This window comes from Mercenaria mercenaria, chromosome 7 (assembly GCF_021730395.1).
Source record: "Mercenaria mercenaria strain notata chromosome 7, MADL_Memer_1, whole genome shotgun sequence".
Taxonomy (NCBI): Eukaryota; Metazoa; Mollusca; class Bivalvia; order Venerida; family Veneridae; genus Mercenaria; species Mercenaria mercenaria.
The window spans coordinates 28,970,157-29,258,514 of NC_069367.1; the positions used below are offsets into that span (position 1 = coordinate 28,970,157).

General features: G+C 34.9%; 9 protein-coding genes and 3 long non-coding RNA genes across 15 annotated transcripts; 9 read left to right on the top strand and 3 right to left on the bottom strand.

Moving 5' to 3' along the window:
* Nucleotides 1-5,976: 5,976 nt before the first annotated feature.
* LOC123554512 (zinc finger and BTB domain-containing protein 41-like) lies at nt 5,977-27,287 on the top strand. 2 transcript variants are annotated; one of them, XM_053547914.1, is made up of 8 exons: nt 5,977-8,123; nt 10,196-10,441; nt 14,630-18,343; nt 18,826-18,914; nt 19,375-19,457; nt 20,312-20,377; nt 25,558-25,642; nt 26,429-27,287. In XM_053547914.1, exons 1-3 carry the CDS (start codon nt 6,048-6,050, stop codon nt 14,975-14,977), a joined length of 2,670 nt encoding a protein of 889 aa, XP_053403889.1. In that variant the 5' UTR covers nt 5,977-6,047; the 3' UTR covers nt 14,978-18,343; nt 18,826-18,914; nt 19,375-19,457; nt 20,312-20,377; nt 25,558-25,642; nt 26,429-27,287. The 2 variants fall into 2 exon arrangements, with proteins under 2 accessions (XP_053403889.1, XP_053403888.1); XM_053547913.1 differs by having other exon boundaries at nt 18,826-18,879.
* Nucleotides 27,288-43,291: 16,004 nt separating this feature from the next.
* On the bottom strand, nt 43,292-51,649 carry LOC123554514 (uncharacterized). Its single transcript, XM_045344732.2, has 4 exons — nt 51,498-51,649; nt 47,738-47,932; nt 46,412-46,600; nt 43,292-44,992 (listed from the first exon to the last, which is right to left on the bottom strand). The coding sequence occupies exons 1-4, from the start codon at nt 51,550-51,552 to the stop codon at nt 44,769-44,771; spliced, it is 663 nt and encodes a 220-aa protein (XP_045200667.2). The 5' UTR covers nt 51,553-51,649; the 3' UTR covers nt 43,292-44,768.
* Nucleotides 51,650-51,887: 238 nt separating this feature from the next.
* LOC123554513 (sodium leak channel NALCN-like) lies at nt 51,888-128,144 on the top strand. Its single transcript, XM_053547084.1, has 39 exons — nt 51,888-52,067; nt 59,372-59,581; nt 59,979-60,158; nt 63,449-63,532; nt 64,358-64,497; nt 64,855-64,986; nt 67,971-68,116; nt 70,124-70,266; nt 70,442-70,546; nt 71,937-72,158; nt 72,696-72,863; nt 73,439-73,498; nt 74,305-74,436; nt 76,463-76,603; nt 88,133-88,207; nt 88,723-88,796; nt 89,342-89,587; nt 92,829-92,930; nt 93,378-93,566; nt 95,137-95,316; nt 96,230-96,365; nt 102,122-102,253; nt 104,113-104,280; nt 104,546-104,650; nt 105,163-105,266; nt 105,710-105,830; nt 106,802-106,900; nt 107,791-107,991; nt 109,325-109,399; nt 110,204-110,341; nt 110,935-111,009; nt 112,524-112,672; nt 115,703-115,796; nt 116,096-116,231; nt 118,212-118,327; nt 119,977-120,134; nt 126,124-126,274; nt 127,009-127,218; nt 128,133-128,144. The coding sequence occupies exons 2-39, from the start codon at nt 59,471-59,473 to the stop codon at nt 128,142-128,144; spliced, it is 5,010 nt and encodes a 1,669-aa protein (XP_053403059.1). The 5' UTR covers nt 51,888-52,067; nt 59,372-59,470.
* On the top strand, nt 112,993-114,823 carry LOC123547023 (uncharacterized). The gene is made up of 3 exons (XR_008371660.1): nt 112,993-113,446; nt 114,039-114,226; nt 114,488-114,823. It is a non-coding gene; the product is annotated as an uncharacterized LOC123547023 (long non-coding RNA).
* Nucleotides 128,145-133,227: 5,083 nt separating the features above from the next.
* LOC123555518 (caprin-2-like) lies at nt 133,228-134,776 on the bottom strand. Its single transcript, XM_053547086.1, has 2 exons — nt 134,521-134,776; nt 133,228-133,607 (listed from the first exon to the last, which is right to left on the bottom strand). Exons 1-2 carry the CDS (start codon nt 134,774-134,776, stop codon nt 133,228-133,230), a joined length of 636 nt encoding a protein of 211 aa, XP_053403061.1.
* A 3,993-nt stretch (nt 134,777-138,769) lies between these two features.
* On the top strand, nt 138,770-176,150 carry LOC123543536 (uncharacterized). Its single transcript, XM_053547916.1, has 4 exons — nt 138,770-138,792; nt 139,941-140,064; nt 146,382-146,426; nt 174,350-176,150. Coding segments are annotated over exons 3-4 (468 nt in total). The 5' UTR covers nt 138,770-138,792; nt 139,941-140,064; nt 146,382-146,424; the 3' UTR covers nt 174,816-176,150.
* Nucleotides 164,279-166,590, bottom strand: LOC123532729 (uncharacterized). The gene is made up of 4 exons (XR_008371661.1): nt 166,469-166,590; nt 165,905-165,966; nt 165,238-165,296; nt 164,279-164,678 (listed from the first exon to the last, which is right to left on the bottom strand). It is a non-coding gene; the product is annotated as an uncharacterized LOC123532729 (long non-coding RNA).
* A 21,138-nt stretch (nt 176,151-197,288) lies between the features above and the next one.
* On the top strand, nt 197,289-208,020 carry LOC123554669 (multiple epidermal growth factor-like domains protein 10). Of its 2 annotated transcripts, none has more exons than XM_045344941.2 (4): nt 197,289-197,555; nt 199,103-200,861; nt 203,981-204,054; nt 204,489-208,020. In XM_045344941.2, exons 2-4 carry the CDS (start codon nt 199,847-199,849, stop codon nt 204,555-204,557), a joined length of 1,158 nt encoding a protein of 385 aa, XP_045200876.2. In that variant the 5' UTR covers nt 197,289-197,555; nt 199,103-199,846; the 3' UTR covers nt 204,558-208,020. The 2 variants fall into 2 exon arrangements, with proteins under 2 accessions (XP_045200876.2, XP_045200877.2); XM_045344942.2 differs by having other exon boundaries at nt 197,292-197,555; nt 204,486-208,020.
* Nucleotides 208,021-223,568: 15,548 nt separating this feature from the next.
* LOC128558480 (scavenger receptor class F member 1-like) lies at nt 223,569-230,576 on the top strand. 2 transcript variants are annotated; one of them, XM_053547918.1, is made up of 4 exons: nt 223,569-223,706; nt 226,452-226,595; nt 228,947-229,020; nt 229,492-230,576. In XM_053547918.1, the coding sequence occupies exons 1-4, from the start codon at nt 223,658-223,660 to the stop codon at nt 229,507-229,509; spliced, it is 285 nt and encodes a 94-aa protein (XP_053403893.1). In that variant the 5' UTR covers nt 223,569-223,657; the 3' UTR covers nt 229,510-230,576. The 2 variants fall into 2 exon arrangements, with proteins under 2 accessions (XP_053403893.1, XP_053403892.1); XM_053547917.1 differs by lacking the exons at nt 228,947-229,020; nt 229,492-230,576 and having other exon boundaries at nt 226,452-227,491.
* Nucleotides 230,577-233,862: 3,286 nt separating this feature from the next.
* On the top strand, nt 233,863-248,270 carry LOC123555540 (multiple epidermal growth factor-like domains protein 6). Its single transcript, XM_053547919.1, has 5 exons — nt 233,863-234,066; nt 236,276-238,135; nt 239,002-239,110; nt 244,417-244,490; nt 244,725-248,270. Exons 1-5 carry the CDS (start codon nt 233,976-233,978, stop codon nt 244,844-244,846), a joined length of 2,256 nt encoding a protein of 751 aa, XP_053403894.1. The 5' UTR covers nt 233,863-233,975; the 3' UTR covers nt 244,847-248,270.
* An 18,903-nt stretch (nt 248,271-267,173) lies between these two features.
* Nucleotides 267,174-271,836, top strand: LOC128558482 (scavenger receptor class F member 1-like). Its single transcript, XM_053547924.1, has 4 exons — nt 267,174-268,168; nt 269,210-269,315; nt 270,861-270,934; nt 271,362-271,836. The coding sequence occupies exons 1-4, from the start codon at nt 267,712-267,714 to the stop codon at nt 271,514-271,516; spliced, it is 792 nt and encodes a 263-aa protein (XP_053403899.1). The 5' UTR covers nt 267,174-267,711; the 3' UTR covers nt 271,517-271,836.
* Nucleotides 271,837-280,340: 8,504 nt separating this feature from the next.
* LOC128558483 (uncharacterized) lies at nt 280,341-285,610 on the top strand. The gene is made up of 3 exons (XR_008371662.1): nt 280,341-280,800; nt 281,095-281,203; nt 283,007-285,610. It is a non-coding gene; the product is annotated as an uncharacterized LOC128558483 (long non-coding RNA).
* Nucleotides 285,611-288,358: the final 2,748 nt, after the last annotated feature.

A 288,358-nucleotide genomic window follows, 5' to 3' on the forward strand; every position in this document is an offset into this window, starting at 1 on the left:
AATGGCTTCCAATGACGAAATTGTGAAAGCATCCGTTGGTAGACAGTATTGCTGACAACCTCGGGTCCGTGCAAGATAGCTGTCTCACAGGCTGCGCTGGAATCGATGAGGAAAATATGATTAAAGTCTTTGCACGCTGGCACAACAAAGTTGTTGCTATTTCAAGAGCAATAGGTAGGCTTCTGGTTTTACAAGTTAGAACATTTATTGTTATTACGATCCAACCAATGAATGCATAGAGTAACCAGTGGCAGGAAATATTTTTGGCTGTCGATGAATTGTCCGGGTTCTGAATAATTGTGTCGGCGAAACCATTCAAATTTTGTATCATATTTTTTCTCTAATCACAACACAAATATTTACTTACTGATCGACGGTTTCGATGGCCTCAGCTGAGGTGGAAACCGTCAATTAGTAAGTAGATATGTATGTTGTGATTAGAGGAAAAATATGATTCAAAAATTGGATTATTACCAACACGATGAACTCTTTCAAAGACATCCAAATTTTGGTATGAGAATCGTATCAAAGCAGCATTGTTTGGGTTATTCAAAATGTCATTCCTTGACTCCACGATAGAAATAACGGGAGAACGAATGTTTCTCTCGTGAACATGTCACTTATCAAAATTGATTCGTATTACGAATATTTCTGACGATACCAAAATCAGAACTAATGGTGGCAAAATTATTGATGTTTGTAATGATGGAAGTGTAATTAAAACATTTGTTTTGAAGTGATACTTCAATTAGATGTTATGATTGTATATAAGGTTTTAATTTTTAAATCATCATCGCAAGTAACATCAGCATCAGAAAAAATCCTAATGGTCTTTTTACCAATATTGAACTGAAAAGCTCGTGATTGGAACTTTTTAATTTTTCAAATTATTTTAACACCGATATTAGATTTGTATTTCTCAACCAAAAAAATAAAATAAAATAAAAATAAAAATAAATAAATAACTTCATGCATATTTGGACGCATGCAAACATTAACCTTGTTTATATTATATATCGAACACACTAGGCTTGTCAGTGCAAGCCATGGCATGATTCCACTGCTGTATGCTTTGGTACTTTTTTATCACCGATCCAATTATCATGTCTTCTGAACAGAAAAATTCTTAAAAGATAACTTGCAATATTAAATAAAATTTGCTCTTGCTGTGTAAAAATGACCGTTAGAAGGTTTATGGTCAATTGTTTTGTCATTCCTCACCTGTTTCAGTTATTACATCTGCAGATTGTTTCTTTAGTGTGTGCCTTATAAAATCCATTCATTATGTAGTCCTTCATGCTTTGATACATTGAAGTGTCACAGAAACTTGAATAACTTTATTTTAATAAATGTCATCATCATTGTCACCATCAGCATCATCATCATCACTATCACCACCACTATAATCACAAATCATCATCTACATTTTTATCACCACCACCACTATTGCCATCGTCACGGCTATCATTACAACCATACCACAATCATTATAATAACAAACACTATCATCACCAGCATCACCATCATAATCAAGGTCTTTATCACCACCATCAACATAAATTTTATCATCTTCATTGTCACCACAACCACCATAATCATCGTCACCAACAACAATAACACCACATAGTCATCGATATCATTACTAGCTAGCATAATCATCATTAACATCATCATTACAATTACCAGTCATTATTATCATCATCTTCTGTCATTTCATCATCATTTATCATTGTTAGTTTTACTGATGTTTTTGCTGATAAACAAGATGAAACAGTTGTGGCAGGAAGATAACGGTTTTTTGATGTTATTGTTGTTGATGATGACTGTAGGTGTTTGAGTTGTTGTTAATGATAATGGTGATGGTTGATAATTTTAGACAAATCTTTTCTTTAAGAGTGTTGAATGATTTTGTCTGTCAAGGGTGATAAATTGGTTTCCAGGCTATTAATGATGATGATAATGATGACGGTAACATAATTGGTTATAAACATTTTCATCCTAAAGGCACGAACTACAATCAATAATCTTTACTGTAAACATAATTATATAAAACAAATCATCATCATTCCCATAATCAAAAGTATAATTACCAGTCTCATGTTATATTAAATTTAGTTCTTCATACCAACAATCACTATTCTTATTATAGATTGCAACAGCAACATACATTAATCGTTATTGTATTTCGTCTTATGAAATTTCACCAATAATACCACTGCTTTTAATCTTAATAACTCTTCAAACTCTAAATGAAAAACCATATTCAGTTTGACTCCAAAATCTCACTCCAAAATTAGACTCCAAGGTCACTCCAAGATCTCACTCCAGACTCCACTCCAAGACTCCACTCCATATTTTGTCGTATGCCATATGATATTAGAAAATAACGGAAGATTGAAGGTCTGTATTGATTATGACTCTTACTGTAACGATTTTGGAAGAATATGATTTAACCAAACATTTACAGCTCGGCAATCTAGTGATAACATGCTTAGCTGTCAATCCAGAGGTCCAGGCTCAAATCTGGGTCTGAGCACAAATTTCTGAGATTCTTCTGAGTATTTTCCACCCAAGTAAAAGGTCAGTACTTGTATTACCCATGAAAGATTGTTTAGCGTGTATCGGCGATTTACACAGAGCACATTAAAGAACTAAGAGCTATAATAATCAGCAGCGAGCTAGGGTCTCACACGGTTCCCTTTTAATCTTAATATGTTTCTCCAACTTATATGCGCCTGTCAGACAGCTCCATGCCCCTATACAGATTTTATCAAACTTTTTCTTCTTCTTCAAAATATTACATGGAGGTAATATAAGAATTTACAATAAATCTTAATAAACATATTAAACATTTTTAAACATCCATGTTAGATTTTAGAAAAGTTGCGTATCAGGATTGCAGCCTTGGGCATTTAATTTATGTACAGGTAAAACTTGCGCATGTAATGAACGAAGTAGTCCTCGTTAAGCTGATTTAAAAATTGACAATGAATTTACCTTGATTCTATTTTTTTTTTTCTCGACTAGCTGTCAAAATTATGACATTAAGCAACTAGCTTGTTCTTAAGTAAGAAGTGGAATATGTATAAATTATATTATATTACTTTTACTTTTATTTGTAATATTAAACATTGTCATAAATTTAGAGATACAGTATCCTATCTGGTGGAGCCATGATCGACCGTACAGTTTATATTTTTGACCTTTACTTTCTCTCCATTTCACCTAATACTTACCGTTTCGTAGTTTGGACGTCATGACTAGATACCGGAAAGGGCCCTTTCCGTTGTATTTTATCGGAAATGGCTTAACATGATCGGAAAGGGCCTGCTATATGTTTATTATTGGAAATTATTATTTATTTCTTCACATTTCATTTATCAAATCAAAAAGAAAAGAACTTACGGAAAAAAACAAAACATTTTTTATTTATAAATGAATTATTGACAATATATACGCGTCAGTACATAAACCGCGCTGATCGGAAAGGGCTTAACGTGATCGGAAAGGGCCTGTCACATGTTTATTATTAGAAATTATAGAATTATTTCTTCTTATTCTATTTTGGCATAAGAAAGAAAATAGATTAAGAAATATATATATTATAGATTTTAAATGAATTTAAGACAAAAAAAAACTATTAGTGCAAAAAATTATCACATAATCAAACAAAGCAGAGAATATGACGAATTCATTAAACTTTTCAAAATTCAAATACATTTAATGAGTAAACACTGATTGCTACGTGTCAATCAAAATATTTAAAGAAGGTTAGATGTTTTTACGGCTTTTCGTTGTCAAAATAATCTGCCATTGAGTAAATGCTTCATTCAATAATATAATATATAAACCATAGACAGAATAATGGCTTATGCTATATTTGGTGACAGTTACGTTACACGACTGGGAAGGCATACTAGGGGCAATATGCATTTCAAATTTAAATGTGCCTTCTATGGTGTATCTGGAATGTCAACACGTAAAAAAATCGGGCCAATGTATGATAGACTATTGAAGGACAAACCAAGGTAAGAAGTAAATTTCTATTTTTGCTAAATATTTATAATATTTTCTTTTGGTGAAAGAACAAGACATTATAAACTTTTGCTAATTTAAGTAATGAAAATAGTTAGAATTTGTAAATCAAGTATTATCATATGTTAACAAAAGTGTAAACAAACACGTGCATGTTGGTGCACATGCTCTGCACGTGCATAATATGCAGCACTGTTACGCCTTTTCCGTTACTTTGATCGTGGATTGCCAAAAATACATTATAATAATTAGCTTCAGTACCTATTCAAATGTTGGTATGTGAAATGACGTGTAGTGAATACATACAGTAGAATTCCGCTATTAAGACCACCCATGGTTCTTTGTAAAACTGGTCTTATCAGCGGTCTGGTCTGATTAGTGGACAAGGCTAACGGGGAAGGTCTGGCAGATAATAACACATTGGAATACAGCCAAGACGCAATAATGGCAAACACAGTGTTCAATTTATATGTAGCTTTATTTTCTTTAATTTCTATATATACTAGCCTTAAATACTTAATGACTGTGTCAATCAAAGAATTACAGATCAAACTGTGTATTAATTAAGGACGCAGTTAACTGATAATGATTTGAATTTTGTTCAATTAAAGACAATTACAACAATATCAAACCTTTTCAAACTTCATTCTCCGCTAAAATCCGAAACGTATTTACATTATCAATTTTTACATTAATAATAACAATAATGTACATTATTAACAAAATAGTAATACAATATAAAATAAAAGCATCGATACGACGTTTAGGAAAAAAACATGACAGATTGGATATACCAATATATTTTTTTTTTATATTTACGAATACGTATTCAACATACAGCGATGATGCACGTCGAGTTGTTTTTTTTTTGGATTTTTTTGTTGCCCTTGATTTAATGAAAAATGCCCAAAAATGTCCGTCCGCAGCCTTTTCTCAGTAACTATCAGGTAGAATTTCATAAAACTTGAAATAAACATGCACCAACATACTGCGATGATGCCCGTCATTTTTTTTTGATTAGTCGATTTTCCTTAGAGTAATTGTCTTTTAATTGTTTAAAAATCTACAGATTGGTACATAACAAACCAACCAATTGGTAGAATTTCATTAAACTTCTTTCATTCTTTTTCCATGAACATTTATTATAAACATAGGAAGTTGTGTATCCACACCTGGCCACCACCTTGCCTTGGTCACACCCCCTCCCCCTCCCCCCCCCCCTCCCACCCCCAAAAAATCATTCCTTTGTTCAAACCTTCCATGAATATCTATCAACGTGCAAAGTTGTACTGTTCATGCACCCACCTCACTCCTCCACCCAGCTGAGTCATGCCCACCACCCCGATCATGCATCCCCGCTCGCCATTTTTTTTTTTTTCATTTTTAATTTTCTATCACTATTTATTATCAACATGTGATGTTTCGTACCCTCATCCAGTCACCCCCGCTGCCCCCCTCCCCTCCACCCCAACAAAAAAAAAGCATTCATTTTCTGTTAAACTGATTTTGACTTTTGAAATTCTTTGCTTCTTCGTATCATCCTTCAGACTAACTTTTTCCCGGATATATTTTTTGCCATTCCTCACCACAAACCCTATCGGCGGGGGATACCAATTCATCGAATTCGCTTCTTTGTTAAATGAAATATGAATAAATAAATAAATAAGTTCCAATAATAAACATATAGCAGGCCCTTTCCAGTCATGTTAAGCCCTTTCCGATCAGCGCGGTAAATTATGTCATGACCCGTATTTTGTCTATAATTCATTTATAATTTGAGTATTGATAATTTTTTTATTTTAAATTTAATTTGTTAAATGAAATATGAAGTAATAATTAAATAATTTCCAATAATAAACATATGGCAGGCCCTTGCGGAAAAGGCCCTTTTCGGTATCTAGTCATAGCGTTGGACGTTAGTGTGTTTCTCACGGTATAGTAGTTCTTACGCTACACTGGGAAAACGTTGAAAATTATTAACTATTTAATGATAAAATAAACAATAATTTTGAATGATGGAGGCTGATTCTTTAATGCATTCATGTGTAGAATTACAACTGCCTCTAGAATTTGTGAAAGAAGCATTGATTGGTATTGAAAACGACGAAAAATTCGTCTTCGAAACAAGTGGTATTTTCCCTACCCATCACCAAGAAGTAAACCTGACATTTACGAATATGAAAACGCATTTGAAAATAACATTTGATAAACTTCAATTTTTAACTTCCGATGGTGTAAGTAAATGTATAATAAACAGCCTAGAGGATGGATTTCACAAAGAATGTGACATTGAAGCTAACCAGTCCCAGGGAATTCAAAGAGAGCAACAAGTTTTGGAGCATTCTGTTCAAGCGAGAGATACTTATCAGAATATAAACACCACTGCAGATAAAACAAGCATAGAACAAGAACTGGTCCTGTCAGCAAAAGGGAGCATTCATTCTGAGAGGCAGCGGCCTAAATCCTCAGACACAGTGAAACGTAAGAGAGGTCGGCCTAGGAAAGTGAAATGTAATCAGACATCAGATAAAGAAATCGTAGATAAGGTGGATCATGAGATACTTAAGCCCTCTGACATCCATGCCACAGTAAATACAGCTGACGAAAAGGACAAAATTGTGCATGAGGATGAATCTGAGTTGACCAATTCACAAAGAGATTCAGACAGTGTTAAAAAGGATTCTATGATTAATGATGGAAAGAGATATAGTTTAAGAGGAAGGAAACTCAATTCAAAAATAATGGCTCTCGTAAAAGGTACTGGCATTGATGGAAATGAAAGTGAAGAATCTGTGATGGTGTCAGACAGTAATAGTGATGAAGAAGTAATGAGATTCAAAAAGAAAATAAAGAGAAAAACTGAGAATGAGGTAGCCTTTAAAGAAAACAAAATCTATGCAAAGAAAATAAAAGAACAGGTGAAGGAAATTCTTAGTAAAGGTGCTGTGTCTGAGACCATCAAAAAGACAAGAGGAAAATTGATAGATTGCAAAGTATGCGGTAAAAAAATCTGTGGCTATACAGCAGCATATAAACACCTCTTGAAAAAGCATAAGAAAACAGAAGGCCTAGATGAGTACTTAAAGGAAATTTCTAAACTGAAAGAATGTTCCTGTTGTTTTTGTGGGGAAACATTCGTAGATAGTTCAAGTGTAAAGAATCACAAGGAAACGGCTCATAAGGATGTAGATTTTAGTTGCCCCCTCTGTAACTGTAAAAGTAAAAACTTGGCCAATTTGAAAATGCATGTTCGTAATATGCATGTGGAAGTTGGAAAGAAAGCGTTTTGTCATCTCTGTACAGCATCATTCAGGTCACACGGATCACTAAGGCAGCATATTGATTTAAATCATTTTGGGAATAAACATGTGTCGTGTGAAGTTTGTAACAAACAATTCTATAATAAATCTCAGCTGAGGCGGCATATGAAAGCCCATGGTTCTGATATATCTAAACGTTTCAGATGTGAAATTTGTGGCAAACTGTTTAACTTTGAGTATAACCTAAAAAGGCATTTGAATTTCATTCATAAACCGCAGTCAGAATGTTTTCATTGTTCATATTGTGGAAAAGGTTTTTCTCAAAAGGTGCCAATGATTACACATGTTCAGCATGTACACTTTAATATTTTCCCATATTCTTGCAAAGAGTGTAAGGGCAGTTTTGCAAAAGCTCCACTTCTTAAAGAACACATGATGTCAGTTCATCATATTCCGGACTATGCAGTTCCTTTTATGCCAAGAAATAGCGTATATGACAAAGCGGATGAGGATAAATTTTATTGCTCATACTGCAGTGAAAGTTTTGCTCATAAGATTCGTTTGATTGAACACATGCATGGTGATCATGCAGATGCCTTTCCCTTTAAATGTGACATCTGTGTTCAAGGCTTTCTCGAGCAGTCATATTTGATACTTCACATGTTAAAGGCACATGGAGTACTGATACAGAACGAAGAAGTCCTAAATCACTCAAAGTCAGCAGGGGAGATAATGCAGATAATCACTACCAAAAATGGATACCCAAATAAAGTCATGTCAGCTTTATCTGGTACAGAAGTACTTGCAGACAGTGAGGAAGCATATCAGGTATATCATGTCCACATTCCAGATTTTATTATACTCATACAAGGCAACCTGCGTTCATGTTTGGTTCAATATTTGGCTGACTTTGGACCCCAATCAAAGGTGCCAAGTATAAATGTAGCATGTTTTTCTCCAGAATTAGAATTAAAAGTTGAAAAACCTGAAAATTTGACATGAAAATGCAGGTCTGAAAATGTATTAAAATGTTAAGAATCTTTTGTCAGTAAACTAGGTTAAAGCTAACACTTTTAAATTTAAATACTTCATTAATCTCACTAACCACAATTGAAGAAAAAAAAACGCTGGATGTTTTACCCACTTGTAAAAGCCCAGCCTCCATTCCCAATTTCTTGTAAAACACTTAATATGGCAACAGTTATGCTATATTTAACTGAACTAATTGAGTGATATTATATTCATTCTTATTTTTTCGACATTATTGATCCTCTGCCACACGCAACTTTTTCTTTAAAAATTTAAGTGGCGGGAAAAAAAATGTGCCCAGTGGAAACCCTGCCTATAACAATCTGAAAAATAAGCTTTTTATCATATTTACTGGCAGGCATGAATGGCAATTTAATGGCAATTTAAATTTTTAGGGGTTAAAGTCGCATTGATTTTGAATCACTTCCCGTTCACCTCTGTTGGTTCACAACCCAGCTTTATTCTTCCATGTGAGGAAGCTATCTAGCATATATATATGTATAGCAAGTTTGTGGTACTATCTTGGTTCATGGTGCAAAATTTGCATGCTGTACCTGAAATGATATATAAGCTTCGGTTCTTTCGGTTCTTTCGGTTGGCGACTACCCGCTCAGGGTGGGAAAACCCGAGTTTTCCTGGACGGTTTTTCCCAGGTTGGGCAATACTCCTGAAAATGAATGAAGTGGGTAATACTTTACAGTCAGGGGTGTAACTGTTTCAAGTTATTGCAGTTTATAACCCATTTGAGTTATTACTTATACTTTCATAACTTGTTTCAGTTATCATAAAATATTACAAAGCCCTCCTGTTCCAATTCCTCATTTTGAATGAGACTAATACAATTATTTCCTGAATCCTTGAACATTTATCTTTCCAGCTATGCAGTAAAAATTTTTACGCAAGGCTGATCAAGTTTTAAGCAAAAGTTTTAAAGCTATAAAACTCTTAACATCCCATTATGCTTATCAGGTCATGTTCAGACTAAAAGAGAATTTGATTAACCACAGTTTGCTACTAATTTCACTTTAAAGGTCACTTTGTGAGAACAGCAAAAAGACTTTTTTTGAATAACTTACCTGAGTTCACTATATTTTATAACTAATACAGGTTATAAAATGCTTGAAAAGTAACTGAAATAGGTTACATATCTTAAAACAGTTACACCCCTGACTGCTTTATGCAGTTTTCGTCTTGGTGATATTTGTAATGGCAATGATTAATGTACAATGTAACACAAGGGGAAGTAATTGGCAAGTCTGATTTTTAACTTATAGTTGGAAAATCGCTTTAGGACAAAAATTGTGTTGCTGTGACTTAAAATCCACATATTCATGTTTATTGAGCACATGTGTAGCTTATTCTAATGTAAGCAAAAAAATCTTGTAAATTTCAAAGCTGTGAGTACACCTGAAGGGAAATCATAAATTGACCATTACAATTTGGGTAAGAAGTACATCTTTAGGCATAAATTTGTCATGCAGGAGAGTCAGTAGCACCTAAGTGACCTTGTAGGTGGCATGTTAGGACAGGAACAACTGTATACAAAATTCAGGAGTACTGGGTTGATTAAATGACCATTTTATAGAACTGAAATGCTTGATTAAATGGTCATTATATATAACTGAAATACTATCAAAAAATAGAGTTCAGTTAAACAAAACAAACAATTTTTTTTTACCTAAATACATGTTTATTTCATTTACAAGATGCCATTCTCCTGGTGAATTCTTTAAGTGTTTCAATGTACATTTTTCTTTTTATAAGTATGACAACATTGTTTTCTTTTTTATCAATGTGACAATCTTGTCATCCAGTATATATCCAGAATTTTTTTTATTTATTCAAATAAAAAATGCATTAAATGTTTATAGGAAGAACAACACATTGCAGTCAGTGATGGTACATATACACAGGACACCTCCACTGCAGCCTTTGTAGAGAATGTTCCGGCTGAACCCTCACAGTCCTCCTCGTCACTCCTGGTGGAAGTGGAACAAGGCTCAAACACATACCAGTATGTGATAGAGGCACCACAGTCCCTGGGCCAGTCTGGCTCGGAGCTGGCAGTGCAGGACATTGCAAACCTGTTAATTGCTGCTGAGCAGACTTCACAAGAGGTAATGAGTTTGACATTAACCCTTACCCTGCTAAATTTCTATAATGAACTGGTCCATCATTCAATTTGGGCAATACCATTTAATATTCGAAGGGGTGTTTACTGAAAATTTACTCAATTGAATTATAGCGAGCAGTGCAGACCATGATCAGACTGCAAGGGTGTGCAGGCTGATCTTGGTCTGCACTGGTTGCAAAGGCAGAATCACTTGCCGCCAGCAGGCTAAGGGTTAATATGTTATGGCATCTAGCGGTAGTATTTTAAAAGAACTGAAAACTCCATTTTCAAGCCTGGCTGTTTTTAATTTCATATTAAATAGTAGAGCTTTTGTTGTTACCATTTTGTCTGCATCAGCATCACAGAAATTTGCATGTAAGCAGGTTTAGCATAAACTGCCCCATGAGATGATCCCTCTGGACAAGTGACATAACATTACCTTTCATTTTGTCAGAATTATATCTCTTTCTAGCTTGTTTATTCAAAGAATAGTGAGAGCTATTCTACTCACCCGGGTGTCATCACATCTTCGTTAAAGTTTTGTTTGTAAGATCATATCTCAGTAACCATTGCATGTATTTGATTGAAACTTGTCTCAAAGCTTCCTCTTTGGCATCATGGAAAAGTTTTTTATGTAGGCTAGTATTATGTGGAATAGTTTAAAATGATTACGTCATGCACTCTGTCATTATGTTGAGAAAATTCCTGTAAGATAAGTTGTGATTTTAAAGACAATATTTTTAAGAACTTTTTGGGGGATCAGTTATCATGAAAATGTTAAATTATAATTCAGCAAAATTGTGAATTGATGTTTAAAATTACAGTGAAAGGGAAATGAGGTTTAATTTTCGAATTTTGTTTCAGGCAAAAAAAATGTTATGTAATTTAAAAAATGCACTCTTGGTACTGAAGAGAAATTTTCCTGTGAAATGAATTTTTTTTGTTTGTTGTCCCCATCGAAGTTGGAAGAGAATAGTTTTCAAGCTGTCAATCATTTTGTCAGCCAGAGGTCAAGGTTTCAGCTTATTGTCAAACATTTGAGCCTTGAATTTCATGTTTAGACCAGATCTTCTGGCCTCTTGAAAGGATTTTTATGAACTTGAATCAGATGTTCATCTCATCAAGACAGTACTTGACCCGTGCTACAGTTGCAGTAGGTCAAGATTACTGCTGAAGGTCAAGCAAAAGAAAGCTGATGTCATTTAACTGACATTTTAAATGAAAGATACCAATTCAACAATTAGCATTAAATTTCACTGCATCGTCTAGAGAATATTACAATTTTTAGCTCACCAGAGCCAAAGGCTCAGGGTGAGCTATTAGGATCACTCACCGTCCGGTGTCTGTCGTCCGTCCATAAACTTTTACTTTAAACGACATCTCCTCATAAACCGCTAGGCCAATTTCATCCAAACTTCACAGGAATGTTCCTTGGGTGAAGCTCTACAAAAATTATTCAAAGAATTGAATTCCATGCAGAACTCTGGTTGTCATGGCAACCGAAAGGAAAAATTTAAAAATCTTCTTCTCAAAAACCAGAAGCCATAGAGCTTAGATATTTGGTGTGAAGCATTGCCAAGTGGACCTCTACCAATTTTGTTCAAATCATGACCCCGCCCGAGGTGCCACTTGATTTTACATAGGAAAATCTTAAAAAAATCTTCTTCTCAAAAACCAGAAGCCCTAGAGCTTAGATATTTGACATGTAGCATTGCCTAGTAGACCTCTACAAAATTGTTCAAATCATGACCCCCGGGATCAAAATTGACCCCACCCCAGGGGTCACTTGATTTTACATAGGAAAATCTTCAAAAAATTTCTCAAAATAAACCAGAAGGCCTAGAGCTTAGATATTTCACATGTAGCATTGCCTAGTGGACCTCTACAAATTTTTTTCAAATCATGACCCCGCCCCATGGGGTTACTTGATTGTACATAGAAAAATCTTCAAAATTTTCTAAAAATAAACCAGAAGGCCTAGAGCTTAGATATTTGACATGTAGCATTGCCTAGTGGACCTCTACAAAATTTGTTCAAATCTTGACCCTCCCCCTCAGGGTCAAATTGACCCAGCCCCAGGGGTTACTTGATTGACATAGGGAAAACTTCATAAATTTGCTAAAAATAAACCAGGAGGCCTAGATCTTAGATATTTGATACGTAACATTGCCTAGTAGACTTCTACAAACTTTATTCAAATCATGACCCCCAGGGTAAAATTGGCCCCGTCCAAGGGGTTACTTGATTGTTCATCGGAAAATCTTCCAAAAAATTTCTAAAAATCATCAGTTTGACATTTGAAACATGTAGCTCATATTTCTCAGGTGAGCGATCCCCAAGGGTCAAATTGACCCAGCCCCAGGGGTTACTTGATTGTACATAGGGAAATTTTCATAAATTTGCTAAAAATAAACCAGAAGGCCTAGATCTTAGATATTTGACATGTAGCATTGCCTAGTAGACTTCTACAAACTTTATTCAAATCATGACCCCCGTGGTAAAATTGGCCCCGCCCCAGGGGTCACTTGATTTTACATAGGAAAATCTTCAAAAAATTTTCTCAAAATAAACCAGAAGGCCTAGAGCTTAGATATTTCACATGTAGCATTGCCTGGTAGACCTCTACAAAATTTGTTCAAATCATGAACCCCCGGGGTCAAATTGACCCCGCCCCATGGGGTTACTTGATTGAACATAGAAAAATCTTCAGAATTTTCTAAAAATAAACCAGAAGGCCTAGAGCTCTACAAAATTTGTTGAAATCATGACCCTCGGGATCAAAATTGACCCCGCCCCAAGGGTCACTTGATTTTACATAGGAAAATCTTCAAAAAAAATTCTAAAAATAAACCAGAAGGCCTAGAGCTTAGATATTTGACATATAGCATTGCCTAGTGAACCTCTACAAAATTTTTTCAAATCATGGTTCAAAATTGACCCCACCCCAGGGGTCACTTGATTTTACATAGGAATATCTTCAAAATTATTCTAAAAATAAACCAGAAGGCCTAGATCTTAGATATTTGACCTGTAGCATTGCCTAGTACACTTCTACAAAATTTATTCAAATCATGACCCCCAGGGTCAAATTGACCCCGCCCCATGGGGTTACTTGATTGTACATAGAAAAATCTTCAAAATTTTCTAAAAATAAACCAGAAGGCCTAGAGCTTAGATATTTGACATGTAGCATTGCCTAGTGGACCTCTACAAAATTTGTTCAAATCTTGACCCTCCCCCTCAGGGTCAAATTGACCCAGCCCCAGGGGTTACTTGATTGTACATAGGGAAAACTTCATAAATTTGCTAAAAATAAACCAGAAGGCCTAGAGCTTAGATATTTGACATGTAGCATTGCCTAGTGAACCTCTACAAAATTTGTTCAAACATGACCTACGGGGTCAAAATTGACCCCACCCCAGGGGTCACTTGATTTTACATAGGAATATTTTCAAATTTTTTCTAAAAATAAATAAGAAGGCCTAGATCTTAGATATTTGACCTGTAGCATTGCCTAGTACACTTCTACAAAATTTATTCAAATCATGACCCCCAGGGTCAAATTGACCCCGCCCCATGGTGTTACTTGATTGTACATAGAAAAATCTTCAAAATTTTTCTAAGAATAAACCAGAAGGCCTAGAGCTTAGATATTTGACATGTAGCATTGCCTAGTGGACCTCTACAAAATTTGTTCAAATCTTGACCCTCCCCCTCAGGGTCAAATTGACCCAGCCCCAGGGGTTACTTGATTGACATAGGGAAAACTTCATAAATTTGCTAAAAATAAACCAGGAGGCCTAGATCTTAGATATTTGATACGTAACATTGCCTAGTAGACTTCTACAAACTTTATTCAAATCATGACCCCCAGGGTAAAATTGGCCCCGTCCAAGGGGTTACTTGATTGTTCATCGGAAAATCTTCCAAAAAATTTCTAAAAATCATCAGTTTGACATTTGAAACATGTAGGTCATATTTCTCAGGTTAGCGATCCAGGGTCATCATGACTCTCTTGTTTATTTTTTAGAAGTTTGAATAGTGATCATATTCACTTTAATATTGAGGATTTTGATTGAATAAGAATTTATTCAGGGTATGCATTTCTTTCTCCATGAGTTTTGTTATTTTTTCCTTTTCTGAACATTGAAGAAAGTAAGGTATTTTAGTACCGTGATTTGTCTACTTTCAGGAGCAAGGGGAAGTGTTAGAACCAGAAACATCTTCTGTGCAGGAAATCAGCCTTGTTATCGATGATAATGGACAGAGTCATGCAGCAGCATCTGAAAATCAAGAGCAGCCTGTGGAGGTTTTACTTGGTCAAAATGACCAGAACATATCCTTGATGTCAGCAGATAATCAAGGACAACCGATGGAAGTTGTGATTGATCAGAATGAACAGAACAGTGCTGTGTTTACAATAGAAAATCAAGCACATTCTTTACAAATTGAGCATGGTGATATAATAGAAATGAATGATTCAAACTCTGTAGATGGGAAAAATTATTATAGAATTATTAATGTGCTGGATAATCAGTGAATATTGAGACTGATAAACAATGAATCTTGAAACACAAGAACTTTGAAAACATGCCAACTATCTTCATCTAACAGAAAAGAAAAAATTTCGTTAAGAAGCCATATAGCTTCAAAAACTGCTTTATCATCATCAGTGTAATGAAATTACAGTAAACTTCACTTATAATGAATTTTCGTTGATAAGGAACAGTGTCAAATTCATAATACCGTATTTTGGTGTGTATAGGTCGCACTTTTTCTACCCATTCTGCTGCCTGAAAAAGTTCCTGCGACCTATAGGACAGAACATTGCCAGCAGTTTTTTTTTTCGGGCCAATTTTCTGACCGTAGCTCTCGCAAAATTACGTGCATCTGTTACGAACGAACAAAATGGATAAAAATATCAATATCGGCGGCTTTTCAACCAATAGCGGTTACTTTCAATAAAATATATCGTAAATAACCCATACAGACTATTAAAATTACGAATGACTTTAATTCAAAGATGTTTTTGCAGTCTGAATTACGTTTGTTTCTACTTTCGTTTTACTGGACGCCATTGACATGTACCCCGGGTTGGATAAAATCTGGACAGATCCGTCCTCCATTCCAAACATTGTTTATACTAATTCTTAGCGTATTAAAAAACTTGAAAGATAATTTTTTACTTCTGATTTTTAAATAAAAGAAAAAAATCCAAAAAGAGATATTTTGTTAATCTTTTTACTCAGAATCAAAAGAACGCGGTTAATTACATGACACGGAAAGGTGTTATAATTGCTGTGCAAACAATTCACACTTAAACTTGCATGATAACAGAATGTAAACGCAAACCGTCTGCTGCCAATTAGTGTCAAAAAGCCGCTTTTCTTTGATATAATCTGTTACCGATACTACTGTTGGTACGAAACGGTTGGGAACAAAAATAACACTGTCCGATTTCCACCAATCAGGTTCTGATAATAATTCAGTCCGCGGCATCAATATGGCCGCCGCCATAACTTTTTTGCCAGTAAATATTAAATATTGCTGGGGAAAAAATCCGAAATTTAACTGCGACTAATACGCTAGAAGTTAAATTTTCCGACCATTTCCAGAGCAAAAATTAGATGCGGAATATACATTACCGCGACCTATACACACCAAAATACGGTATTCCCATTCTTTACTCTATTTAAACACATGCAATAAGTTAAAAAAAAATTAGGGTAGGTACATTTGTAGGTCAGATTTTTTTTTTTATCAAGTGAGACTTTTCGGAAATTATTTTTGTGTCAGAAAATGAATACATATAAGGGTGTTATGCCTTTAGAGCATCAGTAAGTTGATTTTTAACATCACTGATCATGTTTAAAATGAAAAAAATTTTTTTTTAGATACAATGTATTTGGAAATTAATGCTATATTTCTTAAGAATGCTTTGTAACTTAATTACTGACAGACTGTATGTTACGGAATCGCATGAGAATTAGTTGTTTTTAATTTTTTATGTTGAAAATCGAAAAGCATTTGTAACGCTTCACTCGAGGTTTATTTGTAAATCATAAATATCTATATTATTTATTACACATTAAATACTAAATCCCCCATAATGCTGTTGGTAGCGACAGCGGAAAACTTACATTGCCACGGTGGTCCGGGTTCGATTCCCAAGTGGTACAGTGAAACACCGCTCGCTCGAGCATCGATTACTCGAGTACCCGGGCTCGCTCGTTCAATTCATGTGGTCCCGGCCGATTTCCTTCTATTTTCTATGCGAAATTACCACGGCTGGATCGAGCATCGATAACTCGATCGCTCGAGCATGACATCTGGTCCCTGTGTATTAATTTACTCTTTGTTGCTTCTGGCAAACTCGAGCAGAGGTGTCAAAATTTTTCACACCTTCGGTGGTCAGAATTTATCGGTTAATTAAAATTTTCCACACATCGTGAGAATTGCATGGTCTATTCCGCGACTATCCTAAATGTTTGTTTGTCGGTATATTTGATCTGATAATGAGATTAATTATTGATAAAAGGTTGAACAAAAGTTTTATTGATCAGATATTGATGAATAACTGATTACTTAAATCTTCTTTTCTGTGGGATCGAGGAGACTGTCATGAGATTTTAGTATTTTAATCAGCAGTTGTTTGCATGCAAGTGAAGGAAATAATATGGCCTTTTCATAAAATTGAGACGATAATTTTGATATGCACTTGTTGATAAATAAAAATAAAAAGTCCTAGTTGTTTCTTCACGTGTGCCATTTACAAAGTGCGTATTGAAACGTCTATCATAGATAACGTTTGTAATACGTTTTTTTTAAATGTCACAAGCATGTTATTATTATGCATCACCTTTTAATCTGCAACTGGTCGCGGTGACAATTGATATTGGTAAAACAAACAATTTTCTTCTTATGTTGGTCAATGTTTGGGTCGCTCGAAACCATGGATAACTCGAGCATTTTGCTCATCCCCTTGCGACCTCGAGCGAGCGATGTTTTACTGTAATCTTTTTTTAGCTCACCAGAGCATGAGGTGCTCAAGGTGAGCTATTGTGACCAGTCATTGTCATGTGTCGTCGTCCTTGAACATTTGCCTTATTAACACTCTAGAGGCCACATTTGTGACACAGTCTTTATGAAACTTGGTCAGAATGTTTGTCTTGATGATCTCTAGGTCAAGTTCGAAACTGGGTCATTCATGTAGGATCAAAAACTAGGTCAGTCGGCCAGATCAAAGGAAAATCTTGTTAACACTCTGGAGTCCACAAGTATAAGTTTGAAAGTCATGAGAATTGGTCAGAATGTTTGTCTTGATGACCTCTAGGTCAAGTTGGAATCTAGTACATGTTAGGTCAAGAACTAGGTCACCCAGTCAAGTTAAAGGGAAAGCTTGTTAACACTTTAGAGGCCACTGTAACTGTTGTAATCCAATCTTTATGAAACTTAATCAGAATGTTTGTATAGATGATCTCTAGGTCAAGTTTGAAACTGGGTCATGTAGGATCAAAAACTAGATCAGTAGGCCAGATGAAATGGCGATATAGGGCCATGATGGCCCTCATGTTTCTTGATATGGCATTTTAAAAACAGTTTAGAAACAAAAACTCGTATTCCGGTGTTCATAATATGACTAAACTTCAATTTGAAAGAAAGATAATTTTTTAGCCAAAATCTGGAGGTCAGTCCCTTTAACAATATAGACACCGTACTTAGTGGTCTGTGCGTAAATTTTATTTCATAAAAGATGAAAGTTACATGCTCACCGGTTTATTCGGTCTTTGACTTCCGGTTTGATTTGACGTTTTGGGAAAGAAAGAAAGTGTTGATGATTTATGTGTGATATAGTGGATTCGTGTGGCTGTCAGCGATATTTGATACGCGTAGCTTTTGCAGAGAAGTATAACTTTCTATTAATCAATAACGATTTATTTGAATAAATGCTATAAATATAAAAAAGACACGTGAATTGAGACGTGTTTATCTTTTACTTTTATGTGGGATAGTTCGGTGGTGACAAATGACAGAAATACAAGTTTAAAGACTTCCACGAACATTTACTGGTACTGCCAGTTTTGAAGTGTATGTACTGAATAAATTGTGTAGAAAAATTTAGAGAAAATGGACCTCGGATTCAATTAAAAAAGTTGCATTATATATTCAGTTACAAAATATCGTCGTAAGTTTACAGGAGTTGCTTCCTTCATGTATAGTTTGTTTTAACATTAAGAAATGAATCAAAATTGTATCTTTGTAAATATTTTACAGTTAGATTTATGAATATAGTATTATTCTATACTTATATCATGTGAAAGCATATATTATTTCTTTGAATGATTTATAATAAAACTTATGTTATCTTGATATAATTTTTTATTTCAGACTGCTTTACATATCGTCATTGGATATTGTGTTTTTATCTCATTTTGATGCAAGGTGATGGTAACATTAATTTAGTGTACTTGATATTGGTAAAGTTTACTGATAGAATATTCAGTTTTCTTTAAAATGTTTATTTAATTATTTTAGATGTTTCTTTTCCATATAAAGGGAGGTAATGTCTTTTTAAATCAATATTAATTTACCAGTTTAACTAGTAATTCAGCTTTAAATATATGCATGCATAACTAGCATAAGGGGTTAGTGTGACAAACTCAATTCTCCCCTGCCAATATTGTCCGGGAGTAGAATTATTTGTGTGAGGAAGCCATCCAGCTGGCTTGTAAATAGATCAGTGGTTCCACCCAGTTGTCCACACATATGTGAAGCAATGCCTAGAGGGGCACCTCTATAAAGAGAAGCTGGCAAAGTGACTTAGGAGCAAAGTCGAGTCAATATAACTATACAACTGTAAACCGGACTAATAAATGTAACATGTATATTTTGTGATAATGTAGAACAAGAGTAACAATTTCATTTCTTTTTCTACAGTGAAGAACTCTCATATGCATTCATACTGTTGTGGATTCACGTATACGAAAATGTTGGAAATGTTGTTCTGAACAGTTATGAAGGTACTATATTATTTTTATAAAAGCTGTATATATTTTCAATATTGCTTAGCTTTGAATGGGACAGTATCAGTATTTATATTTTTTCCCACATTCACTTTTCTTTAATACTATAGCTTTGAAATTTAAACTTTATTTGTGATCAGAAGCTGAGCACGAGCTAAAAGAACCATAAGCTTGTCTTGCATTATGTGAAACAAAATCACTTGCGCACAAGTGTTAAAACCACAGATGGTGCTCTTAATTTTACTTTTTTTAAGAGGCCTCCGTGGCCGAGTGGTTAAGGTCGCTGACTTCAAATCAATTGCCCCTCATCGATGTGGGTTCGAGCCTCACTCGGGGCGTTGAATTCTTCATGTGAGGAAGCCATCCAGCTGGCTTACGGAAGGTCGGTGGTTCTACCCAGGTGCCCGCTCGTGATGAAATAATGCACGGAGGGGCCACCTGGGGTCTTCTTCCACCATCAAAGCTGGAAAGTCGCCATATGACCTATAATTGTGTTGTTAAACCCAACAAATAATTTTACTTTTTATTTCTTTCTGTCATGCATGTTCAGAAGCAATGTTTCATACAATGAAATGTCTTTGAAATAAATATTTTTTAAGATCAATAATTTTTTTCTCAAGCTTAACAAAATTGATAACTTAAAGCTTAGTAGTCTGTTTTAAGTTTCTATAAAATATATATACTTGAAATGTGAAGTTATAATCATGATTTTGTGCATTAGCATTTTCTTATTTAATGAAATTTTTTTTATAAGAAGCAATTGCTTATTTTCTATCTTTCAGGCTGTACAGTAGCATGTGATGAAATGGTTTTTTTTTATAAGAAGCGATTGCTTATTTTCTATCTTTCAGGCTGTATAGTAGCATGTGAATATTATATGAGCTGTGACAAGACCTGAAAGATTTTGAATTATTAAGGTATGCATTTGCTTAATATAGTCAAAATAAGGAATTATGTCTGCCCATATGTATGGGGAGACATACTGTTTTTGGGTTCCTTGTCTGTCTGTCTGTCCATTCACATTAAGCTTGTCCAGCTTTCATAGGTCAAATGACTGGACGGATTTCGATAAAACTGCATATTAGTGATTAGTACCAACCTTAGTTGTGCATGTCATTAGCACATTCCGCTTTATGCACAAAATAGCCACCAGAACTTAAAACAGAAAAATCTTATCTGGCTTTCATAGGTCAAACTGCCGGAAATATTTCAACAAAACTTCATACTTCATAGGAGTGATCAGTACAAAGCCTAGTTGTGCGTATCACTGACACGTTCTGTTTTGAAGCTGAAAATTACCGTTAGAGGTAAAGGTATACATATGGGTAAAACGTGTTTTTGTGACAAAAACACACAGTTTCTACTTTAAATAGTAGAAATGTTTGTGGTCATACTTTTTCTGTTTAATTTCAATGAGGAATTCTGCGTTTAATTTTAGCTTACCTGAGCACGAAGTGCTCAAAGGTGAGCTTTTGTGATCGCCCTATGCCCGTCGTCGTTCGTCAGTCGTCTGTCATAAACAATTTGACTGTTAACACTATAGAAGTCATAATTCTGGTCAAATCTTAATGAAATTTGGTCACAATGTTACCCTGTCCCTCAATAAAATCTTGGACGAGTTTGGTATTGGGTAATCTGGGATCAAAAACTAGGTCACAGGGTCAAATCAAAGGAAAAGTTTGTTAACACTATAGAGGTAAAATATTGGTTCAATCTTAATGAAACTTTGTCAGAAAGTTATCCTCAATAAAGTCTTGGACAGGATTGTTATTGGGTCATCTGGGGTTAAAAACTAGGTCACCAGGTCAAATCAAAGGAAAAGCTTGTTAACACTGTAGAGGCCACATTTATGACTGTATCTTCATGAAACTTAGTCAGAATGTTAACCTTGATGATCTTTAGGTATATGCGCAGACTGGTTTGGATCTTTCCTGGTCGCAACCATGTTGGTTTTCTCATGGCGTGGCTCATATGTTGTTTCATATTGGTATTTAATTTTATAGTGGATTTATGCAAGCATGAAATCCAAGGAAAGTCCCCTTAAATATTTATGATTTCATAGTGTTCATCCATTTCATCTGGTTTTATTTCTGCTAAATTAGTATAAATTATCTGTCATTACAGCCTTTAAGGTACTGTTAAAACCTGAATTGCCAAAATGACTGAAACTGTAAATTATAAAGATGTTCTTGATTTATATCAGTTAGTAAACGGAAATGCTGCTCATTTTCATGAACTATATTGTAAAAGACTGAAAATTGCGGAAAGTGATGTGAATAAATGGAGTTTAATTAAAAAGGTGTCCAGTGCACAAATGAAAGCAAATTCCCTAAAGAAAAAGGAAGACATCGAGCAATATGAAAAGTTTATATCATCTACTTTCTATGCGCCAGAGATAAAATCAAAATTGATTGACAGGAAAAGTGATGAAATAAAAAAGGAATGAAAGAATGCAAACCATCTATGAGCAAGAAATACGAATACGTAAACTATCAAATGAAGTTTTATTTTTAAAGGAAAGACTCAAGTCTAAAATATATCGAAACTAACCAAAAATTAAAAAGACGAAGTCATACTATTTTAAAGCAAAAATTAAAGTACCAAACTTTATTGAAAAGGCAGAATAACATAAAAGAAAAGAAAGTAAAAGAAAAAGAAGTACAGTGCAATTTTTTCAAACACCAGCTGAAAGAACTTGATGAAAAAATTGAAAGTTTAACAGAGGATAAATCTTTGGACGGAAAGTTACTGTTTGAAAGTAGAGAATCATCCCATGGTAAACCATACAAAAACAAATTAAGAGAAGTTTATTATGAATTAATCAGCTTAAATGTTGGTGTTGAGAATATAGGAAAAGTGGTCAGATGCGTTTTAAGACTGGTAGATTATGATATAGAAGACTTACCTTCAGAAAAAACGGTTAGAAATTTTCAAACAGAACTTGGTTTAGTATCAAAGCAGCAAATAGCTCAAAATATAAATGAATCAGATATACTTTCAATGCATCGTGATGCAACAACTAAAAAAGGAAGACATTATTATGGGGTAGAAATATCTTCTGAAAATGGGACTTGCACAGCAGGGTTAAGAGAAATTATAGACGGAAAAGCCGAAACTTATGTCAATACAGTCTCAGAGATAGTTGGTGATATTGCGGTTTCTGGCAACCTACCAGACCTAAATGACTCTTTTTTTTAGAAAAACAAAGAACACAATGACTGACCGTTGTGCTACCGAAAAGAAAGTTACAAAAATTTTAATGGACGAGAAAAATATTAAATTAAATAGTTTTAAATGCTCTGTTCATCCAATTCTACAGATTCAAGAAATATGTGAGAAAGAAATTGTTAGCCCTTGAAAAGGAACATAGAGACAAATATAAACTGGATAATAATATATCTACGGTCAATACTATTCGATGTGTCTCAAAGTTATTTTATAAAGATGGTTCTGGAGATCCCCTTTTAACTGCAAATTACTTAAAAAGTGTGGGAATTAAATCTATACCGATTTTAAATTTTAGAGGCAATCGATTCAATACACTATTTCATAATGCTGCTGGAACCTTTTTTATAAAGAAACAAATTTTGAATATTTGTGTGAATCAAAGACCAGTTTAAACTTCACACAGAACATTATTGTTAATGGACTGAAAAATGAATTTATTGTTGCAGTGATTCATGCTCTGGGTATTATTTTCAAGCTAGTTACAGACCCATATATGAAAATTACTATGTCGAATTCTAGTGTTTTGGAAGTGTCGGGTGTCTATAGCAGTCTAATAGATGTAATGAAAGCTGGTAGTAGTCAACCAGATTTGTTTCTGAAAAACCAAATTCATCTTATATGTGGACCAAGAAAATATAATGATGAAATTGAAAGTTCACTCTTTGATGAAGTAAATAACGATGAAATATCAGAATTGATTATAAAACGGTTATGTAGTGCTGTTCATAACAAGTGTTTTTAAAACTTACTCTGAGTATCTTGAAGGTGGCATATTCTTTGAACCACAAAAGATCTAGTTAAGGAAAGCGAACATTGTCCACAAAACAATATAACTGTTGAAAGGCTTATGGCCAAGCTAGATTCTGGTTTAAAGTCAGCGCCAAATATCAATACTTGTAATCTGGAATCTAGAATAATGTTTAAAAATAATGACACAGGAGATTGGTTGATTGAGCAAAATGAAGACATTAGAAATTCAATAATAGAAAATGCAAGAATGAAAAGGAAAGCTGTTCAACAGCAGGAAAGTGAAAGAAAAAATCAGTTATTTAAGAAATCCGTTGATTTGATAAATGAAAGGAAAAGGAGGAAAATAGAAAGTAATGATAAAAAGCAAGAAAAGGAAAAAAAACTTAAAAGACAAAATAGATAAAGTAGGATGTGCAGACAATGAAAGTGAAATTAGATCAAAGTTAGAAGGCATGAATACCAAAAAGGAAAACTAGCTTATTTAAAAGATCAGATCAGTTTCTTAAAAAAAAATGTAGTAATTACATCAAAAACAAAGTATTTGGTTCAGTTCTCAAAAAATGGAAAGCAGCTAGACATTGAAGAACTTATAGTGAATTTAATGAATTTAATCAGAAAGAAGAGTATTCAAAGTGAAATTTCAAGTGCAACAGAAGTTGTTGGAAAGAAAATTAATCACATTTGGAAAGAAGCTGATGACATTGAAAAAGAATATGATGGAAAGGTGTTATCTTTCAATAAAGGAATTTTTGAGGTGATTTTGGCAATTCAATAAGTTTGCATGAATTAACTGACTGGATACACATTTTACGTAGTCTACACATAATTTTAAATTTTGGAGCATTTAGGCTCACATTTCACATTTACAAACCCATTATACAGCTTGTGTTAGCAACAAACAGTTTTTGTAATCGCTTGTGTTTTGATATCAAAAGCTATTTTTTTAAATAAGCAAAGCTGTGTTTTTGCATCATTAGATGTTTTCCTTCCATGACAGATGCTTTCATTAAAAGGTGTTTTAAAAACATAATTTATTTGACATAACATACTAAGTTTCAGAAACTCAAATAAAATATAAGAACTAAGTTAGAAATGGATATTACTATATATTTTTTTAAGAATTTTCTCACATGATTGCAATTTGTAAATACTAAATTATGTTGCTAACATAAGAATTGTAATGAAAATTACTACCTGTTTATATGTATTATTATTATGGAAGATTATGGCTATATTACATTCCTTTCAGTTCAGAAGAAATAAATCCCCGCCCCCTCCCCAAAAAAGTTACATTCCTAAACTGTGTCTTGATGAATGTGATAAAGCTTTCATCATTTCATGAGTATGTTTTCCTAAATTAATCAGTAGGATCACCATTGAAATACTGACTTAAATGCTTTCAGCTTGATAGCAGGTCGATACAAAAATGCTCTATTACAATTTGCAACAGCAGACATTGTAATTGAGCACTTATCTTGTAAGAGAGTTTTCCACTTTAATATTGAAATTTATGTTTTAGAAATTCTTTACAAAATATCAAGTTGGTACATGTTTCTTTAATATTTCCTTGAATGCTAACTATGGAAAACATGTTGATACTAAAACAATGTTTTGTTACTAGCATTACAATCAGGTTACTGTTTTGGACAGGTTTTCATACAGAAGTTTAACACAGTACTATCTAACAACCATTTGCATTACAGTCAGATTTAAGTACAGGAATACAATACAATAATTATACATTTCTGTATTATTATCCTTTTAACTATATCAAAATAAATGGATGTCACTTCTGCCAAATATTGTATGTGTAAACAGATTTGACTGTAGAAGATATTCACAAAATTTCAATTCCTTCCTTTCACTGGTGCTTGTGTTACTTTTCTTTTTTAAAACAAAACTAGTATATTCAGAAAGGCAATGTTAACACTTCGGAAATTTGTGTTGTAATATTTAGTATTCTTGTAATATAAGTGAAATTGATATTGTTTTTTTCTGAGAACTGACAGTGTAAAAGGATTTTTAAGAATAATTGTTTACTAAGAAGGTGTTCTTGTTGACTTGTAAAATAATATTTGTTCAGTTTCACACAAAGTTTATCATTTTTCATTTCTTTCAGATACAGTACACTGGATGTGGTGTTTATGACCTTTCAATCGATGAAATATGTGAGGACAAAAGAAATGGCACACTTAAGTTTATTTGTAAGTTACTGGGTACATATGTACAGGATATTTGTTTGTTTTGCTTGTAATATCCAAATATTTTTCAACAGAAATATCAGGTGCAGTATTATTATGAGTGGCACAGCCATAAGTGAAATAAGAAAATAGCATTAATGAGTGAAAGATATTTTGATATTGCACAGAAACAAACAAATTGCACCATAACTTTTAAGGCATTGAAGGATTTTATTACTACACAGAAATGTTACCTATGATTATACTATGTGTGGCACACGTGCCCCATGGTTGTCTCTCAAAGGTCAGGGGTCACTGTTGAATGTAAAGTAAATTTTTTTTTTTAGTAACTTTATATGCATTGTACTGCATTTGTTAGTACTGCACACAAATGTTCCCATAATAAAACAGTGTGCCACATACATGATGTATTTCACTTAAATTTAATTACATATAGTTTTTGTTTTTAGCTCTTGAATGCCTTGAACCATTTTTAGTCTAATACTGTTGCCAACAACAACAAGTGGTGAACACTAAAAAAGTTTTACAATGGTCAGAAACTTCTGTTTTGCCACTGCATTATCTGTCACTTGTTAAAGTAAACATTAATAGAATAATAATATTAAAATTAAACACATTTAATACAGCATTTTTAATTAAAATTTTTGATATGATATATGATTCAAGATATATGATTAGTCAATAAAAGTAGTAAATGTAATACTTATTTGATATTGTATGTTGCTTATTTCTCATATGTTATCAAATTATGTTATGCTAGAAATATTATGAAGCTTTATTGTTTTACAGAACTGTCTTTGGTGTCTTCTCAAGTGTATGGTAATAACAGATGCAAATGGGTAGTCACATATTGTTACAGTTGTTAAGACAGAAACTTTTAGTCTCAAATCACAGCTCTGAGCTTTGTCCAGGTATAAGAATATACCCAAGAGATGGAATATATTAAATATTTATTGGAATCTGAGTGTGGTATGAAGTGTGATATTTTGACTTGAAACATAACTCCATGTGATACTTTATTTATCTCATGACTTTGTAACTGACTGAAAATGTTAATGTAATTTGTATAACTAAGAGTGATTGTGTAGCAGTTTTTGGCTACAAGTAAAAACATGACTTGTGTATTATTTTAATTTTCTTCTAGTGAATTTATGAACTAATAAAAACTTAAATATATATTAGATATTTTTCATGATTTTTAAATAAAAACAATAGAAATCTGCAGGGTATTTTCAGTAGATCGTTGGTGTAGGCTAAGATGAATATTTAGGTTTATTTCTTATTGCAAGATATAAGACTAACACTTTTTGAGTTTTGTTTAGGAGTTCATCATCATTTGTTAAGGAAGTTGTGCGAGAACCATAACTTTATTTGCATCAAGAATTATGGTATTTCTACACATAAAAAGTCTCCCTGGTTATTTTTTCCCAATTTTTGGAATACTGTTTGAGCTATAGCTTTGAAACATTGTTCACTTGTTTATTACTGTTATTAGATAATTGAGTGCACAGAATCATTACTCGACATGTAATATTTTGAGAAATTATGAACCACTTCAACAAAGAGATTAGGACTTTCTTGTTAAGCGTCCATTTTCTATGAAACTAAAATGCACAAACTGTAAAATGTACAGCCTTAAACTTTGAACACTTATTTTTGTAGTTGGATAGTTTAACTCTTATATTTTTTGGTACTATTACAGGTATAGTTTTATTATTTATACATTTCTTATCAACAGTAGGTCAGTTAGAAGGCAAAAGAAACATAATTCTTTTCTTGCATGTAACCTAATGTCTAGCATTAGCACCCTAAGTCAGTGCTCTGTTAATTTTTCTTTGAGAGCATAATAATATCAGAGTAGTTGTATGTGCCAAAGGTAGTTTTAGTAACACATTATTTTACATGAAATGAGTGACTGTTGCTTATATATTTTTAAAACTTTTAATGAAGAAGGTACATGATATTTAGTTCTGAAAGTGTTAATAATGAAATTATTGCATTTACTGATTTTGTTTAATTCTGGTATTCTTTCTTTTACAAATACTATAAAAAAATATTCATTATCATGTAACTTAAATAATTGATAGAATTTTTAGCATCCAATTTATTTGCTGAGTTTTATATTTATAAAACTGGGGTCTCTTTGGCTGAATGGTTAAAGTGTCAGATTTCTTAGCACTTGCCTATCAACAATGTAGGTTTGATCCTCATTCAGGTAATTGATTTCTTAAAGTGAATAAGACATCCAACTAGCTTACAGAAGATCACTGGTTCTACCCAGTTGTCTGCCAGTGATCATCACTGTGATGATCTGAGATATTCCTCCACCATCAATTCTGGAAATTCAGCATATGACCTTGAGTCTGCACGACATTAACATCACCTCTCCTCAAGATACATTTGTATCAGTTAGAATTGTTTTCTCAGTTATTTACTACAAACACAATTAATAGCATTTGAATTACATGTATACTGAAAAAAAAAATGCTAAAGGGAAGTAATAAAAATTGTAATTGATGCATAAAGGGAAGTAATAAAAAATTGTAAATGATGCATAAAGGGAAGTAATAAAAATTTTAAATGTTGTTATGTGCCTTTAATATATTGATTTTATAATAGATGAAGATTTATTTTTATATATAAGGACTTGAAAAATTGCATGTTATTTAAGATATTTTGTGAAAATAAATTGTGCCAAACTATATGTTTTGCTTTTATAAACGTGTCACTTGTCAATGAAACAGGTTGACATTTTCTTTAAAACTGACTATAGGGAAATGATGAGGTCAGCTGGGGTCAGCCATGTACTAGTTTTGTCCCTTTGAATTGTCTGCTAAAGTGTGAAACAGAGTAGCTGTTCTTTCACATCACAGAATATTCTAACACATGAAAAAATGTGATTAATATATTTTAAAAATTTGCAGACAAAATGTGTGTTTGTTTATATTTTTTGATAATTGATGGACTTATAGAGTTATTTCTTGAATATTTCAGTTCCCCTTTCAAATTTAAAAAAGTAGGTACTATCTCTAAACAATATCATATGATTTGAAAATAGTTCAACTATATGAGATAAGACAAATCATGTCAGTGTTGATATACATGTATATCTTATCAGACTGTCCTATTTCAAAAGCTATTGACATTTTTAAATTATGTCAACATAAATGGCATATGATTAGAAATTATTATTATTATAGAATAATTGCTTATGATATATGAGCTGCTCTAAGACTGGCATTTTCCGTCCTTTTTAGGCCTAAAAAAATTGTTTCCGGTAACATGCTAAAAAAAATTAGGATAGGTAGGTTGGAATTTTTTTTTTTTATTTTTAGCTCACATGTCACAAAGTGATAAGGTGAGCTTTTGTGATCGCGCAGCGTCCGTCATCCATCGTCCGTCCGTCCGTAAACTTTTGCTTGTGACCACTCTAGAGGTCACATTTTACATGGGATCTTTATGAAAGTTGGTCAGAATGTTCATCTTGATGATATCTAGGTCAAGTTCGAAACTGGGTCACGTGCGGTCAAAAACTAGGTCAGTAGGTCTAAAAATAGAAAAACATTGTGATCTCTCTAGAGGCCATACTTTTCAATGGACCTTCATGAAAGTTAGTCAGAATGTTCACCTTGATGATATCTAGGTCAAGTTCGAAACTGGGTCACGTGCCATCAAAAACTAGGTCAGTAGGTCAAATAATAAAAAACCTTGTGACCTCTCTAGAGGCCATATTTTTCATAGGATCTGTATGAAAGTTGGTCTGAATGTTCATCTTGATGATGTTTAGGTCAGGTTTGAAACTGGGTCAACAGAAGTCAAAACCTAGGTCAGTAGATCTAAAAATAGAAAAACATTGTGACCTCTCTAGAGGCTATACTTTTGATGGATCTTCATGAAAATTGGTCAGAATGTTCATCTTGATGATATCTAGGTCAATTTTGAAACTGGGTTACGTGCCGTCAAAAACTAGGTCAGTAGGTCAAATAATAAAAAAAACCTTGTGACCTCTCTAGAGGCCATATTTTTCATGGGGTCTGTATGAAAGTTAGTCTGAGTGTTCATCTTGATGATATCTAGGCCAGGTTCGAAACTGGGTCAACTGCGATCAAAAACTAGGTCAGTAGGTCTAAAAATAGAAAAACCTTTTGACCTCTCTAGAGGCCATATTTTTCAACAGATCTTCATGAAGATTGGTCTGAATGTTCATCTTGTTGATATCTAGATAAAGTTCGAAACTGGGTCACGTGCGGTCAAAAAGTAGGTCAGTAGGTATAAAAATAGAAAAACCTTGTGACCTCTCTAGAGGCCATATTTTTCATCAGATCTTCATGAAAATTGGTGAGAATGTTCATCTTGATGATATCTAGGTCAAGTTCAAAACTGGATCATGTGCCTTCAAAAACTAGGTTTTTAGGTCAAATAATAGAAAAACCTTGTGACCTCTCTAGAGGCCATATTTTTCAATGGCTCCTCATGAAAATTGGTCAGAATTTTTATCTTGATGATAGCTAGGTCAAGTTCAAAACTGGGTCACATGAGCTCAAAAACTAGGTCACTATGTCAAATAATAGAAAAAACAACATCACACTCGGTTCAAAACTGGGTCATGTGGGGACAGGTGAGCGATTCAGGACCATTATGGTCCTCTTGTTTTTATCAAGCGAGACTTCAGAAATTATTTTTGTGTCATAAAATTAATACATATAAGGGGGTTATGTCTTTAGAGCATCATTAAGCTGATTTCTAACATCACTGATCAAGTTTAAAGCATAGACAGTGCAGTTTTGCAACTTTTTGTTAAAAAGTTGAAAAAAATATTCTCCAAGGCTGTAAAAACACTTAGGGTTGGGCCGGAAATTTAGGGTAGGTCGGGATATTGGAAACAAAAAATTTTTTCTTAAGCCTTATGATGAGTTATGTAAATCATCTACCCTTGTAAAGGGGAGAAACAGCTGCTGCTGTCTTGATCAAATTGTGAAAGGGTCCGATGAGTTTAACAGTTAACTGTAATCAGCTCTTCATCAAGAATATTGACAGTATATATCAAATCATAGGTAATTCAAGCAAACTTAGTCTACATTCTATTACTGGTAGTACAGATTTACAGGTAGCATCAATATGCAACTCGAGGCACGATCAAACAGTTATATACATGTACATCTGTTTGCTATTCAAATACTGTTTATAAGGAATTTATTTGCTATCTGTTTATAAGAAACTACAGGTACAAGAAAAATATTTGCGGGTCCAGATCAGTTTCTATGATTGGAGTTTACTGTAATTCTAATGACATTGTATGAAATACATATTTTTTTAATCCTGTTTATAAAGTTACTTGAATTTTAATTGCAGATTATCAGTATTTTATGTTTTGAGCAAATAATAACATCTTAATTGAAACAAGTATAAACCATGACATGTTAAAGATACGTCTATCTTATTTGATGAGTAATAAAGAAAAAAATATGGCTGATCTCCCTTCTTGATGCATTTCCACCTGCCCAACATGACCTGTTGTGAAAACCTATCTGTGATCTATCATATAGGGCAGTTTTGTTTCATACTCCACGCATAATATAGGAATTTTTCACTAGTTGAAGGTGAGCCATATTACCGCAGAACAGATACCTAGAGCAAGATGTTTCTATCTGCACCTTCAATTAGAGACAGATTCTTTTTCTTGCATGCCATATTATTTAATTAATGGAAGAAATGAAGTGAAAAGAATGTTTTGCTTTGGAGCACTTTTTAGCTCGACTATTCAAAGAATAGGGAAGCTATCCTACTCGCCCCAGCGTTGGCGTGAGCGTCACACAAATGTTAAAAGTTTACGTACCACCCCAAATATTTTCAAAGTCCATTGAGATATTGCTTTCATATTTTGCATACTTAATAACCATCATGACCCCAGTCTATAAAAAGGAGGAGGCAACTCAATCAAGCATTTTGACTGAATTATGGCCCCTTTTCGACTTAGAATAAATGTTAAAGTTTGCGTACCACCCCAAATATTTTCAAAGTCTATTGAGATATTGCTTTCATATTTTGCATACTTGTTAACCATCATGACCCCAGTCTGTAAAAAGGAGGAGGCAACTCTATCAAGCATTTTGACTGAATTATGGCCCCCTTTTTGACTTAGAATAAATGTTAAAGTTTGTGTACCACCCCAAATATTTTCAAAGCCGTTGAGATATTGCTTTTATATTTTGTATGCTTGTTAACCATTATGACCCCAGTCTGTAAAAAGGAGGAGGCAACTCTATCAAGCATTTTGACTGAATTATGGCCCCTTTTCAACTTAGAATAAATGTTAAAGTTTGTGTACCACCCCAAATATTTTCAAAGTCCATTGAGATATTGCTTTCATATTTTGCATACTTGTTTACCATCATGACCCCAGTCTGTAAAAAAGAGGAGGTAACTCTATCAAGCATTTTGACTGAATTATGGCCCCTTTTCGACTTAGAATAAATGTTAAAGTTTGCGTACCACCCCAAATATTTTCAAAGTCCATTGAGACATTGCTTTCATATTTTGTATACTTGTTTACCATCATGACCCCAGTCTGTAAAAAGGAGGAAGCAACTCTATCAAGCATTTTGACTGAATTATGGCCCCTTTTCGACTTAGAATAAATGTTAAAGTTTGCATACCACCCCAAATATTTTCAAAGTCCATTGAGATATTGCTTTCATATTTTGCATACTTGCTTACCATCATGACCCCAGTCTGTAAAAAGGAGGAGGCAGCCCTATCAAGCATTTTGACTGAATTATGGCCCCTTTTTGACTTAGAATATGCTTATTGTGATGTTAAAGTTTTACTCATTGCTTATATTATACTATCAAGCACTGAGAATAGTCGAGCGCGCTGTCCACTGACAGCTCTTGTTTATTATAGTCACTAAGCTTATGAATTTATGCATTCATTCATAAATTGCAGCATGTGAGTCATCTTTAACTCTGCAGGATGTAAGACAAGTTTTTTTTAGCACAGGTTACAAAAACATGGGAAATTCCTGTCTGGCATGCGAGAACAGTTGTTCTTACGTGCCAGACAGGAATTGTTCCTGTGTTTTTGCTGGTACTGGAAAAATTCTGTCTTTCAACCTGTGGTGTAAGATAACTTTAACTGTAATTTATGAATGAATAAGTAAATTTATATGGTACTACATTATATCATAAAAGAGTGCTTGAAAGGTATGCATTTTATTTTATTTATTCTATGATTAATTGAAGAATATGGCTTTAAAGAAAAAGAATCTGTTATATCACTAGCAAGACTAACTTACTTTTTAAATGAATTAAGGGTGTACCAGTATTTATCATGACACCAGAAAACATTTTCCACAATAGGCAGATTTAACTGGCACGAAAGTCTTTGAGATTCATTGACTGTATTGAGAGTTTTTTTAATGTTTTTTCTTGCTTTTTTGTGTGTATGTGTTTGTGTCTTGGGTGGTGCCCCACTGTGTTCTTTTTTGGACGGATTGTCGAAGACAATTCCATCCAGTGGAACCACAATAATATATAAAAAATTATACAAATTTCGGCTTAATCGATTTTTTGATAACCATTTCACACTCCGCCAAAACAAAATAGTTCTCAAATGGCAGCACATAGAACAACTGAAATCACCACGCTTCACTGCGCGCATAATTGAATGCAGAGGATTAGTGTAGTATATAGTAGACCATCGCTGACCAATAAACTTTAAGTACGCTTTATATACGAGACAGTGTTCTTGTTGCTGGATAACGGATTTTACATTGAAGATTTTACATCAATGGAATTCACAAATAAATTAGCTGTACTAAAAATTCAGAATTTAGGGGAAGGAAAAGCTCGGATATTTGTTATTTTTAATCACCACAAAGTAGGATAAAATATTAATTACAGTCTATTTTAATTTGCAACACGGTAATCATGATGCAGTTATATGTGTATTCCTTAAAAGTCTGATCGTCCCTGCTATAATTAGTGACCTTAAAAAATGTGTTTCAGTTCTGTTCCCTATGTTATTATAGTTTGATGTATATTTCCCCAATAGTTATTACAAAATGTACGATTGTTTTGTAATTGTGTATATGTGTCTACATGCACATCTGTGCAGTCTGATAATGACAGTCTGTGTTGTTCATATTTAGTCATTAAATTCACAATGAACATAGAATTTTGGCAAGGAAAAAACAACCGAAAAAGACATTTACTAGTTTAACACTCCCAACAGAAAAGGGGCATTGCTGATCTCGGACCAGACAGAATCAATACATTTCAAGACAGTCCGTCCTCCAGTATTTACAATGCTTTGATTCTTACATGTCTACTGTTTTTCTGTGTACTTTAGTTGTGTGTGTGTGTTTGTCTTATGTGCGTATCTGCGCTGCTGTGGTTTACGGTGTCGGGAGACTGCGTTTTAGGAACGTGGCTTTCCCTGTTGAATATTCATCCTTGCTTTTTCCGCTTCCTCCCAACACCCAACCTTTTTATCTACCCCTTACCCCCCACCACCCTCCTCTTTCACCTTTTTCTGTAATTAAAATGTACTTGTTGTTGGATTTTTGAAGCAACCGGCCTACAATATTTTTCTGTTTTAACTTCTTTTTGTTGTGGGCCTACTACAATATGATGCATGGCCCTATGGCTGTGTTTTGGGTGCTCTGTGCTTCTGGGAAATCTTAGTAACCCATACCTTTTATTACTGAATATACATGTAGTTTTACCACAACTTATAGTTTATAATGATAATAAATAACTGGCACAAGGTTTCCTTTATTGTGATGCCCTTCAAAGAAGAGGCGGTATGTTAAGATGGTTCAACCATCAAACTTCACAGGATGATTTCCTACATTAAGTAGTTGACCCTATTGCTTAAGGGGGCATAACCAAAGGTCAAATCTCAAACACCCATTACCTCCATAATCAACGATCCATATGCACAAAGTTCTCTAACAAACAGCTCTTGCTTTTCCTTAGCACTATATAGCTGGCCTGTTTTAGGTAGAGTAAGGGAGCTACTCACCAGGTACCATTTTTCACGTCTTTGGTATGTCGGGACCATGGATCTAACCCACGACCTCCCACACTGGAAGCGGACACTCTACCACTAGGCTATCGAGGGGGTGTTTTCACTTGTACTGGAAAAACTTTTTTCCACCCTTGGGTGTAGGATTGACTTGCTTATTAAGTAACAAATGATGCCATTTTTAATGATTAAATTCCTACACAACTGTGCTAGGAAGTGTTTACAAAAAAATAGACCATTGTTACCCGTATTATTTCTGTTATCTGTAGAATACAATATGGAAGAAAAAGATTTTTTCACTGGTTGTAGTTGTAGATGAATTTCTGGCAGTAGGAGGGACAACTGTCTTTTGTCTTTAAGCTTTGGCTATTCAGTTACTCTCAAACTGAATATTCCAACTGGCCTCTGTAACCTGAATTTTACTGAAATCTATGAATGTACTTGCTGCTCAACTCAAATGTAACAAATTTTGTTGTACCAAAGGTATATACAAGGTAGGTAGGATACAGAACAAGAATTGAAATATTTCCTGTTTTTACTGAATCATTATAAAACATGTATGTTAAACATTGACAAAACAGATGAGCAAAATACAACAAGCTTCACAAAGAGTCTGATAATTCTCCATAAACTCTGATACTGAAATATAGAGGATATTACATAAGTCTCTTTTCATATTGAATTTATAAAACAAGTTGAATAAAATGTGAGGCTCTGTTGTGCAATTTATCAATTTTATTCAACAAGTTTGATAAATTCAAATTGAATGTGGAAATACACAACTGAAATATTCTTTTTATCACATATAAGCTTTTCTTGCTGCAACATCAAAATTTCTTCTTTCTTTACCTATTATAGGCCAGGTAAATTCGACCAACGTCTCCTATACTTAAAATATACTTAAACAAAGCTTTACTACACTAGCATAATACGAAGATTATGTAATGGCTTTATTTCACTCCCACAATGTCATACGGTATATATGATAAAATTGTTTGTTGAATGATCTTAAAGCTGCTCGCCCGAACAAAGGTTTACGGATTCACCGCACTATATGGTTATGTAGGAAAAAGTAAAGCGTTGCAAACGGTTTATTATTTTTCAATACAGCCATATAGTGCTGTGAATCCGTAAACTTTTTTTCATCAGCCATTTTCTCAAAACGCTACGTAGATTTTCGCTTATTTTGTTGATAATACATTTTCATTTTATATTCTTGTTATAAAACTGTTGCTTTTGAGAAATTTAATTTTTTCGATCAAACTGAGGGCGAGCAGCTTTAATTTATTTGACAACATAATGATACGTAACATCTAATGAAAAATATAATTATATTGCAAAAGATTGGTCTTTGATAGAAATTTGATGATATACGAACATTTATAATGTATCTCTGTAAAGTAGAAAAACACCTGAAAAGATTTACAATCACAACATTCAACAAGAGGACAGCAATGCTTGACTATTCAACAGTCTTGTCAACTGAATGAATATAAAAGTAAAAAAAGGGGCATAATTTAGTAAAAATGCAAAGAAGAATTATGGAACCTGTACAATGCAAGTCAGCCCATCACAGTGGTCAAGTTTCAATCCATTCCCCTTAATGGGTACTGAGATACCAGCCTACAAACAAAAACTTAACCAAAAATTGCTACATTAAAAAAGGGGCATAATTTTGTAAAGGGCAAAACGGAGTTATTGAACCTGTGCAATGTAAGTCAGTCCATCACAGTGCATATTAAGTGTGTGAAATTTCAATCCATTCTTACAAATGGTTACCGGTACAAAGTTTCCAGCTTACAGGCTAAAACTTGACCAATAGCTCTGCCTATTCTTCGAATACTCAAGCTAAAATGGTGTATCCAGTGCCAGTTCTCACTTCTGTCATTTGAGCCACACCATGAGAAAACCAACATAGTGTGTTTGCGACCAGCATGGATCCTGACCAGACTAAGCAATATGTTGGTTTTCTCATGGTACGGCTCATTTATCATTCTAACATGGCAAGAATGTTTTAATTAGTTAAACAAAGAATAAAGTCATTTGTATAATCTGCAATAAACAAGCGTTGTCAAATGCATATGTGAACTATAATTCAATTACTTTGATATGAGAATTGTGGGTAAGTTTTGTCTTTTCCTGTCATTTTTTATTCCTACAATTTCTTACAAAAATACAAATGAAAATAATTAAACATTCAGCTGATAGATGCAATATACAAACATGTGTATGTAAGCAGTAAAAATGATACGTTTTTAAAAATCACTTGCATAAAAAGTAGGTAATGATAAACACAGTAATGAATCAAACACAAATTTCACTGAGGTTGTCCATATTATTCCTCTATGCTCTAAAATTCTGAAAATTGCAGAAACCACAAGGCTAACTTTCCCTTTACAAACCAATCGACAATAGGTTAGTGTTGTAGTATGTACATTTGTATCTGTACTACACAAAAAACATCACGACTAGTTAAAATGAATTAGACTGAACCTTTTTCTGTCTTAAGCTACAGTCACACATATGGATATGTCCGTGCGTTGAGGTACGGTGCAGATGGGATTGGTCTGTGACTGGTCGGACACAGATAAGTACGGAGCAGTACGTGTTAGTACGGGAAAAATGGTGAGAAACTGGGAACAAACAAATACAGGATGCGAATAAGTACTGCGTAGAACTACATTTTACTGCACCTGCCAACTTGCCCAGTGCGTGGACTGTCTGCAGTGAACTATGTTGAACCACGCTTAAGTACAGACAGCCTCGGATAACTAACTTTTGTGCATGTTCAAAAGTTGGAGAAACTTGCAAGTTTGGGATAAGTGTTGAATATGTTCTGACCGAGTGATGATACAGATTACTACGTTTCTATCCGTGGTAAGCCGTAGCTATCCGCGCCATAAGTGTGACTGGGGTATTAAGGCCATTTCGCTTTTGAATCTCAGCTTCATATTTTAAACAAAAATCATTGTAATTCTGTTACTGCAAAAGGGTTTCTTTGTATTCAGTTTAGGAAAAAAAATGAAATGAAATTATGCACTTAACATATTAGTATTTAAGAATGATTAACTCTTAACACTATAACTGCATTTGTAACATATTCACATCGATCAAAAAGTACCTGAAAATTTCATATCTGCAATTCTTATTACAAAATTACTAGAATTTGGTATGTTGTAACAAGACTGGTTGCTATCTTACAGTTAATTTATATTCTAATATTAAACATTCAGATGCTACATATTCAAGACTGAGCTTAAAGTTAACAAATCAGATGCAGCAATTTTGAGACTAAGATTAAATTCAACCAATCAGATGCTACAATTTGAGATTGAGCTTAAAGTCAACCAATCAGATGCTTCAATTTTAAGACTGAGGTTAAAGTCAACCAATCAGATGCTACAGTTTAAGACTGAGCTAAAAGTCAACCAATCAGATGCTATTTTCAAGACAGCTAAAAGTCAACCAATCAGATACTACAATTTCAAGACTGAGCTTAAAATCAACCAATCAGATGCTGCAATTTTGCGATTGAGCTTAAAATCAACCAATCAGATGCTGCAATTTTGCAAATGAGCTTAAAATCAACCAATCAGATGCTGCAATTTTGCAATTGAGCTTAAATAACCAATCAGATGCTACAATTTTGCCCTGGTCAAGCAATGTTAATTTTGCTATCCCATCAGTTATGAAAAAGACAACACTCAGTGAAAAGTGATAATGAAAGCAGTCAAAAACTTCTAAAATCTGTGAATCTTACATACATCTTGACATAAAAAAAGCACCAAAATAATTGCAATACAAAAAGAGTAAAAGCACACGAACATCTAGATCAACTATTACACATAAAATATTAAAAAGTTCTTAACCATCATTAGAAGATTTAGATCATACTGATGAAGACAAAATAAAAAACAAGGATGCAGAATGTCACAATATACGCCCGTCACAGCAAATTTGTTGCAAACTAGCACCTGCATTTGCAAATGGAATTTTAATTTTCTAGTTGTTTACAATGTTGTTTTTTTTAGAAATTGTTGTAATTCTTTTATTTTTCTAAGTCCACAAAAAAAATCCTTACCAGGTAGAGATACCTTAAAATACACCCAAAATTTGAAAGTAACATCAATGTTGTACCACAGAAAAGTGGTCTTGGTTTTTCCCTACGGTCAATTATAAAAAAGTTACAATTTAAGTTATTTATAGTAACAACTAAGGGAAGTTAATCTTTAAAGAGAAAAAAAAAAATCGAAAAAAAAAAATTACAAGTCCACAAAAAAATCCTTACCAGGTAGAGATAGCTCAAAATACACCTCAGAATTGGATGTAACATGCATGTTGTACTACAGAAAAGTGGTCTCGATTTTTCCCTACGACTTGTAATGAAAAAGTTACAATATAAGCTATTTATAGTAACAGCAAAGGGAAGTAATTCAAAAGAAGGGACCAGTGCATGACACTCCGTCTCATGATGGTGTACAATTGTGCCAAGTTACATCAAAATCCCTCCATGCATGAAGAAGAAATGCTCCCGACAAAGTCATTCTTGTATCTGACCTTTGACCTTTAAGTGTGACCTTGACCTTAGATCGAGGGACCCGGTTCTTGCGCATGACACTCCGTCTCATGCTTGTGAACATTTGTGCCAAGTTGTATCAAAATCCCTCAATGCATGAAGAAGAAATGCTCCGGACAAAGTTTTCATTCTTGTATCCTTTGACCTCTAAGTGTGACCTTGACCTTACCCCTAGGGACCTGGTTCTTGCGCATGACAGTCCGTCTCATGATGGTGAACAATTTTGCCAAGCTACATCAAAGTCCTTTCATGCATGAAGAAGATATGCTCCGGACAAAGTTTTCATTCTTGTATCCTTTGACCTCTAAGTGTGACCTTGACCTTAGACCTAGGAACCTGGTTCTTGCGCATGACACTCCCTCTCATTATGGTGAACAACTGTGCCAAGCTACATCAAAATCATTCCATGCATGAAGAAGATATGCTCCGGACAAAGTCATTCTTGAATTTTTCATTCTTGTATCCTTTGACCTCTAAGTGTGACCTTGACCTTAGACCTAGGGACCTGGTTTTTGCGCATGACACTCCGTCTCATGATGATGAACAATTGTGCCAACTTTCATCAAAATCCCTCCATACATGAAGAAGATATGCTCCGGACAAAGTCATTCTTGAATTTGACCTTTGACCTCTAAGTGTGACCTTGACCTAGGGACCTGGTTCTTGCGCATGACACTCCGTCTCATGATGGTGAACAACTGTGCCAAGTTTCATCAAAATTCCTCCATGCATGTAGAAGATATGCTCCGGACAAGGTCTGTGGACGCCGCCCGCCCAACTGCCCATCCGCCCGCCAGGGGCGTTCCCATAATACGTCCCGTTTTTCAAACGGGCGTATAAAAATGATCTTCTTTTCAATCAAATACATTTCTTGTAATTTTTTTTTTTCCTCAAAACAAACTTGAATAATCTGATGGGTATTGAGACTTAAACTTGCAAAAAATGCGCTTTACACCTGTGTGTGACGTTATCAGACTGCAATATTCTATGAAACATTGTGTAAATTTGTTATATGTAATATACTGATTTAAAATTACAGTGTAATACATTCAGGTCTGATATGATATTATCAATGCAAATAACAGAAAATACATAAACTTAACATTTAAAACATATGTGTACTATATATACAGATAAAGTGCATGGTCATGTTTAAATCAACAACATACTGGTACAAAATCAATACAAAACATACATTTATGACTAATAAAATGTATTAGATAAATGAAAGATCTAGAATATAAAACTGGAATGACAATGTAAAGATATGTGTCATGGTTAAAGTGCATAAATGTGCATTACTCTAACAAACAATGTTACATTTGTAAAATGTCTTACCAACTAAATACATGTATATCTTATATTATTATTTACCTGATATATAATATACATGTAAAAATATCATCAGCAGTTTCAAAAAAACAGTAGGAATGAGAGACACTAAAGTCCTGGGATAGTTTATTTAAAGTAAGTAAATCATCTAAAAACAAGGACACTAAGTTGGTTACTATGCCTCTGACCTAATAAATAATCTAAAGTGTTTAAAGTCTGTTTCAAGGACTGAAATTCTAGACAAAAATTCAATAGCACAAGTTTGGTGAAAATCTATGATGCAGCTAATAGTTATAATAATTACATCTGATGACCAAATTTAAGAAGTTGCAAAATTGAACCAATGAAAAAGATAAGTCCTGAGGATATTTGCTGTAGGCCAAGTGTAAAATAATTCAAGTTGTAATTGGTCTGGCCCCATTGTTTCCGAGGGTTGGGACCATTTCATTAAAAAAAACCTAATATTTATCTGTAGCATACCATGTTAGGAGAAGTTCTTACAACAAGTTTCAGTTGTTACATTATATGAGCCATGTCAAGAGAAAACCAACAGTGCCTTTGTGACCAGCATGGATCCAGACCAGCCTGCGCATCCGTGCAGTCTGGTCAGGATCCATGCTGTTCCCTAATGGTTTCTCTCATTGCAATAGGCTTTGAAAGCCAACAGCATGGATCCTGACCACACTGCGTGGCTGCTGGTTGCAAACTCACTATGTTGGGTTTTCTCAGTAATGAGAAGTGATGTAACGACTATGACTAGCATAGCACTTGGATCATGAATGTGGAAAATATTAAATCATGAGCACTAACTGCTTTACAACAATATAAACATCTTTATATGACTAGTTTAAATATGTAAAAAACTGAAATAGATATATACAACTATGTACATGTAGAATGAACTATCTACAACTTATACTGTAACATTAGTGAATTGTCAAACCAAAAAGGACTATCTCACAGTCTAGTGATATTTTTTGAAGCACCATTTTTACTTGTTTTCATGTTTAGCAGAGTTTTTCAACAGTATTTCTATTACATGTATGTAACAGAGGGCAGTTAACTTAAACTAGTGTTCCTAGATTCTGCCCCAGTAACTAACCTGTTCTCTGCAAGTAACTGCAAATTTCTCCACATAAATCAGAGGTAAAGGATGAATGATTTCAGACAGAATGTCTTTACTTAAAGTTAACTGTTACTGTAATGGTTTCATTTAATGTTCAATACATGTATATTTACTTCAAATTTATAGAAATAAACTTTTTTTTTCTAAAACTGAAAAAAAGAAAGAAAACTCAACTTTTATAGCCCTTTTCAAAGGGTCACACCTACAAATGTACATCACAACAATATTAACACTATACCTCAATGTAACCTTACCAGGCATATTTTACACAAAGTATTTAACTCATGCAGTAGTTCACATATTGCAACAACAGCCCTATGGCTATAGTACAGGTATTAGGGGTATCTTGTAAAATAAAATGAGCCACGCCATGAGAAAACCAACATAGTGGCTTTGTGACCAGCATGGATCCAGACCAGCCTGCACATCTGCGCAGTCTGGTCAGGATCCATGCTGTTCGCTTTCAAAGCCTATTGGAATTGGAGAAACTATTAGCGAACAGCATGGATCCTGACCAGACTGCGCGGATGCGCAGGCTGGTCTGGATCCATGCTGGTCGCAAAGCCACTATGTTGGTTTTCCCACATCATGGCTCAAAAGTAGTTTCAACAAAAACTACCAGCAGTTATTTGAAATTCATAAAATATACCCTGCTATTGTTCCTGGAAAGCAGCATGGCACTTATACACATTTAAAAAAACATCTATCACAACACACTGGTAATATAAAAAGAACCACTCAAATAATACTGCACAAAATTACAACATAAACAGGTTATTTAGGTTAATGTAGAATGGATAATATTTTAAAGTTTTATTTTCCCTAATATCTAGGATGACAGAGCTATTCACAAATTAAAACAGTTGCGAATATCAAAAAACAATAACCAGAATTGTGCGAAGATAAAAGCTTCTCATTTAGCATGCCTGGAATGGTTAAAACAACTAATTTCCAGTCAAGCCAAGGACAGGGGTTATATCTAACCTCCCCGGCATCCAGTATAGTCTGACACTGCTGGAAACAGTGCCAATTTAAGCATATCAACCAGCAGAGTAAAAAGCCGAAAGTCACGATCTTGACAATGCAAATACAACTTTTGTCCAATTAATTAGTGATATGAAAGTGATGTGGAAAATTACAAAGATCTACAGTATCTAAATTCAGCCAAACACTCCTCACTTGAGCATTGATACATCAAGCACCATGAAGTCATTCATGTCGTCACCAGCTGTTATTCTTATATCCTCCATGTCTGGACAGCAGGAAACCCTAAATAACTCAAGCAGTTTGTTAATCCCCTTGGGACTTAGTGATCAGTGTTTTACTATTAGTTTTGCATAGTATTAAATTATTCCATGGTAAGATGTGCTAAGACAAACTGTTTTAAATTCTTCCATAATTAAAGCAGAAATTTACAATTAGGTCTTTGTAATAATATAATCAAATTGTCACAGAATTATAACAAGGACACTGGGTAATAATAAAAGTTATTACATTTGTGCGTATTAGCATCTCCCTGGATGTTTAAAAATTGTATATTAACATCTTTTAACAATTTATCCCTTGACTGATAGCCAGTTAGAACTGCCAGTTAGAACTGCATTTAACATTTTGTACCTATACAATAATTTAAGTATATACACAACACAACTTATATGTTATGTGTAACATCAAAAGCATATATTTCTACAACATCAAAAATTATAACAACCATCTAAATTTTACCATTGGAAAAGCATTAACAAGAGGTTTACCGAGTAAAATGGGAAATTTACTATCAAAAAGTGATGAATTCAAAACAAAGAATTCATTGGTAAAGTACATGTTTTTTTCCATAGCACAATGATATAAAACTTCCTAACTTCCTCCCTGTCTTGATTTGTATGTTTACATTGTTTGGTTTTATACACCCCCTCACTGTGTGTCACGCAGACACAGTCAAGATCACATGATGGCTTTCCAGCTTAAATGGTAGCTAAAGATCCCAGTTTCCACTTCCCATAATTATTTACGGCACATGCCTGCACCTGAATAAAACTCCTCACATGACCACCTGTACCCACCAAAAATGATAAGCAAGTGATCTGAAGCCACAACCTTTAACCACTAAGCCAGAGAGGCCATTTTCAACCCACATTCATCTAACAATGAAAGACAATTTGGTATCTCAAGGCAATTTCAGCTAATTATTCAAGTTAAACTGCTAGGTAATATGCCTCCAAGTTGAAGCAGATGAAAATGCATATCTGAAATAAATTATCTGTATGTATTTCAATAAAAGCTGCTGAAGAATGAATGGGAGATTTTGTCTGTCATGGTGAAGAGGGGATTTATCATTAGTCTAGAGAAATAAACTTGCCTACGGAAGTTTCTTTTAGGCCAGGGGGGTGAGGGGGTGGCATTGCGACGTTCCATGCTATAGTGGTCTAAAGCCCCAGCTATTCTTCCTGTAGCAAGTAAAGCTCTACAAGGGAGGACCCCTATATCCCCATCTACTTTGCAACTTCCATCTCCTGCTTCAATAATTAATGCAATCCCTGAACCAGATCAGTTATAAGCAAACACCAAAAAACATCAGTTTTAGGTTTTAGAATTAAAAGAAAAAGATGTAGGCCTTACATATTCATGTGTACAGTAGAATAATAACAGCCTACTGTCACAATATGCAATCTAAAACTGAGGAAAAAACTAAAACTGGACATTACAATATAAACATACAATGTGTAAACCCTGACAAAACGGATTTGGTGGGTCTTATAAACTAGAAATCAATACATATTTGTCTATACCTATTCTTAAACTTTTTTATCCTCACTTTTTTTCAGATATAAATCATCACTGGTATTCCTTTAGGCCAATCCTGAAATTTCCTTGCAGTGCACAAGAGCATTCTAATAAAATCAGTAAATATTCTACAAACAATGTTTCTATCTGTATCTGAATATATCTGTTGTAAATGACACATACAACAAAAGTTGACTGCACACACATTCAAACATCCACAAACACCTTTACTACCTCAATTCTTCAGCTGACAATGCATCTTAATGGAGATATGAACACTGGATTTATATATGAACATTGTCTCGATTTGCTGAAAACTGAACAGGATTATTGAAATTGTTGTAAGATTTTGGGACGTGCCTGATGTATCCTCTCTTTATGCCCCAGTAAATCAAACCAACTGTTCCCGAAACTCCTATCACAGCCAAGATTATCGGAATTCCTATAATCACAAAGTATCGCCAAGGCTCTGGTCCATCATCAAACCATGGTCCTACAGTACTATCAGCTGAAAAATATGGCAAGCTTTCTCATGTGCACCTAAACACTGTACTAAACTACTACAAGTTAGAACTAGAAGTCCAAACAAATTTAATAAATAATATCAAAGTAAGTATGATAACACAGCAGAAAATGCATCTTATCTCTCTATCTATCAAAATGTACATGTTATTTTGGGTTTCCTTGTAAGTTTATGAAAACCAGTGTGACTCACTTTATTCTTTTTGTAGATCAGATTAATCATTTATACATTATTAAATTACTCACTAAAAAGGTAAGTTTTCAATAGCAACTTATAAATTTGCAATACATTCTACAAAATTTAGTTTGAAAATTTACATTTAATCTCTCCTACTATAAAGTAAAGTGTTTGTTTATTATAGTGTCACCCTTACTGAAAGGGCCAGCAGAGTTGTCTTATGAGACACCTGCATACATTGAACAGCATTACTTCCCAATTCCTATCTTTTTAATGCTAGGCACCAGGCAGGTAGGCAATCGGTAACCATTAATTAACTAGCTGGTGGCCAACCAACCAGTTTCTCTTCAGTAACAAGTCCCACCTCTGACAGGGCTCAAATCTTCGACATCCCGATTGTGGGACAGGTGCCATATCCTTTAGGCCACTGCAGCTCTACTATAAGTTTCTGGCATTTCTACTGGTCAAGAGTAGGGCTGGGGCGATTTCAAAATTTTGAAACTGGTTAATGTTTTGTATGAAATCGAACCGAACTGGTTAATCGGCCGCCATATTGAAAATGCTGTTTTCTTTTCTGAGGAAGGTATCAAGGTACGTCCAGCAGCTGATTACCTCAGGAACTTACAAACTTTATCCTTTGCAAACAACGTGATAATTAAAAAGTCATATTTTGGTATAATTTATTTTACACATATGACAACAGGTAAATCCACGACACTATTTACTATGTTTTATGAGTTTTAGCGGAAATATACTGCGGTTCTATGCGCTAGTCAAAGAAATGTATAAAGATAAAGTAAAATTTGTGATGTTTATTGTTGAGAGCGATTAGCGGTTTTGCAAAATTGAAACCAATTTAACCTAGTAATCGAATCGGATCCGATTAACCGAGTCATCGCCCCAGTCCTAGTCCAGAGCTGACCCAATATATATATTCCATAAAGGGTTATTAATTCAATATCAGGTAATCAATTGTCTAATGAGGACTCTGAAGCTGCATTATTAATGTCCAAATTCAGCAAACAAGGTAAATTTATAGCTGGCAAGAAGAAGAAACTAACACAGTTTGTTGATAACTGCATACAGGATTACACTGTCTCGAAAATACGCACTAGACTCAAGCTGTCTTGTTATGGACTTACTTGACAACATATTATCCAATTTCCAATCAACAACAAGCAGCGAAACTAGTAATACATAGCTGAATTTTCAATGGCCAATACTTACTCTGATGCAACAAAATTTCTCCAAACAACCCATTCTTTGGTACAGTGACATTCGACTTCATATGCCATAGGTCATTTTGCTGGTACAAGGTGCTACGAAATGTGAAGTTTTCAGGAAATCTGTTTACATTATCAAACATCAAATGTACTGTAAATATCACGTCCAATTCGCTGCTTCCATACTGTTCTCCTGAAATTAGTAGAATTGTAGATTTAGATTTGTGTAATTAAGAATTCATGCTTTGTGGATAGTTTTGTAGATAATGCTGTTGAATATCTGTCTGTGTTTCAAATTTGATGTTGCATATATATTAACAAAAACAAGAGCTGTCATTAATGGTGACAAATGCCCCCGCAGCGCCTTGACCTTTGACCTGGTGACCCCAAAGTCAATAGGGGTCGTGTACTCAATAAGTACTATTAGCATGTGAAGTTTGAAGGTCCTGGGTGCAGTGGTTTGCGAGTAAAGTGCCTTCATGCAAAAAGTTAACGTTGTGACGAATGAACAAACGAACGGACAAACAGTTGAAAACTAATATGCCTCCCTTTGGGGGCATAAAAATTTATTACAAATATTAACATTTCTACAATATTACACAAATACTTTGTTGAAATCATTATGCAATTTAAATTGAAACATACAAAAAGAGACTATCCAGATAAAAGAAAAATTGTTTTCTCTTTTTTTCCTTAAAAATAAGTTAGCTCAAAAACTGTGAGCAGACACAGTTACTGGCTGTAAAAGAAGACATATTTCATCAAACTCCTGGTTTCCTATTCCTTCACTCTATAAAGTCTGTCATGTGCGATTATAAAATTAATTACTCAAATTAGTACTGTTCTCAGAATATAAATTTTCAGAGGAACAATTAAATTTTCATATTAATTACTAAACTATTAAAAAAAAAAACACTAACAAAATTTGACAAATTCTTTCTGTTGTGTTTGACATAAATTAATCACCTACTTTACTAAATTAAAAACAGCATTTAGTTGGGTTTGATATAACTTCATAACTTACTTTATTAAATTAAAAACAGCATTTAATAATAATCTATATATGTCCCTGAATGTTTTATTGCTAGATGTATTATTAATGCAAAAGTTAACAACTTTTTTTCTGTAAAAATTTCCCATCCTCACTTAAGAATTTAGATATTTTTCAAATATATTAATTTGATGACAAATCTATTCAATAATTTATGTAAAAAGAAGCAGTGCAAAATACTCTGAAATTCATTCCCTGTAAAATATAATATTCAAACACTCTGTATGTGATCAACCTCTATAATATCATTTCAATATTTCAGAATATCCTAGACAGTACCTTCCATCTCTACCGTAGCCCCAAGTCTATCTTTAAAGGTCGCCAGAAGTCCACCCTTTTTCAGGTAATGTTCAGAATGTATAAACAGCATACAATAGTTCCGTGTTCCATTATACCCATAGTAACCTTCCCAGTGCTGATGTATAGAAAAGATTTCCATATACTCTGCTTTTTTATCGTCCGTAGTAGTGGAATCTGTAATGATAAGATTAAGAATCAAGATAGCGTGTATTTAACAAGAGATCACAGAGTGATCTTGGCACCCACCAATGTGCCCTTTTTGAGTGTTCCAAATTTCAAGACTTATTGACTAGCTCAAGGTCAAATTTCATTTCCGTACACAACACTGTGCATGTGGTCCAAATTCAAAAGCTGTAGCCTGAGAAATGTGAAAGTAGGTCACTAGATCAATTTCAAGGACAAAGTTCTTTGTACACAAAACTATGCATGTGCATCAAGTTTGAAGCTGTAGTTTGAGAAATTTGAAAGTAGGTCACTAGGTCAATCTTGAGGTCAAAGTTTATTTTGGTACACAAAACTATGCAAGTGGTCCAAATTTGAAGGCTGTAGCTTGAGAAATGTGAAAGTTGGTCACTAGGTCAAAATCAAGGTCAAATTACACTTCAGAACACAAATCTATGCATGTGGTCCAAATTTAAAGCATTTACCTTCAAAAATGTGAAAGTAGGTCACTAGGTCAATGTCAAGGTCAAAGTTTGTTTCGGTACACAATCCTATGCATGTGGTCTAAATCTGAAGCCTGTAGCTACAAAAATGTGAAAGTAGGTCACTAGGTCAATGTGAAGGTCAAAGATTGTTTCGGTACACAAAACTATGCATGTGGTCCAAATCTGAAGGCTGTAGCTTGAGAAATGTGAAAGTAGGTCACTAGGTCAAAATCAAGGTCAAATTTCATTTCGGAACACAAAACTATGTATGTGGTCCAAATTTGAAGCCTGTACCTTCAAAAATGTGAAGGTAGGTCACTAGGTCAATGTCAAGGTCAAAGTTTTTTTTTCAGTGCACAAAACTATGCGTGTGGTCCAAATTTGAAGGCTGTAGCTACAGAAATGTGAAAGTAGGTCACTAGGTCAAAATCAAGGTCAACTCATGTCAAGGTTCATCTTGCCACTCAAAACCATACATGTGGTCCAAATTTGAATGTTGTAGGTTACTGACAAGAAGATTTTAAAAGCTTTTCCCTATATAAGTCTATATGAACCATGTGACCCCCAGGGCAGGGCCATATTTGACCCTAGGGGGATCATTTGAACAAACTTGGTAGAGAACCACGAGATGATGCTACATTACAAATGCCAAAGTCCTAGGCTTTGTGGTTTGGACAAGAGGGTTTTCAAAGTTTTTCCCTATATAAGTCTATATAAATCATGTGACCTGAACAATCTTAGTAGAAGACCACTAGATGATGTCACATACAAAATATCAAAGCCCTAGGCCCTGTGGTTTTGAACAAGAGGTTTTTCAAATTTTTTCTCTATATAAGTCTATATAAACCATGTGACCCCTAGGGCGGGGTCATATTAGACCCCAGGGAAATAATTTGAATCATCTTGGTAGAGGACCACTAGATGATGCTTCATACCAAATATCAAAGCCCTAGGCTCTGTGGTTTTGGACAAGAAGATTTTCAAAGTTTTTCCCTATATAAATCTATGTAAATTATGGAAATAAACAAAGGGCCATAACTCACTAAAAAATTGTTCAACCAGTCTGATTTTCAGGGGGACACAACTAGGGTACCAATACATCATTCTGACAAAGTTTGGTCAAAATCCCCCTGGTAGTTTCTGAGGAGATGCGACAACGAGAAATTGTTAACGGACGGACGGACGGAATGATGGAATGACGGACGGACGGACCACGGACGCACAGTGATTTGAATAGCCCACCATCTGATAATGGTGGGCTAAAAAGTCAAAACACCTTAAGCTGAATCTGAGCTAAGTATATAAAACTGTGAATTTCTTGAAAGCAGCAGAGGCACTCACTTATTTACACAGTTTAAACAACTGAACACTGAACATCGTCTAAATTAGCATAATATCCCAATATCTCTTTGCTCTACATCATTTATATAACATAATTTGAAACAAAATATAAAATATTTAATAAATCATGATCAAGATATGGCAGTAGTAGTCTACATACCAAATGTCATCTTGGTTCAAAATCTCACCAGAGCTTATGTTGTACTTGTTTGCTATCTTGCCTACTTTCAACAAATCTCATTTTTATCTTATTAGATGCTGTTAATTATCATCATAATGACAATGAGCAATGGATACAGACAGGTTCAGTTCCATACATATACAAAGAATAGTAAAAACATCACTAACTCAACAGCACAATGACAGCTTGTCAACTTGGAGTACAGGAGGTTGGGGGGTTCAAACCCTAGCTGTGTCATACCAAATATCATAACAACAGTATTGGTAGCTCCATTGTTTGGCACCTAGTATCAAAAGGTTTGTACAAAGAGCCCGGGTGGGATTCTTATACTGGTTACCCAGTTTGTGGCACAATAGCTTTATATGTGTGATATTTATTCGGACAGAGAAAAACTATCACTGAATACGCTGCTGCTCACTGCAACTGGGCTTTGAAGTGAAGTTTTTCTGAAAAATTATTCACTTGCTGAAACAAAATGAATTTCAGCAGCTTTATGCATAGAAATAAAATTCCAGTTCCCTAGCCTATGCCTGGTACTTTGGTAACTGGTTCCGGACAAATAAGTTTGCTGTCTAGGGAACCGATTCCGGTTCTCTAGCCACTAAGCCTTACTCAATTGGCTTATCGTGATGACTTATTTTATGATCTGATATTTTATAGTAGTCATCCCTCTAAGCCTTACCCATATCTGCATTTTAATGGTAGGAAAACGAAGACATTAAAAAATCCAAATGAGTCATAAATTCATAATATACTGGTCATGCAGACTTACTTAGTTACTTGCTTTAAATAATATTAATAAATTAAACATTTAAGAATATATAGAAACTTCAAACAATGTCAAATGGGTTGAATTTAATTCATAATTTTAAACAAGAGACTTTAATCTGTAAAAATATGATGTGACAGGAGATACCTACCCTGACACCATTTTCAATAAACAGCAGATTGCCAACAACACTAAATTGCAGAAATACAACACAAAATATACATCCATAAAATGTCAGCGAGGCAAGTTTATGCTTTATGTCAACATAAATTCATAATCTGACATCTAGATGTAATCAGTACAAATACTTTGTACTTTTATCAGAAAATATTCCCAATAGATTTCATTGGGGATTTCCAAACAGAAATATGCAGAGTAAGTTTGGATGTGACAGAGATGGCAACAAAGTTATTATCCTATTATTTGAACTGTTGAATGCTAGCTAGTCCAACTAATTTGATGCAATCCTAGGTAATATTGTAATAATTTTTTTCATACGGGCAATATCCCCACTCGCTTAGATTACCAGTCACAAATATAAATCAATCTGAACTTCAAATTATTTTGACTAGAACTCTAGCCACATACTATATGGGATAACATGCACAGTGATGTTGTGATCAGGAAAACAGGTGTATCATATATATGCACTCACAACTAGTCTGACAGCGACAAGTTCAAAAGGTGCGAAAATCGGTGTACTACGTGATATTGGGATACACTGAGTAAATTGATTGAACAAGCTCCTCAATGACCCAGTTGTAAGTCTGTAGATAAAAAGATATTTCTCTCTATACTCACCACAAAATACAGAATATATCTGAAGAAGAATTAAAATATATGAGATAGGCTTCATCTTCAATGTGATAAAATGTTTGAAGACTTAAATCTGTAGGCGTTCTGTCTGTTTATTTGCAAATTGGCAGATCATAACAAAATATTCTGATCGCGAAACGCTTGCCAAACGGTGCAAACAGCGTCTATTCCTCGTGAAATTTGGCACATTTAAAACGCATAATAAATCCCGATTATCAGTAGTTTGTGCTTCCTTCTATGACCAACAAAACAGAAATCATTTTTACTTCTCTACCAATGTTTCAGTTTAGCGAATTTAGCATTCATTGCAAATTTTCGGTTTTCCAGCTTCAGCAACCGGTGTTCATGTAAAATTTTCCCATCCGGGTACTTTCTCAAAAAGATGATGAGGAAGATAAATTATTTTTAAGAAGAAACGACAGAAAAATTACATTTCATAATGAAACACAGATAAAAACAACTTTTTTTCATGTAGTTTTTGAAAAATTACATGGTAAATTCAAATTAGAAGACGAAAGTTGTGCAGTTATGGGTGCAAAGGATGATTTTTGCCAGGTTCTGTCATCTTGGACATCTGTTTCATTTTACACTTTATGTTGTATTCTAAAGACTTTAGTAGAAATTTTGACTGTCATACAGTTATGTAACCTTAAAAGTTAAATCCCATTGAGAGTAGAAATCACGAGTAGATAATTCCACTGTAGTAACTCCAAAAACGAAGAAAAACTGCTTTGGAGTACACTCAGTGACTCAGTACAGTGCTTTTTAGGGTATAGAGCAGGATAGATTGATAAATTTTGTATTTAGACCTAAATTATTGTACAAATTTTCATATCATTCTTTAAAATACTGGCATGCAGACACAGGGATTTCCCAGATGCGTGTTTTCTGCATCCCTGACTCATATTTTGGGCCAAGGACTCGCATTTGTGAACTGGCATTTGTCCGCGGGACCTGCTTTTCGCCGATCCCATTTTCAGTACTTTGGTCCTTTTCAGTACTTAAGCTTCTTTTTGGTAGTTACTGTCGCCTGCGCTGGCAAATTTCAAGCATCTAACTGACACACGATTATGGCTATATACCGCTACTTTCTTTATTTTTTGTAAATAAATTCTCAACAGACTTAAATAATAATGCAAAGAACGTTCCAAATAATGTTAGCCTAGGCCAGTCTGATAGAGTTGAAACTAAATACCAAGAGAAACTCGAAAGAAAGAAAGTTTTTACACGAGTGGAAAGATAATTTTGTATGGCTTTGCTACTGAAATAACGTTATGTATTGCAGCTACTGTGTATCAAATAGAGTTGCAGGGCTTTTTCACCCTATCTCACGGGGCCGATATTCGGCCCCATTCCCAATGCCAAATATGCTCTATTTTTCCCAATCTGGAGCAAAAAATTCCCAATCCAATGAAAAATTTCCCAACTGAAATCAGTTACTTTCTGTTTTTTAATAATAATTCTTGCACAATTAGTTTTGTTTGCCAAGTAAATTAAACAAAATGTTGGAAAAACCAACTCGTTACTATTTTTAGTAACACGACCGTCTGCAAGCTCGGCAAAAAATAATTACAAGATTTTGCTGAAGAAATGCATGATTTGCATGCAAAAACCTCTTAAAATACATAAAAACACAAATATTAATTGAATAAAGTACCCAAAACATGTTGACAGGTAGTTCTTTTATCATTAAAATCAATTGTCACATATTTTCGCGACCTAGTTTTTACACTCGAAAATACAAGCACTTTGCCATTCTACTTTTTGGATAACTTTAGTTATAACTTTAGTGAAAACAAACTAAACAAAAATAATAGCATGACAAATAAAGAGTTACTGCATTTTTAGGCAATATTGGAACACAATCCTGAAAAAAAAAATCAAAATTTCACAAGGGGATACTGTCTACCAGTAAAATTTGAAAACTGAAGATTTAAACTAATATATATTAATTAAAAACTCACTTAATTTGTCAGTATATTTTCCCAAATTTGACAATTTACCGCGTTAAAAATTCCCAATATGACCAGGGGCCTTTTTCCCAAAACCCCCTGAAAAAGCCCTGAGTTGGGTATCGCCCCTGAAAATGTATCGCGATATTATCATGATACTTTTAGTTGTATCGCGTATACTTACAAATATTGAATGAATGCAGTTTTTAACTGAGTTTACAAACTTAAGCCTCAGAGCTCTCTTGCTTTTTTGGACTTGGGCCAGGGTCCATGCAAGGGGAGAATTTCGCATGATTAAATATAACTTTACTGACCCAAACCTGAATTCTGTTAATTATTTACTCTGTTTCATGAGTTCTGCCAACAATAAACAACATTATTCAGGCATCACATCGGGTATTTTTTCTCTGAGCTACAACATTTTCGGAAACAATAAAATTACAAAGCCAACAAGTCAACTGCAAAGCACAAAGCATTGATGCTCTTGTAGGAATTATAGCACTCCAGAAATTATTTTTTCTGATCTTTCTACCCTTCCAAAATCTATTTAAAGATACAAAGTTTTGTCAGCATATCATTTTTATAATTATTTGCCATTTATAAAAGGGGTTTTGAAGATTTTTTCTTAAGCAGATCACATTTTAACATTGCCTAAAAGAGGGTGGGATTTGACACTTTTACAAGTTTTATTCTGGAAAAATGTTCCAAACTAAGAGCTGCTTTTGCAACAGTTGTCATAATTGTTTAAGTTTGAATCAGATCCATTCAGTAATAACAGAGATAGAGTGAAAGTGCATAAAACTTTAACCTGAAATTCTAAGTAAAAAGGGGAATAATTCATGAAAAATTGTGCCAGAGTTAAGCATCTTGTGTCATAAGATGTGGGTGATGATGCTGAACAACTATTTTAAGTTTGAATCAGATCCATTCAGTAATAACAGAGATAGAGTGAAACTTTAACCTGAAAATCTAAGTGAAAAGGGGGGATAATTCATGAAATATTGGTGCCAGAGTTATGGCCCTTATGTCAGATGATGTGGGTGATGATGAGGAATAACTATTTCAAGTTTGAATCAAATCCATCAAGTAATTACAGAGATAAGTTGAAAAAAGAGAAAGTGTAAAAAAACTTTAACCAAGGTGGGGACGCGGAAAGACGCTGACGCTGACGCCAGGTCGAGAAGGATAGCTCTCCTTATACTTGGTATAGTCGAGCTAAAAATGCTATAAATCGTAACCTGCTCACCACACATATAATCATTTAAAGCAAACAAAATAATGATTATAATTATCCAGTTTGTTATTCAGTAATCTAATTATCTGGCCCATTGACTGTCTATAATCAAATAAGACTGTTGCAAACTGGCTTCCGCCTTTCAATAATGGATGTTGTTTTCGATCGGCAATTAGCGTGTCACCTCATGTCAGTTTTGGTATTCACGTCAGTTTGATTTTGGTTAAAGATAATACTTTTATCTTCAATAAGTATCAAAATATTTGTGATTTTTTAGCTCACCTGTCACAAAGTGACAAGGTGAGCTTTTGTGATCGCGCGGTGTCCTTCGTCCGTCAGTGCGTTCGTGCATGCGTCCGTAAACTTTTGCTTGTGACCACTCTAGAGGTCACATTTTTCAAGGGATCTTTATGAAAGTTGGTCAGAATGTTCATCTTGATAATATCTAGGTCAAGTTTGAAACTGGGTCACGTGCCATCAAAAACTAGGTCAGTAGATCTAAAAATAGAAAAACCTTGTGACCTCTCTAGAGGCCATATATTTCACAAGATCTTCATGAAAATTGGTCAGAATGTTCATCTTGATGATATCTAGGTCAAGTTTGAAACTGGGTCACGTGCCATCAAAAACTAGGTCAGTAGGTCTAAAAATAGAAAAACCTTGTGACCTCTCTAGAGGCCATATATTTCATAAGATCTTCATGAAAATTGGTCAGAACGTTCACCTTGATGATATCTAGGTCAAGTTCAAAAGTGGGTCACGTGCCATCAAAAACTAGGTCAGTAGGTTAAATAATAGAAAAACCTTGTGACCTCTCTAAAGGCCATATTTTTCATGGGATCTGTATGAAAGCTGGTCTGAATGTTCATCTTGATGATATCTAGGTCAAGTTCGAAACTGGGTCACGTGCCATCAAAAACTAGGTCATTAGGTCTAAAAATAGAAAAACCTTGTGACCTCTCTAGAGGCCATATGTTTCATGAGATCTTCATGAAAACTGGTCAAAATGTTCACCTTGATGATATCTAGGCCAAGTTCGAAAGTGGATCACGTGCCTTCAAAAACTAGGTCAGTAGGCCAAATAATAGAAAAACCTTGTGACCTCTCTAGAGGCCATATTTTTCATGGGATCTGTATGAAAGTTGGTCTGAATGTTCATCTTGATGATATCTAGGTCAAGTTTGAAAGTGGGTCACGTGCCTTCAAAAAGTAGGTCAGTAGGTCAAATAACGAAAAAACGTTGTGACCTCTCTGTCTCTAGAGGCCATATTTTTCATGGGATCTGTATGAAAGTTGGTCTGAATGTTTATCTTGATGATATCTAGGTCAAGTTTGAAACTGGGTCAGCTGCGATCAAAAAGTAGGTCAGTAGGTCTTAAAATAGAAAAACCTTGTGACCTCTCTAGAGGCCATACCCTTGAATGGATCTTCATGAAAATTGGTCAGAATGTTCACCTTGATGATATCTAGGTCAAGTTTGAAACTGGGTCACGTGCCTTAAAAAACTAGGTCAGAAGGTCAAATAATAAAAAAACCTTGTGACCTCTCTAGAGGCCATACTTTTCACGGGATCTGTATGAAAGTTGGTCTGAATGTTCATCTTGATGATATCTAGGTCAAGTTTGAAACTGGGTCAACTGCGGTCAAAAACTAGGTCAGTAGGTCTAAAATTATTAAAATCTTTTGACCTCTCTAGAGGCCATATTTTTCAATGGATCTTCATGAAAATTGATCTGAATGTTCACCTTGATATCTAGGTCAGTTTAGAAACTGGGTCACGTGCGGTCAAAAACTAGGCCAGTAGGTATAAAATAGAAAAACCTTGTTACTTCTCTAGAGGCCATATTTTTCATGAGATCTTCATGAAAATTAGTGAGAATGTTCACCTTGATGATATCTAGGCAAAGTTCAAAACTGGGTCACGTACCTTCGAAAACTAGGTCAATAGGTCAAATAATAGAAAAACCTTGTGACCTCTCTAGAGACCATATTTTTCAATGGATCTTCATGAAAATTGGTCAGAATTTTTATCTTGATAATATCTAGGTCAGGTTCAAAACTGGGTTACATGAGCTCAAAAACTAGGTCACTAGGTCAAATAATAGAAAAAACGACGTCATACTCAAAACTGGGTCATGTGGGAAGAGGTGAGCGATTCAGGACCATCATGGTCCTCTTGTTTTTAATATTTCATTAAATTATTATGAAACTAGTTTTGTTTAAAAGAAATATAAAACCACTCGACCTTTTACGGAATGCAACGGCGATCTCAGATTTTAGTGTAGACAAAAAGCGCGGAGAGTAGTTTCCCTTTATCAAAATGGCGACAATGACATTTGTGATTGTTACTATAATACATTATGTGGTCTAGTATCGGCCTGTATCGATACCCGGGCATTGTATTGTGATACCGTATCGTTAAAGCAAAAATCATGATTCACCGATGCATCGATGATATCGCCCCAACTCTAGTATCAAAACTGTATTATTGAACAAAATTGCTGCTGCAGGCAGACCACAGTCATAGTATCATAAGTTTGATAAAAACACTCAATGACAAATAGTAAATGGCTACAGCTTGGAAATTTTAGCTGACATGAATCATATAAATGGGTAATTATCATGCAGATTTACCAGTAGGATGAATAAAAATAAATACAGGTCAACTTATAAATATAATACTGTATCTTTTAGGTTGTTAGATATTTGCTATACAATTCATAAAAATCTCATTAAATATACATGTAATAGGGGACCCCCAAAAGTCACCCAGGATACCCAAATTGGCAAGTGTGGGAGTCCTGGGACCCTCATCCAGAAAGGCCAAGGGAAATCCCTGCAGACAGACATTCTGGCATACGTTTTATTTTTAAATGTTTGCTTGTATTATTTTTCATATATGTCATCAAATGAAAATAGAAGCTATCCTTTACTGACTAAATCAGTGTGTTTGTAAAAAAACATCAGTGGATGAAAACTATTGGACATGTTGGATAGAAATCTAAAAAGCTGAATGTTTTTGAAAAGAGAATACATTATTATTCTGATTTAGTAAAAAAATCTTTGGAAGTTTGTTTAGATGTGGATTTTAAACTAATAATGGAAAAAATGACCAAAGCTTAAAGCTATCCTATACACCCTAAATGATATTACCGGTAAATCAGCGCATATATGTAAACAATGGCATGGAAAGAAATAACACATGAATTTCTGTTAAAAGCTGAATGTTTTGAAAAGAATAGCTTTTCTCTGTCTTATATACAAACAAAAACTACTACATTTCATTTTTAGCTCATCTGATTTTTTGAAAAAAAAATGATGAGTTATTGTCATTACTTGAGCGGTCTGCGTCGGCGTTGCCTGGTTAAGTTTTATGTTTAGGTCAGCTTTTCTCCTAAACTGTCAAAGCTATTGCTTTGAAACTTAGAGCACTTGTTCACCATCATAAGCTGACCCTGTATAGCAAGAAACATAACTCCATCCTGCTTTTTTCAAGATTTATGGCCCCTTTTGTACTTAGAAAATATCAGATTTCTTGGTTAAGTTTTATGTTTAGGTCAACTTTTCTCCTAAACTATCAAAGCTATTGCTTTGAAACTTGCAACACTTGTTCACCACCATAAGCTGACCCTGTACATCAAGAAACATAACTCCATCCTGCTTTTTGCAAGAATTATTGCCCCTTTTGGACTTAGAAAATCAGTTTTCTTGGTTAAGTTTTATGTTTAGGTCAGCTTTTCTCCTAAACTATCAAAGCTATTGCTTTAAAACTTGCAACAGTTTTTCACCATCATAAGCTGACACTGTACATTAAGAAACATAACTCCATCCTGCTTTTTGCAAGAATTATTGCCCCTTTTGGACTTAGAAAATCAGTTTTCTTGGTTAAGTTTTATGTTTAGGTCAGCTTTTCTCCTAAACTATTAAAGCTATTGCTTTAAAACTTGCAACAGTTTTTCACCATCATAAGCTGACGCTGTACATCAAGAAACATAACTCTATCCTGCTTTTTGCAAGAATGTTGGACCTTTTTAGACTTAGAAAATCATGGGTAGGACAATATTTCTATTATACAAAAAAATCAGATGAGCGTCAGCACCCGCAAGGCGGTGCTCTTGTTTTAAATCGGAATGCAGGAAAAATTAGTTGGCTTTCTGCTATACCCTAAAGCACTGTATTGTGATGTGATCGGGTATAATTCTCTGAATATAGTTTAGACTATTTATAATCAATTATTTCAGTCATTTGTATAACATTGCAGAAAAGTATCAGAGGTCATCAGGCCAATTTAATTATTTTCTCAAGTTATCGGGTCTAGGATTTGGTAGTTTTTACAGACAATCTTTAGATTTAGATCTATGGAAATTTTCAGTCTATAAATTTACAGACCGGGTATTTGAAATATGTTTAAATAATTACAGTTTAAATCAAAACTGCAGGTTTAAACTTGAAGATTTTAAGATTGCATGCTTATTAAATCAATCATTTAGAATGATACATAGCCCAAGAAGAAATTTACCTTGTAAAAATTGCTATACAGTTGATTGAGGCCAAGTACATTTTTGTCTGGCACCTAGAATATTTTAAATACTTCCTTTTCAGTGTAGATCTGTGTGTTACTGTACTTTTGGTTTTAAAATCATGATAATTGATTTTTTTTGTTGGTTTTTCAGTTACCAGAAGCCATAGGCAGAAAAAATAACATCTTGTAATCATCATCATCATCATCATCATCAGTAATGTGATTGTTGAAGGAGGTATAACAGAAGAAGATGTTGGTCAACAGAAAGACCAGTTTCCGGGAGAATCTCCCACTGTCTGACTATGGACCAGATGAAAACCTCAATGACAATGCAGACATTGATTGGGTCAATAAGGATTGGGTAGATATTTTGTCAGTTTTATTATCTAGTGTTAGCAGAACAAGAGAATAATAATATCCACATGATGAAAATAAAAGCTTGTTATTTAATATTTAGTAGATGAAAGTCCCAACTTGAAATGGATGGAACCATTTATTTTCTTCTGAGTGTATGACAGGTGTTCTATTTACACTGCCTCCCCCCACCCCCAGCATATAGTGAGTCTAGGCCAATACTGCTGGAAGCAGTTTTAGTTTAATTCATCATCTGCCTCTGACTGCTAGTTTGGATATACCAGTCACAACCTGAAATCCATCAGTGTTAGAATCAAACTTTGGTTGGAAGCACTGTGGCACATTCTGCTAACTACTGTTAACTGTATAGTTGGCTTCCTTTAATATTGACATCACTATTTCAGGTACGACGCCTGTTCAGAGGTTGTGCCCTTGTGAGTGTTATGTCTGTCAGTATGAACACACCAGCCACGTTCATGTATGTTCCGTCGCTGGAGTATCTGACGTTTGTTCTCGATCTCATTGTCACATTCCTCTTCACAGCAGAAATGATCGCTAAAATGCATATCAGAGGAATACTTAAGGTGGGTTTAATATTTATTATAATTGAGCCGCGCCATGAGAAAACCAACATAGTGCATGTGCGACCAGCATGGATACAGACCAGCCTGCGCATCCGCACAGTCTGGTCAGGATCCATACTGTTTGCTTTCAAACGGTATTGCAATTAGAGAAACTGTTGGTGAACGGTATGGATCCTGACCAGATTGCGCGGATGCGCAGGCTGGTCTGGATCCATGCTGGTTGTAAACGCACTATGTTGGTTTTCTCATGGCGCGGCTCGTATGCATTTTAATTAGTTGAAGTAAGAAAAGAATACTTCAGAATTTCTGTCTTCTCATCTGTTACATTAACCGTGATTTCCGCAACAGTTTGTCCATGGGAAGAATACTGTATATAGAATTAGATCTGCACTAACCAATTTCGTTTGAATTAAGGTTTCGATGGAGGCCTTGAGAAACAAAAATCAAACAACACCAAATCATAGAAAGAAAGAGTTGTTTGACATGAAAATTGAACAGCATGTAAAACATGTATATTACTTTACGAAACAAGTGTCAGTATACTGATATAAACATTGAGTTCCGGAAAAAGGCTGCCTAAAGGGGCTCCACTTCCGGACAGTTAAATGCCTTTAAAAACTCACCATTTTCAAAGAACTGTTACACATGTTTGTTTTGATGCATTTGCAATAGAGTGCGAGTGGTGAAATTTCACGTAACAAGGTGGAACATAGTTTTCAGCAATTGTTTATCTTTTTTTTCTTTACAAATGGCATTCATTTTCAAAGGGAGACAACTTTTTCTCAAAGATTACTTAAAATAATCGGAAAAAGTTGTTTCCCTTTGAAAATGAATGCCATTTGTACTTAAAATAATCGGGAACAGTTGTCTCCCTTTGAAAATGAATGCCATATGTAAAGAAATAAAGATAAACAATTGCTGAAATCTGTGTTCCACCTTGTTATGCGAAATTTCACCACTCGCACGCTATTGCAAATGCATCAAAACGAACATGTGTAACTGTTCTTTGAAAATGGTGAGTTTTTAAAGGTGTTTAACTGTCCGGAAGTGGAGCCCCTTTAGGCAGCCCTTTTCCGGAATTCAATGTTTATATCAGTATACTGACATTTGTTTCGTAAAGTAACCCTTACAGAAGCAAGCCTCTGTGGCGTACATGCTGCGTATTTGCCGTGTATATGCCGCGAACACAGTAGTACGCCAGAGGAGTACTTTTCACATACACCGCATGCCGCGTACATGCCGCGTACTATTTCGACGAGTACACAGCATGTACGCAGGAGGTCACTAGTACACTTCAAGTACGCAGCACAGACTCTGAAAATTTAAGGAGTACACTGCATGTACGCAGGAGGGACTTGTACAAGAAAATAGTACGCTGCATGTACACCGCAGATACTTCGAAATTTATAACACTTATATTTAGTTGCATTAAAGTTGTTTCCCCTTGATGCAGTTACGCCATTTTCTTCAGATGTTTACCAAATTACATGCTACAAAAATTGATTTATTTCATTGAAAAGTGGATGAAGAAAAGCATACTAATTTATTTGATAACATCAGTCTACATTATTTTGGTAAGGGTAAATACTTATTGATGCATGTCACTTATCTTTTTTCTGTTTTTTTCTGTCCAAATGATCAGCATTTGCATAAGAAAGTTGGTGGGGTAAGGAATTTACATTATCACAGCAGTTTCGCCACAAGAGTACACAGCATGTATGCAGCAGGAGTACACAGCATGTACGCCGCAGGACTCGGGCCAGGAGTACACAGAATGTACGCCGCAGGAGTACACAGCATGTACGCCACAGGAGTACACAGCATGTACGCCGCAGGCTCATTTGCATGCGAAAAGTGTATGTGCCGCGTATATGCTGCGTACTATTTCCCGCATACTAAATTCCTCCAGCGTACATCCTGTGTACTATGTAGTCCACAGCATGTACGCAGCAAGTAGTACGCGGCAGAGCTCATTTGCATGTCAAAAGTGTACTACAAACGTACTATCGGTGTATGTGCGGTGTATATCCTGCGTACTATTTAAAGCCCTTGATTTCAGTACACATCATGTACACATCATATACGCTGTATGTACACAGCAAGAGTACGCAGCAGGCCTTTTTCTTCTGTAAGGGAATATACATGTTTTACATGCTGTTCAATTTTCATGTCAAACAACTCTTTCTTTCTATGATTTGGTGTTGTTTGATTTTTGTTTCTCAAGGCCTCCATCGAAACCTTAAATTATCTCCTCAATACACTAGAACATGAAAAAATGTTCTAAGAGTGTGATACTATCAAACTTTGTCCAGTTTTGAGATTGCATTCTAACATACCAGTGGTATCTTGATTATCAGTAGATTCCTGCCACTGTATACCGTATTTTCCCTAATTAAGGCCCCCCCTCTAATTAACGCCCCCCACCCATTTTGGAGGGAAAAAAGTCAACAAGAACAGGAAAAAAATCACCTACCTCATTTTTATAAGTCCACATAATAAGTAATTTACAGTACTAAAGTCCAATGTATTGAAAATTAAACACACTTTTAAACAGTCCATGTACCGTAAGTCCAAAACATTTGTACTATAAGTACGGTACGTATCCAATCATCAAACAGAAAATTAAACGGTAAATACATTTTTGATTTGTTTTTATACCACTCGCCCACACGCTTCCTGCCAACTTTAAATAAACTTGCGGCAAAGTGTTTACCCTTTTCTTTGGCAGTTTTAAGAACTTAATTTAAAGCAGGCACAGCAGCGTGTCGAACCATTGACATTGTGTATTGCGCTATTAGCTACCCGCATGTACTAAGGAAAATGTTATCGGAGTACACAGCTGTTTGGGTCATGACGTTATGTGTAATGTCGCGAGCATGTCAAAAAGCCAGACATGAAATACACGAGGTACCGTATTTAAATGCATAAAAGACACACTGCATTAAATTGGATGCCAAATAATTACGTTTTAGGGGGATTAAACAACACAGAAACACTGTACAGCTAGTTTGAACGATGTTTTTAAGTTTTGTAAAAATTTTCATTTTTTATTTTTTTACCTCAAATGAAAATGTAACGCCCCCAGGGGCGTTACATAGGGGAAAATACGGTATATAATCTGATAAAAATTTGGGAATGAAATACTGTTGTTTTATGTCCAAGTTTTCACTTTATCACAGTTTTACTGTATTTTCTCTCACATTTGATTTTGACTTCTTATTGTAGCTAAAAGATGCTACTTAAATGGATTTTGCTATATATATATAATTCATATCCTTAAATCTTTGCAGGGAGATGTACCATACCTACGTGACAGATGGTGTCAGTTTGATTTTTTCATGGTGTCATGTCTCTGGATATCAGTCCTTTTACAGGTGAATTAATACAAGTCAGTCACTTTGGAGCAATATGGATGACCAAAATCTGTTTGTTCCAAGACAAGATAGGAGATAGATAAAATATATTGTGAATTCATAAATATTCTTGTTGGCCTATTCTTTGTGGTTGATTCAGTCCTGACTCAATTCAGTTTATGTTCACAAGTTGAAATCGACAAATTTTTATATCCACGAAATAGCTGTTCAGGGCAAAACTGCGAAATTTTTTTGCCTATGAATTTAAAAAAAATTCACAGTTATTTAATGTCTCCAAGACATCTAACAAGGTAATTTAAGCTTGATGAGCTTTTTAGCTGAAGGAAAGAATGTTGTTGCTCCGTAATGGTTACTGTATAATCGTTTAATTTTGTGGGCATGATATTTGCGGGGTTTGGACCTAGAAATAGCTAGTTCTTGGGATATGGATTTGGATTTCAATTGTGAGATAAGATGTACGTAAATTTTCGGTGTTCCTCTGGATTTAATTTCATGCATTGACGGAACCATGAAACAACAAAAATTAGTCGCCCCAAAAATAGTAATGATTTCATAGTATTACAGTAAGAACATGATTAAGTTATAGATGAATATTTCCACTTTGTAAGGTGTCTATTCTAAAAAATGTAGTCCTTTAGAATTGATACTGACTTCACTGTTATCACAAAGAAAATATTTTCTGACACATATATGTTCACTCCTTTTAATAGTTACAGTAATAATATTTTTTTAATCAATTAAGTTGCATTTAAATGAGTGTATATCTCTTCAATTCTTTTTGCATTATGGTATTATATATTGAAAGAATGTGTCTGTTATTTACAGGTTTTTGAGCTGACCAGGGTTGTTCAGCCATATTCCTATTGGTCGATCTTGAGGTGTATGCGTCCACTGATCCTGATCAGAGTTTTCCGAGTTTTTCTGAAATTCTCTCTACCTAAAAATAGAATCAACTCAATATTTAAGTATGTTATAACCTTATCATTTTGCTATGATACACTTCTTAGTGTAGGACACAGTATCAGTTATTTTCTAAAGATTTATTTTAATTTTGCTTCCCTGACATAACGTAGTATGTACATAAATTCCTTACAGTTTTGAAACCTGTATGTGAAGATTTTCCATACATTGATAGGATGTATAAATCCTCTTGACTGTGTCTTTTTTTCTCTCAACATGTATAAACATATAATTTGTTGAATTACAAGTATTCAGATACAAATGATAATTTACCACAAACATCAAGTGTGAGTCCTTGCAGAGGTGACAGCCAAATACACACTGAGGAGAAAATATACATTCTAGGGATTTTTACATTTCAGACGTTCGGGACAGCAGATCTACAATGTGACGATATTTTTCCTGTTCTTTATGATGCTGTACGGGATTCTGGGTGTGCAGATCTTTGGGGAACTGAAACATCATTGTGTGAGAGAAAATGTGACAAATACATCGTAAGTGGCATTGTTTGGTTTTAACCCTTACCCTGCTATATTTCTATAATGGACTGGTCCATCTTTCAATTTGGACAGTACCATTTATTATTCAAAGGGGTTTACACTGAAAATTTACTGACTGAATAGCGAAGAGTGCAGACCATGATCAGACTGCACGGATGTGCAGGCTGATCTTGGTCTGCACTGGTCGCAAAGGCAGAATCATCTGCCGCCAGCAGGCTAAGGCTTAACTGAAACATCCTCAGGGTTAAATGTTTGAAGTATTTGCAGAGTAAGAACTAATAAATATACAAAAGGAAGTTACAACTGTGACGGCAATTAGAAACTATTGAATTATAACCAGGGAATCTTAAAGCGATGATTGTACACTGAATTACTGATACCATATTTGTTACAATTACGTACTATGCTAATGACTTGAAATGTCTGAAAGTATAACTGTCATAGTGTTTTTAGCTCACCTGTCACAAAGTGACAAGGTGAGCTTTTGTGATCGCGCGGTGTCCCTCGTGCGTCCGTGCGTGCGTCTGTCCGTAAACTTTTGCTTGTGACCACTCAAGAGGTCACATTTTTCATGGGATCTTTATGAAAGTTAGTCAGAATGTTCACCTTGATGATATCTAGGTCAAGTTCGAAACTGGGTCACGTGCCATCAAAAACTAGGTCAGTAGGTCTAAAAATAGAAAATCCTTGTGACCTCTCTAGAGGCCATATATTTCACAAGATCTTCATGAAAATTGGTCAGAATGTTCACCTTGATGATATCTAGGTCAAGTTTGAAACTGGGTCATGTGCCGTCAAAAACTAGGTCAGTAGGTCTAAAAATAGAAAAACCTTGTGACCTCTCTAGAGGCCATATATTTCACAAGATCTTCATGAAAATTGGTCAGAACGTTCTCCTTGATGATATCTAGGTCAAGTTCGAAACTGGGTCACGTGCCTTCAAAAACTAGGTCTGTAGGTCAAATAATAGAAAAACCTTGTGACCTCTCTAAAGACCATATTTTTCATGGGATCTGTATGAAAGTTAGTCTGAATGTTCATCTTGATGATATCTAGGCCAAGATCGAAACTGGGTCACGTGCGGTCATAAACTAGGTCAGTAGGTCTAAAAATAGAAAAACCTTGTGACCTCTCTAGAGGCCATATATTTCATGAGATGTTTTCATGAAAATTGGTCAGAATGTTCACCTTGATGATATCTAGGTCAAGTTCGAAAGTGGGTCACGTGCCATCAAAAACTAGGTCAGTAGGTCAAATAATAGAAAAACCTTGTGACCTCTCTAGAGGCCATATTTTTCATGGGATCTGTATGAAAGTTGGTCTGAATGTTCATCTTGATTATATCTAGGTCAAGTTTGAAAGTGGGTCACGTGCCTTCAAAAACTAGGTCAGTAGGTCAAATAATAGAAAAACCTTGTGACCTCTCTAAAGGCCATATTTTTCATGGGATCAGTTTGAAAATTGGTCTGAATGTTTATCTTGATGATATCTAGGTCAAGTTTAAAACAGGGTCATGTGCGTTCAAAAACTAGGTCAGTAGGTCTAAAAATAGAAAAACCTTATGACCTCTCTAGAGGCCATACTTGTGAATGGATCTCCATAAAAATTTGTCAGAATGTTCACCTTGATGATATCTAGGTCAAGTTTGAAACTTGGTCACGTGCCTTAAAAAACTAGGTCAGTAGGTCAAATAATAAAAAGACCTTGTGACCTCTCTAGAGGTCATATTTTTCATGAGATCTTCATGAAAATTAGTGAGAATGTTCACCTTGATGATATCTAGATAAAGTTCAAAACAGGGTCACGTACCTTTGAAAACTAGGTCAATAGGTCAAATAATAGAAAAACCTTGTGTCCTCTCTAGAGACCATATTTTTCAATGGATCTTCATGAAAATTGGTCAGAATTTTTATCTTGATGATATCTAGGTCAAGTTCAAAACTGGGTCACATGAGCTCAAAAACTAGGTCACTATGTCAAATAATAGAAAAAACGATATCATACTCAAAACTGGGTCATGTGGGAAGAGGTGAGCGATTCAGGACCATCATGGTCCTCTTGTTTATAAATCACTTGCATATGAAATTGCATTGCATTTTAAAAAAAAGAACTGATTCTTTGATAAATTTTGTTCTTGTTAAGTGTGCGTGTTTACTGGTTGGGAACCATTTTCCGGACACATTTTAATATTTCGGCTCCATTATTCCCTAAAAAAAATTTTGACATAAATGAAACCCACACTGCACAAACTTCAGCTCCTGCCGCATCCAATGTTGTAACCAGCATCGCGTTGTGACGTAAAATTTTCGTTTCATAGGGCCTCAAATTGGGTCACTCAAAGAAGTTATTTTCCCCGTCAGGTAAACCAGTTTCCGGACAAATATTTTGATGGTGTTTTGCAGTCAATTTGATATCAAAATAAGTAATTAAACTATTTCTACACAGACTTTATCATTCATCTCTTCAAAATTGCACTTGAAACATATCCCGACTTTCCATAGCAGCTACGAAAGCAAACCGAGGTTGACTATAAAAAACTCGAATTCTGTCTATCACGAATTCTTGATAATTCCAATAAATATAGAATAAACTTAGTGCAAAAATCAACAGCCCTGCATCCTAAGTAACTTTTACTGTGAAACTTAAAGTAAAACATGTTATCAGCAGACAATCATTATGTAGTTTAATTATTTCTGCGCAATGCTATCTTCATGCCCCGTTAAGACAGAAAGTTCTTTTGTAAACTCAGATGAGTTATCACCAAAACCCAAACATTATACAGCCTTATAATTTAGTGGTTTGTTGTAGACATGAAGAACAAACATCTTAATGATCTAGTTGAAACGATTACATGAATAACAACGAAATAAAGCGGATATTGCATGTGTCCGGAAACTGGTACTGTCTGGAAAATGGTTCCCAACCATTACAGTGTAAGCAGCATTTTGTGAAGAAAGAAATATTTTTGTTTGTTGTAGGAAGATAACATTGTATGACCTTGCCATTCCCGATACATACTGTTCACCTGATGATCAGCCTGGATACCATTGTCCTAAAGGCATGAAATGTATGTCTATAGACATCCCGAAAAATAACCGAGGATTCAATGGATTTGATGAATTACGTAAGTAAAGGCCCTTTATAATGTACAGAGTTCAGGATTTTTCAGATATACCTTGGCATGGAACTGTTTTGTAAAGCAAGTTGGTTGCTGTAGAGTAGAGAGACAGGTTATGTCTTTATTTTGTTAAGATAGAGTCAGAGCTGGAAAAAATACTTAATAGCGGAGCTACCGGCGCCGCAAAGCGGCGCCGACAGCGTCGCATTACAGTTAGACGTATGAAAAAGAAAATGAACAGAGAGATCTAACTGTGTATACTATCGATTTGAAAATTCGTGGTACTTTTTGGAATCGGTGTTGTTCGGATTTTTTCAAGTACACTATCCACATAGTAATTAATCAGTAAACACGTCAGTAGACGCTTACTGTTTACGGTTGACAAAAGCGTCTCGCTTACTGCTTTGAATATTGATTAAAAATGCGAATGAGCGTTTGATAATAAGAAATAAGTGCTAAATACTTTTTCTACGAAGAAAAAAAGAAATAAAACACAATATTTTCAATTTGAAACGACTTTCGTCACGCTGCCATTACTGAACTTTATTATATATACTTATGTTTGTCTTATGACGTCATAACTCCACAATGGTGTAGTGGTTAACGAGTTCGCGTTATATTCCAGAAGTCACGAGTTCGAATCTCACGTGGACCACATTTTTTTTTTAATTTTATTTTTTTTATTTCATTTTTTTTGTTTTATTATGAGTTTTGAAAATATTGTATAACTAAAGACATTCATGTGAAATTCAACATGTGTTTAGTTTTGATGTCAGGTTCCACTGTAGTGCCTGTGTAGTAGTCAGTAGACATAACTTAAAAAAAGAAAAGCTTCAGGATCAAAATATACAGGCATTAAACTGTGAAAAGCAAATAATGCTCTTCTCCCCGTTCGCATATATTTCATCCATTAGCTTTAAAATCACTGACCAGAGTTTATCCAGAAAAAAAAAAATTGGCGATGAATTATCAACAAACATCAAAAAGGTTCTTACTACCATCCCTTTTAGTGTTAAAAGATTAACCACTTTTAGGTTTGAAACAAGCTTTGTACAGTCATGTAAATGATTGTAATTTTCTCATACCAGGCGTCTGTTATAGCAGTATTTTTGACTGAAAGTTGAACACATTCTTCCTTCCAAAAAGAACCAAAATTTGACAATAATGACATTTAAAAGAATTACAATAGTCATTTCCAGGATTACGTAAATTGTAATTTCTATTAACTTTGGAATTGGAACATTAACTTTTTACATTAAGTCCTCATTGCAAAACATTCACACGCAAAGACACAGAATTCCTTTGGCTATTGGCCTAATGAGATTCTGTTAGGTTTGAAATTTTCAAAGTTCAAGCTTTTCAATTTGAAGCAGTTATCATTTTGTGACTGGTTTCAAGTATAATAATAAGTTATGTAAAATTGTTGATGCAGTACGTTGTAATAAGAATAACAGAAATTATTCAAATACGTTTTTTTTTCTTTATCTTTGTGCAGATGTTAATCTATACCGAACTTTCTTTTGATTATATACAGTATTTTTGTGGAGTTTTCACATGTCGAGAATTAATCTTGATGCAGTCTAAAACATGCATTCAGAAATCATGAATTATCATTAATAATTTTAATAGATCTAAAGAACATAAACTTCCTAAACGAATCCATAATTCCAGATAATTCCAGCACCACTCCTTTAATTTTTAACGGGCACTGGTGATTTTTCATGGGAGCTCTGCTTTTTAGGTAGCACCTAATTTCATATTAGTCTATTTTGTTTTACTCCAGTTTTTATATCAAGGAATGTTAGTTAATTTTTCTAGGAGACTTTTAATTAAAACTGTACCTTTTGTCATCAGTCTGTTGAATCATTTGCTAAAAAATCTTTAGAAACTTTAATTCTATGACCAGAAAACATCTGAATATTTCTTTTATCAGAAAATATTCTCTACAAAAGCTGAAACATTTATCAATGTTTCATGTCAGTTTCCATTCTACTGATTTACTCTATTTTTCAGCGACAAGTTTTTTCACAGTATATGAAGCAGCGTCACAGGAAGGCTGGGTTTTTCTCATGTACAGAGCAATGGACAGTCTAGAATCTGTGTTTGCCATCATCTACTTTATATCCCTTATCTTCTTATTGGCCTGGCTTGTAAAGGTATGCCTTTCTTACTTACAGGACTGAAATTTATTTAAAACAATTATTATAGTATAATATTTACGATGTTAGAATAATTATGTAAAAAAATGTCATTCTGGAAACAGTTGGTTGGTTGTTTGATTTTGGACCTATTTCCATTTATCTTTAAAGAAAACATGTTTATATTTTACAGAATATCTTTATTGCTGTCATCATTGAATCATTCGCTGAGATCCGAGTACAGTTTCAACAGATGTGGGGATCTCGAGGAACTGATACAGATTCCGACTCTTCCCAGGTATACAACCTCATACTTATATACTCAGATTTCATCTCAAGGTTTTGGCTAGTTTTAATTATCCTGCATCATAAATTTCTCCTAGTGAAGAGCACATGTTTACATATTCATGTATCATTCACCCTATTTAGCAAGTAACTTTTAAGTTGTATGCTGTTGACTGTGTATACATTGTAAGCTGATTTCACTTGTAAAGATGAGATAAAAATCATACAAAGGCAAGACTATGGAATAAAATTTTGCTTTATAATGAATTTTATTGACAGTTATCAAGGTATTTGCCAATTTGTGAAATTTGAGTATGTGATCTTTTTATTAAGAGTTTGGCAAAGGGGTGCATCACATAAAGGTTTTGGGGTGGTCTTGGGTATGGTAACCCCAATATATAGAAAAGGGCTCCAGCTGTCAAAATGGCAATTTTGGTATATGGTCATTATCAACTGCTGTAAAAGTCTCATTTGTTATGTTAAAATACCAGCTGATACATCCTCACACTGCTTAAATATAATTATCCACAAAAAAAAACATTCTCATTTCTTGCTGTCATAAACTGTTTTTGCACAGTGAGCTGCAAAAATCGTACTATTTCATCAAAAACGTTTAGTCTAACAAGATTGCGTTCACCGGACGATCATGGAAAATCACCTGTAAAACTCATGTACGGCAGGCAAACAAACGGAAATGAATGATGCTCCTTACAAAACGATCAAAATATATCGCACAAACCTCGGTATTGAACCCTTAGCGGGTCTATAAGTCCTTCAATGCTTTGTTGTTTTTGTAACCGAAAATCTATTCTCGATGGGAGCACCATTGTCTCACATGGGAGTCATGTGGGCTAGGTGCTGTATCAACTTACCTGACTGGCGAGAACCAGTTGATATAGCCAATCAAATAAACGTGTACAGCATCTAACCCACGTGACTCAATGGTGAAGTCGGCAAGAATTGTTTTTCAGCTACGTAAATAAAGAATGTTTTTTGTGGATATTTGTATTTACCGGTAAGCAGTGTGAGGGTGTATCAGCTGGTATTTTAACATAAGAAATGAGACTTTTACAGCAGTTGATAATGACCATATACCAAAACTGCCATTTTGACAGCTGGAGCCCTTTTCTATATATAGGGGTTACTATACCCCAGACCACCCCAAAACCTTTATGTAATGCACCCCTTTGGAGTTTGGTGCTTTGGAAACCAGGTAAAATGTTCTGCTTGTAGTACTATTTCAATATATGGTACAGACTAAAACTCTTCAAGAAGAGTTTGCCATATTTGTAAACTGATGTTGACTGTAGATGCAGTAAGACACACATACACAGATTCTTTGAAAAACATAAAATAAACTTTAAACCATTTCAACATATACAACTGGTATCTCATTGTTCCAGGTTATACAACAAGAGGGGAAGACTTGGAAGATGGTGATCTTGGACCAGAATAAACCACAGGGGCTAGCACCACCAATATTTCAGCAGATATTGCGATCCAGTGCCTTTCATGCCTTTATTTTACTGATGGTACTAGCGAGTGCTATAGCTGAAGCTAGCCTCAGCTTTGACGGGGATTCTGTCGATCCTGAAAATACCATGGATACTTTCTATTATCTAGAGGTATTTCAGATATTTTCTTTTCAGATTGTTTTGCTAAAGACTGTTTAAAAACCAACAGGAAAAAGTGTTACTTTAGTAATGCTTGTAAAAACTGAGTTGTATAACATAAAGGGACTACTTTTAACAGTACTGTTGAAAAAAAAAATCAATTTCATATAAAGATCTATGCTGTTTTAAAGGGGCTCCCATGGCTGAGAGGTTATGGTTGCTGACTTTCAGTCTCATCCCCCTTGCTCTGTTGGCTCAAACTTCATTTTGAGTGTAGAATTCATGTGTGCAAGCCCTGATGCCGACTTGTGCCTTAAAAATTGCAAGGAGGAACCTCATGGGTCTTTCTCCACCTTCAAAAGCTTGACATAATCATATTCTGTGTGACATTTAACCACCCCAAACTATGATCTTTTGAAGATTTCAGAGTATGTAGACATAGGCTGTTGCCCTGAAATATCTTTGAACTCTGTGAAATCTTAGAATTGACTGGAAAATATTTTTAATTTCTGTTAGACTGTTGCAGTTGCATTTGTACTTCGGTTACAGGTATTTTTCACACTGCTGTTCGATCTGGAGGCAATATTCAAGATCTGGTGCTTGGGTTTCCGTGGTTACTGGCGTCGTTCACTTCACAAATTTGAATTATGTTTGGTCATTGGTACTACTTTACACATCATACCTGCCTGGTACAGAACTCAGCTAACATATTTTCAGGTATGTGTGTCAAGATCTCAGTCTGTTGGAACTTTAAATATTTCAGGGTATACAATTTACCACTGTGTTTTTGCAACATTTACACAAGATTGTAACTTTCAGTGTATTATGTTAAAAAATATCAAATGTAGCCACACACACAATAAAAAGAATTGAAACATACAATTTAGGGAGTAACATAGATCATAAAGAAACTTGAGATATTTTGGGTATTATCCTAGACTTTTATTCCATTGTTAGAAAGCAGTAATATTAATAAAGCATTTGTTTCACTTTTGTTCAGTAACTTGAAAGGAAATAGCCATATTCTCTTTATCAAGAATTTGTGACTCGTACAATGTAGGTTGTTTTATCATATGCCTTTATTCCAGGTATTACTAACACCCCATTTTAAATTCACTTGTCACATTTTTCATGAACCTAAGCAGAAATAAAACTGTCACCATAGTATTGCCAAATCTACAATTTATGGAAAATTACCTGAGTTACCTGTGGAGTAAAGATTGAAATTTATGCTCATACAGATAACAAAATTAGGGACAAAGAACTTGAAATTGTTGATGATTCATTTGTAGGTGTTGAGGGTAGTCAGACTGATCAAAGCTTCACCAATGTTAGAGGATTTCTGCTGGAAGGTAGGTACTGCTAGTATTTGGTAGATGTTGTGATTGTCTCTGTCTTTCAGTCCTACTCATTCAGCTTGTCGTGTTTGCTTATTTTTCGCCGATTATTTTATAGCTGCCATCCTTGCAGACCTCTTGAGCTGGTGGCTAAATTAAATGTAACTAATAATGCTGGCTTCTATGTTTGATTTATTTGGACATGGATCCAATTTAGAAGTTGAGAAGTGTCATTAAATCACACTGCAAAAAATGATATACTGTAAAATCATTTAATTTCATGGACATGAAATTTTTTGGTCTTAGTCAAAACTGCAATTTTATGGGGATATAAATTCGTGGATTTCAAGTTTTGAACATAAAATGAATGTGAATTTTACTTGTTCGTTGGGATTAAATTTCGCTGATTGACTCAACCACTAAATCCACGAAAATTAGTCCCCAACGAATATTAATGATTTCACAGTAGATTAGCAGTGTGATGTTTAGAGTTCCTTCAGTTGAGATGTACTTTCAACTTAATAGTTAAATGGCAGATTGTATTACAAGGAATCTACTACTATTCAGAATTATGAACAGTTTCCAGAAATAGAATAATAAATATTTTTAACCCAAAATCACATCCCATAGACAATTGTACATAAAATTTAACATGCACATTTAACTGAGTAAAACCCCAAATAGATGCTGTAAGCTAGTGAAAATGGAGTTTTGTTATTGTCAGTTTTGTTTGAGACATACTTATATTAGTAAAGATTAAGCATAATATGTTTAAGACATGTCAATGAGGTATTGTTTTTCTTTAACAATTCATATTTCAGATTTTTGGTCCAGGCAAGAAGTTAGGCAGTATAGTCTTGTTCACTATGTGTCTGCTGATCATTGCCTCAAGTATAAGTCTGCAACTGTTCTGTTCTATCGAGGGGTTTGATAACTTTGAAACATTTCCGAAGGTAAGCTATGCCTTGTAGAGTTGGTATTAATATATAACAGTAAAACACCACTTGCTCGAGCATTAACGGGTAGAGCAGCTTGGCTTGCTTGTTGTGTTTCGAGCACTAAATTGTTGATAGCTGAAGCATTTTAATAATACCCTTGAGATTTGGAGCGATTGGTGTTTTACTTTATATGCTACTTTAGTAAAATAGCGATGTATTGAACAGGGGCCATTGAAACATGTTCTTGATGGCTCCGGTACAGTTTTCATTTAAGTTTTAGATAAAGAATGACTGAATTTGTGGTTTAAAAAATGTTTTTATGTTGTAACATTTTTTGTGCCCCACCTCAAATTGTTATGGTGGGGGCAGTTAGATTTGCCCTTGTCTGTCTGGCTGTCAGAATTATTGTTTCATACATGTCTCAAAAAATAATTGAGCCGTGCCATGAGAAAATCAACATAGTGGGTTTGCGACCAGCATGGATCTAGACCAGCTTGGCATCCGCGCAGTCTGGTCAGGATCCATGCTGTTCGCTTTCAAAGCCTATTGCAATTAGAGAAACTGTTAGCGAACAGCATGGATCCTGACCAGACTGCGCGGATGCGCAGGCTGGTCTGGATCCATGCTGGTCGCAAAGCCACTATGTTGGTTTTCTCATGGCGCGGCTCAAAATTTTATCACCTAGAGTAATCAAACCTCGAAGGATTGTTATTCAGCATATGAAGTTGTGCACATGTTTTAATTGGGATTTCACGCAGCCAGACCAGAAGGGCCCTTGATTTAGTTAGAAATGTTCATACAGTGACAGGTGTTGGGGCACCAGTGTCCCATGGACACACATCTAGTTATATCAAAGTTGGGTTGGCAAAAAAGGAGAGAAGTATTAAGTCTTTCAGAAATTAAATGTTAATGAGTGTGGTAGTACATGATGTAATATATAAAGTTAATAAAGTAAAGATTGTATGATAAAACAAGATGCCAGGACTGAAGTTGTACATTACCTGAGAATTGTCTTGGTTTGTGAAATTTTTCAACATGTTCATTTCCACAAAAGTTTGGCATAGCATGTATATATGACACTGAAAAATGATAAAGTGGGAAGAAATAAAAGTTAGCTATTGATAAAATTGCAAGAAGAATGTAAATTTTCTGCATTATTTCAAAAGCGTTGCAATGGTTTACTACCTTCTACACAATATTTTTGGTTGTTTATAAGAATATCTTGCAAAAATCTTATGTCAGTAAGTTTGTACATAAATTTACCACGTGTCACTTTCAGGGTACTCACTTTTTATGGATTTTTGAGAGAAATGATTTTTCACCTAAAATGTGTAGCTTAATCTCTTTTAAACTTCATATGAGCCGCGCTATGAGAAAACCAACATAGTGGGTTTGCGACCAGCATGGATCTAGACCAGCCTGCGCATCCGCGCAGTCTGGTCAAGATCCATGCTGTTCACTAACAGTTTCTCTAATTCCAATAGGCTTTGAAAGTGAACAGCATGGATCCTGACCAGACTGCGCAGATGCGCATGGCTGGTCTGGATCCATGCTGGTCGCAAACCCACTATGTTGGTTTTCTCATGGCACGGCTCATTAATGATTTTTCGCCCAAAATGTGTAGCTTAATCCTTTAAACTTCATATGGTAATCTGATTTAAGTGAATACAGTGCTTGTAGGAACATTCATTGATTACTCATTTTAGACACTATTTCTTATTACATCACTAGAAATTGTAAGAGAACATAGAAATTTATTCTAACTTAGCTTTACAGTTTGACAATGTATGCTTTTAGCATCTAGCCCTTATCATGCTGGACATGATTGATTCTGCCTTGGCGACCAGTGCAGATCATTCGTGCAGTCTGATCGTGACCTGCACTGCTGGCCATTCATTCAGTATCTATTTGGTATGCACCCCTTCAGCAGTTAATAGTACTGTCCAAATTTGACGGACAAGTTCATTATAGAAATTCAGCAGGTAAGGGCTAGCTTACTGGGTGAATGTGTTGTGTAAATTAATCTTTATGGATTTTTCAGGCATTCATGTCCATGTTCCAGATTTTGACCCAGGAGGGTTGGGTGGAAGTTGTGTATGATACATTGGCGCATACATCAAATGATTTTTTTTGGTTGTTAATACGCGTGTACTTTCTTTTCTACCATCAATTTGTTAGTGTGGTGAGTGAATAGTATGCAACTAAATACTCACTGCATTTTATGGTGACCTTCATTACTTACAAGGTTATCATGGAAACAAAACTGGTTTCATCAGCTCAGTATTGCTATTGAACGTATTTTTGCAATAGTCCCTATATACATGTGGGTTTTTTTCCACAGATTTGATACCTTTCAGGATACTTGTGGATAATCACAAAGTCATTGATTCAAAGCAAGTTTAATAGGGATATTCCAGTCTTTTCCTTCTGATTTCAAGAGAATAAGGCTGTTTCTATTGAAAAATTTTGTAAAATGCAATAATAAGTAAAACTGCAATTTTGAGTTGAAACTTGAAACTGGTTTTGCCATATGATGTAATACTTACATATGGTGATTGCCGAGTCGTGCCTTAGTGCTGTATTTCAGCCGGTGGAAACAGCGATGTTGGACCGGTTGAATCTACATGTATTACTCTCCTTTCCTGATACTAATGTATATTTACTGGTCAGATTTTACGCACCTCACTAAACCTGTTAAACTAACCGCATGGTTGAATAAGCTGATGATTGTTTACTTAAAGAACAAATTTCTGAGCCAAAATTTTGAATAAGACTTTAAGTCTTTGCTTTTGGAAACTTAGTTGGGCCAAACTTCTAAGTGTGAATTATTAGTTTGCACTTATTCACATCAGATTTTTAAATACACAAACATGTAGTACTTTTACAAATTCAGAAAGAATATTGTTGTAGGAATTCTCACGTAACAGGCACATTTACGGTTATTTTTGTGAAGGAGTATGCCATTTAAGGTAATGTAAATATTTTACACAAAATGCCCTTACAGAAGAAAAAGGCCTGCTGCGTACTCTTGCTGTGTACATACAGCGTATATGATGTGTACATGATGTGTACTGAAATCAAGGGCTTTAAATAGTACGCAGGATATACACCGCACATACACCGATAGTACGTTTGTAGTACACTTTTGACATGCAAATGAGCTCTGCCGCGTACTACTTGCTGCGTACATGCTGTGGACTACATAGTACACAGGATGTACACAGGATGTACACTGGAGGAATTTAGTATGCGGGAAATAGTACACAGCATGTATGCGGCACATACACTTTTCACATGCAAATGAGCCTGCGGTGTACTACCCCTGTGGCGTACATGCTGTGTACTCCTGGCCCGAGTCCTGTGGCGTACATGCTGTGTACTCCTGCTGCATACATGCTGTGTACTCTTGTGGCGAAACTGCTATGATAATGTAAATTCCTTACCCCACCAACTTTCGTATGCAAATGCTGATCATTTGGACAGAAAAAAAAACAAAAAAAAGATAAGTGACATGCATCAATAAGTATTTACCCTTACCAAAATAGTGTAGATTGATGTTATCAAATAAATTAGTATGCTTTTCTTCATCCACTTTTCAATGAAATAAATCAATTTTTGTAGCATGTGATTTGGACTAAACATTTGAAGAAAATGGTGTAACTGCATCAAGGGGAAACAACTTTAATGCAACTAAATATAAGCGTTATGATTTATTATAGACGATGTGTGCGTAGTATGTATTTATTTTGATTAAAATCCATCTGAGAACAATCTAGGACTGGAATTATATAAGCATTTATACACTTTTACGTCCGTAAAAAGTAGCGCACCAAAAAATTATGGATTGATTTTTTCCAATGGGGCGAGTGCAATTAGCCAAAAATGTTCTGAAAATATACAAGTGGCAAATCCAATGAACAACTTTTTAATTTGGTGAGGCCTTAATGAGTTAACATAATGAGCATTAAAGCCTTTATAAAACATGATAGAATGGTGTTTTGCTTAAGAGTATTCAAATAACAGTGAGAGCTATTAATTCTTCTCATTCGGGCGCTGTTGAGGCATTATCTTGGTATTTATTTCATGTATTACAAAATGTAATGCAACGAAGTTCAAATAAGGCTTTTCAATTATCCAAGTTAGAAAGCTCCAGGATTAATTCAAAATGAAAAAGAATATATTTTTACACTGCATGCAAGGTGCAGCTCAGAAATCACTAAGATGTAAGCTTCACAAATGAACATTGCAAATAGTTTGGCAAATTTTCATTGTTCAGAATACTGGTAATCTGAACTATTCTATGCTATTAAGATAAAAGTTACTCGGAAATCAAGTTCTTGCTTCCAAAAAAAAAAAAAATGTACAAATCCTTCCTGCATGAAGTGTACTTCAGACTTTTACCTAAAAAAAATCAAAGTATAAACACCAAAAGAAAATGAACAAGTCCCTCCCGCGTATATGAAGTTTACTTCAGACTTTAACTTATAAAAAAAAAATAAGTATAAATGCCAAAAGAAATTGTACAAGTCTTTCCCGCGTATATGAAGTGTACTGCACAAATTTCAAAGTATCTGCGGTGTATATGCAGTGTACTATTTTCTTGTACAAGTCCCTCCTGCGTACATGCAGTGTACTCCTTAAATTTTCAGAGTCTGTGCTGCGTACTTGAAGTGTACTAGTGACCTCCTGCATACATGCTGTGTACTCGTCGAAATAGTATGCGGCATGTACGCGGCATGCGGTGTATGTAAAATGTACTCCTCTGGCGTACTACTGTGTTTGCGGCATATACACAGCAAATACGCAGCATGTACGCCACAGAGGCTTGCTTCTGTAAGGGTGGTGCCGCATCCTGTGGTCATGCAGAGGTCCAGTTCTGTTTCCAGGAAGAAATTCAGATGAAGAATATTATGTTTATTGTATGAAATTCTGTGTTTTATTCACAAGTTCTCAAGTAAGCAGTCATCTATATTCAACATGGTTATAAATGTGGCTAAATTGCATCTAGCCAGAACGTTAATACATTAACCCATGTGGTTCATGATAAACCCTTGCCTTGCACTGTAAATGCCTTGGTGAAATATTGGCGTATCTTGCATAATATTCTGTATTGACTCGTGTCTTGTGCATGATTTTATGGGGTTTATGATGAACCACGAAGAATATCTCTATTTCAAAAGGTCTTCATTTTGTCTGAAATTATTATGAATTGATTTAGTTTGGAACATTTTTTATCACCTTCATTGTTAAGATATCATTATGATAAGCAACAGTAAAATGAAGACCTTGTTTAAAAAAAAGGGGATTTTGATGCGTTTTTTGAGGTGCTTTATGTTATTGCAAATAAAAATTTCTCTCTGTGGGGTTTTTGGTGTTTGCAAATTTTTCATTTAAATTGCTATTTATTAACAGCTGAAAATTTTTGAAATTGAAATGTTTGAAACCATTACTTACATGTAACCCATTTAAAATTGACATGTAGAGCTCAAAGCTAGAAAAATCATGCATAGGCATTAATTGATACAGCATTTGAGCCGCACCATGGGAAAACCAACATAGTGCATTTGCGACCAGCATGGATCCAGACCAGCCTGCGCATTTGCGCAGTCTGGTTAGCATCCATGCTGTATAATGGTTTGTCTAACTACTGTAGGCTTTGAAAGTGAACAGCATGGATCCTGTCCAGTCTGCGTGGATACACAGGCTGGTCTGGATTCATGCTGGTCGAAAACACACTATGTTGGTTTTCTCACGGCATGGCTCATTTTATTTTGTTAGTTGTCCAACCATTTTGAAAAAGTGAAGTAAATATTTTGTACTTCATGCCTGATATTTTTTTCACGACCTCTTTCTCTCTTTTAAATATTTGTACCCTGTATACCCTCGTTAATCGGAATTTTCAATGTAAACAATTACTTTAGGCATAAATCAGAAAAAAGGGATCAGGACATTTAATATACAGTCAAACTTTGTTCGCTCAAACTCGACAAGATCAAAAAGATTTGTTAGAGTTATCATTAGTTTAACCCATTGAATAGTACTGTGAAATCATTTAAATTCGCTGGCATGAAATTTCACGCAGACATGAAAAAGGACTGATTCGCAAGGGCTTTAATTTGCGCATTTTCAATTTATAAATGAAAAAATAAAATTAAAAAATAATAATAGCGCGGTCTTAAATTCGCACATCGGTCCTAGCGCGAAATACGCGAAAATTTGTCCTACGCTAATAAAAATGATTTCACAGTATACATTAAAAAAGAATTTTTGAAGGGACCTGATGATGAATTTCGAGTGAATAGTGATGTTCAAATTATCCAAGTTGGGGCGAACAAAGTTTTACTGTAGTTTCTGTTTCTGTACATTGAACAAGAAGGAAGTAGATTTTTTGAAAGATAGGTTTAGATGAACTATTGCCTTATTTAGGGTGCTGTCATATCATGCCCTTTTTTATATATAAATAAAAATCTTTGATCAAAAGTAATTTTGCAGATTTTAATTATATGACAAATGTTGTTTCCCCTTTATAAATATTTTTGTTACTTTGATGTAACATGTCGTCTGATGCCTGGAAAGAAGGAACTGTCCATTATTACTTCACTGAATGGGTGTATTTTTAACAGCAAGGGAACAAAAATGGTGAAAAAAAAAGATTTACTTACATACCGTATTTTCCCGAATTAAGGCCCCCCCTCTAATAAACGCCCCCCGCCCATTTTGGAGGGGAAAAAAGTCAACAAGAACGGGAAAAAAAATCACCTACCTCATTTTTATAAGTCCATATAATAAGTAATTTACAGTACAAAAGTCCAATGTATTGAAAATTAAACACACTTTTAAACAGTCCATGTACCGTAAGTCCAAAACATTTGTACTAAGTACGGTACGTATCCAATCATCAAACAGAAAATTAAACGGTAAATACATTTTTGATTTGTTTTTGCACCACTTGCGCACACGCTTCCTGCCGACTTTAAACAAACTTGCAGCAATGTGTGTACGATATACCCTTTTCTTCGGCAGTTTTAAGAACTTTTAATTCAAAAGCAGGCACAGCAGCGTGTCAAACCATTGACATTGTGTATTGGGCTTTTAGCTACCCGCATGTACTAAGGAAAATGTTATCGGAGTACATAGCTGTTTGGGTCATGACGTAATGTGTAGTGTCGCGAGCGTGTCAAAAAGCCAGACATGGAATACACGAGGTACCGTATTTAAATGCATAAAAGACACACTGCATTAAATTGGATGCCAAATAATTACGTTTTGGGGGATTAAACAACACAGAAACACTTTACAGATAGTTTGAACGATGTTTTTAAGTTTTGTAAAAAGTTTCGTTTTTTATTTTTTTTACCTCAAATAAACGCCCCCTCTTTCGAAAATGTAACGCCCCCGGGGGCGTTAATACGGGAAAATACGATATTATACTAATGTCGCTTTTTTTCAGTTTTCAGTTTTCTTTGATTGGCAGATGTTTTGTTGCAGTTTTCACCCTTGACCCTGGTTATTAAATCAAGTGTGTTACTAATTATAAACCACTAATAGAAAACCTTGTTTTATTTGCAGCAGTAAAAGATGGTATGAATTGCAGTCTAGTTCTTCTCTTTGGAACACAAATAATTTCACTCAGAACTTTTCTTTAAAATGACCTGCAATAAGGCAAAAAGGTACATTATGATTATTTTGAGATATATATGAGCCGTGCCATGAGAAAACCAACATAGTGGCTTTGCGACCAGCATGGATCCAGACCAGCCTGCACATCTGCGCAGTCTGGTCAGGATCCATGCTGTTTGCTTTTAAAGCCTTCTGCAATTAGAGAAACTGTTAGCGAACAGCATGGATCCTGACCAGACTGCGCGGGTGCGCAGGCTGGTCTGGATCCATGCTGGTCGCAAAGCCACTATGTTGGTTTTTCTCATGGCACGGCTCATATACAGATTTGAAATTTCAGCTTAATATATTGATATTGAAATGAAAATGCAGAATTGAATTGAAGGTTTCATTTAAGATACCTAGCAGGTCACCGTGGGATACGGTTTCTAAATTAATGTAAACGTATCCAATGAATAAAACTCTTTTGGGGATCTTTGATTGGTGAAATTTCGTGCGAGAACATGTATTACTGAATAAATCAAGTAACAGATGCAGTTTACGATTGTCTGCCATGGATCCCCATTGGTTAAATCAAAAAGAGCAACTGATACCACAAGGCCATTATAATTATGTTTTATTGATAATAATATACTATCATTCTATTGAAATAAGGTACCTTTTTGCCTGTCTCAGTACATAAACATTTGCACCCAATAACTACAGTTTATAAAGCATTAATTAGCTCTGATATTCTAGAAAATATTTTCAGTCTAAATTGTGAAAGGGAAGGTTCAGAAAACCAAAAGTGTACAAAATGAAGTCTTTACCGCAGTGCCAGACTGTGCTTAAAGTAAAGCCAAGAGGGTCATCTGTGACTTTGTTTCTATCAGTATTTCTTTAAACCCAATCAAGCAAACAAATAATGTCAGAGCTAGTGAAGATTTTACAAACAGTAATTATAATTCATTGCACCAGATTTTCCTGAAAATCCTTCCAGAGGCACCCTTAATGTTCTGACACACATTGCAATGTCTGTCTTTTCCAACATCTAGAACACTATCCTCTTCTATATGTACACTACCAGAGAGTGGTTCATGTCTCTCTTATATTGATGGTATCTCCAGTTCACCTACTTACTCTTTTTACCCTTACAATATTTGTTTTAGAATTTTTAAAGAACGTGATAAAAACCTAGAATAATTGATGATTGTCATGGCTTATATTTGAACTTCTGATTACATGAACTGTATAGACACAGAAAAAGTTTTTACAGAATCTTGTACACCAAAATTGTAGTCCTATTTAAAATGACCATTTTGACCAAAGGTATCCCAGATTTAACAAAAGTTGCATCAGATGTATAGTTCATTTCAAAATGAAAATCATGAAAAAAAAGCTACATCAGAATTACAGTCTTCTTCAAAGTCACCATTCTGACAAAAGTTACACAAGAAGTATAATTCATTTCAAAATCACTACTCTGACAGAAGTCACTCAGGAATTAAGTTCATTTCAAAATCACCATTCTGGCAAAAGTTACATACTTGTTAATAAGCTGATTATGATGATGAACTAGATAAGCTGTTGGTTGTTAAATGTTTCTGCATGCAGACAAGCACAACATGCAAACCTGTCAAGACACACGCGTGTCACACGCATTTCGACTCTAGATCATGCTCACATGCCTACTATGCCAAGTCACACGCATTTTAAAAAACAAAACAATCAGTTGTTTTTTCGTAGAAAATTAATGAATCTAACATGACCGACGACGTTGACACAGTGTTTTCATACCTTATAATACAGCTTTTACATTCACCGGTGCAACATGTAATTTCTACCCCATGAATAAACTTCACAAAAAGTAAACATGGAGGGAGACTGGTCAAAACCAGGTCTATTTTGTTTTAAAAAACTAAATTTTCCATGTTTGGGCATCTCCGGCTTCCACGAGTCATCGCCCTCCAGACCCCTCATTAGGGCCAACCTTCCCTTCGAGCCCTGATCACACTTGTGGCCTTTGTAGAGCCTTGACAGCTGTGCAACATGTCCAGTTCTCAATGATTATTATTCTTTATTCTATGTCCATAAATGTCATTTTGCATCCATCAGTAACAAGTGATGATAAGTCATACACACTGTTTTTATTTATTAGCATGCAATTTGTAGTAAAGAGGTGGATAACTGTCACATTTTCAAGCAAATTTTGTAATTTATAGTGGAAAAAGTCCCTAATATAATGGATTGAAATTTCTGGTTTGGAAGATGGTGAATGATCTCTTTATTTTCAAATACTAACAGTTTTGTGTGTCACTGTTTCATCCCATACAGGCTTTTATGTCCATGTTTCAAATCCAAACACAGAAGGGCTGGATAGATGTTATGCACATTACAATGTGGAAAACTGGCGAAAAAATAGCACCACTTGTTGCTATATATTTTATATTCTACCATCTTTTTACAACGTTGGTGAGTTGTGATACAGTAATCGATACACTGACTGCAGTATCAAGGTCAAAGTGACTTCGCAAGAAAGTCATTAAATTATTGTTGCGGTATAGTTTTTGTCAAAAAAGAAATTCCATATTTGATTCCTAGTAGACTTCCTATATTATATAGAATGCATATCAAAATTGGGAAACAAATGACAAAAGTTACATTGAATGAAAGTTTTCAAAGTAAGTAAAGATTTGATGAAGACAAAATAGAAAAATGTTTACTTCACAAAAATTGAGTTCACACAAAATCATAGAAATAAGACAGAACATTGTCAGCTGGTTCCGAATTAAATTTTGTGGATTTTACAGTAGCCAGTTTGCAACACAACTCATTGCTGCTTGGTCATATCAAAATATTTAGAAGACATGATTAAGTTTAATAGTTTAATGGAAGAGATAACTTTAATTTTTCTTTGAAAATTTTCTCTGATTTTGGTGTAGGGCAGTCAATACTGCAGTCAGTTATAATGTATCACTGTCTTAGTACAGTTCTGTGTTTGAGGTATTGTTATTGATAGACGTGTTTTAGTTTATAGTTATCATTTTAGTTTGGAGATTATAGGAATACTATAGTATTATTGTCTTTTTAAAGAAAGTCAATTGTGGGAATAAAACTTCGTGGATCATTAAATTATGCTCAGAAAGGCTCGCTGATATCCTTTGAACGCCTGTCCCTTACTTATTAATGGGTAATAATAAATTTTGCACTTTCATGCTTTCGCAACTTTGATTACCTAGCCAAAATCATCTGAACAGGGTCTGAAAAAATGATATCGTTGCCATAGATATAATTAATCTGGTTTATTGGGGAACGAATTAACATAGCTTTGAACTCAGATTTTTCTTAGACTACGTGTGAAGTGAGACATTTTGCCAAATACTCTTCAAATAAGATGAAATGTACTTGGGATCTTTTTTGCACTGGTGTGAGTCTCCATGGAGGGACGTACTGTCCGTTGATACTGAACAAGAAATCAGGGGAAGTAATTATGTGGTAAATGTAGTCCAGATTCATCCCACCTGTGTTGTAACATAAGTTTCTTTTATAGGCCGGTGTCCAAAGGATGTTTAAAAAGTAGTTTAACAAGAAATAGTTTAACCCTTATCTTGCTGGACACGATCAATTCTGCAGGCTGTCTAGCGTCCCTAAAATTCCTACTTTTTCCTATTTTTTTTTCAATTTGGCTAAAATTCCTATTTTTTTTAAAAAATCAAAGGAAATTCCTAAAAAGGCCCTATTTTTTCACAAAGATTCCTAATTTTTTAACTTTTTCGCAATGATCAAAAAGAGAAAATGTTTTAAAATTTGTTGTTTAAAAGTTCTTCTTATTCAGAAAAAAACAGTTTAGCATAGTTCAAAGCAGTTTACCAGTGGATCCAATAGCTGAAAACAGTGGAAAGCTGGTAGACATCTTTTCTGTAAATAAAGCACTATTTGTGAGTTACTTTTATGTCAATCACATAAAGGTAAGCACATTACATGGTCTTTAAAGTTGATATTTTAATTTGAAAATTCCTAAATTTAGCCCTAAAATTTCCTTAAAATTGTACCAAATTCCTAATTTTAGCCCTATTTTTTTGTACAAATTGCCCTAAAATTAGCCCTAATTTTTTGTCAGGGTATGCTAGACAGCCTGATTCTGCCTTTGCAACCAGTACAGATCATGATCTGCACTGTTTGCCATTCAGTCAGTATCTATTTGGTAAGCATCCCTTTTGATAGGTAATGGTACTGTCCAAATTGAAATATGGACAAGTTCATTATAGAAATTTAGCAGGGTAAAGGTTAAGCAGGGGACATTTATTCTCCATGTTTGTGTAGTGAAGCTTCCTTTTACTTCACACTTTTTGTGTGAATACTTGAGAGAAATCTGGGGAATTTTTAAGATTTTCAGTGATCAGTCATAATAAAAAAAAGTTATTTAACTTTGTATACATTGTACTTTTTTTTAATGGTTTATACATCTCCACATTTTTGTTATGTTTGCTGTTGTAATAAGTGGCATATAATTATGATATTTATAGTATCTTATTTTTGCAGATTCTGTTAGATGGAGATGTCATAGATTTGTGTGTACTTTTTTTCAGTGTGTTTTTTTTCTGAACAATTAAACTTGCTTAGCTCTTCAGTGCATTTGATATATATACTTTAATTGGATTTTTTTTTTTATTTTAAAAGAACTGTTGTTATTTTTTTTAAGTGTGAAATATTTTGCCAATACTTTCTGCTCATCACATTCTCTGCAATTTAAGTTTTACATAATGTGCTTCATGTATGAATAACATTGCGAAATATTCCACGTAAAAAAGAAGTAAGGAATTCATTGAATTGTAAATATTAAATTAAATACCATGTGACTATGTAATGCATGCAGTCCAAATAATTGGACAGTGTCATAAATTTTTTACTTGTCTTTGAGGGGTACTAGATCGTAAAATAAGATTCATTCTAAGCAGACTGAGTAAAACTATAAACGCATGCACAGGGTATGGACCTAGTAATTTCTCTACAGAAGCATTCTTTCTGTATGTTTATTTCTCATTAACCATTGTAATGTTTCCATAGCATTGATCATGCAGCCTCAGAGTTGATTCACATAAATGATAAAAGCTTGATGTTTGACATTCACCACTGTGTTCTGAAAAAAGACTTGGAACAAGGGCATGAACTCATGTACTGTTTTAAATACACTTAGATTTACTTCAGGAAGGCTGTCTTACTTTGTTTTAAAATTTTCTGTTTTATATGTTCGAAAAATTTACCATTTAAATTTTTCGGTTTTAAAATATTGTAAAACTTTCCATTTTACAATGATCTGAAACCACCAGTATATTTTCAGAATGATCCTATATAAGTACCAATAATAGTTAAAGTATAGGATAGAACATGTGTCATTTGAGGCTGGATGGTCAGTTTATTTCATTTGTATGATTTAAATTGGATAATAGTGATATTGCTTTTCTGTTTGCAGTATTTTGGATATTGGCTGCTATATTGTACACTGTGGGTGTAATATCCAGCATGTTTCCCCTCCCATATTTGTTATTGCATGACAAAAGAAAAATGCATTTTGATGTACTAGTATATGAAGAAGGTAAATAATGTCAGTTAGTTGCAGATTCTTACTTAAGTTGCATTAAGAAATGCTTTTTGCAAAGTAATAAAAAGTCTAGTTAAAATGTACAAGATTCATAATGATTAAATCTGTAAAAATCTGCATAGTAAGTTCTCGGTTTCAGTAATTTTTTTAAAGATTTGTGTAATAAGTACTAATTTTCCATAAATCTGAAAAAAAAATTCTGCTTGATAAGTACATATGTACTAGTTTTCAGTAAATCTGTAAAAATACACTTACTAAGCTTTGTGTCATGATCCCAAAATCATGGAAAAAGAATTTGCTCAATCATGTCTGTTTGACAGTTTCTTATACACTTTCATGGTGGTCAGATGTCACAAGATATGATAGTGTATCTGATTTACAGAAATGAAAATGTAAAAAAGAGAGTTTAAGTAAGTCAGTTGGTCACACGTATATAAGTTGCAAGACTTAGTGGTAATTATTACATTATGAAGTATAAAGAAAGAGTGATGTTGTAGGATTATATGTTTGTAGATTGTGATAAGTTTGTTTGTGGCTGTGATCCTGGACAACCTGGAGGTGGATGAAGACATTAAGAAACTCAAGCAGGTATCGTATCACTTCCAGTAATGTTTTTGATAGTGCAGGAATGAGCTTAAGCTTTGCAGCCTTTGTAGACCTTGAAATGCCTTTGTTTTGTTCAGATTTACCGTTTTTCTGTTGAAAATGATCCTGTATTTAAACAAAAATAGCTAGAAAATGTAGCACCAGAACACACTTGCTAATTTTCCATGTTGGTTATATTAATTTTGCTGCTTTTGTCGAAGGACTAGAAAGTATTTTGCCATAGACTGGACACTTTTTCAACTAGTAGAAAATATGTCAGAATCGACTTTAGCCTGCTGGCGGCAAATGGTTCTGCCTTTGTGACCAGTGCAGACCAAGATCAGCCTGCACGTCAATACAGGCTGATCATGGTCTGCGCTGTTTGCTGTTCAAACAGTTAATTTTCAGTGAACACTCCTTTGAAAAATAGATGGTATTGCTCAAATTTGTTGATGGACCAGTCCATTATAGAAATTTAGCAGGGTAAAAGTTGATAAATGAAATGATCTTGTTTTCAGTTGAAGGCAACAGAACAAAGTGCTGATGAATCAGAGTCTCTGCCTTTCAGGCTGAAAATATTTGAAAAGTTTCCGTAAGTAGCTCTTCTTCAGTAGAGGACAATATCTCATTTTCAGTAAAACACGTTGTTTTTTTTTTCTTTTTGCTAACTGAATTAAGCATTTCAAATCACGTCGTAATGGAATGAGATTCGAATACTTTGAAATCATTAATAAATGGTAAGGGGACTTATTTTCAAGGCTTTCTGGTTTAAACTAACCATTGAAATTAAATACCAACACACAAGCAAAATTATCATTTCATCAAAAGTTAAAATTCATGAACCTGTATCCCCATGATTTTCGGTGCCTATAAAATTAATTGATTTAAAAATACTTACAGACTCACATTTTGGCAAAAGTTCTTTTGGTTTTGATATATTGATGGAATTTTAGTGTTACAGTTACCTTTCCAGTAAAATCCTTGAAACAAGTTGTTCATATTTCTATGTCTGTTGTCTTTGTAATGCATTGAAGGACTCAAATTGCAAACAGGGAAAAGAATATTTAGATTTTATAGTTAAACCTTAAGTAATCATTTATATAATTAGATAGTACAGTAATTGATTATGTATTTTAGAAACCGCCCACAAATGGTAAGGGTAAACAAACTGTCGGCAGATTTCAACATTGTGGAAGTAAGAGAGAGCTTCATGCGGCAGTTCAGCACACCACAGCTCGATTTGGTCATGGATACAGAAGAAAATGCTGATGAAAATCAGTCGTTTGTGAAGAAGACTCCTATAAGTCTTGTGAAATCCCCAAACCTCGGAGCCAGAAGTGGTGGTCATATTGAGAAACAGATGGGTATTTCAGCTGTTATAAGGTAATTAAGTTTGCTTTAGCTATTTAAAAGTTGTTTTTTCTTTAAAATAAACTAAATAGTTAATTCCAGGAAATTGCTACCTAATCACATAATTGAGCAGGCAACGCAGTCACCAGTATGGCTTTTCTGTGTATGTGTGTTAGTGTTTGCATCCATCCAATTTTGTCGTGAAAAAACCTTTGGCATACATGAAGCAATCTTTTTCATTTTGGCAGAAATATTTGCCTTACTGATAGAATGATTTGCCCAATGCACAGTTCCCTATCTCCAAGGTCAAGGTCACACTGGAAGTGGGTTGAAGATCATGTAAGATTTTGTCTGGGCCATAACTTTGATATGCATTGAGCTATCTTTTGTTACTTTTTTATTTGGTAGAAATGTTTGCCTGAATGAGACTGAATGTAGTGTGCAAACCTCAGGCTGTGTCAAAGGTGAAAGTCGAGCTAGGGTCAAAGGTAATTTGGTCACACTTTTGGCTTTGGCTTAAAGATCATTTTAGAGCTTGTTGGGGCTGTAACTTTGACATGCATGGAACAATATTTTTTTATTTGGCAGAAGTACCTGCCTCAATAATGAAAAATGGTTGTAGAACATAGGTCTCTATCTCAAAGGTCAAGGTAAAACTAAGGAGTTAAGGGTCATTTCAGGTCTTGTGGATGCCATAACTTTGGCTTGTATGGATGTTTTTAAGCTCACCTGTCATGAAGTGACAAGGTGAGCTTTTGTGATCGCGCGGTGTCCGTGCGTGCGTCCGTGCGTGCATGCATAAACTTTTGCTTGTGACATCTCTTGAGGTCACATTTTTTATGGGATCTTTATGAAAGTTGGTCAGAATGTTCATCTTGATGATATTTAGGTCAAGTTCGAAACTGGGTCGCGTGGGGTCAAAAACTAGGTCAGTAGGTCTAAAAATAGAAAAACCTTGTGACCTCTCTAGAGGCCATATTTTTCATGAGATCTTCATGAATATTGGTCAGAATGTTCACCTTGATGATATCTAGGTCAAGTTCGAAACTGGGTCACGTGGGGTCAAAAACTAGGTCAGTAGGTCTAAAAATAGAAAAACCTTGTGACCTCTCTAGAGGCCATATTTCTCAATGGATCTTCATGAAAATTAGTCAGAATGTTCACCTTGATGATATCTAGGTCAAATTCGAAACTGGGTCACGTGGGTTTAAAAACTAGGTCAGTAGATCTAAAAATAGAAAAACCTTGTGACCTCTCTAGGGGCCATATTTTTCATGAGATCTTCATGAATATTGGTCAGAATGTTCACCTTGATGATATCTAGGTCAAATTAGAAACTGGGTCACGTGGGTCAAAAACTAGGTCAGTAGGTCTAAAAATAGAAAACCTTGTGACCTCTCTAGAGGCCATATTTCTCAATGGATCTTCATGAAAATTGGTCAGAATGTTTACCTTGATGATATCTAGGTCCAGTTCGAAACTGAGTCATGTGGGATTAAAAACTAGGTCAGTAGATCTAAAAATAGAAAAACCTTGTGACCTCTCTAGAGGCCATATTTTTCTGAGATCTTCATGAATATTGGTCAGAATGTTCACCTTGATGATATCTAGTTCAAGTTCGAAACTGGGTCACGTGGGATCAAAAACTAGGTCAGTAGGTCTAAAAATAGAAAAACCTTGGGACCTCTCTAGAGGCCATATTTCTCGATGGATCTTCATGAAAATTGGTGAGAATGTTCAGCTTGATGATATCTAGGTCAGGTTCGTAACTGGGTCATGTGCGGTCAAAAACTAGGTCAGTAGGTCGAAAAATAGAAAAACGTTGTGACCTCTCTAGAGGCCATATTTTTCACGAGATCTTCATGAAAATTGGTGAGAATGTTCACCTTGATGATATCTAGGTCAAGTTTAAAAGTGGGTCACGTGCCTTCTAAAACTAGGTCATTAGGTCAAATAATAGAAAAACCTTGTGACCTCTCTAGAGGTCATATTTTTCAATGGATCTTCATGAAAATTGGTCAGAATTTTTTATCTTGATGATAATCTAGGTCACATATGCTCAAAAACTAGGTCACTATGTCAAATAATTAAAAAATAACGACGTCATGTGGGGATAGGTGAGCAGTTCAGGACCATCATGGTCCTCTTGTTTTTTTTATAATTAGCTGAAATGTTTGAGCCAGTGAGGCAGTGTATCAACAAATAACATATTTAACATTATTGCCCTTTGGGGATCAACATTCAAGTTTATTTAAATGTTCAGGGACGGGGTAGAAAATTTCATCAGTCAAAAAAAGTAAATTATTCAAAATTTAATGAATACCAGTAGTTGCAGTGGTTGAAAGCTTTTCATCTTAAATGTTATGGACTTTATGTAAAATGATATCTTTAAGAAGACAAGATCAGAAATATTGTAGAAAGATTCAGCCATCATAGTTTTGCAGAAGACTCCAACAATTCACAGTCATCACACGGAAATTAATATATAATACTATGTATGACATAGGAGAATGGAGCAGTTTCTAGATATATTGTCAACATCTTTTTATGCCCCAAAGGAAGGCATATCAGTTTTCAACTGTCCGTCCATTCGTTCGTTAGTTGGTTCGTCACAACGTTAACTTTTTGCATGAAGGCACTTTACTCGTGAACCACTGCACCCAGGACCTTCAAACTTCACATGCTGATAGTACTTATTTAGTACATGACCCCTATTGACTTCTGGGTCACCAGGTCAAAGGTCAAGGTCACCAGGTCAAAGGTCAAGGCGCTGGGGGGCATTTGTCACCGTTAGTGACAGCTCTTGTTTTTCAGATTATTTATTAATGATATATTTTCAAAACAACCTTTAAGCTAGATTGTTTTCTAGATACATCTACAAGATTAATTCATTATGTCTAACATATGAACAATGTTTAGAAAAAAAAATGATGATAATTCAAAACATGAGGGAAGGATGAGTTAGATGTTTATGTCATAGTTATATTGTTGTAGCAGTTTCAGTCAATAACATTGAATCTGTATTAAATTTTCAATATAAGTATCATATATACCTTTTGGAAATGAGGTTCAGATAATGGTAGCGTCATATTTGCATATTTTGCAATTGATGGAATGGTGTGGAAATAATCTGGAAGGAAAGAAATTATTTGATATATCTAATTTCAGTCTGAGATAATATGTTGAGAGTATATGTTAACATTCTATACATCTGGAGAAAGCATTTTATCAAATGGATGTTTTAATAGAACTGTGAGTTTTACGTTTTGTTTAGGGAATCAAATCAACACAAACTGATGGGTGGCTCAGGACAAATGGTGAACAATGGACCTAAATCTTTACTGTCTCAGCAGTACCAGCTTCGAATGGATAGAAGGTTAGTTTTAATTTAAGACTTTGTATAATTTTGAAAAGGATATGGTCTCTCATTATATAATGTATCAGTTTTAATGAATTATCAGAAATGTTATGTCTTAAGTTTGTGTGTGTAATGGGATCTGCAGTGAGCACTGCGTCATAGGAAATGAAACTGGGTTTGGAGACCAGTCTCGGAAAGCTACACTGCCATTGGTCAATTTCAAATTTGAATTTAGAACCAGCCAATCAGTTGCTTAAGATTTTAGACTGGTCTGCGTACTCATTTTTAGTTCCATGGACCTTGCAGTTCTTTAGCATTTTTTTTAGAGGACGCTCAATAGTTACTTTTGTAAAGATATTTAGGCCTTTAAAATTCTTCATGGAAAGAAAAGATGAAAGTGGAATCATTTCAGCATTATTACATTGTTACCTGGAAAGTAAATGATGAAGTTTTCTAATTTTTCAGAAGTATGAGAGGATCGCGGCCAGGAAGTCTAAAATTGGGTCACCACTCTGCGGGAGTTAAGGAAAATGGTGATATTACACATCTTATGATGGGTGGAGGAAATTTAACTGGTGGCACAGGCATGCACAGAGCTGATGATTTTGATATCAAGATGATTCAACAGAGGAAACAACAGGCTGAGATTAAAAGGTTTTGTCTTTATTTTTTCTCTTCCTTCTTTTCAGCATGAGCACTGACAGCTTTTTCAAAGTAATAACCTGTGGTATTTTCTTTAATGTTTTTTAGCTCACCTGTCACAAAGTGACAAGGTGAGCTTTTGTGATCGCGCGGTGTCCGTCGTCCGTCCGTGCGTGCGTCCGTCCCTCCGTAAACTTTTGCTTGTGACCACTCTAGAGGTCACATTTTTCATGGGATCTTTATGAAAGTTGGTCAGAATGTTCATCTTGATGATATCTAGGTCAAGTTCGAAACTGGGTCACGTGCCATCAAAAACTAGGTCAGTAGGTCTAAAAATAGAAAAACCTTGTGACCTCTCTAGAGGCCATATATTTCACAAGATCTTCATGAAAATTGGTCAGAATGTTCATCTTGATGATATCTAGGTCAAGTTCGAAAGTGGGTCATGTGCCATCAAAAACTGGTTCAGTAGGTCAAATAATAGAAAAACCTTGTGACCTCTCTAAAGGCCATATTTTTCAAGGGATCTGTATGAAAATTGGTTTGAATGTTCATCTTGATGATATCTAGGTCAAGTTCGAAACAGGGTCATGTGCGGTCAAAAACTAGGTCAGTAGGTCTAAAAATAGAAAAACCTCGTGACCTCTAGAGGCCATACTTGTGAATGGATCTCCATAAAAATTGGTCAGAATGTTCACCTTAATGATATCTAGGTCAAGTTTGAAATAGGGTCACGTGCCATAAAAAACTAGGTCAGTAGGTCAAATAATAAAAAAACTTTGTGACATCTCTAGAGGGTATACTTTTCATTGGATCTGTATGAAAGTTGGTCTGAATGTTCTTCTTGATGATATCTAGGTCAATTTTGAAACTGGGTCAACTGCGATCAAAAACTAGGTCAGTAGGTCTAAAATTATTAAAATCTTTTGACCTCTCTAGAGGCCATATATTTCAATGGATCTTCGTGAAAATTTATCTGAATTTTCACCTTGATGATATCTAAGTAAAGTTCAAAACAGAGTCACGTACCTTCGAAAACTAGGTCAATAGGTCAAATAATAGAAAAACCTTGTGACCTCTCTAGAGACCATATTTTTCAATGGATCTTCATGAAAATTGGTCAGAATTTTTATCTTGATAATATCTAAGTCAAGTTCAAAACTGGGTCACATGAGCTCAAAAACTAGGTCACTATGTCAAATAATAGAAAAAACGACGTCATACTCTAAACTGGGTCATGTAGGAAGAGGTGAGCGATTCAGGACCATCATGGTCCTCTTGTTTCTGATAAGTGCCAAGAATCTCTGATATTAGTTCTTAGTAAAACACTTCATAATTTTTCACAGGCCACAATGCTTGTTTAAGAAGATGCAAGATCTAGTGTTATGTCTTTACAGTCCTGTGATTATTTTATCCCTGAAATTTTGTAATCTGTTGAAAAGTGCTTGAAATTTTTATAGAAAAATGACTTTTATAAGCTTTAAGAAACTTGCCATGTTTTTTCTAGGATGATCAGTATCTGGTTAGAAATCAGTGAATTACTTAAATTTATTGTAATTGTTCTTTACCCGATATATTGCAGGAATCAGATACAGGATGACCTAAGGGAGAACCATCCTTTCTTTGACACGCCTCTGTTTGCAGTGGGACGAGAGAGTAAAATACGCAAAATCTGTCAAATAATTGTCAATGCAAAGTATAACTACTTGCTTCGAGATCCCATAACTGGAAAGGAACTGCCAAATGCTTATAAAAGAATTTTGTAAGTGTGAATATTTGCTTCATTTCATTATTGTTGTAAGTATTGAGAGTAAAGTTGCTTCCTTATTATTTACTTTTTGATTATACCAGATGTATAGCGCCCTTTTCATGGTAAACAAGTTCAAAGGTGCCTGAGGTGCAAAGACAGCCACTCGGGGTGCCCAATTCATCCTCCACTTGTACAGACAGAGCGATCTGACCAGAGGGACAGATGGAGAGGAAGTTCCCAGAACAGACAGAGATAGATCCTAAATATACAGGCCTGCAGGGCTAACTTAGCCTAAATCTTTGCAAGTGGTCTAGTTCTTTAATGTGCATGATGTATAGAACAGATAAATGCAAAGCTGTTTTTCTTTGGAAGAACCAGTACTGGCTTCTTAGTAATGTGCCAGACACTCAAGAACATCTCAGAAATTTTCAGTGCCTGAACCAGGATTTGGACCTCGGACTTCTGGGTTGACACTCAAGCATGTTAACCCACAAGCACTGTACCACCCTAGTTGTAGAATATAACTATTCTTGCTTTTTGTTTAGCTTAGTAGAGGTGTTATCAATAGCTTTTATCTTGTCATATTTTCAATACTATTATGAAATTAACTGATTGAAAAGCATAGTTTAAATTTAATAAATGAGCCGCACCATGAGAAAACCAACTTAGTGCATTTGCGACAAGCATGGATCCAGACCAGCCTGCGCATCAGGTTTCTCTAATAGCAATGGATCGCAAATGCACTATGTTGGTTTTCTCATGGTGTGGCTCAAATACTGTACATGAAACCAATGTTTCTTAGATCTATCAGAACATTAAGAAAGAGAACTTAGGAATCAGGATACAATCTGTCAGTTGAAATAGATTCTTTTATTATAACATCATTTTATCATTCAGGTAAACATAATTTGATGTTATTTTACAGACCCCTGTGGATCAGAAAGTTGTTTGGACTGGTCACCTACCTGGACTGGATCATGATAATGGTGACAATTATGTCATGTATATCTATGATGTTTGAAACCCCACATTACAGAATGACCAATGAACCGGAATTGAAGGTAATAGATATTCATCCTGATATAAAAACCAAACAAATTTTTTATCCCTGAATTGTACAGTATAGCCTTTGTAAGACAACTTTGAGGAATCATCAGACTAAACCTTAAGCAGGCTGGTTGGCAAGTGATTTTGCCTTCGCAACTAGTGCAGACCAAGATCAGCCTGCACAGACATACAGGCTGGTAATGGTCTGCACTGTTCGCTCTTAAGTCAGTCAATTTTCAGTGAACACCCCTCCTTAATCCCCCGCCGTAGCGGAGGGATTATAGGAATGGTCTGCGTCCGTCCTTCCGATGGATTTTCATGAAACTTTGGTCAAATGATCACCTCATCAAGACGATGTGCAGAACCCATGAGTCAGCCTTGTCGGTTCAAGGTCAAGGTCACAACTCAAGGTCAAAGGTTTGAGCCTTCCATTTTGTGTCCGCTCTATATCTCTTAAACCCCTTGAAGGAATTTTATAAAACTTTATAAAACTTGGATCAAATGATCACCTCATCAAGACGATGTGCAGAACCCATGGGTCAGTCATGTCGGCTCAAGGTCAAGGTCACAACTTAGGGTCAAAGGTTTGAGCCTTCCATTTTGTGTCTGCTCTATATCTCCTTAACCCCTTGAAGGATTTTCATCAAACTTGGGTCAAACGATCACCTCATCAAGGCGATGTGCAGAACTTATGAGTCAGTCATGTCGGCTCAAGGTCAAGGTCACAACTGAAGGTCAAAGGTTTGAGTCTTCCATTTCATGTCCGCTCTATATCTCCTAAACCCCTTGAAGGAATTTTATAAAACTTGGGTCAAATGATTACCTCATCAGAACGATATGCAGAAATTATGAGTCAACCATGCCAGCTCAAGGTCAAGGTCACAGCTAAGGGTGGAAGGTTTGAACCTTCCATTTGGTGTCCACTCGGTATCTCCTAAACCCCTTGAAGGATTTTCATCAAACTTGGGTCAAATGATCACCTCATCAAGAACTCATGAGTCAGCCATGTCAACTCAAGGTCAAGGTCGCAACTGAAGGTCAAAGGTTTCAGCTCTGTATCTCCTAAACCCCTTGAAGGATTTTCATGAAACTTTGGTCAAATAATCACCTCATCAAGACGTTGTGCAGAATTCATGAGTCAGCCATGTGAGTTCAAGGTCAAGGTCACAGCTAAAATCAAAGGTTTACCCTTTCACTATCCATAGCAGTGGCGGGGGATTTAGCTGTCTTTCAGACAGCCTTGTGAATGATAAGTGGTACTACCCAAATTGAATGGTGAACCAGTTAATTTTAGAAATTTTGCAGGGTAAACATTTAGCAAGGTAAAGATTAAGGTATTAGGCCCATAATAGAGTACCTCCTTTTTGAAGAGTATTCACTTTCTACCTACTTTGACTGCAATTTTCAGGGGGGCATAGGTTCAAGCCCCACTGAGACCAAATTTAATAGTCCCCTACTGGTTGAAAACCAGTTTCGGGGACTATAGGAATGCACTTTTCCGCCCGTCCGTCCGTCCGTCCGCAATTTCGTGTCTGGTCCATAACTCTGTCATCCATAAAGGGATTTTAATATTACTTGGCACAAATGTTCCCCATGATGAGACGATGTGTCATGCACAAAACCTGGACCCCTAGCTCAAAGGTGAAGGTCACAATTGGAGGTCAAAGGTCAACAGGGCTTTTTTCCTGTCCGGTCCACAACTCTCCCATCCTTGAAGGGATTTTAGTATTACTTGGCACAAATATTCCCCATGATGAGATGATGTGTCATGCGCAAATCCCGGACCTCTAGCTCAAAGGTCAAGGTCACAATTGTAGGTCAAAGGTCAACAGGGCTTTTTTCCTGTCCGGTCCATAACTCTCCCATCCATGAAGAGATTTTAATATTACTTGGCACAAATGTTCCCCATGAGGAGACGACGTGTCATGCGCAAAACCTGGACCCCTAGCTTAAAGGTCAAGGTCACAATTGGAGGTCAAAGGTCAACAAGGTTTTTTTCCTGTCCGGTCCATAACTCTCCCATCTATGGAGGGATTTTAATATTACTTGGCACAAATGTACCTCATAATAAGACGATGTGTCATGCACAACTTTCAGACCTCTAGCTCAAAGGTCAAGGTTACACTTAGCAGTCAAATGTTAACATAGCATGAACAGGGTCTGTTTCGTGTCCGGTCCATAACTCTGACATTCATTAAGGGATTTTAATATCACTTAGCACAAGTGTTCCCCATGATGAGACGACGTGTCGTGCGCAAATCCCGGACCCCTAGCTCAAAGGTCAAGGTCACAGTTGGGGGTCAAAGGTCAACAGAGTTTTTTTCCTGTCCTGTCCATAACTCTGCCATCCATGAAGGGATTTTAATATTACTTGGCACAAATGTTCCCCATGATGAGACAACATGTCATGCGCAAAGCCCAGACCCTTAGCTCAAAGGTCAAGGTCACAATTGGAGGACAAAGGTCAATAAGGTTTTTTCCCTGTCCGATCCAGAACTCTGTCATCCATCAAGGGATTACAATATTACTTGGCATAAATGTTTCTCATGATGAGACGACATGTCATGCGCAACACCCAGTACCCTAGCTTAAAGGTCAAGGTCACACTTTGAGATCAAGGGTCAAGAGGATTTTTTTCCTGTCCGGTCTATAACTTTGTCATGCAAAGCAGGATTTAGATATCAGTTGGCACAAGTATTCCCCTGGATGAGACAACATGTCATGCGCAAGAACCAGGTCCCTAGGTCTAAGGTCAAGGTCATATTTAGAGGTCAAAGGTCAAATTCAAGAATGACTTTGTATGGAACATTTCTTCTTCATGCATGGAGGGATTTTGATGTAACTTGGACCAAATGTTCACCACCATGAGGCACCCTTGTTTTTAGAATTACGTCCCTTTGTTGTTACTATAAATAGATTTTATTGTAACTTTTTTATTACTGGCGGTAGAGAAAAATCGAGACCACTTTTCTGTGGTACAGCATGCATGTAACATCCAATTTTTAGGTGTATTTTGACCTATCTCTACCTGGTAAAGAGTTTCTTGTGGACTTTTATTATATAGATTTTTTTTTTTTTTTTTCTTTTTTTTTTTTAAAGATTAATTTCCCTTTGTTGTGACTATAAATAACTTACATGATAACATTTTTATAATCAGCCGAAAAAATTCAATATGAAAACAACTGTGGGTTTTTATATATGCACATTTTAATCCAAGTGTGTTGTTATAACATATTGTATATGTAGTACAATATTGTTTATACATCATTGACAGATATCAGTTCATTATGTTATACTGCAGTAGAGAAAATTAGGTGCCTTCCAGTAGGGGACTTTGTATTGCATGGCAATACTTCATTCACTTGTTTTGCCTAATTTTCCTTTTTTAGCTCACCTGAGCAATGCTCAGGTGAGTTTTTCTGATCGCTCGATGTCCGGCGTCTGTCGTCCGTCGTCTGTCGTCTGTCGTCTGTCAACATTTAGCTTGTGTATGCGATAGAGGCTGTATTTTTCAATTAATCTTCATGAATATTGGTCAGAATGATAACCTTGATGAAATCTAGGCCGAGTTCGAAAATGGGTCATCTCGGGTCAAAAACTAGGTCACTAGGTCAAATCAAAGAAAAACCTTGTGTATGCGATAGAGGCTGTATTTTTCATTTAATCTTCATGAATATTGGTCAGAATGATAACTTTGATGAAATCTAGGCCGAGTTCGAAATGGGTCATCTCGGGTCAAAAACTAGGTCACTAGGTCAAATCAAAGAAAAACCTTGTGTATGCGATAGAGGCGGTATTTTTCAATTAATCTTCATGAATATTGGTCAGAATGATAACCTTGATGAAATCTAAGCGGAGTTCGAAAATGGGTCATCTCGGGTCAAAAACTAGGTCACTAGGTCAAATCAAAGAAAAACCTTGTGTATGCGATAGAGGCTGTATTTTTCAATTCTTCTTCATTAATATTGGTCAGAATGATAACCTTTATGAAATCTAGGCCGAATTCGAAAATGGGTCATCTTGGGTCAAAAACTAGGTCACTAGGTCAAATCAAAGAAAAACTTTGTGTATGCGATAGAGGCTGTATTTTTCAATTGATCTTCATGAATTTTGGTCAGAATGATTGCCTTGATAAAATTTAGGCCGAGTTCGAAAATGGATCATCTCGGGTCAAAAACTAGGTCACTAGGTCAAATCAAAGAAAAACCTTGTGTATGCGATAGAGGCGGTATTTTTCAATTGATCTTCATGAATTTTGGTCAGAATGATTACCTTGATGAAATTTAGACCAAGTTCGAAAATGGGTCATCTGGGGTCAAAAACTAGGTCACTAGGTCAAATCAAAGAAAAACCTTGTGTATGCAATAGAGGCTGTATTTTTCAACTGATCTTCATGAAATTTAGCCAGAATGATTACCTTGATGAAATCTAGGCCGAGTTCGAAAATGGGTCATCTGGGGTAAAAAACTAGGTCACTAGGTCAAATCGAAGAAAAACATTGTGTATGCAATAGAGGATGTATTTTTCAATTGATCTTCATGAAATTTGGTCAGAATGATTGCCTTGATGAAATCTAGGTCAATTTTGAATATGGGTTATCTGAGGTCAAAAACTAGGTCACTAGGTCAAATTAAAGAAAAATCTTGTGTATGCGATAGAGACTGTTTTTTTTAATTGATTTTTATGAAATTTAGTCAGGTTGATTGCCTTAATGAAATCTAGGTCGAATTTGAATATGGGTCATCTGAGGTCAAAAACTAGGTCACTTGGTCAAATCAAAGAAAAAACTTCTGTATGTGATAGAGGCTGTATTTTTCAGTTGATCTTCATGAATTTTGGTCAGAATGATTGCCTTGATAAAATCTAGGTCGAGTTTGAACATGGGTCATCTAGGGTCAAAACCTAGGTCATGTCTAAGAAAATGCTTGTTTTATCACAAGAGACCAATTTTTTGGTCCAATCTTAATGAAAATTGGTCAGAATATTTGTTTCCATGAAATCACTAGGTCAAACATGTTTTACACTGTTATGGAGTGTTTCTTAGGTGAGCGACCTAGGGCCATCTTGGCCCTCTTGTTTCTAGTAAGTTTTTACTTCTTTCAAGACTTGTTATTGATTTATTGTACAAAAGTGGAAAAAAAATCATTTGATAAGCGATTTCTTGCTGTTCGAAGTGAATTTACCTCTGAAGCAGAAGGGGTAGAGTTAGACATCAATAAAAATACTGAGTTACATGCGATAAAAGTTCTCTGTTTTGCCTGCATTCTTTAGATTACATATTGTGGAAGAAATGTAGGTAGGTTTTACTTCTGCCCCAAGGTTATTTTTGAATGAAGTGAGCGAAATTCAAAACAGACCCTCAGGATTCGACCTTAATTTTTCAGTGTTGGAACTAAAATTCTGTCTCATTAAATCCATTTACTCGATGCACCCTAGAAAAATTATACTGACATTTTTCATTTTAAGTTTTATAATTGTTTACCAATAGTTTGATGTTTGTTTCATAAAAAGTTAATGGTATAATGAATTCTCTGCAAACGTTTTGGTTAAAGGCCACCACTTTGAAATTTGTCTCTACTTGAGCTTGAGGAAATACCATAAATAACACAAAAATTATAAAAAAAACACAGCATGTTAAAAGTTTTTGAAAATTTGCAGTTAAGTGCGAAGCATGGTCAACTGTAAGAACATACCCAGCAAATGCCATTTTTTTAAACATTACTATTAGGGGCCTAATACCTTAAGAAGTAAATATTTTTTTATATTTCAGTATGCTGAGTATATATTTGTATTTAGTATGAGTGTTGAGATGGGACTGAAGATCCTGGCTAATGGATTCTTCTTCACACCAAAAGCTGTTGTCAAAGATTTTAGTGGAGTTCTTGAAATTTTCATATATGTGGTAAGTTCCAATATATTAATGTGGGCAAAGATGTGCTACCACTAGGTGGAGCTCAGATTCTAATGATCTGCCATGTGGGGACAATGGCACTGTCTTAGGTTGGTACAATGCTACAGAATGAAAGAACACTTGTTAGGTTAAGTGACTGCCATTACATAGCTGAAACTACAACTTAATAGTACACAGTCAATGTGGTTTTTGTCGAGCCCGCTTGCGAAAGCAAAGACATAGTTGTCAAAAATCAAGACCACTTTTCTGTAGTACAACATGCATGTTACATCCAATTTTGAGGTGTTTTTTGACCTGTCTCTTCTGGTAAGGATTTTTATGTATTGACTTCAGTTGTTTTTTTGTTTTTTTTTTCAGATTTACTTCCCTTTGTTGTTACCACAAATAACTTATATTGTAACTTTTTGCAATCTTTTTTTTTTATTTGGCATAAATGTTTGCCTCAATGAGACAGAGTGTCATGTGAAACTCCCAGTCCTTTTGACAGCTGACGGGCTCCACATGTTGCCCATGGGCATCTAGTTTCTTTGCCTAGATTTTCAGTTACTGTAGCAGCTAAAGAAAGCAGAATTCAAAATATGAACAGATCTGAGTTGATGTATAACAGGGGTTCCATTTGACCCGGGACCCCGGGTCCGGACCCGGGAGATTTTCAAAAGACCCTCAAAGGACCCGGCATGATACTTGCCTGTGCGTCCTTCGGGACCCGGAGGCATTTTCCTTTGATAATCCTTTCTCTTATCATTCATTTCCTTCAGTAAAACTATTTCCACGATAGACACGTGTATTCCAAAATAAACGCTCGCGGTCATGCCCTCCTGCCTTTGATCTTCTGCTAAATCCCGCCCTTTCTCCTGTAGACAAGCCTCGCTAATTTTTTTTATCAGCAAATTACGTCACGGCGAGTGCACATAGGTAACAAGAATCAATGAAGTGTTGAAATTAATTGATAAAGCGTATTGATCCTGTGGACAGTCAAAAAAGGCGCCAATTATTAAATTATCCTAAGCAGCTGATTACCGAGCATGTGAAAAGTGCCCTGCAAGATTTTTTCATGCAAACCTTAAATTAGACCATTGCTTAGTGATCATACCGTAATTTCAACAAGAAACTTCACAAATTTTGATGAATTTTGAAAGCAAAAATAAGATTAGAATGTCCGTTCATGAGTCTAATTACACCCGATGTCATATGCATATTTCCAAAATTCCTTGAAAAAAACTGACTTTCAGTGCAGTTTTTAATGATAAGTAGCATAATTATTTGAGGAACTATCTCTGATTCAGCTTAGTTTGCCAAGTAAACTGAGCAAAAACTACTTTCCGGTGACATTCCGAAAGTGTACCAGTATCCGGATAGTACATTTTGGATACATTTTTATAGAGTGTTATAGCACTGTTCTGTTATTAAAAATTAAATGAAACATAGAAGAAAAACCTAATCAAAATAACATGAATTTTGATAAATATTAGTTTACAATATATGACCTGAAACTGACATTTTTATTATGCTGTAACATGATATTGGGTTTATTGTTTTCTTAGGTAAAGATCTACGTATTACTAAAAAATATAGTCAATTATATGGACGTGTTGGGACAGGACTCCTGTATTTTGGAAAAGGACCCTTCAAAATTTGGGCCCAAGGGTCCTGGGACTCTTGGGTTTTCAGGTCTAGTGGAACCCCTGGTATAACTTAATGAAAATACAAATAAACTTGACTGACAGGAGGTGTGGTATAGGTGTCAGTCATTGTTAGAAAATGAAGAGAAGTTTTTAAAAAAAAGAACGATTCAGGAGAAAATTATCTAATCTGTTTAAATTGTTTAAAGTTTTCTTTTATTCCTACAGGTTAGTGTGATATTTCTATGCTGGCAACCAGAGCATGTGCCACCACTAGAGGGCGCTCAGATTCTCATGATACTGCGTTGTTTACGTCCTCTACGTATATTCATCTTGGTACCACACATGAGGAAAGTGGTGTATGAGTTGGTGAGAGGATTCAAAGAGATTCTGCTGGTGAGAATTTTACGTAATTCTGTTAGCATTAACATGTAGGTAGCAACTCAATTAAGATTATCGGATCATTTTTTGCTTTAGTTTATGTATGGAGATTCAATATTCATGCATGTACAAGTTTGGAATATGCAAGCTATGTGTAACCCTTCAGTTTTATGATACGTTTTCCAGAGTCTGGAAGTTGTGTTCCAATGAAAGACACATCAAGTAAAATGGGCAATTCTAGTATTGTAGTAACTGCCAAACTAAAATAATTTTGTTTCAGGTATCTGTTTTACTGATTGTGCTCATGTTTGTGTTTGCCACATTTGGAGTACATCTGCTGGGTGGAAAGTTGGCCAGGTGTAATGATCCTAACATAAAAAATAAGGTATGCAGTATTCTGGAACAGTGTTTCTTTTTGCATTTATTCAAATAAATTTGACAAGTTTGTACATTTAACATGGAGTATAAGACATGTTAAAGAATAGGTACATATTGTGAAGGTTATATTAGTAAGTTTTGATAGCGACGAGGTAGGGCGCTTACTGTATATGTGTGAGTTCTATGTTCAGAGCTGAAATATTTTCTGTCAGTTACATTTGCACCCAGCATAACCCACAAGTAGAAATGAATTGAAACCTGGGAATGTCCCAAATAGGCTCTGACTCCTTTAATTCAAGGACAAATTCTAAAACAGCCATATCATAGATTTAGCTTTTGAATTATCAACATGGTAATGTGTCTGTTTATGTGATAGAGGCCCCCAAGTTTGAATCATGGTCATTGTTGAACTATTTTCAGTTAATTACTGTTCATACATAAGCAGTTTGGACAGTGATTTTGTTTTTGCTCAGCACTAGTGGGGTGTACTGTACATAACATTATTTTTCCTGATTTTAGAGTGAATGTCATGGAACATTTAGAGCTGCAATGTTTGTTACAAAAATGAAAGTGGACCTAGGACCCAATGAGACAAGGCCAGGATTTATGGTTCCCCGAGTTTGGTGAGTAGGGGCAGGGGTTAGGGGCAGGGGACATTGTGAATGTTCTTCTTCGTTATGTTAGAAGATGTTTCGACTTTACTTAGACTTAAGTTGGATAATACGGCATATTCTTCTGTTGAAGACAAACAAACAAGAAAGACTCAAGTGGGGCAGATACCACTGCCTTAATGTATACAATATGTCTTAGAATAAAAGTTTTATTATAGTTACTCAAAATGTTTCATGTTTGAAAATTTCTTTTCATGAAATTGAACTACTGTAACTTAGAGATTTTCAAATGTACAAAGTGGGCTTTTGTTATGGAATGCCAGATCTCTAATGGTTTACAAATTAAATCTGAATTTATCTCACATAATCATTTGCTGCCTGACTTTAAGTTAGTGCTTTTAAACTAAACTGTTTCAGAAATGTTCAGATATTGCAATATATTATGCTTGTTTCAGGGCCAACCCTCATAACTTTGACTTTGACAACATAGGCAATGCTATGCTGGCACTATTTGAGGTTCTCTCCCTTGAAGGATGGCTAGAGGTCAGGGATGTCATCATTGAAAGGGTCAAACCTGTAAGTCCTCTCCATATAGATACTGATAATTTCATTACAATTATTTTTCTTAGTAGAAATTTTACAGAACTGAAGTTGATGGCTGGGGTAATGCAGTATATTTCATCTAGACATTTTACTGGTCTATGAAAACTGTCATGCTTGAGAGGGACAATAGCATAGTAGTTCAAATTGTCTCAGACATAGAAAACGCTGCAGAAAAAAACATGCTTGGTTTAAACATATTTTATTCATGATTTTGCGTATCTGTACAAGATACTAGAAGTAAAGGTTTGAAAGATTGCCCCTTCCCTTGTCTCCTTGAGAGTTACTCTTATAAGGGGTTGTACAATACTTCAGATGTAAGCTTCACAAGTGTCGTTTTGTAAGATAGTAAGGCGCATTTTGTTTCAGCAGGTTATAACAAACATAGGACAAGGCAATTTTAATAGAATAGAATCTCAGATATGTAACAAAAGTCACAGTTATGCCTACCTGTACAAATATGATTCTCAACATCAAGTCAAGTCAAGTCAAAGTTTATTCGGCAAAAACATATACATGTTCATCGCCAATTACAATGTGTCGGTACATACACATATTACAGAAAAGTATGAGTCATTAAGCATGATGAATAAGTATACACACAAGCAAGAAGATTTCATTCATTACAATACTATTAGCATAAAAGTAGCTACCCAATTGCTTCATTTCTTTTAAGCGTTGTGAAGTAAATGTATTTTCCTAAATTTAGAAGCTTACATCATTAACCCTTAGCTTGCTGATAGCAAGTGATTCTGCTTTTGCAACCAATGCAGACCAAGATCAGCTGTGCAGCCCGATTATGATCTGCACTGTTCGCTATTCAGTCAGTATATTTTTGGTAAGCACCCCTTTTAACAGTTAATAGTACTAATGGACAAGTTCATTATAGAAATTTAGCTGGGTAAGGGTTAAATTATAATTGTAAAATGATTTTCTTTTGTTTCCAGATTGACAGTATATATGTGCACGTGTTTGTATTTATTGGATATATGATTGGATTGACATTGTTCGTAGGTGTGGTCATTGCCAACTACAGTGAGAACAAGGTAACCTTTTGATATCTGTGTCAGATCTAAAATTGTTGTGTTTCTGCGGTAGCAGTACTTGACAGAAGACCTTTATTTATGTCCTGATAAAACTGCTACCTAAAGACAAGCCGGAATTGTTTTCTGCTTGAATTTTCAGAATCATTTTGAATGAGCTTATACAACATGTCCCTAAAAGTGGAGTTTATATACATATTATATGTAGATGTATGTTATTGAGTGGTTTTTATGAGCCCATATCTCCCATAGTTACTGCACTTTGCTTTTTCTCTGCACTGTAAAATTTTATACTAATTTTGTATTTGTCTCCTGTTGGTAGACTTTTGATCAGGTTTAACTCTTAGCCTGCTGGTGGCAGGTTGATTTGCCTTTGCGACCAGTGCAGACCAAGATCAGCCTGCACGTCCAAATTGAAAGATGGACACAACATCTTGAAATAAAGGCTCTCATGAAAATTGTCCATTGTACAGTACATAGTATGGCCTTTGCAGGCTTTATGCCTTAAAACTCTACAAAATAAACAAAACCTGTAGAGAAGACTATGCTGCTGATTTTATTATTAGATTTGAAAATGATAAAGTTCAATGATAACATTGAATTTATTCCATGTTAGAATACATCATTCTTTAATATAGATTGAACCGCACCATAAGAAAACCAGAGTAGTGCATTTGCGACCAGCGTGGATCCAGACCAGCCTGCGCATCTGCGCAGTCAGGTCAGGATCCATGCTATTCGCTTTTAAAGCCTATTGCAATTAGAGAAACCATTAGCAAACAGCATGGATCCTGACCAGAGTGCGCAGATGTGCAGGCTGGTCTGGATCCATGCCAATCCCAAATGCACTATGTTGGTTTTCTCATGGTGCGGCTCAATTGACTTGATTTTAGGGGACAGCTTTGTTGACAGTAGATCAGAGAAGATGGATGGATTTAAAAGGAAGGATCAAACTTGCCCAGCCCCTTCATATCCCGCCACAACCAGATAAACCCGGTCTCAGAAGCTTTCTGTATGAAGTGGTGCAGCATAGATATTATAGACGTGTCACTGCACTCCTTGTCCTATCCAACTGTTTCCTGCTATGTGTACCGGTAATAAACTTGTTTTTATAATCCTACATGTAATATAAACAAACCATTTTGTCATTTTCTATACCCCACCCCCTATTTATTTACCCGCAAACAAAGTTGAGGCGAGGGTGTAGACAGTAAACTTTGGGTAATGATGTGATATAATCAGCTGTAAAGAAAAATTGTCTGTCGAAAAACAAAAACAAAAAATTTGCAACAAACCTATTTCAGATTTTTAAAGGGATTTAGTTGATATTTGTGTACTACTAGATACTTGTGACATATATTTTAAGGGTCAGTTTACTGAAGAGTAAGTGGTTCTTGAACTGAAAACAAAATGGTTAAACTGGCATAGTTGTTACTATATAGTTTGTGTCAGGGACTTACTTCACAATTTTAGAATAGTTTAAAATAATCTCCATACACTAGATCACCATGAAGTTACATGTAGAATGTCTATGGAATGTTAGAATGTCTGTGGAAGAATTTCGCAATAAGCTCTTGTCAACTTACACAAAATGTGTAAAGCAGCATTATTTGTATATATTTGTACGGTAGTTTTCTGGTGAAGAAAACGAAACAGTTCTGAAACTTCATGTTCATCAGCATGAATTGTAGATATGTATACTTTAACATGTTTTCTGAGCCAGTTTAGACCAAGTGAAGAGTTGGAATTATTTCCTTTGTCAGTGCAATGTTACAGGGATATACAGCACATCTAGCTATACCTATAGGCTATAAACTGAAAAAAAAATGTTTGAATTTTACAGAAAGGGATTTTTTTTTCAGTTGAAATGTATGTTTTAGGTTAGATACACCTTTTTCATTTGAAGTAGGTGATTTGATTAAATTGTCTAAAGCCATTACCCTACTGATAAAAGTATTGCAACTAGTTTATATTTTCCTTTTTATGAAAAAATAAAAATTCTTAGGTTGTAAGATTGGGTTTGTAGACCTGTCTTAGAGTGCAGCTTTATCATTGGTCAATTTCAAAATTGAGTTCAGAATCAACCAATCAGATGCTGCTACAGTTTGCTGACTGGTCTTCATACTAAACTTTATAACCTTTGACCTTTGTTGGATTGCATTTTGTCAGAATGAGTTTTGGGGTTGGGGATTGGGTCCATTTCCCCACCAGGGAATACACTTTGTTTGAAATTTCCCACCTGAAAGAACGTAAATCAGTGCTGTTCAAAGACTTAATTAATGTGATAACAGTAATTGTTGAAAAAAAAATCACCAGGGCTTTGTTTCATTTGACCATTACAGATTTTATTAAGAAATGTAATTCCTGGTTTCTGTGAAAAAGCTCCCTCACAGGAGCCCTTGCCTCATTCTCTTTTATATGTTTCAGTGGAGGGAAAACAGAAAGGAAGCTGTGTTTTTGGCAACTATATCAGCCGTTTTTACCCTCCTCTTTTTGGTCGAGGTATGAATTTTTGATTTGTTATTTAAATGATTTTGTTTAGGGAAAAGACATACTGTAGGACATTATTATTATTCAAGTTCACCCATTGTTACCACTATAGGTGAGATTAATATACTAGGTGTCTTATATGCAGCTGACTTTACTGTTGTAGGCATACTAGGTACTCTGTAATATTATGAAATCATTAATATTCCTCAGTGATTTATTTTCATGGATTTGGTCGGTTGAATCCATGAAATTAAATCCCAGCAAATGAGTGAGATTCTTACTTATTTTATGTTTGAAAATTGAAATTTAATAAATCATACTTTTGTCTCTCCAGAAAATGGCCTTTTTCTCAAAACCATGACATTTTATACCCCCGAAGTTAGATGATTTTCGTATGACACTAATTTTATGAAATAAGGAAAAACTCTGCGTGCGTTATCTTATTGTAAGCTGTAAATTTTCTTCTAAAGTTATTAACATTTGAATTTTTCACAATGAATAATTTTCATGAAATGATAAAAACTGCTAAGTTAGGAAAAATTCATCTATCAGAATGATTTCTGATATTGCAAGAGCGGAGTCTCATCTCAGTCTCTGTTCAGTTCTTTTTTGTTTAATGTTTTGTGCAAAAGATGTTTCATTGACCAGTTTTACCTATTTACAATTCTTTTACTATCTGGATGAGTTTAGCATCCAGCAGTCTTTAGAAACAATAAGTTTCCATCACTAAAAATCATGATCGAGTATAAATAAAAATGTATTACTAATAACTTAAAAAAGTCCAAAATTTAATGTAGTCATGAATTTTGTGTATAGGTGATAATGAAGATGATAGCACTAACACCAGCTGGGTACTGGACAAGAAGGAGTAACAGATTTGATACATTTGTAACACTGATTGGTGTAATCTGGATATTTGTACACTTTGGAGTCCAGTTCTCAGAACATCCACGGGTAAGTATGATCATTTTCTAGCCATTATTTCTGTATTTCATTTGTAAAGTTGTAAAGGGGAACAAGAAAAACATTGAAGAGTTCTCCGATGGTCATTTAACAGTACTGCCTACAAATTCAATTTTTTCTGGTTCATGTTATAAGTGGGAAGTCATGGGTTCCAAACCTGTTAGCCGTAAGGATCTATACTTTTTACGTTGTAGTTTTTCCCATATATCCAACTCAGCAGTATTTGAAATGATTATCAAGCTTTGTTCATAATTAAGCAAAACATAAATTAGTAAAAACTAAATGTTATATTGATACTGGTTACAGATACTCAGTTTTATCGTATTTGGATCAGTATACTGTAGTTATCTATACTTAAGATAGGGTACCCATTATGATTTTCAGGAATTTTCGTTGCAATACTTATTCCACGTTATTTAGCTAAAATCACATTTTATGGAAAGGAAAAAAAGGTAAATGAATGGAACTTTTAGATTTTGATTGCAGGTCAAGTGCCTCACATATAACCAGTTTCAATTGTTTCTATAGTTTATATGTGGCTTTATATTTGAAACCAGATAATAATTTGATATCATGTGTTTCAGGAGGTTCACAGGGCAAGCTACATGTTTGGATCATGTGTTATTATTCTGAGGTTCTTCACAATTCCTGGAAAACAGGTAGGTTCTTTATCAGGTTGGTCAAGATTGTTTTTCAGCAACTAACTTACAAAAAAATGTGTAGCAAACTGAAATGAAGAATGTCGTCTATCTCCAAATTAGGCCTTATTAGATATTACAAGCAGAGGACTGATGCTTGAAGTATGTCACTGGACCCCAATATTGCACATACAAGACAAGCTGGGATTTTTGACACAAAGGTCCAAGGTTCTACAGTCAAGATTGAACACTAGTCTCAGAAAACAATTTTGTCATTAGTCAGTTTCAGGACAGTGGTCAGAAACTAACATACAGAGTTTCCCTTACAGAAGAAAAAGGCCTGCTGCGTACTCTTGCTGTGTACACACAGCGTATATGATGCGTACATGATGTGTACTGAAATCAAGGGCTTTAAATAGTACGCAGGATATACACCGCACATACACCGATAGTACGTTTGTAGTACACTTTTGACATGCAAATGAGCTCTGCCGCGTACTACTTGCTGCGTACATGCTGTGGACTACATAGTACACAGGATGTACGCTGGAGGAATTAAGTATGCGGGAAATAGTACGCAGCATGTACGCGGCACATACACTTTTCACATGCAAATGAGCCTGCGGTGTACTACCCCTGCGGCATACATGCTGTGTACTCCTGCGGCGTACATTCTGTGTACTCCAGGCCCATTCCTGCGGCGTACATGCTGTGTACTCCTGCTGCATACATGCTGTGTACTCTTGTGGCGAAACTGCTGTGATAATGTAAATTCCTTACCCCACCAACTTTCTTATGCAAATGCTGATCATTTGGACAGAAAAAAAAACAGAAAAAAGATAAGTGACATGCATCAATAAGTATTTACCCTTACCAAAAAAATGTAGATTGATGTTATTAAATAAATTAGTATGCTTTTCTTCATCCACTTTTCAATGAAATAAATCAATTTTTGTAGCATGTAATTTGGTAAACATCTGAAGAAAATGGCGTAACTGCATCAAGGGGAAACAACTTTAATGCAACTAAATATAAGTGTTATAAATTTCGAAGTATCTGCGGTGTACATGCAGTGTACTATTTTCTTGTACAAGTCCCTCCTGCGTACATGCAGTGTACTCCTTAAATTTTCAGAGTCTGTCCTGCGTACTTGAAGTGTACTAGTGACCTCCTGCGTACATGCTGTGTACTTGTCGAAATAGTACGCGGCATGTACGCGGCATGTGGTGTATGTAAAATGTACTCCTCTGGCGTACTACTGTGTTCGCGGCATATACACAGCAAATACACAGCATGTACGCCACAGAGGCTTGCTTCTGTAAGGGTTAAGAGACTAATATCTGAGCTCGGTTTTATCACTTTTACTAGTTTTCCCAAGAAACAGAAAAAACAGTTGTTAAGGTATTAAGTTGTTGTTTTTTTTCCCAACAATCGGGCTTAAGTAAATTGGGATAAAATAAATTAGGTATCTTCTATTTGCTTAAGATTGGTATGTAAGCAAGCAATGTAATATTTCACTTTCTCACGTTTTTCAGGCGACATTGAAGATGTTAATGCAGACTGTGTTGATGTCTGTGTTTAAAAGTTTCTTCATCATAATGGGAATGTTTCTACTCATGTTGTTCTATGCCTATACTGGTGTCCTGTTGTTTGGTAATGTCAAGTATGGATATGATTTGGGCAGGTAATGATCTAGAAATAAGAACAAAGGAGTTTCGTCTTGTTTTCTATTGATGCTCTTCTTGAATGATAATTAGTGTTAAATGTTCATTGTCACCAATTTTTTTAATGCCACTGATTCAAATGTTCAAGGTGAGCTATTGATTTAGAGGGATAGACAGTTGTCCATCATCAACAGTTTTACCTTGTTCTATAAATGAAACTTGAGAGTGTTTCATATAAATTCAATACCGAGTCATCTGGTGCCAAAAGTTTGGCTACCGTAGAAAACCTTATAAACAGTCTGTAGAGACCACTTTTTCTACTTGATCTTTTTATGAAACAATGTTAGAATGTTAGCCCTCCTGGTTAGCCCAGTAGGGAGAGCACAGATCTATGGATCACGGGGTGGTGAGTTGATCCCTGCTCTCACTGGCTACTCGCCAGGCCCTTCCCCAGCCGCATAAGGCGCCGCGCTACCGCGGCGCTTAAAACACGAATTATAGCTTCCCGCAGCGCTTAAATATCCCGCACGGTGCCTCAATTATTAGCGCAGCGTCTTAAATCAGTAAGCGATTTCATCCCCGTGAAATACCTCAGGTAAAGTTTATGAATACACAGTGTAGCTGGCTGTTTACCGTGTACTGATAAGGGTTTAAATACGACACGTGTTGATGAAAGTGTGTGTTTTCACAAGTTTGCGGTTAATTGGAACAGGAGTGATTGGAGTATAATTAGTTAAGGATCATAATTAGTCTATGCAAAGAAATGGGATAACAGTTGGCGGCGGCATGCATGGGTAAGTTAATTGTTATCGTGTAATAATTAGCAGAGAAAGGCAACTGTATGAAAACGACCAGTGATTGTTTGAAGTTTGAAATCATTGTTCTGGATGAACGGAAGCAAACTTTTTCAAGGATGTTTAATTACTATTGTTTAAGGTGCTATTAATTTCTAAATATTAAACTTTAACAACTATGATATTTTTGTTTCACTTTGCTTTTGTATCTCTCAAAGTAAACATGAAAAGACCAAGTGATACAAGTTTCAGTGAAATAACATAATTTAGGGCAGGTTACCTTACCATCATTCCTGGGAAAGACCAGTTCCAAATAAACTGCCTACTTTCTCACGTAAAGAACCGGGCTAGTCGGTAAAAGGGATGAATGAATTCTATTCTGCTGCTTTTCAAGGAAGTCAATATTTCTATGCGAAAAAAACATTGATTTGTTTAGAATCTCTATTTACTGAATATATTTACAGCATCATGTATGGTCCAAAGAATTTTAGAAGAAAAAAAACAAGAAACTTATCAACAACAAAAAAGTTATGATTCATTTTGTCAAGTCATTGAAACATGTCATTTTATTGTAACTTGTGTTTCATTTCAGGCTCTTTCAACACACTTTTCCATTGAAGAAGACTGGGCAGTTATTGAATGGGCACAGGTGAAAGCCACCGTTACCACAGATGAACACTTTGAGCACAATGGAGTGGATTATTGGTAATCTGTCCGAGTCTCACCCAAACCTGTGCAAAGTCGCTACAGTGGGACTGCTTCTACCAACCTCCACAGCTGGTGTGTATACATGTTCTTTCTGAAACTTGCTGCTTGCAGTAAAATACATAGTTAAACTTGAAATACAGAACCTGCTTCTCTGTGTAAAAAAGCTGCAATAGTGTTGTTAACAAGCACACATATTTAACAGAAATACTGTTGCAATTCATTGTGCAAAAGAACAAAAGATAAATGTCAAATCTTAGGAAATTTTACAATATAAATCCATCCTTGGTTATCCTTGCTCTGGGAAAATTAAAAATACTTTTTTTGTACTTTCAGATTGTGAGAGAGGTTTCAGCAGTTGAATGTGTAAAGACCACCCACCATTCACCAGTGAGCATGAAAGTGCTTAATGCCTTACTCATGGTGTCCATGCAGGGACAAAAATTGAATGACTTTAATTTCAGTGGTGCAGTAAAAGAATGGCACAGTGCCAATGACAGACACTTATATAAAAAAATGCCTATATATAGATGTGTTGTTAGTGTTAGTACAAAAGAAGTGGAAGGACATATGTGTTGTTTCGAAAATACTTATAAAAGAAGTGGACATCTGTGTAGTGTATATGATATATTGATGGTTATATGATTATGTGAAAATGTAGAAGTAATGAAATACATGTTGTTGTGTTTTTTTTGCATATGGTATACTTAAAAAAGCACCATTTGGGTTCGATTTTTTAAAAAAATTCAAACACGGGAGGGGAAACCCCCTCTCGCACCCACCCCTTATCCCGCCACACAAACTTTACCCCAGCGCCTTAAAAAATTTCTGGGGAAGGGCCTGCTACTCGCATAAGAAATGTTGACTCTGAAGTCATTTCACCCTCAACTTCTGATTCAGGCAGAGAAGTTGGAAGTTACTTGCAGAGAATAGGTTAGTACTGGTAAAGTGTCCAGGAATACTTAACCTTTACCCTGCTAAATTTCTAAAATGGACTGTCCATCATTCAATTTCAGCAGTATCATTTCTCTTTCAAAGGGGTGTTTACTGAAAATTTACTGACTGAACAGCAACCAATGCATGGTGTGCAGGCTGATCATGGTCTGCACTGGTTGCAGAGGCAGAATCAGGCCTAAAAGCAGGCTAAAGGTTGACTGAAATCCTTTAGAAAAATGGTGCTGACCCAAATAAAATAGTCTTCATAAACTCCAGGTCGGGTTTAAAAATAGGGCTTCCATTTTCAAAAAACTAGGCCACCATGTTTAATTGTAGGAAAATTTTGTCATTTGTTATTTTATGAAATCTTGACCAAGTTAACAACTGGGTCATGTGGGATAAAAAAACTAGGTCACTAGGTCAAATCGTAGGAAACCAGGATTGTCAGTCTAGAAATCTTAATTTTAACATATTGTCTATGTACTCTGAAGAGCAAATTAGTTTAACATTAGTGGGTATTTAAGTTATAAATTTAGACTTCCTTTCTTCTTAAATTTTTTACAATTTCTGTCATCAGATAAAATATGTGTGTATCATAAATAAATTATTTTGCAGGCATGCCAACTTTAAGACCACATCAAGTGCTATAGCCCTGCTATTCCGTATTGTTACTGGAGAAGATTGGAACAAAATCATGCATGATTGTATGGTAAGTTTAGCCTTTTTCTTACACTGAATAACCCAAGGCTGCTAAGGATATAGGACTTTTACAGAGATGATTAGAAAATTCTGTATGTATGTATCTCTCTGAATCTTAAAAGTCTGAAACTATCTGCTGGTCAGTTCTAAGGCTGAAGAAGCTGATTTGTAGAACATTTACTGTAATGTTACCAAGAAACATGTATTAAAGTAATTTTGATTAAAGAAAATAGTGAGAAAATGTACACTGTTATAGTCATTCTTCTTTTCTTTTGATGTCTTTTTGATATAATTTCTACTTATTTGCAGGTAGCGAAGCCATTCTGTAGATATCGTCCAGGAAACAGTTTCTGGGAGACCAATTGTGGCAACTTCACAGCCTCTCTGATATTCTTCTGTTCTTTCTATGTCATCATTACATACATTGTCCTCAACCTACTTGTTGGTAAGTTTGTCAGCTTTGAAATGAATTTACTGAATAAAATATGTGCTATTTAAGTGATATATGAGCCGTGCCATGGGAAAACCAACATAGTAAGTGTGTGACCAGCATGGATCCAGACCAGCCTGCGCATCCGCGCAGCCTGGTCAGGCTCCATGCTGTTCGCTTTTAAAGCCTATTGGAATTGGAGAAACTGTTAGCGAACAGCATGGATCCTGACAAGACTGCGCGGATGCGCAGGCTGGTCTGGATCCATGCTGGTCGCACACCCACTATGTTGGTTTTCCCATGGCACGGCTCATATATTAACCTTTAGTCTGCAGCCGGCAAGTGGTCCTGCCTTTGTGACCAGTGCAGACCAAGTGCAGGCTGATCATGGTCTGCACTGTTAGCTGTTCAATCAGTAAATTTTTGGTGAACACACCTTCGAATAATAAATGGTTCTGCCCAAACTGAATGACAGACCAGTCCATTTTAGAAATTTAGAAAGGTAATGGTTAAGTGATATATATTAAGAAGGTCTGTTATCATGACCACAGTTTTTAGATTTTATACCAATATTTTAGGTTATTTAACATTGTTCTATACAACAGGGCAATATATTTGGATGAGTACCCATTTGAAAAAAAAAACATATCAGAAAAGCAGACACCTAGCTTGCCTAGACTTTGAACCTATGACCCCACAATTGCATGTTTTAAGCTCTGTCTATTGAGCTAGCACTATGAGAAAGAGGAACATTAGTTCCCTGCAAACAAGATCCTATGTTTAAAGTTGGTTATTGAATATAAATGAGTATGCAGTCAAACACTAAGGGCATACATACTGTCTAGTAAACATCATATTTTGTGCACAAAATGAGCAGAAATTTACAATTTGTCGCTACAAGACAAAGAATGTAAAATACAGTCGAACTTCGATGGCTCAAACTCGAGGGTCCCGTGGAAATTAGTTCGAGTTTTCCGTTGTTCGAGCCATCCAAATGGCGGCCATTTTGAATTTGGGAATTCGAGGGCATGGTGTGTTACAAACCTTACATCGTAATTAATATATTGTCATTGTACCTAAATGTGTGTATGATATGATCATAAATAAAAAATGAACGCTGAAATATGCTTATTTTCAAACTTGATATAGATACGAAAATAAAACACAGATAAAACACTAATATAATTATAAGAATTTCAGTGAAGACAGCATCAAATAGAAAAACACGAATAACAAACCTTTATGAATCATAGTTCAGTACAAATATTATCAAATATATTGCTTTCCAGTAGCCGATTTAGCTATCTCCCCGTTTCCGGGTCCTTTAAAATTACTAAGTTGTTCAGCCATGCCAAAGCAGTATAAAAGTTGACATCGGATCTCCCGATTTTATGCAGAGAAAAAAAATAAAGACAGACACTGCTCAATTATTTTAGATAATTTTATTCCTATTAATCAAAGCCCATTAAAGCATTGCAGTGAACGAAAGTCACTTTGTTTAATTTGTTTGTGGTATACCGACGCTAATTACATAAGCATGTGAAAATTACGCACGCGCCGGTTAAAGGGGAAGCTTGGAGAATGTCAGGCAGAGGTGTGAAAAACTTCGTAAACACAAGCCATTCCGGCGACAAATTGTCTGTTCGACTGAATAGGTGTAATTATCTCTGTAATTAAGCCAAGGGGACCACCAAATGAGTTCGAGAGTTCGAATTTTCGAAGTTCGAGCGATCCGAGGTAGAACTATATAGAATAAAGAAGGAATAATAAATTCGGGACCGGACGAAGTGTTCGAGCGATCCCAGGTGTTAGAAAGATCCGAGTTCGAGCCATTGAAGTTCAACTGTACATTCACCTTTAAGGATGATATGCCTGGAATTCTTTATATATTTAAAGTCAGTACCAAGGTAAAGACATACAGTTTTCCTGATCAACATCAGATATTTGCAAATCTTTCACAATGAAATTGAAGTAATTTTTTTGCTTTTATTTTAGCTATCATCATGGAGAATTTCTCGTTGTTTTACTCCAATGAAGAGGATGCTCTGCTGAGCTACAATGATATAAGACAGTTTCAGAATACGTGGAATATGGTAGATGTTAATAGAAAGGTAAATGTCTATGAGTAATTAACTTCTCACCTACCTGTTTGGCTTTGAGCCCTACTCAGGTCATCATGTGTGTAAGCTATCCAGCTGTCTAGTAGAAACAAATTTTAAGTTCACCTGAGCCAAAGGCTCATGTTGAGCTTTTGTGACCGCTCAATGTCTGTCGTCTGTCCTTCAACATTTTCTAAAAAAAATCTTCTTCTTGAAAACCACTGGGACAGAATTACATGAAACCTCACTGGAATGATCCTTGGGTGGTCCCCTTTCAAAATTGTTCAAAGAATTGAATTCCATGCGGATATCTAGTTGCCATGGCAACCAAAAGGAAAATCTTGTCCAAAACCACAAGGCATAGAGCCTTGATATTTGGCATGTGACATCATCTAATGGTCCTCTATGAAGGTTCTTCAGATTGTGCCCCTGGGGTGAAAAGAGGCCCCAGCCTGGGGGTCCCGAGTTTTATATAGACTTATATAGGATAAAACTTTAAAAATCTTCTTGTCTAAAACCACATGACCTAGGCCTTTGATATTTGGTATGTAGCATTGCCTTGAGGTCCTCTACTAAAATTTTTCAAATTATAACCCTGGAGTGAAAAGAGGCCCTGCACTGGGGGTCGCGAGTTTTACATAGACTTACATAGGAAAAAGCTTAAAAATCTCCTTGCCTGAAACTGCAAGGCCTAGGCTTTTGTTATTTAGTATGTTGCATTGCCTGGTGGTCGTCTACCAAAATTTTTCAAATTATGCCCCAGTGGTGAAAAGAGGCCCAGGCCTGGGGATCCCAAATTTAACATAGACTTATATAGGGAAAAAAAAAACTTCTTGTCCGAAAGTTCAAGGCTTAGGCCTTTGACATTTGTTATGTAGCATTGCCTAGTGGATGTCGGACGAAGTTGTTTAAATTATCCACTGGGGTGAAAAGAGGCCGCGCCCTGGGGTCACTTGCTATATGAGTGATATAGGAAAAAATACTTAAAAAATTATTAGATCATATTTCCTAGACTGTTTTAATATAATTACCTGATGACCCCAAGTGATTAGGGGTCACCTGACTGTGACCTTGACCTACTGACCTACTTTCTTGATTTTAAGATATAGCCTTGAAATTTGAATGACATGTACAGTTTTGCACTCCGATTTTAAAACTGACTTTCAGTGACCATGAATATGACCTACTGACCTACTTTGTAATATTTTAACATCAGTTTTGACATTTCAAACATGTGGCTCATATTACTTAGGTGAGCGATTCAGGGTCATCATGACCCTCGTTCTACTTAGTTTACTTTGAGGAGCAAATTTTTCTACCTAACTGTCTTTCTAAAATGAGTTTTTCTACTTAGATGCCTGTACCTAGGGTCTTCCTCTACCATTTACCTTGTCAGATAAACAAAGTCCAAGAAAATATGACTTTACAACATCTATAATACATTTCAGAAAACAAATGTGTAAAATTTGACTTGGCTTGTGTTAAAACAGATTTAGAGCATTGCTAATATAACCTCTCAGTTAATTTCAACAGGCTTTTCCAGTTCCCAAACTTTAAACAGGATAATTTTTTTGAACATCAGCGCTGATAAATTATTGGAACAAATTATATTTAGAGTAAAGCATTAAAATACAGATAAAAAAGTGGATTATTTTTTATAGGGTGTGGTACCAGTAAACAGAGTGAAGTACCTGCTGAGATTGTTAAAGGGAAGACTGGAAGTGGACCTTGAGAAAGAGAAACTGCTGTTTAAACACATGTGTTATGAACTCGAGAGGCTTCATAATGGTGCAGATGTTACCTTCCATGATGTTCTTAGGTGAGGGAAAAATCCTTGACATGCATGTTTACCTTTTGTCATTTAGGCTAGAAACATGGATTTAAAAGATATTGGAACTACAACAGTTAACTGCTTACCAAGTTGTCACTTCACATTATAAAATAGTTCATAGAATTTGTTTTAGAATTTTCATACCCTTTTTATGCCAAAGGAATGAGAGTCTGTGACTTAGAAGCATGATTGCCTGTTGTCAGTAGATGACCCATTTTGTTATATGCTCAAAGGGACATATTATTTTATGACACAGGTGTCTGTCTGTCTGTCCATCCGTTAGCAATTTCATGTCCGCTCTGTAAGTCTTGAAACCCCTTCAAGGTTTCAAGAATTGACACAAATTTTCTACATCAGACAACATGCGACACATGTTTTGGATGGCTTGCTTCAAGGTCAAGTCACACTTAGGGGTCACCTTTGTTTCGTGTCCGCTCTGTTACTTTTTTACTGCTTGAAGGATTTTTAAAGAAGCATGGCACAAATGTTCACCACATCGAGACAATGAGCAGAGCAAATGTTTTGGATAGTTCGCTTCAAGGTCAAGGTCACACTTTGGGTCAAAGGTCATACCTTTGGGCGTATATTGCTCCGCATTGTGGTGCTCTTGATAAGGGGGTAAATATGTCAAAGTTCATGGCCATGGAGGCATTTAGACTGTATTCCAGTCAGTACCAAGAGAATGCTCTATAGGATGATTGTCTGTGACCCCCATTGTTTTGTTTGGTAGTCAGTAAATTAGAGATCAAGTGGCCTTGAGATTGAGAACAGGCTCTGTAGTTGTCAATTTTCATAGCAATGGTTGCCTGTGATAACTTGGGGAAAGTTCACATGGAAGCTCTAGGGAAGAGTAGAAACCGACACTATTCTTGATAACCCACACGGCGGGGTAGGGTTAAGTGGTTCCTTGCTTTTCATCACAGCGCTCAATGTGCAGGGGGAAAGCAGTTTTACATATTACTAGGGCCCAGTTTTTTATTGGTCAGTTACTTTACTGATGGGAGCAAGTATCATTTACACAACAGCCTACACTTCTCTAGAGTTCCGATGTGGACTTGTCCTTGATGACCATATTGTTTTGGTAGCATTTGATCAAAGTTCAAGGTCACAGTGACCCCTTCTGTTTGCAATACTTACATTTTACGAACTGCATGCCTAGAGACTCTAGACAGATATTATGGTTAAACAAGTAGTTCATGTTTTATAAGGAAAAATACAATTCATCAGTTACATCACAAGAGATTCATAACAGGGATATAATTAAACAGAAGACAAGTTTAACTCTCTTTTTTTATTTCACCAAGAGATGAAAAGTCTAACACATTTTGAATTACATGTCTGATATAAGTACCCCTGTGAAGGTTGTATACCCCCATCCAGCTATTTTAGTATCAGCAGTGTGTGAATTCCTTACCCATACATCATCACCTATGCTTAATTGCATAGCTACTGTCACAGAGCCTTGGTCAAGCTGGTGCACATTTGCACCACCATGGCCTAAAATTGCTGCAGACCGCAAACCATTTTTTACAAGAACAGCATTAAATTCAGGTTTCTGATCACACCAGCTACAAATTGATACAGAAAACAAGTAAAGTCCAGATTTTGGAGCAGTAAAAATTCCAGTTGCACTATGATAACCTCCACCAATGTCCAGTAACTCTGTCTCAAATACAATTGTTTGGGCTACACCTAAATGTGATGGAATGCAACCACACCAGCATTAGTGCTTCTTTGCAGGAACTGGTGTTGACCTTCAGAATAAATTTGACTTGCAGATACATCAGCCACAGAGATATCGTTTGGTGCAATTTCGACATGTTTATCATATTTATACTTCTGAAGCTCATTTACTTCCTTATCAATGTCAGCCAGTGTTGCTTTTAACTGTTCATTTTCTTTAACTTGTTTGATCATGAAACTTGCATGAATCTGTTCTTTCTTTTCGATCTCTGACCTTAGTGCTCCTATTTCAGTATGGTGTTCACTTGTAATGACTTCGGTCCTATCACCGGTTGCTTTTAATCTCTCAATATCTGTTTGGAGGTCAGTTATGGTTCTGTCTTTCTTTACTAGTGCAGCGGCTTGAGATTCTAGATTTTCTGCAAGTTTGGTGATAGTTTTCTGCTGTACATTCAACATCTGTTTCTGCTCTTGAAGGTCCTGGATAATTGACTGAATAATTGATGATTTCATGAGATCTGGAAAAATAAATTATTTGTTTGCCCTTGAATTTTATCCATAAGTTTATAGCCTGCTGTCTTTTCTGCCTAGTGGCCATCCTATATCTCATACAAAGCCTTTCTATTTTTATTTTAGAAACTTTGATCAATTTTTTAGCTCGACTATTCGAAGAATAAGTAGAGCTATCCTACTCACCACGGCGTCGGCGTCACACCCTGGTTAAGTTTTTTGTACCAGTCCACATTTTGACAAAGTCTTTTGAGATAAAGCTTTGAAACTTTCAACACTTGTTTACCATCACCATGTCCAGTTATAGGCAAGAGTACATAACTCTGTCAAGCATTTTGACTGAATTATGGCCGCTTTTGACTTAGAAATCTTGGTTAAGTTTTTCGTATCAGTTCATATTTTGACAAAGTCTTTTGAGATAAAGCTTTGAAACTTTCAACACTTGTTTACCATCACCATGTCCAGTTATAGGCAAGAGTACAGAACTCTGTCAAGCATTTTGACTGAATTATGGCCCCTTTTGACTTAGAAATGTTGGTTAAGTTTTTCGTACCAGTTCATATTTTGACAAAGTCTTTTGAGATAAAGCTTTGAAACTTTCAACACTTGTTTACATCACCATGTCCAGTTGTAGGCAAGAGTACATAACTCCATCAAGCATTTTGGTTGAATTATGGCCCCTTTTTGACTTAGAAATCTTGGTTAAGTTTTTCGTACCAGTCCACATTTTGACAAAGTCTTTTGAGATAAAGCTTTGAAACTTTCAACACTTGTTTACCATCACAATATCCAGTTGTAGGCAAGAGTACATAACTCCATCAAGCATTTTGACTGAATTATGGCCCCGTTTGACTTAGAAATCTTGGTTAAGTTTTTCGTACCAGTTTATATTTTGTGTAAAGTGTTTGACATATGGCTTTGAAACTTTTATATCTATTTCAGTATAATAGTCTCTATCAATAGGCAAGAGTACGTAACTCTCTCGTCTTTTTTGGCTGAATTATGGCCCTTTTTGAACTTGGAAACTGGTTCTGTTTTGTATATGTCCATGTTTTGTCAAGACTATTTGACATATGTCTTTTAAACTTTAAACACTTGTTTATCATTATGATTTCCATCTCTAGGCAAGAGTACATAACTCTGACAACTATTTTGACTGAATTATGGCCCTTTTTGGACTTTCAAATTCGTTCAGTTTTTTTTACAAGTCAGCATTTTGTCAAAACTATTTGAACTGTGGTTTTGAAACTTTTAACACTAGTTTATCAACATGATTTCCATCTGTAGGCAAGAGTACATAACTCTGTCAACTATTTTGACTGAATTATGGCCCTTTTTGGACTTGGAAATTAGTTAAATTTTTCATATAAATCCATGTTTTGCCTAACATATAACTTAACATATTTGCCATCATGGTCACACATTGCCATTTAGTGCAAGACTAATCGAAATCCACAAATAAAGGAACATTTTTTGTTTAATCCATTTTTTTGTTTAGTCTGAAAATCTATGGAAATATTTTGACCCCATTCTTCAATCAATTCTTCGAATAGTCGAGCGCGCTGTCATCCGACAGCTCTTGTTTTGTCTCATTGTGATATTGAAGGGCCAAGGTCATACTTCATACATTCAAATTATATATTAAAAAGGTTTACCATCTTTTATGGCGTAAAGTTGTCTAAAACATGTGTAGTGATCAATTGGAATATTATAATCCTCAATTACTTTTAAATAGTGCAATTATGAATTTAATTATTTGTTGATGGAAAACACTGATGTAAAGATGCAAGTCTTGGTCAAGCTTGGATTCAGTGTTGTTATATTTTCTGGTCCTTTGGGACCATGGCGTCCATTTAACATATGTGTAATAGAATTCCGTGCACTAGTGCTAGGGGCCGTGAGAAGTGTTGCACATTTCATTACCTCTCTTGAACGGACTCAATTAAACTGAGTCTGCTATTATTCTTGGTTGCATTCTTTGCTTCCAAAGGATCTTTTTTACAGATTTTATTATTTTTCATATTCTGACTTGACAAAATTGCTCTCTAACCCACCTTTACATCTAAAAAACATCACAATTCATTAAGCTTGAAACTGTCTTACCATTATTTTCCAATGCTTCAATTTTATTCTCAAGTTGCCCATAGCAGCAGGCAAAAATTAAGACACATAAAAAAGAATATGAAGAAAACATCATTCTGACTGTTACAGAAGAACAATCTGAAAGACACTGTTTTCTTATATAAGAGTACAAATATAGTGTATATGTATCTCTTATGACCTTAAAGTCAAACTAAATAATTTAGATAAATTCAAGGATATTGAGGTTATAGATACAGTCAAACCTGTCTATAGTGATTGCCATTGAGAAATTTAAAAATAGCCATCTTTACCAGTCATCCTTGATCAAAGTATAAAATAGGCTGCAAAAGTTTTAAAAGAAACTAGAGGTGCTACAGATTAAGATGGTCCGGTTATCAAAAGGACTTTACCACAGATTTGACTGTACAGTTCAGTGGAATACAGGCAACTTTTTTTTTGGCTCGCCTGCTTAGCTCAATAGGGAGGGCACAGATCTATGGATAACAATCCCCAGGCGAGACTGTTCCCTGTGGCTATTTGATAAAAAAGATATTTCGTCTGTAAGTATTTGTCCTCCACCTCTGACATGTGGGGAAGTTGGCAGTTTCTTGCAGAGAACAGGTTTGTACTGGTACAGAATATCCAGGAACACTCAGTCTGGTTAAGTTAACTTCCTGCCATTACATAACTGAAATATTGTTGAAAAATGGCGTTTAACCGGAAAACAAACAAACAAATGTACAGCTTTTGTTATCTGATAAAGATTTCATCTAAATCCTATTGAATGTAGCATTGGAGTTCATTGGTATTCTAAAATCCTTTCTTCTCTAAATTTATGCAAGCAACTTGATGCTTGAAATTTTAGAAATGTGGAAATTCCTTTGCTATGTAGACATTGATAAGAATAGAATCTTGCTTACCTTTGTTCAAATTACAATAACTAAGGCCATTGTTCTCCATCTGATGTGGGAAAGTTGTTGATGACTTGCAGAGGACAGAAACAGTGATTTAGGGCAAACAAACAACCAAAAAAAAAGCATTAGAGCATCACACCTGTTCCCAGTAGTATTTTGTACTGCCTGTATTTGTGCACTATGTTCCAGGATAGTGCTGGGTCCAAATGATAAAAAAATACTAGAGAGTCTTGAGAAGTCTTAGGTCGAACACCACCAAAAGCATCACAGTAGAAACAGATTTGCTGCTTTTTCTACATTATGTTGTCCCATTGATCAGTAAAAGCCATGGAGAGTTTCAGATTTATGGTCTTGCATATTGTACTGTTAATAGTGTGAAATCATTTAATTTCATGGATATGGGATTTTGTTGGGGGGGGGGGGGGTTGCCAAATTGGCTATTTTGTTAGAATATGAATTCATGGTTTTGAACATAAAATGAATGAAACTAGGAAATAATAAAAGTGAGGAACAACACGTCAAACATCGAGTCAAATTTAACTCATTTTAATCTACCGGTTTCGGTTATTTACCATAACCTTCATCAGGATATGATTTTGTTTCTTGGTTGGGATGAAATTTCAAAGATTGAGTCAGCTATAAAATCCATGAAAATTTGTCATTTTAGAGTAACCAATATGTATTGTATCAGTATGGCTTGAGCAATACACATCCATATCACTTAGGTTGAACATCACTAAAAGTATAATACCATCTCAAAAACAACATATTATCATTTCTTTTTACAGTATGTTGTCGTATAGATCAGTAGACATCAGGAAGAGTTTACAGCTGGAAGAATTGCTGGCTAGAGAAGACCTAGAATATTCTATAGAGGAAGAGGTCGCCAAACAAACCATCAGAAACTGGCTTGATAAATGTCTGAAAAGGATCAGAGCTGTAAGTAGAAGGTGCAAAATAAAGTAGGTTTTTGGGGTGTTTTTTTTTTCTTCAATATAGAATATTTTATTGAACCTGTGAAATCAGCAGGTCTGTTTTCTTCATGTTAATATTGGGCTTGATGATCGTAGATCTTGTTAAAATGTTGTCATAGCTAGAAATGTTTCTAGCTTTAAAATTAGGGTTTTTATAATTTTACCAGGTTTCCAGTATTTACTGTCTTCTGTACCTAATCAGCTGATTTATAAGTCTGCAGGTCACTGACCTTGAGAGTGAATACAGTTTCCTGTCCAGATTTGAAAAAAATGGATGTGGTTACCAAGTTTCATTCTGTTAGTAGCTCAAATTAACATAGCTTTTTATAATCACATACATGTCAAGTTCCCTGGACAATTTTCCAGGAGATATCAGTTGAAAATCCAGGAGTTTTATCGACAGGCATTTTTTAGGAAATTTTAGGTCAAATATAAAACTGTAAAACAGATTATAGATCTAAACCATTTCCTTCCTGACTTCATTAACTGATTTGGGCAATGGTTTCAGGGGTTGTAATTTGCATTTTAACGCTTATCATGCTGGACACTACTGATTCTGCCTTTGCGACCAGTGCAGATCATGATCAGCCTGCACATACATGCAGTCTGATCATGATCTGCACTGTACGCCATTCAGTCGGTAACTTTTTGGTAAGCACTTCTTTTAACATTAAATCACCCCAAAACATTTTATTTCAGAAAAATCATTCAAACCTTATATCAAATCTACGTGCCATGAATGAGCCACTATTCACTGTAACAGAACTCCCAGCAAGTCTGGCTGACAGCAGTGAAGAGAGTAAAGATGAGGCTCCAGTTAACCCCTCAGCCCCTAGGAGTCGGAAAAAGGGAACAGTGGAACTAAATCCACCAAATATTCACATAGAACCACCACCACCCTCTTCAAAGGTAAGGAAGATGTAGATCCGTTTCTAGATCTGTTTTATGTATTTAGAAAAATAAAATATTACATGATAATTCCAATAAACGCTTGGGTTGTGAAAATGAAATATTAATAATAATCTGTTTAATGTCTGGCTTATTTGCTGAGTTTTTTTTAGCAGAATTGTTTTCTTTATGAGGCTAGGGTTTCACTGAATTACAAAGTTTTCTAAGTCAGTGCAGGTATAGAATATATGGCTTATTCTCTTTGTAAGATTGATGGAAAAATGTATTCATTTATGTGTGATAAACATTTTTGCCTATTTTGTATTGAATTTGTTGATAATGCATGTAAACAAACAGTATTTTTATATTTAGTATTTAATTTTTTGAACTTAATTTGCCATTTGTATACAATTTGAAATAGACTTTGTGTGTTTATGGATATTTGTTTACAAATTCAAATAAAATTGACTTTTATTTATTTGAGACATTTTGCTGTACAATATTTCAGGTAAGACATTAGGAGCAGGGTTAAGCCTGGGTCATCTAAGTGACATACCATCGGAATATAACGGTGAAGGAGGCAGTGAGTCATCTACGCTTGTTGGACATCATGTATCAACCGATGTGAATTCTTGGTGGAAGGAACAATTGTTTGTACTTGAAAAACGGGAATAATTTTCCAGAGTGATAACTAAATCAAAATAAAATAAGGAGGCCAGTGAGTTATCTAAACTTGTTGGACATCATGTATCAACCTAGGTATATTTTTGATAGAAAGGTCACTTTTTTCATCCTGATAAATGGGATTAAAGTGATCATATGTCGAATGTTTCTAGACATAAACCCTAAACTGAAGGAACAGTTATTCATGCATACAGGTCTAAAATAGATTTTATTCATTGTTTTTGATACAGACATTGTTGTTTTTTTGACAGTTTGTGTTGTGATAAAATAGAAACAGAGGTTAGAAAGTGTTGTGCAATAAAATGTACAAGCTTATTATGTTGAATTTACAAAGTAGGTATGAATATATGCTGGTATTTCTTATCTTTTGCAATGGTGAGAGTTTATTGGACAAGCAGGTCTTGTCAGAACTACTAAATTTTTTATTTATATTTTGAATATGAAGGTTTTCATGCTTTTCTGTCCAGGGTCTTCACAGCATTATTTTATTCTCCAAAGAAAATTATGATTATAGCAGTTTTTCTTCTTGGGCAAAATAACTTAAATATGTTTTTAATCAAAGGCTCATAAACTGTCTATTAGTTATGTATTCAAACTGTAATCTGAGGTTATAGAAAGGATTACAAAGACATGTTTAATTAAATACTAGTATAAAAGGTAACAGTAAATTGTTAATATAGTGTCACCACTTTGGCATGCATTGATTTATGAGACACCTTTGCCTTGTGCACATTTATCTCCAATATCCATTGGCACCAGACAATTGGTAACCTTTCTAAAACTAGGTAAATATAGCGACTTGCCAACCAATCACATAATGAATCCAAGTGGGGCAACTGTTGCCCTCCTTTTCCGGAAGTGAATGCCTAATACCACTAGGCCACTGTGTATGGTAAATAGTAATCTTTTAATATTTCACAGCTCAGTGTTTTCAATGTCCTGTTTTGGAAAGGTAACGGTTTTAGGTGGGGTAGGTAAAAATTATGTGACCAGCCCATTTTCCAAGACATTTTATGCTTCTTTGATGGAAAAACCCACAAAATTAAGACACTGTGTCTTTGAAAACATTCTTTGTGCCATGGTTGTTTATTTTCAATTTTGACTAAATTAATAGACTAAGGTAAAGATTGATGTCTCTGAAACAATTTTGTACATACACAATATTACAGGTACTTTTAGCAAGTCCCATTAGCTATAAGTTGCTTTCATGGCCAAAGCATGGTCATAAACCTTTTGGCCTCTTTCAGTATTTGTTAGCCCAGTTTTGTTTAAAACTTGTAATAATACAAACACAATGACATTTAGCATCAATATGTCAAAAACAAAATGAGTCACGATTAGATTTTGGGTAAGCATGGCTTTTGACCTCTTGGTTGTTCAGACTTTGTCAAAAGTTTAACATGTACATGAATAAAAGCTAATTTAAATTAGCTCGAGTTTGAACTTTTCGTTTGGGGTGATGTGTATATATAACATGGAGAAAATTACTTGAGTGATTAAAATAATATGGATAGTAATGTGTGTGATATGACAATTCTAACCAAATATCTTTATGTATAGGATCAAATAGGTTTATTTCATATACAAATGTTGGAAAGATTTGATGAAAATGTTCTTGTTTTGAAATGCTAATAAGATGAATTTGTTAATAAACAGTGTTTAGAAAAACTATGTTGTACATTTTTGTTTGTATGCTTCAGTTTTAACTCTTATTATGCTGGACACAATTGATTCTGCCTTTGCGGCCAGTGTAGATCATGATCAGCCTGAAAATCTGTTCAGTCTGATCATGATCTGCATTGTTTCGACATTCAGTCAATATCTTTTTGGTAAGCACCCCTTTTAATAGTTAATGGTATTGTCCAAATTGAAAGATGGACACGTTCATTATATAAATTTAGCAGGGTAAGGGTTAATAGTTTCTTGAAGATAATTGCAATTAAGAGTCATGAATTTTTTTTAGAACAACTAGTCCATATCTTAACAAGTATTATTCTTGAAACACTACCACCTGCCTATAGAATTTATGAAATAATATCTCGTATGAAAAATCTGGAGTTTCTGTAATATCTACAAAGTGCAGGTCATTAGATGTGCTCATGATGAATTAATGTGACTACTAACCATCCGTGTCTGTTGCCTGTCCTAATTATTTTCAAGCAAATATCTTAATTTTTTGGTAGAAATGTATTAAATGTGTCATTTTTAATTCGATTTGGACACACTTGATTGCTAGGTTTCTTCTAAAGTACAGTTTAATGTCATTACTGCATTAAGAGATCGAAGATTTTCGTGTCTTTTAAATTTTGATTTAATATTTATGTTCAGATATGCTTGTGTAATAGTTCTTTAGTGAATCCTAAATGGATGATAATACTGTCACATGCCGAAATGGGAAACATGCATTTGTCCATGCTGAACCAAGTCCTAATTTTGATCCAGTTTTTTGTTTAAATATTCTTCAATAGAAGGTCCTGGTTCCCATGTTGCCTAAATGAGTAATGAAACCAGTCTTGTATCAGCAGCATCTCATTGGTTGATTCTAAGTCAGGTCTTGAAATTAGCCGTCAAGCCTAGATGTAGGATATCGGTGTCAAATATTTCCTTTTTTGCAACTCTATATGTAATGCATATACACTTAAATGTTTGCCAAATGTTACAAACCTTTACAAGAGCACAAGAGAAATCATAAAAAAATATATAATTTTGAAGTTTAAAATAGGTCATAAATTCTGCCTTCAAACATTGATAAATACAGGCAATGACCTCTTTTGTTTGTATTGGACTAGTGTAAAATGCAAGCTGTTGATGAACTCTTGAATGACCAGCTGGTTCTCCCCCAACAGTAAAGATGTGATGTAGACTATTTTTAGCTAGACAATTCGAAGAATAGTAGAGCTATCTGGACTCACCCTGGCGTCGGCGTCAGCTTCATCGTCCAAATTTGGTTAAGTTTTTGTATAAAGCAGGTATCTGAGCAACCACTTGTGGCAATGGATTGAAACTTCACACAGTGATAAACTGACTTACATTCAAAGGTTCCATAACTCTTATTTTGCTTTTTTTTACAAAATTATACCCCTTTTTCGACCTAGCAATATTTGGTTAAGTTTTTATATGTAAGCTGGTCTCTCAGTACCCTCTAATGGGAATGGATTGCATCTTCACACTTGTTCACTATATTGATCTGACTTGCTATGCACAGGTTCCGCATTTTAAAACAATTGTACATAAATGCTCCTTGTGTGACCCTCTACCAAGATTGTTTAAATTATTCCAATTCGTCAAAAACACATAGCTGCCAGGGGGCGTGGTCACTTTTACCTATATATGTATATAGTAGAAACAGAAAATCTTCTCGAATAAACCTGTTAGCCCAATTTTAAAATAATTTCACAAAAATTGTCCTTGTGTGACCTACAAATAGTGTTCAGTTTTTTTCTGTTTCATCAACAAACATGGCTGCCAGAGGGCCTGGTCACTTTTCATCAATAATTTCTTTCAACATCTCCAAAACCACTGAATGGATTTTGATGAAACTTTACACAAATGATCTATAGCCCTCTTTCAAAGTTGTTAAAATGGTTCCGGTTCATTGAACATATGGGTCTTTTTGGTTAAAAGTAGGGTTTAAGCTATCAGACTTTACAAATATTTTTCTCTAGAGCTTTGATATTTGGCATGTGGGTTTGACTCTCTACCATTTTTGTCAAAATTTTGTTTACTATAGGCTTATATATAAGAAACTTTGAAAATCTTCTTTGAATCAATAAACGCTAGAGCCTTGAAATTTGGCGTGTGATATCAAAGTTGAACTGTTTAAATTATTGCCCTAGGTTCAAAAATGTGTGTGGCATGCATATAATATAGGCTAACATAGAACCTAACCTATACTTGTTCCATTACGTTATACGAACACACTTGAAACCTTGTATACAGGTGAGCGCTTTAGGGTCAATGACCCATTTGTTACAAAATTATACCCATTTTCTAACTTAAATGTAGCAGTTTTTGGTTAAGTTATTGTAATGTAAGCTTGTATCTCAGTAACCACTGATTGGAATGGATTGAAACTTCACTCACTTTTCCACTGTGATCAGCTGACATGCATTCTACAGGTTTCTTAACTATTTATTGCATGTTCACAAAATTATGCCCCTTTTTAACTTTTATATCAATTCAATTGACAAGGCTATTGAATAGTCGAGAGTTCCCGTCCTCCGACAGGTCAACAAGAGCTGTCTATTGATAGCATGCTCGACGATCATAAGGATTGTCAGTAAAATGGATCTTCTAGATATTCCAAATTCATGTAAGAGTTATGGGACTTGATGCCGTAACCTTGTGTTATTACCGATAGTAATGTTAGTATCTAAAATGGTTAAAATCACGATACTGTACAAATGTACTCTTTGAAAAACTTTTAACCATAATTTATGAGACATAAACTGACAATATTATACCAGTCCCAATGTGTTGCACTGTATGTGCTGGTATATAGGCTGTCAATGAAGCATTGATTTTTGTAAATGCAACATTGGTAGTGTTGCCGGCCTGTCTGTATAGCTAGGCGCCTTGTATTTTAAGAGCATAACTGAAAATACTGCAGACGGAAATACACCACTTGTCACACTGATGAACATCGTTGCTATGAGCAAGAACAGCAAGTTTCAATGGATTATCGTTAGTAATAAAGAAGATATTGGACTTCATAAAAACTTTAACCATGGCAGACGCCGGTACCTGGTTGAGTGCAACAGCCTCCTTACACTTTCATCAGCTCAGTTAAAATGTACAAAATTGGCATGTCTTGCATAGCTGTTCGAATGGTGAAGAAGGGTGGCATTGCACATGTCATTCTTAGGGTTTGGTCACAAAACCATTACACATCGATTACCTAATATGAGTACATTGATCTTGTGATAAGAAAGTAGGATGGATGGATGAAGCTCATTTACTCCAAAATTTTCAGTCTGTAAATCTGCTCAAATAATCAAATTACTAGAATCACAGACTGGAATTTATCGAAACTTCACATGAAGCTTCACAACCAGGCTAGATGCACATGTCATTGGTATGTCCCCATAGGATTATTTATTGTAGAGTTATGGTCCTTCTGGGGAGTATTCATTAGTTTCACCTATTTCATTGTTTGATGAGGTGTCCTATATAAGCTTTCTCAAATGTACCGAATCAGAATGTTGTCTTAAAATATTCAACAACATGTTAAGACTCACAAAAACTTTTTTTTTCAAATTACATTTCAGCGATTAAAACCCCAGTAAAACTTGTATAACCCCAGCCACCAATGGAATTGTCAGTTATGTGAGAACTCCTTGCCCACACCTAATCACCAGCATTTAATTGCATCGCAACAGTAACAGAACCCTGGTCTTGTTTTCCGGAACCTCCGTGTCCACAAGCTGATGCCAACCAAGCTCCATTCTTCACAAGTCCAACATAGAATAAAGGTTTTGGATCAACTCCACTTACTATTGATACTGAAAATAAATACAGTCCACCTATGGGTGCTGTAAAAATTCCAGTATTACTGTTATAGCCTCCATCCAAGTTCAGACGAACAGTCTCGAACACAATTGTTTGGTCTCTACCAAGACGATGTATTCCTTCAGACTTTTGAACAATTGCATGGAAGTCAATTATTGTCACAGTTCCATTTTGCTCTCCTACATTTCTGCTGGAAATGTGTGTACTGTCTGGCATATCTGGAAAAGATAAACAAGTACATGAAATTCTTTTTCAAGTAATGTTTCACCCCTTGGTTTGAGATTAAACTTCCCACAATAACATTAACATAGAACGTTATATGTCCTTGTTATTCTGCATTTGGCAAAAACTAGAAATAGACCTTGCTTTTGTAGTTCAAAGATCACATCGACATTGAAACTGAAAACAGCTTACACTCAATAATTATAGAAAGCCTTACCCTTTAGTCAGTAAATATTATAGAATGATTGCCTGTGGTTAGATGACCTCTACTGTCTACTAGAGATCAAAGGTCAAGGTCACACTGATCTTGAGATTGAAAATAGTTTCACTTTAGCAACAAAAGAACCCTTAGGCCTTCGGTTGTCATATGTAATGTGGATATGTAAATGCGATCAATAGATGATCCCTATTGTTTATTAGGTCAGAAGATCAAAGGTCAAGGTCACAGACAGCTTTAAGCTTTAAATGGTTTCTACTTAATAACTACAGAATGTTCTAGCCTACAGTCATTAAACTTCATAGGGCAATTACCTGTAGTCAGTTAAATATTTCTTTAGATTTATAATTTAGGTAAGTATGTCAAAAGATCACATTGACCTTGACATACAATAGGAAATTGGAACATTGTGACAAAGTTTCGATGAGATTTGGTCAAAATTGTATTGACAGATGAATTGTTGATGACAAACAACACACCACCGATACAGAGTGGTCACAAAATCTCGCCATTATCGCATGTCAAGATGAGCTTAATATCTCTTCTGTATCAACAGCTTTACATAGTACATGTACATCAAAAAAATCATATATTTACAAGATAAGTTTTCTTTTTATATTAGTGGATCGAAAACATTTGGCCGTGCGGTTTTGTTCACGGAACTTCTTAAAATAATTCCCACTCACAAATACCTGTATTTTCATTATGTATTGCCTGGTTTGACTTTAGTTTTCTTTTCTGTACCCTCTTGTTTCCACCAGAGGTAGGTATTTGTTTTTTGTTTAGTTGAGTCATTACATTTCTCTTTTTGTTTTCTGCGGGGATGTTAGTCCTATTCTCATCTGCATGAACGTCCAAACCTATTCCATTACATCCATCTTTATCTTTGGTCTTGTACTGCTTTAAATGATTCAGTTCAGCTTTCAGTTCAATCATTTCTTCTTTCATTTTTTTCTGACTCTTCAGATTGCTTCTTTGTATTTACTTTCATGCGTGCCAAATCTTGGTCTCTCTGGACTGCTGTGGCCTTCTGCTTGTTTATCTCTAGCTTTACCGATGTCAGACTCTCTTCGTTTCTCTCATTCGTTTTTGTCAGTTCCGCTACATGTCTTTTCAGAGAAGATATTGTTATATCTTGCTGTGTCAACTAGCTGTATAGGCTTTTAGCGTTTCTGTAAGGCTGTTGATCGTCTTTTGTTGCCCTAAAACACTTTCCTTAAAATCTTTGAATTCCTAGATAAGGGACTGAATAACTGCAGACTTGGCAATATCTGAAAGGTACAAAACCTTAAATTATCAAAAGTGGGTTAAAAGTGGCTAAATTACTTAATCAATAAGTGATTATTTCTGATGATCTGTGGTAATGCTTTTTTAAGCAAAGTGACATGGATTTCGAGAAGAACTTTGTGCCTCATTTGTTATGTGTTATTTTGATTCCTTCAAGAAAAATATTGTTCTTACAGTAAAATTGCACTCATTGTCTAAGCTTTGAATTTTGAACCAGAAACTGTTTTCAATATCAAGAAACCATAACCTTTGACCTTATGACCTGCAAAACATTAGAGATCATCTTTTGACCACTGGCAATAATTCTGCAAAGTTAAATGCAGCAGACACAAGTGTCTTTAGTATTTATGAAGAATAACCAGTTTTCAGTCCCGAGCTCAAAATGACCTTGACCTACTGATCTATGAAATATAAGGGGTCATCTCAGATAACTACAAAATCTTCCTCTGAAGTTTGCAAGCAGTAAATCATAGCGTTTTTTTTCTTCAGTTATTGAGTGGAAATAAGGTTTTAATCTCGAGGTCTCTGTGACCTTGACGTTTGATCTCATGATCGCCTAACAACAGAGGTCATCTGCTGACAAAATGTAATCGTCCTGTGACGTTTTGGTCGACATTAAATCTCCCGTACTGAGTGTACGCACACATTGAACGTACACTGTAAAACCTATGTTAAACCTAACCCTAACCTTTAATCATTATAGAACACTCAATACGTGCGTACATCCAATAGGAGCGATTTAATGTTGGCGATGACGTTTTACAAGTGAATGTCAAAATATTCTATACTTATTTAGTGGAAATAATTTTCAGTCTCAATGTCACTTTGGCTGCTATCTTCAACATACGGAGAGCCAAAACTATAGAAGTCATTTAATGATCACACATAACCATCCTGATATTACTTCTGTAAACTGTATGCTAAAGCATTTTTCAGTTATTGAGCAAGTCTTTCTTCAGATTTAATGTCACTGTAAACTTTGATCTATTAACGGATCTTCAACTGGCTACATGCAATCATTCTATGAAGTTTAACTATTGTGAGACCAAGCATTTCTTGTTATTGATCAGAAATCTAATTATCTACTGACTGCCTAGAGATTGACAGACATACAATGAGCAAGCCAATATACCCAGTTTGGAGGGGAGCAAAATATCTTAAAGGAAGGAGAGAGGGTGGAGATTCTACTAAATAATATACAGGCATACAATATTCAAGAAAATTAAACAAATATGTGCAACATAAAAGTTAAGATTTGTTATGCACTCTCTTGATGAAGGCCCATATGTCTGGTCCTACCAAGTGAAATCCTAATCCTATGCAATATACATTTTGCCTAAACTTTGGTCTTAGCCAGTACTAAGTAAAATCGTAAACAAAACTGTAGTTGCAAAACTTTGCAATCTGAATAGCATTCATATAAAGTTTCATGATGATAGGTCAAATACATTTTGAGATAAACACAACACAAATGCCAGATGGACTGACGGACTGGCAGACTGATAGACAGACAAGGGCAAACCTAAGTGCTCTCGCATCAAAAATGGTTGTAATATTTGAAAACATACATGTCTGGTGGTATAAAGGTAATAACGTACAGTTACCTGCCCCTCGTTACCCAGCTAAAGGAAGTTAATCCGAGAGAAAAGATGTATCAAATTTCATGATAGATTTGTTTAACATGTTAAAAATAGAAATCTTGAGCTTCTGAAAGTAACCAAATTTAATAGAGCCGATGTGAATGAAGAGAAAGAGGTTAGTTATTGCTGGCAAATAATGATTTCTTTTGCAAATGACTGTCTATAGATTTGTACAAAAAGTAGGCTTAACTGCTTCACTCCAGTTAAATGCAATACACTATTAATTCTGACGGATGTGACGACAAAAGAAGCATGTCAACATATCATTTACTAGGGATTTTTGTGTTTCGCTTGATAGATTTTTTTTTCAGAGAAGATATTTGCTTTTGTCTCCAAAACATCGTGTCAAAGCATTGCATTTATGTGTTTGTATATGTAACTCTATGGGAAATTAATTGTACTTTGGGGCCTAATATTTCGGCGGTATTCCATTACTACTACTTATTCACCCTATATTCCAATAATGGTAAATAGATATATGCCAAAAACCTTTATCGAAATTTTCATTTTGAGTCTGTCTATACCAGGGTCAAGCACACTATTTATTTCAATTGTTTTCGAGCCTACAGTGCACAAGATAAAAAGATGACTTCACATAAATTAAAAATAAAATAAAACAAAATATAACACTTGCTAAAGCAAGAATTGATGTGTATTTTTCGAAAGTGAAAAGAAAACCTTTTTGTTCCAGTGCATCAACTCTATCCTGGAGGATTCTGTTTGACCAAGAGTTACTTTGGCCTTCAGTAAAACACAAAAATCCCAGTAAAAATGCAAATTTCTGGTAATAAGGAGACATCTTTATTTTATCTTTTATGTGCGACAAGGATGGTCCTTTTCTCATAAGACAAAGTTAATGAATTAGGGAATAAATGTTGAAAGAGGTCTTGAATTATAAAAAAGTTTAAGGTCGCTATATGCACATAAGATTAGAGCAGAACAAAGTCTGACTTGTCAAAACTGGTTTGTTCGCTGCTTGCTGTCATACCAAAACAGTCATCAATTGTCAGCAGATAAGGAAGCTCTTAACAAAAAACAACAACAAAAAAAAAAAAAAAACGAAAAAACAAAACGATGAAAAAGTGGACTATTTTCGGCGGGGAATAATGTTTGGTAATATGGGATTGGTCGAATAAGAAACAGCGCAAACACACTCAAGTGTTAATGAACAAGAGGGCCTGAAAGCCCTGTATCGCTCAACTTACCTAGTTCTTATCCCAGTTAACATAGTATCTAATTTGACCTAGATTTCATAAAGACAAATATTTTGACCATGTAAATATATATAAAGAAGGTAGATCGTTATCCAAGTTTTTCAATGATTTGCGCTAGTGACATAGTTTTAGACCTCAGGTACTCCACTTTTGAACTTGATCTAGATTTCGTAGGGAACAAACATTTTGACAATGATTTATGATGATCAAATTGAAAGAGTGGCCGCTAAAGTGTTAACAAAGTTTACAATAATTTGACCTATCTTAAAGAGATAAACATTCCGACCAAGTCTCACGAAGACCAGGCAGAGAAAAAATATGGCTTCTAGTGCGTTAAGAATGTTTTCTATTATTTGACCTAGTGACCTTATTAAGGATTGTTCACAATGTTTCCTATAATTTAATCTGGTGACCTAATTTAAGATATCAGGTAACCCACATTTAAACTTGACCTATAATTCCATGGCGAAAAACATTCTGACAAAATCAAATGAAAAGTATAAACAATGTGTTTCTATGACTTGACGTAGTGACCGTGTTTAAAACCTTAGGTAAACGCGAGTTTCATACTTAACCTAGATTTCTCAGAGACAAACATTCAGAGTTGTTTGAAGATGATGCAAAAAACGTGGCCTCTAGAGTATTTCCATTAAATGACCTAGTGTTTGACCCAAGATTGCGCCCGGATGATCTGAAACATCAAAGCAAATAAACCTATCTACATACAGTTTTTAACCAGCGAGATAAGAAAATTTATCATTTCCATGAATATTTATTTCAACCTGGTTAAATTCAACAGGACTGAGGAAATTAACACTGAAAGGTAAAATAAACTCTATATTTTTGTATTTCATAAAAATCGAACATGTTTTCACATTAGGTATTGGACTGAATTTTATCAAGCGATGACTAAAATCCTGATATGTATATCTACTGTAAAGTCCATTTGTTTGATATACTGGAATACTTTGTAACTCTCCATGAAAATTAGTCTAATTGAACAAAGACCAATATGTAGTAGAAATAAATAACAAAAATTTCTTTGAAAATATACTTTTAGTTTACGGATACCCTAAGAGGTATGGTTAATCGACACCTAGGCACTGCCATAAAACAGGTTTAAAAACGATCCTATGCTTCAATACCAAAAATAACTGAATTATTTTTCTATTTGTATTTTTTTTTGGTTCAATATATAATGATTATAAATAATCTGAAGCAAAACAGAATGTACGTTTATACATAATCTTGTTTGCCATATAAAATAGCATTAGTCCGTTTTTGATAACTCGAGCAAGTTTGAACAGACTGTTCACGTATCTATCTACCTAGACATTTTCACGCATTCATCAATGTTTTTTTTTCTAAACTCGCCCGCGATTGATTTGATGTATAATCAAATCCAATGTAAATAATGAGCAATAACGGAAATAAAGTATTATCTATATCTAATCTAACATGTAAATGATAACACCCCGCGATTTAACTTTTGCGTGTATGCGAAGGAATTTCCCAATCAAAATTCATAACATCATGAAAGTCCATGACTGTAGTGCTAGCCTTTAACTGAGTTTTCAGTTTAGACGTTATACTTCGTGGGGTATTGCGAATTACGATATATATGTTATTGTGTTTGGAAGTATATATTTAACCCTACGTAACACACGTTTCTATTGAACATGGTATAGTTGTAGAAAACATCAAAGAGTTATTTGTTAAATATAATTATATTTTCGTTATGTTTATAATCTCTGTGTAACGCACGAAGTTCTTCTGGTAGTTCGGGTGTTAAAAATATGCAAAACACTCTCAAACTTTTTAAGTAGAAAAGTCAAAATGACAAAATGGTGCTATATTGTAAATAAGATACACATTTATCATTTTCCGTTACCCTGACTACTTATAAATGATATAAGTATTAACAAACTTGACGAAAAAAAAATGAATGTGGGATTTTTTTTTATAAAACAGACCATTGTCAGAGAAGGGAAGTTCCCCAGACCACAGCAGTAGAAACAGACAAAGGTACACAGTGGGTACACAGTGGCTACCGCACAGGGACGGTCAGTGGCAAAATACAAATTAGAAGCTCAAGGTATATAGTGGGCACTTAACCTCACTCATAGTAAAAAGGAGATGCTGGAGGGGTAAATGTATATGGTCCGAGAGCTCACGGACTTTTATTGCAACAACTGAGGCCAAAAGAAGTTTATACATTTTTGGAAACAATATTTCATATCCTCCATGAAAACCCATTTCTTAAGTGTCAAAGCCGTGCCTATCTATATTTTGTTCACTTATGTTTGTGATAGGGGAGGTAAAACTCACTTGTAAAAATATTAGGGGGTAGGGTAAAGTTTACCTCTACCAGTTTTTTCACTGATTAATTACAGTAACTATCTGATTGTCAGTAAATGTATATATGTCCTACCATGACAGCAATAAGAAATTTATCAAAAAGGATATTCAAGGCCAAATGTCAGATTTATGTAAAAATCACAAAAAATTGGCATATTTGAAATTTATTTTTATTCTTAAAAAATAATTTGTTATCATAAGACACTCATCTTTATTTATGTAATGTGTATATATCAGCCAAAATCAGAAATGCAAATTTCATTGCAAAAAGTCAAGGTCAACCCTGATTATTGAAGGTCAAAGTTCATTTTTATGCAAAATTTGGAAAATTATTACCTTAACCTTTTCTAATCTGTTTAATATGTTTTCACATTAATAGTCACAGAAATTGATTCGTTTTAATGTTTGTATGTCAGGCAAAGTCAGCAGTGCAGATGTAATCCCAAAACAGCCAAGAGTAAAGCTAATATCAAGAGTCAAAGATCAAATTTGTGTGAAAAATCGCACGAATAGCTTCCTGTTTGAAATATAACAGATATATTTTAATCATTATAAGTAATTGCTCGTGATTTATTTTAATGTAAATATGTCTCACAATGTCAGTAATAAAGATATCGTCTAAAATCAGACAAGTTCCAATGTAATATTAAGGGTCAAAGGTTATTTTCAAGTAAAAGAATGAAAAAATAGCTCTTTAACTTTTCTCTTTATTAACAATATCCTGACGATCTAGTCAATGATATCAATTCATTTTAATGTATAAATGTTAGGCGATGTCTGGTATTTAAATATAATTTCAAAACATTCAAGTTCAGCCATAAAATGAAAGGTCAAAGGTCAAAAAGTGAGTAAAATGTTGCAATAATATCACCTATTTGTAATAATTTTTATTGTTTAATGTATTTGTTTTGTCATTTCAGTAACTGATGATCGTTGTTCATTTTACTGTATATATGTCAGATGATGTCATGGAAGAGACAATAAGTCAAGGTCAAACCTGGTATTAAAGGTCAGGGGTCATTTTTGTGTAAAAGATCAAAATGTAGCATACTTACTCATTACTTTGTTCAAAGATAGCTTGTTGTTATAATTCATTGTTAAAAAATTATTTTAATGTATACATGTCAAGCAAGGTCAGCAATGTAGGTTTTATCCTAATAAGTCAAAGCCAGCCCTTTTTATCAAAGGTCAAAGGTCAAATTTGTGTGAAAATTCGCAAAAACAACATTTTTGCAGTGATTTTTCTTTATTGTTTTAGGGTATTTTTGTCAACACTAGTAAATGTTAATTATTCATTGTAAAGTACATATAACAGGTGATATCATCCTTCCTTAATTATGAAAAATCAGTCATTGTCAAACCTGACATTAAAGGTCAAAGGAGAGGGTCTTCAAGAAATTCGCCATTATGAAAAATGGCTTTAACAAGTTTGGGAGCAAATGAAATTACGTTAAGTCTACACAGGCACCGTACAGCCCATAGCAGAGAACGCATCTATCTAAAGGGTAACTGCTTCCAAAACCAGTAAAGATAAACCGGAGAAGGTTCAAAATTCAGGCCTGAGGATAATTCTCGGAGGAATGAAAACAACTCCAATTAAAGAAATGGAAAAGACAGCCAGCCTTGAGTCATTAGAGACAAGACGAGAGTACAAAGCCCTTGTGCAGGCAGAGAAGGCAAAGAAACTACCATCACACCCACTCAATTCAAAACTCGAGAGCAGAACTAAGAACAGACTGAAACGACAGAGTCTCAACCATATCGTCAAAGGACTGCAGAAAGGAAAAAGCAGCAGCACTGGACACAGAGGCAGAGTCGCTTATGTCCGATGAATGGGTTCCTAGACAATGAGCTCCAAAGATCAGATTGGAGATGCCAGGAGTAGAAGAAAAGGGAAAACAATGTCAGGCCCACCAATAATCTTTTACGCTTGAAATGATCAATGACCGCTATCCAGCACACTCTTGGATCCAAGCATATACCGATGGATCAGTGGAAAAAGCAATTCAGAATGCTGGAAGTGTTGCCTACATCAAATTCTCTCACACTCACTCATCCAGTCGGCAAGAGATTCTCAAACTTTAGAGCCGAGACGCAAGCCCCCATTTCGGCCACACCCTAACTGTATGAGCGAGGAGAAAATGGACACAATATTGTTTTCCTGACAGAATCCAAGTGAGCTCTTCAGACTCTCCCAGCAGGTCCATCAGACATCTTAACGAGACAGCTGCTGGAAATGTGGGCATAGCCGAAGATGAAGCTGCGGACAAACTTGCAAAGGAAGCAACCAAGCAAATACAGTCCCAAACCCCCAACTCCATACAGAGAATCTCAGATTCTGCGGAAGGACGGATTTGCGTCAGACTGGAAGAACATAAATTATGGAGGCTACCTGCTAAATCATGACAGTCTGCACAAGCTAATCAGGCACAGTCAAACAACTATCCTCCGTCAGCGCACTGGACACGGTGGCCTGGCAAAACATATGAATAAGCGGGGTGTTGCAAAGACACCAAAATGCCAGTGCGGATCAGAGGAATAAATTCCATTCCACATCCTGCAGAGCGGTTTCTATCTGGAAGAAGTATGCCAGAACGTTTAGCCCACAGACATCCCAAATGAGACCAAGCTGCGGGGAGATGCCAGCGATCTGCAGCAGCGGTGCAGTTCACTGCTGCATCTAGTGCCAAAACAATACTTATCTATATTTTGTTCTGGAAATGTGGTGTAGGCACCACTCCCAGCATTATGAACTGCTTTTTCAATTGATCCATCGGTATATGCTTCGATCCAAGAGTGTGCTGGATAGCGGTCGTTGATCATTTCTAACGTAAGAGATTGTTTGTGAGCTTGATATTGTTTTCCCTTTTCTTCTACTCCTGGCACCACCAATCTGACCTTTGGAGCACATTGTCTAGGAACCCATTCATTGGGCACAAGCGGCTCTGCCTCTGCGTCTAGTGCTGCTGCCTTTCCTTTCTGCAGTTCTTTGACGATATGGTTGAGACTCTGTTGTTTCAGTCTGTTCTTAGGTCTGCTCTCGAGTTTTGAGTGGAATAGGTGTGATGGTAGTCTCTTTGCCTTCTCTGCCTGCACAAGGGCTTTGTACTCTCGTCTTATCTCTAATGGCTCAAGGCTGGCTGTCTTTTCCATTTCTTTTATTGGATTTGTTTTCATTGCTCCGAGAATTATCCTCAGGCCTGAATTTTGAACCTTGTCCAGTTTATCTTTACTGGTTTTGGAAGAAGTTACCCTTGAGGTGGATGCGTACTCTGCTATGGGCCGTACGGTGCTTGTGTAGACTTAACGTAATTTCATTTGCTCCCAAACGTGTTAAAGCCTTTTTTCATAATGACCAATTTCTTGAAGGCCCTCTCCTTTGACCTTTAATGTCAGGTTTGACAATGACTGATTTTTCATAATCAAGAAAGAGTGATATCATCTGTTATATGTACTTTAAAATGAAGAATAATCAGTTACTAGTGTTGACAAAAATACCCTAAAACAATGCAGAAAAATCATTGCAAAAATGCTGTTTTTGCAAATTTTCACACAAATTTGACCTTTGACCTTTGATAAAACTGCTTTCTTTGACTTTTTAGGATAAACCTACATTGCTGACCTTGCTTGACATGTATACATTAAAATAAATTGCTAATAGTGAATTATAACAACAAGCTTTTTTAACAAGGTAATGAGTAAGTATGCTATATTTTGATCTTTTACACAAAAAAGACGCCTGACCTTTAATAACAGGTTTGACCTTGACATATTTTCTCTTCCATGACATCGTCTGACATATATTCAGTAAAATGAACAACGATCAGTTACTGAAATGACAAAACGAATACTTTTAAACAATAAAAAAATATTACAAATAGGTGATATTATTGCAACATTGTACTCACTTTTTGACCTTTGACCCTTTATATTATGAACTATATGTGCATACCAGACACCGCCTAACATTTATACATTAAAATGAACTGATATCATTGACTTACATCGACAAGATATTGTTAATAAAGAGAAAAGTTAAAGAGCTATTTTTTCATTCTTTTACTTGAAAATAACCTTTGACCCTTAATATTGCATTTGAACTTGTCTGATTTTAGACGATATCGTTATTACTGACGTTGTGAGACATATTTACATTAAAATAAACCACGAGCAATTACTTATAATGATTAAAATGTATCTGTTATATTTCAAACAGGAAGCTATTCGAGCGATTTTGCACACACATTTGACCTTTGACCCTTGATATTAGCTTTACTCTTGGCTGTTTTGGGGTTACATCTGCACTGCTGACTTTGCCTGACATACAAACATTAAAACGAATTAACTTCAGTGACTAATAATGTGAAAACATATTAAACAGATTAGAAAAGTTTAAGGTAATAATTTTCCAATTTTTGCATAAAAATGAACTTTGACCTTCAATTATCAAGTTTGACCTTGACTTTTTGCAATAAAATTTGCATTTCTGATTTTGGCTGATATATACACATTGCATAAATAAAGATGAGTGAATTATGATAACAAATTATTTTTTAAGAATAAAAATAAATTTCAAATATGCCAATTTTTGTGATTTTTACATAAATCTGACATTTGACCTTGAATATCCAGTTTGCCCTTCAGTCCTTTTTGATGAATTTCTTATTGCTGTCATGGTAGGACATATATACATTTACTGACAATCAGATAGTTACTGTAATTAATCAGTGAAAAAACTGGTAGAGGTAAACTTTACCCTACCCCCTAATATTTTTACAAGTGAGTTTTACCTCCCCAATCACAAACATAAATGAACAAAATATAGATAGGCACGGCTTTGACACTTAAGAAATGGGTGTTCATGGAGGATATGAAATATTGTTTCCAAAAATATATAAACTTCTTTTGGCCTCAATTGTTGCAATAAAAGTCCGTGAGCTCTCGGACCAATAGGGTCGGGGATTAAAGGAAGAAATACAACCAATATAGAAGACAATATACATAACATGAAAATAAGAAACGGACAAACAGCAATTTAAAAATAGGGGCACTTCGTTGGAGCGATAAGTAACCCATATGAAGGAAACTGGGGGCTTTAAACGCGTTTAGGGCTTGTCAGTCTCACATTTTACCTATTTTCAACAAGTTAGACAAGACAGCGTAAATTAAATAATTCCTGACTGAGAAAAGCTCTGATGTTAGTGACAAAAAAATAAAAATGTATATACAAGTAATTTTGATTAAATAAGCATGCATTATGTTTAATTTTCCGTAGTTTGTAAACTTTATCCCAATGATATTCTGGGTATTTAAGAACAAGTTTTGAAAGTGTTTTAAAGTTTATACCAGTCAAAATTTACAATAATTTAAGATAAATAAGACCGGAAAGACGTTTGAACTCGCATGGAACGTCGAGACTCCACCGTTACATCATTTTCGATTGGATATTTTCAGTATTTGATGGGAGTTTAATAAAAACAGGGTTTCATATTCGTAAGTGAGATACATGCTGCCTTTGACTCAGAAAATTCGTAGGTATATAATAAGATAGGGTTATTATAACAGTAGCTTGATCTGGGATGCTGTATTCGGCTCGAGCGGGTTTTTCCAGGTCGAATCGCACAAGGCGGGCAAACGTCGAGTGTGATCCGACCTGGCAAAATCCACGAATCTGGGATCTAGCTACTGTTATAATGACCCGTTTATTATACACCTTCATCCTTTTGTTTGTTGTCCTGTTATCGAACGAAATATTCAATATTTAACGATGTTAAAATACAACGGAGTGTACTTTTTGTGTGCGCTATTTGTAGAACTTTGTCAGGTCATGCATATTAAATGAAAGTAGTCCGGCAACATACAATACAAAAGATGCAATACAGATTTTTACGCCTGTTAGTATTAACTTATGAAATACAAGCCGTATTTTTACTGAACTTTTATAGGTACATTCTGTATATAATAAACTGATTTACATGTACTGTATATATATTACTATACACAGCAAGCATAAATCAGAAGTCAGAAACATTTTTGACCATTGTATTTTTTCAGGTTTTCACAGATTGTTGCTTACACAGCTTACCAGCGATCAATAATGTAAGAAAAATGCCAGATATTATTTCGTTAGAATATCTTGACACGAACATTTTTCAATTGTGGAAAATATTTCAACCTTTCTGATAGCTAAAGACATTTCAGTTTTATTAATTTTGTGAAATGACCATACTGTTTGCGTACCCGCAGTTTGCCTAGTTTAGGCATAGGCGCAAAACTATACAGGTTCAATTTGTTTCGTGTTCATTACGAAAACAAATGTATACAGTAAAGTAAACTTAACGAACTATTCGTTTTATTAGCTTTTTGAAACAATTATGAGAAATTTTGCCATTAAAGATACTCAGCGCATTGACTGATATCTCCTTAGTTCTGTGTTGAATTTACATTTACGAGTTTGGAGATAAAGTCATCTAATGCAAACGACGCCAGCCTGATTGCGTGTTAAATATCTTGAACGAATTGATTAAATTGTGGAATATTTCAGCCTTTTGATAAGCTTAAAGGAATTCATGATTTGGAAAAGACATAAGTTTCACCAATTGCTAGTTTAGCAACGAATACAGGTTCAATTGTTTCGTTTCAACGAAAACAATGTTCATAAAGAAACTTGCAAATTCGATATGCTTTTGAAACAATTATGAGAAATTATCCATAAAGTATAGCATTACATTATTCCTTAGCTTCTGATTAATTGTTTAATAAGTCCTATAGCTGATGGGTTTAAGTGAAGAGGTGGGCCCTACGTGGCCGAGTGCTTAAGGTTGCTTACTTTGAAATATATATTTACCGTTGCTGTGGGTTCGAAACCTCGCAATGGGTGCAAAATTCTTTCATATGAGGAAGCCATACAGCTGACATACGGAATGTCGGTGATTCTACCCAGGTGCATAAATTCCCGAAATAATGCACGAATGGGGCATCAGGGCTCTTCCTCCACCTTTAGCTGTAATGTCCCCATAAGACATATAACTGTGTCGGTGTTACTGTGACAGCAACAAGAAAATATGAAGTGAAAGTAGATAATTAGATGTAAAAGCGAATGATAAAATGTTAAGTCGCAGGGTCATTTGTCTGTATATATCCCATATGAATTACTATCATGTATTTTTCCATTTTTCCTATATATTTTTTCTATAATTCCATTTCATATTCACTATACATCCACATAAATATAATTTTCTGATATCATTGACTAACTTGTAGTTTAACCACTGTGACGGGCCTCAATTTGAATGTATTGACATCACCGCCAATTTCCGTCACGCATGCGCACAACCAGAATAAATTCTGAAGTGAAGACTAGAAATCGTTGTCTCTTTGTAAATTATTACATTTGCTGTCTGCAGCAGCATATTTCTTTCAGATCCCAGAAACCCCAGAAGAGAACACACACATTTAATATGAAGGGTGACCCACAGAAAATAAAAGATGTACAACATGATAGGAAAACTATATTTTTTTACTGAAGTTATGGATAAAATTAATGCTCATTTAGTTTAATAACTCCTTAATAGAATCGAACCAAAAACGAGCAGTGGCTATATTTTAATACACTGTACGTTATAAAAAGGGAAAAAAGAATACTTACTGGTCCGGATATACTCATGTACTCGTAAATGGTTGTTTTATAATAAACGTGGCATGATTAAATAATGTCACATCATGTTTTCACTTCAGGGAATCATTTGATTTTATTTATCACAACACATCTTGGATAAATAAAGCTAGAATAGAAGAAAGCCATCATTTACTGCATGGAACTAATTTCACCTGTACACTTTTCCAAGGAAGCCTTCCAACAATATCACCACACGGCCCGGCACGAATTGTAATACCTATCCGAGACATCATGAATTTGTTCGATGTCCCACGTTTGTTTCTCTGGGAAATTGCAAATTCTGGAAACCAAACACATTACAACCTCGTTTTAACAGATGACACCGACCTTGTAGCAATAGAAGAATGCCCAGTCACGGATAACGAGTATCTTATATTAGACACAGAAAACGATATATTTCGGGTAAAATCAGGCTGGACAGGGAATTGGGTAAATCTGACAATCGATAAAAAGATACCTCTAGACGACATCCAGCATGAATGGACCACTATGTATTGATATCAATATAAAGGACTATTATGTAACTACATGGAAAAATGATTCAGTTTGTTTTTATTTTTATTTTATTTGTGATAAATATACGTTCCTATATATACAGAGGATATTACATGAGTGTCTTTTCATACTGAATTTATTAAACTCTTTGAATAAAATAATAAAATGCGAGGCTCTGCCAAGCAGCTTTTTTTCTGAAAATGTGTTTGTACTTACTCGTTAGCATTGACGTAAAATAAATACATGTCTCAAGTCAAGTGCGTATCATTGTTTCAGCCGTAGATATCATAATAGAGTTGGGGACAGCGGAAATGCGCGCAACCCAATTTACTCATTTTCATTATTGGTGACTGTTGTTTATAATCGTATCAAAGGTTCGGATGATAACAGTCTGTTAAAAGGTTGTTTTAAATAGCATGAATACATGTTTGTGTACTGACTGGTGCTCACTATTTTTAGTGACCATTCGATCAAGTAAAACATTATTCCTCAATGCAATTAATGATTTAAAATATACATATTTCAATTTGAGACAACCGCCTATATAAGGGACTACGTTAAACAAATTAATAAATGCCTTTATTCTTTATAATAACATAATACCAGTTTTTCAATTCCAAACTCGCGTCTTTATTTCTCATGCTCGGCCGTTCAGTGAAATCCAAAAGGGGCATTGTGCTATTGATAGGCATGGTAGACCTATAGACAAAATAATATTTATGAGCCGCGACATGAGAAATCCAACATAGTGCATTTGCGACCAGCATCCGCGCAATCTGGTCAACTGCCTACTGCAATTAGGGAAACCGTTAGCGAACAGCATTGGTCGTGACCAGATTGCGTGGATGCTGGTCGCAAATGCACCATGTTGGTTTTCTCATGGAGCGGCTCATATGATCTTTTGAAGGGATATTTTGTTCTTCAGCTAGATAAAAGAAGCATGTTCAAACGCGTCAGTTACTTTCATTTTCGATGATATAAAACACGTGTTTTTGTGTTGTTTTTTTTTCACGAAAAAGTACGTATACGAAACATTTACTTCTATTACAAACGGGACAGTACATAGCTGTATTAAAAATTCAACTTCAAACACGTTGAACGCAAAACAACAACAACAACAAAAACACACACACAAAAAAAATCAACACAAAAAACAGTTATTGCTTAAAAAATGATTTGTAGCAATTCAAACTTTATATAGATATTCAGTCGAAAAATTCGTACTTGCAGGAACTTTACCGTACGGTACTGTGTATAACTAGCTTATTAATTACATCTACTCATCAAGTTCATTACAAAAATATACTCAGGCAAAAATGACAGTATCCATTGCCACAACTTGTAACTAATGCAACATTATAGTCTTCACAGAATATCACTGCGGTCATGTACATAAGCCCTGATATAGTCACATGCAAAATGAATTTTCATTGTAGGCCTGTCATACGGAACAGGCCCGGATAAAGAAACTTTTGACGTGGGGGCGGGGTTGTGGGGGAGGGTTGGGGTGGCACCGTCTAAAACGAAGATGTTACCGCCAAGGTGCATAGCGAGGTATTGGAGGGGATGCCCTTGCCCATGTTAGGGGGGTATGAAATGGTGTCCTCTGGTGCATTTATTAGTGGGTGTACTCCCCTCATTTAAGTGGGGTCAGGGCTCTCCCCTGGAAATCTTTGAAATACAGGCATAAAAAGGTTGCTTCCGGTGCAGTTTTTGGTCTAATATAGATCTAATAATGGAGGGGTTACTCCTTACTCCTCTCTTGATGTGTGTGTGTGTGTGTGTGTGTGGTGGGGGTGTGTGGTCAGGGGCTGTCCCCCTTGAAAATTTTGAAATACCTCCGGTGCGTTTCTGGGTACAAATTTTGAGAAAAATTTTTCCTTTACCAAAATAGATTTAGTAGGGTGAATCTTTGATGAGTAATATGAGTAGGCCTATAGGTCACTTCTCAGCCAACTGGAGGGTGGGTGGCTGGGGAGGGGGGCACGGGCCCACTGCAGCCGGCCCTGGATCATGGCCTGCGGAATATCATGAAACTTCAGAACTTATGTTGACAGCGAAACATTTGTTGGTTTTCGTCACACTGACACACTTTACAGGGGCGTACCTGGGCATACGCCGATACGCCTGTACGTACAATTAAATTCGACACCGGGAAAATGAAAAAAAACTTAAAGTGTGAAAAAAAAATGCAATAAAATGTAAAGCCTAAAGGGAATTAGGCGGCTATTTCAAGTCAGTCTTCGTTTAACAATATCATCTGCATGAGATTTAACAAATTCGTTTTTGAAATAGATTTATTTGTTCCTGCAATTATCTTGTAAATGGTAAGGGTAGATTCCTTGCAAGCATAAAGCACGGCAAATACTGCCAGAGCCAAATAGGCCCGCCTTAAATAGAAACACAGACGCACACATGCATGCACGCACATAAACATACTGCGATGACAAAAGGAACACTGTTGGCACTGCCCAGGAACGGGCAATGGTAACACCTTCGATATTTTTCTTCAATCGAAATCATATATTGTTTACAAAAAAAAGATAATAATAATAATAATTATTTTATTGATAAAAGCCGGACCTATTGGCAACATTTCATTGAGTTTTTCCCCAGGTGCTGCTCCTTGCATTATTTTATCACCCGGGTAGAACCAACGACATTCCGTAAGCCAGCTGGATGGTTTCTTCATATGAAGAATTCAACGCCCCGAGTGAGGCTCGAACCCACATCGTTGAGGTGCAACTGATTCAAAGTTAGCGACCTTAACCACTGGGCCATAGAGGTCCCAGGTAAAACATTTGTATTCAAGCATGCAAATGGAAACCAAAAATACTTGAGTCATCCGTGGTTTCAAGTAAAAAAAGCTTGCGCTTAATATAACATTATGTAGAGATGGTACCTAAAAATTCAAATTGCATCTGATATTATTTTCTGTTGAACACTTGATATCGGAGTACCTCAATTATATAATGGTTTAACTTTCATGCTTCATTTTACATGCTGAAAGGCAACTATTTAATCCGAAAAAATTTGGTCCTACTTGGAAAAGTGAAGCCAGTGACAGATAACTCTTCTAGGACTACTTAGATATGTGACCAAAGTACGCATAGATTCGGATGTGTTTCCCAAAAATATAGTTTACTTCAAGATCTGTGAATAAGCATTCAAACAAAAAGTTGAGCATTATCTTTCATTTTCGAACGAAATAATTTAAAGACAATTATTTTTATTCATTACTGTCGAAAATTTACAGGTATGGTATGATCATAGGAAAGAAAACATTATTCGTGAGAAAAAAATATAAATAGACTATAAGAATTTTACGACATCGAATCCCTCAACATTTTACAAAATTCGTTTGCCAAGAATAATCAAGGCCTCAAAATGTACGAGTTAAAAACAGAGCGATATAAAAATGTATATTCTATCTGCTGGTCACACCAAAACCATACCAAAACCTGTGCCGAAAGAAGTTATTTCCCTTTTTATGACACGCACCTTGTGTTTACAAATTTACCTAATTTGCATATTGACCGAGTTGCTGAATTTGCCGTTACATTAACTTCTGTTAATATAATGTAGACGGTCACCAGTATAAATAAAATGGTTGTGTTAGTTAAAAAGAAATGACAATCACCCCATCAAAATAATGAAGCCGGTTTTGCTGTCAAAAGTTCCCGTATTAACTGAACGGTGCTATGTTACAATATTGCGAGCGTGGGGTAAGCGGTATGCGCTTCAGTTTTGCACTTGATTTGTTGTTGTTGTCGTTGAATACGTGGCCTTAGGTACCATCTCTATAACATTTAACGTCAATATCGATGTGCAATTCAGCATATCAAGATACCGAAATAACAAAGCAATTTACGCAGTTTGAATTTTCGTTTGCAAAAATTGATGTTGTTTACGTTTTTTAGAAAATGTTTACTTTCATGTGAGAAAGATATATCAATGATTATTTGATAAGACCTGACACATTCGCAATGTATGAGTAGACGCATCAAATGTTATCAAAAACCTGTCAAAATCGGATGTAGAAGTCATGCATGAAACTAAAGTTTAAACATTACGATGATTTCAAAAACGATAACAACAAAAATAGAATATCCTTCAGAAGCGTAGCGTGATCAATTTAGATGTTACTCAGGGGGAGAGTGTGGGAGGAGGAGTCCCCTCCTCCTGCGGGGTTCGGGGAGCCTCCCCGTGGAAATTTTAGAGCAAATTTTTGGTGACTTTTCTAACCAAAACTATGCTCCTTTAGTTTAGAACAAACCATTCACAAACGGCTCGGAATATAAAGAAAGGTCTATATAAGTTGATAAACGTTACGAATCGGAGTCGGGGAGAAGAGCGGGGCTGACATTTTGGAAGGACTTGGACTAGGCAGGACGAAATTTGTTATTCACAAATTAATAACATGAACTTATTTGTTGTATACAAAATTTGCATTCACTATACATTTTCTATGGAACGACAAATGCGTTAATTTTCATAAAAAACAACATTAGAGTAATAATATCAACGACGTCCCTTTCTGCGATATTGCACGCGTAATCTGACGTCCTTCACCAAAAAACATGAACGGAATGGTCACGTTCCAAAAATTATTTCAGAATTGGACGCCAAAACTTTGAAAAAGAACATTTAATTATAGCTTTAGCTATTTTTATTTTCTGGTGTCAACGATCACAGAACACGACTGTATGAATTTTCACTGGAGTTAAAATATATTAAACAAAAACCAGGAACTGTATTTTTATCGGAAGGCGAATTATAGTTGAAAGTGGGCGGGCCTTTTTGACTGTTCTGTTATAGGATGACGGAAAGATTAATATCTTGACATTTATTTTGATTTTCTGATACTCCTAGAAAGCAAATGAGTTATTTTTGTAGCAAGCTATCGTAAAATGTAAATATAAGAATTGAATGGTATTTTTTTTGTGCGTTCATATGGTTATGAACCACACTGGAAGGCCAAGTATCACTTGTGCGATCCATGATTTTGCAAGAAGTCCCAATGTGCTTTATACCCGTATAAACGCACAGAAATTATTATTCAATTATTAAATAAAGTACACATGTGTTCGTACGTGTTACAACAGAATATATGCAAATTACCTTGCAGTAAATACTCTAAATAGTATAGCAGCAAACCCCCAGTTTTAGCATTCAACCTGGCCACCAAAAGTTACAAAATATGTCATATACCAAAATGTTTGGGAGGGTCTGAAGTTTATTGGACTGCCAGCATAAATTGCAAATTTTTGGTGCGGACCGAGAAATCCAAGATGGCGTCCAAGATGGCCGCCATTTTTAGTCCTTATACGTAGATTTGAAAATAAGGCTAGTAAATATTTATGAAGAAAACACAAGTGACTTAACCACATACAAGTATCTAAACTAAGAAAGTGATAAATAATTGTTATATTCTCGAGGTCACTCAAGGTCATTTCAAGGTCAAAGTGTCAAAAACGGTCTAAAATCACTGTTTAAGCTAAATCTTTTTTATTGTCTCCAAACTGAATGACATAATTTGTTATTTCTCATATCAGAGTAGATCTGTGTGTATTGCAGTTTCATTTGCACCTTTTTAGAGGAGTACATTTGGTTACCATGGTTACCATAGTTGAACTAAATACGTTACAATATAGCTATTTGGTAGATTCATATACAAGTTTTTAAACTGTCTTTGAAAAGAACAAATGTTACAAACTTACTTCTATTGTGTGTAGTAAGAAGAAGTGTTATAATTTTGGAACTGGTCAATGTCATTTCAAGGTTAAGGTCAAGGTCAAAATAGCGCAAAATTACTTTTTCACTTACAAATTGAGTGGATAGATCTGGTAACTATAGTAATACCTAAATGTTCTTTACTATGGCCGGAATTTAATCTCTATAAGGCAGATTTAGATATACTTATGAAGAAAACGTATGTAAGACAGTTTTTAACAAACATAATATTCTGGTTCATGGTCAATGTCATTGCAGTGTTTTAAGATGACCGCTATTTTTGTCCTTTTAGGTCGCGTCAAAAATAAAGCTATTAAATATCAATGAAGAAAACACATGTGACCTAATGGCATACAAGTATTCGAACTAAAAAATGTTTAAAATAAATGTTATATTTTTTAGGTCACTCAAGGTCATTTCATGGTCATACACAAGGTCAAATACGGTCTAAAATTTGGTGAAACCAAATGCGTTTCAATATAGCCACTAGTTTAGATCTAGTTAGTGGAAACCGGTCACGGCCATTTTCAAGGTCATATTCAAGGTCAAAGGGTGAAAATAGCATAAAACCACCTATGAACTGATCAGACTGCTGAGGGCAAACTTTGACTTTTGCCAAATTTAAAAACAGACAAAATGATGAAGCTATTTCAACAGATTCTTATTTCATTCTTCATCCAAAGGGGGGTGGGGGGGGGGGGGGGGGGGTCCCAGTTAGGTGTCTGCGCAAAATGTTTTTTGATTTTCTGAAAATAACACCTGAATATCTCAACTAATAAAAAATGTTTTAGATTTTTGGTGAAGTTTGTCCATTGAACATCAGTAAATTTGATTAGGCCACTTTGTGGCTCTGTGTTGAAAAAAGTATTCAAGAAAATTTAAAACGCAACATGTTGTGTAAATGTCAATTGCATAGTTATTTTATCGCGAAAGTTCCAGGTAAAAAGTTTGAACCATTTTTAAAAACGCGACGGAGATTGTGTTCCTGGCTGGTTACATGTCAAATTAGCCCATCCGCTTTAAATGTGAATTTCTATAAAAGTAAGCCAAAACTGATAACAGTAACACTTGTGAATGAAACTTAATACATGTAGGTATATTGTCATAAAATATAGAAAAAATCAAAAAACATTTTGCGCAGACACCTAACTGGGACCCCCCCCCCCCCCCCCTTAGGGTAAATTCTCTTCTAAATATTGAAGTTAGGAAAATGTTGTAAGCATTATATTGATTTCTAGACCAAGTTATTGTTTGCCATCTGTTGCATGTTTTTGATATCACAATCGTCTTCCTTTCAAAACTTCAACAGTTTCCGTGAAATGAATCACTACGTTATTGGAAAACATCAAGTAAATAATTATACAGAGACGAAAGTCTTGTGAAAGGTGTTTAGGCTGAAATATAAAATCTATATCACGGAACAATAATAAAGGAATTGTCCAGACGATATTAGTAATTAAATATTAACTGGTTCTGAGAATTCATTGCACAGATAGATAGATAGATAGATAGATAGATTATTCAAACAAAAGGCAGTATGCACATATGTATGTCCTAGGTTTCTAAATTACTTTCTGGTACTTATGTGTAAATGTTTAGTTCTGCTCATCTAGGGGCTAAAGGGCTTGCACTTCCAATTCCGTCAATCAAACCGTCCGTCAATCAAACCGAACCTGCAACATTTTCGTTTATATCGTGTTGGGCGACCTGTGGTTTTCCACATTTTTTATTTTAAAGAAATCGAGGTATTACCGTATTTCAAACGTATTAAGGTGTAGGATGTATAATTATTTCGTGCGTTACATGCCATGAATATACTACCATTTTAGATTCCCTACAGTTTGTTAACTCAGCGCCAGGTTATAGTGATTAGTACAGCCAGTCTACCTAACCCTCTGACCCGTGACATTCCGTGCAAAGCATAGTTGTAAATACATGTACACTACTGGCTATTGCACAAATTAAAGACTCCAGTCCTACCTTTTAACCTTAAATTGTCACTGAAAAAGCATGATAATCCTGACTATGAGCAGTGACGCCTGCCAAAATAAAGTCTATTTTATATAAAATTCTATATAAAATACCTGTGGTTTTGCGTGCTAAAGTGTGGCGCGTGGACGTTAACTGTTACCTATTGTAATCATGGGTTGCATACACAAAATAGAATTTAAATAGCCGCGGAGCAGGGCTTTAAACCCACTAGAACTAATGCGGCTTAATATATTATGTTATTATTAAGTTATTAAATATATATCTTTTTCGCGAATTTTAACTTAAAAAATTGATAATTTTTTTTTTTATTTATTAATAACTTCCTTACATCTTTTAACGTTGTTTCAGCAAATAACGTTTTATTTACACTACAGTAAGTTCTTTGATTATTATGCCCCCGAAGTTGGACATATTAATTTCAATTTTAAATACTTAGTATGTTTTGGGAGTTATGTATACTTGTGTTTTTCCTATAAAATGTTAAGGTCAGTAGTGGCTGTTTGTCAAGTTACCGTAAAGACGCGCCACAAAATAACTGTATTCTTTTGTATTTCTATGATGGTAATTATACATTCTTTGCATGGAGAAAATGAGAAATAACAAGTATCTAGTTACAAATTGACAGTGACATGTATAAGGCCAAGACAATGTGTTTAATGTCTATATATATTATTAAATTAATGCAGAAGTATGTACGGTACTTCATGTATTAGGTGAGTTTAGACCACACTTTGTTTTTACAGTGTATTTATTTATTTATTTGGGTTTTACGGCGCACCAACACACCTGCAAATTTTGGTTCCACATCTCATTTACATTGAAATAAAAAACATGAGGGATGGAATTTTACAGTGTAAGATAAGATAATTATTATTCTATGTTTATAAAACTCTACTGAGAAGAGAATGACTGAATAAGTTTGCAGATGAAGCTGTGAAAACACATTAATTCAAGGAGAGCCTAAATTGTCCCAGTATTATCAGAATGGTTTGCACCAAGTTCATGTGGGAGGAAAAAGTAGGTCACTAGGTCGTGGTGGGTCTTTAACACTTCAAGTAATTTCTTGAATACCGATGGTTAAAAATAAATACTATAGCCTACTTACTAACGGTTAATGCGCATGCGATAATGTTACACGCTGATAGCCACACGAGAACTACATGCAGATATAGACTTGTCATAGTGCACTACTGCGGGAAATATAAAGCGGTAGTATTAGACTGGGAAATTCATGGCATGATTAATTTTGATTGAGGTATTTTTTTCTGCAATAAATTTTGGGAGATGAGTGTAAGGGCATAAGAAGAAGGTGGCTGGAATTGAAATTTGGTTTCTTTATACTACCCCCTCCCTCGACGGAGTGATGTAAGGTTGGGTAGGTGCTTTGCAGTATAATGACCCGGAAATATATAGTCATAACGGTATGATTTCCATGTAGAAATTAATGAATTGATAGTTTATATGACTGAAATTGAGTGTTATACTATGGCAATGAGGATAACAAAGTCTAAATGTTAATTTATGAATCTGTTCTTTTTGCTGTCGTTGATTCTCTTTGATTATGGGATAGATAACTTATTTTTATTTAGGAAATATTGCTTTGGAATTCATAGTTGTCACAAACACGGTTGCTTATCCTTCCAAATTTTACTAGTGATGGACAATTGCCATTAGGAAGATCGTTCTTATGGTCAATACCAGCTATAGTATATATGCATCTGAAATCATATATGTATTTAGAATTTTAAATGTATTTAGATTTAAATATGTATTTACAATAACAATGCAAGTGGAGCTAGAAAAAAAAATACGAAATTTATAATTTTTTATCGAAATTTTGATAAAAGAGCAACACCAATCTGCCGTCACAAAGTTTATTAGTCGAGGACCAAGACAACAACATACTCATATGCTATGACATTGTCCCTACCCCCATACCCACTCCTGATCAGTTTTATATTGCTTCTACGGAGTTTTCAGTTTTTTTAAATGTTACTCGGCCGAGTAACTGACTATGCCACGCTACGCTCATGGACAGTGGCAATAAAAGATTTTGTCTAGTCACTGTAGCAGTATTGTCTGTGCTGTTCACATTTTAATTTGTACAGTAGCCTACTACTGGCTAGTTTGGTAGGAAATTACACCGTGCATCGGGAATGTATAGTGCAGGGAGATTTAGGCAATTCAAAAAGCAAAACATTTTGTTCATTTTGTCGCATATCATATTGATGGCGAATGAGACAGCAGTTATTACGCAGTGATAAACTACGTCATCAAGTATACACGTCATGATGCTTGGTATCTTCCTGGAATAGTATACAATGTGTATGTATGAGAAGAAGAATGTTAGCTAAATCATTATCAACTTTTTAATGTTTTTTTATAATTTAACCTTTTTAAACTGAAATACATTCAGTCACGGCCCCATGTTGGGTGCCCAACTGTCACAGGGTGAGAAAAATGTTCAGTCAGACCTGGACTCGAACCCGGAGCCTCGGAATACCGTTCCGATGCTCTACCGACCGAGCTACCCGGCCAATTGAACATTTTCTCCCCGTTTTAATACTCAAGTCCTATACCGCGGCAGAAAGAAAGCGTTGTATGACACGAAAATTGAACAGCTTACAAAACAGGTAAATTATTCTAAAAACCGACTGTCAATTGATTGATAGATGCTTGAATTCCCTAAGAGGGTCCAAATTAAGGGATCACACTTCTGGACAGTGTAGCGATTAAGGGGTCACCTACTGGACAGTGTAGCGACTTTTAAATCTCATCATTGTCAAAGAAATGTTGCACATCTTCGTTTTGATGCATTTTCAGCACGGTACGAGTGCTGATATTTCGAATGACAACGTTAAAGAACGCTTTCAAGAATTTTGGAAATTGTTTACTTTCACTTCTCCACAAATGGAATTTATTTCCAAAGCGGGACAAGTTTTTGAAATGAATACGAGACAGTACGGAACACAACGGGAAAACTTCAAACGAATGACTAGAAGGTCATAATATCTCCACAGAGCATGGTCACCAGCTGGGCAGTGACTGATGACGCTTGAATAACTTAAACTTGCGAACGTTGACAGTGTACGCGTAAATGGCATAAGCATTTCATATCCACTGTTAACCAGTCCCATGTTTATAAAAATGTTTTTGGTCTCAGCTGAGTTTGAGACAGAAATGGTTATGGCACTGAAGAGTCACTTGAAAATAGTCATTAACAGAATATTGGATTTTAAGCATGCAATTTAGATATAAATGACAAATTAGGTTTCATAATCAAACTCATCTTAGACTGAAAATGTTTTGTAAACTTGAGGCCTGATCAGAATGTTTATGAGTGCACTATTTCGGAAAAGATTAAGTGGTTTGAACAAGCCTTGAATGAGATACATAAGGAATTTTAAGCAAAATGTTGGAATGGCGTTTTAGAGAAGATCTGTAGTTTGCTTGACTATTAGGTGCTATAATGAGACTCGGTGTCAATGATAGCACTAACGTGCTGAGCTATTAAAGCTTAGAGTCTGTACACCAGAAACACTACATATCCAAATGCGGATATAAAACTGAATTAAACGCCAGATTTATCACATTATGATATTTTCTTTCAAACTTTGATTAGAAACGTATAAGATAGTGAAATATATCTTGGTTGCAGAAGACATTCGTCGAATATCTTTATCATTGCGATGGATGAGAGAAAATACATTCGCTTTTTTTGAGGTTCTAAGATCAATCCTGAAATATCTTTGGATTCCAGGTAACATGGTAGATGGAGACACCCAATGTGTACCCTAAAGTCGTTACTTACTCTCTTACTAACTCACTCACTCATTCAGACCAAAATTTATTCACGTTGAAACTAAGGCCAGACTATTTGTCTCACGGTTGTCATGCTTGAGCTAGAATATGATTTATCTTTTCTGCCACTGTCCACATACACGATTTTCGCCACCTAACAATGATATTAACATAATTTATACTGGTTTAATTTCATAATTATAACTAAATAGTGTAAAGCGTGATTAAAGTTACCAGGTGTCCTTACTTTCTACAACATAATTCATTATTGTTAGAATAGAAAGTAATAGAAAAAATGGAAACTCCACAGTTCGCTCAACATGACAAAAAATGAAAATGTTGCAGGCTCGGTTTCATGGACGGTTAAGTGGAAGTGCCGAATGCTACCATGTCCTCGAGTGTTTAGGGTTATTTCTATATAAATTAGAACTGGTTACAAGGCCAAATTATAAACTCTTTGTACATCTTTTCACATTTTAAAAATTATATCTATTAATATACTGGTTGCAAAAATATTAATCATTATTATATTTTTCTTGATTATATATTACTTAAACTCTTTGTACTTATCATATAATGTAAATAATTTTCAAACATGTCCCACAGATGTACAAAATCTCATGTATGCTGTATATGTGTCAGCAATAACAGAACTGATGTCTATAATCTACTGTATGGCCCATTTGGTACCACTTAACGGATGACCCTACTTATTAGATTTATCATAATCTTCTCAGTACCGTGAAATCCCGATTTAATGCTGGAAAAGGGATATTTTCAGGAACAGTGTACGTTGTGCATAGGACTACATAGATGAGATATGATTGGAAAAATTTACTAAACAAAAACACGAAATAAATCCAAATGAAACAGAACAGAACATATTTTTGTTTCAGTAACTTATACGTATACAGTATCTCGTTACATGCATACATCCAATTTTACATATAATAATTTCATGGTCATATAATAAAAATCATCTTAAAGTAGATATAAATGGGCCAATTTTGGCCCCAACCAAAATGATTATAAAATATGTGCCGTTTTTTTACCAAAATGCATGTATTTTCCAAAACTAAACATTAAAATCTGCAAGGACAATTGTTTATGGAAAATCTAATGTTCACTTTACGTGCTGTAGTGAAAGAAAGCATTAGCGTATCTTGGGGGTATACTTAAATAAATTGGAAAAAACAAAATAATAAATGATTACTGTTACAAATGTTTGATTAGATATCAATGTAAACACATCAAGCTATTCAAACATACATAAGCCGGTAACAGAATTGTCATAGAAACGGTCTTAACTAAGGGAAATAACTCTTCGGAATCATGAAACTAAAAATTTCTTGAAAAATCAATATTTATTGTTTTAATTTTGTTAACGTTTAAAAGTATGATTTAAAATCATGTACAGAGGTAAAATTCTTGGCCTGGTACATTTATGAGTATAAAACGTGTACTTTTACTGTTGGTTGCCATGGCAACAGGGCTAAAATTTAGCATTTTTTAACTTTTTGCATGTTATAGCCTCAATATTTTGATGTTTGTACATTTAATGGACTTATCACTGTTACAATTGACATTTCATAATGCTCCTGTAAAGAAAGCAGAAAAGAGTCTTTCAGTTGCCATGGCAACGGGGCTAAAATTTAGCATTTTTTAACTTTTTGCATGTTATGACTTAAATATTTTGATGTTTGGATATTTAATGGACTTATCACTGTTACAATTGACAACTCATAATGCTCATGTAAAGAAAGCAGAAAAGAGCCTTTCAGTTGCCATGGAAACAGGTCATTTGGTAATATGTTCAATAATGTTTCCTTAGGATAAGTAAGTTTTCATTATTTGTTGTCACAACTTTTAAAATTATAAAGATAAATCTGTTAGCTGTAATGAAATGGATTTAATTAACTTACTTTGTTTTGCATGCAAAAAAAAGGTATAAACATAATTCATTGCCATGGCAACAAAAGTGAAAATGTATGTATAAAGGTTACAGTACTTTTATTGGAGAAATATATGTAGAGACTGCACAATTTCGAAGAGGGCCAATTTAAGAGCTGGTCTTATAGCAATGGCAACAGAAACTAAATGTGTCCATAGGACACAGGTGCCCCAACTCCTGCCACTGTAACATGGTTTAATGACAATTTTTAAGATGTTTGCAACACAAACTTTTAAGAACCGTATGTGTATTTTTCACTTAGTTGGCCATAACTGAGTAAAATCCTAAAGAGAACACTTTATAGGCTATAAAACAATCCTCTAATGTTTTATGATTCTAGGTCAAGTACATTTTAACATACATGTTTCACAAACTTTTTTTTAGTAAGTATTGACAAGAAGTCTGGTCTTGTGTAGTGAAATAATGACTGTAGGTAAAATATTTTCGGAGGTACGTGCGACAAAACATTAAAATGACAATTTTTTCCTAGGTCAGGGGCGATAACTCCTACAATACTGAATGAATCAGGACGCGAAACCCCAGGTGCACAACTGCACATGCTGACCAACATTCCTATAAACTTTGGTGACTCTAGGTCAAATACTTTTGGAGCTACGCGAGACACAACATTAAAATGACCAATTTTTAACTAAGTCAGGGGCCATTACTCCTACACGACTGAATGAATCCGGACGCGAAACCCCAGGTGCATAACTGCACATGCTGACCAACATTCCTGTAAAGTTTTGTGACACTACGTCAAATACTTTTGGAGCTAGGCATGACACAATACTAAAATGACCAATTTTTACAAAGTCAGGGGCCATAACTCCTACATGACTGAATGAATCCGGACGCGAAACCCCAGGTGCACAACTACACATGTTGACCAACACTCCTGTAAAGTTTTGTGACTCTACGCCAAATACTTTTGGAACTAGACGCGACACAACATTCTCGTAAGGACGGACGGACAAGAGCAAATCTAGATGCCCCCACCACTCATAGGGGGGGGGGGGGGGGGGGCACAAAATTACATGTCTCCCATGATTGCCCGTCAGTGTTGACTGGGCATGTAACTTGCATTTATTTTCAGTATGGTTTGAATTTGAACTTTGACCTATTTGCCAAACACTATAGTGGTCATCTACTGAACATAGGCATTCATGCTATAATGCTGGATGATCATAATAAGTGAAAGTGTTCTCAAGCTTATATAACCTGAATCAGTCTTTATATAATTGTCAGTGACCTTTAACTTTGATCTACTGACCCAAAATTATTCATCTGTTATGATTTAAAGCCTGATGACCATGGGCAAAATTATCATTCAGCTTTCCATAATAAAATTTTTCAGTCTTATGGTCACTGTGATATTGACATTTCACCTACCAGCCCCTTAAAGAAAGAGATCATCTACTAAACTACAAGATATTTTGACAAATATTCTGCTATTATTGATCAGTTACTGCTTTCAGTCTTCTCCATATTTTGTGTATAATCATAAATTCCATTTATTGCCTTCCCTTTCCAGTTATTGAAGGTCAAATATGAGATATGACCAAATGCTAACTATTACTTTAGAAAATGAATGCAATGCATTTTCAGCTGTGTACACAACTGACATTAGAATTCATATAATTGTGATACTTGGCTGTCTTATAGAAATATGGAGCTAGTTTTAATCATAATTATGCAGCTTACTAGAAGACTCTAGACTGTATATATCAGCTTTTTTTCTCATAACAAATCACCATTCAAAAAAAATATATGTTTATCATAAAGCTAGATCATACCTAATCAATATTATTGCCAGTAAGTATTTATTGATTTATATTTGTAAGGCCATACTATACTAATTGTTAGATTATCATCCCCTTACTTTTTTTAGTTTCCGAAATCATCTATGGACTATTTCTATAAAGAATGTTATAAATTATTAACTTTCAGTTATTATTGCTTATAGTCAAATCCATTTGACAAAAATAACTATTATAATTATGTCATTTTTTCTCTTTAAAACCTCATTAAAGCAAAAATAAAATATCTGATCTGAAATAAAAAGAAAATAAAAAAATACAACTTCTTTCCCCTTGTGAAGAAAATTTAATCTAGCAATTAATTTATGATGGCCCCAGATACAAGTTAGAAAAACTATACAATTTTATGTATATTCTGCTATTTCATGAACTTGTGAAAAGTAACTGCATAACTTTTCATCAGTTTTGTTGCATTTATAATAAATTTTTGACAGATGATGGCCACTGAATGTATCATTTTCATTTTTCAAAAAGTAAGATATTTACAAAGAAACAAAATTTATTACCATCTAACCTGACATATATTATATAACTACAAGCATTTTATATAAAATAATGATGTAGGAATCTGATAAATTAAACAGTTTGATAAATAATTAGTATTCATAAGTTATTAAAAACACTTGATTATCAAGAATTTAGAATTAGCATCCACACTGTAACTTAGATTGAAATGTAACACTGGTAGTCTCTTTCAACACTGTAACTATTACCCCCATGTAAATGTTACAAACATGGATATTGCACTTTAACAAAAACATTAGTCACTTCTCAGTAAATGTGTATTGTGCAATTATTTATTCAAAGTATGTAATTTCTGATGCTCCAGCATGCACCTCCAAATTCATTGTCCATGGCTGTTTTCAACCTAGATAGTATACCTAGAATGAAAGAAATAAAAAATATCTTTCTGTGTATAAAAGTGTAAACATGTTGAAATGTAGATGCAAATTACTAGAAAAAGACTTAGTGTCATGACTAATTGAAATGAAATATTCAATCATAAGGTTAAAAAGAAAAATCAAACATTCAAAATACTTAAATTACAAGTCCACAGAAAAACAGCTTAGTCTTTCAACATTTCGGGAAGCTATATACTCTGGTCTGTAATGTAATATAAAGCAACTTGATAAATTTTTAATATACCCTTTTGAAATGAAGTCCCTGAAATACTGAATTTTGTTATGACATATATTGAAATCTGTCTGCTTTTGTCATAGTTGATAGAAAATTGATTCTGAATCTTGCGCAGAAACAAATATATACATGAACTATCTTCTCATCTCTATATAAATAAAAATACAAGGTACAATCTGTGTGTACATCAGAGCATAATTAGTGTTTTGAAGTTTTATTTATCAGATCTTCCTTAGGTAATTCAATTCCTCAGTTACAGGTTTTGTAATTTTGTGAAAGGCAAGGAAAAGAGTTCTAAAATACCTTCTTATCACACTGGTTGTTTGGGGACATTCAATGCTTCAAGACATACAGAAATACTCCTGAAATAAAAAAAGTCAAATAATATTTTATGACATAACCAATATGCATAATTATGTGATTCATCAATTAATTTAATTACAGAGGTCATATTCATAATGTTTCTCATATTTTAAATTAGAAAATATTTCAACTTCAGGTTATTGAATATCTTAGATGAAAATAATCTTAGAAGCTTTATGAATATGACCTTAGATTTATTTATATAAAGCCACAAAATTGATTTAAAAGCAACTTTCTTGAATTAAAAGTAATGTTCTGGCAGGTACATGTGTATGGCAGCTGATCTTTCATTGTGTCATGAGAACAAGTAAGTCACACACCACAACTATATTTTGGGTCTCAGTTGATCTGGTGTTACTCTTGCATAAATATGACAAACATTTTCTTTTATTCTAGAAAATATAGGTCACAGAAATTTCAAAAAGATCATGGGATACACTGCAACCCTGGATATACAGAATATAGCATAAATATTTTAAAATGTTTATGCTTTCAGCAGAAACAAAGTAGATAGATGGTAAGAACTGTGGAGATTAACTTGGGAGGCCTATAATTATCATAAGAAAAAGTGTGTAAGGAAAATTTTAAAATTATCAAAAAGACATACCTTTTGACCACTGACCAGTTGAAGGTAACTAAATAATCATCTCTATATTCATACTATTATATCTGAAATATAATACAAAACAAACACTGATTAGTGCAAGACATCACAATATGTCAATATTATAATAATGATAATAAGAAACTACATTACAAGCCTTTATAATTTCAATCATATTCTGTTGTCCTTGAAGCATTCTTTTATATCTGAAGGATTAATTGCCTCATTTGTGAAGGACACCAGAAAAATATTCCATATTTTAATCAATAAACAATATCTCATTGCTTGTATTTGTCAAATTACTGCTTCATTAATGTCATATACAGTACATGTATTCAATGAGTACACACCATTCATCAGGCTGAATCAGAAAAATAATGCAAAATGTAAACACTGTACTGTGTCAGTAGATTTTTTGTCTTCCTACTGCAAATTATTGTGAGTGTCACAGATAACGTTAACAGTCTGTACCGTGTCAATAATTCTGCTCCATTTCCATTGAAATAGAATCGAATGAATACTTCCCTAGTTAATTTAACACAACAAAATTGCACTTTATCTACTTACCTTAAAAATTCAATGTAGAAGGGTAAAATGTTGTAAAAATTCCTAGATAAACAATCTACTTTCGTTTTCACATGCACATGTTGACAGCGGCGCCACCTATAATATTGCCTGGTAACGAGCACCTTGCTTCAAGGGAGGCCACTATTATACGTGAGAAAGGCCAGACAAATAATATCAGTTTTTCCAAAATTCGTTTATTAGCAACCCTTGCTTCAGTTTCTGGTTAGGAAAATATTAAATAGAATTAATAAATGAAATAGCTGTTATAAAATGTTAACCGAAGCAACTGTACTGGTTGTACTTTAAACTCATTTTACATCAATACTGAGAATGTGTTATTATTAAAAACGACACAGTTCGGTAGTTTAAAGTTTATTGTAGTGAAAACTGTCGATTTTCAACACTGTCATCAATCTTATTATTTTTCAAAAATTGGGGGCCATCTGCCTATATAAATCCTACGTACGCCTTTTATATAAAGTCAAAGAAATATCAGCATTATCATGGAAAGAAAATATAAAAATCATGCGTGTAAGTTAAGTAAAGTAAAGTAAAGTGTTTGTTTGTTATAGTGTTAACCCTACTGCAAGAGCCAGCCAAGTTGGTTTATGAGACACCTACATTCATTGAACAGCATTACTTCCCGATTCGTTATTTTGTTTTTGAAAATATAGAGACGGGATAAATCATATGCCGTGTAACTTTTTTGTAGCCGATTAAATACAGCATGGGTCAATCTATGACATATATATATATTATGTTACCTATTATTTCTTCGTTACGTATTATATATTGTATTGTCCTGTTATCTTTTTATATCAAATTTGATAATTCATCAATATATAATATAGTGTGTAGAGATACAGTCGTAGTACCCTCTGTTATGTACTGTAGACTGCTCCTCAACCAACATCATCAGCATGGAGTCCGCCGTCATCGGGTGTTTCGGCCCTAAAATCCATGAACACTCTCGTGGCGGGTGGGCCCACAGTGGTGATCAGTCACTGCGCGTTGGTTGATTGCTTCCAGCTCTTTTCCTCCCGTCTCAGCCACAACCAGCTAGAAGCACGTTCAGCAGATTGGCTTAGTCTCTGGATGGCCTTCCGTCTCTCTCTGCCAGTAGTTCCGATTGCTGCCATCAGTCAAAGTCGGCAAACGGACTGTGAACAAAACCCTCTCACGCCTACTTCAACGGGGAACAGCCAAGTACACCAACCTTTTTGCCTGCAAAGGTTCAGAAGCTCTGTGTACTTTGCCTTCTTCCTCTCGTAGGCCTCCTCGCATCTTGTCTCCCATAGTACTGTGAGCTCTATGACGGTGAACTTCTTCCCCGACTTGGACCACAGGACGATATCTGGTCTCAAAGTTGTCTGGGCAATGTCTGGGAATACAAGTCTCCTTCCGAGGTCAACTTCCATGTTCCATCCGGCAGTGCCGTCTAGGATTGATGCTTGCTGTGAACTGTCTCTTTTCGCAGATTCACCCGGCTTGACAAAGGCAATATGACTTTGATGGGTGTTACTTCTGCGTTCCTTCTTTCTCTCTCCCTCCAGCCAGTCAGCCAACTCCCTGAGGACTGAGTTATGTCTCCATCTGTATCTTCCCTGTGTCAGAGATACATGTGTAAATACATTATACATGTATAATGATATATCTGTTAGACTGAAGCTGAAAAGGTGGACTCTTTACAGAGATGATAGTAATATATAAATAATAATAAATATATATATGCATCTGCCCAATTAAAGCCTTCTTTCTACCGACAGCTACTTCATAAAAAAAATAAATGTCTAATGATATAGCACAAACACGTTCAACCCATACCACTTTCCTCATCCCAGATTTCACAAAGTCAACAAAAAGTGAAATAAACCTTATGTTCATTTCTGTTGCTTCTCCATTCAGCAACAACTCTCGATCCTTCCTCCATGTCATGATTAATTACTCCACCCACCTGCCTTAGAAAGTCCTTTTAATAATTTCTCTTTCTTTTTGTGTTTCATTTCTTACATTTACCACGTAAAATGTTCATCTTTAATTTAGGCTGTGGCTAGCTCAGAGATATTAGTGACTTCATAATAATGGTTCATCTTGTTTTGTTAGTATAAAAACAGACCTTTCCAACAAATGCAGTTGGACCCAAATGTTGAAGAATTGATCATTAAACAATTACCAGTTATTAAACGAGCTCTACCATCCTGCAATGTAGTGTGTATTAATGCAAAACTGCAATTTTTGTTTTAAAAAAAGTGAATGAGTTTATACTAGTATCCACTTTGGTACTTTAATCTTATTTGAAAATGTGAATCAACAGTTCAGATAGCAACAACCACCATCAATATGTCAGAAGCTGTGAATTTCAGTTTTCAGCCTATACGCTTTTTGCTATCTTTTTTACACATATCTCCCCTACCTACGTTTGTGAGAGATAAAATAATGCGCGTATTAAAAAATATAGGTATACCTATATGGTCATAAACTAATACAACATGGGTCAATTTATGACTGAAATATAATACTGTTTTCTGTTATTTCATTTCAATTTATTTACATATCATATTTTCCTGTTATCATGTTTGGTAATCTATAAATCTCGCACTAACATGTTTGATAATTATGATTTTTCCCCATTGAAACGTTTCAATACAGAAAATATTTCTGTATAACATTACAGTATGTTTTTAAGTTCTATCATTGACAACCTTCTTGAGTTCAACCGTTCATGATAATCATATCGAACGGGAGTAGTATCAATAGACAGTAAATAGTCAATACACAGTTAAAATATCGTAATCTATATCTGTAATTTGCATATTGTTAGTTTGGAGCTTTAGAGGCAGATCATTTACAGGGTTTATAACAATAATATAGATATAAATGTTATTTCGTGCAATCAGGTAAATATGTTATTTTTGTTATTTTTTATTATATAATATTTTATAGTTTTGGAAAATCTTACATGTTTATCAGACAAGAATTATTTTCTCGCTTGGCCTGTCTGAATGAAAGTGTGTATAAATTGTATCTTCAGTAGCATATTTCATATAAATTAATGAAAAAATCATCTGTAGTTTTCTAAATGATTGTTTAGAAATCACAGAAAGGTCATTGAAGCAAATTTATGTTCTGACAGAATTCAATTTTACCTGTGCAAAGTATATTTATCATAATTGCCTTCGGCCGAAAACGGCCTTAGTGATATGAACCACAGAAACTCTCTTCCCGCCTGCTCCTTTTATCACTGCGGTTTGGAAAATCATGCGCTCTAAAGGTTCTCATAACTGTCTATTATAACGCCTGTAATCTTTGCGTTTTGTTGGTACGAATGGTAGTGTACAATACTCTTACTATACATTCTTTTGGAAATCAGCCTATTATTACATTTTTGTACTTTTATCATTTAGGCATACACGGGTTATCGCGAACTCCGTTCTAGCAACCAATAATGTAAGAATATTGCATGCTGTTACTTGAATGCTTTTTATTGTGTTTAACATCACACCGGCACAACCCTATGGTATATGTCATATGGCGACTAGTGGAGGAAGACCACATGTGTCTCTTCGAACATTATTTTATTATGGGCAAGTATCTGGGTAGACTCGCGGACCTTTCATAAGCCAGCCGGGTTTCTTGCTCACTTATAATTCTAAACCCTAAGCGAAGTTTTGAACCACAACAGTGAGGGATAATAAAATCATAATTCCAATCGATTGACATGAACGCCATAACCTTTGCTATTATTTTGATGTAGACATTCAGTAGATTTCATCAAATTCATAGGTTCAAAGTGTACTGCTATAATGTGGAATTTACTAATAATGCGACTTTTGATTTAAGGGTTATCTTATTGTTACCCTTACGGTTAAATAAGTTTACTTTATACTATTATTTACTTGTGGAGTCACTGAGTACAGCCCAAAATACTCTAGCAGGGCAAGCACAAAAAGCAATATTCAAATTAAATAAATATTTGTATAAGTTTACTTATATATCACCAAAACATAAATTGGAATTATTTGTTAAGCTTGTGTCACCTATTTTAAATTATTGTTTGGGGGTTTGTAAATGATTTATCCGTCGAGAGGGTGCACATGCAATTTTGCAAAAAGCTTTTAGGAGCAAAAAAGGTAACGCAAAATAACTTTATCTATGGCGAATTAGGTCGAGTATCTTACAGAACAATTCACATGTATAATATAGTAAAATATTGGTTAAAAATATTACAACTTGGTCATAACAAATATGTTTTTATTACATACACATTGTTGAAAAACGACTTTGAAATTCTTCATGGTAGTCGTAACTGGTGCTCTTTACTTAAAGATTTACTTTGCTCTCTGGGTTTTGTAGATGCTTGGTTATATCAAGGCGTAGGTAACGTTGATATGTTTTTATATATGGTCAAACAAAGATTAAATGATCAGTTTATACAAAATTGGAATTCAAGAATAAATAATTATTCTAGAGCTTTGTTGTATAAGAGAATTTCGATTTTTAGATTTCAGCCGTATCTTGAATATTTTAATGTCAATAAATTTTGTATATCTGTTACTCGTTTGAGGGTATCTTCTCATAAATTACAAGTAGAAGCTGGAAGATGGGTAAGACCAGTTAGTACACCATTAGATGAAAGGAAATGTAATATCTGTCAAAAATTAGAAGAAGAATACCATTTTATAATAGAATGTGATTTGTACAATGATATAAGAAAACAATATATACCAAGAAAGTTCTGGATTAGACCAAATATGTTTAAATTTATAGAACTTTTGAACTCCGAAAATAAAAAAATAATACAAAGTTATGAATATTTATATTTAATGCATTTAAACTGAGACAGTCTACTTTGTAATAATACTCTATATTATCATATTTTATGTTATGGTTGTAGTTAAACGTTTGTGTTCTTTCAGGTCTTGTATTTCGTTTCGACAAGGCTGTGATTGAACTGATTGTTTCTATACATGTTGTATTTTAATGTATTATTAAACGTTCCATATAAATAGTGTCTATTTGGTTTATTGCTTCTGTTTTGAAGCTACTTATCTAAGCATTAATTATGATTCTGTTTGTCGATTTGAATATATATATATGGCAAGTAGCACAACTTTTGTAAACTTGTCAAAGATGACTTTCTCCGTTTTTTGTTGTTTTTTGTTTGTTTGTTTATTTGTGTGTGTTTTGGTTGTGAATTGGTCTTTTCTGCCGCTCGTCTTTATGGTATATAACTCTTTATAGTAACTATTATATCGTGATGTGCACCACTGTTTGCTGTATGTCTTGTATTATGTCATATTGATGTCATGATGGGCTTTTAAGCCTAAAGGATTTGCTATAAATTTGTCTTGTCTTGTCTTGTCTATCGCTGTTACGTTTTATTATAATAAAATATGGGAGAATTCCGTTTAAATCCTTCAAAATTTGGCAGAGATCAAAACAAAAAAAAAAAGGTGCGGAGTTAGGAAAAAAAGTTGAGCAAATTAAATCAAACACAAAACTACGTATACGAATAAAAATCCAGGGATGAATCCTAATCAAGACACTAGTTATATAAGGAGTCTGAAGAGATATTCTATAAGCACAAAGGCTGTAATAGGGGACCAATTACCGTATAGCGGGTTAATTCTGCGGGCAAAAATTCTGCGGTTTTGTCCTAAAATGGGTCTAGTTTATTTCTGTGTTGTTTCTTTTTTTTTATTTCTGCGACCTTCGAGACAAGCAGAAATTAATTTTTACGGTTTGCATATATCGGAAGTAAATTCTGTGCATGGGAAATAGCTACTGCATTTACTACGTCATAATTAACGACTCAAATGCGTATCGTTATCTTCAGTTATGTCTTCGTAGCATTATCTAGGTCGGAATCTAAGTGAAGTTCGCGCAGCTGATTTATGTTTAAATCTGATTTCTTTTCATTACCGTGCATGATCAACAATCAGATTTAAAAATAAATACTGTAGGTCTAGTACCGGTAATTCAATTTGAAAGACATTTTCATAAAATGTAATTCTGCTGGTAGAAAAATATACGATTTATTTACAAATAATATACAAATGCAAAATCTAGTGCATAGTCTGTTCACAATCCATTCAGTTACAACACACATTAATTAGTTTGTTTAACTTTTCATAAACCTAGAGAGTTTTGTGATATAAACTTGTAAAGATTACACGCCCGAAACGGTAACCATTCATTCTTGGACAATAGATTGATACAATAATAAAAGCAATCAACCACAATCTCTACGGTATGAATAACCTGACAGCAGACGAAAAACTCGTGAGATAAAAATAACGGGTCATTATGTACGAATCTTCCTTTGTATCTCTGATCGACGCTTCTGTTCGTTCAAATATTGACAATTTTGCTGAAATGTACCCATTATTATTATTCTTAGATAATATTCATTATGCATTGATTATGCGATTAGTTCTTTTACTGGCTGGTGATGTACATCCAAATCCCAGACCTATCAAGCATTAAACAGGAGTCAGAAACTTTTTTTCTATTTTAATTTATCTTTTTCCAGGCTTTCACAGATTGCTGCTCACCCAGCGTTTCAGCGATCAAAAATGTAAGAAAACTGCCAGATTTTATTTTGTTAGAATATCTTGACACGAACATTTTCCCAACTGTGGAAAATGTTTCAACCTTTCTGATAGCGAAAGACATTGCAGTCTTGTTACGTTTGTGAAATAACCATACTATCTGCGTACCCGCAATTTGCCAAAACTCTACAGTTCCCATTTGTTTCCTGTTCATTACAGAAACAAGTATATATAGTAAACTTTGCGAACTATTCGTCGTGTTAGCTTTTGGAAACAATTATGAGAAATTTTATTATTAAAATGACTCAGAACATTGATTTAAGATGGAATTTATATATAGTTTGGAGATAACGGCATCTTTAGTTGACGACGCCAACCTGATCGTGTTACTGATTTACTTTAAATGAAAAAGAACAATTGAATTGTTGTCGTACACCGCCCTTAAATTTTATAACAGCAAAATAAAAATGAGAAAAACATATTATATTGCTTCATACATATTTCTCAAGGATTAAATGCTTTACTAACAAAGATAAAAGTTAAAAAGAAATACTTCAATTCGAATATGGCGTATTCTTCAATATTTTTGACTTATCATCAACCAAACATTTCAATTATTCTTACTTCCAGATTAACGTCTTACTGTCTTATTGTTTCTATGCTAAATATGGGTTAAAGTGAAGAAGTGGGGCCTCCGGGGCCGAGAGCTTAATGTTTCTTTATTTTGAATCACTTACCGTTGATGTGGGTTCGAAACCTCGCTTGGGGTGCAGAAGTTCTTTCATACGAGGTAGCCACCCAACTGGCATACGGAAGGTCGGTGATTCTACCCAGGTGCATAAATTCCCGAAATAATGCACGAATGGAGCACCAGGGTCTTCATGCACCATCAAAAGCTGGAATGTCCCAATACGACTTATTAATGTGTCGGTTTGACTGTGACAGCAACAATTAAACACTGGAAGAAAATGAAGATTTATGAATGGAATTAAAGAAGATAAATAGACAAACAGATGTAAAAGTGAATGATAAAATATTTAATTGAAAACCTATGTAACAAACCCACAGAAAATAAAAGATTTCCAGCATTTCAGAAAAAAATATAATTTTATTGAAGTTGTGGATCAAATTTTCATTTAATTAAATGATTCGTTAACAAAATCGAACCAACAACGAACAGTACCTATATTTTACTTTATAAGCTATTGCCTTGTACGTTATATAAAGGAAAAAGCATACTTACTGGCCCAGTAATACTCATACTAATTGTTGTTTTATAATACACGTGTCATTGGAATCATGTTCTAATCATGTCACATCATGTTTTCAGGGAACCTTTTAATGGTGTTTATCACAACACATCACTGGCAAATAAAGATGAAATCGTAGAGGGCGGTCATTTAATGCACGGAACTCACTTCACCTGCACACTTTACCAAGGAGGCCTTCCAACAATATCACCACATGGCACAGAAAGAATTCAAATTCCTATCCGATACATCATGAAGTTATTCGCTTCCCCACGTTTGTTTCTGAGGAAAACGGCAGATGGTAGAAGAAACAAAACTTATTACAACCTTGTTTTAACAGATGACATCAATCTCGTACTGGTGGAGAGGGAAAACGACGAAATTCAAGAATGCAACATCACAGAAAACCAATATGTTATATTAGATAAAGACGGCGACAGATTCCAGGTAAAACGTAACAGCGGAGATGGCACCAGTAAATGGGTAAATCTGAGAATCGATAAAGAGATACCCCTCATACCGCATGAGTGGACCACAATGCAATGATTTCAACATCTTGAAACTATGAAAAGAATAAGTATTGTGTTGCTTTTTAGTTACGCCTATTGTCATATTTTTTATTATCATTTTATATGTACGCTTAAGTAGACTTTTGACATTTAATTGTAATCTGTGTAAGCAGCTCTTTCGGTCATAATTTCTGGTTCAGTCAATGTTTAATGTTTATTAAAGAGTGTGACTGTTTTAATTACTTTGGCTCTAAACAGTGTCAACGTAAATTTACCACGAGGGATGTCTCGCTCACGCCTTGATCATATGGACAAAATATATTTGTCCTCAAATTATGAAATCACGTTGCAGTTATATTTATGCTAGACATGATTGCTTATAATTTATAATTTTCTAAATCAAAACAAATGATAATATTGACAGAAGTGAATACGAAGTCACAGAAAACGAATTTGTTATATTAGATCAAAATAATGACAGATTCCAGGTAAAACCAAACCACGGAACTGGCAACAATTACAACTGGGTAAATCTGAGAATCGATAAAGAGATACCCCTCACAATTCCGCATGAGTGGACCACAATGCAATGATTTCAACATCTTGAAACTATATGAAAAGAATAAGTATTGTATTGTCTTTTTAGTTTTGCATATTGCCATAATTATCATATATATACAAGTACGCGCTTTTAGATATTTTTTTGACATTTTTAATTGTAAAGCTATGTAAGCAGCTGTTTCGGTAATATTTTCTCGTTTGCATTATCCGCTTCTGTCAATGTTTAATGATGTTTATAAAGGAGTGTGACCGTTTTAATTACTTTGGCTCTAAACATAGTCACCATAAACTAACCTCGAGGGATGACTCACTCACGCCTTGATCATATGGACAAAATATATTTGTCTTCAAATTATGAAATAACACTGCAGCTATATTTATTCTAGACATGATTATTTTTATAATTTTCTACATTAAAACAAATAATAATGACTCACCCACGCCTTGATCATATGGACAATATATGTTTGTCTTTAAATTATGAAATTACGTTGCAGTTATATTTATGCTAGACATGATTATTTTTATAATTTTCTACATTAAAACAAATGATAATGACTCACTCACGCCTTGATCATATGGACAAAAATAATTTGTCTTTAAATTATGAAATTACGCTGCAGTTATATTTATGCTAGACATGTTTTTTTTTATAATTTTCTACATTAAAACAAATGATAATGAGTCACTCATGTCTTAATCATATGAACAAAATACATTTGCCTTCAAATTATGAAATTACGTTATAGTTATATTTCTGCTAGACATTATTGCTTATAATTTTCTAAATTAAAACAAATGATAATATTGACTTGTTGTACATTTTACTATTCTCCGGAGAAAGCCGTGGCAAACAGCTTTGGCGTTTCACAGGAAAAATATCAAGACTTAAATGACGGACAAGTGGTAGATAAACGTACTTATGTGGCGCAATACCGAAAATTAACTGCACACAATCCAAGATGGTAAACAAAAAAGAGAAAGACTTAGTGTTCTAGATTCATTGTAAACGCGGTACATACGAAATGCAAAATGTGCAACAGTTAGCTGAAGGTACAAAATACCACAAACTGCAGCTTCTTGTCTATTGGTAGCTTGCCTACCAACTAAATAATGATTTTCTTTTCTCATATAACTAATCGAAACAATGAATGAATTCTTAAACATGAGCCTTTTCCTTCACTTATGAAAATACATGTACACACGGCATTTCTTTGAATAAATTTCAACAATTCAGAAAACGCGCACTGTAGGACTTACAAATGTAGTACGGCATTTAATTGGTATGTTATGGCTATTATATTTTGTAGCACTTATGTGATTTACATCGTTTCCTAATAGTATGGTTGCTAGAAATCTTTACGTAACCACTGTTTTATGGTACTGTCAAATCAAATGCTTCAATTAATGAAGAAACTTGATTGTCACCTTCGTGAGAAACATGAGATACAGAAGTCTATTGTAGATCAAAATAATTTCTGTACCACAATGAAGACGGAGACTAGCAACGACTACCACGCGGCCAATGGCAACGAAGAGTAACTTCAGCTAACTGTTGCTCATGTACCGCGTTTATAATGAATCTAGAACTCTAAGTCTTTCTCTTTCTTTGTTTATATAAAGCCACCATATTGAATTGTGTGCAGTCAATTTTCGGAATTGCGCCACCTAAGTATGTTTATCTACCACTTGTCTGTCATTTTATTCTTGGGTGTAGGACATTTTGTTAGGAGGAAATGACACTAGTTGTAATTTTTTAATAATTATATATATTTTTTTTTTAGTTATTTATAAAATAAATCATTTGTTTGCACCCAGTGAAATGTTAATATAAAACTAGGTAGGAAAGAACTAGGAAGTTTGCATTTTATATTTTGATGTTTCTGGAACAGGTGGAGGTGATCTGGACAAATACTGCAGTTATATAATGCTTCACTGAATCTTGATGATCTTTGCAGGTTTGCTGTTTTATAGGCAAAACATAAACATGTGTAGAAAATCACAAAAACAGTTGCAAAATACAGTCTTGATATACTCTTTGAACTTTTCTTTATCTGGGAGGATCAGATACTTAAGTAATGTTTTTGGCATACTTGAAATGGTTTGATTTGAAGCAAAAAAATGTTATATTTTGTAAGGAAGAATGAACAATAAGGGATTGTTTTTAAAGAAATGTTGAATGTACTTAAGATAATTTGTAACTGATGACTCACTTCGAATTTAGAAGCTAAATTGGATTAACCTTAAGCCTGCGTGCGGCAAGCGATTCTGCCTTTGCGACCAGAGCAGACTGAGATCAGCCTGCACACGTCTGTAAATTTTCAGTAAACAGCCCTTCAAATAATAAATGATACTGCCTAAATTGAATGATAGACCAGTCCATTTCAGAAATTTAGCAGGGTAAAGGTTGATAAGATGCATTAGGTTGTATTTAATAAGATTTTTGTCAGGATGTATATTTTTAAAGTTGGATGACAGCTTGTGGTTAGCAGAGGAGGATGTTTTGTTGAGAAGTCAGTGTCAAAGTCAAATGTATCTTCCGTCTGCTACATTAGTGGAGAATACATTAGCCTATTGAAATCAGACTTTATAGGTTGTTTGCTTATGCTATTAATGTCTAGTTAAAGGTCAAGGACATAATATTCTTTAGATCAAGGACTTCCGTCTCCCAATCTTTTCCTGCATGTTATCAAATGCCTACCAGTACAAGCAAGAAAATACTTTAAACTCAGTGGTAAAGAAGGGTTTTTAGTATGACCGTTATTTTGCACATTCAGTCATACCAGGCACTCATTTGTACAGACAGGTCAGGACTCGACCTTAAGGACTGCCCTATAGCCCTGAGCAAAATGGAGTATGGGCAGGCCAAAAATAATACTCATTTGTACATCAAGCAAGCAATCTGATTAAATTCTCGATCTTCTTGTACATGCGTAAGATGATTTTTGCCAAGCAAGTGAAATGTAAAAAAGATCCCAAGAAATTTTTGTTACTATACTGCATTGCAATATCTGATCACATCACCATGTTACATTTAGGTAATGAAAAATATTGTTAGTGCTGTACAGAGAGTTAAAGTTGAGCGTGGCAGGCTGTCGAGGAGTGCTTTATTTGATTAAGATTGGATCAGTATTGTGTTGCCTCGATTGTGCACATCTTTTTATGTGTGACCCAGAGCCAAAGAAGAATAATCCGTTATCTGTAAATGAAATCAGATTACGCTGACAGTTCACATCAACAGAATACACAGGACTTCATCTGCATCTAAATTGCACTTTGTCTTTTGGAGGGTTCAGAATGTAAGCAGGTCTCCCCTTAAAAAACTCTCCAACAAAAAATTAATCAGAATTCTGATGAATCAGGTCTTGTCAACATTTTAAAGATTTTTTTTTTTTTTTTTTTGAGAAATTAACAAGACTAACTTAATGTAAGTGATGGCATTAAAACCTGCAATGTTGTTTGTGCTTCACTTCATACGCTGTGTTTCTGTATTAAAAAATGTATGTAGAAGCAGGTAACAGAGGGAGGGTAAGCTTGTCCCTGATTGTTGTTTCAAGTTGCATTATGTTACAGAGGTCATTTTTGTTGCCAACTGCATCCTGTGAGATATAGGTGTTGCATTCTGTATTATACTGCTAATTTATTCATATGTTGGTTAAGGAGTCGGATGTTTATTTCTGACAAATATTTGTGCCATGGGAGATGTAACAGTACAATACTTAATTAGAAGTATGTGGTCTACAGTGGTAAATGGACAGACCTCCATAATAATGGCTGAATCTGTAAATTTTCAAAACTGATATAGGAAAGTCTTTTAAATGTTCAGAATCACGAATCAGTATTAAATTCTATGAGCACATTTAGTTTGTGCAGGGGCGGATAATGATAAATAATTATAAAAGCAGACATGTAATATTAGACGTTATCATTATTTCTAAAACTTGTCCAGGAAATTGAAAAATGAAACGATATATCATACATATTTTCAGACAGATTTAAAGAACTCCTTTATTTGTTTTACTAATAGACTTTCCAGTAGGTTTGATCCGGAAACTTTGAATTACAAACAGAAAGAAAGTATTGACAGGAGAAACTTGATTTCATTTCCAGAGAAAGTATAAAAGCACAGAGATAATTTACTATGGTTTGAGGTTGTCATTTATTATTAATAAAGGCGATATGCAAACAGTCTTTTAATTTTGTTCGAGGAATCAGGCTGCAGTTAATCTGATGCTATGCAAATTTCTGTAATGTGCTTTTCATATTAATGAAATGGATATTTCTTTATTGCTCTATATCTGCATGTGTATCTACTTGTTTATCATATGGATTACAGGGTTTGCACTCATACAGTCCTTGTACAGTCGTTGAATCTGATGTTAGTCCTTCAAAGCTTTTACAAAATGACCAAAAACCCTTAAAGACATGGAAAAATTTACTAGAGAATGCTTGGTTTTCAAAATGGTTTAAACATAGGATGATCAATAGATGACCCAGTTATTTTGGGTTCATAAGGTCAAATGTCAAGGTCACAATGACCTTGATACTGAAAACAGTTTTAATTTGATGAAAAACGCTGTGATCTAACGTCATCAAACTTCATAGGTTGAACGCATGTCATCAAACTTCATAGTTTGAATGCATGTGGTCAGTAGACGACCACTACTGTTCTGGTGATCTGTAGGTCAAGTCATGGTCACAGTTGCTTTGGGACTGAAAACAGCTTCTCTGTGACGCCATGACCAAAGGGTTACTGGTCAAGCTTAAATCTCCTGCTTATTTCAGCCTTGTGTTCTCGTACAATTCTAGCTGTCGGGTTATATTGCTACAACATTTGCCTGTTTGATTACTTGATGGCCAATGAATTTAGACAGGAATTTGTTGCCATCTCCTAGTACTAATTATCTCTGCATGCATTCCAAGTAAATTATGCCTTGTCACGTCTTCACCAGGACAGCTGTCAGCTACTTCATTTGTTTTTTATTAGCAGCCTTTATTTGGAATGATACAAGCATGTTTGACAGAACATTTTCATGTTTAATGGTAGATTTGGAATCTTTCCCTCACTTTTAACTCAGGTTCCATTCAACCTGTCAGATACTGTGATTCATTCATGTTTGCTAGAGTACTTATTTTTCATAGATTTATATGTAACAACATGCACAGATTCTGTATTTTACATTTTTACAAAGCTGTGCTGCTTTAATGAATAAAGTTTTCTGTATTTAAGCTGGTATTTCAGTGACCACTTGTGGGAATGGATTGAAACTTCGATCATACACTAGTTCACCATATATGCTTCTTTTACTGCTCTATAGTGTTTGTTTTTAGCTCATCTGTCACAAAGTGACAAGGTGAGCTTTTGTGATCGCGCGGTGTCCGTCGTCCGTCGTCCGTCCGTGCGTCCGTCCGTGCGTGCGTCCGTAAACTTTTGCTTGTGACCACTCTAGAGGTCACATTTTTCATTGGATCTTTATGAAAGTTGGTCAGAATGTTCATCTTGATGATATCTAGGTCAAGTTCGAAACTTGGTCACGTGCCTTCAAAAACTAGGTCAGTAGGTCTAAAAATAGAAAAACCTTGTGACCTCTCTAGAGGCCATATATTTCACAAGATCTTCATGAAAATTGGTCAGAATGTTCACCTTGATGATATCTAGGTCAAGTTCGAAACTGGGTCACGTGCCGTCAAAAACTAGGTCAGTAGGTCAAATAATAGAAAAACCTTGTGACCTCTCTAGAGGCCATATATTTCACAAGATCTTCATGAAAAGTATGGTATGAATGTTCACCTTGATGATATCTAGGTCAAGTTCGAAACTGGGTCACGTGCCTTCAAAAACTAGGTCAGTAGGTCAAATAATAGAAAAACCTTGTGACCTCTCTAAAGGCCATATTTTTCATGGGATCTGTATGAAAGTTGGTCTGAATGTTTATCTTGATGATATCTAGGTCAAGTTCGAAACTGGGTCACGTGCCATCATAAACTAGGTCAGTAGGTCTAAAAATAGAAAAACCTTGTGACCTCTCTAGAGGCTATATATTTCACAAGATCTTCATGAAAATTGGTCAGAACGTTCACCTTGATGATATCTAGGTCAAGTTCGAAACTGGGTCACGTGCCATCAAAAACTAGGTCAGTAGTCAAATAATAGAAAAACCTTGTGACCTCTCTAAAGGCCATTTTTTTCATGGGATCTGTATGAAAGTTGGTCTGAATGTTCATCTTGATGATATCTAGGTCAAGTTCGAACTGGGTGACGTGTGGTCAAAAACTAGGTCAGTAGGTCTAAAAATAGAAAAAACCTTGTGACCTCCTCTAGAGGCAATATTTTTCATGGGATCTTCATGAAAGTTGGTCTGAATGTTCATCTTGATGATATCTAGGTCAAGTTCAAAAGTGGATCACATGCCTTCAAAAACTAGGTCAGTAGGTCAAATAATAGAAAAACCTTGTGACCTCTCTAAAGGCCATATTTTTCATGGGAATCTGTATGAAAATTGGTCTGAATGTTTATCTTGATGATATCTAGGTCAAGTTCGAAACAGGGTCATGTGTGGACAAAAACTAGGTCAGCAGGTCTAAAAATAGAAAAACCATGTGACCTCTCTAGAGGCCATACTTGTGAATGGATCTCCATTAAAATTGGTCAGAATGTTCACCTTGATGATATCTAGGTCAAGTTTGAAACTGGGTCACGTGCCTTAAAAAACTAGGTCAGTAGGTCAAATAATAAAAAAACTTGTGACCTCTCTAGAGGCCATACTTTTCATGGGATCTGTATGAAAGTTGGTCTGAATGTTCATCTTGATGATATCTAGGTCAAGTTTGAAACTGGGTCAACTGCAGTCAAAAACTAGGTCAGTAAGTCTAAAAATAGAAAAACCTTGTGACCTCTCTAGAGGCCATATTTTTCAATGGATCTTCATGAAAATTGATCAGAATGTTCACCTTGATGATATCTAGGTCAGTTTCGAAACTGGGTCATGTGCGGTCAAAACTAGGCCAGTAGTATAAAAATAGAAAACCTTGTGACCTCTCTAAGGCCATATTTTTCATGAGATCTTCTTGAAAGTAAGTGAGAATGTTCGCCTTGATGAATATCTAGTCAAGTTCAAAACAGGTCACATATTTTCGAAAACTGGGTCAATAGGTCAAAAAATAGAAAAACCTTGTGACCCGTAAGACCAATTTTTAAAGGGATCTTCAAAAAAATTTGGTCAAATTTTTATTTTGAAAATATCTGGGTCAAGTTCAAAACTGGGTACAGACCCAAAAAACGGTCCATGTCAAAAAATGATGTCATACTCAAAAGGGGTCATGGGGGAAGGTGACGTTCGGACCACATGGCCCTCTTTGTTTTCTGATTCTATCATCACATTAAGTGCCAAAAAGGTTTTCTGAACCCAAATAAATGCCCCTTTTGACTTTGTTAATTTTTTTTTTATTCTTTTTTTATGAAAAAGCTTTTAATAAAAAAGCATTGCTTCTACCAAAGCTTTGTTTTTTTTCCAATTTATGGGTTTTGACTGACAGTCCTTTTTCAGAAATTTTTGCCTTTGTCTGAGACAGTCAATCCAAAAAAAAAATATATCATTTCTTTGCTTCTCAAAGGTACTGGGGTTGTTTCCCTGTTTTTTGTGTTTTAAAAACCTTTTCGTACAAAATGTATTCTGAATGTTTAGGGAAAATTGTAAAGGGATGGCGATCCAGTATGTTTTCAATTCCAAACATACAGAAGCATCTGCTGAAATTAAATTTTGGGGAGTGCTTGCTATCAGTTTAAATGTCATTCTTTTACATGCAATTTTAAATTTTGTATTCAAATTTGTTTATTTTTTGGGACACCACAGGGGACAAATTTTTTACATAATATTTTAAATTTTATATTCTTCTACACCTCCCTTTCAGCTTCTCCTGAAATTCAGCCATGGCATGTTTGAAGTTCACAGAAATATTGTAAGATCTTTCGGTCACAGAGATAGCATATTGTAAATGAAAACAAGTTGTAAAAATGCGCAACGCAGCAGTAGAAAACTAAAATTGTAACGAGAAAGTTTTGTAAACGAAAAAATTGTAGACATCCAAAGTCACAGCAGTTTTGTAAACGATATAATTAGACAGCCACCGCAGCAGTATTGTAAACAATATAATGTAGACTGCCAAATCGCAGCATTTTTGTAAAGTATAATGTTAAATTGTAACAGCCACAATCGCAGCAGATTGAAAATGTATAAAAATGTAGACATGCCACAATGCAGCATTTTGTAAACGTATAAATTAGACATGCCAAAAACACAGCATATTTAAAAGTATAAAATTGTAGACACCCACAATGGCACATATTGTAAATTTTATACAGCGTGGTGTGTCACAGAGCAGCAGTTTTAAATGATAGAATGTGTAACCTTATGTTTTATCAGTACAATTAACCTTTCCCCGCTAAATTCAAAAGACGACCCCTCTTCAATTTGGGCAGTCCCCACTTCTTATTCAAAGGGGTATTCCCTAAAAATTTACAAAGAATAGCGAAAATGCAGCCCCTGATCGTTGCAGGGATGTCGGGGCTGTCTGGTCTGCACTGGTCGAAAAGGCAAAATACTTGCCGCCGCGGGCTAAAGTTTAAAATGTGTCACATTAACAGCTAGTTTTAATGTATAAAATTTGAAAACTGCGCAGTGTCAACGAATATTTAAATTATACAAGTTGTAGGTGTGACATTGTAGTATTCAATTGTAGATATGTCAAAAGACAGATTTTTAAAAAATTTTCTAATTGTGGACAATTTAATGTAAAGGAAATTAAAAAATGCAAGACTTCAAAAGTAAATTTTAGTTAAATTTTCATTGGTGAAAGAATCCACTTGAAATAAAAGGCTGATTTGGGGATTTATTCATTTTTTAAGTCACCTGCACAAAGTGACAAGGGGAGTTTGTGATTGTGTGGCGTCCGTCGTCATCCCCTCAGTGTGCGTAAACTTTTTTTGTGACCACTTAAGGTCACATTTTTCATGTATTTTATGAAAGTTGGTCAAATGTTCACCTTGTGATATCTAGGTCAAATTTGAAAAAAGGGTCACAGCCATCAAAAATAGGTCTAAAGGGCAAAAAAAAGAAAAAACCGTGCCTCTCTAAGCCAAATATTTCTAAAAATTCTGAAATTGGTCAAAGTTCCCTTTTGGGTACTAGTCAATTTTTTAAACTGGGTCACGTGCCCTCAAAACTAGGTCAGAGGGCAAAAAAAGAAAAACCTTTGGGCCCCTTAAGGGCCCCTATTTTCCAGTACTTAACATTAGTCAAACGTTCCCCCCTGTGATATCTGGTCAATTCGAAAAATGGGGCCGTGCCTTCAAAACTGGGGGATTAGGTCAAAAAATAAAAAACCTTGTGACCTCCCAAAGGCCATATTTTTTATTGGGTCTGAAGAAAGTTTGGGCTGAATGTTCACTTGATATATTGACAAGTTCGAAACTGGGTCACGTGCGGTTAAAAACTAGGGCATATCTAAAAAATAGAAAAACCTTTTGGGCCTCTTAGAGACCATATATTTCAGAGATCCTGAAAATTTCGAATGTTCATCTTGAGAATCTAGAGTTTTAAAAGGGGGCACGGCTGTCAAAAAAGGGCATATTCAAAAAATAGAAAAACCTGTGACCTCTCTAGAAGCCATATTTTTTATGGGACGATGAAAGTGGTCTAAAATTTATCTTGATGATATCAGGGGAAATTTGAAAGTGGGTCACGTGCCGCAAAAACAGGTCAATAGTCAAAAATAAAAAACCCTTTGACCTCTCTACAGGCCAAAATTTTAAGGATCTCCAAAAAATTGGGCAGAATGTTCATCTTGTATACTAGGTCAGGTTTGAAACTGGTCACGTGCCTTCAAAAAGTAGGCAGTAGGCCCAATAATGAAAAAACATTGTGACCTCTCTAGAGGCCATATTTTTCATGGGATCTGTATGAAGGTTGGTCTGAATGTTTATCTTGATGATATATAGGTCAAGTTCGAAACTGGGTCAACTGCGATCAAAAACTAGGTCAGTAGGTCTTGAATAGAAAAACCTTGTGACCTCTCAAGAGGCCATACCCATGAATGGATCTTCATGAAAATTGGTCAGAATGTTCACCTTGATGATATCTAGGTCAAGATTGAACTGGGTCACATGCCTTAAAAAACTAGGTCAGTAGGTCAAATAATAGAAAAACCTTGTGACCTCTCTAGAGGCCATACTTTCATGGGATCTGTATGAAAGTTGGTCTGAATGTTCATCTTGATGATATCTAGGTCAAGTTTGAAACTTGGTCAACTACGGTCAAAAACTAGGTCAGTAGGTCTAAAATTATTTAAATCTTTTGACCTCTCTAGAGGCCCATATTTTTCAATGGATCTTCATGAAAATTGATCTGAATATTCACCTTGATGATATCTAGGTCAGTTTCGAAACTGGGTCATGTGTGGTCAAAAAACTAGGCCAGTAGGTATAAAAATAGAAAAACCTTGTGACCTCTCTAGAGGCCATATTTTTCATGAGATCTTCATGAAAATTAGTGAGAATGTTCACCTTGATGATATCTAGTTAAAGTTCAACAAGGGTCACGTACCTCGAAAACTAGGTCAATAGGTAAAATGATAGAAAAACCTTGTGACCTCTCTACAGACCATATTTTTCAATGGATCTTCATAAAAATTGGTCAGAATTTTTTATCTTGATAATATCTAGGTCAAGTTCAAAACTGGGTCCATGAGCTCAAAAACTAGGTAACTATGTCAAATAATAGAAAAAACGACGTCATACTCAAAACTGGGTCATGTGGGAAGGGGTGAGTGTTTCAGGACCATCATGGTCCTCTTTTTTTTTAAACTTACTGCAAATTTTTCCAGTTTCTTGAAAAAAACTATTTCAGATTTATATCTTGAAAACCAAACATAATTATTTAAAAGTTGTTGTTTTTGTAATTTATTTGTGTATTTTGCATGGGGTACATTTAATTTTTTTTTAACATTTTTTTTTAAATAAACAAAAAAAGGATTTTCCCAGCATTGTTTGTCGATTGCACTTTCCCAAAAATTTACCATTTTGGCTATTCCAGTTTCCCCCTTTTATAAAATCCGCTTTTTATTCCAGTTCCCCGGGTAGTACCCCCTTCCTGGTGAAATTTTAACTTTTTTAAAGGAAATGATTTCATTATTGGGCAATTTGGGCGGTTAAAAACCGCCCCATTTTTAACGAGCGGTTTTTAACCGGTTTTAAACCGCCCCGGTCAGTACCCCTAAGTGGTCAATATGGTCGTTTTGGTCAATACGGTCAATTAGTCAGTACGACGTTAAAAATTTTGCAAATTTTAGAACTTTTAAATAATGATGTCTAAGAATTTGGGGCTTGATTTGGTGAATGCGGGCATTATATTTTTTTTTTTTAAAGCAACCTAACCATACTCCAAAATTGGGTCAAGGGGTGGGCTGGTCTTGGTTGTTTTTTTTGGTCATAAACTTTTTCAAAGATTAATAAAAAAATATATTTTATAAACTGTAGCAGTAAGTGTTTTATTCACAAGTGATGAATTAATTTTTCTTACGGAAAAAATAATTTAATGAAAAAATTGCTGTGAACCCGGGGCCCCTTTCGGGGAATGGTTTTGTTTTGAGAGCGTTGTCTTTGCCAATTTGACACATGTCTTACAATAACAATAATGTTGCCCCCTGTTTATCTAGTCACTAATTGTGTCATGATCAATAATCCGCTGTATTATTCTCAGTGCTTGAACGGGTAATTTTTTTTTAAAAAATAAGAAAATGCCCCCATAATTTAAATTGCCACATTGTGAGATGGTACCAAAGGCAGTATTCACACAACAACAAAAAATGTGTGCAAAAGAACGCATATCGCTTATCTACACTTGCAAAAATTTAACTACACCTTGCAGTAAATCGGGGATTTTGACAGCGACTTTGGGTTCTTTTTTTTTGGTTATTGCTAAAAAAAGGTTTTGTCTTTTCTTATTAACTAACCTCCCTTTTTTTATTTTACTAAAGAAGTCTGCATTATTTACCGAAATTTCTGTAACGGGGATTCCCCAAGGCAAATCGATTCTGCACCCTTTGGGATATGCAAAAAAGGTACATTTTGAAACACAAGTCGGTCTAAAAAGTGAAATAATTTTTTCGGGACAGTTTTTGGTAGGGTTTTGGGGTGACCCGAGGGTAGAATATAATTTTATATTGCTCTGTTTTTAATCATCATTTTGAGGCCTTGAATTTTTCTTGGCAAACAAATTTTGTAAATGTTGAGGGGTTCGATGTCGTAAATTTTAGTCTATTTTTTTTTTTCCTCATGAAAAATTTTTTTTTTCTATGACATACCCTACCCGTAAAATTTTCGGGGTTAAAATAAAAAGAATGTCTTTAAATGAATTTGTTTGAAAATGAAAAATAGTGCTCAAATTTTTTTTTGAATGATTATCATAGATTTGAAGTAAACATAGCTTTAGGAAACAATCCCAACATGCATACTTTGTTTGATAACTAAAAAGCCTGAAAGTTATCGTCACCGGCTTCACTTTTTCAAGTAGGACCAAAATTTTTTGGGTTAAATTGCCTTTCAGCATGAAAAAAAAAAAAATTTAAAGTTAAACATTATTAAAAAAAATGAGGTATCCAGTTTAATTTTTCAACAGAAATAATATCAATGCAATTTGAATTTTTAGGTACCATCTCTAACTATTGACCAGTACATGTACTGATAAGGAAAACAACATAGGACCAAAATTTGAATTGACCAGTACTGTCCATTTCACTGAGTGTAATTTATAGTAATAAAACCTTTAATTAATTTAAAATCAAGGCTAACTGTAAGAAGATAAAAGCATTGAATAAACTTGTATTGACCAGTCTAAGTATATGATCCAAAATGGAGCCTGACCAGGACACACTGCCAAGGACCAAAATTGAAATGACCAGTATTGACCACTATACTTTTTAATGAACAAACTTTATATTATTCAAATTGCTTTATTATTTTTAGCTCATCTGATTTTTTGAAAAAAAATGATGAGTTATTGTCATCACTTGAGCGGTTGTCGGCGTCGGCGTCGGCGTCTGCGTCGGCGTTGCCTGGTTAAGTTTTATGTTTAGGTCAGCTTTTCTCCTAAACTATCAAAGCTATTGCTTTGAAACTTGGAATACTTGTTCACCATCATAAGCTGACCCTGTATAGCAAGAAACATAACTCCATCTTGCTTTTTGCAAGATTTATGGCCCCTTTTGTACTTAGAAAATATCAGATTTCTTGGTTAAGTTTTATGGTTTAGGTCAACTTTTCTCCTAAACTATCAAAGCTATTGCTTTGAAACTTGGAATACTTGTTCACCATCATAAGCAGACCCTGTACATCAAGAAACATAACTCCATCTTGCTTTTTGCAAGAATTATTGCCCTTTTGGACTTAGAAAATCAGTTTTCTTGGTTAAGTTTTATGTTTAGGTCAGCTTTTATCCTAAACTATCAAAGCTATTCCTTTAAAACTTGCAACACTTGTTCACCATCATAAGCTGACCCTGTACAGCAAGAAACATAACTCCATCCTGCTTTTTGCAAGATTTATGGCCCCTTTTGGACTTAGAAAATATCAGATTTCTTGGTTAAGTTTTATGTTTAGGTCAACTTTTTCTCTTAAACTATCGAAGCTATTGCTTTAAAACTTGCAACTCTTGTTCACCATCATAAGCTGACCCTGTACAGCAAGCAACATAACTCCATCCTGCTTTTTGCAATAATTATTGCCCTTTTTGGACTTAGAAAAATCATTTTCTTGGTTGAATATTATGTTTAAGTCAACTTTTCTCATAAACTATCAAAGCTGTTGCTTTAAAACTTGCAACAGTTTTTCACCATCATAAGTGGACACTGTACATCAAGAAACATAACTCTATCCTGCTTTTTGCAAGAGTGATGGCCCTTTTTAGACTTAGAAAATCATGGGTAGGACAATATTTCTATTATACAAAAAAAATCAGATGAGCGTCAGCACCCGCAAGGCGGTGCTCTTGTTAGCTCATCTGATTTTTTGAAAAAAAATGATGAGTTATTGTCATCACTTGAGCGGTTGTCGGCGTCGGCGTCGGCGTCGGCGTCGGCGTCAGCGTCGGCGTTGCCTGGTTAAGTTTTATGTTTAGGTCAGCTTTTCTCCTAAACTATCAAAGCTATTGCTTTGAAACTTGGAATACTTGTTCACCATCATAAGCAGACCCTGTATAGCAAGAAACATAACTCCATCCTGCTTTTTGCAAGATTTATGGCCCCTTTTGTACTTAGAAAATATCAGATTTCTTGGTTAAGTTTTATGTTTAGGTCAACTTTTCTCCTAAACTATCAAAGCTATTGCTTTGAAACTTGGAATACTTGTTCACCATCATAAGCAGACCCTGTACATCAAGAAACATAACTCCATATTGCTTTTTGCAAAATTTATTGCCCCTTTTGGTCTTAGAAAATCAGTTTTCTTGGTTAAGTTTTATGTTTAGGTCAGCTTTTATCCTAAACTATCAAAGCTATTCCTTTAAGACTTGCAACACTTGTTCACCGTCATAAGTTGACCCTGTACAGCAAGAAACATAACTCCATCCTGCTTTTTGCAAGATTTATGGCCCCTTTTGGACTTAGAAAATATCAGATTTCTTGGTTAAGTTTTATGTTTAGGTCAACTTTTTCTCTTAAACTATCAAAGCTATTGCTTTGAAACTTGCAACACTTGTTGACCATCATAAGCTGACCCTGTACAGCAAGCAACATAACTCCATCCTGCTTTTTGCAATAATTATTGCCCCTTTTGGACTTAGAAAATCATTTTCTTGGTTGAGTATTATGTTTAAGTCAACTTTTCTCATAAACTATCAAAGCTATTGCTTTAAAACTTGCAACAGTTTTTCACCATCATAAGTGGACACTAAACATCAAGAAACATAACTCTGTCTTGCTTTTTGCAAGAATGATGGCCCTTTTTAGACTTAGAAAATCATGGGTAGGACAATATTTCTATTACACAAAAAAAATCAGATGAGCGTCAGCACCCGCAAGGCGGTGCTCTTGTTATATTACTATTACAACCTGTGCTAATCTGTGAATGTACATTGTATAAAAGTCTTGAATAAACCAATATTGACCGATCAAGAATAACCCTAGTATTGAATCGACCAGTATTGACCAGTATTGACCGGTTTTAACCAGTATTGACCACCGGCCCGGTCAATACTCATATTGACCGGCTTTTTGCCAACATTGTTTTTGCGTGCTTTTTTTGCAAATAAAACATGTTTTTTCGTACAAATGCGTCGTAATTATAGTACAGTAAAATGGTGTAAAAATACTTCAGAAAATGGGAAAAGCATGAAACTTGGTACATAACTACTTCAGGGCAAAATACTAAAAATGAGCATGAGACCCACTCCGAAAAATCCAATATGGCCGAAAAATCCAAGATGGCCGCCATATATGTATATATTTCAAAAATACATAATATTATATATAAAATTTCTATTGACACTTACAGTAAATCAGTATAATAAGCTAAAATCACCAGCCTGAATAAATCCAAACATATTATGTTAACAAAAATCCGCTTTTCCAACAAAAATGAAAAAAGTTGTCTCCCTTGGAAAATGTGCTATTAAGCAGAAGAAAAGTCATAATGCATTTATATGAATAAAAATAAGTATAAAAGGTAACTGGCATTAAAGAATGTTTAAAATGGCAACAGTCTGTGCGATTTAAACAACTCGTACTCACGCTCGGAGCTATGCGTCTCGCTGGTGACACCTTCTTTCTAAACTGTTGCCTCGCTGCATCAAATAAAGGTTTTTCTGGATCCGGACTAGCCTGGGAAGCCGTTGATAATAATTGTGCTTTGTCAGAAGAAATCTTACCTACATTAAAGATCCCACTTAATTTGCGCTAATTAGTGTTAATTGGCATTCATCGAGTTTCTGATATTGTCAATTTGCAGGTAGAAAAAAGGTTAGAAATTGTCAGACTGGATTCCCAGGCTAGATCCGGACCTGCCCTTAAGTACGATAAAGGCCTTTAAGGTCGATGTCGGACGAGGGATCTAGCAAAGTTTTACAACATTTAAGCTTATCAACGACGTCGGCGGAGGTCATGCAGAGATTATGAAGTTGTTCTGTTGTCAGGCTTAAGATGCAGGCATACTTAAACTCCAAAACGACGGCTGTTTTTGTACAGTAGAGCTCCATCAGGTTTGAACAGTTAGTTCAAATGGCTGCGATATGAATTTTGTACAGTAATCATTTCTGCGTACAGACTGAAGGATTACCACTAGTGGATTCATAGCGGGGGGCGCCTAAAATCGCCGGAGCATAGGTAATTTGTCTCATGTTCTGGGTAAAATAATTGCAAAATATACATTTTTTCTCGCTCGCACCGCTCGAGTACATAATTTGTCTTTCATTCTGTCTGAAGAATATAAAATATGCATTTTTTCTTGCTCGCTACGCTCGCATTGATAATTTATCTTTTGTTCTGGCTGAAAAATATGCATTTTTGTCTCGCTCGCTACGCTCGAAAACGAAATTTGTCTTCTGTTCTGGGTGAAACATAAAAGAAACGCATTTTTATCTCTATCACACAGGTAATTTGTTTTTCTTGTTTTTTGATGGAAAAAAAATCATTTTTTTCTCGCTCGCTATGCTCGCACATTCGAAATCTGACAAAGTTTGCATGAGCTCCTAAAAAACTTTTTATTTTAGTCCTAGGTAAACCCTCCCCATAAAATTCCTCAGGAAACGGGCTAAGAAATTCCGAGATACTCGCGCAAGAATAAGTCTGACAATTCATAAGACGTGACTATAATTAGCATGTTATTTGTGTTGATTTTGTCACAAAACCTGTCCTTTGTCAATAACATATAATGTACTTCAGAACGCCCAGAATGCACCAGATGGATCCATTATTTTCATAGTTTTCCGGGGATTTATGCCCACGGACACCCCCCCCCCTCCCCTATTTGCTCTACTCTTCAAATATTTTACGCCCCCTCTTACACGAAATCCTGTATCCGCCCCTGATTACAATGACAAGTCTGGTAGTCAAATTATTTAAAAGACGTAGTGGAAGTAAGTTTTTTTACAAAGTTTTGAACGATAACGCTTTTATCATATTAAACAGACCGTTTGAAAAAAGTTAGATAGTTAAATAAAGCAGATAATTTAGATTTCATTTCAGGTTGTAGAATATTTTGAAAAAAAAAAACCAACAACAAAACTGTTGATTATTCTTGGAATACTTGTTGACTGTACTATTAGAATAGTGTTATTGGATCTATAAAATCTGCCGAGAATGATAATCGGGATAAAGAACTCTCCTTTCAGGTAAACGGCGTGAAGAACTATCCTTTATTATATTAGGCGGGAATCGGGCACGATTTCACCGTGCAATATTAGTATCTATAGTAACTAAAAAGTAGTCCGTCATGTCAACAAAGGACGATGAAAACAATCGTCTGAAGCATTCTAAAGTATACTTTCAATCGTAAATCGTCAGCCTTTTAGAAAAAGTTTGGGTAATTTAAAGGGTGGCAGGAACTAGATGCATGTCTTGTCTGTCTGTTAAAACATTTTAAATGGACTCCGCATGTATTTTGAAGCAGCCCTTGATTTTGAAAAAACATGACCAATTTTGTTATGAAATTCGTCATCGTACGACTTACGAAAGAGTCGTAGTCGTAGTTTGATTATCTGGTCGTATACTTCGTTCCAAGACGAATCCATTGGTGTATACTTTTTATAACTTTTGTTCAGTAACAAACCCCCCAATCTAAATTATTAAGACCACCTATTTTCCGATAGAATGAACCTTAACTCTCGAGAGGCCATAATCATGACAATATCTCTGTGAAATTTGGTCAGAATGTTAATCTTGATGATCTTTAGGATAAGATCAAATCTGGGTCAAGTGGGATCAAAAACTAGGTAACCAGGTTTAAAAATCCACCACGACCTAACGACCTACTTTTTTCATCCACAAAATATTCATGAAATTATTTCTGAAAATATAGGTAAAATACAGCTATATCCAGTTTTCCAGTGGACAAATGTATTCAGTCAATCTCTTTTCAGCATACTATCAAAAGTATAGATGAATAACTATTTTACAATGTAGAAATGAAATGTGATTGAAATTTAACTAAATACACTGATATATAATCTGTTTATATTGCTACAGTAATTGAATAAAATGTTAAGACATTACTCACATTGTCTTGGCCTAATATATGTCACTGTCAATTTTAACTAGATACTTGTAATTTCTCATTTTCTTCATGCAAAGCATGTATAATTATCATCATGGAAATACAAAATAATACAGTCATTTTGTGGTGCCTCTTTAACATCAAAGGAAAATCTTATTAACACTCTAGAGGCCACATTTATGACTGTATCTTCATGAATCTTGGTCAGAATGTTAAGCTTGCTGATCTTTAGGTCAAGTTTAAATCTGGGCCATGGTGGGCCTAAAACTAGATCACCATGTCAAATCAAATGAAAATCTAATTAATATTCTAGAGGCCACATTTATGACCTATCTTAATGAATCTTGGTCAGAATGTTAATCTTTAGATTTTAGGTCAAGTTAGAATCTGGGTCAGAGGGCTCAAACACTAGGTCATCAGTTCAAATCAAAGGAAAAGTTAACATTCTACAGGTGGTCACAATTTTAGCCCGATCTTAACAAAACTTGGTCAGAATGTTACTTCAATAAAAGTTTAGATGAGTTTGATATTGGGTCATCTGAGGTCAAAAACTAGGTCACCAGGTCAAATCAAAGGAAAAGCTTGTTCACACTCTAGAGGCCACATTCATTGCAATATCTCTATACAAGTTAATCCAAATGTTTGTTTTGATGTTCTCTAGGTAAAGTTTGAATCTTGATCATGTGTGATCAAAAAGTAGGTCACCAGGTCAAAACATGAAATGGAAAAGCTGTTAACACTGTAGAGGTCATATTTATTACTGTCTCCATGAATCTAAGTCAGAATTTAAACCTTGATGATCTTTAGGTCAAGTTCGAATCTGGGTCATGTGGGGTCAAAACTAGGTCACCAGGACAGATCAAAGGAAAAACTAGTTAACTCTCTAGAGGCCACATTTATGATCTTATCATAATGAAACTTAGTCAGAATTTTAAAGTTAATGATTTAAAGGTCAAGTTCCAACTAGGATGAAGTGGGGCCAAAAACTATGTCAGCAGGTCAAATCAAATGTAAAGCTTGTTAACAATCTAGAGGCAACATTTATGAATGTATCTTCATGAAAATCCGCAATGACAGATTCCCGGCGTGTGAAAGCGTTGTCACTGTCAAATGTTAGTTATTTCAAACATGAGAAGTAACTGTTAAATCTTGACAGGTAGAAACCACGACGGCTGTACAACTCGCGTACGGTATTTGTAGCGATAACATGTTTATGTTATTATTGAGAAAATGGGAATCGGGTAGTAAAACTGACTAAAGTACATCTCCTATTACGCTACGCTTAGGATCTGAAGACGAGCTAGTGATAGCCTCATCCTGACGACCTTTCCGCTAGCCAATCAAAAGGCTTACTTACAACTTTCTGCAAGCTAAAAAAATCTATATTTAGCCTCGTTTTTTGATATCTTCAATTCTTATGTCGTAAGATGTCAGATAGCCGGTTAGCTCAGTCGGTAGGGCACTTGCTCTGTTAGCGAGAGGTCCCGGGTTCAAGCCCTGAAATGACTGCACATTTTCTTACTCTTTGACACTCGAACTAGTCGTCTGATTGGTTCAAATAAAAATAGATTTGCGAAAATAAAAATAGCAATATTGAAAATCCAAAGTATACAGAAGACGAGTGTGAATGGGTCATTCTCAGATCTTCGTTTAGAAGATCAAGTACTTTAGTCAGATTGACCATTATCCGTGACAAAATAGTTGTACTACTTTTGAATCATGTTGACTGATGAAGTAATCCCTGAATTACTTATAAAAACAAAGAAAAATATCAAACAGGGAGTGCCACGCACCAAAAGCGCAGACTTAATTGACTTTTCCGATAATGTGTTCGTTATCGTTTTCTATTTATACGTGCATTCGCAGGATATTTGCCGGTGCAATAGTTTTTAAAAATCAGGGGATCATTTTGTTGGCAGACAGACAGACAGACAGACAGACATACAGACAGACGGGGATCAAGCTTTAGTTCCGACCTCCTGTCTCATCTTATTGAGCTTTTAAATCGTCAGGTTACATTTCTATGCGTGATTTCCATAGGGAATCGACGGTTAATTTCTTGCATGACATAATAGGGACCTTGTGTATACGTTCAGTTTCTAATTCTGTATTTTATGATGGTATATGTGTGTAAAACCAACACGAAATACTTGCAAGTAAACGATGCTGAAGCATTCAATTCATTATATAATTAAGCAGGATAGCGAGTCACAGACCCTCCACCCCCATCCCTAATGGATTAGTACTAGCATTGCACGAGGGATTCGACAAGATGACTGATCAATAGAGACACTTTTTTATGCATTTCTATTTCATTTACGCCTTTAAAGGACATAAATCACCTACTGTAGTCGCAAAATTGAATACAGTGTCACTCGCAAATACGCGTTTCAGGTCAAATTATTAAAATTGGCAAGTCGGCATACAGTGAATGTTTTTTCACCGACTAAAAAATTTATTTTTATTCAAACTGGCAACAGATATGAAACATCTTATTTACATATATTTATGGAGTATGCATCATAGATGATTGGATTACAAATCAATTTGACGTGCTATTCATCAGTTTCGTGACTTGGTCGAGTGAATTTTCATGCAATGAGTGTGATCAGTCAACATTTTGGCAGCATTTTGTAAACATTACGTGTCAGATTCATCTATTATTATTATCACCGTATACACATATTTATGTTAGATTTATCGTTAAACATAAATACACATACAATGTAAAGCAAAATAATTAATTTCAAGACGATTTCTTACCTTCCGTGTATGTGTTTATTGTTTTGATCACTCGCAAGAGGAAGAGGAGTAATACAGTCGTTTTTAGGGTGTGAGTATTGATTGAAAATTCGACGAACTTTAGAATCAATCAAGAGGGACAACTGTTAACATTTTAACCTAGATATCAAATAATATCCAGTATGCTAACTGATTTATAACCTTAATCAAACTTATAAAATTACATTCAAAATTAAAACAGCGAAACTGTGTAATAAATGATCCTCTTTATTTCAAAATTTATCCGTTGAATGAGGAAATAGTTTCATAACATGTTTATGTACTTCAAAGTTGACCAATCTCATTGAGCAACATGTAATACCATTTACATTTTAAAATTTCAAAAGAGTTATCTAAAGATCGGAGAACTCGGGTCACAGTTTTATTACCTTTCGCCATTTCTAACTATATTTCTTTAGAGAGAATGGTTTTTAATAGTGTTTGTATCTTCAATGTAATTTACTGTTTCAAATGGTTTTTGGTCGTTTCTAGGGCCGAAATGCGTCCCAATTCTCCTGTCTACCATTTTTTTAAAAAAAATCGCCTCTTCATTTTTCAGTATCCAAACCAAAACTCTTGGCACATATCTAACATCAGACAGTGCCTTTTTAAATTCATTTCATATATCTTTATGAAGACACTGAAAAATAATTTTACTATTTGCTTCCTCTAAAGTAAGAAAAGATGCCAATAATACTAATAGAATCTGTAAACAATTTGTTAGAAGCATAGACTGCAGCCGAGTAATCTAATAGCAGACTCAGTCAATTGAGGCTATTCACGAGAAGTAATGAAATATGTTACATTTTGCAGCTCTCTAGCACGTGCTTAAGGAGGAGTTTGTTACGTTAAAATTACTGAATTTATCTGTTTGGATAAAGTTAAACGTAAATCCAACCACCCGTAAAACACTACAATAACTGCATAACGATATCACATTTCGACAAAACACAGATCGCTGTATTCATAAAACTAAAAATTATAAAGGTAAATGCACAGTTACAACGTAAACTTCCTAGTTGATATATTTGTTGAACGCAAAATACCAGCAAGGCAAGAATTTTCTCTTTTTATAATAGAGGTTTTATGAATGTGTTTACATTAAGGACGTAAAGTGACATCTAGTGATGGATAATAGAATAGTGTTTCTGTTTGCTGCAGTTGCCATGAATTTTGGTAAGTCTTTTCTTTTTGTTGTAATAGAAAATATATCCCGAATACTTTTAGTAAGCGTGTGTTAAGCAAAATAAGCTTTTAAAGAAGCCAGAAATTAAGATCTTCTTAAAATACTGGTGCAAAATTAAAAGAAAAATGAGAAGCACGTTTTACAACAATTTACCTTAGTCTTTGATACTATAAGCCCGCAAGTATTAAACGTACCAGAGTTGAGCCATCTGGTCTAGTCGCATATTGGCATTTTGGTACAATACTGGAAATAAGTTTTTATTTAGTGAATTTAAACTCAGTTTTAATATAAGAGTAATACCAGGTCACAACAGTGAGATTTAGATGTGATTGTACAGTTACGAAAGTTATTTAAAGGAAAACATTTCTCTTAAAAAATATATGACTCCCATTTTATCTTGATATTATGTACGTTTATGGTAATTCCTCAAAATGAGGTCAGGACTGAAATAGGTCTAGCAATGTTTAGAAGCTTTTTTGAAAACTGTCCACATATGTTTGGAATATTTATGGAATAATATTTAACCACATACGGACATATAAAATTTTTTGAAATAAGTGTGTTTACATGTAACTAAATAGTTTTATCACAGTTTTTGTCAGATTACTTATATTACAATATTTATAATGCTGTAAAGAAGTAAAGAAAAAGTGCCATACCACGAGGATTGTTAAAATCGCTGATATGTTTCACACGTATTTACCTTATTTGAAGACATTGCTCTGTATAGCATGTGTAACTGTACTCAGATGCAATTAGCTTTCAATGAGCGTTAATTAAATAAACGTAACCTTGACTCCTTTTAACTGAATCATTTTTCTGACAAGACAAGACGTATGAATAATGCACAGATAACATCCTTGTGTTTACTCTTTCCTTCAATTACACGCCATCTTATTTGACATTGTTAAAAAATAATACATCATGGTTATCTTTCAAATTGGTTTGGGTTAAACCTCGCTAAAAAAATCGTTTCAACTATTGTTTGTCATTTCATGCGTGTTGTTTCTTATTAACACGACAAAAGACAGTGTTTTGATATTAGATCAAATAACAGAGAGTAAGAAGTGTTGGTGGATTTGGAAATATCGGAAATTATATGTTAGTTAAAGCTTTCTTTTCCTCTACTTCCAACATACTACCCTTACCTACCGCAATTTACACAATTAAGTATGATTTTATATTTGCATCATCTTTAGTTTTATTTTCTTCGAAACAGCGCAATCACATCAACACCTTCTTGTACGATTGTTAAGCTTTTAGAAGCTATGAAACACTTCAGTACTATAGTATCACTCGTTCTTGAGAAAACAATGCAAGTAAAACATGGAAATGATTAACAAAACCCTAATTGTTACAGTTCCGTTTCAGAACCATTTAACTTTCAGATTTTTGGAATATATTGGTGCAGTCAACTGCTGACTGCTTGATTCTTATACGTGTCTTTTTTCTCAAAGGTATACAGAAAGTACGTTTATAAACATTCAGTACGTTAAAAAAATATTTTGGATAACACCGACTGAATATATCATTTTAGGTCATTTAGTGGCAAGCCAAAACATGAATTGCGCTCAAGGGAATTGGGGCACAGATTGCAAAAACACATGTCCCGAAGGTTGCTCGAACGTCGGATGTGACAAAGTTACTGGCTCTTGCTTCGGATGCGACTCAGGATATCACGGTAAACATTGTGACATTCCGTGTCCGGTTCATTGCCGATATGGGTGTGATCGTTTCACTACGAAATGCTCATCGTGTTACGCTGGTTGGTATGGCGATTCTTGCAATATACCATGTCACAATTGTGTCTCCTGTTCAGAAGCTACGGGTATTTGTTCAACATGTACAAATGGCTGGTATGGGACCAACTGCAGCATCCCGTGCTCCATTGAGACAGGTTGCAACAGAAATGACTGTACAAAATCTACTGGAGACTGTTTAGTCTGTAAGATAGGATGGTTTGGGCCAAAATGCGAAAAACAATGTCCAAAACAACTGTCATAATGGATGTCATAAAAGTTCTGGTTATTGCAACTCATGCAGCTCAGGATATTGGGGCTCTAACTGTTCAAAGCTTTGCCCTCCCAATTGTCATAATGGCTGTTCTAAAGGTAATGGTTATTGCAGTCTTTGCAATTCCGGATTCTGGGGTTCGAACTGTTCAGATATCTGCCAGGGAAAATGTGAAAGTTGTGATAAATATCGTGGAACGTGTTTGTTTTGCCCATATGGGTTATGGGGAAGTGACTGTTCGAAGACGTGTAATACTAATAACTGTAAAATGTGTGATATCAATACAGGTATTTGTAAAGCATGTGCATCAGGCTTTTGGGGACCAAACTGTAACTACCGATGCAATAACTGTTCCAATATAAAATGTGACATTTCCACGGGTATATGTGAGACATGTCCAGAGGGATTTGCTGGAGAAAATTGTAATATAAAGTGTGAGATTTCTACTTGTTCAAGTTGGCAGTGTGATAGGAAGCAAGGATTTAAATGTTCCAGCTGTGTAAATGGCTATTGGGGAACACTTTGTGAGAAACAATGCATGCGAAATGGCAGTTGTAACTACTGCGACAAGACAACTGGAATATGTAATTCGTGTTTAAGTGGATATTGGGGAACGTTTTGTGAGAAAAAATGCAGTGAGACTGACGCTTGTACATACTGCGACAGAAACACTGGAATTTGTAGTTCATGTTTAAGTGGATACTGGGGAAACCATTGTGGACATGCTTGCCCTAAAACTTGTTCTGGAACATGCTATAAAAGTACAGGACTATGTAGGTATTGCAAACAGGGATTCTGGGGAAACTCATGTGAGAGGAAATGTCTGGCAGGAGACGGGTGTCAGTATTGTAGCAAAACATATGGATCTTGTAGCACGTGTTCAAATGGTTACTGGGGTAGTCTGTGTGACAAAAAGTGCCCTACAATGTGTACAGGACAATACAGCAGGTATACAGGAAAGTGTTCAAGTTGCACGCCCGGCCACAAGGGTGTAAACTGTAGTAGTACATGCAAAGAGGAAAATAGCGAGACATGCAAAGGTTCAGACGATAGCTATACATGTACCAAATGTCGAGCGGGTTATTGGGGAGAAGGCTGTGATAATAAGTGCAAATCGGAGCGATGTTTGGAATGTCATATGACAGAAGGACGATGTACTTTATGTGAAGACGGCTTTTGGGGGAAATCTTGTAATCAAAAATGTCACGAGCGTTGTCATTGCTGCAGTCTGACTTACGGTACTTGTAGTGCACCGCATTCCTGTTTGATGTACAAGGCAACAGGTAATCTACATTTTTATAGACTTACTGATTGATTTATTCAAGCCGTAATAGCGAATAAAAACATATCTTTTATTTGTTTTTAGATCGAGAAGGAGAAAATTAAATCATATTTAGAGACAATTATTATACGAAATGGAGATTTTTCTTCAAACAAATAGTAATGATGAAATGTTAAGTTCATGAATTTTTCGGCTTTTTCAAAACTTTATTTTACTTGGCTTTATTCTATGCGTCGGAAGGTTCTTCTTATAGATTAACCATCGCGAGAGGAATTTGTTGCGGCCGTAGATTGTCCCCCCGTACTTGAATTCAGTGTTGATATATTTTCTGTTCCTTATACCACAGTCACACATACGGCGCAGATAGCTACGTTTAGCTGCGGATAGAATCGTAGTAATCCGTATCGATCCGTACTTGAGCCGTACGGATTGGTACGGATTGATATGGGTTATTACTTTAAGGTACGGCTCCGTGGCTAGACGTAGCTATCCGCGCCGTATGTGTGACTGGAATATAAGGGAACACGAAGTCCATTCAATATTCCATGAAATAGAATTCCACTGACGTCGGGCGTGAAGGGTATTGCACACCCTATTACCTCTTATGATCAGACTCGAACAAACCAAGTCTGCTATCATTTTAGTTGGTTGCATTCTATGTTCTCTGTGTTTATATTTAAGATCCATTCATACAAACAGTGTCATGAGGAATCTATTTTGATTTCTACAGCAGAGTTGAAGAATAGTAGCTGCATTGTTTCTCTACTTCCCCGTTCAAACGTCGTCTACGGATCGAATGTTCGTGAGTTCGATCCTCGGGCAGGGCGTATGTTCTCCGTGACGATTTGATAAAAGACTTTGTGTCTGAAATCAGTCGACCTCAACCTCTTGTTCAAATGGGGAGGTTGGCAGTTACTTGTGAAAAACAGGTTTGTACTGGTATAGAATCCAGCAAAACTTGTTAGGTTACCTGCCCGCCGTACATGACTGAAATACTGTTGAAAAACGGCATTAAACCAAAAGCAAACAAACAAATTTCGTCTACTTCCACGTTCAAATTGTCTCCCAGAACATGTAAATATTTTTTCTACTTCCATTGTTGGAATATTCACGACGTCAAAATTACACTCAGTGAAAACTTGTATCGAATATCAACATACTGGCAAACGCAGTCTTTATAAATCTAAACAATTATCTAAACACAAAAGAAACCGTTCGTCGGGTAAAACTTTTTGTCATAAGACATTACGCATAATTATTATTTTGTAATTATCATAAATTAATGACCTATTCGCATAATTGATTAATGGCCTGTGAACCAATGACTACAGTTTATTTTAAAATGATATGGTAGTATAATACTATCGTAGTAGTAAAATATTTTATTTACTCAATATTTACTCCTTATAATGTACACAGCATAACGTTTCATTCTTCATATAATTTGAAATGTCTCTGGGGACCTGTTTGTTTTGCTACATAAAGCGGTAAGTAATTCGTAACTCCATATTTACTCAGTATTAACTCCATATTTACTCCATATAATTTAAACAGCACAACTACATATTCCATGTTATCTAAACAGAACAACATTTCATAATCAATATAATCTTAACAGCACAACAGAATATAGTCCATATAATCTAAAGAGCTCAAAGGAGTTGGTCATTAAATCTTAACACCACAACTCGGCAAAATTGATATAATTCAAACAACACAAAGGTGCATATTCCATAAAATCTAAACTGTGTGTGCGTGTGCGAGTGCGTGTGTGTATGCGTGTGTGTGTTCGGGTTTAAAGTTTTTTTCCAACAATTTTCAGTCATATAAACGAAAGTGTCTACTTGCAGCAGTGAGAACAATGCCTAACTTTATAGTAATGCATTACCAGAATATCACGCCGTAGACATGTGACATGATATCCAATCCATTCACATTATACTGACGTGAGCTGACCAGTCCTAGAACTATTTTGTTAATGCTTAGCGCCAAGCAAGGAAGCAACAAGTACCATTTTCATGTCTTTGGTATGACGCGGCGAGGGATCGAACTCGTGAGCTTCCGCGCTCAAAGCGGCAAAGCGGAGTCTCTTCCGCTAGATTTATTTTATATAGTTTTATTTCGGCATAAAATGTATAAAACATGGCATCACAATACAATATCCATGAAAACAGAAACAAACATGTGATAATGATCCATGTCAACTACATATATACAAAGGATGACACAAAAAAGAGACATGGAATTTCTTGTCTATTGTGGTCTTTTAAATACAAAACATTTTGATATAAGAAGACAATTTTTAAAAATGCCACAGCAACTGGAAAAAGTATGGTGCACTATCAAATGCTAGACATGGACTTTTCATGTATCTAGGATTTTGGATAGACTATGCTACCGAGGTGGTAAAATCTAAACATATATAATTTTAATAGCACAACGAGGCATTCACTTTATAATTAAAACAGAACAATGGTAGATATATATAATCTTGATTTGGGGTTTGCAATATTGTTTGACACTCTGCAAGATTATCTACTTTTACGGGATGACTGAATACTTGAAAAATCTACGCAAATGTTGATTTTGTTTTTCCCCTATAGATTACTACACATTTTAATAAGTATTGAATTACTGAAGTTGTAAATGTAAAATGGAAGATAACTTCCTGGTGCTATCAATTAAACTGATGTACTATGACAGAGCTGTATGCGTGAAATATAATGATTTAAAGCAAAATGTAAGGCTAATACAGAAATCATATTGTATAAGTGTTACATCAAATTTAGCAAATGTTACTCCTTTGCCTATTGCGATACTGACTTCTATAAAGCTGAACATGCAAGCAAACCCATTCTTACAGATACATACATCTCTTAAGTGTATTTCGTACTTCGTGTGTGAATTCTGGGTTATACTCAATCCGTGTGGGAGGGCTAGTGGACGTGGATGATAGCTCTTCCACTACCTTCCGTGAACAGGGTCGACCAAACCAAATCTGCTGCATTTTCATTTATGTCGTGTTCGGGGACCTGTGGTTTTCAACTTTGTCTGTTTTAAAAATTCTTTTCAGATAATAATGTACTCGTATGAATTATGATCTATTTCTTGATTTTATAGCCGAAATAAGCAAAAGACAGCCGGAGCTACATCCGGAGGTAGAAATGTTGGACATCAGAGTGTTTCATACTCAGGTACGACTTATAATCTTTTACTTTCCTAGTCGAAAAAATATTATTTTACTTGACAGAGAACAATTCTTTATTACTTCTTTGCAACATTTTGAATGTACATGCTACGAGTCCGTATTGATAACAAATGCATGTATTTTGTTCATCATGTTATAAGTGTACGCTCGTCGTCTCCTTACTGGATACAAGTATACAATATAATTCGTTTACAACATTTTAATATACATCTGGCGTGTCCGTATTGATTACAAAAATATTTTGTCAACAACCTTTTAAGTGTACTTACGACGTGTCTGTATTGATTAAAAGTATATTTCGTTACAAAGGTTTGAGTGTATATTCGATACGTCCATACTGATTACAAATATATGTAAATTATATATAGTTATATTAATGAGCGTTTATATATCAATTCTTTTCTTTCCTATGATTAGTAGATCGTAAGAGAAAGGCCAAAGTTGAGACACCATCGCTTCAAACCGGAAAAGTCAACCGCACATATATGACTGAGGAAGCAAACAAAGGATTTGAAGAAGAAGAAAATTATGAAAGTGTCCTCGAATCAGACGAGATCTACGAAAACCCATAGGTCTCTGATAAGAAACAACTGACTTTATTGTTATTGTTGTTGTTGTTGTGTATATCGTTTCAAATCACGCTTTTCATACATACTTATTCACTTGTATATACAATGTGATATGAAAATATTTCCTCATATACAATTCTTAAAGTTGACCAGGTTTCACACTGTGTTGCAAATTTTAAACAACTTTCACCGTGCCGTTTTTTTGTAAATTTTGCATAATATATGGTATTTCTTCACGCTCAGGAAGAGACAAAATTCAATGTGATGGCCACTATCTAAAACGCTTGCAGAGAATTCATTACAACATTAATTTTGATAAAAGAAACATCAAACTATTGTTAAACAATTATAAAACACAAAATAAAACTTTAAAAATCATTTTTGTCTAGGGTGCCTCAAGTAAACAGATTTAATGAGACAGAATTCTAACTCCAACATTGAAAAACTAAGGTCGAATCCGGTGGGTCTGTTTTGAATTTTGCTCACTTCATTCAAAAATAACCTTGGGGCAATAGTAAAACCTACCTGCATTTCTTCCATAACATGTAATCTAACGAATGAAGGCAAAATAGAGAACTTTTACCGCACGTAACTCAGTATACTCTACCCCTCCTGATTCAGAAGTAAATTTACATTAAACAGCAAAAATCGCTTATAAAATGAAAATTTTCCACTTTTGTACAATTCATCCATAATTAGTCTTGAAAGAAGTAAAAACTTACTAGAAAAAAAAGGAAAACATGGAGAAAAAAAATTTGGTCCCAGTGGGGTTTGAACCTACGCCCTCCTGAAAATTGCAGTCAAAGTAGGTTTATGGTAGGAATTGAATACTCTTCAAAAAGGAGATACTCTATTACGGGTCCAATACCTTAATATTTTTTTTGTGAGAGGAAATATTTGTTACTTATTCATGATGTAGAAGTTAGAAAGTGTTATTTAGCCTTTCGTTTAAGTGCCTATAGGCTTCAAATAGTAATGGGTAAATATTTAATCAAAGTACCCCCTGTAAACTTTGTAATAATGACCAAGTTGAAATCAAAATTAATCTTTTAATTCTATCGTTATCATTGTGCTGTTATGAGACCAAAAATAATTGTCCAACTAAATAATATGTCTGATAATATAAAAGGTCAAATTTATTTTGCAAATGACAAAGGAATTTTTGATTTTATTCAACTATTTTCTGATTGTTTCAGAACTCGTAGGTCGAGTATGTAGAATGGCTTGATTGGTTTTATTTGATGAGCATTTGAATTCATAGTATGTTTCAATGAAAGATACGCATATTTTAACTTGAAATTAATTGTTTGATTTAAATGTACATGTGCTTTATATTTAGTTAATTGTATTACATATCAGTTTGTCATGCCTTATTTCTGTACTGAAATTTCTTACGTTTCATTTATTTTTGATTGATATGGCATAAAGGGCCCATTAAGTGTTTATAAAATATTCTATTCTATGGTTTTAAATTCTCTTCTATTTTATTCTACGGTGTACAATATTACGTTTGTTCAAAGAAAATTAACCTGTCTGAAGTTATTTTGAAAACAATTAAGAGCGCACATCTTTGTGGTCTTTAAATAGACATTTAAAGGTTTTTAAGGTTTTCCCTTGTTGTGTAAACATTTTCATTTTCCAATAATCTGATGATAAAAGTATCTCTGACATTACAAAAATAATCACGTGAATTGTAATATATGAATAAATACTTGTTTATATCCTTTCAAAAGTTTTTGCATAAAGTCCCTACACCCCTAGCCTGGGTAATATTTTTTGTTGGAATAATCATCTAAAGCGTCATTTTTTTAAAACGCAGTTTGAAATAAATGTTTAAAAAAGACCAATTTATTATAAAATATGAGCTGATTACCAAAAACCAAAGCAATTTATTTCCTGCTTTGTTTATTTGGCGACATTTTTTCAAAATGGACTGAGGTGCAAAAATACATAAAATCATATGATTGCAGAATTTGAATTTCGTGTAATTTAGATATCATATTTACAATTATAGTCGTTTTTAAAATATTAATTTACAAATATTAAAGGGATTGGAAAAAGAGTTATTGCAGCGTCAGAAGATGCATTTAGTACACGTATATTCTTTGATAAAGTAGCATCAAACATTACAATCATGTACATCTTACAATGAGAACATATGTTATAACAAATACTTACCTTGGGTTGTGGACTTCAGCCTGTCTGTCAGCATTTTTTTTAACCAAAACAAGTGTTTACCATCAAGATAAAATCTTTTGTTTGATGACACTTTACTGTAACAAGTTTTTGATAATAATAGGCACAACTGTATTTTTGGTAAAATTCAATTGTTAAGTCGACTGGCAGGTCAGCATTTTGAAATTTTGTAAATAAACATACTTTTCTTTATAAAATAACCAGCTTGTTGAACTACATGTTTTCTGGTTCTTGAACTTTATTTATTTATTTGATGGATTTCTCACATGAAGAATTAAACGCCCCGAATGAGGCTCGAACCCGCATCAATGAGGGGCAAGTGATTTTAGGTCAGTGGCCTTAACCAATCGGCCACGGAGGCCCCGGCTCTTCGAAAAGATCCTTTACTTGAGAATATCTCTTTCAGATAATGATAATTGTTTGTTATCACGATTCGTGCATCTCCTGATTTAAAATTGAAGTAAGCGTCGTTTTGACACTTCTATGAATGCTATAAAGTATTTCCATCTGTAAAGCAACTTCCACAATTAACTTTGCAAAGAGTTATCTCATACCGCGGACGGCATACCTACATAGTGAGTCACTCACTGGCCTAAATGCAAAAGATGCATGTGCAAAATTTGAATAATTCTGGATATCAAATTGGAGCTAAGATGATTTCTGTATATTTCAAATGATTAAACATGGAAACCATAAATTTTTAATTATTATGAATACTTTATTTTATCGTTTGCTATAATTCTGAGGAAACAGTTCTGGGATTTTAGAGTGGTATTTTAAAGTTGGGCAAACGCCTTCAACAACTTTAATGTCATTTTTATTTATAATTTGAGCCGCGCCATGAGAAAACCAACATAGTGGCTTTGCGACCAGCATAGATCCAGACCAGCCTGCGCATCCGCGCAGTCTGGTCAGGATCCATGCTGTTCGCTAACGGTTTCTCTAATTGTAGTAGGCTTTAAAAGCGAACTGCATGGATCCTGACCAGACTGCGCGGATGCGCAGGCTGGTCTGGATCCATGCTGGTCGCAAACCCACTATGTTGGTTTTCTCATGGCACGGCTCATTTCAGAAGTCATTTACAGAATGAAAATATGCCTTACAAAGAGTCAGATCTGAAGTCAGTGTTCAATTGCAACTTTTCTGTAACTACCTCCCGTTACTGAGAAAATTAATTTAAAGTTGTGTGTTTTTCTTTATTAAATATGATTTACTGACTTACTGTTTCCAATACTTGGGCTGTTTCTGGAGCCAAAAATCGCCTCCCTTCTCATCTCTAAAAAGTGTTTTCCCCATTTTAATCTTTAGATATATTGACAAAATAAACGTACCATTTAATTGATATCTCAATAGCAAGACATTCTATCAATAATACAAAAAGAATTTTTAAGACGATCTGTATGAAGCACAGTGCACAACCGAGTAAAATATTGAATTTAGCAGGTTCGGTTTAAATGAGACTGCCCACGAGAGGAAATTTTCAACAGGTTGCACGTGCACTAGCACCCAGTTTAGTAATAAGCGAACACCCACTTCAACGCAAAGTTGGTAACGTTAAAGTTACTGAATTTACCTGTTTGTATAAAGTGAAATGTAAACCGAAATATTTATTTTTGTCCTTGCATTCTAAAATAACTACGCAATAATATCACGTTTCAACATATTGCGAATCGCTTTAACCCTATAACAGTTCAATAATTGTAAATGAAAAGACATTTAAAACCTAAACTTCCTAGTTAATAAAATATTATTCGTTATGTCTGGTAGATGCACCTATAGTTTAAAAATAAAGTGACGTGTGGCGATGGATAACCTAATCGTGTTACTGTTTGCAGCTGTTGCCATGAAGAGTGGTAAATAATTTCTTTTTGTTGTAATCAAAATTCCGAATAACTTTAAGAAATATTGTAAGCAGTACCTCACTTTTACAGAATCCAAAAATAGTAAAATTTATGCTATTACTTCAATAAATGATGAAATATTAAATATTGAAATACTGATGGAAAAATAAGAACAAAAATGAGAAACATGTTTTAATACTTATGACAGCTGGTGTAATATGCTTTACGTTAGTCTTTGATACTAGAATTAATTGCATCGAAGTGTGCATAGATATATCTTAACAAATTTCATTTCACCGTTTTTGTCCGATTGTACGTATGTAATCATGTTAAAACCTGCAAAAATGAACGAAAATTTGCAAAGCGATGATGGTTATTACGATAATTATTATTATCGCTGATATCGCATATATTCATACATCAACAATGACATTTAATTTTATTCTCCAGGCTGTAAACGTGTCCAGAAAAACAAAAATCAGCTTTCTTTTTATAGTTAGTGTACCGGAAACGTGTTTAATGCGGACCCAGGATTCTTTTCCAGGGCGGGTCCAAATAGGGGCAGATGTGGGATGGGGGTTCTCACCCTGGTGGGTGTACAGGGGTTCTCCCGGAAAAGTTATATTTCTCGGGGTCAACGGAGAGCAAATTTCGAGCGTTTTAGAGCAAAAAAAAAAGAATCTGAATCCCATCAAAATAAAGACTTGTAAAGTTTTATAAAAAATATAATATAAATCATGTATTTCCATTATCGATGTGAATGTTTGTCGTATGATCTCAAACGTTACAAGTTCTAACGACGAGGAGGTCTCAACTTTTAAAACTTTTTTATTTTTTAATCTTATTATTTATTTATTTTTATTTCATTTTATTTCTAATTGGGGTTTGTTTGTAAGGATCCAGTATAATTCACATAATTTATGCTCATTCACCTGCCCTAACCAAAAATTTCGACTAATAAAGCCTCCTGTTGCCTGTCTTAATGAATCTTTCGACAATATCACTGTGTTTAATAAAAGTTTTTATCATTAACTTTGAAAATTATAGGTGTGTGTGTGTGTGTGTGGGGGGGGGGGGGGTGTTCTGTTCTATATTTTAAAAAATCATTATTTATTTGCTCATTCAAATCAATATTTCCATAGCCATTAACTTTTTATCCGTAGGTAATAATGTTTTGGAGATTTGTAAATAACATATACTTTACTTTATAAATTTACTAGCTTGTTTAACTACATATTTTCGGCTGTAAGGAATTCATTTATTTATTTGTTGGGTTGAACATCGCACCAACACAACCATAGGTCATACAGGGACTTTACAGCTTTGATGATGCAGGAAGACCCCAGATGCACCTCTATGCATTATTTCATCACAAGTGGGCACCGGGGTAGAACCACCGACATTCCGTAAGCCAACTGGATGGCTTTCTTACATGCAGAATTCAACGCCCAGAGTGAGGCTCGAACCCACATTGATGAGGCGCAGTTTATTTGAAGTCAGAGGTCTTACCCACTCGACCATGGAGGCCCAGGCTCTTAGAAAAGACCCGTTACTTGAGAATATTACTCCTACATAATGATAATTTTTTGTTATTACCATTCGTTCATCTCTTAATTTAAAAATGAAGTTAGCGTCGTTTTGAGAACCATAAACGATTTTTTACTATGGTTACAACTAACTTCTATTGGCCATAGTAATAATAAAATATATTCAGGCTATGTTGAAAATAATGCTGGTTACAAGAAAATATGTCGTCTGTATAAAGCAAAAGCAACAGTTTAAGCGAGGTTTCATCATTCGTTGGGTCATTGAGATTTATACACTGGGCATTATGTATTCCTAAGTAACTCTGAAAACCATTAAAATGAAGAGAAAACAGACTGCAGCTTAGATTTTTACCCTGGTGAACCCCGATTTCGGATAGGGACAAATTGTGACTGTGTGCTGTTTTGTATCACACAATACTTATTCTTTTGGTACATGTTGAAAATGACTTGAGAAAAAGCCATTTACATTGGTCTGTAGTAGTAGACCGAACCGCCAATTCTTGTTCAAAGTATTGTGAAAAAATTATAAAAAGTTTTTCTTTTTTTCTTCATAATTTCAATCAGCACATGCGCTGTAAATCAGTACATAAATATCCACATATTTTTCCCATATGAACATCTTCGCGTTCTTTCGCATTTATGCAAGAACGTCCGGTCAAGCAGAAGTTCATTATGCAATGCCTACTTTGCGGTGCGTTATGCGGTGTTTTTACCTACGTATAATGAGAATTGAAGATCCGCGGATAAGAATATGTATTTTTATTCTACCGTCATGTGAAATAAAGGGCAAAATCTAAAGGTTTAATAAATTTTGATTTAAAGGTCACAGAAACTTTGTTGTGTTTTTTTTTCAAAACGACGCCATTTTTATTATTGAAAACAACTTCTAAAGACATATTTATGCAACGAATTTTATAAACGAGCTTTAATCATGTGTGTGAGACCATTACGTTATGCATTTGCAATAACCAAAACATGTTTCATAATCATCAATTTTTTCTATTGATACCCAAGTCACACATACGGCATAGCACGTTTAACTACGGATGAATAAGTTACAACCAAGTTGGACTTAAGACGCGCTCAAATGGCTACTGATCGCTTCAACTTTTGTGCAAGTTTAAAAGTTGGAGAAACTTGCCAGTTTGGGATAAGTCATGAATATGTTTTGACCAAGTGTTGATACGGATTGATACGGATTACTACATTGAGGTACGGCTCAGGTACAGATCGATACGGATTACTACGTAGCTATCCGCGCTGTATGTGTGACTGGGGTTTTAAACACATACATTAGTGGCGAATTAATCTTTAAACTATTGTTTAAGCAGTCACATACCTAGTTGGAGGGTTACGTTGAAAAAATGATTTTTACATCTGGAGTAGGATAAATAGAACATTAAGTTACTGTCTTTTATAAATTTGAATTAATTAGGTTTGTCTACGAAATAAATAAAAGTCTCGACTAAGAGTCTCGACTTATATATTTTCTTCCACTTGCCTAATAAATATAAATTTGTAAGACAGTAACTTAATATTCTCTGCATGTCATCTACCCTTTGAATCATAGATATGATAATTTAAATGAAAATTCTAAAACGAAAAATGTAGTTATTGAACCTTCGCCGTTTCAAATGGAAAATAGCGATGTGTGACCTCTAAAATTTGGACACCCTCCAAGTTATTAGTGAACAGAATTTAAAACGATCTTAAGTAAAACCAAAGTACACATTTTTGGGGATAACGGACAGAATAACCCGGGACTAACCCCCACTCCCACTCAATCAGAGCAAGGCGGACATAATTCTCCCTTTTACTTTTTATCAAATATACCCTTATGCTTAATTCATTCCTTTTAAAAATGCATAATTAATTTTGATGACTCAAGGTAAAATGTTTTAAGATACACATCACAAATAACGGACGGACAAGGGCGACTCCTAGTCCTCCAAAGAAAAATGGAAATATTTAGGGGTAGTGGAGGGACACAAATATGGCATACATTTCTTTTACAATGGTTTAACATTTGTTAGCACAAACTTATCTTTTGATTGAAAAATGAAATTTATGTTGAGAGGTACCGCCGTGGACTTCTGGATACTTACTTTTCTTCAAACATTAAGAAAAGTGTTTTTTAATTCAATGTTTTTATTTGGTTACCTTAATTTTATATTTCTTACTTTTCTGATTTATTTTTCTTTATGATAAACTGTGGTTATTATCCAACTTTATATAACAAAATTACCTTTTCACGAGAAAACCAATTATTATTCGACCGAGTTGTATGTTATGAATCAACTATTCGAATAGTCACGTTCAATAGACCGTGTTTTTGAAATGAATAGGTTTTTATGGTTTGTTGTATAATTAAGTTATATTTGTTTATAAAACAAGAAAATCATTTATTGGTTTAAGTCAGAGAAACCACTCGTAACTGCCATAGTTACTTCTGGTTTCTTCTAAGTATGCCGAATTTTACATTTATATTAAAATACCTATTTTTCCCAATAATATTCAAAATAATATACCGATATGAAAATAATAAATAATTCAAAACACTTAAGGATGATTAAGACTAAATATTAGATTCAATTTTAGGACCTTTATTGGCAAGTCATGTAAAATGCGCTAAAGGGTACTGGGGTACAGATTGCAGAAATATATGTTCCGAATGATGCTCGTACATCAGGTGTGACAAAGTTACTGGCACATGCTTTGGATGCGACTCAGGATATCACGGAAAACATTGTGACATTCCATGTCCTGGTCATTGTGTTTGTGATCGTGTCAATGCGAAATGCACATCATGTTACACTGGCTGGTACGATGATTCGTGCAACATACCATGTCACAGTAATTGTGCCTCATATTGTTCGAAGTCAACCGGATACTGTTCACGGTGTAAAGTAGGCTGGTTTGGGTCAAAATGTGAAAAGCAATGTCCAAACAACTGTCATAATGGATTCTATAAAAGTTCTGGTTATTGCAGTTACTGCAATTCTGGGTTTTGGGGTTCTCAATGTTCAAGTGTTTGCCCGAATAAAATGTGAGAGCTGTGATAAATCTGATGGGACATGTTTGTTTTGTCCTAACGGCTTTTGGAGAAGTAACTGTTTGAAAACGTGTAGTATCAACAATTGTAAAATATGTGATATAAATATAGGTACTTGTAAAGCATGCAACAATGGTTTTTGGGGATCTAATTGCAACTATGTATGCAACCACTGCTCAACTGGAAAATGCGACATTTCTTCCGGCGTTTGTGAGACCTGTCCAGATGGGTTTGCAGGAGAACAATGCAATATAAAGTGTAATATATCCACCTGTTCCAACTGGTATTGTGATAAAAACCGAGGATTTGCGTGTACACGTTGCGATAAGGGATTTTGGAAGAAACAATGTGGTGTAAATAACACTTGTTTATATTTCTACAAAGATACGGGATACTGTTGGTCTTGCAAAGGCGGATTCTTAGGTGCATTTTGCGAGAACAAATGCACTGAAAATAACAGATGTAGCTCTTGCAACAGAAATACTGTACTATGTTCTTCATGTTTAAGTGGATATTGGGGAAATGTTTGTGAGAAAGGTTTTAATAAAATAGCTGCGATAAAGACACAGGAAAATGTTTGTCTTGCAAAGCCGGATTCTGGGGCACATTTTGTGAGAACAAATGCCTGTTAGGAGACAGATGTCTTTACAGCGGCAAATCCAACGGAATATGTGAAACATGCGTAGTCGTTTTTTGGGGAAGCGTGTGTGAACAGAATTGTCCTTCAAACTGTACAGGACACTGCGATAAAGAGAAAGGAACGTTTTTCTCTTGTATACCGGGTTTACGTGGTTTCAACTGTGATACTACATGTGAAAATGATAACTGCGAAACTTGCAAACGCTATGGTGACAGTCCTTCCTGTACAAAGTGCCGAACAGGATACTGGGGCCAAAGCTGCGATAGTGAGTGTAAGCCTGATCAATGCATTGAATGTCATATGGATGACGGACGCAGTACTCTTTGTGATGACGGATTTTAGGGGACGTCATGTCATTGAAGGTGCCACGAAGGGTGTAAATGCTGCAATAGCACTTTCGGTACTTGTTCTCAAGAACATTACTGCTTTGGAACAAATAGAATGTACAACACAGCAGGTATCCATTTTAGAATCGGCTGAATAAAACGTAGATCAAAACTACATAAAGTAATTATGTATCATTATAAACAATAAGAGAATTGATATCTGTGATACACGTGTGATGAAGGTAAATAAAATTCTGTTAAAAATATGCTCAACTGGTGAATGTAAAAATTGAAATTTCTTTCTTCATACGTGATGAATGACAAAATTGAAACTTCTTCAATACAAGTTTAGTATTAGTATGTATTCGTTAATATTGTAGGCCTCATGTTACTATTTACTGTGTTCTTTATTTTGATTGTCTAGTGGTACCTGCGCAAGCAAACAACACCTTGGTTACTGTTGGAATTGCATTAATTGGCTGTTCTGTAGCAGTGCTTTTCGTAGCTATTGGCGCATCGTGCATTATGAGAAGGTAAGCAAAACTATCTTTACAGCTGCATCTACATATATCCTGAAAAATATAACCAAAATTGACAAGGAAGTGCTACATACTCAATGTTACCTTAGTCAAACACCAGTTGAGAACATCTAGGTTTTGATGATTTATTTGACGTTTTTGTATTGATTTAGTAATTACGTTTATTAGTTTAAGTTTGAGAACAAATATTGCTTGAAGCACTCACCGAATTTCAAAATGCTCCTTCAATATTTTGACAATCTTTTGCATAATACCAATGGTAAATATATTAAATTTCTCACATTTTTAAACAAATATATTTTAAGAGCATGATAAAACATGCAACAAATTTAAACCAACAAAGTTTCACTTTGAGAGGCATAACTATTCAGATGAATGTTTTATTTTTATTTTTAGCTCAGTGGTTTGCACACTGGCTTTCCAATCCTGAGGTCGGCGGTTCGATCCCCGGCAGCTACTCGGGAATTTTCAGAAACGCTTTTCAGTGTTTCCCACCCAACTAGAGGTGTACTGGTCAGGAACCCAGGCAATCCTTGCGTGTATCAGTGCTATACACTGAGCACGTTAAAGAACCAGGCTGTCTATTCGAAACGAGCTAGGCTAAGTTAGCCGGACAAGCCTGTATCTGATTTCTGATCTATCTGTCGTGGGGGCTTTGTCTCACTCTGTCCCTCTGGTCAGATCGCTCTGTGTCTGTGCTAGTAGAGGATGAATTATGCGCCCTTGTGTGGCTGCATTTTAACTATGTAAAGCGCCTTTGAACGTGAAATTGATCATGAAAAGGGCGCTATATAAATCTGGTATAATAATAATATAATAATAATAACTAGTAAATGTTGTTTGAAAGGAAACAGAGGTGTTGACATTTGGTCCTTGGGATATGGTTAAGCGGATTTTGTGGTTGTGTTAATCTATGAAATCAAATCCCAACGCTCACAAAAATTGAAACGGACAATTTGATGTCACCCCATAAAAATGCCGTTTCAGACAAAGAAAAAACAACAAAATTCCGTGCCCACGAAATTAAATTAAAATATTTCAGAGTATTGAGCATTAACTGATAAATATTCAAATACAAATTAAGATATAAACTTGTTTCCAAAATTTGAACGTATACAATTTGCAGGTTTGTAAATCCTATGTAGATCTTTATTTATTATACTTTTTTGACTAAGTCTTTTGGATTGAGGTAATAAAATGTTTCGATACCATAACATTATTGATCAAAGATGAACAAGGTACTAACGACAAATGTTTTAGATATGTGAATATATTGCCAAACGTCTCTGGGAGGGGAGGGGTTGCGGGGTCGTTAGAAGTTTAGTTAATTTAAAGGACAGATTTTGTAGTGCTTTTCAAACGGCACTAATTACGTCTAATCGGTCAAAGATTTAGGATGCTTATTACCTTGATTTATTGGCATAGGGATACCCTGCAAACTTGTCCCTTTAACTGTGATGACAAAAATGGAAAGTAATGCATGTATTTCAAGGTGTCTAGCTTCTCTTCCATTCGAAGATAACATCTGCTTTCTGAAAAGAATGGTTTATTACAGAAGACTACAGATTGCATGATATTATTGTGTAAAAGGGTATTGCATTACTGAAGTTATAGACAGTACACACGAGGTGTGAAATTCCTTGTGCTATATATTAAATGTCTCAACATTGCCTTTGCTAATATTTTAATACGCGCTCTAAATAGCTACCAGAGACATGAATTATTTACAGCAAAATCTAGGTCTGTTATATATTATAGCTCTAAAATAATCAATTTCTAATCCATCTAAATTTAAAAATGAAAATACGGCATTTCAATAAATCCTGATTTATCTATAGACGACTGCAGACAGTGTCGTGTTTATTTGTAAATACCTATTGAAATATTGATGTCATAGAAAATATAACTGCCTAGTTTAAAGCGGTGAAAACACACCAGAAAGTCGTTCTATTGCATTGTTTTGCTGCAGTCAAGTTTTGTAAAACATGCAATATCAAACTACAACTGCCTAGTTTAACACGGTGAACACCAGAAAGTCGTTCTATTGCGTTGTTATGCTTCAGTCAATTATTGTAAAACATGCGATATCAAAGTATAACTGCCTAGTTTAACATGGTGAACACCAGAATGTCGTTCTATTGCGTTGTTATGCTGCAGTCAAGTATTGTATAACATGTGATATCAAACTGTAACTGCCTAGTGTAACATAGTGAACACCAGAAAGTTGTTCTATTGCGTTGCTTTGCTGCAGACAAGTTTTGTAAAACGTGCGATATCAACCATACAACAATTTCTTCTTTTTTCACAGCCGAAGCAAACAGAAGGCTGGTGCAACTACATCAGAAGAAAACAACATTGTTAAACAGAGTGTTTTGTATACAGGTACGGCTTATTACTTTGCTGCTCTTTCCTGAAGAAAGGATACATTGCATCATAGTTTTGATACATTTTATGATTGACACTGACCAGTCCTAATTTACAATGTTTCAGCGATTTAAGAAAAGATTCAATGACTCTGCATTGATCAAAATATCTTTTTAAGCCAAGTGTTTTTAATAGTATATTATTATGCTTTCTCGTTGTATAAATTCTTATACGTTTATAAAAATGATAATTTGAATATCAATTTTGTTCTTAACTTTTATTAGTGGATCGTAAGGGAAACGGCAAAGTTGAGGTACCGTCGCTTCAAGCTACAGAAAAGAATCGCACATATGAGACTCTGGAAATAAACAAACCGTTTGATAAAGAGAACTATGCTGATGTCCTCCATAAAGATGTGTTGTACGAAAATACATCTGTCTGATAAGAAACCATTACCTTTCGTCATTTTCAGAAAATAAAAATAAATATGTTTTGAAAATGATCATGAAAATAAGTATCATAAAAACAACATTGGTTTCAAATTGAAAGGCTTTGTTCACATTCGTGTTTAGTAACTGTGTGTATATAATTCAATGTATAATAATTCGAGCATCTTGTTTGGTTTTTGTTTCCACCCATTTCTTTTGCACATGCATCTTGGAATATGATTTTTATATTGGGCGACAAAACATTTTTGACCAAGAGTATTGACAGATCCAAAAAATATTTACATTCAAAACACTTGTTGATGAAACGATAAAGTTCGATTACATCTATACGATTTTATTGATTAAACTGTCCTAAGAGACGGTCGATTGAACGCAATATTGTATTGATGGCACGCCGTCATATGAGATAAATCCATTTTAGGGGACGTTTAATGACTTCATAATCAATTAAAAACGCTTTTCATGACAATGAAATTAAAATCAAAATATATTTTAATTTTCTGTTGGTATGAATACAATATGTGTATTAAAAGTATGTCCATAGAAAACGAAGATCAACAGAAACCCATTTCAGATCAGATCAGACATCTTGTATTTAAACTCCTGCAAATGTCGTTCTCTTGTATAAATATTGTAAATATGTTTATAATGAATAAATACATATCCTTCTTCAATTTTTAATATGCAATCGAATTTCATATAATCTTATCTACCTTTATCACCCTTTACTTTGCCTAATTTCTATTAATAATTGTATATGAATCTTTTTCGTGCGAGAATGAACCCACACCCCTCTCTTTCCCTTACCACTCCCCATCTATCTATACTTTGCATAAGATTTAAATGTACGTGCTGGATTTTTAAAGCATCCCGTCTGTAATATTTTTCCGTTACAGCTTCTTTTTGTTGTGGGCCTACTTTGCAAATACGTAGCTCTGAGGCTATGTTTTTAGTGCTTTGTGCTTCCGAGAAATCTACCCTTAGCTATTATCTTTTGCTTTATTTCCAAAAATTACCGACAAGATCACTCCTGGTTGATCCACCTTTTTCACTAGCAAAGTGTTTTCTTGATTGCTTCTTAAACATAAGATAGTGCCATTAATATTTAATTCAGAGGGTAGTAATAGTTACTTTTTATATGTGTTTCTAATATTCTAGAAGTTTTCGTTGAAACACTGATAAAGGTATTTACATTAAATACCCAAAGGGTATCTTATTTTGCATAAAAACAACATAATCACTGTAAACCTAGAAATGGTTTTGCGCTTCTTAAGTTAAAGACTTTCGCGGTCCGTGTGTATCCGCGAAGTTTTATAGTCGTAAAACATCAAACTACCGTAAAACTGAGAAAGTTTGTAATTTTCATCGGTAGTCAAAGTAGTTAATCTCAAAGAAAGTAGGAGCACACGTATCCTTAAAATTTCAATAAAATGCACTGTTTCAATTTTAATAATTTTTTCACATACTAAACTCAGTATGCATTGATTTGTGATTACCGGCGATAAAATATGAAACGTAATTTTCGCTCACAAATGTGTTAAGGATCTTATTTGTCCTTATTATTTCCAGTGTTATTTACCGACGACTATTTGTTACGTGCGTAGGATATTGAGTTTCCGATGTATATCCGCAAATCTTTGAATCCGCTAAATCTCCCGTTGTCTTAAAAACGCGAAATATAGCGTTCGCGAACGTTTCTAGCCTTACAATTTATAAATGTATCTGAAAATTTTAGATTTTAACAACATTATAATGCTTCGATTTTTTATGGGGGTGGGGGGGGGTGGGGGGGGGGACCAATGTACATCTATATTACATTTGGTTGGTTGGAAACTGCGATAGGAGAATCCAAACGAAAAGGTTTTAGTTATGCAACTTTGATTTTTTGTTTCATTTTCAATCTTAAATGCATTGAAAAGATACCTGTAAAATTGCAAAACTCTTGTCAGGAAATACAGAACATAGGTTGAAATAGCTTGATTTGATATTAACAATTATTTATATATATTTTTAAAAACGAACTCTTAATTTTGAACTTTGTTTTCACTGTAGAAAATGTACATACATACAAATATAAATAAAATGTGAAAACAGAAATTCACTGATTTCTTCCTTTTTTTTCTCCTGACTGCTTTTGTTCGAGTTAATGAAATTATTCAAACTCTCGAGACCTGTGTGTGTGTGTGTTTGGGTTTTCTTGAGACCTAGTTTACGTGTAAAGTTGTTTATACAAGGGAAAATAAACAACAGTTAAAGTAATTAATTTTTAGCTCAGTTTCAAAATTGGCCAACTGCGTTGTCATCTTTTGAAAATGGGTTCCAATTCTCTGTATTGTAGCCTTGCCGTCAGAATAATTTTCAATAATTTCTCTTTTCTTTTATTATTTTATTATCATATAAATAGCAAGTGACTGTACACCTGAAGAAAGGGCACACACGAAGATGAAAAATGGTGTATAGTCTCAGACGCCAAATAACTCATTAACGTAATCAAGTAATGCTTGTGTAAAACTTACTCAAACATACCGATGAATAATCTTACTTATGAATTGATTAAGAAACCTATCTAGTTTTTAAATAAGTACAGCTAGTTCTATGTAGACAGATCTATAGCTTGTTTGAAAAAACAGATACTCATCAAAACAGTTTTAGAGCCAGCAAATATATAGAAGAACCAAGGTGGATAAATAATAAAAGCAGTGTTAGAATATAAAGTTATTGATTATTTACAAATATGCTCATTTGTGTTAGTGCGCGCACCATTTCAAATTAAAAAACAAACGGTTTTTATATTATTTTAACAATGAAATATATATATGTACCTAGCTTATGACTGCATGTTTTTTTTTATCATTTCTTTAAAAATGTTTTATCCACTTCTCAGCCCCGATAGAGATGTGCACTACCTGTTACAGCTGTCATACCGATATATATCTTGTTTTGATAGTCTTAATTTTGTTTAGATTTTGTCAGTGAATTCATCAAGTAAGTCCTCTAAATCAAGATCACTGGTCTATAAGTTCTCCTGTGCCACAGGCCAGAGCTTTATTACTGATGAAATAACTTTATATCTAATTTCGCGTGCAACAAATCTCTGGAAATCGGAAAACGTCCATGTAAGAATGCTACAGAACATATTTGGTACAAATCAATTCAAAAGTTCTTCAGAAGGATTGTTTAAAGGTATTTTTTTTATAGTTTTAGTGTAGTCCTCAACCGAAACCATGCCAATAAACTTAGAGTAAGGTCCATGTTATAGAACAAGTTTTATAAAGGTCAATCTAGCAGTTTATGAAAGGAAATCGTTTATATGCGAAACAATTTCATATGAGAAAAGGCAATGCAGTGTTACTTTACATAAAGTTTTCTTCATGAGAATAAGCTTAAAGTTTTTTTTTTCTTTTTCTAAACTCTTGTGACCCCTGAAAAAGGCCAATTGGAACACCTTTTACAAGCTTGAGAGATACTACAGACAAAGTTTGGTGATGATTCATATAAAGAAGTTGTTTAAAAGTTTTGTGTTCAACTTTTAGCTCTGACTGTCCCTTAAAATAACTAAACGAAACCATTTGAACAAACTAATAACTCCATACAAGGAGGCCACAGACCAAGAGGGTGAAAAACCATAAACTTGATCATGAGAATAAGTTGTTTAAAGGGATTGTTCTATTTTTAGCTTGATTTGCCACAAGTCAGGTTTGGTGTAAATGTAATTCAAAGAAAAATGTGTTAATGAGTAAAATTGCTAACGCAGAAGAACAGAACATGTTAAAAATATTGATGCAGAATGATAGACGATGGACAACGGGCGACAATCGCAGGACGGCTGATGTTGGGCCTTCCATCTATTCTCAATGGTCTCCCTAAACAAAGTTCAGGTGAGCTTAAATGGGCTAAGAATTGCAACAAATATCATGCAAGAGTTCACTCACTCGTTTATGTAAGCACGTTTGAGGGGAAGAACGCCTTTTTGGAGTTTCTGTCCAATAAATACAACCTGATATTTAGTTGAACGCAACACTTTCACCAAATTTTCTAAGTCAAACAGAACCTAAAATTAAATTTAATGAAGGGTGATCTAGTTTTAATATATAAGTAGGTTTGGTGATAAGAAATTTTTGTGAGATTCAGCTAAATCCGTGCAATGGTTACTGAGATACGGCCTTGAAGGCAAAACGTTAACCAAGATGTGACATCGTCGCCCGGGTATGTGGATTAGCTCTGACTATTCTTCGCAGAGTCATGCTAAAAAGCTCTAAATTGAAAGTTTTATACCTGGTTGTCATAAGGTAGTTCTGCACATTTTGATCAAAATTCCTTTTATAATGAATGTTATTAAACCCCAATTTTTCAAAACTTTACAATGTACATGTACTTCGGCAAATAGAAATAGAGGACCGTATGCTTGATATTGTGCTAGACCCGATTTGAAAAGATTTTTATCTGTTTAATCTTTACTAGATAGAAAGTAGTGGGTTTTTTTTCTGGTTTACCTGGTATGTTCAAACAGTCCTCTGCTAATGACGACATTTACCACGGTGCTGTGAAGGAGAGCCTTTAATACCTGCATTTAAATGCTATAAAGTTATTCAAACTGTAATGCATCAGGCAGAAGTAACTCTGCCTATAGTAGTAAGCACTTGAGCATCAATCTAAAGTATGTGTCATTAAAAGTACGAATAATAAAGATACCATCCGTAACCGAAAAGAATAAGCGTATTGAATTTTTGATAGTTTTTTTTTTTTCGTTAACATTTACGTTTGCATCAGTGTCCGACGAAAGGTTTGTTTGACGGAACGATGATTACTACTTTAGTCCTGTCCTAATTCTTAATTATATTGATTGGAATATGGGAGTCGAGTATTTCCTTTTATATCATTTATACTTATGAGATTTCCCAAGGCCATAATCACATTCCGCCTACGACATATTATATATTATTTTCCTAATAAACTAATATCTGACTGTCCATATTGCAAACGATCAATCAAGACGGAAGATTGTTAACATTTCGAAATGTAAAATAAAAACCAATATGTTAACTAATTTTTTTATCTTAATCAACTTTTATGATTACAATCCAATTATAACAGTGAAACCGTGAAATTTAAGATCGGCTTTATGTTAACATTACTCTATTATATAAGGAAATAGTTTTAGAACAAATTTATATACTTCAAAATTGGCCAATCGCAATGAGCAATATGTTATTTTCATAGTTATGAGTTATTTAAAGAGTGGGAATGGCAATTTCAAACGACCAGAACTCAGGTCAATATATCATTACCTTCCGCCATTCTTATCATGATCTCTCTTTTTAGAGAGAAAATATTTAATATTTAAACTGTTTTGTATTTTTTACTTAGTTCACTGTTTCAAATGCTTTTTAATGGTTATGGAGGCCGAAATGCGTACACATTCTCCTCTCCCCTATTTTCGCCAAAAAAGTCCTCTCTAATTGTTTTAATATTTCAACCAAAACTATCAAAACATTAGTAAACTGTACTAAAACATTAGTAAACTGTACTTAAACACAAGACAGTGCATCGTGTATTTATACAAATACTGACCAAATAATTTTGCGATTTGCTATCATAAAGCAAAATAGTCTGCCAATAAAACTTATAATTTGTAAGACGATGTTGGAAGCATAGTGAACAAAATTTTAGCAGACTCCGATAACTGAGGCTATTCAAGAGAGAAAATGTGTAACATATGTTCCACGTCCTCTAACTCAAGCTTAAGCGGGCAACACTTCAAACTAAAGTTTGTAACGTTAAAAGTACTGAATTTATCTGTTTGGATGAAAACCAAAACAATTATCCCCCGCATAAAATACTATACTAAATGCATAACAAGATCACATTTCAACAAAGCGTGGATCGCTGTATCCACAAAAAACTCAAAATTATAAATGTAAAGACACAGTTACAATCTAAACTTCCTAGTTGATATATTATTTATATTCGTTGAATGCATAATACCAGCAAAGCAAAACTTTTCTCTATTTATTACAGAGGTTTAATTAATTTATTTACATTAAGGACATAAAGTGACATCTAGAGATGGATAACAGAATAGTGCTTCTGTTTGCTGCAGTTGCAATTAATTTCGGTAAGTCGTTTCATTTTCTTGGATATAATAACAAGAGGGCCATGATGGCCCTATATCGCTCACCTGAGTACCATTGTTCTTAACGATAAGATCTCAGTGTGTTTTGTCATCGATCACATAGGCATACACATTAGATATCATCAGGATAAATATTTTCTTGTAACAGTCCCTTTGACCAATGGGTCACGTACTAGTCAGGGCCAAACTCCATACCAAGTTTGAGGGTCCCAGGCTCAAATGCTGCATTTTTTATACTTACACGACTATTCCTTATCCTGGCAGACTTAAATAACATTTAAAACCAATCTCATTAGATGCTGCTGAGGTATATTCATTTACATAAAAAAGGGAGGTAATTTGTCATAAATTCAGTAAAAAGTTATCTACCCTGATTGTCCGAGTCCATCTGATGGCATAAATGACATTTCATATCAGTATCTTCATTGGTTACTGAGATACACCCATTTTAATTTGAAACAAAGGGAGGTAATTTGAGATAAAATCAGTCCATGGTTATCTACCCTGATTGTCTCAGTCCAACTAATAACAATAATGAAATTTCAAATGAGTCCTATAAATACTTACTGAGATAAATCCATTTTTATTAAAACCAGGGTAAGTAATCATGAAATGGTATATGCATGTAGAAGATACATAGTACAAGCCTTTACAACAATATATTAGAAAAGTAAGTAAAAGTAGAAATTTCTTTCTACGGAAGACATAAATAACGTTTCAAACCAATCTCATTAGAAGCTGATAGGTATATTCATTTACATAAAATATAAAGGGAGGTGATTTGTTATAAATTAATATTATTATTTTATTATACCAGATTTATATAGCGCCCTTTTCATGATCAATTTCACGTTCAAAGGCGCTTTACATAACTCAAATGCAGCCACATATGCAGGGCGCATAATTCATCCTCTACTAGTATAGACACAGAGCGGCCTGACCAGAGGGACAGAGTGAGACAAAGCCCCCACGACAGAGAGATCAGAAATCAGATACAGGCTTATCCGGCTAACTTAGCTTAGCTCGTTGCGAATAGACAGCCTGGTTCTTTAACGTGCCCAGTTTATAGCACTGATACACGCAAGGATTGCCTGGGTTCCTGCCCAGTACACCTCTAGTTGAGTGGGAAACACTGAAAAGCGTTTCTGAAAATTCCCGAGTAGCTGCCGGGGATCGAACCCCAACCTCAGGATTGGAAGGCCAGTGTGCAAACCACTGAGCTATCCGTCCAGCTATTGGCTATTCAGTCAATATGTATCTTCACTGATTGTCCAAGTCTATCTGATGGCATAAATGAAATTTCAGATCAGTATTTTCATTAGTTACGCAGATATAACCATTTTAATTTTAAATAAAGGGAGGTAATTGGACGTAAAATCAGTCCATGGTTATCTACCCTGATTGTCTGAGTCCAACTAATGATAATTATGAAATTTCACATGAGTCCTACAAGTATTTACTGATATAAATCCATTTTGATTAAAATCAGTGGAGGTAATCAGTTATAAAAGAACTCCTGAACCTATGATTGGATCCGACAGATTCATCGTGGAATCCAAGATTTATTGCTGTTGAAGATAATTTGCAAGTTTGTATCAAATCAAACCCTAAATGAAGTCTCTATATGGCTGCAAAATAGCAAATTTTGGACTTTTAAGGGGCCATAACTCTGGAACCCATGATGGGATCTGGCCAGTTTTCGAAAGGAAGCAAGATATTATGCCAATACAAGTTGTGTGCAAGTTTGATAAAAGTTGATTGCAGGATGTTGTCTCTATCGTGTTCACAAGCAAAAAATAGCAAACTTTGGCCCTTTAAAGGCGCTCGCTACAGATTTTTCGGACGGGTCGATATTTACCATTATTTAGCAAAAATGAGAAGCCAGTTTTACGGCTACTTAAATTAGTATACTAAAAGCCTAACAGAACTAAAGGTACCAGAGCGGGAGACATCTAGTGCAGTCGCATAATAAAATTTTGGTACAAAACATGTATTTAGTGAAGTAAAACTCAGCTCTAGCATAAGTATATAACAGGTCACAGCAGTGCGATTTAGGTGTGATTTTGTAGTAAACATACCGGTATGTTAGAGGAAAACATCTCTCATGAAAATATATGACCACGGTTTTCTCTTGATTTTATGTACATTTATGATTATTCCTCAAAATGAGGTCAGGATTGAAATTGTTCTAGTTATTTATAGTAGCCAGCCTTTTGAAAACTGTCCTTTTTGTATACTTAGTATATTCACTACGTACATGTAATTACATATAATCTGAATTGAAGAAAACGTGTGCTTACATGTACAAAACATGTAACTAAACAATACGAGAAACATTCTAAAAATAATGACAATCGTGCGCTTCCGTAGAAGTTGAAAACACAAGAAACTCTGCCTGACCTGAGATCAATTACCAATGCGTTAGATGTGTCTGTAGATTGGGCAATATCGGAAATTGTATACTATAATAGCTAGTTTTCCTTTATTTTAAAGTACTACCCTTTCTTACCACAATATCATCAAATCATTCTTTATATTTGCATCATCTTTAGTTTATTTTTTTTCGAAACAGAGCAATCACATCTACTCGTTCTTATAGGGTAGCTAAGTTTTTAGAAGCTATGAAACAATTCACTGCTAGTATCACACGTTCTAGAGAAAACAATGCAAGTAAAGAAAAGGGTATTAAAATGGGATAATACCGACTGATTATTAGTTTCATTTTAGGTCATTTATTGGCAAGTCAAAACATGAACTGCGCACAAGGGTACTGGGGCACAGATTGCAAAAATGCATGTCCCGAAGGATGCTCGTCCGTTGGATGTGACAAAGCTGCTGGCTCTTGCTTTGGATGTGATTCAGGATATCACGGTAAATATTGTGATATTCCGTGTTCGGTTCATTGCCGATATGCATGTGACCGTTTCACTACGAAGTGCTCATCGTGTTACGCGGGGTGGTATGGAGATTCGTGCAATATACCATGTCATGGCAATTGTGCATCGTGTTCAAAAACTACAGGTGAGTGTTTGACATGTAGAAATGGCTGGTATGGGACCAACTGTAGCATACAGTGCTCCACAGAAGCAGGATGCTACAATGATTATTGTACAAAGTCTAACGGAGACTGTTCAAGGTGTAAAGTAGGCTGGTTTGGGTCAAAATGTGAAAATCAATGTTCAATCAACTGTTCTAGTGGCTGTCATAAGACTTCTGGTTACTGCTATTCTTGCAGCTCTGGATATTGGGGCTCTGACTGTTCAAAACGTTGCCCAAACTGTCATAATGGCTGTAGTAAAGTTAATGGCCATTGTAGTCTTTGCAGGTCTGGATTCTGGGGTTCAGACTGTTCAAATATATGCCAAGAGATTTGTGAAAGTTGTGATAAATCTAGTGGCACATGCTTGTTTTGTCCCGATGGTTTGTGGGGAAGTAACTGTTCGAAGACGTGTGAAACTAACAATTATAAAATGTGTGATATTAATACAGGCATTTGTAAAACATGTGAATCAGGCTTTTGGGGAACAGACTGCGACAACTTTTGCAATAATTGTAAAATGTGACATTTTCACAGGTGTATGTGAGACATGTCCAGCGGGATTTGCAGGAGAAAATTGTGATATAAAATGTGAGATTTCCACTTGTTCAAATTGGCTGTGTGAGAGGAAGTACGGATGTATATGTTCCAGTTGTGTAAACGGATTTTGGGGAACACTTTGTGAGAAACAATGCACGCTAAGTGGCAATTGTAACTATATAGGAATTAAAGTAGATAGAATAGTTTCGCTCTAAGTCCTCGATACACCCTCTTCTTTATTCTAATTTCATTCGGCACCTTCACAGACAGATAACACTTTGGTTATCGTTGGTATTGTCTTGATTGTTTGCTCTTTAGTTGTACTGTCTCTGGCGTTTGGTTTGATTTGCTACATAAAGCGGTAAGTAAGACGCAACCCTTCACTCCATATTTACTCCATAAATTGTAAACATCACAATGTTTCATACTTCATATAATTTAAACGGCACAATTTTACATAATCCATATAATTCAAAGAGCACACGGTTCATACTCTGTATAAAAACACAACGATGCAATCTTAACAGCACAACGGTGCATAGTCCATATAATCTAAAGAGCACAACGGAGCATAGACCATTATATCTTAACAGAAAAACAGAGCATAATAGATATAAATCAAACAACACAACGGTGCATATTTCATTAAATCTAAACAGTGTGTGTGACACGTGACATGATATCCCACCCAGTCAAATTAGACTGACACCGGGCTGACCAGTCCTAGAACTATCCTCTTAATGTCGAGCGCCAAGTGAGGAAGCTACTAGTACGTAACCATTGGTATGATGCTGCGACAGATCGAACCCACGACCACTAGGCTACCGAGTCGGTAAAATCTAAACAGACAAATATACAAACACATAATCTATACAACACACCGAGGCATACCCTTTATAATCAAAACAGAACAGCGGTATATATTTGATATAATCTTAATATAGGGATTGCTGTATGGTTTGCCAGTAATTAGACACTCTGCAAGATAATCAATTTAATTTAATGAAAATCTATGTAAATGCTTTTTTTGTTTCCACTATAGATGACTGCACATTGCATCAATACGTTTTGAATTACTGAAGTTGTAAATGGAAAGCGTGAAGTCAACTTCCTGTTGCTATCAATTAAACTGATATCTCGCATAATGAAAACTATGACAGACCAAAATGTGCTATATGCGTGAAATCATAATTTTAAATCATAATCTAAGGCTAACACGGAAATCTTATAGTATAGGTTTTACATCAAAGTTAGGAAACGTAACTTAGTTGCCTATTGCGACACTAACGTTTATAACTTGAACATGCAAGCAAACTCATTATTTTAAATGAGGCCATACGTCGCTTTTCACGGAATTGCTCTCACTTTATTATTAAAGGTTTCACCAATAAATCTCTTAATTTTATTTCGTAATTCGTTTGTAAATTCTGGGTTATGCGTAATCCGTGGAGGAGGGCTAGTGGACGTGGATAGTAGCTTGCTTTTCAACTGCCGTCCATGAACAGGACCAAGTCTGCTGCATTTTTATTTATGTCATGTTTTTAGGACCTGTGGTTTTCCACATTTTCTGTTTTGAAAATGTTCTCGTTTCAATTCTTTTAGATAATTGATGTATGAATTATAATGTGTTTCTTATTTTTTATAGTCGGAATAAGCAAACGACAGTCGCAACTGCATCCGAAAATAGAAATGTTGAACATCAGAGTTTTTCATATACAGGTATGATTAATAATCATTTTACTTTCCCAGTTGAACGAAACATATTTTACTTGACAGAGAACAATTATATAGTACTTCTTTGCAACATGTACATGCTACGTACATTCGATAAATATATTTCGTTCACAACGTTTCGAGTACCGTATTGGTAACAAACATACTTCGTTCCAACGTTTTGAGAGTACATTCGACGTGTCTGTATTGATTACAAATATATTTCGTTCCACCGTTTTGAGAGTACATTCGATGTGCCTGTACTGATTAGAAATATATTTCGTTCCAACGTTTTGAGTGTACATTCGATGTGTCTGTACTGATTACAAATATATTTCGTTCCAACATTTTGAGTGCACATCCAATATGTCCATATTGACAAATATACTCCGATGTAAATTATATTTAGTCGCATGATTTACACGTTTGTAAGAAATGAGAGATTAAATATCAAATCTTCTTTTTCCTTATGATTAGTGGATCGTTTATGATTAGTGGATCATAAGAGTAAGGCCAAATATGAGATACCATTGCTTTAAACCGGAAAAGACAACCGCACATAAATGGTTCAAGAAACAAACAAAGCATTTGAAGGAGAAGAAAATTATGACAGCGTCCACATGATAGACGAGATCTGCGAAATTTCTTTGGTCTCTGATAAGAAACAACTTTTAAAAAAGCACATCCAGATAAAAGAAAACGTAAGCTATGTAGTAACGACTAAGTTGAAAGTAAAATTCATTTTCCAAGTCTATTGTAATGATTATGTTATAATTAGACAAATATTAATTGTCCAACTAAATAATATGTGTGATAATATCAAAGGACAAATTCATTTTGCAAATGACAAAGTAAGTTTTAAATATTATTAAACTATTTTCTTATTGTTTCAGAACTCGTATATCGAGTATGTAGACTGATTTCGTTTGCAGAAATGTATCAGTCACTTTTGTAATTTTATATCATGTAAAGTTACATTCTGCTTAGATTACATTTTGAAAATTGACAATAATATTACTGCATAGTATCTGTGTAAACATGATATTTGTATGTGTTTTTAAATAATATTGTATGTTCGATTTACAATCAGTGTAGTGTGATATATTTCTCTTATTTTGAATGCAGATTGGTTTAAGAAATATCATATTCTACGTATTTTCAATTCATTTCTTTTCTACGATATAATATTACAATTTCAAATTCTCTAATCAAGAATTAATCATATATTCATATCAGTCACATATGTCTTACTTCTGTAATGAAATGGTCTTCCGTTTCATTTATATTTAATTTATTTGTCATAAATTCCCCTTGATTGGTTTAAGAAAGTATTATACTATACGATTATCTATTCTATTCTATTCTATTCTACTCTATTCTTTTCTACGGTATATAATATTACAATAATTGTTAATTGTCTTATCAAGAATAAACTTTATTTTTAAATGTTTGGAGATATTTCTAGGATTATTCAATAAGTAAATCACAGATTGAAAGCTTCTGGCAAAGACTTCCGTTTCTTTTTTGAAATGTTTATTAAATGTAACCATAATCAAGGGATAAAAGGTCAAATTCGAGCTGATGACTTACATGCAATTCTATTTCCTGTTCCGTTTATTTCACGATATTTTCAAATTTGGTTAAGGTACAGATGCATTATATATACATCTTTAAAGAAAATATTTTCGTATAAGAAATACTTATTTTGAATGGGTTGCGGATTGCAGCCTGTCTGTTAGTATGTGTTTAACTAAAACAAGTGTTTACCGTCAAGACACAATCTATTGATTAGTCGGCTTTTTCCGTAACAAGTTTTTGATATATATTAATAAAAGGTAATACTATCTATATTTCAAAACACTCTAACGAATTTTAGAAAAAATCTGTTTATATGGCTTAAATACCTAAAATATTCTTTAATCTTTTTAAAAAACGTCCACTTTGCATATCTGGCCTCCCTGTCCTCTGTTTGTCACTTACATCATCAAGTCCTTCTGAAAATCTTTTATGCCATTTAAACACTAAACTTCTTGAAACGTGAAATTTCCCTTTCTGCATTAATTTATGTGTATCCGTCGGTGTCATGTTTGCACTTACGCAAAACTTTATCACACTGCGCTGCTCATTGTGTAACGTTGCTGCCATAGCTGAATATTGTTTGCAATTTGTTTGATGCTAATAGAACGCGCTTCAATGCAGATGACGTTCAAAATAACCGCTGAACACGTTAAATGACGTCACATTTGATATGATACATTTTTCGCGCATTTTGCCACTTATGCAGACGACAATAGACAAGGTATACATATGCGTTTTTCTGAAAATAAGAAGTGCCGCGTGCAGGCGAGGTAGTGTTGCTATAGCAACGTTTTAGTATACTTGCAGTGATGCAAGGAGCGCCAAAAGTTGAAAATTGATTGTAGACTGACCAAATCAACACATTTGCGTTTTTTTGTAAGGGTAACGTTACACATTTTGTAATGCGCGTCTTGTCCACGGACTTTCTGAACACACCTCGTATATCATTAACATTTTCGAAAATGCATTTTTCCACGTTTGCCGCTGGAAATGATCGTTTAGTGAATTAACACATAAAAGAAAATCTTTTGGACAAAACCGTTGATGTTTGACTCCTGGAATGCTATGGCGAGGAAATATAAACTAAGATTCTTATATTCCTTTGCAAAAACGGCTTCACCTTCCTTTTGAATAGTCGGCTCATTTATCAGTCAACATGTTCTATATTTAAAAGATCTGAAATAAAAATTATAATTTCACTGCTATCAATAAACTTTAAATAAACATCCTGTGTAAGAAGCATTATACATTAGACATATCTTCTGTACAAAAATAAAATAAATAAACGTGCAACTGATTTGGGGTAAAACAACTTTTCCAGACAGTCTGTCCTCAGACTGTCTACTTACAAGCGGCACAAACAATGAATGATAGCAAATGGATTTTTGCAGAAGAAAGTTTTCTTCTGGATATCAGTTTATGTCCAAACGTGGCATAGTTTACCATTTACTAAACGGTTGAAGAACAACATTCAGTTGCCATTTACTTGAATGCTGTAAGACAACCCTCATAAGTAACTTTGCCGAGAAATGTTTGTTATCACATACAGCTTACATGTACGACATACCTTCATAATTAGTTACTCGCTGGTCGTATTGCAAAAGATGCGTGTGCAAAATTCGAAGAAATTTAGAATCAATCAAAAAGAAGGAAGATTGTTTACATCATCATTGATATTCATCTAGATATCAAATACAAATATCAAACAGGGAATGCGATGTCTCAAAAGACGCAGCCTCCAAAAACAAAACCCACAGCAGACGTGCACACTACGAAAACACACACTCGATTACAACACAAATACACGAGAAAGAAAACCGAACAAATGAGCGTCTTGGAACACAGTGGGACACCGCCTCGGAACGGTCAGTGGGAAAACACTACTGGGGAGCTTTAACCGGTTTATGATGCGTACCCAACCTCAATCCTACCACTACCATGTTCCAATGACAAGGGACAGTGTAAATAGAAGTAATATAGCCACCAGGTAAATCTTTACAACGCATAATGGAAACAGAAAGGCATGGCATGTATAACACAAAAAAAGCTTTTGAATAAATATATAAAAAAGCAAACCTTTAGAACCAAAAACGTATGTACTCAGTGCCGTTGCAGAAGGCAGAGCAACACCCTTACGGACGAAACAGGCCAGAAAACAGATACATATATCAAAACAGTTTAGTTCTAGTGTGATTTAAAACACTGCTTATCATAGAGTCCTCGACCTCTTCCGTCAGACACAATCAAAGGGGGAAGCGTAGTGTCCATCTGTAAACGGGTTGAACACTAAACATGCGGTATGTCTCAAATCAGTTCTGTCGGAGCCTCTTTAAATAAAATTGAACTGTTAGATCGAAACCTCTTTTAATAAAACGTTTTATTGTTTTACCAAACACATTTGAAAAATTGCCATGATCCAGGATCTTACGAAGTTTGTTAACCACACCCCAATAAAAATGTTTGTGAAATGCCTTCTCGCAGAAATGTCTTTAAATTACTATTGCATTTTAAAACAAAATCAGACTTAAGATAGTAAAAATTTAGCAAAACATTTACGCAATTTGTAATAACGGTAGCCTTTCTTAAGAAGTTAAAGTGTAATATTGGTAATGTTCATTGAAATCCTTGACATGACTACACGCTCTAGCAGACCGAATTAATTGAGAAATCTATGCCCTATACGATGTAGCCTGAGGTATATCTCCATCCAAATGGGGAAGATGATTTCTGTATATTTCATCTAATGCATGACCTTCATCAAGCTTTATAATAAGATTCAATATAATAACAAGAAAACCATGGAATAAAAGAAAAACCTTTTTACCGTTAGCTGTACCTTTAAGGAAACATTTCTAGGATAAATTGTGTATTTCAAAGTTTGCCAATCGTCTTCTTCAACATTGAAGGTCATTTTCATAAAGGTCATTTACAGAACCAAAACTTAAATTGTACATTAAACCGTTTTGAAAAAAAAGATTGACCAAAAACTATGCCATTTAATTTCTTTCTCAATACAATAGAGTTTGTAAAACAATCTGTATGAAGATCAGTGCACATCCGAGGAAAATATTTAATTCAGCAGACTCGGTTTCAATGAGGGTGTTCGCGAGAGGTAATGTGCAACATGTTGCACTTCCACTAATACCTGATTATAAATAAGCGGATCCAACTACAGCTCAAAGTTGGTAACGTTAAAAGTACTGAATCTGCCTGTATGTATGAAGTGAAACGTATACCGAAATGTTTATTTTTGTCCTCCTATCACATTTCAACAAACAACTGTTTGCTTTAACCCGATAATAGCTCTCTACTTCCTAGTTGAAGTATTCACCTTAACGCATAGTACAAGCAAAGCAGGACTTATTTCTATGTAAGTCTAGTAAATGCTTACACTATTTTTAAAGACAATTTGTGACACGTCTATAATGGATATCAGAACCGTGATCCTGTTAGCTGCTGTTGTCATGAGTTTAGGTGAGTCACATATTTTGTTGTATCAAAAATTTATGATAACTTCACAAAATGTTGTTTATAGAATTGAATCCAAGAAAATAAAGGCTTTAGTATTACATCAGTAATTGTTACATCGGTTGAATATTTTTAAAAGAAATAAGAAAAAAAGAGAAATAAGTTTTGTCCATTTTTGTGTTTGTATTTATGTTAATATTCGTATAAAATGAGCTTTACGGCGTGTGTAGACATAACAATGTCGGTATCCAAAAGTGTAATTAAAAAGTCGGTCTATATGTCGTAAACAAAAATGAACGTCACCAAACCTTAGAAAAAAGTTGTTTTATATAGCAATTTAAAACATTATAAAATATACATATGATTAAAATGAAAATTGTCATTTACCGATAAACCCCTTGAAGTCTTGAAGAAATCGGCTGAAGGGGCACCACTTCTTGACAGTTAAACGAAGTTAACACTTTCCATTTTGGAAGAAAGAGAATTAACATATCCTTGTGTTGATGCAAGTGCAAAATGCAGAAATGAAATTCTGCTAGACTTCTTTATGGCTTTTTTTTCAAAGCGACACAATCTTATTTTTGAAAAAACAAATACCAAAGACATATTTATGCGACAACTTTTATTTACGAGCTTAGTCACGTATTTATTTGTAATTTACTAAGGAAGTTATTATAATGAAATCACACGAGGAAACGGTCAGTCCGGACTTTGGTTTTCTTCAATTGAATCAACGGAATAGTTTTGAATGACATCGCCGAGGAAACGTTTACCTATTTTTTTTTCTATCCAATAGCGTTATGGCCTGTATTAATATAAAATCTGGAAAGTAGATCCCTCGGAAGCACCGAGAACAAGGCAAATAGTGAAAATTGCAGACTCGGCTGAGCACATGGTAGTGGATTTAAATTACAATATAGATCTATTTAAACATGTTAAAGTAAGGTACAAAACGTTGAGGTAGTATTTTTCTCTTTAACTTTAAGAGTTATTTTAATTCAAATTGCGAAGTACAAGGCTGTATTTATTACACATATACATCAGACACGCACCTAGTTGGTGGGTAGAAAGAATATTTTCAACTAGAAGGTAGGATGAATAAAGCATAAAGTTACTCTGTTTGTCAATTTAAATGTATTTGGCTCTTCGAAAAAAACAAAAAAACCTCCAAAAAATGTGTATCAACAATAACCTAGAATTCTTTATATGCATGTCTTACACCTTTTAGTTAAATGAAATTTCAGTTTTGCAAAGTAAAAAAAATGTAATTATTCAAGTTCTGTCTTTTCATCTGAACTTCAAGGGTAGTGTGACCCACGAAGTTATTCAAACGCTCTTCGGTAAAATCAAAAATGTATAATTATCGCCTTTGAAAGTGTTATTTTTTTTATTTATGTTAACATATTTTAATATTAAAGTTTTCTTTGAAGGTGAGTGTTTTGTCCGCTTTTTGCAGGATCAAGAAGGTACGGATGGATATATTTTGCCATTGTCTAATGGTTCATCCACATCGCAATCACACATTTCAAAATAGAAAAAAAACTCGTGCAGTATCTTATTCATTGTCATGTCTCTAAGATACATGAAAATATCTTATGACCTTTTCAATACATCATAAGATCCAGCCTTTATGGAACGACATATTTTGACAGAGCCTATAACTACATGTGAACAAAGCAGCAATGCTTTCAAAGTAGCTATAACAAAACACGAGCATAACTTTCTAATAATCTATTTTTATAAGCAAACTGTTATGAAACTGTTATAAAAATACCTAACATCTTTTAACTTCAACTGTGTTCAATACTCAACTGTATAGAAATTATAACAAAATCGCTTTCACACGTGAAAACTGATTATTACCGAGATACATGTTATGAACCAACCGATACCGAGTGGGTATTCGAATTGTCAAATTCAATAGATTTTATTTATGAAAAGAATAAGTTTTTATGGTTCAGACTTTGTTGTGGTATAACTCAAATTATTTTTGTTCATGAAACATACCGGATTAAGCCAGAGAAACTTGTAACTGCGGATTTGAGAAAAATAATGCAAGAGACCCGAGGTCACTTGTGGTTTCTCATAAACTGAATTTTAAATAAATATGAATGACTATTTTTCCCAAAATTATTCAAAATATACCGAAATATAAATAATCAGTAATTCAAAAACGTTAGGGTAATTAGGACTGAATATTTGTTTCATGTTTTAGGACATTTATCGGCAAGTCAAAATATCAATTGCGCTCGGGGGACTTGGGGTGCAGATTGCAACAATGCATGTTCCGAAAGATGCTCGTACATCGGATGTGACAAAGTTACTGGATCTTGCTTAGAATGCGACTCAGGATATCATGGGAAACATTGTGACATTCCGTGTCCGGTACAGTGTGCAACATGTGATCGTCTAAATACGAAATGCACATCCTGTGACAAAGGTTGGTACGGTAATACTTGCAATATACCGTGTCACAGTAATTGTTTCTCTTGTTCAAAAGCTACAGGGGTATGTTCGAGCTGTGAAGATGGCTGGTATGGGACCAATTGTAGCGTACAGTGCTCCGTAGGATGCAACAGATATTATTGTTCGAGGTTAAGCGGATACTGTTCAAGTTGTAAAGTAGGCTGGTTTGGGTCAAACTGTGAAAAACAATGTCCATCAAACTGTCATAACGGCTGTCATAAAACTTCAGGTGTCTGCAATTACTGCAATTCTGGGTTTTGGGGCTCTACATGTTCAAGTGTTTGCCCGAAAAACTGTGAAAGTTGTGATAAATCTGACGGAACATGTTTGTTTTGTCCTAATGGGTTTTGGGGAAGTAACTGTTTGCAAACGTGCAGTTCTAACGATTGTAAAATGTGTGATAAAGATACAGGTAGTTGTGAAGTTTGCAGCTCTGGTTTTTGGGGTCCTAATTGTAACTACAGATGCAACAACTGCTCAACTGGAAAGTGCGACATTTCCACCGGCGTTTGCGAGACCTGCCCAGATGGGTTTGCAGGAGAACATTGCAATATAAAGTGTGATATTTCAAACTGTTACAACTGGTATTGTGACAAAAAACATGGATTTGCGTGCTCAAGTTGCAATAGCGGATTTTGGGGAACATTTTGTGAGAAACAATGCAGTATGAATAACACCTGTAGGTACTGCGACAAAAAGACGGGAAATTGTCAGTCTTGTAATGCAGGATTTTGGGGAACATTGTGCGAGAACAAATGCATGGAAAGTATCGGATGTAGATATTGTGAGAGGAACACCGGAATATGTAGTTCATGTGAAAGTGGATATTGGGGAAATGGTTGTGAGAAAGAATGTAATAACAATTGCCAAAGTACTTGCAATAGAGTTACAGGAAAATGTTCGTCTTGCAAAACTCTATTTTGGGGATCATTTTGTGATAAGAAATGTACGGAAAATAGCAGATGTACTTATTGCGACGGGAATACGGGAATATGTACTTCATGCGTTAGTGGATATTGGGGAACAGATTGTGAGAAGAATTGTAATAAAAACTGCCGCAATAGCTGCAATAAAAATACAGGAAAATGTTCGTCATGCAAGGCTGGATTTTGGGGAAAATTTTGTGAGAATAAATGCTTGGTAGGAGAAAGGTGTCTTTATTGCGGAAAGTCCAATGGAAAATGTGAAACATGCGTAATGGGTTTCTGGGGTAGTTCGTGTGAAACAAATTGCACCTCAAGTTGCGCAAGAACTTGCGATAAAGAGACTGGAACATGTTTATCATGTAAACCTGGATTTATGGGTTTGAATTGTGATACTGCATGTGGAAATGAAAACTGTGAAATTTGCAAACGCTACGGTGACAGTCATTTATGTACTAAATGCCGAGCCGGTTTCTGGGGTCAAAAATGCAACATTCGTTGCAAATCTGAACGATGCATTGAATGTCACATTGATGAAGGACACTGTACCCTGTGTGATGACGGTTTCTGGGGGACATCCTGCCATTTCAGATGCAGCGAAGTGTGTCAATGCTGCAGTAGCGCTTCTGGTACTTGTTCCCAAGAACATTTCTGCTTGGGAACAAACAAATTTTACAACACAGCAGGTATTCATTTCAGAATTTACTGGAAAAAAAATAGTATCCAATATTATTATTTCTTTAAGTCAATTCAAAAATAAAGTTTGCGTTTATGGTATTTAAAAAATAGAGAATGAATTCTGCTTCTTTAGCTTGACTTTTCAAAGAAAAAGTAGAGCTATTGCACTCGGCCAGGCGTCGGCGTCGGCGTCGCCGTGGTTAAAGTTTTTGATAAAGTCAAATATCTCTGTTACGATCAAAGCTATTGACTTGAAACTTATAATTGTTATTTACTATCTACACCAGGAAAAATAATCCCAATTGTGACAGAGTTATGCACCTTTGAAACTTAGAAGTTTCTGTTAAAAGTTTTGATAAAGTCAAATAACTCTGTTACTATCAAAGCAATTGACTTGAAACTTAATGTAGTTACCTACTATCAAAGTCTACACCAGAAGAAACAATCCCCAAAACTCTAGTTTGGTTTGTATTTTTATGGATTTGTGCTCATTTTTAACTTAGAATTTTCGGTGGAAGTTTTTGATAAGTCAAATATCTCTGTTACTATCAAAGCTATTGACTTGAAACTTGAAACTTGAAGTATATATTAACTATCAAAGTTTACTTTTCAAAAACAAATCCCATAACTTTGATTTTCATGTTGTCAGAGATATGCCTCTTTTTAACTTCAAATGTTTGTTTAAAGTTTTATAAAGTTTTACTGGCAGAGCTGTAATTTTCAGTCAAGCACTGAGAAAAGTCGAGCGCGCTGTCTTACGGACAGCTCCTGTTTGTAATAGAAGTCACATGAAAAAAGTATAACATTGAATGTAATTGATATCATATTCCTAATAGCTGCATTTTCTATGATTTTACTTTTTTTCATTATCAAGAGGTTCCTGCGCAGACAAACAGCACCTTAGTTACAGTTGGTATTGCATTAATTGGTTGCTCCGTAGTAGTGCTTTTCGTGGCCATTGGTGTATCTTGCATGATAAGACGGTAACATAATTGCAATTGCATCTAAATGTAACCTGAACATAAACAAATTTCTTAAATGTACGACATTACCAACATAAGGAGTTGAAATTAATTTATTCCTTTTTAATAGTTTTTGGGGTTTAATGCCGTTTTTCATCAATATTTTAAGTATGTAACGGCGGGCAGTTACACTTACCTGTGTTCCTGGATTCTATACCAGTACAAACCTGTTTTCCGCAACTTGCCTACATGAATCAGAGTTGGAGGACGAATGATTCAAGACACGATGTCTTTAGAAAATCGTCATGGAAAACATACACCTCTCCCAGGGCTCGAACTCACGGCCCCGAATTCCGTAGATCTACCTATTCAGCTAAGCGGGCGGGCTCAAAATGTTCTGTAGATCTGTTTAACAGTTCATGTTTGAGAACAAACATTGCTTTATGCACTAACCGAAACTTCAATTGTTTCTTCGATACTTTTTGCAATCTTTATCATAGGTAAATGTATGAACTTTCGCACACTTGTTGACAAGTTTAATTTATTAAGATGAACATAAAATAGCAATACTCACAAGAAAAACATATGTAAATTTTGTCTTATCCATCCAGTAATATTATCATTTGCAAGACTAGGAGATGTAGATACAGGTAAGATTGTTAGTGATAATGTTCAGTGGAATTCAAGTGTAAGGCTGCCAGTCATCGGAATTAAAATCCAAAACAAATAAAACGCAATGGTATTTTATAGTTTTGAAATGTTCGAATTCATACACCGTTTCGGAGAAATGAGAAGAGTTTTCAGCACTGATACGTGGTCAAATATCAACCAAATTTAGACATAGAAGGTTAAAAATTGAATTTGTTTTGACTACCATTTATTTCCTAATAAATACCGAAATTTACTGATTAGTAAATTCTAGACATTAATAGTACTACAAAAAAAATGTATTTTACATTTTAAAAATGCATCCGTTACATAAAAACTGATGACATTACATTACCAGACTGTGATTCTAAGAAGCTGTTAACAATAATGTTTTGGATGTGTGAGAATTGTTTGAGGAGATTACTTTTAATGTGACACTTTTATAAATTAGTAGTCCAGTGTATCATGAGCAACACATGCACTTAATTGTGAAAAATTATAGAGAAAAACGATGCATATTAAGGTGGAATGTGCCTAATTTGAAGTTCTTGGGTTCCGTTTCGAAATTTTGTTTAATATAGAATTCAGCATATTCCTCATAGAATACGTATTTTACTGTTTTATTTTTCTAAAATTATGGGGTCACCGAATTCATTTTCGCGTAAAATTACGTTACGCTACCCCTACCCACCAAATCACAAGATAGCGCAACTGAGTTTTTTTTCATGTATCTCCTCCTTTTAGGATAAACTCTACTATTTTATTTTTCCTAGTAAAATTAAATCAAAATAGCCTTTAAAACTCTGTCACATTAGCGAAATAATTTCTGTGTAGAACTCAGATTTTAATGTTTAGATTATATTTGATATATGAGAATGCGACAAAATCAACAACTCGTTACCCTTTGCGCTGAATTACATTACACTACTCCTACCCCAGATAAAAAATGCGTAATTAAATGGATTTTCTGATTCTCATGATCAAGACAAACACACCTTTAAACTATTTAAGTAGAATTTAATCAAAAGAGGCCTTTACAACTATTAATGATTTCATTCAACGTTACAAGTGAAATGATTTATCTCGCAAGTAAATAATAATACATGAAAACTCATGTAATGATGCACATTAAATAGTTAACATTTACAAAAATAAATTTAAAAAAAACACGACAGAATATAGTGAAAATCCTTTATTTGAATTAGCTCAACCTTTTAATGTTAAGTACCAGTATAGAATTCCATCATATGCCGCTATTTCCGTGACGTATTATCTTTGCGTAAAAAATTGTTACATAAAGAATTTTATGCATCTAATAGAACTGAGGCAAACAAATATAGGCCTACATTGTAAGTATATGCCATAAATATCTTATTAGTTGATATAGGTGTATTCTGAATGAAGCAGATTCGAACAACAACCAGTCTTCAGAAAATAATTCTGGGGTAAACAGAACCTAGCCAACCTCGGCACAGTACGAAAAAGTAAAACGTAGGTGAAAATGAGAAATATTCATTTTAACATAACACATAACTCGAAAAAAAGTGCTAATACAACTTTTTAAAATTTTGAAAGCTTTTATGTAATATGATCATGTTCGAGTAAACATTATTTTATCTATTATAACTTTATTACAAATTTTACGTTTTAGAAATATTTCGATTGTTTGGAGAATAGTCGGACACCCCGATTTCGAATAAAGTGAATCCTCCTGAATAACCGCGGGAAAACAGCAGATTTGTTGTAAGGAGGCTATTGCTCTGAAAAGGTTTTTTTTTTTAAGCAACTTGGCTAGATAGAAACACTATCCTTTGCAAAGAGGTTTTAGCTCACCGGAAATGTGTGTACAAATGTTATCCTTGTATTCATAGACACATAATAGAAACATATTCCATACATAATACTGGTTCCTAATATTAGAAACATCAGAAATACGAGTAAAGACTCTCCTAAACATTCCATGACATAAAAAAGAAAGAATGTTTTTTTTTTGTTTTTTTTTGGTTTAGCTCTGTTTCTCTACGTTACTGTTCTTGGATTCTGTATTCCCAACAAATAACTTCTATCTTTACCACATACATTAATCAGAGGTGGAGGACGAATGATTTCGGACACCTGCCTTCTATCAAATCGTCATGCCCTACCCGGGGACCGAACTCGCGATTCATAGATCTTCGCTCCTACTGAGCTAAGCGGATGGGGTAAAAGAAAGAAAGAAAGAAAGCAGCGGTTGTGACTGACACTCGCTGTAACTCAACGAAACCTCTCTTATATCATAAATACTGAACTTGTAGAAGTTATGATTTATTTCAAATACCGTCTGTGGTATAAAATTTCAAAATAATGAAAAATTAACTCTAACACGTAAAACCAAATTCCGCCATCAAATTATGCGAACGTATGCGTGGAGCGGGTAATTAACCTGGCAAGCCCATGGCAACTAATCTTATAGTCAGACGTTACTAGGGTGGTGAAGTAAGAAACGAAATAGTAAAAATGTAAGACCTCGGGATGTGCGTGCGTGCGTGCGTGCATGCGTGCTTGCGTGTGTGTGTACTTGGGAGGGTTAGGGATAATATTAAGAAAAACAAGATACAAACAACCTTTACTCCCTTGGAGGGGCGGTTGAGTCAATGGTCATACGTCTGAAATCACAACCTTTAGAATATTTGAATCAGTTGTATAATATTGATCAATGATATTCTACAATAATGATGCTTTCTGTTTGTGTTTCAAGTGTGAAAACTCCGAACAATAAACACAGTTGCATATGCAAATATTTTTAGCAGTGTTTTACAAAAGAAAACTGTTTATTGGTACTTTGAATAGGAAATATTTGAAAAAAAATAAGCTTTATCATATAGAAAGTATATTTAAAGCGACTTTCAAAATTAACATGATTAGTATTTTAAGCAAAATTTGTCGTATTGGCGAATGTAATACATTCTGCATTCAAACCATTTCTCAAAGAAGTCGCCAATTTTACAGTTATAATAACCTCTTTTGAAAGGAAAACTCTCTTTCTCACGTTCCATGATTCGTTTCAAGCCTGTAGTGCACACCTGACGAATGAGAATGTAAAATACAAAAATTTTAAAAGAGAAAGACAGCCAAACTAAGCTATGTTGTAATTTGGGGGTAGGGGTAGCGTAACGTAATTTTAAGCGAAAATAAATTCGGTGACCCTATTTTTTTCCTTCAATCGACAGAAAATAAAGTTTTTATGATCATGTTAATTTTTTGTCAAAGTCTATCGTTTGGGTTTTACATGAGACAAGATTAACGCAAACTTTTTATTCAAAACTAAACGTCATATTTGTCGCTCTGACGTCACTTTAACGTAAATATTGGCTTCAACGTTAAAATGATCTCCACAAATTATACACCATTTCAAAGACATTTTTAAATGAAAATATGATGAGAAACAAGCAAATCGATACTTGTTGACTGAACAGAACGATTTAAGAAAACAGTCTGACGGACGTGAAATCATGTTTCATCAAAAATAGACGTCAATGGTCGTGTTTGAAGGTTTGTAAAGAAAAAAAGTTACAGAAATATCAAAATAGTAAAATACGCATTCTATGAGGAATATGCTGAATTTTATATTAAACACAATTTCAAAACGGAACCTAACAACTTCAAATTAGGCGCATTCCACCTTAAGTGAACATAAAGCGTAGTGTATCGGCCTTGAGACTGCATAAAAGAACTTTTTAGCAAGATATCGGTGACACAAAAAAGATACGTAAATTTCTTTTGGAGGATTTTAAACGCTCTTCAATTTAAAATAAAATCTATTCCCTTTCAAAGGAAGCAACTGGTTTATTTTAGATGACTGCAGATTGCGTCATATTCTAGTCAATGTAAATCAAGGTATTGAATTACTGAAGTTATGTTTGTATAGAGCGACGTAAATTCTGAAGTTGTAAAATATCTATTATTCTTCTAACAGCGCAAACAGTGTGTCTTTCTTATTATAATTGCTACGGTCAAGTTCAAAATATGTTTTCTTCCTTTATTATTAAACATCAAAATCTTGGTTTAAGATTCATGAATATCTTTTCCATTTAAAACTACGTTCTTTTGGATAAAATATGATGCAGACTGCACCGCATTTGTTTGTAGAAGTTGTAAAACATCAAAACGTAATACCAAAAATCTATTTATTAAACCAGTCTTTAACAAAAGGTTGTTTTATTTGTTGTTTTATTGCAGTCGTGTTCATAAAAACTTCATCAGGGAGATGATAAGTCTACATCCCCACTTTCATAGTTTTGGATATTGTTAAATCACCATTAAGATATGCTGCCTTCTTTTAAATTTTGTCCATGTACACTGTGTGAACTCATTTGCGTATGTCTGTAAATTGCACTTTTGTACTTATAACATTTGTAAATGAGTTCTTCTCAACCCTGAGCTAAAAAGCCGGACAGAAGCATATCCTTCAGCTTCCGTCTATAAACAGGCTCAGTAAAAACGCGTCCGCATCACTTTCACATTTTTCCGAGTTTGGCGGACTGTTGGTTTCGACATTTCCTGTTCCCTCTGGCAAATATTAAAATAACTAAATGGATCAAATGACTTTATATCACTTTATATCATAATAAATACTGAAATGTATTTTTCTAAGAGTCGCTTAAGACATCAAGAAACTATTTATTTTTGTTGTTTCACAGTCGAAGCAAACAAAAGGCTGCTGCAGCAACATCAGAAGGTAATGGTGTTGGACAACAGAGTGTCTCATATACAGGTACGACTAATGACCATAAATTGTTATGTCCATTTATTTTTCTCTTCTTTTTTCGTTTGAAAACGACCAGTCATTTATAACAATTCGTTCTAGATAATTAAGCGTATATTTCACGTCTCTGGTTACAAATATCGTTTAATCCCAAGCTATTTTATATTTGTAGCTTGTTGTAATATTTTTCCATATGTTAATCAAAATGATAACAACATTATCAGTTCTTATCTTCATTTTAAGTGGATCGTAAGAAAAAGGCCAAAATTGAGATTCCACCGTTTCATGCTGGAAAAGACAATCACACATACGAGATTCCGGAAACAAACAATGGGTCTGAAGAAGATTATGAAAATATCTATTAGACAGACATGGTCCATGAAAACCTATAGGTTTCTGATTAGAAACTTTTAGCTTCGATCCGTTCGTGGAGCATTTTTTGTGTGAAAATAAATAGCATAAAACTTCTTTAAGATAGATTTACAATCCAAATACGTCGATGTAACTATTAATGGATCGCGAAAATTTTATTTTAACGGTACTTGGTAAAATCTAAAAACAGGTAAAGCAGGTGTATTATCCAATAAGTGGTGTTTATTTGTATATAGTAGTATTCTTTATTCTAAATACGATGTTAATTTCCATAATAGATTTGTAATCTGGTGGATTATAAGCCGGACCTCTATTCCTTTTATGTTTGTATGGTGTAGGTTCTAGCCCTTCTTTTATAAATTATTTTTGCTTATTCATAATGTTTTTCCGAGCGCTACATTGGATTGATTTTCTTTGCAAGAGTTTTTTTTCATTCATTTTGCAATGTTGATAGATTCAATATCTATTCTGATATGAGATCCTGTGAAAAAATTCAATTAGTACTCAGTATCATATAGTGCACGAAAAAAAATCTTGATACAAATAGGTTTACCTGTATACCTTCTCAAGAAAAACGTAGCTTAGTCCAGCGCCGTAAGCTTACAACTCATACGTGTAAACCACCAGACAACGCCGCTACTTGCATAGGTTTTGCGAAATGTGATATTTGTCATAGAACATGTACACCTGATTCCCTATTTCATTGTTATGCGTTGATCAGATATTAGTAAATAATGGCCACAGTTATCGCGTTTTGTTAATATATACTGCGATTATATCTAATACCCCAGTCACACTGACGGCGCTGATAGCTACATCTAACCACGGATAGATACGTAGTAATCCGTATTGATCCGTAACTGAGCCGTACCTTAAAGTAGTAATCTGTATCGATCCGTATCAATCCGTACGGTTCAGGTACGGATCGATACGGATTACTAGTTTTCTATCCGTGGTTATAGACGTACCTATCCGCGCCATATATGTGACTGAGATATAAACGACAGTCATAATAAGACGCTCTTGATTGACCGCAACATTTTACCCGGTTTTCAAAAGAAACTGGTTATTATATTGCCGAATGTCCGGGAGGGAGGGCGGTTGGACGTTGTCAACTTTTGCTTTCCGCTAAATAACTTTAGTAAGGAGTGACTGATTTAAATGGGTCTTAGAAGAGTAGATACCAAGGTTGGGATTGCATATGAGGTCACTAAGTATAAGGTTAAGGTCACTTTTTCAAAAACTAGAAAATATGGTTTCTGGTCAATAACTTTAGTTTCCGTTTATGTATCAGAACCAAACTTTACCTATAGGTAGGTGTTAAAAAGCCCAATTTTCGGATGGTATATGGTATCAATGAGATCAAGTTTAAGGTCAGGATAACTTACCAAATCTTTACACTTAGAGTATTCCACTGTGGCGCAGTGGTCTAGAGCGTTAGCTATTTTTTTTTGTTCAATGGAACGGAAGGGCGTCTGTTCAAATAAGACTAAGATCTGAAAACAATTCAGTTTTTACTTTCTTTGTCATGCAAAAAGGTATTTTTAATGCCATTTGGTCAATTTAAAGTCAAGGTCACAGTAAGTTTGTTTTTTTATTCAATCAAAAGGATAGTTTCCACTTTATAACTTTAGTTTGAACTTACATATTGCCAACAAAATATGTGTACAGTAAACTTATCTGAAAAATTAGCTTTGAATGATATTTGGCGCGTCACAGTTACTAAAATTGAATAATGGTTTCCATTCAATATTTTCAGTTTGGGTACACTTATTGTCAGTATACTTGTCGTGTAGATAGCTTTTATTAATCACAAAAGTTTAGGAATGTGTTTGAGATCGATCGGATCAGGGTCAATGTCATTGTAGCTCAAAATACAAAAATGGGGTCAAATTTGAAATAAGAATGGAATGGAAGAGTGTCGGTTGAAATCTCACTATGGTTAAATTTCTTTTTGTGGCGGAAAGGTCATCTTAATGCCATTGGGTAACTAAATTTAGAAAAATAAGGTCATAGTTATAATAAAAGATATATTTTAATAGAAAATGACTGTTGGCATGATGCAATTGAAAACTTGTTTCTTTGTAGAATTTCGGCGTTTCTTGTTTAAATTTTCGTTTGGTATGGAAAACATTTAATAACATTGTATCTAACTTACCTTAACAAAAAAAAAAACAGAAAGAAAGAAAAACGAAATTAGCAGACATATAACTTCCGGTTAGACGTTTTGTTTTCGCATTCATGAAAACGTCGACCCTGTATGATAATTGTAAATATACTATATGTATATGGTAAATAAACATATTTCCTTCCTGTCTTATGTATGATCGATCAATTTTCACATATTTTCATCTTCCTTGATTGAATTTTCATCAATATGTATATAAACTTTATTTTGTGAAAAACAAAATAAAGTTTCAATATTTTCATTGACATTTTGTTTGACAATAATGCTAAGCGAGATAAATACAGCGGTTTGTACTTCCCTTCCGTAATAAGCATTTCCTTGCTTTCTCTTTAACGACATGAAAGTAACATTTATATCTTAATGCAATGGGTAGAAAAGGAACTTTTAACAACAAAACACTGGAATATAGATCTAGCAAAAGAAAGCTGAAATGTTTTCACCATTTTTAAGGGGAGACCCCAAAAAGCCAAATCCACTGGGAAATTGAGACCCCTTCCCTCACCCAACCCACATTCGCAGCATCTCTGTTTGGTTTGCAGCTATACTGCTCATATCTGGTGTACAGTGCAAAATCATCCTTGTACGCCCCTTACAGGAATATTCTTATCAACATAGTTTTGGTTATGTCAGTTGATCTAAAAAATATGAGAAATAAATAAATATGTAAAATAACTGGTGAAATTGATTTATCTTATCATACCGGTATTTCTTCTTAAAAGCTAGGAAAAGAAACAAATAGAAGCCAAAGCCATTTCCTAAATTAAAGTAAATTGAACACAAGAAAAAATGGCATGATCTTGATAAGATATAAAATGTTTACATTTAAAAAAGGAAGTCAAAGTTTTGAACTTTCTTTTTACTATAGAAAATGTATATTATACACTCATATCAATAATATCTTAACACAAAAATCACTGATTTGCTCCTGTTTACTGCTTTTATTAGATTATTTTCTAACTTTTGAGTTTTAGTTTATAGTGTGAATTTGTTTATTTAGGTGTTAATAGGTAATATTGCGTTGTCATCTTCTGATACTAGGCTTCAAATTTCAGTGCTACTTTACTTTGCATGTGGTTAATTTAATTTAAACACTGAGATTAACATCATGTAAAATTTAATTCCTTTGTCCCTATCATAATGTTCGAGAAAAAATGAGCCTACAAAAAAATGACAATAATGTGAAGACATTATCTTATAAATAAACGCAAATAAAGTTTTCCAAAATCTTATACTGCTTTCAGCGTTGTTATATTTTCTGGTCCTTTAGGACCATTCAGTTCATTCAGCATATTATGTATAATGGAGTTCCGCTTAAGCCCGCTGCCAGAGAGCGTGAGAGATGTTACACATTTTATTATCTCTCACGAACAGACATAAATAAATTCTTCTTGGTTGCACTCTTTGCTTCCAAATGATCTTTAAACAGTTTTGTCAACGACTGGTATGCTATCGAGCTATCGTACCTTGCAGCTTTTTATGCCCCCAAAGGGAGGCATATAGTTTTTGAACCGTCTGTCGGTCTGTCAGTCTGTCAGTCTGTCCGCAATTTTCGTGTCCGGTCCATATCTTTGTCATCGATGATTGTATTTTCAAATAACTTGGCATGAATGTGTACCACAGTAAGACGACGTGTCGCACGCAAGACCCAGGTCCGTAGCTCAAAGGTCAAGGTCACACTTAGACGTTAAAGGATAGTGCATTGATGAGCGTGTCCGGTCCATATCTTTGTCATCCATGGATGGATTTTCAAATAACTTGGCATGAATATGTACCACAGTAAGACCACGTGTCGCGCGCAAGACCCAGGTCCGTAGCTCAAAGATCAAGGTCACACTTAGACGTTAAAGGATAGTGCATTGATGGGCGTGTCCGGTCCATATCTTTGTCATCCATGGATGGATTTTCAAATAACTTGGCATGAATGTGTACCACAGTAAGACGACGTGTTGCGCGTAAGACCCAGGTCCGTAGCTCAAAGGTCAAGGTCACACTTAGACGTTAACGGATAGTGCATTGATGGGCGTGTCCGGTCCATATCTTTGTCATCCATGGATGGATTTTCAAATAATTTGGCATGAATGTGTATCACTGTAAGACGACGTGTCGCGCGCAAGACCTAGGTCCGTAGGTCAAAGGTCCTAAACACTAACATCGGCCATAACTATTCATTCAAAGTGCCATCGGGGGCATGTGTCATCCTATGGAGACAGCTCTTGTTGTACATTTGTTGCCAATTTCTTTAAGTAATGGCACACTTAAAAGTCTGGTACTTATCTATATATCGTTTTTGGAACGTCTCCGAAATTCCACCAGTACTTTTTTATTCTCCTTCATGAAAGTTGAGGGGCCTCTGTGGCTGAGTGGTTAAGGTCACTGACTTAAAATCACTCGCCCCTCATCGATGTGAGTTCCAGCCTCGCTCGGGGCGTTGAATTCTTCACGTGAGGAAGCAATCCAGCTGGCTAACGGAAGATCGGTTGTTATACCCAGGTTCCCGCTCGTGATGAAATAACGCACTGAGGGGCACCTGGCTTCTTCCTCCAAAATAAAAGCTCGAAAGTCGCCATATGACCTATAAGTGTGTCGGTGCGACGTTAAACCCAACAATATAAATAAATAAATGTATTCATGGAAGTTGTACTTCGAAGACCTAGTGCTATTCTACAGTATTTGTCACCTTTTAAAGCAAAGAGTTTCTTTGTTTTTAATCAAACTACATGTACCTGCATAAGCTACAGCAGTGAAAAAAACAGTGCAGTACACATGTTTCAATATCTTCTGTAAATTAAAACAATATGTTTAATAACATAGCATACCTACAGATAGACATAAAGTCAGTGCAGGTCACCAACTTGCACTCGCCTATTGAACTACATGTATCTGCAATTATAACTCCTTTCTGCAAAATACTGTTATGAATTGATATGATAATAATGCTGCCCTTTCCTATTTGTCTTCAGCACTTATATGAATTTTAAAACTTTGCTTGGGATCTAAACCACTTTCTGCAATTTACTGTCATACAATGTTCCTTTAATTTCTTCGTTCTGCAAATCATTGAGTTCATATAAAATGTATCCCTCAAATATGTTATGCTTAAAAAGTCATAATTGTAAATTGAACCTTTTGAACTTTTCCCCGACAGTTTAACTTCTGAATTGTTTATGCTAGCTGGGCCTCTTCATCATAACACAAGACCAAAACCCACCACGAACTTGTGCCCTACTTTTATCTTCATAAAAATCATTCTTATAATGCATGTAATATACAGCTATACTATCAGTTAGTCAATTAAGGCCCTACTTGAATAAAGTTATTTTATCTGCAAACCTATTGAAATTTACCTACATACACTGATCTATGTACATATGGCTACAATAATTCAATTAAATGTTAATTACACACATTGTCTTGGTATAATAAATGTCACTGTCAATTTGAAACAAAATTCTTGTATATCTCATATTTTCATGCAAATCATGTATAATTACCATCATGGAAATACAAAAAAATACATTTATTTTGTGTCGCGTCTTTAACGCAAACAAGAATCGTTCTCATTCCCTTTCTTGTTTCGCTTTTCCTGGGTTTAACGTCGCAACGTCACAGTCATTGGTCATATGGCGATTTTTCAGCTTCGATGGTAGATACAGACTCCAGCTGCTAAACCTTGCACGATTTCATTAAGGGCGGGCAATTGGTTAGAAACAACGAACTTTTGTAAGCAAGTTGGATGGTTTCTTCACATGAAGAATTCAACACCTCGAGTGAGCTTTGAATCCACATCTGTAAGAGACAAGTGAATCAAAGTCAGCGACCTTAACCACTTGGCCACGGATGCCCCAAATTCACACAGAAGGTCCGAAAATCGAAACTTTGAGAAACAAATATGTACACGGTTTCAATTTTCGGACCTTCTACGTGTATTCAGGGCCTCCGTGGCCGAGTGGCTAAGGCACTGGCTTCGATTAACTCCCCCATCACCGATGTAGATTCAAGCCTAACTCGGGACGTTGTATTCAGTGGTTTAACACACGTGCCCACCTGTGAGGAAATAATGCACGGAGGGGCATCTGGGGTCTTCGTCCACCACCAAAGCTGGAAAGTCGCCATATGAACTATGAATGTGTCTGTGTTTTGTAAAATCAAAATAAAACAAAACAAAAACAAAAATCTCGGTGAATACTGAAACAAACCATGGATCTCCGGGCAGTTATACATGTGTCATATCTTTTACCATTATGTATAATTTGTTCACAAATTATTGAATGATTATTATGATGTTGACTTTAGGACAAAAGAAACAAACGTCGACTACGTTTACGAGTCTACACTGCCCAAATTCTGTTTGTGACAGGACAGCCCCTCTTTTGGTGCCATCGCCTGTACATACATACGATTGGGTTTTCTGCACAAGGTTTTGTAACAACTTGCTGGCAAACGATGTCTTTTGTCACAATTAGCGGACAGAGATATCATGAATCATAGTAAAAGGATGGAAGGAAATAACTACTTCCTGTAGTGGTCGTTGCAGATACGCTTCATTGATATGCACTGCTTATAGGTCGTGCTGGTAGTGATAAGATGTTGGTGTTCTGTATTTCTAAATGCTCTTTATTTCTGTGGCAGATTGGTTTCAATTTCACTCTTTGTACTTTTTAACATTCTTATTCCATGTTTGCTTCCATAAAAGTCTCAGCATTTCACTTCACCTTAAGAATTTCCAGTGACAGTCGTGTTAGGTTAAATACATCCTCTAATTATAGTAGTCAAAAGCAAAATTTAAGCAAATAGACAACATCTTAAGTTCTCTAAACAGCGTCAAGTCAGCTAACCCTTTTTTACATATCATGAACAGACTCAGCCAAATAGAGTCTGTTATTATTTTGTTTTGCTTGCATTCTATGTTTCCAAGGGGTGTTTAAAAAAAAATTATTGATAACAATCTCTCTGACTGTTATATGTCACATGAAATAATTGCACTCGGGCTGAACCGTCGTGAAATTATTACGCCTGGCGTATAACAGCCCATTATGTATAAATAGTCTTAACACATGGTTTTGCTATAAATTATGTCTTAAATATAGAACAAAACAAGAGCTGTCACTAATGGTGACAAATGCCCCCGCAGCACCTTGACCTTTGACCTGGTGAATCCTAAGTCAGTAGGGTTGGTGCACTCAATAAGTACTATCAGCATGTGAAGTTTGAAGGTCCTGGGTGAAGTGGTTCGCGAGAAAAGTGCCTTCATGCAAAAAGTTAACGTTGGCCCCTGTGACCGTGACCTTTGACCTGGTGACCCCAAAGTCAGTTTGAGTGGTGTACTCAGTAAGTACTATCAGCATGTGAAGTTTGAAGGTCCTGGATGCAGTGGTTCGCGAGTAAAGTGCCTTCATGCAAAAAGTTTACGTTGGCCCCTGTGACCTTGACCTTTGACCTGGTGACCCCAAAGTCAGTAGAGGCAATGTACTCTTTAAGTACTATCAGCATATGAAGTTTGAAGGTCCTGGGTGAAATGGTTCGCGAGTAAAATGCCTTCATGAAAAAGTTAACGTTGGCCCCTGTGACCTTGACCTTTGACTTGGTGACCCCAAATCAGTAGGGGTGGTGTACTAAATAAGTGCTATCAGCATGTGAAGTATGAAGGTGCTGGGTGCAGTGGTTCACGAGTAAAGTGCCTTCATGCAAAAAGTTAACGTTGGCCCCTGTGGTCTTGACCTTTGACTTGGTGACCCCAACGTCAGCAGGGGTAGTATACTCAATAAGTACTATCAGCAAGTGAAGTTTGAAGGTCCTGGGTGCAGTGGTTCGCGAGTAAAGTGCCTTCATGCAAAAAGTTAACGTTGGCCCCTGTGACCTTGACCTTTGATCTGGTGGCCCCAAAGTCAGTAGGGGTAGTATACTCAATAAGTACTATCAGCATGTGAAGTTTAAAGGTCCTGGATGCAGTGGTTCGCGAGTCAAGTGCCTTCATGCAAAAAGTTAACGTTGTGACGAACGAACGAACTAACGAACGGACGGACAGTTGAAAACTAATATGCCTCCCTTCGGGGGCATAAAAAAAGTACCTGTAGAATTGAAACGCTAAAAGTCTTTGTCTCTGTAAAGTCCAATTTTATGGTAGCAGAACTGAAGGTTTAAATTCAAACGACAAAACATCAGGTTTGAGAAAACAAACGGTACGATGTTTAGTCCATTCTTCCTTGTATCCGTTCAGTAAGTAAGAGTGGTTGATGAAAACGAAATTTGTCGTAGTAAAGAAACATATCATGCTATCTATTAAACATTTCATTAAAAATAATTATACTATCAAAAATAAGAATTATACTATATGAAATCTAAATGCGGAATTCTGTAAACTTTAATTGTATTAATACAGTGCAACCTCTGTAGAGCAACGCCCTTTGGGAGATACAAATATTGACTGTTATGTAGAGGTTGTTCTGAAGAGGTAAATTTGATAGTATATTTCAACTTAGGGAAATTTTGATGATGTTGTTATAGAGAGGTTTTTGCTCAAAAGAGGGCCACTCTGGAGAGGTTGTACTGTAGGTGTAAAGTTCATGCATATTCGTACAATAAAGATATTTAGTAAGCCGTTGTTGAAATATAACTTCGATACGGAACGATGCCGTTGAAGTATTTTATTTGTATAAATTATATTTTGTGAAGGTATAGACACTTCACAACTTTCAATAGTCCCCACGTAAAGAAATGCAGTTGCCCTGCACATTGACCTGCATACTTGAAAAGGATAATCATTTCTTAATGCAACTGCAATGCCTACGTTTTGATAAAGGTCTTAAAATTAATACAGAAAGTAAAACAAATAATCCACTCTCTTTCTTTGTATACATTTCTCGTATAGTTCAGGTCATAAGAGCCGCCTTAGAAGTATCATTGCCTCTTTTTTCAACAACTCACATCCAAAAGAAAAGGAAGCTACTGTCGTAATATAACTTAAACCCTTTCATACGTTTTAATTATTTGAGAGAACCAACATAGTGCATTTGCGACCAGCATGGATCCAGACCAGCCTGCACATCGCGTAGTCTGGTCAGCATCTATGCTGTTCGCTTTCAAAGCCTCTTCTGGATCCATGCTGGTCGCAAATGCACTATGTTGGTTTTCTCATGGTGCGGCTCATTTGTGAGCATGTTACTGACAAAGTTCAGTGTAAAGCTTTAATTCAAATCTAATGGACAATAAGTATGCATTTTTTTTGCAGAAAAACTGACATCATCAAAATCAAAATGTTTTAAGTTTCAAAAGAATAAAAGAATTTTTCGTCGCAAATACCTTTTCTCTAGGCAGTAATCAAATTTATCAAAAGGCAATATAAACTATGGCTTCCTTCTTCTCAATAAATCTATCCAAATAATTTGTTTTCAATGCAATTTTAGTCATGCGACAGACTATTTAAATGACGTGGTTACGTGCGCTGTTTAACTTAACGATTGAATAAATAAATCTTCCGTGTTGTAAGTATGACGCATTTACACAAGGTATTTGATAGATTTACAACAAATGAATACTACAAAAACAGCTCAACAACAATATCAAGGACATTGTAAAAATAACATGACAAAATAACGAAGATTAGCAACCAGTTCAAGATAGATTTACATAACATACAAAAATAAAGATGATATCTAAATTCTAAATTCGTAGCAGCATGTGCCATTTTAATTAAATACAATCATATAAAAAAGGTCAACTAACATCAATTGATAGTTACACCCATACTGGCTAGCGTCCTACAACCGGACACTTTTGGAATATTTTTCAAGATAACTCCGTAAATAGATATATCTAGTGGTTCAAAAACTTCACATGAACAAAGCTAGGTTCTCCTCCTAACTAAAGAGCTAATTTGTTTACTTCTAAAATTAGGTCAAATACGTTTTCGAGGCCCGCACAAAGGGCCACCGAATCACGTTATTTCAAGGTCTAACAGTACCATGTTTCTGGACAGCAAGATGTCACTTTATTGATTTTCAATTTACATTCAACATTGAATTAAACTTTATTTTCAACCAATGGAAAGTAGTCGTACAGTGTCTGAGTCCAAGAATTGTACGAATTACCTACCGCCTCGGTAGCCTAGTGGTAGAGCGTCCGCTTTGAGTGCGGGAGGTCGTGGGTTCAATCCCCGGCCGCGTCATACCAAAAACGTAAAAAAATGGTACTAGAAGCTTCCTCGCTTGGCGCTCAGCATTAAGAGGATAGTGCTAGGACTGGTCAGCCCGGTGTCAGTATAATGTGACTGGGTGGGGTATCATGCCACGTGTCTACGGCGTAATATTCCAGTGAGGCAGCACTATAAAGTTGGGCATTGTGCTCACTGCTACAAGTAGACACCGTCGTTTATATGACTGAAAAAATGTTGAAAAAGACGTTAAACCCGAACACACACACACGTATTACCTCTCTTGAATTTATAAATTTGATCGTATCTCTCCGAACCAAATCTTTTAAAATTTCACTTTTCGAAGTGAATATTTTGATATAAAAATGTGTTTTAGGGTGTGTAAATGTCATGCACTATGTCATTTCCCCGATATAAGTGTTTACTAAACGTCTCGTCTGCTTACCTCAACTTTGTATGGGACCTTTAGATTTAATGACGGGACCGCACGGAAATACTGCGCATGCGCATCGCGCCACTTCCGACTTCCCCCGACATGTAAACATGCTTCGTGAGTGCAGACGAAATGAAATGTAGCATTTCTTGTAAAATACTTAAATTTAACTGTTGTAACTTTACCCTGTTGTTAAAAATCAAGCATCCATTTGATCGTAAACAGATTAACAAGGTTATAGACCGAAAAAAAGCTTTTACAGGACTGTCCGGTTTGGTGGTCGTCCGGATTTGGTGGTCGCTAGCCAGTATAGTCTCATTTTGGAAAAACAATGAGCGTTATTTTTTGTCGATTTGATAAAATTGAATATAAGGTTTGATGAATGAATGCTGATATTTTGCCGGGTGTTACTATAACGTTCTAACCTGCCTGCCTGTGTAGACTTGGTTCTTTCTTTAGAACGGTCAGTCTATATATCTAAAAGTATCACTATTCTGACCATAATTTGATCTAAAAGGTTTTAAACCCGGCCTCAACCCTACGGCAAAGAAATATAGCAAAAACCTACAAGAACGTCCGCCAATAGGACCTTGCTACCGTTTAAGACAAAATTCAGGTACACTGGGTACTACTAAAGGAGGGTAAAGTTCATAGAAACCGATCCGGTTGTGTTTGAACTTACAAAATTTCATTATTATGTCAATACCTGGAAGGTTTTCGACCAAAAGATAGAGGTGTACTATACATGAGCATATAGATTTAGGTCTTGGCAGAGATCTGTTATCTGGCGATGCTCTAGATGCCAGAGTATGTGATACATAAATGTAGAATAGGTTTATTGTATGTATATGTATATACTATGTAACGTCTGACATTTGTTCGTGTTCTTACATACTATATACCAAGAAGTACAAAAATGTAACATATATGCATGTGTAGAAACACGCATCCACTTAACATTTGTAAGTATAATGTGTTAAGAGCTTAGAAATTTGGGAGTGGTAGCCATAATAGACTTATTCATTAACCTTTTTGACATTTGGCAGCTAGACTGACATTCACAATTTGAGGAAAAGAAGGCAAGGTTCTTAGTCGTAATTTAGAGTTAGCTAGTCGAAACTTTGAGTTAGTTCATGTTCTTGTTTGTGTTTAAAGTAACACCGACAAAATTAACTTATATAATAACTTTTCCGTCTTTGATGGCAGAGGAAGACCACAGACAGCCCACGCTCGGGTATAATCCATCACGGGCGGGCACCTAGGTAGAACCACAAACCTTTCGCAAGCCTGCTGGATGATTTCCTTACATTAGGAATTCTACAACCAAAGCGAGGTTTCGAACTCACGTCGCAAATAATTCTATGCCTGCAGACTTAACCACTCGTTCATGGAAACCTCTCTATCGGTAGTTACTACGAGTGTGCATGTACACCAAATATTCTAACTTCATTTGATGAATTGGAATGAAGTACCAGGAACACCACTGCTCATCCACTTGATTCGATAAATAAATTATCTACAAATCTGTAATTGTCAAGGAAACAAGTTAATAAGAGGAAAATAAGAAGTATAAAGCAAAGTAATTTGCAGAATCTATGGTTTTATTTTAATAACACAAACTTATTTTCATTTTTATATAAAATTATCCAGGACGCTCAACATTCAAGTGATTGAAGTAGTATGTTCTCTGATCAATGAAAGGTGTCATTCGCTCGAAATAAGATGCCGTGCGCTAGTGCGCCTAAGATAGAATGTCGAGTCCTTGAGATAAAAATGTTGTTTGATCGAAATTATATGTTAGACGACTTAAATAAGATGTTGTGCTCTCGAGATAACATAGTGTGCGCTCGAGAGAAGATATCGAGTGATCGAAATAGGATGTTGTGTGCTCGATATATTTTGATCTTCAAATGAGAGCAATATGATGTTTCTAGCTCGATCACATGACCACAGCTTAAGGTAGATATGACCCTTGTCCTGCCTATAGGCCTATAAAATGCGCCATACTTTTATGACAATCAAAAGAAGTAAAAAGTCAGTTAAATGTTTCCATGACAGTATTTTATCGCAATATATAGAGAAAATAACTCATGTTCATGTTGATATTGCTTTTAATACATCAACTTGGCATAAGCAATTTTCCCCGAATTAACGATAGATGTTGTTAATGTCTCGTGAAAGGTATTCAGCGTTTAAACTCGATTTTGAAAGTTTCCTTTTTTATTCATGTAGAACAAAAAATGCCTGCTCGTGTTGGACAAGGCTTAAACAATTTGGTAGGAAGTAGTCCATAGTTTACGAGATTGCTTTGTCTGAAACTGCTTGTTTGATTTTAGAAGAATATTACACACAATTATTGTTACTTGCACGTCCCACTTGTTCATACGTAACAAAAGATAACAGGTAAGGGTAGATTTCTCGGAAGCACAGAGCATCAAAAACACAGCCCCAGAGCCACGCATTTACATAGTAGGCCCACAACAAAAAGAAGCTGTAATGGTAAAATATTTCAGACGGGTTGCTTCAAACATCCAACAAGTACATGTTGATTTAAGCTAAATATTGATAAAGGGGAAGGAAATGGTAAGGGGCGAAATGGGGTCGGGTGTGTGTGTGGAATCCGGAGTGGAAAGTTGAACAAGGACGAATATACAAAGGAATGCCATGTTCTTTTAAATCAGTTGCACTACAACGTAAACCACAATAGCGCAGACAATCATGTACCAAAGAAAAACACACAACGACGATTAAATGAATATCATAGAAAAACGAACAAGCAACACATAAGAAAATAGTAGGGCACCGTTATAGACTCACAAGCTTACAAACGCACCCACACAAGTAGGAAAAAGCAATCAAGTACCGTCTTGGGACTCGGCTGCCAAAACAAAGAGGATCCACGAAAACTTACTAAAAGTAAATGGGGATGGGATGCAAAAAGTAGCGTAAATGCTAGGGAAAGGAGAGGGCGAAAGGGGGAGTGGGGCGGAGGAAAATCGCTTACAACAAAAAAGAAAACATACGCAATACACAATACAAGACAGACAAAACAACCTGTTGAAAATAGGGGCACCGCCTTAGAACCGCCAGTAGTCGCCTCATATTTATTGTCCAATGTCCAAACGAAGTTTAGCAAATGACTCAAGATGGAACTACTGTACTCAGAATGCTCACCCTATTTGATTTGTGACCGTGTGGCTCGCTTCAACATGTTATTTACATATGTGTCAGCTACTTTGAGATTTAGGTGATTTATCTTGAATCAAAATGACAAAACTGTTTAAGAAAAACTAACACGATTGCTCGATGTATTATTTCAAGCGCACAACATGTTTTCTCGAGCAGTTGACATACATAACATACCGGTGTTTTTATAGTCATTTACACTGATAATTTCAATGTTTTAGCTAATTTACAAGCGTTTTATCACACCTCATCCGTATAAACTAGTATTATTTTAGATTCAGCATGGATACTCTAGATAGGAGATCAGGTACTACATAAAGATGCAAACGAGTTTTACATGGACAAGGCTACAAAATCAGATAGGAAACATAACATAACACAAACATAACGTTAAATGCCGCGCACAAACTGGTTTACTTGGCATCTGCCTTATTCTTGACAATGCATCTACATACAAGCTCAAATGTTATTGATAACTTAAAAAAACCCTCAAAATTTATATTGTTTTGCATCCAGCTGTAACCGCGTGACGCAAGAAGAATGATGTTTTACTCTTCTTACTAAAGGGAAACAACCTTCTTAGAGTGTGATATATTTGAGTGGACACGTTTGTCAACCCTTATCCTATGCATATTGTATCAATGTAAAGGTAATTTAAATTATCTGCAATACAGGATAACACAATTATGCCTGTAACAGCCCTGAACTTTTTTTCTCAGATTTTCTCATATTTCTAGATATTTACAGCATACTATGATGCATATAACATCGGTAGCAGAAAATGTTCTATATCAACCAGTAGCTATATCGTTTATATTCTGTGGGCTTTAATTTTTTTAAAGAGCCTTCTCTTTGTTGATAATTTCACAATAGAAAAATATCACTTTGTCTCATTGCATTTCTTGATTTTATCTTTTACATATTTTCTTTTCAAATCACTGACGACTGACAGATTAACACCTTTGTACAAATCTATTTTTAGTAATTATGCATGCTTTTGTTTCATCCTTACAGGTACACAGTGTATGGTTTTCAGGATGTAAAGGGTACCTAGTTACTTTAGCCTACAATAAAGTTTAAATAAATGACAACTTTAAGTTCTACTGTCTTCTTTTCTCATATGTATTCTACAGATTTTAGTTAAATTACAGTGAATGCGGCTATGGAGCAATTATGTATTACCAAACAAACAATCCTAAAAGATTCAACTATATACATGTATGGAAACGTGACCATGTGTTTTAGAGGCCATGGTTTTAAACACGTAGTAGTACTTAGAACAGTATTGGTAGAAGAACCACCCGAAAAATATGGGTAAAGCAGTTTGAGAGATTTTGTTTGATGACTTCCTTTTTCCATTTTTAGCTCTTTTGGTCCCTCAGTGGAACCGAGAAGCACAATTTGTACAACTTTGGAAAAAGGACCATCTATGGAACACACGGGAAAAGTTTCATCAACTACCACATATGGAGCTGTCGTTTGAAAAGCTTTAAGGAAGACGGACAGTGAGTGATAACAATAGCTATCACTGAGAACGTTGTGCTCGTGAAAACTAAAATGCAGAACAATATTTGGATAAATATACGTACATATTAGGATGTCATAAACTGGACCCAACGGTGAATCAAATATGTTACGTCACGCAATAGCTTCGAAACTGTTGATTTTATATTAGTCTGTACGATGACAGGGTTAATCTCCCGCACTGAGTGTACGCACGCATTGAATGTACACTATTAAAGCTAATAGTATGTTAAACCTAATCCTAACCTTTAGTCAGTGGGCGCATTCGGCATACAAACCCGTGTAACTCTGGATAGATCACCCGAGTTCACCTGAGTGACACAAGTAACAATTGTAGTCCGAACACTTTATCGAGCAACTGAAAATGATGGAGAACGTTACCTATATGCTAACAGTTCAAAAGCTTCTGAGCTGTAACAATAATAAAAGAATGTTGCTACTTTTGACACATAATGACTTCATTTTCCAAAATAAACAGCTGATCAGACGAGACAGTATCCCTCATATCAGAAATAATGTTGTGTGTGCGTGTGTGTGTGTTTGCGCGCGTGTGTGTGTGGGGGGGGGGGGGGGGGGGGGGGGGGGGGGGGGGTTAACGTCGTTTTCAATAATTTTTCAGTCATATAAACGACGGTGTCTACTTGTAGTAGTGAGCACAATGCCCAAATTTATAATGCTGTCTCACTGGAATATCACGCCGTAGACACGTGGCATGATACCCAACCCAGTCACATTATACTGACACCGGGCTGACCAGTCCTAGCACTATCCTCTTAATGCTGAGCGCCAAGCGAGGAAGCTGCTAGTCAGCTAAGCAAGATTTTTCTCAATCTAGTTTAAATCCAGTAAATGCATTTACATTCAGGACATAAATTGACATCTAGTGATGGATAACAGAATAGTGCTATGTTTGCTGCAGTTGTCATGAACATTGGTAAGTCTTTTTAGTCTTTTTCTTTTTGGTTGGATATAATAAAGATATCCTGAATAATTCTAATTTTAGTAAGCTCGTATTCAACAAAATCAAAATTTTAAAGAATCCAGATAATAAAGATCTTCTTGAAATACTGGTGCAAAACCAAATGAGCATCAAGTATTACGGCAATTCATCTTAGTCTGTGATACTATAAACTCTACAGTACTAAACGTACCAGAGTGGGAGCCTTCTGGCCTAGTCGCAAAGTGTCATTTGGTTACAAAACTATTTGAGATAAGTTTGTATTTGTTGTATTAAAACTCTGTTTTTGTATGGTCAAAGCAGTGAGATTTTGATCTGATTATAAAGTAAACAAACGTTACAGGAAAACATCTCTCTTAAAAAAATGGTTCCTGTTTTCTCTCGATTTTATATAAGTTTGTGATAATTCCTCAAAATGAGATCAGGATTGAAATGGGTCTAGCAAGTGTAGTAGCTTGTTGAAATCTGCTCATTTGTATGAAATATATGAGGATTGATATTTAACTACGTACGGACATATTAAGTGAATCGAAATAAGCGTGGTTACATGTAACTTAACAGTGTTATTATAGTTTTTGTCAGATTGCTTGTGTTGAAATATTTATAACGCTGTAACAGTTAAAAACACAATATCTAAGATGCTTTAAGATTGATGAAAAAGTGCCTTACCACAAGACAATGATTTAAATTCCTGATTTATTCAACGCAGGCATTACAGTATCTGTATAGCATACCGTATAAGAATTTATTTCTGCGGGCTTAATATTCTGCGATTTTTTTCAAAAATGAGGTGGTATTAAATTTCTGCGAGCCTTATTTCTGCGGTGTCTTCCTTCTCACGTTGATGGGATTTATTACTGCGCTTCTGTATTCTAAGGTTGTTTCATTAATTTCAAATAGACAGGTACGTATTGTTTTTTGACAGTTATGTTGGATTCCGGTTTGAATACAGAAGTTGACGGATACTGATGTAACATCGTCATCATTACATGTTGTTAGTTGTTAAATGCAAGGAGAAACAGTCATTTTATGAATACGATCATGCTAAACAGACACGAAAAATGTTTGAATCTATATATTGCGAACATTCTCATCTGTACATTGTAACGGTATGATGATTTTTGTTAATCACGCCTTTTTCAAGTCCCATATATTTTAAATTTGGGATTAAAACTTACAGACAAGTAATTGGTATCCCGATGGGAACTAACTGCGCTTAATTCATTGCTGATGTATTCTTTTACTGTTATGAACGAGATTTCATGATTTGTTTAACCACTGATACACAATTTGATATTATTGAAGCTTTTAATGGAACCTCAAGGTATCTTGATGATATTTTAAATACGGACAACCAATATTTTTCAGAAATGGTGAACCACATTTACCTTAAAGAGTTGCAATTTAACAATTTTTGGACTGAAATTTAAAAATTGTGAATAATAATCTAGAAACGAAAATATATGATAAAAAGAACGATTTTAATTTTAAATTGTCAAGATCCCCCACCTTGATGTAGATGTCCTTCGATCAACATCATACAGTGTTTATATTTCACAATTTATTCGTTGTGCAAGAGCTTGTTCAAAGACAGAGGATTTTGATGATAGAAATCTTTACGATGGTACGATGATACGATGGTGAAAACCCGATGGTACAATGATGAAAACGCGATATTACATCGACATTTCACCATCGTACCATCGCACCATCGCGATTTCATCATCGTGCTATCGCGTTTTCACCATCGTACCATCGTTGTTTCATCATCGTGCCATCGGTTTAGTATTAAATAAAAAATCACGATTGTCCAAACAGAACACCGTAACAGATCATCCGAACTGTTAGAGAAATATGATACTAACATAAAAACACGTCTAAAACTTGGACTTGCACACCCGGAATACAATGGAGAGGTAGTTTATAAAATTCGGAAAATTAAACATAGTCCTTATTTTAATCAAATATTTGAAAAATGTGTTAAATAGTTTATCAAAAGAGGATACGATGCGAAAATCGTGACGCACAGTGCATGTTTAGTGATTGACCCCTCTACAGTTAATCGCTACGCTTTCCTATTTGATGGTGCGATGACTAATAAAGTGTAAGACTCCATGATGCTTTTCTCCTAAATTCTACATAAAACGGACGGAGGGAGTGGAATTTGGTCTTGCAGCTTTCTAGTCGAGCCCCCGTAAAAATAAGGCTCTTGGGACTTAGACAAGTTGTTGAGTACATTGGTGTAATTAAACCTTAGATATACCTCAATTTATGTTTTACTTATTATAATATGATCTGGTATTTTTTCGCAGCGGGGATTTGATATATATTCTGTTGTCTAACTTGTTGAAAATAGGGTAAGTGCGAGGTTGGCATACCCTAAACGCGTTTAAACCCCCAGTTTCCTTTATATAGGTTACTGACCGTTCCAAGGCGGTGCCCCTATCTTCAACCGGTTTTCTGTCTGTATTGTATTTTCTGTTGCGTATATTGTCTTGTTTGTTGTTAGCGTGTTTTTCCTCGTTCTCCTCACTTCCCCTATCGCATCCATCCTTTCACCCTTGCAATTGTGCTCCCTTGTCTTGGCATCCCCTCCCCATTTACTATGAGTAAGTTTTCGTGCCCCTTTATTTCAGCTACCGGAATCCTCAGGCCGAACACGATTGTATTTTCCTGCTTATATGTGCGTTTGTGTGATGGTGTGCCTTGGGCGGTGCCCTATAGTATTGGTGTATCTTACTTGTCTGTTTATCTATGTTAGTAAATTGAGTGTGATTGTGTGTGTTTGTCTTTGGTACTTGAATGTTTGCGCTACTGTGGTTTACGTTGTAGTGTAACTACGATTAAGGAACGTAGCATTTCCTTTATATATTCATTCTTGTTCTACTTCAACCCCCACCCTATCCCCCCTTCTTCCCCTTACACCTTACACCCCCTCTATCTATATTTTGCATAAAATTGAAATGTGCTTGTTGGATTTTTGAAGCAACCCGTCTGTAATATTTTTCCTTTTCTTTTTGTTGTTGGCCTACTTTGCAATTGCGTGGCTCTGAGGCTGTGTTTGTGGTGCTCTGTGCTTCAGAGAAATCTATCCTTTCCTATTATCTTACTGTATTCAGAAGCAATTAGATTTAAACGAACGTTCATAAAATATCAGTGAAACCAGTCTGTAACAGGAACGTGACCTTGACCTCATTTTAGCTGAATCATTTTATGTAATAAGACCAATCGTAAGAATAATGCAAAAATAACCTTCTTGTGTTCACGATTTTTCAGTTACACGTCGTCTAGTTTGAAATTGTTTAACACTAATAAACCATGGTTATATTGCAACTTGATTTAGATTCAACCTTGTTAACCTTTTAAGCTATTGCCTGTCCGAATTTACACGTGTCATTTCACAACAAAAGATCGCGTTTCGGTCTACTGAGAGTGTGATATTTCTGCACATTTGTCAACATTGGGAATTATATACTAAAATAGCTATTCTTTTCCTTTACATTAAAGGTAGTACCCTTACCTACAGCGATCACTTAATCATCCTTAATATTTGCACCATCTTTAACATATGACATTAAGTTTAAGTTTATTCTAAAACAGGGCAACCCTATAAACATCTTGTAATAGTTTTGCTAAACACAGGAACCATGACATACTACAGTACTAGGATCACTCGTTCTAGAGAAAGCAATGCAAATAGAAGTAGATATTAATTAACAAAACCCGCGTTGCTATAGAATTCCGTTTTAGAACCATTCCAGAATTTTGGCAGTTAATAGTTCAAATTAAATGCTCCTCGTGTTACGCTGGTTGGTATGGCGATTCTTGCAATATACCAAATCACAATTGTGTCTGCTGTTCAAAAACTACGGATATATGTTCAACATGTAAAATGGTTGGTATGGGACCAACTGCAGCATCCCATGCTCCATTGAGACAGGTTGCAACAGAAACTAGAAAATGCTTTTGTAAAAAAGCGCATGTCTCCCCCTATGCAAAGTCCTATAGGCACGAAGTCAATAGGGGTCAGGAGCGAAAATCAAAGAGACACTGATGGTTGGCTGCAATAGGGATCATCTACTTGGCATGTCCAGTCATCCCGCTAAATTTCAACACTAGTGGCCTAGTGGTTCTCAAGTCACTGTTCAGGCTCCTGTGACCTTGACCTTTGATCAAGTGACCTCAAAATAAATAGGGGTCATCTACTCTGCATGTCCAATCATCCTATTAAGTTTCAACATTGTAGGTCAAGTGGTTCTCAAGTTATTTCCAAAAATTGATTTTACATGAACAGGCCACTGTGACCTTGACCTTTATTAGACTGACCCAAAAATCAATAGGGGTCATCTACTCTGCATGTTTAATCATCCTATGAAGTTTCAACATTCTGGGTCAATGGTTCTCAAGTTATTGATCCGAACTGGTTATCAATGTTCAGGCCCCTGTGACCTTGACCTTTAACGGAGTGACCCCAAAAACAAGAAGGGTCATTTACTCTGCATGAACAATCATCCTATGAAGTTTCAACATTCTGGGTCGAGAGGTTCTCAAGTTATTGATTGGAAATGGTTTTCCATGTTCAGGCCCCTGTGGCCTTGACCTTTAACAGAGTGACCTTAAAATCTTTAGGGTTCATCTACTCTGCATGACCAATCATCCTACGAAGTTTCATCATTCTGGGTAAAGTGGTTCTCAAGTTACTGACCACCGGAAATGGTTTTCAATGTTCAGGCCCCTGTGACCTTGACCTTTCACAGAGTGAACCCAAAATCGTTAGGGGTCATCTACTCTTTATGACCAATCATCCTATTAAGTTTCAACATTCTGGGTAAAGTGGTTCTCAAGTTACTGACCGGAAATGGTTTTCAATGTTCAGGCCCCTGTGACCTTGACCTTTAATGGAGTGACCCCAAAATCGATAGGGGTCATCTACTTTGCATGTACAATCATCCTATGAAGTTTTAACATTCTGGGTCAAGTGGTTCTCTAGTTATTGATCAGAAATGGTTTTCAATGTTCAGGCCCCTGTGACCTTGACCTTTGACGGAGTGACCCCAAAAACAATAGGAGTCGTCTACTCTTCATGATCAATCATCCTATCAAGTTTCAACATTCTGGGTCACGTGGTTCTCTAGTTATTGATTGGAAATGGTTTTCAATGTTCAGGCCCCTGTGACCTTGACCTTTGACGGAGTGACCCCAACATAAATAGGGGTCATTCACTCTTCATGACCAATCATCCTATGAAGTTTCAATATTCTGGGTTAAGTGGTTCTCTAGTTATTGATCGGAAATGGTTTTCAATGTTCAGGCCGCTGTGACCTTGACCTTTGATGGAGTGACCCCAAAAACAATAGGGGTCGTCTACTCCATCAGTCCTACAACCCTTTGAAGTTTGAAGGTTCTAGGTCAAATGGTTCTCCAGTTATTGCTCGGAAACGAAGTGTGACGGACGGACGGACGGACGGACAGGTCAAAAACAATATGTCTCCTGGGGGAGACATAATGACTGTACAAAGTCGACTGGAGACTGTTTAGTGTGTACGATTGGATGGTTTGGGCCAAAATGCAAAAAACAATGTCCAAACAGCTGTCACAATGAATGTCATAAAAGTTCTGGTTATTGTAATGCCTGCAGCTCTGGATATTGGGGCTCTGATTGTTCAAATCGTCGTCCCAACTGTCAAATTGGCTGTTACAAAATTAATGGTTATTGCAGTTACTGCAGTTCGGGATTCTGGGGTTCGGACTGTACAAATATTTGCCCGGGGAAATGTGAAAATTGTGATAAATCTCGTGGAACGTGTTTGTTTTGCCCATATGGTTTATGGGGAAGTGACTGTTCGAAGATGTGTAATACTAATAACTGTAAAATGTACAGGTATTTGTAAAGCATGTGTATCAGGATTTTGGGGACCAGACTGTAACTACCTATCCAACAACTGTTCCAATAAAATATGTGACATTTCCACAGGTGTATGTGAGACATGTCCAGAGGGATTTGCAGGAGAAAATTGTAACATAAAGTGTGTGATTTCTTCTTGTTCAAATTGGCTGTGTGACAGGAAGCAAGGATTTCAATGTTCCAGTTGTGTAAACGGCTTTTGGGGAACACCTTGTGAGAAACAATGCATGCTAAATAGCAGTTGCAACAACTGCCACAAGGCAACTGGAATATGTAATTCATGTTTAAGTGGTTACTGGGGAACGGCTTGTGAGAGAAAATGCAATGAAAGTGACACTTGTAGTTATTGCGACAGAAACACTGGAACTTGTACTTCGTGTTTAAGTGGATTCTGGGGAAAACATTGCGAAAATGGGTGCTATTAAAACTGTGCTGGAAATTGCCGAGTGAGTACAGGAACATGTTATTCTTGCAAAAATGGATGGTGGGGAAGTTTTTGTGAGAAAAAATGCGCGATGGGAGAGGGATGTCAATATTGCAGCAAAACGTATGGAAGTTGCAGCGCGTGCATAATTGGTTACTGGGGTAGTTTCTGCGAAAAAGAGTGTCCTACAATCTGTGCAGGTCAATGCAACAGGTATACAGGAAAGTGTTCCAGTTGCAGACCCGGCCACAAGGGTGTTAACTGTAGCAGTACATGCATAGAGGAAAACTGTGAGACATGCCAAGGTTTGGATGACAGCCATTCATGTACCAAATGCCGACCGGGTTACTGGGGCGAAAGCTGTGACATTAAATGTAGATCAGAGCAATGCCTGGAATGTCATATGTCTGAAGGACGATGCACTTTATGCGAGGACGGCTTTTGGGGAAATTCATGTAATCAAAAGTGCCATGACAGTTGCCAATGCTGCAGCCTGACTTGCGGTACTTGTAGCCCACCGCACTCCTGTATAATGTACAAAGCAACAGGTATTTAACATTTTATAGACTTACTGTTTGATGTATTCAAGTCGTAAACAAAAACAATTTCTAAACTCTTTTATATGGATGAGATACGCCCTAATTTGACATCATTTTAGACATTATAATGCAATATATGGAATTTAATGTTTTCTCATAAGAATGTCAGTGTCAAAATACTTTGACCGTGAAATGATCGACTTTTCCAAAAGTTTATGTTAGGTTTTTATTTAAATGTTACCTTAACTAAGACATTTTTGAAGTTATATATGGATCCGTGATGTCAGTATTATTGTTTTCCGAATTAGTATGACTCAGTAAAACAAATAGCCTACCAAACCCGTTCTGATTACAACATATAATATATAAAAATGTTAAACGCCCCATATAAATGAGATAATAAAACATAAAAATATCATCGGCACATATTTGTAGGCCTTTTTTAGGCGATAATTAGTAGCTGTATTGTTCGTCTGTTTCCACGTTCAAACTGTATCACAGAACTTGTAAATATTTTCTCTATTTTGACTGTTGAAATAGTTACGACGTCAAAATTTACTCAGTGAATACTTGTATCGAATAAAACATATTGGCAAACACAGTCTTTATAAGTCTAAACAATGCTATCATTGCAACATATTGGCAAACGCAGTCTTTATAAGTCTAAACAATGCTATCACTGCAAAAGAAAACAACAAAAAAACTATCGTCGTGAAGAACTTTTAATCAAGGCTTGTTATCAAATCTTCCTTTGTCAGATGTGAGTTTTGTTATAAGATATTACACATAATTCATATTGTAAAATCATTATAAATCTATGATCTTTCACATTCTTGAGTACTGGCCAGTGAACAGTAGCCAATGAATACAGTTTATTTTAAATGATACGGTAGTATAATGCAGTTCAGCATTCTAACATTTAGATAAAATTTCTCGTAGGTATCAGTTTAAGCTATGTACACTGAAATTAAGAAACGCTTAAACCACTAAGTTTTTATATTATATTCGTTATATCAACCTACAAAGCCTTCTTTATTTTGATTTCTGCAGCGCCTTCACAGACAGATAACACTTTGGTTATCGTTGGTATTGTCTTGATTGTTTGCTCTTTAGTTGTACCGTCTCTGGCGTTTGGTTTGATTTGCTACATAAAGCGGTAAGTAAGACGCAACCCTTCACTCCATATTTACTCCATAAAATGTAAACAACACTCTTCATATAATTTAAACTGCACAACTACATATTCCATGTTGTCTAAACAGTACAACATTTCATATTCTTTGTAATGCAAACAATACATCGATTCAAACTCCATATAAACAACACAACGGTGTATAATCAAAATAATCTTAAAAGCATAACAGGGCATTGTCCATATAATCTAAGAAGCTAAAGGGAGCATAGACCATTAAATCTAAACATAAAAACAGAGCATAAAAAATATAATTCCAACAACTCAAAGGTACATATTCAACAAAATTTAAACAGTGAGTGTGTGTGGGTGTATGTGTGTGTGCGTATGTGAGTGTGTGTGTACGTTTGTGCGTGCGGGTGCGTTTGTGCGTGTGTGTGTGTGCGTTCGGGTTTAAAGTCTTTTTCAACAATTTTCAGTCATATGAACGACGGAGTCTTCTTACAGCATTGAGCACAATTAATATACCCCATTTCATAGTAATGCCTCAATAGAATATCAGGCCGTAGACACGTGACATGATATCCAATCCATTCACATTATACTGACACCGAGCTGACCAGTCCTAGAGCTATCCTGTCAGTGCTGAGCGCCAAGCGAAGAAGCTACTAGTACCATTTTTACGTCTTTGGTATGACGCGTCGAGGGATTGAACTCACGACCTTCCGCGCTCAAAGCGGGCGCTCTTCCACTAGACAACCGAGGCGGTAAAATCTAAAGAGACCAGTTTGCAAACATATTAATTTTAACAGCACAACGAACCAATTGTTTTTATATAATCAAAACAGAACATATATATTGATATACTTGTAATATGGGGTTTGCCAGTAATAAGACACTCTGCAAGATTATCTATTTTTACGGGATGACTGAATTCGTGAAAATCTACGCAAATGATTTGTTTTTGTTTGTCCCCAATAGATGACTGCACATTTTATCAATAGGTATTATTGAATTACTGAAGTTGTAAATGTAAAATGGAAGTCAACTTCCATGTGCCGTCAACTAAACTGATCTACTATGACACAGCAAAACGTGCTTTATGCGTGAAATCTAATGTAAACAAGATCAAAGGCTATCATAAAAATCATATTGTATAAGTGGTTACATCAAATATCGAACTGAACTTCGTCGCCTTTTGTGACACTAACTTTTTTAAGTTGAACATGCAAGCAAACCCATTATTTTAAATGGGGACCATATGTTGCTTTCATGCAAATGCACTCACATTGTTATTGAAGATTTCACGAATACATTTCTTAATTTTACTTTGTGCTTCGTTTGTGAATTCTGGGTTATTCTCAATCCGTGGGGGAGGGCTAGTTAACGTGAATGGTACAAGGTAGCCTGCTTTTTCACTACCTTCCATGGACAGGGTCGATCAGCCCAAGTCTGCTGCATTTTCATTTATGTCGTGTTTGGGGACATGTGGTTTTCAACTTTTTACTGTTTTAAAGATTCTTTTAGATAATTAATGTATGAATTATAATCTATTTCTTGTGTTTATAGCCGAAATAAGCAAAAGACAGCCAGAACTACATCCGGAGATAGAAATGTTGGACATCAGAGTGTTTCATATTCAAGTACGACTAATAATCCTTTTACTTTCCTAGTCGAAATAAACATATTTTACTTGACAGAGAACAGTTCTTTAGTACTTCTTTGCAACATTTTGAATCTACATGATACGTCCGTATTGATAACAAATATATTTGGCTCACCATGTTTTAAATGTACGTTCGTCGTCTCCTAATTGGATACATGTATACAATATACTTCGTTTACAACATTTTTAATTTACATTCGGCATGTCCGTTTTAATTACAAAATATTTCGTTCACAAACGTTTTCAGTGTACTGTTGGCGTGTCTCTATTGACTTAAAATATATTTCGTTCCAAAGTTTTGAGTGTATAATCGATGCGTCCATACTGATAACAAATATATGTAAATTATATATAGTTATATTAATGAGAGTTTAAATATCAATTCTTTTCTTTCCTATGATTAGTGGATCGTAAGAGAAAGGCCAAAGTTGAGATACCATCGCTTCAAACCGGAAAAGTCAACCGCAAATATCTGACTGAGGAAACAAACAAAGGATTTGAGGAAGAAGAAAATTATGAAAGCGTCCTCGAAACAGACGAGATCTACGAAAATCCATAGGTCTCTGATAAGAAACAACTGACTTTATTGTTGTTGTTATTGTTGTGTATATCGTTTTCAAATCACGCATTTTATCATGTTTATACATAATATAATGTGATATGAAAAATAGTTCCTCATTATACAATTTCCTTAATATATCTTGTGACGCAATATAATTATACATTTTTACTAATATCTTAAATGTTAAACTTTTAAACAATGATATTGTGAATTCCATAAATAAATTTCAGCAAAACTAAACCACCAAAGAATTATTCTACGACCACATTTCGTTTTAAAAATATCACAAAAATACAAATGTAGAGATTTACCCTAAGCCTTCTTTACGCAAGGGAAACAATCTAATTATATGGTGAAATTGTTGAGTGACCACCGTTTCTTAATCCTAATCCTGCCTGTGTTATATCAGTGCGAAGGATAAGTAACCTATTTATGATAAATGCCATGTATGATTACACAGTTATGCATCTAACAGTCTTGAAATTAATTTCTTCGATTTTCTCATATTTCTAGATATTTTTCCCATACTTTGACGCATACGCATGGGTAGTTGAGATTGTTCTCTTTCCAGCAGTAGCCTTTTCAACATATTTCACCTTGTGAAATTCTGTGGGTTTTGACTTTTTTAAAAAAATCGTCTGTTTGTTGAAAATTTCACCATAAAAAATGTCCTACTTTCCCCAGGGCAATCAATTATTTGATCTTTACATAGTTTTTTATTCAGGTTGCTAATTCATGTGGCAAGTATGCATGCTTTTTTCATGATTAGAGGTAAAAAGTGGGTAGTTTGCATGAGGTACTAGGTCAATTGTCACTTAAGCCTATCATAAAGTCTTTGCGGAGTTGTCTCCATTTTTTCCAAATATTTCATCCGGGATCATTTTTTTTCAGCTCTAATAACTCTTTTTCAGGAAATGACATTTTAATAATTTTTTTTCAGTCCTCGTATTCTGATGCAGTTAACTTCACATACATATAATATAGATAGCTTCTATTTGAAGTTTGTATTTTCAGTTACAATGCCTAACAAATGTACATCATTCTTAGCAATTTCACAGATACTGAACAGGACATACAACATTCAAACATACGATGCTTAATTTTTTTTTTTTGTGAGAGGAAAAAACATTTGTTACTTATTCCTGATGTTGTAGTTAGAAAGTGATATACAACCCTTCGTTTATGTCCCAATAGGCATCAAATAGTAATGGGTAAATATTTAAAAAGGTACCTCCAGATATAAAAAAAATGTAAACTTTGTAATAATGACCAAGTTGAAAGTATTTTTTAAAATCTATTGTAATGATTGTGCTGTTATAAGATCAAACGTATTTGTCCAACTAAATAATATGTGTAATAATATCAACGAACAAATTTATTTTGCAAATGACAAAGGAATTTTCTGATGTTATTCAACTATTTTTTGATTGTTTCAGATCTCGTAGGTCGAGTTTGTAGACTGATTGTTTTTGTAGAAATGTATCCCTTGATGTCATATGAAGTTATATTGTGCGTGGATTTTGTGGCATCTGTGTAAACACAAGATATACCTGTGTGTATAATCAATATAACGTCATTGTATATGGCCAATGTGATTTCTTATTTCATATGTAGTTCTGTAAAATTGGCTTAATTGTTTTTGTTTGATGAGTATTTGAATTCAAAGTATGTTTCAATGAAAGATATTTTATCTTAAAATTAATTATTTGATTTTAATGTACATGTACTTTATATCTAGTTAATTGTATTACATGTTAGTTTTTCATGCCTTATTTCTGTACTGAAAATTCTAACATTGCATTTATTTTTTATTGATATGGCATAAATGGCTCATTAAGTGTTTATATAATATTGTATTCTATGGTTTTCAGTTCTCTTCTATTTTATTCTACGGTGTACAATATTACGTTTGTTCAAAGAAAATTAACCCGTTTGAAGTTATTTTTGAAAACAATTAAGTGCCCACATCTTTGTGGGCATTTAATATACATTTAAAGCTTTCAATAGGTTTTCCCTTCTTATGTGCACATTTTCATTTTCCAATAATCTGATGTTGAAAGTATCTCTGACATAACAAAAAAATCACATGAATTGAAATATATTAATTAATACCTGTTTATAATCTTTCAAAAGATTTTTGCATAAAGTCCCTCGCTGTGGTAATATGTTTACGTCAATGGTCAGCTTATTGTTGGAATAATCATCTAAGCGTCTCTTTTTAAAACGCTGTTTGAAATTGATGTTTAGATAAGACCAATTTATTATAAAATATGAGCTGATTAACAAACACCAAAGCAATTTTTTCCTGCTTTGTTTATTTGGCGACTTTTTCAGAATGGACTGAGGTACAAAAATACATAAAATTATATGATTGCAGAATTTGAATGTTATGTAATTTAAATATCATATTTACAATTATAGTCGTTTTCAAAAGTATTAATTTACTTATTTGGATTGGAAAAAGAGTTATTGCTGCGTCAGAAGATGCTTTTAGTACACGTATGCAGTATTCACTTTTATTTCCATATTCTTTTATAAAGTAGCATCAAACATTACATGTAAATCTTACTATGAGAACATATGTTATAACAAATACTTACCTTGAATGAGGTGTGGACTTCAGCCTGTCTGTCAACATTTGTTTGAAACAAAACAAGTGTTTACCATCAAGACAAAATCTTTTGTTTGATGAGATTTCACTGTAACAAGTTTTTGATAATAATAGGCACAACTGTATTTTTGGTAAAATTCAATTGTAAAGTCGACTGGCAGGTCAGCATTTTGAAATTTTGTAAATAAAACATATTTTTCTTTATAAATTAACCAGCTTGTTAAACTACATATTTTCTGGTTCTTAGAGCTTTCTTTATTTATTTGATGGATTTCTCACATGAAGAATTCAACGCCCCGAATGAGGCTCGAACCCACACCAATGAGGGGCATGTGATTTGAGGTCAGTGGCTTTAACCACTCGGCCACGGAGGTCCCGACTCTTCAAAAAGATCCTTATCTTGAGAATATCTCTTTTAGATAATGATAATTGTTTCCTATCACGATTCGTGCAACTCCTGATTTAAAATTGAAGTAAGCGTCGTTTTGACACTTCTGTGAATGCTATAAAGTCTTTCCATCTGTAAAGCAACTTCCAAAAGTAACTTTGCAAAGAGGTATCTCATACCGCGGACGGCATACCTACATAGTGAGTCACTCACTGGCCTAATTGCAAAATATGCATGTGCAAAATTCGAATAATTCTTGATATCAAATTGGAACTAAGATGATTTCTGTATATTTCAAATGATTCAACAGGGAAACCATAAATTTTTAATTATTATGAATATTTTATTTTATCGTTTGCTATAATTCTGAGGAAACAGTTCTGGGATTTTAGAGTGGTATTTTAAAGTTGGGCAAACGCCTTCAACAACTTTAATGTCATTTTTATTTATAATTTGAGCCGCGCCATGAGAAAACCAACATAGTGGCTTTGCGACCAGCATAGATCCAGACCAGCATGCGCATCCGCGCAGTCTGGTCAGGATCCATGCTGTTCGCTAACGGTTTCTCTAATTGTAGTAGACTTTAAAAGCGAACAGCATGGATCCTGACCAGACTGCGCAGATGCGCAGGCTGGTCTGGATCCATGCTGGTCGCAAACCCACTATGTTGGTTTTCTCATGGCACGGCTCATTTCAGAAGTCATTTACAGAATGAAAATATGCCTTACAAAGAGTCAGATCTGAAGTCACTGTTCAATTGCAACTTTTCTGTAACTACCTCCCGTTACTGAGAAAATAATTTTAAAGTTGTGTGTCTTCTTTATTATATATGATTTACTGACTTACTGTTTCAAATGTTTTGGGCTGTTTCTGGAGCCGAAATTCGTCTCCCTTCTCATCTCTAAAAAGTGTTTTCCCCATTTTTAATCTTTAGATATATTGACAAAATAAACGTACCATTTATTTGATATCTCAATAGCAAGACATTCTATCAATAATACAAAAAGAATTTTTAAGATGATTTGTATGAAGCACAGTGCACAACCGAGTAAAATATTGAATTTAGCAGGTTCGGTTTAAATGAGACTGCCCACGAGAGGAAATTTTCAACAGGCTGCACGTGCACTAGCACCCAGTTTAGTAATAAGCGAACAAACCACTTCAACGCAAAGTTGGTAACGTTAAAGTTACTGAATTTACCTGTTTATATAAAGTGAAATGTAAACCGAAATATTTATTTTTGTCCTTGCATTCTAAAATAACTGCGCAATAATATCACGTTTCAACACATTGCGGATCGCTTTAACCCTATAACAGTTCAATAATTGTAAATGAAAAGACATTTAAAACCTAAACTTCCTGGTTAATAAAATATTATTCGTTATGTCTGGTAGATGCATCTATAGTTTAAAAATAAAGTGACGTGTGGCGGTGGATAACCTAATCGTGTTACTGTTTGCAGCTGTTGCCATGAAGAGTGGTAAATAATTTCTTTTTGTTGTAATCAAAATTCCGAATAACTTTAAGAAATATGTAAGCAGTACCTCACTTTTACATAATCCAAAAATAGTAAAATTTATGCTATTACTTCAATAAATGATGAAATATTAAATATTGAAATACTGATGGAAAAATAAGAACAAAAACGAGAAACATGTTTTAATACTTATGACAGCTGGTGTAATATGCTTTACGTTAGTCTTTGATACTAGAATTAATTGCATCGAAGTGTGCATAGATATATCTTTACACATTTCATTTCACCGTTTTTGTCCGATTGTACGTATGTAATCATGTTAAAACCTGCAAAAATGAACAAAAAATTGCAAAGCGATGATGGTTATTGCGATAATTATTATTATCGCTGATATCGCATATATTCATACATCAACAATGACATTTAATTTTATTCTCCAGGCTGTGTACGTGTCCAGAAAAAAAAATCAGCTTTCTTTTTATAGTTATTGTACCGGAAACGTGTTTAATGCGGACCCAGGATTCTTTTCCAGGGCGGGTCCAAATAGGGGCAGGTGCGGGATGGGGGTTCTCACCCTGGTAGGGGTACGGGGGTTCTCCCGGAAAAGTTATATTTCTCGGGGTCAACGGAGAGCAAATTTCGAGCGTTTTAGAGCAAAAAAAAAAAAGAATCTGAATCCCATCAAAAACTTCTAAAGGCTTGTAAAGTGTTATTAAAAGTATAATATAAATCATGTATTTCCATTATCGATGTGAATGTTTGTCGTATGATCTCAAACGTTACAAGTTCTAACGACGAGGAGGTCTCAACTTTTAAAACTTTTTTTATTTATTTATTTTATTTATCTTATTATTTATTTGTTTTTATTTCATTTATTTCTAACTTGTTTGTAAGGATCCAGTATGATTCACATAATTTATGCTCATTCACCTGCCCTAACCAAAAATTTCGACTGAGAAAGCCTCCTGTTGCCTGTCTTAATGAATCTTTCGACAATATCAATGTGTTTAATTAAAGTTTTTATCATTAACTTTGAAAATTATAGGTGTGTGTGTGTGTTGGTGTGTGTGTGTGTGTGTGTGAGGAGGGGGGGGTCTGTTCTATAGTTTAGAAAATCATTATTTATTTGCTCATTCAAATCAATATTTCCATAGCCATTAACTTTTTATCCGTAGGTAATAATGTTTTGGAGATTTGTAAATAACAGATACTTTACTTTATAAATTTACTAGCTTGTTTAACTACATATTTTTGGCTGTAAGGAATTCATTTATTTATTTGTTGGGTTGAACATCGCACCAACACAACCATAGGTCATACAGGGACTTTACAGCTTTGATGATGCAGGAAGACCCCAGATGCACCTCTATGCATTATTTCATCACAAGTGGGCACCGGGGTAGAACCACCGACATTCCGTAAGCCAACTGGATGGCTTTCTTACATGAAGAATTCAACGCCCAGAGTGAGGCTCGAACCCACATTGATGAGGCGCAGTTTATTTGAAGTCAGAGGTCTTACCCACTCGACCATGGAGGCCCCGGCTCTTAGAAAAGACCCGTTACTTGAGAATATTACTCCTACATAATGATAATTTTTGTTATTACCATTCGTTCATCTCTTAATTTAAAAATGAAGTTAGCGTCGTTTTGAGAACCGTAAACGATTTTTTACTATGGTTACAACTAACTTCTATTGGCCATATTAATAATAAAATATATTCTGGCTATGTTGAAAATAATGCTGGTTACTAGAAAATATGTCGTCTGTATAAAGCAAAAGCAACAGTTTAAGCGAGGTTTCATCATTCGTTGGGTCATTGAGATTTATACACTGGACATTTTGTATTCCTAAGTAACTCTGAAAATCATTAAAATGAAGAGAAAACAGACTGCAGCTTAGATTTTTACCCTGGTGAACCTCGATTTCGGATAGGGACAAATTGTGACTGTGTGCTGTTTTGTATCACACAATACTTTTTCTTTTGGTACATGTTGAAAATTACTTGAGAAAAAGCCATTTACTTTGGTCTGTAGTAGTAGACCGTATCGCCAATTCTTGTTCAAAGCATTGTGAAAAAATTATGAAACGTTTTTCTTTTTTTCTTCATAATTTCAATCAGCACATGCGCTGTAAATCAGTACATAAATATCCACATATTTTCCCTTATGAACATTTTCGCGTTCCTTCGCATTTATGCAAGAAGATCCGGTCAAGCAGAAGTTCAACATGCAATGCCTCCTTTGCGGTGCGTTATGCGGTGTTTGTTACCTACGTATAATGAGAATTGAAGATCCGCGGATAAGAATATGTATTTTTATTCTACCGTCATGTGAAATAAAGGGCAAAATCTAAAGGTTTAATAAATTTTGATTTAAAGGTCACAGAAACTTTGTTGTGTTTTTTTTTTCAAAACGACACCATCTTTATTATTGAAAAGAACTTCTAAAGACATATTTATGCAACGAATTTTATAAACGAGCTTTAATCAGGTGTATGAGACCATTACGCTATGCATTTGCAATAACCAAAAGATGTTTCATAATCATCTATTTTTTCTATTGATACCCAAGTCACACATACGGCATAGCACGTTTAACTACGGATGAATAAGTTACAACCAAGTTGGACTAAAGACGCGCTCAAATGGCTACTGATCACTTCAATTTTTGTGCATGTTCAAAAGTCGGAGAAACTTGCCAGCTTGGGATAAGTCTTGAATATGTTTTGACCAAGTGTTGATACGGATTGATACGGATTACTACATTGAGGTACGGCTCAGGTACAGATCGATACGGATTACTACGTAGCTATCCGCGCTGTATGTGTGACTGGGGTTTTAAACACATACATTAGTGGCGAATTAATCTTTAAACTATTGTTTAAGCAGTCACATACCTAGTTGGTGGGTTACGTTTAAAAATGATTTGTACATCTGGAGTAGGATAAATAGAACATGAGGTTTCTGTCTTTTATAAATTTGAATTAATTAGGTTTGTCTACGAAATAAATAAAAGTCTCGACTAAGAGTCTCGACTTATATATTTTCTTCCACTTGCCTAATAAATATAAATTTGTAAGACAGTAACTTAATATTCTCTGCATGTCATCTACCCTTTGAATCATAGATATGATAATTTAAATGAAAATTCTAAAACGAAAAATATAGTTATTGAACCTTCGCCGTTTCAAATGGAAAATAGCGATGTGTGACCTCTAAAATTGGGACACCCTCCAAGTTATTAGTGAACAGAATTTAAAACGATCCTAAGTAAAACCAAAGTACACATTTTTGGGGATAACGGACAGAATAACCCGGGACTAACCCCCACTCCCATTCAATCAGAGCAAGGCGGACATAATTCTCCCTTTTACTTTTTATCATTCCTTTTAAAAATGCATAATTAATTTTGATGACTCATGGTAAAATGTTTTAAGATACACACCACAAATAACGGACGGACAAGGGCGACTCCTAGTCCTCCAAAGAAAAATGGAAATATTTAGGGGTAGTGGAGGGACACAAATATGGCATACATTTCTTTTACAATGGTTTAACATTTGTTAGCAAAAACTTATCTTTTGATTGAAAAATGAAACTTATGTTGAGAGGTACCGCCGTGGACTTCTGGATACTTACTTTTCTTCAGACATTAAGAAATGTGTTTTTTAATTCAATGTTTTTATTGGGTTACCTTAATTTTATATTTCTTACTTTTCTGATTAATTTTTGTTTATGATAAACTGTGGTTACTATCCAACTTTATATAACAAAATTATTTTTACACGAGAAAACCAATTATTATTCGACCGAGTTGTATGTTATGAATAAACTATTCGAATAGTCACGTTCAATAGATCGTGTGTTTGAAACGAATAGGTTTTTATGGTTTGTTGTATAATTAAGTTATATTTGTTTATAAAACAAGAAAATCATTTATTGGTTTAAGTCAGAGAAACCACTCGTAACTGCCATAGTTACTTCTGGTTTCTCCTATGCTGAATTTTACATTTATATGAATACACATTTTTCCCAATAATATTCAAAATAATATACCGATATGTAAATAATAAATAATTCAAAACACTTAAGGATGATTAAGACTAAATATTAGATTCACTTTTAGGACCTTTATTGGCAAGTCATATAAAATGCGCTAAAGGGTACTGGGGTACAGATTGCAGAACTATATGTTCCGAAGGATGCTCGTACATCGGGTGTGACAAAGTTAAAGGCACATGCTTTGGATGCGACTCAGGATATCACGGAAAACATTGTGACATTCCATGTCCTGGTCGTTGTGTATGTGATCGTGTCAATGCGAAATATGAAATATGTTAGGAGATAGATGCCTTTACTGCGGCAAATCCAACGGAATATGTGAATCATGCGTAGTCGGTTTTGGGGAAGTGTGTATGAACAGAATTGCACTTCAAACTGTACAGGACACTGCGATAAAGAGAAAGGAACGTGTTTCTCTTGTATACCGGGTTTAATGGTTTCAACTGTGATACTACATGTGAAAATAATAACTGCGAAACTTGCAAACGCTATGGTGACAGTCCTTCCTGTACAAAGTGCCGAACAGGATACTGGGGCCAAAGCTGCGTTAGTGAGTGTAAGCCTGATCAATGCATTGAATGTCATATGGATGACGGACGCTATACTCTTTGTGATGACGGATTTTATGGAACGTCATGTCATTTAAGGTGCCACGAAGGGTGTAAATGCTGCAATAGCACTTCCGGTACTTGTTCTCAAGAACATTCCTGCTTTGGAACAAGTAGAATGTACAACACAGCAGGTATCCATTTTAGAATCGGCTGAATAAAACGTAGATCAAAACTACATAAAGTAATTATGTATCATTATAAACAATAAGAAACTTGATGTCTATGATACACGTGTGAAGAAGGTAAATAAAATTCTGTTAAAAATATGCTTCAACAGGTGAATGTAAAAATTGAAATTTCTTTTTTCATACGTGATGAATGACAAAGTTGAAACTTCTTCAATACAAGTTTAGTATTAGTATGTATTCGTTATTATTATAGGCCTCATGTTACTATTTACTGTGTTCTTTATTTTGATTGTCTAGTGGTACCTGCGCAAGCAAACAACACCTTGGTTGCTGTTGGAATTGCATTAAATGGCTGTTCTGTAGCAGTACTTTTCATAGCTATTGGCGCATCGTGCATTATGAGAAGGTAAGCAAAACTATCTTTACAGCTGCATCTACATATATCTTGAAAAATATAACCAAAATTGACAAGGAAGTGCTACATACTCAATGTTACCTTAGTCAAATACCAGTTGAAAACATCTAGGTTTTGATGGTTTATTTGACGTTTTTGTGTTGATTTGGTAATTACGTTTATTAGTTTAAGTTTGAGAACAAATATTGCTTGAAGCACTCACCGAATTTCAAAATGCTCCTTCAATATTTTGACAATCTTTTGCATAATACCAATAGTAAATGTATTAAATTTCTCACATTTTAAAAACAAAATATATTTTAAGAGCATGATAAAAAATGCAACAAATTTAAACCTACAAAGTTTCACTTTGAGAGGTATAAATATTCAGAATGAATGTGAATATGAATGTTTTTTTTATCTAACTAGTAAATGTTGTTTGAAAGGAAACAGAGGTGTTGACATTTGGTCCTTGGGGACATGGTTAAGCGGGTTTTGTGGTGGTGTTAATCTATGAAATCAAATCCCAACGCTCACAAAAATTGAAACGGGCAATTTGATGTCACCCCATAAAAATGCCGTTTCGGACAAAGAAGAAACAACAAAATTCCCACGAAATTAAATTAAAGTATTTCAGAGTATTGAGCATTAACTGATAAATATTTAAATACAAATCAAGATATAAACTTGTTTCCAAAATATGAACGTATACAATTTGCAGGTTTGTAAATTCTATGTAGAGATCTATTTATTATACTTTTCTGACTTAGTCTTTTGGATTGAGGTAATAAAATGATTCGATACCATAACATTATTGATCAAAGATGAACAAGGTACTAACGACAAATGTTTTAGATATGTGAATATATTGCCAAACTATCGTCTATGGGAGGGGGTGGGGGTGCGGGGTCGTTAGAAGTTAAGTTAACTTAAAGGACAGATTTTGCAGTGCTTTTCAAACGGCACTAATTACGCCTAATCGGTCAAAGAATTAGGATGTTTATTACCTTGAATTATTGGCATAGGGATACCCTGCAAACTTGTCCCTTTAACTGTGATGACAAAAATGGAATAGTTATGCATGTTTTTCAAGATGTCTAGCTTCTCTTCCATTCGAAGATAAAATCCGCTTTCTGAAAAGAATGGTTTATTACAGAAGACTACAGATTGGATGATATTATTGTGTAAAAGGGTATTGCATTACTGAAGTTATAGACAGTACACACGAGGTGTGAAATTCCTAGTGCTATATATTAAATGTCTCAACATTGCCTTTGCTAATATTTTAATACGCGCTCTAAATAGCTACCAGAGACATTAATTATTTACAGCAAAATCTAGGTCTGTTATGTATTATAGCTCTAAAATAATCAATTTCTAATCCATCTAAATTTAAAAATGAAAATACGGCATTTCAATAAATCCTGATTTATCTATAGACGACTGCAGACAGTGTCGTGTTTATTTGTAAATACCTATTGAAGTATCGATGTCATAGAAAATATAACTGCCTAGTTTAACGCGGTGAAAACACACCAGAAAGTCGTTCTATTGCGTTGTTTTGCTGCAGTCAAGTTTTGTAAAACATGCGATATCAAACTAAAACTGCCTAGTTTAACATGGTGAGCACCAGAAAGTCGTTCTATTGCGTTGTTATGCTGCAGTCAAGTATTGTAAAACATGCGATATCAAATTATAACTGCCTAGTGTAACATAGTGAACACCAGAAAGTTGTTCTATTGCGTTGCTTTGCTGCAGACAAGTTTTGTAAAACGTGCGATATCAACCATACAACAGTTTCTTCTTGTTTCACAGCCGAAGCAAACAGAAGGCTGGTGCAGCTACATCAGAAAAAAACAACATTGTTAAACAGAGTGTTTCGTATACAGGTACGGCTTATTACTCTGCTGCTCTTTCCTGAAGAAAGGATACATTGCATCATAGTTTTGATACATTTTATGATTGACACTGACCAGTCCTAATTTACAATGTTTCAGCGATTTAATAAAAGATTCAATGTCTCTACATTGATCAAAATATCTTTTTAAGCCAAGTGTTTTTATTATTATATTATTATGCTTTCTCGTTGTATAAATTCTTATACGTTTATAAAAATGATAATTTGAATATCAATTTTGTTCTTAACTTTTATTAGTGGATCGTAAGGGAAACGCCAAAGTTGAGGTACCGTCGTTTCAAGCTACAGAAAACAATCGCACATATGAGATTCTGGAAACAAACAAACCGTTTGATAAAGAGAACTATGCTGATGTTCTCCATAAAGATGTGTTGTACGAAAATACATCTATCTGATAAGAAACCATTACCTTTCGTCATTTTCAGAAAATAAAAATAAATATGTTTTGAAAATGATCATGAAAATAAGTATCATAAAAAACAACATTGGTTTCAAATTGAAAGGCTTTGTTCACATTCGTGTTTAGTAACTGTGCGTACATAATTCAATGTATAATAATTCGAGCATCTTGTTTGGTTTTTGTTTCCACCCATTTCTTTTGCACATGCATCTTGGAATATGATTTTTATATTGGGCGACAAAACAATTTTGACCAAGAGTATTGACAGATCCAAAAAATATTTACATTCAAAACACTTGTTGATGAAACGATAAAGTTCGATTACATCTATACGATTTTATTGATTAAACTGTCCTAAGAGACGGTCGATTGAACGCAATATTTTATTGATGGCACGCCGTCATATGAGATAAATCCATTTTAGGGGACGTTTAATAACTTCAAAATCAATTAAAAACGCTTTTCATGACAATGAAATTAAAATCAAAATATATTTTAATTTTCTGTTGGTATGAATACAATATGTGTATTAAAAGTATGTCCATAGAAAACGAAGATCAACAGAAACCCATTTAAGATCAGACATCTTGTATTCAAATTCCTGCAAACGTCGTTCTCTTGTATAAATATTGTAAATATGTTTCTAATGAATAAATATATTTCCTTCCTCAATTTTTAATATACAACCAAATTTCGTATAATCTTATCTACCTTTAGCACCATTTACTTTGCCTAATTTTTATGAATAATTGTATATGAATCTTTTTCGTGCGTGAATAAATGGGAAACTTCCTCTCCAACCCCACCCCCGCACCACCCCCACTTTCTACCTCTTACATGTACCACTCCCCCTCTATCTATACTTTGCATAAAATTTAAATGTACGTGCTGGATTTTTGAAGCAACCCGTCTGTAATATTCTTTCTTTACAGCTTCTTTTTGTTGTGGGTCTACTTTGCAATTGCGTGGCTCTGATGCTTTGGTTTTTTGTGCTTTGTGCTTCTTAGAAATCTACCCTTACCTATTATCTTTTGCTATATTTCCGTTTGTATTGTTTTGATAAAAAATTACCGACAAGATCACTCCTGGTTGATCCATCTTTTTCTCTAACAAAGTATTTTATTGACTGCTCCTTAAATATAAGATAGTGCCATTAATATTTACTTCAAAGTGAAGTAATAGTTACTTTTTATAGTTTCTAATATTTTAGAATTTTTCATTGAAACAATGATTTAGGTATTTTATGTAATTTCCATTAACTAACCCAAAGGGTATCTCATTTTGCATAAAAACAACATAATCACTTTAAACCTAGAAATGGTTTTGCGTTTTTCAAGTCCGTGAGTATCTGCAAAATTTTATAGTCGCAAAACAACAATCTACCATAAAAACGCGAACGTTTGTAATTTTCATCGGTAGTCAAAGTAGTTAATATCAAAGAAAGTAGGAGCAAATGTATTCTCAAAATTATAATCAAATGCACAGTTTCCACTTTAATCATTCTTTCATATACAAAACTCACTATGCATTGATTTGTGATTACCGACGGTAAAATATGAAACGTAAATTTCGCTCACAAATGTGTTAAGGATAGGTGATTGCTTATTTGTCCTATTTATTTCCAGTGTTATTTACCGGCGACTATTTGTTACGTGCGTAGGATATTGGGGTTCCGATGTATGTCCGCGAATCTTTGAAGCCACTAAATCTCCCGTTGACTTAGAAACGCGAAATATAGAGTTCGCGAACGTTTCTAGCTTTACAATTTATAAATGTATCTGTACATATTAGAAATTTACAACAATTATAATGCTTCGATACTTTATGGGCGAAAAAAAATCAATGTACATCTAGTGAAGCTGTTATATATTAAATTGACTATATTACATTTGGTTGGTTAAAAACTGCGATAGCAGAATTCAAACGAAAAGGTTTTAGTTATGCAAATTTGATTTTTTATTTCATTTTCAATTTTAAATGCATCGAAAAAATATCAGAAAAATTGCAAAACTCTTTTGTCAGGGAAAACCGAACACAGGTTGAAATAGCTTAGTTTAATATTAACAATTATTTACATATTTTTTAAAAACGAACTCTTACTTTTGAACTTTCTTTTCACTGTAGAAAATGTACATATATACTCATATAAATAAAATGTGAACACAGAGATTCACCGACTTGTTCCGTTTTACTCCTTACTGTTTTTGTTAGAGTTATTGAAAATATTCAAACTCTTGAGACCTAGTTTACGTATGAAATTCTTTATACAAGGGAAAATAAACAACAGTTAAAGTAATTATTTTTTAGCTCAGTTTCAAAATTGGCCAACTGCGTTGTCATCTTTTGAAAATGGGTTCCAATTCTCTGTATTGTAACATTGCCGTCAGAATAATTTTCAATAATTTCTCTCTTCTTTTATTATTTTATTATCATATAAATAGCAAGTTAACAGTGACTGTACACCTAAAGAAAGGGCACACACGAAGATGAAAAATGGTGTATAGTCTCAGACGCCAGATAACTCATTGACGTAATCAAGTAATGCTTGTGTGAAACTTACTCAAACATACCAATGAATAATCTTACTTATGAATTGATTAAGAAACCTATCTAGTATTTCAATAAGTACAGCTAGTTCTATTTATATGTAGACAGAACTGTAGCTTGTTTGAAAAAACAAATACTCATCAAAACAGTTTTAGAGCCAGCAAATATATAGAAGAACCAAGGTGGATAAATAACAAAAGCAGTGTTAGAATATGAATTTTTATTGATTATTTACAAATATGCTCATTTGTGTTAGTACGCGCACCATTTCCAATTAAAAAAAACGGTATTAATATCATTTTAACAATGAAATATATATATGTACCTAGCTTATGACTGCATGTTGGAAATGAAGATTCTTTTTATCATTTCTGTTAAAATGTTTCGTCCACAGATGACTTCTTAGCCCCGATAGAGATGTGTACTACCTGTTACAGCCGTCATACCGATATATCTTGTTTTGATATTCTTAATTTTGTTTAGGTTTTGTCAGTGAATTCATCAAGTAAGTTCTCAAAATCAAGATTACTGGTCTATAAGATCTCCTGTGCCACAAGCCAGGGCTTTATTACTGATGAAATAACTTTATATATCTAATTTCGCGTGCAACAAAAAATCTGGAAATCAAAAAATGCCGATGTAAGGATGCTACAGAACATACTTGGTACACATCAATTCAAAAGTTCTTCAGAAGGAGTTGTTTAAAGTTTTTTTTATAGTTTTAGTTTGGTCCTTAAAAGGGTCAACCGAAACCAAGCAAATAAACTTGAGTAAGGTCCATGTTATAGAACAAGTTTTATAAAGGTCCATCTAGCACTTTATGAGAGGAAATCGTTTATATGCTTTTTAGTCTTAGCTCTGGAAACCCTTAAAGAAGGTCAAGCGAAACAATTTCATAACATATGAGAAAAGGCAATGCAGTGTTACTATACATAAAGTTTGCTTCATGGGAATAGGCTTAAAGATTTTTTTCTTTTTCTAAACTCTTGTGACCCCTGAAAAAGGCCAATTGGAACACCTTTTACCAGCCTGAGAGATATTACAGGCAGAGTTTGGGGATGATTCATATAAAGAAGTTGTTTAAATGTTTTCAACTTTTAGCTCTGACTGTCGCTTAAAACAACTAAACGAAACCATTTGAACAAAGTGGTAACTCCATACAAAGAGGCCGCAGACCAAGAGCGGTGAAAAACCATAAACTTGATCATGAGAAGAAGTAGTTTAAAGGGATTGTTCTATTTTTAGCTTGATTTGCCACAAGTCAGGTTTGGTGTAAATGTAATTCAAAGAAAATGTATTAATGAGTAAAATTGCTAACGCAGAAGAACAGAACATGTTAAAAATATTGATGCAGAATGATAGACGATGGACAACGGGCGACAATCGCAGGACGGCTGATGTTGGGCCTTCCATCTATTCTCAATTGTCTCCCTAAACAAAGTTCAGGTGAGCTTAAATGGGCTAAAAATTGCAACAAAACATCATGCAAGAGTTTACTCACTCGTTTATGTAAGCACGTTTGAGGGGAAGAACATCTTTTTGGAGTTTCTGTCCACAACCTGATGTTTAGTTGAACGCAACACTTTCACCAAATTTTATAAGTCAAACAGAACCATAAATTAAATTTAATGAAGGGTGATCTAGTTTTAATATATAAGTAGGTTTGGTGATAAGAGATTTTTGTGAGATTCAGCTAAATCCGTGCAATGGTTACTGAGATATGGCCTTGAAGGCAAAACGTTAACCAAGATGTGACATCGTCGCCAGGGTATATGGATTAGCTCTGACTATTCTTCGCAGAGTCATGCTAAAAATCTCTTAATTGAAAGTTTTGTACCTGGTTGTCATCAGGTAGTTCTGCACATTTTGGTCAAGATTTCTTTTATAATGAATGTTATTAAGGAGGTAGGTTACCTTGTTACAAGGGTAAATTCAAATTAGTTGAACCGCAGCATTTTTTTTAATTTCATCTAATATGAAGTTTTAACTACTACAATCTCAATTTCTTTTGTCTCTGTCCCTTCAAGTTCAGTTTTTATCAAGGTTTGAAGAACATGACCCTCCAAAGGTATTTCATATTGAAAGAAGAAGGAAAATACGGATATTTAACACTTTTCAGTGTATTTTAGTTTCAATGATATCCGTAGAAGTCTGCATAATTGATGATTTTACTATAATGCACGTTAGCTTTCTAATATCAGCTTAAAATGTATATGTCGCGGGGCTCGTGTTTCCATGGTAACGCATTTTCTCTCATCTTTAAACAACTATGAATAAAAATACGGGTTTTCGACGGCTTCAG

Coding starts and splice junctions, on each gene's coding strand:
- LOC123554512 (XM_053547914.1), top strand. CDS start 6,048: ATGATGGAGGCTGATTCTTTAATGCATTCATGTGTAGAATTACAACTG. Junction 8,124..10,195: donor ACAGTGAGGAAGCATATCAG/GTATATCATGTC, acceptor AAATGTTTATAG/GAAGAACAACACATTGCAGT. Junction 10,442..14,629: donor CTGAGCAGACTTCACAAGAG/GTAATGAGTTTG, acceptor GTCTACTTTCAG/GAGCAAGGGGAAGTGTTAGA.
- LOC123554514 (XM_045344732.2), bottom strand. CDS start 51,552: ATGAAGCCTATCTCATATATTTTAATTCTTCTTCAGATATATTCTGTA. Junction 47,933..51,497: donor GATATATTCTGTATTTTGTG/GTGAGTATAGAG, acceptor TTATCATTACAG/ATTCCACTACTACGGACGAT. Junction 44,993..46,411: donor AGAAATTTTGTTGCATCAGA/GTAAGTATTGGC, acceptor CATATTTTTCAG/CTGATAGTACTGTAGGACCA.
- LOC123554513 (XM_053547084.1), top strand. CDS start 59,471: ATGTTGGTCAACAGAAAGACCAGTTTCCGGGAGAATCTCCCACTGTCT. Junction 64,987..67,970: donor GAAAATGTGACAAATACATC/GTAAGTGGCATT, acceptor TGTTTGTTGTAG/GAAGATAACATTGTATGACC. Junction 95,317..96,229: donor AATGCTTATAAAAGAATTTT/GTAAGTGTGAAT, acceptor GTTATTTTACAG/ACCCCTGTGGATCAGAAAGT.
- LOC123555518 (XM_053547086.1), bottom strand. CDS start 134,776: ATGAAAGAAGAAATGATTGAACTGAAAGCTGAACTGAATCATTTAAAG. Junction 133,608..134,520: donor AATACATAATGAAAATACAG/GTATTTGTGAGT, acceptor TATCTTTTCCAG/ATATGCCAGACAGTACACAC.
- LOC123554669 (XM_045344941.2), top strand. CDS start 199,847: ATGTGTGATATCAATACAGGTATTTGTAAAGCATGTGCATCAGGCTTT. Junction 200,862..203,980: donor TTTGATGTACAAGGCAACAG/GTAATCTACATT, acceptor TTGATTTTATAG/CCGAAATAAGCAAAAGACAG. Junction 204,055..204,488: donor TCAGAGTGTTTCATACTCAG/GTACGACTTATA, acceptor TATGATTAGTAG/ATCGTAAGAGAAAGGCCAAA.
- LOC128558480 (XM_053547917.1), top strand. CDS start 223,658: ATGGATAACAGAATAGTGCTTCTGTTTGCTGCAGTTGCAATTAATTTC. Junction 223,707..226,451: donor TGCAGTTGCAATTAATTTCG/GTAAGTCGTTTC, acceptor GTTTCATTTTAG/GTCATTTATTGGCAAGTCAA.
- LOC123555540 (XM_053547919.1), top strand. CDS start 233,976: ATGCTTACACTATTTTTAAAGACAATTTGTGACACGTCTATAATGGAT. Junction 234,067..236,275: donor TGCTGTTGTCATGAGTTTAG/GTGAGTCACATA, acceptor TTCATGTTTTAG/GACATTTATCGGCAAGTCAA. Junction 244,491..244,724: donor ACAGAGTGTCTCATATACAG/GTACGACTAATG, acceptor CTTCATTTTAAG/TGGATCGTAAGAAAAAGGCC.
- LOC128558482 (XM_053547924.1), top strand. CDS start 267,712: ATGGGAGAGGGATGTCAATATTGCAGCAAAACGTATGGAAGTTGCAGC. Junction 268,169..269,209: donor TATAATGTACAAAGCAACAG/GTATTTAACATT, acceptor TGATTTCTGCAG/CGCCTTCACAGACAGATAAC. Junction 270,935..271,361: donor TCAGAGTGTTTCATATTCAA/GTACGACTAATA, acceptor TCCTATGATTAG/TGGATCGTAAGAGAAAGGCC.